The sequence below is a fragment of the Lissotriton helveticus genome, chromosome 3_1, assembly GCF_964261635.1.
Source record: "Lissotriton helveticus chromosome 3_1, aLisHel1.1, whole genome shotgun sequence".
Classification (NCBI taxonomy): domain Eukaryota; kingdom Metazoa; phylum Chordata; class Amphibia; order Caudata; family Salamandridae; genus Lissotriton; species Lissotriton helveticus.
The window spans coordinates 874,749,673-875,038,030 of NC_136061.1; the positions used below are offsets into that span (position 1 = coordinate 874,749,673).

A 288,358-nucleotide genomic window follows, 5' to 3' on the forward strand; every position below is an offset into this window, starting at 1 on the left:
GACAAGCGACATTCCTCCAGCCCCTGATAAGGCATACGACGTTCTCATAACAAATCAAACCTATGACAACCTGGATAATCCGTGCGGCCATTGTTTTGATTTCACAGAGAACTTTAGTAAAGAATGTGCTAACGAGCAAGTCGTATGACATCTTTATTGACGTACCTATGTCCATCCTTACGTCAATCTCGGCACCTTTAAGGTATAAATATTGCCGACCTTGCCCTATGCAAACACACGCGTGGTGACGAGACGGAGCAGCCATACTTGCCGAAGCCGAGAGCAGAAGCAGACCCCGCTGGCAGCAGCCCCGCCTTCCTGACGCGCTGAGAGACGCGCTGCTATCTCAAGCCGAGAGACCCAGCACCGGCGTTTCTGGGCAGCCCTCGCAGGCAGCCTGGAATATCGAGAGCAGAGAAAGAGATACCATTCCTCATTCATCCTAAATTCCAGGTACAGAACTGAATAACCCCTCACAGAGAATTCTTTAGTTATTCACTTGGCAAAAACAAACTTAACTTAAACTGTAACTTTCTATTCCCGCCCACGCATTAGACTTATGTCAGGTACACGGGGTAGGCGTATTTAGAAACACCAGTTGAGTACGTTTAGTCAAATGTATATGTGTATGTAAATATATTTTAATCATTTTAAACATCATATGGCTCAGAAACCATATCAATGTTTTTACAGTATTATTTTATACTATTGCTTTTAATGTATGCACTTTACTTAACTATAAGTATTGCAATAATATCGATCCATTTCTCATGTATGAGAAAAGAGACTGATCAATAAATAACACCTTTTTATTGAACACGCCCGTCTCTTCCTTTTCTCTACATTCTGATGAGACTAAGAATGCACGTACTGACTGAGTAAAATAATTGCCTTATGCTCTCACGACTCTCGAGATTGACTCTTGATTAGGGGAGAGCAAAGTTGTCATGTTCTATGGTTGTCAGAAACTAAATCCCTTCTTGTCTAATCAGGGGAGGTAATTCTTTCCTGAACATTCGAGAAAGTTTCTAGCGAACTCTGAGCTTAGCTGGCAAACCCAAAAATTAAGTCTAGTATGGACAGTAGTAGACCTAGTTAACGTCTGGCCTAGGCCTTTACTGCTGTAGGTACTATTCCAATGCGCAGAGCCTATTGGGAAGATAGGAACTACACTACATGACCACACAGCACTTCGGGTCGAAATATTGCCCTCTTGTGGCCAATTGGTACAGGAATTTGCCTCGATTTCACTTGAGGATCTCACTCAGTCCTGGAGTGTCTGTAAATCAGGGTTGTCAGATGACCCTTGTCCTCCTCACATTCCTGCCACCAATTGTACGGACATCAAACCTGTTCTGAACCAGCTTCTACATCAGTCAATTCATTTGGCCCCAGTGCCCAGTGGTTGCAAGCAGGCCAAATTGATTCCTTTTTTAAACAAACCCTCTGGAGACAAGACCAATCTTGCCAATGTCTGTCCCATTTCTGATGCCATCCTTTACCAAGATATTAGAGAAGCTCATAAACAAGCAGTTCTCTGAATTTTGAGAACAAAACGTGCTTCTTCACTCTACCCAGTCGGGCTTCTGCCTAGGTTTCAGCACCAAGACCACACTGTTAGAGGTCTCAGATACAATTAGGCTAGCAGTAGATCAAGGGAAGCAGGTGACACTGATCCTCCTTGATCAGTCAGTGGATTTTGGCCCGGTCTCACATTTGACACTCTAGCAGCACCTTGAAGCCATAGGTATCTGTGGTTCTGTTTTGGCATTCCTTTTTTTACAGACAGGTCCCAGTCAGTCTGGATGGTTCCGTTTGTCTCTTATCCTAAACCATATGGGTTATAAGGTCCCTCAGTGGTCTGCACTAAGTCCCACATTGTTTTCAATGTGGATATGACCCCATTGGTACCCATAATTGAATCCTTTGGAGTACAGGCAATGCCTTATTCAGATGATATACAACTGCCCCTCACCCTTGACAGAAATTCACATAATACAGAGCATAACTTCAAGACCTGCTTGACATCGGTGTTTCAGAGGAGGCGGGATAGTGGCCTCCAATGTAATACTAACAAGACAAATTCTGCTCTTTGGGGGTCCCCCTGCCCAGCTGGGACAATGAACATTGGCCCAACGATGTCCCCCACCACATTCCACTACCATGGTACCATGCAATCTTGGCGTAAAATTGTATACTACTGCTTCTTTTGCCCCCAGGTGTGAGGGGGTAGTAGGCACCAGCTTTGTCCTGCTACAAACTTTAAAATGTCTCTAACTTCTCCTCCTGCAGCAGAAAACAGTAATCACATCACAAGGGGATTATGCAAACTTTCTGTATTGGGCCCATCCTGCCTATCTCCTGAAGAGATTACAGCTGGTGCAGAATGCTGCTGCCAGGCTTCTACTATGCCTTCCCAAGAGAGCCCACATTCAGCCAGGCCTAAAGGAACTACACTGGTTGACTATATAAGAATGAGTGAGGTTCAAAGATTTGGCTCCATCACACAGAGCTTATTTTTAACCACAAAGCACCTCAGTATTTGTCAACAAATTCATACCTGACCAACCAGCTCGGTCTCTTTGGTCATCCATCCAACTCCTTGCTGGTAGTAATTGCTCATTTCAGTTATAAAAAAAAGTGGAGCTGTAGCTCCTTCTCTTATCTGGCTGCCAGAAAGTAAAATGCCCTCCCAGTTCAGCTCCCTGCTCCCAGTGATATTCTGACCTTTAAGAGACTTCTTAAGACCTGGCTCATTGGTTCAACCTTTTAGTACTGCTGTTATTTAGGGATCAGACTTGCAACTTAGCACCAGGACACCCTATTGAGTAGCAGTCGTGCTTTACAAATCTTTAAATAATGTTTACATTCTTCAGCAGGGTAGGGTTTGAAAGACGTTTTGTCCTTGGAGAAGAAGAGGATGAATTATTGTTGGGTGGATTTAGAATTAAGTTCCTTAAATGTTGTAAATGTTTACAAGTACAGTGTAGTGTAGTTCCTATCTTCCCAATAGGCTCTGCGCATTGGAATAATACCTACAGCAGTAAAGGCCTAGGCCAGACGTTAACTAGGTCTACTACTGTCGATACTAGACTTAAGTTTTGGGTTTGCCAGCGTAGCTCAGAGTTCGCTAGAAACTTTCTCGAATGTTCAGGAAAGAATTAACTCCCCTGATTAGACAAGAAGGGATTTAGTTTCTGACAACCATAGAACATGACAACTTTGCTCTCCCCTAATCAAGAGTGTATCTCAAGAGTCGTGTGAGCACAAGGCAATTATTTTACTCAGTCAGTACGTGCATTCTTAGTCTCATCAGATTGTAGAGAAAAGGAAGAGACGGGCGTGTTCAATAAAAGGTGTTATTTATTGATCAGTCTCTTTTCTCATACAAGAGAAATGGATCGATATTATTGCGATACTTATAGTTAAGTAAAGTGCATACATTAAAAGCAATAGTATAAAATAATACTGTAAAAACATTGATATGGTTTCTGAGCCATATGATGTTTAAAATGATTAAAATATATTTACATACACATATACATTTGACTAAACGTACTCAACTGGTGTTTCTAAATACGCCTACCCCGTGTACCTGACCTAAGTCTAATGCGTGGGCGGGAATAGAAAGTTACAGTTTAAGTTAAGTTTGTTTTTGCCAAGTGAATAACTAAAGGAATTCTCTGTGAGGGGTTATTCAGTTCTGTACCTGGAATTTAGGATGAATGAGGAATGGTATCTCTTTCTCTGCTCTCGATATTCCAGGCCGCCTGCGAGGGCTGCCCGAAAGCGCCGGTGCTGGGTCTCTCGGCAGGAGATAGCAGCGCGTGTCTCAGCGCGTCAGGAAGGCGGGGCTGCTGCCAGCGGGGTCTGCTCTGCTCTTGGCTTCGGCAAGGATGGCTGCTCCGTCTCGTCACCATGCGTGTGTTTGCATAGGGCAAGATCGGCAATATTTATACCTTAAAGGTGCCGAGATTGACGTAAGGATGGACATAGATACGTCAATAAAGATGTCATACGACTTGCTCGTTAGCACATTCTTTTACTGAAGTTCTCTGTGAAATCAAAACAATGGCCGCACGGATTTTCCAGGTTGTCATAGGTTTGATTTGTTATGAGAACGTCGTATGCCTTATCAGGGGCTGGAGGAATGTCGCCTGTCTAATTAGATCTCAAGCGTTATGACCTAATCAGATAACACGTTCCTGTGCCGTAGTGTGACTGCGTCAGATAACGGTATCTGCATCATGGGGGCTTTTCTTGCCTCATGGGCTGACTGTTAGTTAACTTGATAGTTAGTTTAACCAGAATAGGGTCAGGAATAGGGGGATCGATTCAGAACCTATAGGAATACATGACACCCACTCCACGCTAACTATGGTCATATTTACTAATCTATGCATAGTATAACATAGTACAACATACTATAGAGTATAGTGTATACCTTACCACCCTAAAATACATAAATGCATTTTGAAACTTTCAAATATACTGAAAAATTGCAGTCATATATATTGTATGCACTCAAGCTATGAATTAAACGCTAAAGTAAACACGCATTTGTGTACATTATTGCTTATTTGGTATATGAGAAATACACATGAAATGGCTCTTAATATGGCTATACAGAAAGAAAGTTCGAGACCATTTCATCACATAATAAAATATTTGTGAACATACCAGCGGGCAACTAAAGTTTATAAAGTATCTAAAAATAGAAATTTTAGTTCTCTAGGAATAGTTTCTTACTTTAAGCAGAAGATAAGTGTCCCGAAAATTTTGTAAAAAATAATTTGGGGCTGCTAAAAAAATAGCTGTCCGTGAACTGGTGGGAAAAATTGTTCATGTGACTATATTTTCAAAGTTGAAGGCCGAATTCAGGGAACGCCGTGTGCGAGCTTGCTCAAAAGTCTCTATTTCTGTTCTGGAGAGAACATCATATCATTAAGGCTTTCGAAAAAACTGTCAACAGTTTCATGGGAAAGTTCCACTAAGTCGGAAATAGGTGTAACCATGCATTCGTGCGCATGATTGTCTCCATTGACATTCTGATTTGTATTACTGACAGAAGGTCGTACCTGATCGATGCTGCTTTCATCTTGAACTTCACTACTCTTCAATCGTAGTGGTGAAGATTCCACGAATGCCGTCATCAGGATTGGCAGCCTTTGAGGGCAGCACAAAGCGTGAACCTTGGTAGGAACCAACAATGTATCTGCATCCACTGGTGCATCCGATTGTAGCGTCAGACAGGTGTCTAACACGCATTCTTCTCCGCATAGCAGACACCTTAATACAGGTAAAACACACCTTTGCCACATTGGTCGAAATTATAGAAACCAAGTCATGTTCAGGTCTCTAAGCCGGGAGAGTCCCAGGATTTTTGATATCCGGTCCCGGTATCCAATGGCTAGGATCGTATCTTCCATTGTCGCGAGAGTTTGATCTGTGACATGGGTTGCCATAACGAAAAATAAGGACTAAGAATAGGATTCCTGCAATTAGTCCCAGGATTAGGGGAAGTCCGCCAAAAATCGAATGGACGAAATCTGGAAAAATACCCAGTATGGCTTTGAATGGTGTTAATGCCATTGAAAATACTGTCTTAAATACCTTTGAGACCCCAGTGGTATCAGAAATATTTAAGATTTCGCTCAGGATTTCCGCGAAATGTACGGGTGAATTAGTTAATAATAATGTATGTATCTCCGCAGTCGTCCTTGCGACTTGTAGATCATACGTTTCTTTTGATGACGTGAGCCTTGTAGGCGTCTGAAGAAGCACTGTTTTCATTCTGCTTAAAGTATCTATTCGAATAGAAGTAATTTTCAAATTGGGCCATGCCCTTGCCTCCCTGTCTGGAAAGGAGCTGGGGAACAAAGAACGTCCACAGCACTTGACCTTCGCAGTCGTAGTGACTAGATAAGGAGTCCCGGGCATAAGACTACAACATCTGCGGTCTACAATAAGAATGTAACTCCCATTATAGAGTCTTTGAAAGAATGGTTCTATTTCAGTTGCAGGTGCGCCTTGCTGGTGACATGAAAGGTTGTATGAATTCCCTTCACAGGCTCCATGCAAACTAATTCCGTTACACAGAAGCGTGCCGCTTAGTGACATAGCACAATTGTTGCCACTAAGAAACACTTTCTGTCCTTTATTACTGACACATGCATGTGAATAGGGCAGGTTCCAAGTTGTTTTAAGGTACCCCTTTCCCAATTTCTCGTACATGCCAGCCTGTATATATTTTTGGCAGTATTGAAACCTGAAGGTTGAGATTGGAATATTTATGATTCCGTGGATTATCCATTCACTGACAGGTCGTTCTGACATTGTCATTGGTAATCTTTCTAGTTTTTCAATGCTCAAGATTGTATAATCAGCACCCTTTTGCGCCATACCGATTTGTCTATCAGTAAGGTTAAAGATTTGGAATAGTGACGTTGTGTTGATTAAACGCCAAGGCACATAGCCTGAACGTAGATTTTGTAACGTCCAGCCAAGCTGTACAATAGAACGCAATTGTGACTGACCATGTTGTAATAACAGTAAGTCTTGCGATAATATATCGATTGCTGAAGACACAATGCTGTCCAATGAAAAAATTCTGGAGGACAGAGTCATTAACCCATTGTCCACTACAGAAAGTGATTTTTCCAAATTAATACGGTCAATTTCCCGTATTCTCTCTGCTGTTTCAATTTGATTAACCTTCCAGGCCTCATTGTATGCTGCATATACAGAGGCTGCTATGAAACGCTTCTGACGCTGTTTGCGTGGTCCCAAAATGAAATCACGCAAGTCAGCACCATCAGTAAGTAAAGTTAGGTGTTGCTTAATTTCAGGCAGTGTGGAAGTTTGTAGCCATTGAAGGCATAATTTGCCCACACTGTCGGTTGTTATTATCCCTGGGTGATGTCTTTGGGGATATCTAGGGTCTGGCCTGGTCATTTTGAACCCCTGTGTTTTATTCAGGAATCTGTCTTGACAGTTATTTGTATCTTTTGGGCCAGATCAACCATTGTTTCCAATCAGGATGTGTTCTGTTTTGGTATAATATATGGTTTACGTCTATCTCTTCATCTGTATCAGAGCTATTGCTAAACATTGTTGGCTTTGGAATAGACGGTTTATTTAAATCTTTGATTTTGGCTAGGCCAAGACAGGTGGTTTGTTGAACAGTGTCATTTAAAAATATCATTTGTTCTGGGATCATGCAAGCTCTAAACAAAGCTTCTAAACCCTGTACTTGCCATTCTTTTGTACCCCAAACACTTTTTAAATCAACATTTTTGTCCCAATAATCAAATCCAAAAGTATTCATTTCTTCGAAGAATGAATCTGAATATATCAACTTTGTGTTGGTTATCATGGTTTTCATCCCTGTCTTGTTTGACAATTTAAAATAAAATGTTTCAGCATTACTTGTGTTAAAACCTGAAAAATATGAATATTTGTCGTAAACGGTTCTTGAGCTCCCTTTTGGAGGTGTTGCACAATGTTCCCATTGATTATAATTTAAAACATTTCTAGGTTGTGCAGATCTATGTAAAAAGTGATTACCATAGTGGTTATAGCAATACATACTGTCATAATTTGTAGAACCCTGCAAATAATCATGTTTGGTAAATTTAGCAGACATTACTAAGTCAGACATCATGTTATTAATGCTTTCGAAGTCCCAATCATCAGCAAATGAGTTTGGTTTTACAAAGTCACTCAATGAGATCTTAATTTGGTGTGGATATTTCAGGATCTCGACCGGACCATAAATTTCATAGTCAGTGTTGTCCCAGGCTACCCCACCAGGTATCGGAATTGGCTGTGAAGTTGGCTGAAGAAAGTTCTCTTTTCTCGACGTGTGAAGATGTATGTGGTTTGAGGATCAAGTTGATGTTCTGACTTGCTGTGTCCATTTTAGCATATTTTCCCTCAATGAAGCGTCCCAAAGTAAGTACCATGATGAGCCAAAGTATGAGGATAAATGCACCAAAACCCACCCAAAATTCAATCCATGGAGAAATCAGATATGTTTCTTTCAGTTGTTTCAAATGTTCCTTAGCTTTGTCTTTAAAGGATTTTGATGATGGCTGTGTCTTTGATTCACTGAGGCTTTCAGAGGAATCATCGAAGTTTATGAAGTAGCCGGATGCAGTTCTGTCAATTGTTCCAATCGCTTCAGGATTTTTGTTTCTTGCATTTTCACTTGGTACTTCATTATAGATTGGTGTGTCTCTGCTAAATGTTTTTATTTGGGTTTTCAGAGGTCTGAGTTCTATTGCATTGTTGCATAGTCCTTGTTGTTCTTCTGTAGGCGTTTCGAATGTGATGAGCCTCTTCGTTAGGACCTCTGTACTGGTAGCAAACCTTGGTGTTCTGCTACTTATTGGGAGTCCACTTGGCCTACTGTTTGTTATCGGCCACATGTTGTGGTTTTACCAGGTCGATGGATACAACTCGGTTCTCCTTTTTACCAGCAAGTGGCGGTAGTACAACTGATCTTGTCCCGTTGACAGACAAGACAGGAACTGCTTTTCTGTAAGAAGGCCCAAATTCCTTCTTTACCGCGATCTTCTCCCTGACTAGATCCCCGACTTTTGGAATCCAGACAGGTCTTGCTGGGACAGGTGGTGATTCTTCAGTGGTTGTTGGCTGTTGTTTCAACTGTATGTTGCTCAGGTCTTTTCTTGTTTTGTTTAAGTCCTGCAAAATAGCCAAACGGTCTTTGACATCAAAGCTTTTTTCTTTAACCACTGAAGTCTGACTGTCGAGGCCAGAGATAATCATTCTAGTTCCAAATAATAATTCGTACGGACTGAATCCCTTCAGGGAATTTCTTGGCAAGTTATTTAGACTACGTTGGACACTTATTAGATGTTTGACCCACCCAGCTCCCGAACCTAATATCCTTTCCATTATAGATTGCTTTCTGCCTTGGTTTTTTCTTTACACCATCCCGTACCCTCAGGAAGGAAGTGAGAAGATTCCCGCTGGGCTGTGCTCATTTGGCCATGTTTCCCCCCCGGCCGGAGGGTTAGAGTGAAGACAATGGTCAAACATAACATGCTCTTAGCGTATATGCCATTTAGACTCGCAAATCTTTGTATAACAGTCCGGACGTCAGCCGAGTGCTGAGGATCGACATTATAAGTGGAAACTAGCCTGTATATGTTAATCGCAAGCCCTGCTTTTTACTGGTGATATTATCTGCCTTGATACGGCGAGGTATTAAACTGTTTCTCTCCCCACTGCGATCTCTGTTGCAGTTTGGGCAGTTTTTTACAAACATTGTGTGATGCAGGCTCATGCCTGGCCACCAGTACTGTGATTGTAATTCTTCCAGAGAATCTTTTAATTTAAGGTGTCTGAGACCCTCGCCCATATGTGCGTCTGCGATTAACAAGTTTCTCCTGTCCATGTTTGGAATCACTCTATCCCCCACTCCAGGGATTCCAGCAAAAGGGACGGAGTTTGCATCGATTATGTATGTATAATTGAGTGGATAGTTGATCGGTAATGCTGAGCAGTCGCCTTTTGATGACGTTTTCACCGCCAGCACTGTTTCACCGTCAATGTATTTTAATGTACGCTTTTTTCGAACTACGGGAGCCGATTTAGTGGCTGCCGCTGCGGCTGTTTCAGCCAGTGAATTCCCTACAACGTGAACGCCATCACGCTGATGACTCAGTGAGTGTGTCACGTGAGTCTTTGGTAGTTCTTTTTGCAAAAGAGCTATTTGTTCCCAGAGCAGTTTCTGCTTTATTTGTGCATCTGTGTCATCTTTGTAACCGTTCTGAATCCATGTCTGCAAATCCTTGTTATATGATTTGACGCAGTAATATGAATCTGACACTATAAGTGTCGGGAATTCGCGATCCGCATTATCTAGCGCCATTTTCAATGCTATTATTTCAGTTTGTTGTTCTGAATTACTTTCTACTGAGTGTGATTTTGTTAATAGAGGTTTTAGTTTACCTCCGCGCCACACTTCTTTTGTAATCTCACATGTGGCGTTGTATGCTTGTTCTCCCCAAACGGGGGGTTGAGCATGTCCGTCTGTATAGATTACACAGGCGTAATGTCGTAGAGGCAGAATGTCGATTGGCAGAGGATACGTCTTTTCATACTTTAGATTTTTTAATTCTTCTAGTTCTGGATCAAAGTAGTAGTATACTTTGTCCGTTGTGATTGAATTCACCCATTGTATCCATTCCGGATTCAATGTTGTTGTTGGTAAATTACACGGTGTTGTTAGTGCCTCAAAGGCTGATTCTGCTGTTCTGACTGTGATATGTCTACCGTCAGCTATGTCTTTTTCTCTAGCTATTGCGGTTTGAACTGCACGAATGATTTTTCATGTATTACTGAATTTCTGTTCAGCTTCTGTGTACAAGTGTGATTTGAATGCAATTGGTAACTTTTCTCCCTCATTAGAGGTCAGGTATGTGAATCCGCATCTCCCTGGGATGACTCGAATCACAAGATTGTGTGTGTTATCACTTGTTTCTAATTTTGTTTTAATTAGCATGTCTGTTTGTAAGGATCTCAAAATTTCTGTGTGTGTTTGAGTCCAATTGGATCTTTTAAAGTCTGGTTTAATTAGATCATAAAGGGGTTTGACCCTTTCTGCGTAATTTGCAATGTAAGTTCTTCCGAAATTTAGGAAGCCTAGAATTGACTAAGTTTTTTAGTGTTCTAGGTGCTTGGAGTACGGCACATTTCTCTAGGAAATTGTCAGCCAGGCTTTTGCCTTCACTTGATAACTCATATCCTAAGAATAGGACTGTCAGATGGGCAATTCTGGATTTTTTAAAGTTGAATTTGTAACCCTCTGCAGCGAACCCAAGTATTATGGTGTTCACTCTTTTCAAGTGAGTCTCCAAGTCATCATCTGTTAAGTAAATGTCATCGACATAAGATAATGCTTCATCATCATATAGTTGTAGTAATTCTGTTACTCTCGCTGAGAATACCCCCGGGCTGTTCTTGTACCCCTGGGCTAATCGACAGAATTGTTTTTGTGTGCCATTTACTGAGAATGCAGTTAAATATCTGCTCTCTGGTGCTATGTTTTGACAAAAGAATCCATTGGAGATGTCCAAGGTTGTTTTGTATTTTTTGCGCACTATGTTATTCATTAGTGCAGCACTGTGTGAGTTTTGCACTGCAAAGGTTTTGCAACATGTGTTAAGGTGTCGGTAATCCAAAACTAGACAATATGAATTGTCTGGTTTGGAGACCGGAAACAAAGGGTTGTTCATTTGTGAGGTGCAAGTTTCAATCACCCCCTGGTATTCTAGCTGATCTAGTATTTCATTTACCTGTTTTTTAGCTTCTTGCTTAATTGGGTACTGCCTTTGTGCAGTAGGTTGTGATTTTAACTGGATTTTGTGAGGAGGAGAGTCCTCATCCCATCCTACATGATTTTTATATAAAGCAGGTGCTAAGGCCACTGCCCACTTTCTAGCAAGTGTGTATTTTTTATGAATCGGGATTTGATTCGAGAAGGCAGGCATAATTACTTCTTCGCCATGAGGGCACTCCCTAACAAACTCTGGTGGCCAGTCTTTTTCAGCTAAAAGGATATCATAGCCCTTGGAGAGATTATCCCAAAATAGTCCCCTTATTTTCCTAGTCTTATCTCCCTCTATACGTAATGTTATCTCGTATATCTTGTGGGGTTTGCTAACTCTGGTGTCTGCAGTTTCCACTTGAAGATATTCATTCGTGTCCACTGTCTCCAGATGATTCATAAGGACTTTGTGAGCTATGCTCACTTCTGCTGCACTGTCTAGCATTGTCTGAGCCCACTCTCCGTTTTTCAGTTGTGTCCTCAGTATTCTCGGCATTGTTAACTACCTTGATACTGGCTACCTTCTTTTTTGGAAATTGTAATTTCTTTTTTAGCTGAGCAGGTTCCTTGTCTTTGGACTTGGCGTGCTCTTCTCTTTGTTCTGATCGTCCTCTTCTTTCCGATTTCTGCGAGGAATTCTGAAAAGATTGAGAGGGACGTGTATCAATGTCTTGATATCTATCAGGTTTTTTAATATTATCCCTATTTCTAAGGTTATATCTTTTCCCAGAGGGGTCACTCTGGGGTGACCTGTGTCTCTGGTTCGGAGATTTCTCCCTTCGCCTAAGAGACCTTCCTCGGGACTGGAATTTCTTTTCTTTAGGATTGGATTGTTTGTTTCCATCCCAGTTCTTTTTCGGTGAATTATTAAAAAATATTTTTTCTGGACCTTCAGTCAGTTGCGGTTTTACTGGTATTCCACCTAAACTATCTCTACCTAGTTCCTCATAGGATTTTTCTATGATTCTGGCAATTTCAGCTGGTTGGTCTGCTATATCTGTCTCTTTTAACCTCTGGCGGGTCGCCACGTTTGCTGCTTCACCTTTTATGTTGGCTAGTAATATAGCCGAGACCTGCTTGAAGTCTTTCAGTAGTTTCATACCAAGAGTTAAAGCTGGTTCTGGACCGTATTCATCTTGAATTTGTTTTAGCACATCTGGTATTACCGAAATGGATGGAACACCGTGCGTTTTTGTGTAGATGGAAGCAAAGACTGTACCCCAAGTGTCACAGTCCTCAATGTGTGGTGCGATTCCCATTGGGAGACATATAGTCAGAATCCTGTGTTTTTCTAGCGGGGTGGTGTCAGGAAACACCGCCTCTATTTGGGTGATTTTCTGTGCCAACCAGAATGGTATTTGTTCCCGTTTAGCCGGAACTTTACCTAGGCAGGATTGGATGTTCTGTGGTGTGATTTTATTTGTGTTCCCCTGGTGAGGGGTCAGCTGTGGAAGTTTAATCGCTGGCTGAATTGTTGAAGTCCGCATTACATACTGGACTAATTGTCTATGAATTTTTAGTAATTGTTTTAGCTGTATTAACAGCTCTCCTGTAGACATCCCTTCGATGTCTGGGTGTGGTGTGTATCCGGCTAAGACCGGCCACGTTGCTCCTGGTCTACCTAAAGGACCGAGCCTTGTAATGTGATTGTTATGTATTAGGGCGCCATCAAATAAGAGCAAATGCTCTTGGAATTTGAGTGGTACTTCCACCTCCTCGAAAGGAGTGTAAATGTCAGGTGGTACCTCTATTTTGTAATAGTGGAAGTACTTTGTTACAGCATTTGCTGCTGGAAAATGTATCCATGAATAGTATACCTCTGTCTGCCGATATTCGTGTGCCTCAATTACGAATATGACTGTGCCACCTCTAGGTGTCAGTCCATTTTCTATAAGTTTTAAGGTTATAGATTTCCTTTTGCTGACCGGAATGAGTATTATATCCGCGTCTGCATCCTGTAGTGCAGTATCTGCTGCTGCTATTTCAGCTGCTAATCTAACTGCCTCTCTTTCTTCATCACTGTCTCCCATTTTACCGACAGGATGGTATTATGTTTGTTTGCAGATCAGGTTTCTTATGGAAACAGAGATTAGATGCACAATATTTTGGAACTGTTTATCCTTCAACGTTGACTATACCAAGAACCATACATAGGAGTTCCCTCCTGCGAGGTCTTGGAGGATATTACCTTTCACCCACTCCAGACGTCTTTGGAGTATTTGGGAAAAGGGGTCTGAGTGAGATAGCACGACTGAGTTATTCTAAATGTCTTACGTTAGTTTTATCGCCCTTTCCAAACGCGTTGGGCGCCATGTAGTGTAGTTCCTATCTTCCCAATAGGCTCTGCGCATTGGAATAATACCTACAGCAGTAAAGGCCTAGGCCAGACATTAACTAGGTCTACTACTGTCGATACTAGACTTAAGTTTTGGGTTTGCCAGCGTAGCTCAGAGTTCGCTAGAAACTTTCTCGAATGTTCAGGAAAGAATTAACTCCCCTGATTAGACAAGAAGGGATTTAGTTTCTGACAACCATAGAACATGACAACTTTGCTCTCCCCTAATCAAGAGTGTATCTCAAGAGTCGTGTGAGCACAAGGCAATTATTTTACTCAGTCAGTACGTGCATTCTTAGTCTCATCAGATTGTAGAGAAAAGGAAGAGACGGGCGTGTTCAATAAAAGGTGTTATTTATTGATCAGTCTCTTTTCTCATACAAGAGAAATGGATCGATATTATTGCGATACTTATAGTTAAGTAAAGTGCATACATTAAAAGCAATAGTATAAAATACTGTAAAAACATTGATATGGTTTCTGAGCCATATGATGTTTAAAATGATTAACATATATTTACATACACATATACATTTGACTAAACGTACTCAACTGGTGTTTCTAAATACGCCTACCCTGTGTACCTGACCTAAGTCTAATGCGTGGGCGGGAATAGAAAGTTACAGTTTAAGTTAAGTTTGTTTTTGCCAAGTGAATAACTAAAGGAATTCTCTGTGAGGGGTTATTCAGTTCTGTACCTGGAATTTAGGATGAATGAGGAATGGTATCTCTTTCTCTGCTCTCGATATTCCAGGCCGCCTGCGAGGGCTGCCCGAAAGCGCCGGTGCTGGGTCTCTCGGCAGGAGATAGCAGCGCGTCTCTCAGCGCGTCAGGAAGGCGGGGCTGCTGCCAGCGGTGTCTGCTCTGCTCTTGGCTTCGGCAAGGATGGCTGCTCCGTCTCGTCACCACGCGTGTGTTTGCATAGGGCAAGATCGGCAATATTTATACCTTAAAGGTGCCGAGATTGACGTAAGGATGGACATAGATACGTCAATAAAGATGTCATACGACTTGCTAGTTAGCACATTCTTTTACTGAAGTTCTCTGTGAAATCAAAACAATGGCCGCACGGATTTTCCAGGTTGTCATAGGTTTGATTTGTTATGAGAACGTCGTATGCCTTATCAGGGGCTGGAGGAATGTCGCTTGTCTAATTAGATCTCAAGCGTTATGACCTAATCAGATAACACGTTCCTGTGCCGTAGTGTGACTGCGTCAGATAACGGTATCTGCATCATGGGGGCTTTTCTTGCCTCATGGGCTGACTGTTAGTTAACTTGATAGTTAGTTTAACCAGAATAGGGTCAGGAATAGGGGGATCGATTCAGAACCTATAGGAATACATGACAACAGAATGAGCATTCCAATTGTGAAAACTTGTTAAGGTAGATTATGGTGTTGTCTAGGTATTGTTAGATGGAAATATCTTTTTTCACCAGTTACATAACTTGGTGACCGTAGGCACTAATGTAAACACTTAAAATGAGACCCCATTACGCCAGATAGCTGTTCCAAATGCTCAGCAAACCTTGCTACATTTAACCTTCCTCAGAATTTTCCACAAGAGCCTGTCTCTCACAAGAGGTGACAACAGTGACATACCATTACTTAAGATTAGATATAAAAGACGTCACTGCCAGCACATCACATTTCCTTTGCTATTAGTTTTCATGATGGCTAAATTTAGAACAAAACCATAATAAATACAAGCCCCATTATTAAAACATAATTTTACATTCTAAACACAGTCTGAACAGAGTACCCCACCATAGCATGTATGTGCCATGAATTTAGAATCGGATATGAAGGATCGCCTGCCTTGGTTTACACTATCCAAAGGAGAGCACTTTTTTGCCCATTGTTGACAGTGACTGTAATGTACGTATGTTCTCATTTTCCACAGTGATACTGTAAAGTTCACACTTGACAATGTCAGTTAACATTTTGCAGTGTTCTTCATTGCTTTTTGTTTGTGTATGCGACACTACCCCTTTTTCACCAGCATTCATGTATTTACACAGTTTAGAAGTGATACGTTGTTTAAAAACAATACGTTGGGTTGTGCGACTGCTTCTCCTCAGGGAAAATCATATTTAAGTTGCTCTCTTCCAAGACAACAGAAGTCATTTCCCTTGATACTTCTGAGAATTTCCCTTACTCGTTTCGGTTTGTGTCTGAATAATGCGGTGTTTAATGAGAGGAAAAGATCTTCACTACAGCCAGTGTGAGGGTGAAACTTTTTACCCTAATTCTGGCTCCACTTCCACTCAATGCAGTGTGGTCCTGGACATGTCGTTCAATTTCACATAGCTTCAAGCACTGCTAAACTCTTAGAAAGTGGCTACTAAGAGACACATATAAAGTGTCTTTAGCCCCACCCCACTTGCTTCATTGTCACCCTTTTTTCTTCCTTTTCATTGATGAGCGCATCCCTACGCATGATAGCTTCACTTCATCTCCATGTTTTTGTTTTCTTCCTTTAAGCATGGCCCAAAGTACTGTTTCTCAATGTCTTCTTTTCCCAGTTTCCCCTACAAACAATTTTACTGTACTGCAAACCTGGTCAAAAGGCAAATAGAATTCTTTATCTCCCGGCTGCTGGATCTCCCTCTTCACACTTCCCAAAAGATGGAGTGTAAAAAAGGGGTGTGTGTGTATATATATATATATATATATATATATAACCTATTGGCGGTCGCCAGTAGGTAGTTATAGTTACAACCTAGTTTCCATAGTAAAAGCATTTTTTGATTTGCTAATAACTTGGCATTGTTTGACGAACATTTGCGAAATACTCCAAAAAATGTCTATCCAGGTCAGCTCCTATCTTGAAAGTTTGGGGGTGATTCGTAAAGCGAGGGCTGAGATAAAATGGGGGTCCCAAAACATGTATTCCCCATGTTAATTTCCTTAGGAAATTTTGCAACGAGCTACAGCCCGAACTGCTGAACGGAATAACCCCAAATTTGGCAAAAAGGTAGAGCTCGGTTTAGAAAGCGACCTTTTTTTAAAATGGTGTAAATCTGTTCAGTGGTTGCTGAGAAATTAGAAAAATAGGAGTTTTGATATCTGGGCGGAGCCGAAGTCCCGAGCACGAGCTTCACTGTGATTGGCTGCCAACACTCCAAACCAGGAAATGTTGGCAGCCATCTTGTGACTCGGTAGAAGCGAGTCATTGGAAAACAGAGAAACAATAGGTATAAAACAAGAGAAGGGGCAGGGTAGAAACGCCCTCACCCCCTCGGCCTCCTCAGGGGATCCCAGAAGGACCCTCAGGGCCAAAAAAAGCATTTTTTTTCAAAACAAATTTGGCACAATTCGTGCTGGGCTTGCAGGTTCCCGCATTTTATTTTAATGAGGCCCCTGGGTGGGTTAGGTTCCAGGGGCATTTCTTAAAAATAATAGCGGGGGCTCGCTGAGGCTGTGGGGGCCCGCTGGGTTCCCGCAGCCCCGGGGTTTCACTCATGTTGGGAGGGGGTTGCAAGGCCCCCCTCCTGGAGCCATCCATATGCTTATAACGTTGGCGTCATTTGACGAATCTTTATGGAATTTTCCAAAAAGTTTCTCTTTTTTGATCAGCTCGTACCTTGAAAGTTTGGGGGTGATTGTTCCTGGGGGGGCTGAGAAAAAAAGGGGGGTCCCAAAGCATGTACTCAATGCATTTTCCATAGGAAACTTTAGACAAAGGCTACAGATCAAACTGCTGAAGGGAATTATGCCAAATTTGGCAGGGAGAAAGGTCTTGGTCCAGAAAGCGCGCTTATGTTAAAATGGTGTAAATCCGTTTAGTAGTTTTTGAGCTATTAAAGGAAATTATATATATATATATATATATATATATATATATATATATATATATATATATATATATAAACTCCAGCCTGTCCCTCGATGCACTTTCCGTGCGGACAAGAACGGGACACCAAAATAACGCCACAGCCAGACTGGAAATGTTATCACAAGTAATATGCTTTTATTCGTGCATACAGGGTGCAAAGCCTTGTCAAACGCGTTTCGGGCACCGGCTGTGCCCTTCCTCACTGATATATATATATATGGGCGGAGCCTAACTTCCGAGCACAAACCTGCCTCTGATTGCCTACTAACACTTCAATCCAGGAATCAATCCTCTGATTGGCTGCTAACACTTCAAACCAGGAAGTTTTAGCAACCATCTTGTGCCTCGCATCAAGTGAGAATATAAAAGAAAGGTCCCGGGACAATTTAATATACCGGAGCTCTGTCTGTGCGAGATAACCCTTTCACGGTCCCTCTGCCCAACATCACCACTTCTCAGCTATTCCTTTAGAAGCCAGTCCGCGGGTCACAGCTCTCTACCTTTGCAAGCTAGTACGGTGCTATGCCTCTACCTCTGCGAGCTACTACGCTGCTGTTCCTTTGGGAGCGGACGGCCCATAGTTCTCCCACTGCGAGTTGAGCCCACAGGCCGCAGTTGTCCCTCTGCGAGCCTGGGTGCAAACTGTTCATAAGTCACACTATATGAGCATTGAAAAGCCATTTTGTGATTCAGTCCATCAGCTGGCTTCTGTCCGAGGCATCTCTGAAAACATATCGGAGCTCTGTCTGTGCGAGATACCCCTTTCACGCTGCATCTTCCCACATCAGCAGGTAATACACCCTCTTCCCACATCACCAGCATACCCCCAACAACCTTCTTGGGCCCGCAAGTCTCCCTCTGTGAACCACTTGTCGGCTTGCAGCTCTTTGTGTGCGACTACTTGGGCCCGCAGTTGTATCTGTGAAGGCTGGACTGGAAATATATCGCAGGTCTCTCTCAGCGAGATACCCCCTTCACTCTCCCTCTCTCCACATCACTGTTCCGCAGCTATCCCTTTGAAAGCAGATGGTCCGCACCTTTCCCTATACCAGACGGCCCGCAGGTGTTCCTCTGTGAGCTGGCCCACAGCTCTCCCTCTGCAAACTGATGGGCCCCAGTTCTCTCTCTATGAGCCAGCCAGATGGTTTGCAGCTCTTCATCTACGAGCCAGTCCGCCGGCTCATAAGTCTCTGAGAACAGATGCAATGGAGGCAACAATCATGCAGGTCAGACACCAAACACTGCTCCCACATCCCCCAGCAGCAGCTCCTTGTACGCCACCCCCCTAACCACCACCACCCCCCACAAACAAATGTGACAGCCACGTTAGGGAATCTGGAGCGGTAAAAATTGGGTAATGTTGTATAATTATTAATAAGAAGAAGCTTGTGAGGTTGGACAAATAAGAATCTTTGTCATGTATGGATTTACATATGAAACATTTCATTAAAACAAAACAACAAATAAAACTATGTACAGCCATGGCGTGTCATCACTGGTCCATTTGTGAATCACAGCCTGCAAGAAAAAGAAACATAAGATGGTGAGACATGCGTCCAGCAAAGGAGAGAGAGAGAGAGAGAGAGAGAGAGAGTGAGAGAGAGAGAGAGAGAGAGAGAGAGAGAGAGAGAGAGAGAGAGAGAGAAAGAAAGTGAGGGAGGAAGAAAGAGAGGAAGAAAGAGAGGAAGAAAGAGAGAGAAAAAGTGAGAGAGAGACAGTGTGAGATACAAGGAAGAGAGAGAGAGACAGTGTAAGAGAGGAAGAGTGAGAGAGAGAGGTAGAGAGAAAGAGACTGGGGAAGAGAAAGTGAGAGTATGAGAGGAAGAAAAAGAGAGAAAGTGAGAAAGGAAGAGTGAGAGAAAGAGAGAGAGGAAGACAGAGAAAGAGAGGAAGACAGAGAAAGAGAAAGAGTGAAAGAGAGAAAGTGAGATACAAGGTAGAGAGAAAGAGAAACAGTGAGAGAGGAAGAGAGAAAGAGGAAGAGTGAGGGAAAGTGAGAGGGGAACACAAAGAGAAAGAATGAAATACAAGAAAGAGAGAAAGTGAGATACAAGAAAGAGAAAGAGTGAGAGAGGAAGAGAGAGAAAGCGTGTGAGAGAGAGGAAGAAATAGTGAGAGAGGAAAAGAGAGGAAAAGAGAAAAAGAATGAGAGAGAGAGAAAGACAGAGAAAGTGTAAGGGAGAGAAAGGAAGAGATGGAGAGGGAGTTTTGACACTGGAGAAAATATTCGCGGCTCTCCTTTCTGCCACCGGTGTGTCTCCAACCAAGCACCGGGACATAGTGCACCCTCAAGTTTAGTCATCTGAAAGATAGTATAGAATTAGTAATTGCAGAGTACATACAACTGCACACTCGTAATTCTCTGTTTCACCGCTGCTCACTCAGGCTGCTGCACCCCATCCACTCCCACTGCTCGGAGGCGTCTGTTGAAAATGGCAATGTATATGCACATAAGCGGCGTTCATTTTTGTTCACTGTACCCCTTGTTGTAAGCAGAACGGATATCGTGAAAAACTGACTGTGTTATCCCGCCAGCATAGACCCATGCACACACGTACACGACAGCCATTTTAGGCACCATGGCCTCTCTGCCCGTTTGTTAAACCCCCGGCACCCCTCCCCGCGCGCACTGCTCATGCATCGGCCATAAAACCCTCTCCCTCTGCGTGACCCTGCTCTAGAAGTAACACTCCTGCTTGACCCACACCCCCCCATTTCCTCCCAAGAACACCCTTCCCCCTCAGCTGACGAGCCCCCCCAGCTGCACTTGGCCTTTCGACCCGGTCCCAAGTCCTAAGACCAAGCCTCGTGGATGTACACCCCCCCCTTTTCCTGCCCAGCATAACAAAACCGTGATACACCAACCGAAGTGCCCGATCTTATCGCCTGCCCAACCTTTGATCTGATCATCCCCTCCTGCCCTCGTGTCCTGTAGGAATGTCCGGCTGAGAGATCACAATCTCTTGTTACATTTAGGAGGGGAGGATGACATCTGAGCGACTGGTATGGGAATAGGCCTGAAGCTGGGATTCCAAGCATGCTTTTTCCTACTTCAAAGCGTCTTTATTGCAATAAGGAATGTTTGTGCATCATAAACATGTGTATAAAAGACGAAGCCTCAGAGAAACTTGTTAGAGCACCTCCTGAAGACACTATGCGAGTGTCCGAAATGACAGGCTCTCCTCATGAGAAATAAAACTCTGTTCTTGTTTTCCTGCTTCCAGCGCCCGTCTCTTTATTTGGTAATTGTTCAAGATGGGAACTAAGAGGCGTCCTGCGCCAGCAGCCTGGGCATCAGGTGCGTTATGGGCTGACTTTTCCACACGTCTGTGCGCTCTTGTACGCCCAGGCTGCTGCACACTATCCACTCCCACCACCCAGAGGTGACTGCCCACTGCTGCGGAAAGAAGCCTCTCTGCTCACCTTCCGCCACCGGCGTGTAAGAGGGTGCCACATGCCAAAGCAAACTTCTCAGGTACTGCACACTCACGGTAAAGCAGAGCGCACAATTCAGAGTGGGTGTTGATGGTCAGGATGGCCACGCATCATCGCAGTTTCCATATGCATTCAGCTCTGGTGGCACTGAGAGGCGGGAGTTCTGTGTTGGGCGGCAACGTCAATTCGTGAATCATAGCCTATTAGATAAAAAGCAAGATAAGATTGTGAGTCATGCGTCCATCAAAGGAAAGAGGTAGACAGATCGAGAGAGAGGAAGAGTGTGAGGTAGACAGAGAGAAAAAGAAAGAAAGTGAGAGGAAGACAGAGAGAAAGTGGGAGATGAAGAGAAAGAAACTGAGAGAAAGGAAGAGTGAGAGCGAGAACGTGTGAGAGAAAGTGAGAGAAGAAGAGAGAGAGGAAGAGTGAAAGAGAAACAGTATGGGAGAAGAAGAGAAAGAAAGAAAGAGTGAGAAGAAGAGAGAAAGAGAAACAGTGATAGAGAAGAGAGAAAAAGAAACAAAGTAAGAGGAAGACAGAAAAAAGAAAGACGAAGAAAGAAACAGTGAGAGAGGAAGAGGGAGAAAGACAGAATGTGAGACAGAGGAAGAGAGAAACAGAGAGAAAGAGAGATAGAGAGAGAGAGAGGAACAGAGTGAGAAAGATAAACAGTGTGAGAGGAAGGGAGAGAAAGTGTGAGGGAGAGAAAGGAAGAGATGTGGAGGGACAGTAAGTGCCCACACTGTGGACAAAACACTCACAGCTCATCTTTACACCACCGCTGTGTCTCCAACCACGTGCCCGGACCTAGTGGAGTCCTCAATCTCCCACATCTGAAACATAGTACAGAATTAGTAATGGCAGAGTATATACGACGGAGTACGCCAAAATCTCTGTGCTGCCTTTGTGCATCCAGTCTGCTGCACCCCATCCACTCCCGTTGCCTAGAGGTATCTGCCCGCCGCTGCGCACCCTGGCCTCATTGCTCACCTTTTCATGGACTGGGCACTCTCCACATCATGCATCCCTGCTCCACAAGCCAACAAGTCTTACATTTGATGCTGCGTCTTGATTTTGCCATGGCAGAGGAGATACTAGTGCACCCATCATTGCAGGTTGCACACCCGCTCAGTCCTTGCGGTGCCACTAACTAAGTGACCAGTGAGGCTACGCACATGGAGGTAGGCCCCCGCTGTTCCATGGCTCAGGCCTACACTGAGGTCCAGCATGGCACATAAAACATGAGGTGTCTGGATCACTGGGACGGGCCATCGCCATGGCGGTGTGTCTGTGCCGGCCGCAGTGCATCCGGTGCGAGCAACTCTAAAATGGTGTAGAGCACGTGCGCCCGGTCTTTTTTATTGGTAGGGTCACGTGTCCTGTGATGCCTGTGCTGGGTGTGGTGTGGTGTGGGTGTATACCAGCCATGAGGGAGTGGCTGTGGCATACTGACAACTAGACCTGTGACCAGCAGATAACTATAATGAAAATCTGGGTCATGTAGCATTGTCGTCCTTCCCTGTAAGTGGAGTGGCTGCCCTGGCCTATGCCAGTCCTGCTTGAGGCTGTGAAGAGTGACTCCAGAGCTATGGGCGTGGCTCTGTCCTGAGCTGTATGAGGAATCAACTGATGCGGGTGTCCCTGTTGTAGTGCTGCCGTCACCAGGGTCGCAAGCGCCAATGTGTCACTCTGTGAGCCCAGTCCCACAACATGGCCAACATGGAAGGTACAGGGAATCAGTGACCCTACATTCATCCATAGTTCCACACAAGAAAGATGGTGTACATGACACATCTGTGTGGATATGAATGTTTATTGCACATTCAGTGGAGTGTTGCAGCTGTGACAATACAGGGCCAAGGAAAGTTCAAGTTTCAGTTTTCGGTACATGGAGGGCAGCCAATTAGAGCCAAACTCTGAGTTAGGCTGTGCCAACATATGTACTTATACAATCACTCTGCCAATCCCCATGCACTTATAAATTCACTATACACTCTCGTTGCGGTACTCTAATGATCCAGTCTCTATGCAGGTGCTTGTACAATGACCGAGACAAAGTTACATAACCAAAGTTTTCCCCCTCTGTCAAAGGTAAAGATGGTTGCATACACTGTCCAGAGCACAATGTAATGTGGTATGGCCCAGGGGCAGCATGTTGCATACAGCGTGTGCGCACCCTGCAATAATGTGGGGTCCGGGCGGGCCTCACTGGGACCAATGTCTTTTGCCTACTGAATTCTGCCTTTATTCCACATGACGATGACTTATGGTGCAGTGAGCTAGTGGCACCTTAAGCACCGAGTGTGTGCGCACCCTGCAAGGATGCGTGGTCCGGGCAGGCCGCACTGGGACCAATGTCTTTTGCCTACTGAAATCTGCCTTAATAAGTCCACATGGCGATGACTTATGGTGCAGTGAGTTAGTGGAACCTGAAGCACTCAGTGTGTGCGCACCCTGCAATGATGCGTGGTCTGGGTGGGCTGCACTGGGAGCAATGTCGGTTTCCTACTGGACTGTGTCATCAGCAATCGCCACTCCATCTGAATTGTGAGCCCTGCCGTCCGCAGTGTAGATTGAAGGCAGTAGTCTGTGCAGACGTAAGTCTGCGGTGTTGTGCCGCTGGGTTTGCAGGGGTCTGTGTTGAGGAGGCCCGCTGTCATAGCAGCAGCCTCGTGGCAGGGTGAAGGCCGCCGCTCTGGCAGACGCTTTGGCCCTCCCACAAGTGAACTACTTCCAGAGCCTCAGCCTATTTATTCATACTCCTACTCTGGTGTGGCGCACAATGGACCAGCCCACTCCACTTCCACTTCCAGGGGAGGGACAACACAGCTACATGACCGAGACCTTCCCTACTGCCTGAGGTAACATGGTTGCATCTATTGCCCACAAAAATACAAGCACCAGCAGTATGTGTCCACATGGAGAGGTTTGTGCTCTGCATAGTGAGGTCTGTCCAGCACATCACTGCTACACTTGGTATTGTGTGCATTATTATTGGTGGGTGACTTGCCTCCTTCACACATAGTTGGTTGCCACATCTGCCAACATTTACGTATTTTGTGGCTGAGGGACCATGATGTTTTTGGAAGGTCTGCTGTCCTGTTCTGCGCTGCCTCTGTGGTAGTAGGGAGGGGGGTGGTCGGGGGGGACGTCCTGAGGCTGGTGGCAGTGGGTGTTGTGGGCTTCTTGGGTGTCGGAGCTGCATGATCAGTAACTTTATGACATGTGTTGGTTTTTAGATGTGATTCTGGGCTGGGTTCACTTTCACACTGTAGGTAGTCGTCCTGGTTTACACCAGTAGAAGGCAAATGTTAGATTCCTATTGCTAACACAGCTTATTGCCCGGTTTGGATCGCACCCCAGATTTGGCTGCTCGTTGAAAATATGGGATAGTGGTGTTTTTGTGTTATTTTTGCATGGGAACGCCTACTCTGCTTATTATTAGTATTAATATTATTGTTAGTTGTTGCTCTCATTTGTGGCTTTTTTTTTGCGGAAGCTATTGCTGGAAAACTGGGGATATCGGCTGTTTTCAGTAGGTTGAGAATGGAATGATAATTTAAAATCACTGAAAAATGCTTAGGTTTAATTAACAATATAATTAGAAATTAGCATCTAAAAAACCTTTGAAATTCACTGAAAAAAACGTAGGTTTCAAGGACATTAGTCAGTTGGACATTTCATTCGTACAAAACCATAGATATTCTGCTGTTATAGTTAGTTGAGCGAACTATAACTCATGCCCCCGCAATGCAATGCTGATGACACACATTACATCATTCATGAGATGGTCAGTGAACGCATTGATGACATCATCCACGTGAAAATCTGATGCACCTTCTCACACCTTAATAAAAGCTTTGATACACCCACTCTAAAATACAGACTACCATTTTCGAAACAATAGACACACCAATACCAGTTACTACGCACGCACTGATTCCTAGGTCTACACACACATCCACTCATTCACCTATACAGTCACTCATACATGGAGTGACTCATCAATACATCACTATTATAGGTACTGATACACGTATATATACACACACACACATCACACATACAGTTACTCACACATCTAGTCAGTCATGCAATGAATCAATCACACTTCTTATTTACTCACCTATACAGTTATACACACACAACCATACAGCCACACTCACTCACATATAGTCATTTATATATTCCAACACTCACATATACTGCCTTTCACATATGTAGTTACACATGTACCACTGAGACATCTTTTCACTCACCAACACACCCATACACACACACTCACCCACCCATACAGTTGTTTTCAGATGCACTATTGAACTCATACACCCAGTGAATGAAGCACTCACATCTATGCACAGTCACACACCTCCCACCCCCCCACACCCCCCCCCCCCACACACACACATACATAAAAATACTCAGGCAACCAATCAATAACCCACATATACACTCATGTAGCTACTCACCAACCAATGCAGAAACTTACACTGCACTGGAAGAACTGATACAGACATTCACACAGTTTAGTCACTAACGCATGCAGTCAGTAAGACACATTTAATCACTCACTTATACAGTCAGTCACCCACCTACTAAATGCTCCATCCAAACACTTATACACCAAAAACATTGGCCAATATATATATATATATATGAAACATATTTAAACTTTACAGGAACACACAGTCACTGGATTATGTCATCCGTGATGTCATTTGAGATGTCATCCGTGATGTCACTGACCATATCATTAATGATGTAATATGTGACGTCATCAGCAGTGCATTGCGGGGGCGCAAGTTATAGTTAGCTCAACTAACTATAACGGCGGAATTTTTATGGTTTTGTACGAGTGAAATGTCCAACTAACTATAACATCCCTGAAACCTATGTTTTTTTCAGTGAAAAAAATAATATATATATTATATATATATATATATATATATATATATATATATATATATATATATTGAAGCTCCAAGGTGTACCGACAGTCCCAAGGCACTCAATAGCGGGTGCAAGCTCCGCGTCGATACTCGCGGTCAATGTTAAAGCTCAAACCATTCCTCTCATTCATGAAATGTGAAGCGCACTCCAGGGGTAAAGTGGCAAGGTTTTTATTCTTTAGCCCACAACTCGTGCAACAGACGCGTTTCGGACGCCAAGTCCTTCGTCAGTGTTTACAGTTACAACCATCTGGCCGCCACATTTAAGGTTGGCCAGCAAACTGGAAAACGGACAACACCCTGAAGCGCATTGAAATGCAGCGGCCATTTCTAAGTGGGTAAAATCCCACAATGTAAATACAAATCAACATATCATAGGGCTCTTGTGGCCCGAATGCATAAGGCCGTGTATCGGCTATGCACTGCGCATTACCAAGCACTATCAAAGTCGTCCGTCAAAACAGTTAACCACTTGGCTGCTATGCGTTTTCCCCCCCGGTGCTGGGATCGCCCATTTTCCATTATTCATGACGAGCTGGGCTCGTCATGAGCGTGCGAGGAGGCTACACCATGACGAGCCCAGCTCGTCATGAGCGTGGAAGGGGTTAAAGGGCACAACATTTGTACATATATACATGCATATGAATATATACACCAATCACGTCAGTGATTTTGATGATTTTTCAGATATCTGTACATATAATAATTTGAGTCGCAGATCAAGACAGTAAATAAATTTACAATTTCAAAGTTTGAAAAATTAAGCCGTGGATCGGCTTATCACCACTCCTTGCCCTCAAAAGAGGGGTAAATCCAACCAAAATTCTCAATAACATCATATTAGTACTCATAATCCAAATTATGAGTACTAATATGATGTTATTGAGAATTTTGGTTGGATTTACCCCTCTTTTGAGGGCAAGGAGTGGTGATAAGCCGATCCACGGCTTAATTTTTCAAACTTTGAAATTGTAAATTTATTTACTGTCTTGATCTGCGACTCAAATTATTATATGTACAGATATCTGAAAAATCATCAAAATCACTGACGTGATTGGTGTATATATTCATATGCATGTATATATGTACAAATGTTGTGCCCTTTAACTGTTTTGACGGACGACTTTGATAGTGCTTGGTAATGCAGTGCATAGCCGATACACGGCCTTATGCATTCGGGCCACAAGAGCCCTATGATATGTTGATTTGTATTTACTTTGTGGGATTTTACCCACTTAGAAATGGCCGCTGCATTTCAATGCGCTTCAGGGTGTTGTCCGTTTTCCAGTTTGCTGGCCAACCTTAAATGTGGCGGCCAGATGGTTGTAACTGTAAACACTGACGAAGGACTTGGCGTCCGAAACGCGTCTGTTGCACGAGTTGTGGGCTAAAGAATAAAAACCTTGCCGCTTTACCCCTGGAGTGCGCTTCACATTTCATGAATGAGAGGAATGGTTTGAGCTTATATATATATATATATATATATATATATATATATATTCAAAGCTCCAACTTGCCCTCCGGCACAGCAGCACTGAACAACAACTCCGGGGGTACAATCTCACTTCCCGCCTTGTCCTTTCAGTCCTCATGTAGGCACTTAATTTGCCTGACGCATTTCTGGGCATCCGTCCTCAGAGGCTTTAACGAAGAGATCGTGCTTGGTTGACACACCAACATTAATTTATAATTAAACAACCATGGATGGGCTCGCTCAGGTGAGTGAAACCCATTGCATTCTGGATTGTGTGGTGCGTAACTTGATTAGTCCCATGACGGTTGCACAAGTTTTGAGTGTCAAGGGTCCTTGATGGACCCCCAAAGTGTTGGTAAACCATAAATCCCAGTTGATGGTCCATACGAGGCCCAGAGGATTCCCGGCCCCGTGGCCCCCTTTCTTACGGGGTGGTGCAAGCCGTTGTGGCTGGGCTGACCGTGTACAAATTCAAAGCTCCAACTTGCCCTCTGACACGGCAGCACTCTCCAACAACAACTCCCGTTACAAACTCACTGCCCGCTTTGTCCTTTCAGTCCTCATGTCGGCACTTATTTGCCTGACGCCCGGAGGGCAAGTTGGAGAGCTCGAATAATCCTATCAAGAGGCATATTTGCCTGTTTTGAGCAATTTATAGTTTTTGTGAGACTCCTATATAGCAAAGTTTTTTTGCTTTAGTGCATCCCATGCACTGCTCGTTTGTTATCTTCCACCCTCTGTTCCTTTGTAAGCTTCACATTCAACCACTATGTTTGTGGTGTTCATCGCTAACACCTCACATCTGAGCTTTGCCACATATCTATCTGTATATCTCACTATACCTATCTTCTGTGAGTAGCTCACGTGTCTTTCACAGCAGGGTTTTTTTTACATTGGTAAGCATCTCTCTTCCACACAAACACTGTACATCTAATTTTTCTGAGCATCCAACACAAGGCTAATTCTTATTGCAAATTTATCTCATAGGGCATCTTATATTTTTGTGCAAGATAATGCAAGTTGAGTGCACTCTACACTAATATCATCCATTGGCAATAACGCTTCTCATAGATTAGACAAACGTTATTGTGTTGTATACTTTACAATGCATTAAGGGTTTCTCCAGCCACAGAAATGCAGGCAATAAACTGTTTTAAAAACTATTCCTGCTTTGCTTCTTGGGCCATGCTAAACCAAGTGCTTCCAAAAGAGATCCAACTGACTTCTATATTCAAACACACACACAGAATCCTATATGATACTATTAAACCTGCCAGTCTTAGGGTGGTCTTTGCCCAACAAACTTTTTGCCTGCTTCCCTCCTCTTTTTGCTGATTCTATAAGTTGGCCTTAGGACTCTGAGCACTTTACCACTGCTGAGCAGTGCTAAAGTGCATGTGCTTCTGCCGTAAGCATGGTAACATTGGTGATTACCCAACTAGAACATTTAATTTACTTGTAAGTACCTTGTATAGTGGTATACCATATAGCCAGTGCTTGTAAATTAAATGTGACTAGCCCTTTAAATGTGTCTGAGGCCTGCCACAGCAGAGCATGTGTGTGCAATTTTACTGCCATGTCGACTTGGTATTAAAAAATCTTGCCAAACATTAAACTTCCATTTTATTACACATGTCAACCCTAAGTTAGGCCCTAGGTAGTCCATAGGGCAGGGTGCTATGTTACTAAAAGGTAGGGAAGAGCTTGTATGGTGAGTTCAGCACATAGTCACTCTCCAAGGATCCTAATATCTGTGCCTGGTTCAAGGCAAACGCTGTCCAGGTCCCGGCCATCCCCAGATACTGGCCAGTCGAAAATGTGCCAGGTCGGTCTTAATGTCCTCAAAGGCCCATTTCTAAAATTGTTATGGCAGCGTCGTCGCTCACGCGCGTCCCCAAGAAGGCGGCAAACCTCAAGTCAAGGGGCACCGGTGTGGCGCCTACCACTAGAAGCTTTAGTCTCTCATAAGGAAATAACCCTTGTCCACTTCCGAAACAGGGCATCCATCTTATGCACCATTCGCTGCACTCACTCTATTATATTGCTAGAAACAGAAAAAAAGTCGAGTAAAATTAGTGAATGGTGTCCAAAAAGCGGCCCCTGGTTGCTAGGGGAGCGGCAACATTCTGCAAGATGGATGAGTGGTTTTAGGGGCGGCTTTAAGCCCCGTTAGAAATGTGGGCAGGCCTCAAATAAAGAAACATCCTTCCATCTAGCCCGTGCATACCTCTAACTCTCCAAGGTTACTTCCAAATGCCTCTCTCACTGCGGGAACAATACAATTTGTCCTCTCGTCCCCCCTTTATTTCCGATTTTGACATGGCTGAGCTTTGAGCAGATGCTGCCTAATTTGACAACGGTCTTGTCAGTTTGGATTTGAAGACAAAGCAGCCTCATTTATCTTGCCAAGAAATTGCCACACAAAAACATAAGAGGAATACTTTCAGGTTATCGGTTAGCAGCCCGGTCTCTTCGAAAGATCAGAAAAGGAGAAAGAGGCAAGGATAAATCGTACGATGCGCTGGTGCCACCTAGAGGAACTAGAAAATGTACACATCTACTGATAAATTCAAATGCTACGATTTGCACAGCAGTTGCTATCGCCGTTTTGTCGTTTTATAGCACTACACTCGACGATACCCATTCTGACAGTCCTAGAGTGACAAAGCTGAATCTGCCATGCCGTTATTGAAAAATGTATGACCTGCAGCGAGCAAACATCTGCGGAACTGTCGTGTAACTCGCTGAGCTGTCCTACACCGAGTCACCAAGCTTTTACACTGCTAAGAACTTGAACGGGAATGTTATATTACCAAGGTTTTGCTTGTTTAACAGAAAATGGAGCAGACCGTTTTGCACCAAACCTAGGCTGATCCACATTGGATACATTTTGTATACAAAAAAGCGTGGTTTATTGTGGACCAGACTTTTCTTAGTGTATTAAAAAACATTACAGAAATAAGCATTTAGTCAAATAGATTAACTATATTTACTTTTCGTGCAAGTGTTTTTGCAATCAGTTACCATAACTTTGACAGGCAAACAAAAAACGGTATGCATTATTCACTGGAGCACACGTTCTTTGCTGCATTGCCAATTGTGGAAGCAGCAAAAGCACTACAAGATAGGATTATTCCTCTTTTTCACCAGTACAAACTTCACATAACAGTTCCGCCCCGAATACGTTCACCACCCAGTTTTGGAGACATCGGAATAACAATACAGATCACGTTTAGTTTTAGCATCGAAAGATAAACAGAAAATATTACTGGTCACTTAAAGTGTCCTTTTTATATAGCGCCAACACAAACATGTCGTTGTTTCTAAGCACTCGCATATCGGGAGAGGAAAATTAAGGGATTTGCCCAGAATTACTCATTTTAAGCAATTACTGAATACAGCATAAAGTCATGTTCCCTCCTTCCTGAAACCATAAACCCATAGAAAAGCTCATAAGTACTGGGGAAGTAAACCGCTACCAACGGATGGATGGAGGTACTGGACAGACTTCAGTCTTGTCACTGTAATTTCAAGACCGGGGATTTGTCTACTAAGGGTCCCACAAATAAAGCAGGAAGGTCCAGCCTGGAAATCTTCTAACCAAGCAAAACGGTAAAACGGTGTTTAGCTTCCACGGAATACCTAAACCTTTCTTTTGGTTCATTCTTCTCCTGGACTATAAAGGTCCCAGCATGTCAGATTTCTCATCATTGGGAAAGCGCCATCAGGCGGGTGAACCAACACCACCATGAACAGTACCGTGTGATCCACGGATAACGCGGAACGATAGTTACCGGTTCGAAGCGCCAAGTTCAGCCGGAGGGGACCCCGGAGCACGTGAGCGCTGTGCTAGGACTTCTTGAACAGATAGACGCGAACCTCTCGATCGAAAACGACACCAATGTTTTATGTGCAGAAAATCATGTTATTAGGAGGCAAGGCGTAAGCCAATGCGTGTTTTTCAAGCTGTTGGGACACGAAACGTATCCTTTTCTTCATCTTGATTAACCCGTTCTCTCGCGGCTCTGGTACTTGAGTCTACTGCATCCGACGCTATGTCAGCTGTCAGTCAGAGGCAGGGAACCAATTACGGAGTACAAGTGGTATTTATTGGTTTCAGATGTTGCTTTTTTTGTTTTTTGAAATCTAATTACTATTCCCGTCTATTTTTTTTTTAGCTGAAAATATGTATTCAACTATGCAAAAACCAACAAGCCAGCATCAGGATCTAATCAAGCTGTTGTGTAACTTGTGCATTGGCATTTCAACTAGGGAAAAATCATTAAAATACTTAATAATTAAAGAGCCATGGAGAATACTCCAACGAATGTATAATGTCTATTTATGCTAGTGATGTAGAAGAAGTAAAAAGAAAAAAATCAATGAAGAATTGAAATGGATATAGAATGTCTAGGGAATTAAGAAAGGTGTCCATTGCTGTAGGGCATTTTTTTTTACAGATGGGTAGCGAAAGATAATGAAGCAGCGATTGAGCAACTATATGGAGAGAGAAAAACAATACGAAATGAAGATGGGGAAAATGAGTAAACCTAATTAACGCGAAATAATTAGGCAAATATCTATGAACATAGAAGATTGTCTATATAAACATGAGAAAGGCAGAGGCTTCGAATCAGTTCCCATTATTGCATATTCTACAGTTAGAATATTTTTCCTTGCTTTATTCCCAGAGAAAGTAATAAAGATCATATAGTGTATGATACATCTATACATTTTTATGAAACATTATTTGACCAGTGGGCTTCAAGGCACTAGAGTGAAGCAGATATTTGCTTGCAGCCGGGTAGATTTTTCTGGCGAGGACAACAATGTTCAAAAAGTGTTACCTTGGTAAACAGAAAAACGCTGCTGACTTTTTTTTTTAACCCTTTTGTGCTCCAAAGACCAGTCCGTTAGGTTTTGAAAGTGCAAAAAAAGTATTTTATTTTGAACTGACGATACTAGCTGAAACATGCTAGTTTGCCAGCAGTCATGATATTCTTTATATCTGGTTCATAAATATACCCAGAACATCGTCTAGTCTCAATACTACCGCTGTAAGACCCAGCATTTTCAGCGAGTTTATCCCCAAACATTTTGCTTTTTGGCCTCCTGTTTTTGACCCAGTTTTTGGTGGTTTTAGAACTCTGGGCCCCTTTTCACTGCTGATCAGTGCTAACGTGCATATGGTCTCTGTGTAAATGGTTATTATGGATTGGGGTTTTCATGATTGGCTTGTTTGACTTACTACTAAGTCCTCACTACAGAGCACTGTGTGTGCCCAGGGCCTGCTAGTCAAATGCTGCTAGTGGGCCTACAGCACTGATTGTGTTACCCACACAAGCAGCCTTTCAAAGGGGTCTCAGACCAGGGTCTGCATGCATTCTCTACTGCCATGTTGACCTGGCAAGTGCACCCATTGGTCAGGCCCTAACCTTCCATTTTATTACATGCGAGTCACCTCTAAGGTAGGCCCAAAGTACCCTTGTGGGCAGTGTGCTGTGTATATGAAAGGTAGGACATGTACTGATTTTTTTGACATGTCCTGATAGTGAAATACAGTGTATTTTTTTCACTATTGAAAGGTTATCTGTCCCATAGGACAGAATGGGAGTTTATTTACACCATTTTATAGGTAAATCGTCCCATTGAGACAAGAGAGAAAGATGGAGTTTAATACTTATGAATAACAAGTTACTTACCTTTGGTAACAATATATCTGTAAGAAACATAGATTTATAGATTCCCTACCTTCGAATTACCCCCAGGCATCAGACTGGATCCGGAAAGTTTTTTGTCAACAGTACCCCTGCGCGTCGGAAGGTGGCGTTGGTCACCTCCGCATCGGTTGTCAGGGTCGTGGTCGCCGGGAGGACGTCACGGTAACTACATAGACACCCTCATACACGGACGTCAATTCTGTACACTACTTTCCACACCAGAAGCGCAGAGCCATGCAAGACACTGACCACTGGTGCACAAAACTAGGGCCATGAAACATAGTCCTTAACCATTAAAGTCAGTTTGCCAAACAGAGGATTGGGTGAGGCGGTAAGGAATCTATAACTAACCTACGTTTCTTACAGATATATAATTACCGAAGGTACATAACTTTTTCATCTGAAAGAAACAGTTAGTTATAGATTCCTTACCTTAGAATAGATACCTCAGCAATACCAGGTGGGTCTGCAAACTTAATTCACAGCAGAAAGTCCTGGAGAACAGAATGGCAAAAGAAGTAGTCTCTCCGTACTTGGCTGTCCAGGTAGTCATGTTTGGTGAACGTGTGCAGCGATGTCCACGTAGCTGCATGACAGATGTCTTTAAGAGGGACTCTCCATCCCAAAGCAGTAGTAACTGCAGTCGCCCTGGTGGAATGGGCGCGCAGCCCCACAGGAGGCTCCTCCTTTGCCAAAGAATAGCAAGCTTTGATGCATAGAACAACCCAACTGGAGATGGTCAGTTTGTGCACGACCCGACCTTTCCTCGTGCCCACATAACCAACCAAGAACTGGTCTTCCACTCGGAATTGTTTGGTGCGATCCAAGTAGAAGGAAAGCGCATGCTCTGGATCCAGACGGTGGAGACCCTCTTCCTCTTTTGAAGGATGCAGAGGAGAGAAGAAGGTGGGCAAAGTGATAGTTTGGCCAATGTGGAAAGAAGTAACCACCATGGGAAGAAAGGAAGGTCTAGTTCTGAGGATGACCTTGTCTGATGATCAGCCAGAAAGGGAGGCTTGGAAGAAAGCTTGTAGCTTACTCACCCTGTGCACAGAGGTGATGGCCACCAGAAAGGCAGTTTCAAGGTTAAAAGCCTGATAGAACAGTTATGTAGCTGCTCAAAGGGAGTGCACATAAGATAGGTAAGAACCAAGTTCAAGTCCCACTGAGGTATTACGAAGGGAACAAGAGGAAAAAGATAAGTAATGCTCTTAAGGAAACGATTTACAACAGGGAACTTGAAAACAGAAGGCCGATGAGGAAGCCAAAGGGAGGCTGAAATGGCCGCGAGATAGCCCTTTTAGAGGGCCCAGAGCAAAGCCCTGCTGGGCCAAAGAAAGAAGGAACAAGAGAACCACATAAAGAGGAGCGGAAAGGGGATCCACAGCCTTTGGTGTGCACCATGCCACAAATGTGTTCCATCTGCAGGTGTATACAGTCTTAGTGGAGGGATGCCTGACTGCCAAGATTACATCACAGACTTCGGGAGGCAGGTCATCAACTGCCACTACTCACACAAGGTGGTGGAGGGAGGACAGGTTTGGGTGGAGGACCGTCCCCTGCTCCTGCAACAGTAGATCCTCCTGAAGAGACAATCGGAGCGGAGGATTGATGGCCATGTGTAGCAGCTCGGGATCCCATTCGGAAATTTTTTTACAATCCCCTGGACGGACCTGTCCAATCTCAGACCGATATCTTTGCTCCCATTCTTGGGTAAACTCACAGAAAAACATGTGAATAGACATCTATCGAACTTTATCGAACAGACAGGTGGCCTGGATTATTCCCAATCCGGCTTTAAACTGAAATACAGTACGGAGTCAGCACTACTGTCAGTCACGGACGACCTGCATATGTATCAGGACAGGGGTTATTCCGTTAGCCTGATACTGTTAGACTTATCGGCTGCGTTTGATACTATGTCCCATAACATCTTGCTTGAACGGCTCGCAAACATCGGTCTTGAGAACAAAGCACTGGCCTGGTTAAGGAGCTTTTTATCCAACCGCACCCAATGCGTCTCCATGGGCGCGTTTCGCTCGGTGGAGGTAGAGATCACCAAGGGGGTGCCACCGGGCTCTTGTTTGAGCCCGACTCTCTTTAACATCTATGTGGCCCACCTGGCTAGAATTATGAGAGCTTTCGGTTTCATCCCAGTGTCATACGCGGATGACACTCGGCTCCTTTTTCCTTTCAAGTCTCTCACCACCGAGGTTAAAACCTCCTTCTCCGACGGTATGAAGGCTGTGGCCCAGTGGATGTCAGCGAACTGCCTACAATGTAACGTAGGTAAGACTGAAGTCATGCTCTTCGGGGAGGCTAAAATCCTATGGACCCCGGACTGGTAGCCACAAGATCTTGGGCCAGTCCCCTACCCCAAACAGGTCGTGAAGAACTTGGATGTACGATTGGACCAGGAGCTCTCGCAGAAGCAGCATGGTAACTACATTGTGGGCTCCTATTTTCACGTGATAGGCCTTTTACGCAAAGTGTTTCCCTTGCTTCCTGACTCTACCAGGAGAACATTGGTGCAGGCTCTCGTCCTTAGTCGTCTTGACTATTGTAATGTGCTGTTATCAGCAAATGAGGGAGTATTGGCCAGACTCCACGTTGTGCAGAATACTGCTGCCAGGCTGGTTTTGAACGCCCCCCCCCAGATCTTCGTCCAAACCTCTTTTGGACAAGCTGCATTGGCTGTCGGTTCGCCAAAGGGTAAAGTTTAAGACGTGTTGTCTAATTCATAAGAGTCTAAACGGATTAGGTCCGTCATATCTGACAGACATTTGTACCCTATAATCCTGTTCGCTCCCTTAGGTCTAGTAACCAGCTTCTATTGCGTGTGCCTCGCACTAAGAAGTTAGACAGGGAGGAAAACAGTGGTCGGGCCCACGTTATGGAACAAACTCCCCTTGGCACTCAGGCAATGCCCGGAACATCTGCTGTTCAGGAAAAGCTCAAAACTTTCCCGTTTCAAAACTAACTCTTCTTAAATGTTCTCCCTGATTGTGCTTGTGGTGTTCTTAGGGCGCAAAGATACTCCTTCGGGAGTCGATTCGAGCGCGATATAAACCCGCAAATAAAATAAATAAATAAATACCAGACTCTTCGTGCCCAATCTGGGGCCACAAGAATGACTTGTGCCCAGTCACCCGTGATCTTCTTCAGCACTCTGGGCAGAAGTGGTGAAGAAAGAAAGGCATATTGAAGACCACAACTCCACTTGCAATGAAAAGCGTTGCCTAGCGAGTCCTACCTTGGAAATTCCAATGCACAGAATTGCAGACATTGTGCGTTCTCTTTGGTGGCAAATAAATCTAACCAAGGCTCTCCCCTCTGCTGAAAGAGACCTTGCACTACCTCCGAAGCCATTCGTGATCAATCATGCACCTAAGGATGCATTTGTCCACCTTTGAGTTCAGTGAACCTGCCAGGTGTTGACCCACCAGGGATATGCCCTGATGTTCCAGCCATGTCCAGAGGCGGAGGGCCGCCTGACATTGGGGCCACGACCCCACCCGCTCCGTTTGTTGTAGTACCACATGGTGGTGGTGTTGTCCGTGAACACCTGCACTACACTTATTCCCAGACAGAAGGAATGAATGCTTGGAGTGCAAGACGGAATCGCCCGAAGCTCCAGAAAATTGATGTGGTGCCCGAACTCCACCGGAGACCAGAGGCCTCTGATTTCTGCCTCTCCCATATGGCCACCCAATCCCAGAAGGGATTAGTCTGTCACCACTGTGTTCTGGTTGAGGAAGGGAAAGGGATCTGCTGTTGAACCAATCCTGGTCAGTTAGCCACAACTGCATTTGTCATGCAGTGCTCTCTGAGATCTGGACGCAATCTGACAGATTCCCCTTATGCTGCACCAACTAGAACAAAGCAAAACCAAAGGGGATGATGGACAGAGTGTTGAACATTGCAAGCACTCACCCCCAGTCAACTGATTTAGGTTTAATCCATCATCATGCTTTAGCTCACTCCGCCATCCTAGTTCAGACATGGCCATATGCAAATCAGTCTGACCCTGTGCCTCATGTCTCCCTTCGGCAACTGCTCAAGAGTGTACGGCCCGGGCCTTCTCTAGGCACTGAGGCAGCACTTGTGCAACCGTATCCCACACAGGGTGGGTGTAAAGACCCAACAGACATGCAGTGCTTTCCGACTGCAAACTCAAGCTGGAGGAAGAAAACATCTTCCCAAGATGGTCCAGCTTTTTAGATTGCATATCGGTGGAGCAGTAGGGAATGCGCCCTTGGCGGTGGAGACTTGGACCACCAAGCTCTCAGGGGTGGGGTGTTGGAAGAGAAAAGTGGGGTTGCCTGTGACCAGGTGGTGGTGCTGGGCAATTATCCTATCCACAGGAGCCACTGTGTTGGGCCTTGCCCAAAATGATATCTGTCAGGGCTTCATTAAACAGTGGCAGGGGCTCCAAAGAGCTCACCGCCGGTTGAAGCACCTCTGTCAGGAGGTTAGTCCTGACTGCCACCTTAGGTAGCTCGAGTGAACAGCCTCAGCCGCCATATGCAACACCACAGTGTAAGATGCTCCCTCCTCCATAGCCACGTTAGGACAAGACAACATGCCAATATCTGTTGAGGTATCCAGACCACAGGCTTCCCCCAGTTCCTCTCACCAGTTCCGTTCATAACCTGTTGCACTTGGCCCTTTTTGCAGGGTCATCAACTTTTTGCTTTCCTCGTCTATTTTTTCTGACCTGTTGGCTGTTTTATGACTCTGGGCACTCTACCACTGCTGACTAGTGCTAAAGTGCATATGCTCCCTATTGTTAATTGATATATTAATCAGTGGTTGCATGTTTGGCTATTTGGTTTACTTGTCAGACCCTAGTACAGTGCACTGAGTGCCCAGGGCGTGTAAATCCAAATACTGCTGGTGGGCCTGCAGCACTGGTTGTGCCACCCACAGAAGCCACCTTGTAAAATGTGTCTTAGGTCTGCCATTGCAGTGCCTGCATGCAGTCTGGTACTGCCATGCTGACTGGGCAAGTGCAGCCACTTGCCAGTCCCTAAACCTTCCCTTTTCTTCATATCAGTCACCCCTATGGTAGGCCCAAGGGCAGGGTGCATTGTAAGTATAAGATAGAATAAGCCCTGATGTGTGTGGCATGTCCTAATAGTGAATTGCAGCCCCTTTCGTGTTTCACTATTGCAAGGCTACCTGTTCTCCATAGGACAGAATGGGCTGTTAGAATTATTACATTTTATAATCCTAACTGACTTAGAGAATATGGTGGAAATTCAAGTTTAGTATGCCTGAACTCAATGATAAAATACATCTTTTAGTAAAGTTGGTTTTAACATTCTGTGTTTGAAAATACCACTTCTAGAAAGTAGGTATTTGCTTGCCTAACCTTTCAAGCCTACCTCTGCTAGGTTGTGTATTCCTTGTCTGGAGTTTGTGAGTGACAGGGCTGGGGGATTCCAAAAGACACAATGAGTCAGCCAGTGGTGAATAGAGAGATCTGCATCTAGATGGGAGGGAGGAGTTGCACCTGAACCTTGAAGAGGGCTGTGCCTGCATTCCACAATGCTGGCTCCACCTCCTGGGCTGCGGCTGATGTCTCTGCCCTGCACACTGAAAGAAGAGAAGGAGTCCTGTAAACAAAGTGCTCCAGGACTGTACTTGCCTTCCACAATGCTGGTTCCACCTCCTGTGGGGCGTCTGCTGTTTCTGCCCTGCACTGTGAATGGAAAGAAGAAGTCTGGTAAACAGAGTGCTTCAAAACTGGGTTGGACTAGGCAAAGGCCCCTCTCCCCTCAGAGAACAAAGGATTTGGCGGTATAAATATTGGGACCCTGATCCCAGGAAATTAGATCACTTCGGACTACAAGAAGAAACCTTTACTGAGGAGAGGAACCTGAAGCAACTGAGGAGAGAATATTCCCAAGCTGAAGTGCTGCTTGGGGGATTGGCCTGCAGTGGTTGCCTTCCTGCCAAAGGAAGGAGAAAGGAACTTAGTGTACTTTGCTTCCAACTTGTGAAGGATCTCCAAGGGCTTGGAAAAGTGCTTGTCTCCTGCTGAAGTCTCAGGGACAACAGACTTCAAGCCCCCAGCTCCCCAGATTTCTTGTGGAAGTGTCTGCTGCTGTTTTGGGCCTTCTGCGGAACTGCGTGTCGCAAGGATATGGAAGCGCGACGCAAAAAGATCGAAGCGTGTCGCCGTCGCTGCTGCTGCCGTCCCACTTCTGAACAAGAGTGTCGCCACTGGAGTTGTTGCATTGTGCAGAAGCTTCACGCATCGTGGGAGAAGAGTGTCAAAGGGGAAGCTGTTGCCATCGCATTGCTGAATAAGGTTGTCGCCGCTGCAGTCCACGCATCGAACCGAGAACTTCTTGCATCCCCAGAAAAGCGTGCTGCATCTGGAAGATCTTCACATCTTTATTTCCTTGTACTCTAACTTTGCCGCATTTCCCTCGCTGCGACATTGCTGATCGTGGAAGCGCAACGCATCGTAAGGTACATTGACGCAGTGCGGCATTTTAAGAACTGAACTAAGCTAAATCTACCATCTTAAAGTAACAGTATTGTGTATTTTTGTCGTTTATGGTCTTGTGGTAAATTTATATAAAGTTTACTTATTTTTGATATACAACCTTGTGTGGTGTCGATCTGTAGTGTTGTCACTGGGTTGCTGCATGTGGTCACAAATGCTTTACACACTGCTTCTGAGATAAGCCTGTCTGCTCATGCCAAGCTACCAAGGGGGTGAGCTGGGATTTTTTTTGGAGTGTAATCCCTCACCTTCCTCTGGCTGCCAATCAGGTCTCAAAGAGCCAGGGTAGAACAGGGGCACAAAAGTACCAGTCAGCACTGGATCCAGCGTTGGTTAATGCCGGTCCAGCTCCGTGTCTACCTCAAGGTGGAGGCTGGGGTTGATGTCAGCTGCGGACAGCAGACGCCGGCTGCGGACGTGGTGCGGGTGGAGGTGTTACAAGGTCAACCGGCACCGATCTGGATCCAGGCCTGGATTCAAGGGGACGCTGTGGTGCAAAGGCCGAAGCCGTCGAAGGCCCAGGGTCCCCAGCCGAGTCCGTGGGGCCTAAAGGCACACCAGCGGAGTCGGGCTGCCCAAAGATGGGGTGCATCTCTTAAAAAAATTGACAAAGCTGGGCAGGGGTCACTCCGGGTCGTGGAAAGGGGGAAAGCTGGAGTCGACCCCTGCGTCTCCAAATGCGGAGACGCAGGAGGGGCACCACACGCATCCCTCGTCGCATCAGCCGACGGGGAGAAGTCACAGAGTGACAATGCTTCTTTGACGACTTCTTGTGCTTCGACTTACCTGACCCCAAGTGCGAAGACTTGTAAGAAAAATGTTGGTGGCTCCACGACCGTTCCTCCAACCTCCTACATGAACGGGACCTAGAGCGGAACAGAGCAGACTGCTGGGCCTCGAGAAGCTTTCGGGACCGCACCGGCAAATGCTTCAGATTCATGGTCCCGCAGTCTGGGCATGACTTTGGGTCGTGGTTGCGCCCCAGGCAGAAGAGGCACACATGGTCCAGATCCTTCACCAACACCAGTCGGTTACAAGAACTTCAAGCCTTGAAGCTAGGCACCCCATCTGCATTAGGAGTTAATGGACTCGAAAACGTTGTCGAAAATAGTAAGTCAAAAAGTGACTGGAGGTACCACTCTCTCCGGATCTGCGCTAGCTGGTGCAGAAACTTAAAGAACTGATGTCAGTGCGCGAGGGTGGTGTCTATGTAGTTACCGCAACATCTCAGCGAACATAACAGAAAAAACGCTAGTTGACCGACGGCACCTTCCGATGCGCAGGGGTACTGCTGGCAAAAACTTTACGGATACAGTCCTACGCCTCGGAGTAATTCTAAGGTAAGGAATTTAAAACCAACTGTTTCTTTCAGATCTCAGAATATAAAAAAGCATCTTTTAGTAAAGACAATTTTTATATTGTGTGTTTGAAAATACCACTTTTAGAAAGTAGTTTATTTCTTGCTAAGCCATCTGGTGTACCTCTGTTGGTTTGATTGACTGTTTAGCTTTGGAGTGACAGGGGCTGGAGATGTGCGTTCACTGTAGACAGCCACCGGGGGGATTGCGGTGTGTCCTGTCTTTTCTGGAGAAGTCAGGGCTGGGCTATATAGACCTTGGCTACATTTATAGTAGGGGGAGAAGATTTCCTTGCACCTGAATGGGCCTGGTCTGCTTTACACAATGCTGTGTCCAACTCATGCTGGGAAGCTGGACCCTAGAGGACAGAACTGGTTTGGACTGCGGACAGAGCCTCTCTGTCACCAGAAAACAAAGGCAAATGCTGTATAAATATTAGGGCTCAGACCCAAGAACTTTAAATGACTTCTGGACTCAAGAGGAACCACTGTCAATAAGAAAAGCTAGGAAAGCTGAAGTATTGCAGCTTTGCTGTGTGCTGTCTGGGGTTGGCCTGCAGTGTCTGTTTCTGCCAAGGAGAGAACAAAGACTTTGCTGTGTGTCCTGCTTGAGGATGATCTCCAAGGGCTTGAAGTAGAGCTTGCCTCCTGTTCTGACATCTCAGGGCCACAAAGAATTCTCTACCAGCTCCCCTGAACTTCCCTGCTGGGAGTTGTGACCTGCCAAGAGGTGCATGTTGCTGAGTTGGGCCTCTGGAGGTTGTTCCTTCTGTTGGGAGCTGGCAAATAGATGCAAGTATGTGAAGCACAATGCATCCGCACCCATTTCAGATGCATCACTGCTATGTTGCTGAAGAAACCAATGCAGCGCCTCCCTACGGCTGGCGAAATCTCCGCACACAGAATCTGTTGTATGGCGTTTTAGGATCCGAGCGAATTTTCCTCGATTCATGCCCTTATATGGGTACAATTCAAATTGCCCTAATATAGGCATAGACATCATACCCATATTTAGACATAGCCCATGCAGTCCAAATACAGGCATGGCTACTTCCACCCGTACCAAAACGTCACAACAATTTCGTGGAAAATCGGCATAAGGAGTCAGGGACCTCCCCTTGCTGGAATATTGATTTGTCCAAGAACTCATGGAGTTTACAAAGAACTACTATTCCCTTGGGGTTCTTTACTGACATTATGCCTGACTTTACGTCAAACTAGGCACCTTCAAGGTATAAATATGCCTTCACTTGCTCTAGCAAGACACAGTGGTTCGGAGCAGTTCGACTATCTACTTGCCCGACGCATCTCGCTACAGCAAGTGCCAAAGGAAGCCGACCCTCCAGCTGATGCACTGATCGAGAAGCTGTCCTTTCTCTTGCTGAAAATCCAGCTCCAGTGTTTCCAAGCTCCCCTCGCAGAGTATTGGGAAATCGAGTCCCAAGACACAGATACCAGACCTCCTTCATCCTAAACTAAGGTATGGAGTTGATTAGACCATAAGAGAAATCTTGGATAGATTCTATAACCCCTTCCATGCTGCCGCGATTCTCCTCCTGTGCTGGACATTCCGATCGCGGGTGCAGTCATGACAGCCCCCAGCCGTCATCAGCACACGAGCACTGTAGTGCAGGACGGCTGGGGGCCGTCATCAGCATAAAAGGGGTTAAGAAAACCAAACCTATGCTACAAAAATACTTACTCCCTCCCGCGTACTAGACTTAGGTTAGGTACATTGGGGTAGGCGTATTTTAGAAGACTCAGTTGAGTACTTTTAGCCATTGTTATTTATGTATGTACTTTTATATGGCGTAAAAACCATACAATGCTTTTACAGTATTATTTTATAATTCTATTCTCGCTGTTCATATTATACATTACAGCCTGCATTACAATTGTAGCAGTTCACTTTACTTGCATGAGAAAGAAGACTGTTCAATAAACCTTTTATTGAAAACGCCAGTCTCTCTATTTCTCTGCACCTCTGTTGAAGCGAAGAATGCACGATTGACTGAGTGAAACACTGATCTATTGTTTCTACAGACCCCCCAGGATATAGCGGCATGGATTTGCAAATTTAGCCGCACAAATATGGAAATTTAGCGGCACAAATATGGAAATTTAGCGGCATTTTTGCGGCACTTTATTTTACTTATAATCATTCATTTTCAGGCTCAAATCCTGGAGGGTCTGTACAGTGCATTACACAAGTGGGGGGAGGCAGCACCTAGGACTGGGCTACCAGCGTGTCATCCCCTGTGAGGGTGCTCTAGCAATGTCGCCTTGTGGTACCCGCCAGTGACGCCACCCACAGCATTGTTCAGACGGTGTGTGCTGTCTACCATAGAATTTGTATTCGAACCCCTAACCTTCCAATATATATTTCTGTGGCACCAGCCTCTCCAAGCTTTATTTGGTGTGGGAGGAGGGGGATTGGGGGTGGGTTGGGGTTCAAAAAGTGCCTCCTAGGTACTTCTCGGCGTGTCCTTGCATATGCAGTGCCATGATCTGTGCTACTGGTCTGCAGCCTGTCTTCATATGTGCATCGCCATGAGCAGTGCTGTTTGTAGGCAGCCTGTCTGCAATTGTGCTGTGCCATGGCTTTGCTCCGACAGCTCTTTTCCCTAGGCGTAAGTATTTGTATGGCGGGAACACCAGTGCTTGAGTTTTGAATGGCTGTTGATTTTTGTTTTTTAATCACATTTCCAGCACATTCTACAAGTCAGAATTAATCTATAAACGGCCCAGTTCTTTTTGTGCATCCAGCACCACTATGTAAAATGTAAGCTGAAGAAGTGAAACTCAGTAATAATTGGTAATGTAAAGCTGAGTTACCAAATATATTGTTCCATATACACCTATCATTCAGTATAACTGTACCGCCATGTGCTCATACAAAGCCACCGGGCTGCAGAGGTGCCTGCGCTGCTCCTAAACAAGAGAATGGCGGGGAGTGTGGCCTCCCCCATCAGCTAACTTCGGCAAACTCGCAGCCACTGTCCAAAACCACAAGCCCGCGCACGGAAGTTAATTTTGTGGGCGGCTCTAGATTTGGACCTCTACCAATGAGAATTGCAGTTCTTGGGGGGTGAGGGGGATGTGCATTCGAAGGTGGGTGGTCATACACTTACTTGGAGGAAAGATTCATTTAAGACTAGGATAAGCCCTGCAAGTCATTCCTTAAGTATGCTTCCTGTCAATCAATGTAAACAAACAATTATTGCTTCCCTTCTTCTGGCCTTCAATTGTTTAGAACAAAAGTAGCAGGTCAAGTACACACAGAAGGGGCCATGCAGCTACTCACGAAAGCGTTAAAAGAAAAGCGTGCAAGACATAGCAACAATACAAACAACCTTGCATTGCAGAGAGAGAGGGAACACAGTATGTTGATTTGTAAAGCACACTGATCACCCAAAAGGGTATCCAGGCGTTTTATGAGTCTAACAAATAGAATACGTTTTATTGTTAACTTTTAGAATGGTGATGGTAAAATGATGTGAAAATATATTTCTCCAGGCTGTGACTAACTCGTGTGCAAATGGCGACATAACTGTCCAGCAGAACTTGGGTGCCTCAGTGTGTCAACAAAGTTACTCCAATTTTGCATTTAGCAGCATTGGTTGTATTGGGCCACGTGAAATGCACTCCCACTTCATTCACAAACACGTGCGCTAAAAGAGCTTTCCACCTCAAACTACTACCCGCATATCCCGCCCCATTAACTGATTATTGCTCAGACCCTCTCCTGTAATGCAGGACAGGCAGTGACAGACTCGAAGTTCGGAAACAGATAAAGGAATGAAAAGATTACCATCTCTACACACGACTTCGGCAAAGATGGGAAAATAAATGTAGTTCTCTCTGCGCGAGAGGTCCAAGCTGGAGGGCGCTTGCTTACCTGTGGGAGAGTTCACCAAAACACGTCCTTCAAGCGGCTGCGAAATAATACAAATCCGTGCAGATAACCGAGCAGGCAACCTCTGACCTTCCACCGCTTCCTAGGAATGGAAGTGAAACAATATGATCCCCTTTATAAGTGTGCGGCGCAGTGGGCTGTAATTGAACCGGGTTGGCAGCTGCCGGTATGCACGTTTAATGAACATCTCGTGTTTATGTTCAACAGTAAACACACATTGCCGCATGGTATGCTTCTTTGATAAATAAGATTGGCTTGCTAACTCGCAATAATATGTGGTTATTCTTGTTTGGCGCTGCCTCATTTAGGTTTAAATGCTCAATGGCGCCGACGGCACAAACAAAGTCAGCTACTAATGTCCCTTCTTTGTTAATCAGATACGGGCGCTCTCCTGTTTCCTGCTATTACGGCTGTACAGCGCAGTTCACATTGTGACGTATGCGCGTACAGCCAATTAAAAGGCATCATTTTTTATGTCTGCCAGGAGACCTGTTTTTCGCGGCCGAAATAGTCAATATCGCGGCTATCGCGGCTATCAGCCGATTTCGCGATTTTTTTGTGAATCGCGAAATCGCGAAATGCTGGAGGGTCTGTTTCTAGGACTCTAGAGATATATCTCTTATTCTTGGGAAACAAAGTTGTCATGTTTATGCGGTTGTCAGAAACTAATCCCTTCTTGTAAATTCGAGAAAGTTTCTAGTGACCTCTGAGCTAGCTGGCACTCACAATTAAGTTTAGTATATTCGATAGAGACCTAGAAGACCTAGGTCCTACGTCAAATATATAGGATATAATATTCCAATTCGCAGAGCCTACTGGGAATATAGGAACTACACTACATGGCGCCCAACGTTTTGTAAGGCACTAATTTAACGCTAGATACTAAAGTAACTCAGTTGTGCTTTTCTCAGAGAACCCTTTTTTTACGTAAAATACTCCAATGGACGTCTGGAGTGGGTAAAAGGATAAAATATCTGCCACAACGGAGTAGGATGAAAATCCTATGCATTAGTTTTTGTTTTGTTCAACGAAGGATACAGTGCTCCAAAATATTGTGCACCTTATCTTGGTTTCCTTGAAACTTGCTCTGCCAACTCATTAAACAATGTTGAATAACAATGGCAATAACGCAACTGGTGGAGCTGCAGCAACTGCAAACCAACCGGGCTTAGACATTACAGGTTTCCAACAAGACGACCCAGATGCTATAATCATCCCGGAACACTTAAGAAGACCATCACTATAAAGCTTATAACAAATTGCCTATCACCAAGAGGTGGTAGGGTAATTTTTGTCATAGAGGCACATGAATATCGGCAGTCAGGTATTCTATTCATGGATTTTCTTCCCTGAAGCAAATGCAGTATCACATGTGTTTCACTTCTACAAAGTAGAGGAAAATCCAACAGAATACACTCCTTTCGAGGATGTTGAAGTTCCACTAACATACCAAGAGCATGCGCTCTGGATTAAATGCGCCCTACAACATCAAAATCACATTACCAGGCTCAGTCCACTAGGTAGACCAGGAGCAACATGGCCGGTACTAGCCAGCTATACACCATATCCTGACATTGAAGAAATTAAAGATCCGGAACTATTAGTTCAACTAAAACAACTAATCAAAATCCATAGACAATTGGTTCAATATGTCATGCAGACTAACAGTCCAACTTCCTATCAGGATTACCCAACAAACCCCTTACCAGGGGGAACACAAATAAAATCACACCACAGACTATACAATCAGTCATTGGTAAATTGCCCGCAAAAAGGGAAAAAACTCCATTCTGGATAGCTCCAAAAATTACTCAAATAGAGGCAATATTTCCCAATACTATCCCTCACGAGAAACACAGGATTCTAACAATCTGTTTACCAATGGGGATCGCACAACACCTGGAGGACTGACACTTTGGGTACAGTCTTTGCTGCAATCTACACAAGAACACATGGTGTTCAGTCTATGGTGGTAATACCAGATGTCCTGAAACAGATTCAAAATGAATACGGGGCAGTGCCTGCTTTAAATCTGGGTATGAAATTACTGAGAAATTTCAAACAGGTCTCAGCTATAATATCAGCTAATACCAAAGGTGAGGCAGCATCTGTGGCGATCCGCCAAAAATTAAGAGAATTTGATGTAACTGAGCAACCATATGAACTGGCCAGAATAATTGAAAAATCCTATGAAGATCTAGGTAGAGATAGTTTTGGTGGGAAACCAGTTAAACCCCAACTGTCAGAAAGTCCTGAAAAGGTCTTTATTAAAAATACTCACTGTTCATAAAAAGAAGTGGGAGAATACTAAATAAACTTCTAAAGAGAAGCGTTCTCAATCCCGAGGTAGGTCTCCTCAAAAGGAGCCCTCTGAAAAGAGGTAAAACCTCAGGAACAGGGATAATTTGAAACAACCTGATAGATATCAAGATACTGATACACGTTCCTCTCGTACCTTTCAGACTTCCTTACAGAAATCAGAAAGAAGAGGACGGTCAGAACACAAAGAAGAATGCATGAAGCCCAAAGATGATCCACCCGTTAAAAAAAATAAGAAAACCCAATTCACCAAAAAGAATTTAGCAGGTCTAAAAATCAGACATGCCGAGGATCTTGAGGACACAACTTAAGAACAGGGAATGGGCCCAGACAATGCTGGACAGCGCAGCAGAAGTAACCGTAGCTCGCAAGATCTTGAAGGATCATCTGGAGACAGTGGACTTGAATGAGTACATCCAAGTTGAAACAGCTGATACCAGGGTTAGTGTACACCATAAGTTATATGAAGTAACGCTCCGGTTGGAGGGGGACATAACTAGGAAAATAAGAGCACTCTTTTGGGAGAAGCTCTCTAAGGGTTATGACATTCTTCTAGCTGAAAAAGACTGGCCACCTAAATTTGTCAGGGAGTGCCCACATGGTGAGGACATGATTATGCCACCCTTCTTGAATCATATTCCAATTCATAAAAAATATATCTATGCCAGGAAATGGGCAGTAGCCCAGGCTCCTGCATTATATAAAAATCATGTAGGATGGGATGAGGATTCTCCTCAACATAAAATCCAGTTAAAAACCCATCCAACTACACAGAGGCAGTACCCAGTTGAGCAAGAAGCTAAAAAACAGGTTAGGGAGATATTAGATCAACTTGAATACCAAGGGGTGATTGAAACAGGCACCTCGTCAATGAACAATCCTTTGTTTCCTGTCTCCAAACCAGACAATACATATCGTCTAGTTTTGGATTACAGACATTTAAAACTCTTGTTGCAAATATTTTGCAATACAAAATGCAAACACTGCAACACTAATGAATAACATCGTACGTAAAAAATATAAAACCACATTAGATATTTCTAACAGTTTCTTCTATCAAAACATTGCACCTGAAAGCAGATACTTGACCGCTTTCTCAATTATGGGGACACAGGGTCACTTCTGTCGTCTCCCCCAGGGATTCAAGAATAGTACGGGGTTATTTTCAGCCAGAGTAACAGAGTTACTACAAACGCATGATGAGGAGGCATTATCTTATGTCGATGACATCTATCTAACTGACGATGACTTGGACAGGCACTTGAAAAGAGTGAAAACCATAATACTTGGATTCGCCTCTGAAGGGTTTAAATTCAACTTTAAGAAATCAAGAATTGCCCACCTCAACATCCTTTTTCTAGGATACGAGTTATCAAGTGAAGGCAAAAGCCTGGCAGACAACTTTTTAGAAAAGTGTGCGCTGCTCCAACCTCCAAAAAAGCTGAAAAACTTTGTCAATTCTAGGTTTCCTAGTGTTCGGAAGAACTTCCATTCTAAATTATGCAGAAAGGGTTAAACCTCCCTACGAATTAATCAAACCCGATTTCAAAACAGTTAATTGGACTCAAAAACACACAGAAATTTTGCGTTCAGTACAAACAGACATGTTAGCAACAACACATTTACAGACGAGTAAACGTACGCAACCTTGTAATCCGAATCATCCCAGGAAGATGCAGATTCACGTATTTAACCTTTAATGACGGTGAAAAAGTACCAATTGCTTATAAGTCACACTTGTACACACAAGCTGAAATGAAATTCACTTCTACAGAAAAAATTCTGACAGCGGTTCGAACTGCAGTAGCAAAAGAGCTCTTGCACAAGGAAAACACACAAGAAGAGACCACAGAACCAATCTGGGAGTGAAGAGTGAGTTTGTCATTTAGTTTGATGCCTAGAGTCTTAACAGAAGGGGCTGTGGTAGGGGGAGAACCAAAGGAAGGGGGCCAAAATAGAGAGCTCCAGGGACTGGAGCAACCACCCGTAACCACAAGTTCCGTCTTATCGGGATTGAGCTTCAGGTGGTTGAAGTTCATCCAGTCCCTGATGAAAGATAGAGTAGATTGAAAATTAGAAATAGAGTCAGAAGAAGAGGACAGATTGAAGATGAGCTGGAGGTCATCGGCATAATTAAATACAGTGACCTCCAGCTGCTGGAGGGCAAAGATGAGAGGGGAAATATAGAGATTAAACAATAAAGGAGACAGAGAGGAGCCCTGGGGTACTCCGCACTGGACCTGGCAGGGGGTAGCTGAAAACTCCCCGAGATGAACCGCCTGGGTCCGGTCCCTCAGGAAGGAGGAGAGCCAGATGAGGGCTGATCCACCTATGCCCGCCGCCCTGACACGGGAGAGTAAGATGGAATGGTCCACCGTGTCAAAAGCGGCGGACAAGTCAAGGAGGACCAGCGCCTGAGATTGACCTACATCCATACCTTCTCTGAGGGCGTCGAGCACTGACACCACCACAGACTCTGTCGAGTGCTTAGGTCGGAACCCAGCCTGGCAAGGGGCCAACGTCCCATTCTCCTCGACAAAGGAGCTGAGCGCAGAGGTGACATGCCGCTCAAGCACCTTACCTAGAAAGGGGAGCAGGGAGATGGGGCGATAGTTAGCCAACACCGAAGGATCGGCTCCTGGTTTTTTTAAAATAGGGATAATGGAGGCGGCTTTTAATGACTGAGTCACAACCCCTTGGGCCAGCGAGTCGTTGAGAAAAATGAGAGGAGGCAAGGTACAAACAGAGTAAATCTGCTGTAGGATGTGTGCCCGGCAGACATCTGCAGGGGAGCCATTAGCTTAGCTTGCGTTTACCTGGATCACTGCGGTCCCTTATAGAGGGATTGTAACTATAAATATATCATGGTCGCAGTGGATTCGTGCTCAAGATTCATTTGGATGTGGCCTCAGCGCTTGGCTGATGCCCGAACTGTTATAAAAGATTTGAGAGTCTTTATCGGCACATATGCAGTCGGCACGCTACATTCTGACCAGGGTCCTGCGTTTAGCTCTAATGCTTACAAGGAGGCCATGGTCAATCTGGGCGTTGCATTGCGGTATTTTAGTCAATTCCATCCGGAGGGAAATTCTGTAGTGGAGAGTAAAACCGGGACATAAAGCAATCTATAACAGCTAGGGTATTAGGCTCTTGTGATAGGTGAGTCAAACATCTAATAAGTGTCCAACGTAGTATAAAAAATCTGCCAAGAAGTTCTCTGGGTGGAATCACTCCATATGAAATGAACTAGAATGATTGTCCAGGACCTTGATCGTCACACAACAGTGGTAGAAGAAAAAACTTTTGATAACAAAGACCGTTTGGCTGTTTTGCAGGACTTAAATGAAACAAGGAGAAGTCAAAGCAACATATTGCAGAAGCCAACGACCACTGAAGGGGAACCACCTGTCCCAGCAAGGCCTGTCTGCATTCCAAAGATTAGGGATCTAGTCAGAGAAAAAAAAATTGGGCCTTCTTACAGACAACCAGTACCTGTGCTAGCAATCCACGGATCAATAACGCCCCTTGCTGGAAGAAAGGAGAGTAGGTTCGTATCTATCGACCTGGTCAAACCACATCATCCGGCCAATCATAAGTAGTAGGCCAAGTGCACTCCAAAGATGTAGCAGACAACCGAATCTGGCTACTATCCAAGAGGTTCAAACTAAGAGACTCATCACCTTTGAGGAATCTACAGTGCAAAAAGAAGGACTAAGCAATAAAGCCATGGAACTTGTGTCTTGTGAGACCTAAATAAGAGTTTGTCAAGAAACACCTGTCTACAATGATATAGCATCGGACTATACCAATATGACAAGGGATTCAGTAGCTCCAGCGATTTAGAGTAATCCTGATGCAATACCTACCATTGACAAAACTGCCTCTGGCTATTTCATTAACTTTGATACATTTTCCGAGGATCCCAGGGAGCCTGAAACGTAGCCAGCAAAAATAACTTTCAAAAAACAAGCAACAGAACGTTTTCATCAACTTGAAAAAACGTATCTGGTTTTACCATGAGTTGAACTTTGGATTGTGCAAGGCGTACTTTTTCTCCTACTTTGGCTAATTCTTGTATTAAGTTTGGGAATGCTGATGAATGGAATATATAGTAAAAAGGACACAGCAATAAGAACATCAGATTACTCCTTTAGCCACACAAATCATCTCATCATGAACAAAGAGACTTGACATCACTGAACATCACAGCCGTTCCTATACCTGGTGGTATACCTTGGGACAGAACTGATTATGACATCTTTGGTCCTGCAGAGCTGTTGAAGATTCTACAGTAATTCAAAGATTCATTGAGTAACTGTCACCCGGGACATTTTCTGATGATTGGGACTTTGAGACTGTTAATAATATGTTGTCCGATTTAGAGATGTCTGCAAAATTTACAAAATATGAATACCTAGAAGGTTCATCAGATTATGAACAAATGGAGTGTTATAATCACTATGGTCATCATTATTTGCACAAATATGCAAACCATAGAAATGTTTATAGTTTTAATCAATGGGAACATTGTCCGACACCATCAAAGTTTAGCTCAAAAAAAATTCCATACTTCTCAGGTTTTAATGTCTCAAAACCAGAAACATTTTAATTTAAAAATGTTAAGACAGGAACGAAAAGTATGTTGACTAATACTATGCAAATTTATTCTACAGCCTTTTATGCCCAGCTGTCCACATTTTGTTTCGACTTTTGGAAAGACAACATTGAGATGAAAACTGTCTGGGGCACAAAAGACTGGCAGGTGCAGGGATTAGAAGCTTAATTTCGAGCATGCATAATCCCTGAACAAATGTTTTTGAACGACACTGTTCAACAGACATCCTGTCTTGGCCTAGCTAAGATAAAAGATTTAAACAAACCATCCATACCTTCACCTACACCTGGTAGTAAAAACACTATAGAAGGGGTATCAGACGTAAAATCAATTTTACTTAAAAACAGAACTGATCCCGATTGGAAGAAATGGTTAATCCGGCCCACAGACACAAACAACTGTCAAGATAGATTCCTGAATAAGACAAGGGTTTACATTCACAAGGCCAGATCCAAGCTATGTCCAGAGACAACATTCAGGGATAGTAACAACATACAGTGTAGGAAAACTGTGCTTTGAGTGGCTACAAAAGTCCACACTAAGAGATAAAACAATACTTATCTTTACTTAAAGATGGTGTTGATTTAATGGACTTCTTACAAGGTCCTGTGAAACTGCATCATAAACGTTTTATATACGCTGGTATATATGCCATTTATAATGAAGCTTGGAAAGCGACACAAGCGGAGACTGCAGAACGAATACAAGAAATAGATCGTATTAGTTTAGAGAAATCTCTCTCTGTAGTCGACAATGGGTTAACGACTGTCATCCAGAATTTATTCTTTGGACAGCATAGTATCCTCTGCCATAGACATAATGGAACAGGACTTGTTCATGCTACAGCATGGACAGTCACAATTACGTTCTATAATGCTTTTAGGCTGGACGTTACAAAATCTTCGTTCTGGATATGTGCCATGGCATCTAATCAACCCCACGTCATTGTTTTCTCTATTTAACCTTACAGATAAAAAAATCACTTTGGCACAAAGAGGAGCAGACTATACGGTGCTGAGCATTGAGAAACTGGAAAGATTACCATTAACTGTTTCAGAAAAACCTGCAACCGAATGGCTCATACACAGGACAATTACTCTGCCTGTCACAATTTTCCACTTTCAATATTGTTTGAATCATACCAGCTGGTGTATATGAAAGGTTGGGTGAAGAATACATCAAGTCAACCTGATAATTACCATACACACACAGATGTTGGAGTGGGGTTAAAGAAGTATTTCTTAATGGTACAAACTGCAAAAGCGCACTAATCGGTACACTTTTATGTCAGGGTTTTAATTTACACGGGGCCAGTGATTGTTCTTCGACCAACTTATCCTGCCACCTGCAAGGTTCTCCAGCTGCAGTGATGGATTCAATTTTTAGGCAGCTTTCTAACGGAAGCTATGTTATGTTCAATGATCACAGCTGCTGTGGCATGTTGCCAGGAATAGTCTATCTCGTAACTGTCAGTCAGGGTCACTTGTTGTATGCAAGTATTGTTTCCTAAAACTAAGACAAACGGGGAGTCGCCGTTATGGCCTTCACTGAACATCTCTTCTATACAAATTGATACTTTAAGCAGAATGAAAGCCATTCTTTTATAAAAAACTGTGCCACTGATCTTGTCCAAAAAGACGTATGAACTACAAGTTGCAAGGTCCTCTGCAGAGATACATGCACTTTTATCGACAAACTGCCCTATACATTTCGCAGAAATATTAGGTCGTATTTTAAACATGTCCGGTACCAGCAGTATTGTACATGTATTTAAGACTGTTTTTTCGGGACTGTTACCACCATTTGAAGCAGTCGTCGGCATATTTCCAAACTTCGTGCACTCTTTGTTCGGCGGCCTGCCTCTCATTTTAGGACTTGTAGCAGGAATACTATTTTTATTCCTTCTGCTCCGATACAGATTCTGGGCTTAGCTCGTTTAAGAGATCTGAATACCACGTGGTTTTTATATATCAGACCAATCTTGCAAGATTGCATCTTACCTGTTCTACGATGCCTGATATGTGGAGAAGAATGAGTGATGGACATCTGTCTGATGCTCCCATCAGTCCTGCCAATGGATGTTGATACTTTGCTTGGACCGGTGATGGCTCATGCATTGTGTTATCCAGAGTGGCCACCAATCCTGATGACGGCATTCATTGAGGTTTCACAGACGCAAACTGCTGACGGTGAGATACGTTGATCGACAGGCACACAGGTACCATCTCCATTGAACATTGCTAATGCGGCTGACGGCGATGCATCTAATTTTTGTGCAATCGATCTCCTTAAGGAAGTAATACAACTTTCACCTACTGTGGTAGATGAATTCTTTACCAGCTTAGAAGATTTGATGTTTTCTCCAAACAATGAGACTGACTTTTTAATTTAGCACACAGCGTTCTATGTTACTCTGTATTCGACCTTGACTTTTCAAAACAAACATGTAACTTTGGAACTCTATTTTTCCATGATTTGACCTTTTTCCAAAAATGTATATATTTTTTTGGGCACAAAGTACTCTGCTTATATGCATGTTTTGGTAATGTTCCACTTGCACTATGTAGTGGATTTGAGTACAGAGGGGGAGGACTGTTGAACATGCCTGTTAAGGACAGAATGTTTACATATGATTTATATATGATTCAACTTATGAAGATGTTTATTTAGATTCCCTATGATGTTGATGGGCTTATCTGTACGTTCTAGTTACTCGTGATGGAGGGTGTTAAGCCCGAAGCTCATTGGGTGTATTTTCCTATGGTTGCCCAGGACGCATTGTAAATTTCCATCATGCTACTGGATAAAGCTTGGATGGGCGTTTCTTTCAACATCTGAAGCTTGGAATCACATTGCCTTGGTTGTGAATCTGAAAAACTCTTTGAATGGCATGAAACAAATATGGATTACTTGGAAAATAGACCTCTTTTAAACTGTGCGACTCAGTGCAGTTTGAATGGCGCATGACAATTTTATTTATTTATTATTTAATGCAATTATCTATAGCGCACATTACCCGAAGGTGTCAAGAGCGCTTTACAAAAGAACCAGTTGCGATACACAAGGACTTAGGATTACATGAGTTACATAAATAAATAAACAAACAGGAAAAAAAATGCAAATGTACAAGTTGTAAAGTCACACAGGGAAGAGATACAAATAGAAAAAATTGCAAATGTACAAGTTGTAAAGTCACTCAAGGAAGAGATACAAATGGATAAACTCTAAGAATCACATAGGAATAGTAGTGGGTGCAAAGGTCTACTACATATACTAGTGGTTAGAGTTATCTCTATATACATATATACAAATATTAGATTTTCTCAGGATTCCATTTTACCAGAGTTAAGGGGGTACAAGGCGCAGTCCAGGGTCACGCATTGTCCAGTAAGTCCTTTTGCACCAGAAAGACCGTCAAGATGGAGGATCTAGGTTAAAGGCCACAACGACAACACTACAAAATGGCAGTGTTGCTGCTTGGTGAGAAACCAATCGGAAAAGCTGTACGAGTCCACAGGGGGATGTGAGGGGAAGGCAAAAGTGGGGCCCCCTTATTTCTCTCCAGGGCCCCCTTACTGATACCAGGAGTCCCTCTCACCTCAGTCTGTCATTTCCCGGTGTCCGTGCTGTCTGCAGGCCTCGGTGCCCCCGCATCGCCCTCGTAAGAGGCTCCAGAGTTTACTCGGGAGAGGGGCCAAGCCACCGCTACCAGACCCCGGCCATGGCACTCTGATCTCCATGCCTGCTGCCAGGCACCAACGCAGAAAGGCTCTCACAAGCGGCAGTCGGTCCCAGCACTGGAGGCATCGCCTGCCCCTCGGCCAGCGGAACCCCTCTTCTCGGCACCCAGAGTGGCTCGCAGACCTCAGCACCCACGCGGACCTTTCTCAGGTTCTTCGCTGCTCCCATGGTTTCAATGGTGGTGCTCTGCTTAGGGGGGGGAACCGTGGTCCTCGCTGGGCCCTATTTCAGCTCCTCCGGCCACTGGGGTCACCTTTCGGGCACAGCTACAGTCCAGGCTCAGCGCCCAGTCCATAGCCACCAGGCCCAGCGCCGGGCGCTCTGGCTCACTTCTCAGCCGGCGGTGCTCCATCATCTTGCACTGTGGCCCGGTCCCTCCGCCACCATCAGTTGGCCATCCGGGATTACCTGCTGCCTGCTACAGCTCTGCTAAGGTCAGGAGAAGGGCCTCCGCAACTACACTCAGCACGTCTCTGTGGCCGAACAGCCCCGGCTGACGTCTTGCCGCCAGTCACTCCCTTAAGGCACCTCCATTTGGGTCGGCCCGGGGTGCACTATATCTCCTGTGAGGTCATAGCTGCATAAACAGATATGCCCCTGCAATAACCTTGTTGATTCCTGGATATTTTAATGAACCAGGGAAGCCATAGTAATTACATGGCCTGGACACATAGGAAATATGGGATGTTTGGTACCAAGCTAGATTTAGGGGGGTTACAAGGGAATGGCAGACATCTCAGCAAATAAACCTGCACTGAATCCAGTGTCATATTAAAAAGTGCACACGGAGGACCCGTTAGAGGGGTCCCTCGAAACCTACTGTGGTCATCAACTAGCCTGCTACCACCAGATAGTGTTCTGACCTCAAGGGGAGAGTGCCTACAAACTCGGAGGCCAAGAACAATGCCTTTCCTGGGTGGAGGTGCTCACACCTCCCCCCAGGTCAGGAAGAGCCATCCTTGGCAGGGAGCTTCAAAGGCCTTGCTGCCTTAGTAATGTGACCCCAGCCTCTCCTGTTAGAGGAAGTAGGCCCTCTTCCTGTCCTCACACCCTTTCTGGTTGAGGACAGATGAGAAAAATTAGAAAGGAGGTGTGCCCACCTCTGACAACTACATCCCTCAGGTGCTGGAGGCAAGGTGAAGTACACTTTGTGTCCAACATCTTGAGGATGGTGGGACCTATCCAATCAGTGCTAAGGCAATGTCCCCCTATCCACTACCTGTCACTCCCTGGTTACACCCCTAAATCTTGTAGTACGGTGGCATCCACAGACCCTGAACTTCAGTTCCTGATGACCTAAGAAAACCCCGACACTACAGAGTCGCACCAGCAGAGAAGAGTGCAGACATTAACTGACTTGGCCCCAGCCCTACCGGCCTGTCCGTAGCCCTAGACAATCTGCACCAAAAGATGACCAGTCCTGCAGCCCAGAGATCTCCAAAGGCTTGGGAAGACTGACTGCATTTGACAAAGATCAAGACTCCAGAGAAAATCAGACCGGTCTACCAAGCAACCATCTTCAAAGGAACGACTCTATGATCTGAAGTACCTAAAAGCCTGTCCCCTGTTCCACCTCTGCACCAATTGCCTCGAGCCCTACTCCAAGTGGCCCACCAGTTCCAACAAGGTTCCTCCGTTCTCCAGGGCCCAAAGGTCTCCGTATGTCCCCAAGCATCGGAACCTACCTGCCCCGCGGTTTTCCTTCGACCAGCCTCCTAGCCGGAGCCTGCAGCCTTTGTTCTATTTGGCCATTCTCCATTGCTTTTCATTGGAAACCCAACACTGTTGCCACACTGCACCCGGTAGCTCCTGTGACACTGGTGGTGTAGTTTTGGTGCTGCTTTGGGCCCCATGCAGTGCTTGCTTCAACACCTCTGCCTCTGACCAATTGCCCCAAATCCCCATTGAATTGCATGGTGCGATCTCCTACAAATTTGTACCCTGCACCTGGCCGCCCCTGTGCCACTGGTGGGGAACTGTTGGTGCTGAACTGAACCTTGCCCAATACTTACCTTTACTTCTGAAGACTGGCTTGTAAGTTGATATAATCCCTATGTATGCAGAATGTTTTCTTCCACCCAAACGTTAACATTGCAAAGTCTGAAAAATGCACTGCATGTCCATTTTTTAAACTGAAAAGTATTTTCATTGAAACATATTTACCTATGACAAGGTTTTGTGGTTCTGCAAAATAAATATAACTTAGTATTTTTTTATAAATTGGCCTCTGATTTATTCATTGAGTGCGTGTCTCTTTTATTGCTATTGTGTGCACACTAGCACAAAAGAGCATTAGTGTTCTCTATTTTAGCTTCTGTAAGGCCTCTGGGGATCCACACTATACTTTATTTTGATATAGTATATAGAGAGCCAGCTTTTTCCAGTGGGCCATAAGACAAAAACACAAAAAGGCCCTAAAGTGTCACATTGAGAGATGAGCAATTGGAACAGCTTCAGTATTTGGGGCCATGCTGTGGTCCAACTCATGCAAACCGAGGTCAATGAGAGTGCCCTTGCAAGGGCTCCTATTGATTGTGGTTTCATCCAGTCCTGCTATGGGCACTAGGTTCCAGCCACGCAAGTGGTGCAGTGTTTTTATAGGCACAGGTGGGGTAATACTGGGTGGTAAGATTTTTGGGGACTCCTGCGGATTCGGGAATTTTCCATCACAGAAATGTAAAGGTAAACGTGTAATTTCAGGCATAGTTTGAGGATTGCAGGGCATTGCGGGTATGAAAACCTCATGCGATTGATGTAAGCACACCACCTCGGAATCCGTTGGTTTTCTAGTTTTGAAAAAGGTCTGGTTTGTAGGTTTCCATGGGTGTGGCCAAGCATGGCCCCAAACCCCACAGCTACACTTATACTTGCTGATCTATCCAAGCAGGCTTTTAAGGCCTTGTGTGGGTGGGCCAAGAGACCTTGACACAAAAGTGAGGTACCATTGTTATGACTTATTAGAACGCTTGGGGAAATGCTGGCTGGTAGGAAATTTGTGTCTCCACAGTTGCTGGAGGTCTTCTTCCATAACGTGAGGAAAGTGTGTGTGTTTTCAATTAAGGTTTGTGGTTTGCAAGGCACTGTGGGTATGAAAATGTTGTCTCCAGGTGTCTAGTTTTCAGAACTGCCTGGGTCTTGTTCCCAGGTAGCTGCCAACCCAAGCCCAATAACTTCAGCCATTCACCATTATAAGTGGAGCGTTATTGAAAGTTAGCGACAATCTCTGGGCCCATATGTAAAAACAACACACAAAGAAATCAAATGTTCTCTTGTTTGCCATTGTGATGGGATTTCTTAGTTTGCAGGGGCGCAGAAAGGCCATTGGCACTTTAGGGGTGAGGGTGGAGCGAGTGTTAGGATGTTCAAGACCCACCCCAGTATATTAAAAATAAATAAACACATTCCTGCCATTCAATGGACCTTCTGGACCCCATGTCCAAATTGGAGCAAACCTACTGTCTGCAGCATGGGGCAAAAAGACTGGTGTGTCCCTTTCTGGAAGGTGACGGTGTGGCTAATGCCAGAGTGCAGCACCTGCACCACTTTCTTTTGCCCCAAAGGCAATATTCCTGGCATCATATGGACTTTCTACCCCTGGGGGCCTTTTTTGGGAAATCTCCCCAATGGGACAAACCACCTACATGCCCCCAGGGGGGCACAAAGACACTAATGCCCCATTCGGGGAGGGCTTAATTTGTAAAAACATAAGTGCCGGGGCTGTCCTCGGGAGGCCACTGCAGCTTGCATCACACATTACCCCTGCCAGCTACATACACAGTTACTAACCATCACACTCTTACAAGTGTGACAGTACATACAATTCCAGGCTCCCAACGCTAAAAGAATGGCTTGGGAGGCCGGTATTAGTTATTGAAATGTTAAATTCAACTAATAAAGGGCTGTTGTGCTCAAACCTAAATTAGCCAGACAGCGCCACAATGTGGCAGGTTGTCCTAAGCCCTGGTGCTGGCAATCAGGTGCCGAGCTCAAATTAAGCACAGGTGCCACTCAGTCAGTCAATTGCATGCACGCATATAATGCGAAGTACAAAAGTCAGCAAAATGTGAAGTATTCTTTTTTTAAATTTTAAGGAGGGCGATGTGAGGGACGGGTCCTCTCGGGCTTCTTATGGCTCTGATTTGTTTGTCTAGGCAGCCATCAGCCATGCTGGAAAAATCCTTTTGCACCCGTGGCCTATTTTTATTTTATCGGTCCTGTCACTTGCCTGCGAGTCCCAAGGAATTGCAGCTCTGTAAACAGCAGATAAGCCTCAAGTGCTGGAGGAGATGTACTTGGCACATTTTACTGAGCCACAGTACAAAGGACCCAGGTTAAGGGGCTTGCGTGCCTCACAGTGCAAAACCATCACATAGAGGAGCAGTGGAGGAAATCCCTCTCCCCTGAGCATTGCAGCACACAACCATGGCTCCTTTTTCATTCACTTGCCCTCCCCTCCCTGGACCTGGCTGCACTGGGTTATAGCTACCAGGTCCGGGTCCAGGGAAAAGGGCATATGCCCCCAGGGCCTAATAGAGCTTGCCCCCTGCTTCAATGCCAAGTGTAGGGGTACCCTGGCTGGCCTGCTCCTGTGGGCATCAGAGCTAGACAATGGTTTTGAGGCCTAGGAGAGGTTCCCTACCCTGGATGTCACTGAGTTGGCTGCGTGGGCCTCAATTCAAAGCAATAAGTTATTGCAAGATGTAGATAACAATGTGTTTCCGTCACCTGTGTTAGGTCATGGCTTCGAGGCTGGGCCAGACCTCTCCCCCTGGGCTTTGCAGCGTTAAACCATAGTTGCAAGGCCTAGGACACTGGGAATGGGGACCCCTACAATGGGTCTCGCAACAGAAGACCGGCTTGGCATTGTACTTGCTCAATATAGGTGACTGGGGAAAGCTCATGGGCGACAGAATAGTGAGCTCGGCTTTCTGGGTAATGTAATGGATGGCCGCCTTGCCGGCTTGCTACTCACGCTTTTGCATGTAGGGAGCAGTAGACAGTAGAAAGGATATATTCAGAATGTAATGTGCATGCAAACATGGAATCATTTTTTTTATTTTTATTATTGAAGTCCTTCATAGTAATACAAAATTATAAATATTATACAGCCTATTGACATTTCCAAACTCTTAGCATAACAGACTTTTACAAAAGCATAAAAGAAAAGTCATATACCATACGACCAGTAATCCAAAAACAGGTAATTAATTAGCATCACAATACACACCTGTAATATGCTATAAAACTTTTTTTTTTTTTTTTTAAAAGGAAAGACCGAAACATCCAGATATAAAAGAAATTCCTCTCCAATTTATCAAATTTTTTATTACCCCCCATTCGTAAAGAGAAAGTCAGCTCACTACTTTTAACCCTTTTCATCTTCTGCAACCATTCATACATAGATGGAATCTGTTCTGTACGCCATTGTTGTAACAGAGATCTGGCCACTGCCATAGCGATATGTAACAGTTTAGCCATCTGGTCAGGGAAGGAAAGTTCAGGATCAACACCGTACAAAATTAATTTCTCATTCACTGCAATCTTAATACTGCATTCAATCTGAAGATAGCAGAATATCTCTTCCCAGAATTTAGAAATCTTAACACAGTGAAACATAACATGTGACCAGTTAGCTGGAGAATGATGAATACATCTAAAGCAATGCAGTGTGATTAGGATACATTTTAAAAATAGAAAAAGGTGTCCTGTAAAGTAACCACTTGCTAAAGAATAGCATTCTCTGCCAATTTGCCCCTCGTAATGTGCTAACATTAAATTTATTGACCACTGACCAAACATTCAAGGGCATAGCCTGATTTTCCTGATCCAGCCATTTTTTTTTTTTAATCGCCTTTTGAGTAAGATCCAACTTGCTACTTTGAGCAAGAAGGCGCTTCCATCCCCTGGGTTTTCTATCAGATACTATAACTAATAATTTGTTTATTAATTGGTTTGGTTGGTCTAAATGAGAAATATCCAGTTGAATAAGAAATGTATACACTATATTTTATGACCCTAATAGAATGAAATTTCTAGAAACTAAATTGGACATTTCCCCCGGGGTAATCCATTTCCCAAGAAGTCTGCAACTTTCAAGAACCCTACCGCAGCCCAATTAACAGCAAGACCCGAACATTGTATAATACCCGCCAGTGGGAAGAAATTTATTAATAAGGTCGATGAAATAATCACGGGGATAGAGTATCTTTTAAACAGAGCCTGACGTCTTTTAAAAAACCACTGTAGGGACTTATAGCGGGGAGATTTAAAAATCTGCAGAGGAGCATGAATCTGATTTTCATTACACATTAGATCAAAAAAAGAATTTATGAATAGTTTTTTTGTTTGAAGTTGAAATGTTAATCTGGATAAATACTGTGCAAAATATGCATTATAATAATCCCTGAGATTTGGCAGGGCGAGCCCTCCCTGGTCTAAATCCTCATAAAGTGCTAAGTGCAATACAAGGTTGTTTTTTTGGCCCAAATAAAGGCTGCAAACAGATTCTACACGAGTAAAGAAAGAACCTGGCAAAAAACATGAAAGTTGAAAACAAAAAATTAAACAAGGGAAGAATAGACATTTTAATTATAGCCACCCGGCGTGAAAATGTCTGAACTCTTCAAAGAGGATCAAAATTCAGATGATATAAATCCCTAACAGATGCCGAAAAAAAAACTCCAAGATCTCTCTTGGGTCTAGTGTTGGTACAAGAGACAATGTCAGGATACAACTCCAGAACTTTACCCCCGCATTATATTATTTCCGTTTTCTTTTTATTAATTCGATATCCCCCTAACACTTCAAAGTCCTCAAAAACTTGAAATACTTTGGCCTGGATTCTCACTTCAGGCTTTATAATAAGCATGATGTCATCTGCATACAATTTAAGTTTTGCCACTGATGGAATTGGAGGGGGTATTTCTGCACAGTTCCTTAGCGCTATTGCCAGAGGCTCAATGAAAAAGGCAAAAAGGACTGGCGATAACGGACATCCTTATCTTGTACCGCGTTTACCTGAGACTGACCCAACCAGTGAGGTGTTAATAATTATATTAGCTTTGGTGTTGGTGTAGAGATTACGAATCAACATTATAATTTTACCAAAAACCCCAAAGTGACCTAAAATAATAAACAGTGTCTCAGACCACAATGTCAAAGGCCTTTTCAAAATCTAATAATAAAACTAAAGCAGGTATCCCTCGGGTCTCAAAATAATCCAAAGCCTCAATTAAATAATGAGTATTAGTAACTAACTGCCTACCCGCAATAAATCCATTCTGGTCTGAGTGGATCAATTCTGCTGAATACTGATCGAAACGTAGAGATTGGAGTTTTGTTACTATTTTGTAGTCCGAATTTAATAATGTTATCGGACAATAAGAATTTGGATCTTTGCTACCCTTCCCCTTTTTCAAGAAACTCACTACATTCCCTTGTCTGAAGGATTCTGGTATTGTCCCTCCCTCTAACATGGAATGTATTAATCTAGGAAAAAAAAATCAGCAAATACACAAAAAAAGACCTTATAAAATTCCAAAGGGAACCCATCTGGGCCACACGCCTTGCCATTAGGAAGATCTTTAATCACTTTCTCTAGTTCCTCTAAAGAGAACACGCTAGCCATGGATTGTTGTTCTATTTCTGAAAGAATAGGTAATTCATTATTATGTAAAAAAGTTTCTAACAAAATGGTATCTACTCTCTGGTGCTGGTCATAAATAGATTCATAATGCTTAAGCATTATGTCTCCAATTTTAATCGGGTCGAAGGTCACAGAATCGGAGAAAGGACATTTTAGAGATTCAATTAGATTCGCAGCAGCGTGTTCCCTAGCCTGCCGGGCCAGAAATCTGCCCGTGAAGTTGCTTTCTTCATATACCTTTTGACATGGTTGTCTAAAAACAGCTTCACCCTGAGCAAAGCAATTAGCACGAAGATCCCATTTGGCCTGATCAAGCTGATGTTGATTGGTTATAGATGGGTTATGGAGCATTATAGAACTTAGTGTTTGCACTTTTTGCTCTAGATTTTTCTTCTTGATTCTAATTCCCTTTACTTTGGCCGCATCCTTTCCAATAATTATACCACGAATGAAAGCCTTAAGCGAGTCCCAGACTATATTTAATGGAGCAGACTCACTGTTTCGGGTGAGAAATTCTGTAATCTCTACCTTCATAGATTGGACCCAAGCTTCATCACTCAAGTAAAGTCTATTAAACACCCAACGTTTGGGTATTTTTACAGAGTTTAAGGTGGATCTCTAAAACTAACAGCGTGATCCGAAAATCCATTATAAAGAAATCTCTGGTAATTAAAACAAAGATTTCTGGAGACTAGGAAAAAATCAATACGTGATGAGGACTTAAATCTGCCTGACCAGCATGTAAATTCTGCTTTGGTTGGGACATTCGAGTGCGAAGGATCATGCAAATCAAGAGTGGCTTCATAATTTTGCTGAATTTTTAAAGATTTAGGTTTTAGCTGTCTTCTAGTCTGAGTAGAGGAGTCTATTATTGGATTGATAAGAATATTAAAATCTCTCCCAATTATAACATCGCCTCTAGCTGTCAGTAAAGATTGAAAAATCTCTTCATATATCTTAAAATTGTCTTCAACCGGCGCATAGGAGTAGACAAAGGTTATGGGTCTCTGTCTGTGTTTAACTGTACATGTAACCCAACACCAACACCCCAGTGGATTCCTTTCAGAATATAGGACATCTGCTTGAATATTTTTATTTAGAAAAATTGCAGTCCCTCTATTGGACGCAGAGGAAGAAGAGAAGCCTCGGTACGAAGCCCAGGTCCTAAACATAGGGAAATCAGGTAATTTTATCGAAGAAATATGCGTTTCTTGTAAGAGTATAACTGATGGATTTTCCGTTTTGATCCACATCTCTATGGCTCGCATTTTCTTCGGATTATTTAAACCATTAACATTAAATGAAACCACTTTCAGTTGTTCTTTGCTAGTCATCAGGACAGTTTAAGTTTGCAGTCAAATCACCCTCATAATAAAACTTAAGAAACTTTAAATTAGAAAATAACCAACCCAACAAAATAAAGGACTTTTTTCCTTTCTTTTACTCCCAACCCACCCCCTGTCACCCTCACCACCCTCCGTCATGTTCCTAAACCTACCCCGTGCCCCTTCCCTCCGAATGTGGTCCTTCCTCCCTCCACCACGCCAGCCACATTTCCCTTCCCTCTAGCAACCTGGTTGTCCTGTTATTACACCAATGTATGCTCCCTTCTCTACCCCCCAGCAATGAAAGTGATGAGAGCTCTGCTTTCTTTCGTATCATTCAGCCCTTATGACCCTGTGAAATTTCATTTAATAGTTCCTGGGCTTCGTTTAAGAAAGAAAACATAAAAAATGTGCCTTTCACCAGGACTGAGTTTAGACTGTTGGGCGATGGAAGCCTGAGCACCGCAAACATGGAATCATGACATGGAGCCATGATTTGTGAGGGCAGACCTTGGAATCTGAATAGTCACTCGTGGTATGCTTCATAGTTCACTTAATGCAAGCCAAAGGCCTGCCCTGAGCAATCATGACTCAGGCGCCGGGCACCTGACTGTGCAGCAAAAAAGTACAATGCCACTGCCCAGGCAAGGAGAAGGGCGGAGCCGTTGCGGAGCTTTTAATTTAACCCCGGACCAGAATTCATCACTGTTCATTGTGGAATGTCACAACGATGTGGAACAGAGAGGGAGCTAGTCTACCATGCCAGAAACCATAATGCAGTGTGTCACGCCACCTACCACGCTCAAAAACAAAAAATGTAGCATTGGTAATGGTTGGTACAGTACTTACAGTTAACAGTGATGGTGGGATGCCGGCACTGGTACTGCTTGCCTATCTTTGATAGGCGGCCTAGGCCTGCTGCTTGCCTTGACTCTACGTGGAACTGCCTGAACTGGCGATCACTGATGGTGGGGGTGCCGGGGCATGGCATTTGAAAGAAATCTACGCATGTTGCACGCATTGCCTGCCACTGAGCCCTACCCCCGCAGAACCAAATTCAGCCCCCTGACCAATCAGTGTCCCGGACTCCCACCCACTGACAGAAACAGTGAACTAGGGGCCGCCTAAAGCAAATTTGGACTGAAATGCGCTTCGTCACGACTGAATCATGTGATGTGGACTAATCAGACATATTGGAATAACTAAATTAGGAGTCGGACTCGGATGGTCTGAACCAGACAGTGTTGATCAAATGTGATGAGTGCGGGAAGTCAGTATGGTAATTTAATTATAATATACTGCCTTGTCTACGCCACATTCACATTGCCATATGAGTGGTGACGTGCAGAGTTGCAGACACATGGTGTTATGTAGAGCCGGCCCTGATAAAGTGCCGGGGCTAAGCACTGGCACAAATTAAGCACTGATGTCAGGGTAGGCAGCACCTTTCTTTTGCTGTTTTGGCTCCTTAATTAAATGCCTGGTGTGTAGTGGGCCTTCTGCCCCAGGGAGGGAGGGCAGATTGGGGGTGAACACCCCTATCCACCAAAACACTGTCTGGCTTCTTGTTGGTGTGGGGCTTGGACATGTTCATGATCAGCAGCCCCCACCCCTATATAACACAAAAAGCCCTTCCATGATGTCTAGAGGGCTTTCTGCCTCTCCCAGGGGGCCAGTTCAGAGGTAATTATCTCACCTGCTCCCAAGTGGAGTCAGAAATACTTTCTACTGTTAGGGTGGGGGCCCTGCCAATGGTGGGCAGCTCCCACCCCTATATAACACAAAATCGCCTTTCCTGGTGTCTAGAGGGTGTTCTACCCCTCCCGGGGGGGCAGTTCAAAGGTAATTACACCACCTGCACCCAAATGGGGTCAGAAAGACATTCTTTTGTTGGGTTCATAGCCATGTCCATAATTCGCAGCCCCCACCCCTATATATCTACAAATAAATAAAGAACATTCCCTGGTGGCTAGTGGGCTTTCTGCCCCACTGGGGGATGGGGGAGTTGCAAATCAAAACATATTACCACCCCAGGGGGGGGGGGGGGGGAAGAGACTGTTCTAATATGGGGATGAACGGAGCACAAGCCCTTGCCCAAGAGGATGCTTCCCCAAAATCCCTGGTGTTTAGTGGGTGGATCACTGCTAGAGCATCCCCCGGATGCTGATCCCTGATCCCCAAGCTGGGATCCAATAGGCAGAGATAGGGAGGGGAGACTCACCCCTTTCCAATGATACCCCTCCCATCCCCATTAGTGCTGGGGGTCTGGTAAGCCTCCAAGCACTGATGCAGTGAACGTAAAATGAGCCCATCGCCTTGTTTCACTTTCACTTCAGTAGAATGACGTCTGTGCGACCTGCACACCGACGGTCATTACACTAAAGATAAAAAAAGATGCAGGTGGCTCATGAAGCCCTTCCTTTGCAGCCGGAGGTTAAAAAATAATAAGGGAATCCCTCTGTGCTCTGCACCAGAGGGGCCTTTATTTATCTCCCCAGCCAATCGCTGACAGATGCACTGAGGAGGTAGCGCAGGTGTCGGCCATTGTCTGACACTCACACTAAACAGGTTAATATAGGGCAACCTAAAGAAAACGTTTTAGTAGAGAGTCTACCTGAGCTCATTTAAAATACCAAAGCCGAGTCCCTCAAGTCAAAGATTGAAAAGAGCACCTACAAACGGGATAGTAGACCAGACATCCTTGGCATGGTATTCACTCGGACATTTACCCTTCACTTCCCTGTTTTCGATTAATTTGGTTTTGTTGGCGATAGGACTCTATGCACTTTACCCATGCTGTGGTTAAGTGCTTGTGCTATCTAATAATCATGGTAAACCCGCTAATGTAACCCTGTAAAATATGTTTCAGGGTTGCCACTGCAGCCAGTACTGCAGTTTTAGAATACCAATTCTATGTGGCAAAATAAACCTTTTGCCATTCTTAACCCTTCCTTTTTTAGGTCTCGCCCTGCGATTGCAGGCCAAAGGCCTGCAGTCGCAGAGCGAGACTATTGTCATCATTCCGGCTTTCAAGGACTCAAGGGGAGCCGGAGAGGACAACAGACTGTCACGCGCACGCAGCAGCAAGCACGCAGCAGCAGCCTGCCAGGATCAGGTCACGCGCTCCGATTCCGGCAGGCTCTTCACAACACACATACAGCCCCCCCCATACACACACACATACATACATACAGAACCCCCTCCCCTCCCGCATACACACACGCCCGCATACACACACGCACGCACACACATAGCAGAGAACCCCCGGCACTTACACACACATCCCCTACCTCGTCTCGGCGTCTTCGCGCTCCCTTGCCCCGCTCCTCTGGTGTGCGCGCGCACCACTAGTTTCGATTCCCGCGTCGGCTCCTCACCACAGGTTTCTATTTAAACAGCCAATCAGGAGGCAGAACTCCTTGCAGACATGCTCCCTCTCTGGTCCGTTGTCATTTTTAACTGCGTCATGTTTACCTTTGTCTAGTCCTTCTTTTATGTCTTTGTCTCTACACCCTTCCACCAGTTAATCTTTAGAGTAGAGCTTTTCTTGTCTGTGTTGCTATTATGATGTATCGCAAAAAAAAACAAGCGTCGGCGGCCGCAGAGGCATTGCTAAGTGCAGTGGGGAGACAGCGTCCCGGATACCAGCACGTCGGAGCCCAGGTAAAGTCCGCGCTATATAAAAGACTGGCCCGTTGCTCATTCGGTTCATGTTTGTTTTTGAAAAGGAAAGCTAGAAGCTGGTTTTGCCCCTCAGTAGAGACGACGACAGGCCAGGCACCTGAGTACTGTGTGCGTTTCTCCCCTGTGCCAGATTCCAACTTGTAATAGAGAGCCCTGGCATCGCCTGACCTTTGTGTGAAGCACGAGGGTAAAAACAATAAGTGTGGGAACTCACCCCTGATTGGTTGATTGAGGTTTTAACGAGGTCTGCTGAGAAGATTGTTCACAAATCAAGAAATGTTTAGTGAGTGAGCCATTTAGTGATACGTGAGCGAATCATTTCTACTCTCTTGCTACTAGCAAACCCTGCCAACATTTTTTTTGTACCCCTCTGACTGAAGTATCTGACAGCTGACTTGAGTATGTGCTTTGGTGGATGATTGTTCATGTTTTCATTGTGATTATGCAATTGCTCCGGCATCAACTTTGAAAACAAGCATTTGCAATGCAATAGGTCTCGCATTTACGTGAGTTTACACTATTAGCATTGTAAATTACAATGCCTTTTATTTATGTTTTAAAAACAAAAACAAAAATAAAAGGTATTGTCATTTACAATGTCAATAGCTCAAACTCGTGTAAATGCGAGACCTATTGCATTGTAAATGCTTGTAATACTTATGGAGTCACTCCTAAGGTAGGCCTTTACCGATCCTAGAGCAGGGTGCATTACAATCATGTGTATTTAAGTTTTACATGTACTGGGGTGAAAAACTACTCAAGACTTTCTACACTATTAAAAGGCATCTCTTCCATAGACTAATACTGGGTTTACCTTATTATACTGAAGTGATAACTGCATTTTGGGAGCAGGTAGAGAAATGCTTCTTCCAATCAACGTAATTCTAATATTAAACCACCTTTAATGGCAAACTCGAATTTTAAGTTACTATTATGAAAATGCCACTTTTAAAAAGTTACAAAAAGACCAATTGATGGACAGAATACAGAACAATGTCATACATTCACCCCAGTACAGAGATCTGGGCCTAAATCCATATTTTTTTTGCTCACCAAGCCATTCCAGTTTGGACCCATCCAAATGCAAATCAGCCTTGACCCTGCGCCCAATGGGAACAGTCCAGCCTGAACTGCAAGGCCAGGTCCTACCTGGACTGGAAACAAGCATCCTAGGACTGGTTTTGGGCTTTCAGCCCTCAGCAGCCAGGATAGCTTGATTCCAGTGGCACGAGAGCATGGGACCCACGTCTGGGCATACCCGTCCCACTCAGGGTGACAAATGCAAAAAGAACAATTGATGGACAGAATGCCGAACAATGTCATACATTCACCCCAGCACAGAGATCTGGGCCTAAATCCATTGTTTGGAACAATGATGGATTCAACCCAGATTTGTGACTGGGGGCGAGTGTCTGAAAAGTTTCAGCGCTCCGTCCACCTCCTTGTGTTTGCCTGAAGTTGGCAGGGTATGCCCAGACGTGGGTACCTTGCTCACTTTGCCACTGGATTAAAGCTAGCCTGGCTGATGAGGGCTGTTAGCCCAAAACCGGTCCCATGATGCTGATTTCCCAGGGAAGACATGGCTTGGCAGCAGTTCGGGCTGAACTGTTCCCATGAGGCACAGGGTAAAGACGGAGTAGCATTTAGCTGTGTCTGAACTGGGGTGGCGAAGTGAGCTAAAGATTGTTGATGAATTCAAACCAGATCTGTGACTGGGGGTGAGTGTCTGAAAAGTTTCAGTGCTCCGTCAATCATCTCTTTGTGTTTACTTTTAGAAAGTTGGAATTTTTCTGCCTAAACAAAATGTGCCTTTCTGCCAGAGTCACATGACTAAATGAAGGCTCTCCTGTGAAATTCTGTTTATTCTTTCTAGACATGGGAACAAAAGGGCCTTGGTTGTGAGGCATGGTTTTCTCTTGAGCAGGATGTCCTGGGAGGTTGTGCGCAGTCTTCCTGAGTTTCTATAGGTAACCTCCAGCCTATGCCATCCCCTTCCCAACTTCCAAGGGCTATTTGCCATGCAACTAATAAATGTAGCTCACACCTAGGCTGGCAAACCCTTTGTTACCCTAGACAGTTTGGGCTATACCCAGGTAAAAGGGGGGGGGGAGGTTAAATAAAGAGGAGGAGGTATATGCGACCCGCTGGGTGAAACTGGAGATAAAAGTGTCACCTTTAAAACCTATCAGAACAATTCTAAACCTGGGGAGAATTCAAAGTAGTACTATCTTGCTGTCTGCAAGAGGAAGATTGGACCAGCTTGCCTTGATCCAAGGCTCCCCAAAAGGGACTCAAAGGATAAGCTGGCTGACCTCCTGTTTAAGCTACGAGGACACAAGCTTCCAGTGGTCTTTCCTGCAACTCCCCTTCTGACGTGCATCAACTAGATCTGCATCATCCCTGCAGCTGGCCTCTGTTGAGTGAGTCCTAAACGCCAAGAGGTTCTCTTCCAGGTCCTGTATCACTGGTTGCCATCAGAGAGTACTCCTCCTGCCTCCAAAGTTCAAGTCCTGAGCTCCAAGTGAAAATCCAGAAGTTTTTGGGCCAACTGCGATAGTCTATGTCTACCTCCAACTCAAAGCTCAGAGATGGCAGACTTCGCTCCAAGCACCAACAATCGCGGCATCAGACTTGCTCCCCACACTGTACACCAACATAAAGCTCTGCTGCAACTCCCCACGTGGACAGAGACTCCGAGAAGGCAAAACTCTACACTGGGAAGAACTTGGATCCTATATCCAACCCACAATCCATAGCGATCGGTCTGAAGTTGTGACTTTGATCCCGGCCAGCGTGACCAGATATCCGCACCTGGTGCTATGTGCTTTTTGGCTCAATTTGTATTTCAAAAAATGTAAATTAATATCTCCAGTTGTACTGGTTTTTCATTATTTTGGGGTAATTCTATTTATTACAATTAAGTCTGTGTCTAAATTAGTTTGGAATATTTGTCTTATGTTTTCACTTTATTTGTATTGGAGTACTGCATAAATACTTTACATATTAAGCCGAACTGCTTTCGTGCCAAGCTACCAAAGTGTTGATTGGTTAATATAGTGACTTTTGTGGTTCATCTGACAAGGATTATCTTTAATATTTGAAGGCTTCCACTCATCTCAACTAATAACCCAGTTTCTAATGAACAGGAAAAGGTACTGAGACCTTAATAGCAAATCAAACAAGGAATGCAATCAACTTCTGGTTCGAGAAAGTTACAAGTAGTTCATAATTCTAAAAGGCAATCCTCAGGTGTGTTTGAAACCGGAACATGCCAATATACAGATGGAGTAGTAAGGATAATAGTCTCACTGATCACCTTGCTTATGTCCGATAAGGTTCCCGACAGGGGAGCTGGTGATGCTGGGGAGAGGGTCTCTCTCCAGAGTAAATATTTTGGGCCGGGTACAGGTAAATAATTATATTTAGCCAGCTGTGCACAATGTCCGGTGTAGGACTCAGGAGTATTTTTAGGTCTGGCATCAGGCAATACCTTTTGATTTGACTAAATGTATATGTAGGGGCTTTTAGCATCCCTTATTTGAACCACTGGGCTGTTCTGATGACATTTCTCTTCCACTCTTTAGTGCATACAGCACAGGGCAGTGAGACAGCGCGCTTCAGCCATTGACTAACTTCATTGTGAGCGACAACATTCTTCACTTTCACCAGGAACACATCCACATGAAAAGTAGTTCCCTTCACTTCCACAGACTACTATGGCAATGTGTGGTAGATTGATGAGGAGCAGGCAGCATCTCCAACAAAGTTTAGCAAAAACCATGGCAACAAAAACAAGCATCGGCAAAGACAAAAGTCTGGCGCTCAGTGCCGGACCTATTGGCTTTGCTAATGCATATTTTTCCTTTTCCTACCAGGTTATGTATTACTGAATGTCTGCAAACTGGAAGCTGCTATCTATATATTTAAAAGGACGCTGAGGCATTGGGGGATATTTCGTCCCTGTTTTTATTTTTGCTTTTGGTAAAAAAAAATAAAAAAAAAAAAATGTAAAACAGATGAGGTACAGAAACTTGCTGTGGATATTGGATTGTAAAATATCAAATATCTTGCAAATAGACATTTTGTTTAAATGAGAATTTTATATAAAGTACAATTTCAGGAGTACTTTAATTGGCCTCACCAAGCAAGATAGAGCAGTGTCTGGTTTACTTCAAAATGGTGTGTTGAATTATCCAAAAATCACCTTCTCATATGTAGAATGCAGAAGCTAGCTTATAGGTCTAGTAGGTGATCAGCAAAGGTGGGAACAAGTCTCCGATATCTGCCAGGAATTATTTGGGTGAATTCCCTACAATGAGTATTTGAAGTTTAAACGTAGCGTTATTGTTTATATCGCACTCATTGGTAACTCTTATTTGTCCAGAAAGTAAGATCACATAAGTTCTGATGGATGCCATATGAAAACCAATCTCCTTAGGGGAAGCAACCTTTAAGCATTCAGGCCAATCTCCTCTCACATGATCTGCTCTGAAAGCTCAAGCTGATTAAAAACCACCTGAAGCTTCGAACAATCTTAATATGCTAGTTCTTTGCATAGCTCTCTTAGCAGTCATTTTGGGTATACAGTACCTTTGGTCCGATCGTTTTCAGACTGAGCTACAGATTGACTTCCCTCACACTTAATGGTTCTACTCCTAACCTACTTACTCTGTGTTGAACTTTTTCCACAAAGTCTTAGTTGCCATGCATTCTTGAATTTAAAAAAAACAAGAAAATGCGAAAACTTTTTCACATTTGGAAGGTAGGGAGATTAAATTCACAACAAGCAATTGCAAAGACAATAGGTCTTGCCTATGGGACCTATTGGCTTTGACAATGCTTTTTGGTAAGGCTGTGCAACAAGGCCAAAAGAGAAAAGAAAAAGGCACTCAGTGATGCACAGCAGGAGCCGGTTCATTTTATAGGTACATTCACGTGTGAAGATCTGTGCATGCATGAGTCATTACACATGCGGGACTACAAAATGAGGCGGGCCCTTAAATTATATTATTTACCAATAACAGATCCAAGATGGATCGGTGTGAGAAAGTAGTTTGTTGAGTGGATTGGTGTCCATCACGTGTTAAAATCACTACCTTGTTCGGCGCAGCCAAAGCTTTCAATAATTTAAACCAGAATTCAGCCCCTGGTAGCGATGGCACAGAGCAGACAGGCCTAAATTATCAAAAATGTGTATAGCATTTAAAAGTACCAACACATCTAAAAAGGCCAAACGCACAACACAATAAAATCCCATTCCAGTTTATAAAGATGGATTAAATTAAATGAACAAAATGACACCCAAAGAACAAAAATCCAATAAGGGGGAACTGGAAATTTGAATAGAAATCGCTCCCAAAAAATGCAAAGCTCCAAATTATTAATCAATGGTGCAGCAGACCAAGACCTAGGCGCTATTTGAGGCAAACTGCTATAGAACACTGGAAGAATACATTAAATAGATCACCCCCGCATGTGCCTGGAAGTAGGTACATTTGAAAAGGTTTGCCACGTCTAATTAGAAAACGTGCTTTGGCCTTTTTCTGAGGAAAAACGAATCTCCATGAAGGCCAAACCTGAAATTAAAGCAGATGCTGTGGAACTGCCGGTCAGATCCTTTTTGAGATTAGTCTCCTTGAAGCTCTGTTTCTAAAAAGATCCCAAATAGTCACAGGAGTACACTTCGATTTCCCTCATGAAAACAGGGGACGCACTTTGAGACTCATTGTATCAGGCAGAAGGCAATTTCAAAGTCCAGTCCAAGTCGAGTTACCACTGGTAAGCTGGTATTAGGTGTGGGTGGAACTCTGGGTTTCACTCAAACTCAGTGGAATTGCATGAAAAGGGAGTGAAATTCCGCAGATTTCCCAAGTGGGCGGAATCTGCACATTGCGCTGAGTTTTAGCATCAGAAGCTTGTTCCGCACTGCAAAATTAGCATAAACAGCACCCGCACGTGCACCAGAGGGCACTACTTTTTTGCTGCCACTCAAGTAGATTTTCTACTTGAGAAGCAGCTTTCTCACAGCGAACTGTCGCGACCGACTGCATTGAGAAAATCTCGCTGGGGGCCAAACCTAGTGTAAACAAAGGGATGGCAATTCTCGCTCACCAACTTACGGTTGGCAAGACGCAATCGGGAAAAACTCTGGCATGCTGTGGTGGGCGGAGTTTTGCTGGAACTCTGTGCTACAAGTATAACGCAGTGTGGGCAAAACTCCACGAACCTCGCCGGTGAAGCAGAATTTATCGCCCATTCATGGCCTCTTCAGTTATCTGCCACCTTATTGGTTCAGCCACATAACCCTTGGAGATCTTTTGGTCTGTGGATTTCAGGAGGAAGGGGGGAGGGTTGGAGATTGCAACCTCCTCAGGCCCTTATCACTGGTCACAGATAAGTGCAGCAGGTTCAGTCAACCTGGTATTCTTTCACAAGTCCAAAGTGTTCCAAGGAAATCTAGGTGGGGTGTAGTTTTATAAGGTTCACCAGCTTCTGGGGAGGGGGGCACTACAAGACTCCTCATTTCTTCTGACCAAAGTTTTTCGTAGTAGTTCTTTTCCGACCTACAAACTGGCTCAAAATGCAGTCAGGCCAAAACCAAGATGAAAAAGGTCTTCGCCAAACTAAACTTGGGCTTGAAAGCTGGAGGTGTGAATGGAGAGCATACCATAGCAATGTATTGTCCTCCCACATCTACCACTAAAATCCAGTTTAAACCAGCCACCGTATCCACAACTCTCCAAGATAGAAGTCTGGTAAGACAAAAGCCAGATCATTTAGCAACCAGATAGAATACCAGGACAATTATTGTATATCCCAGATATGCTCCATTTGAAGGCTGCAAAACTTTATGTGCTTCAGACAGACCGGTCATGCAGGAGTCGATTCTGTGGTGTCAAAAAGTGGAGCGCCACAACCGTCCGGCGTATTCAATTGAGCTCAGATGACTCCCATCTGCCCATTCAGCTCACTGTGTGCTTCTGGGAGGAATTTCACACCACTTCCCGGCCTGCTCACAGAGTTTAGAGCCTAATGCTAAATAGCCTTCTGACAGTTCAGGCAAGAAAAGGGCAACTTTCTAAAAGTTAACTTTCCTTAAAATGTTGTTAAAAACTTTGACTTCATCAGTGAAGTCGATTTTTAATAAATATTAAAAATAGTGGTTAACTTATTTTTCTAAACGGTCCCATTTCAGAAATTCAGTATTAGCATTTTAATCTGTACTCTTGTGTTCTACATACAATAGCTAAGCCTTCCACAGTGGAAATAGCTTCACTGTAGAGAGATGTAACATTTTTCTACATGTCCCACTTTGAAATTCCATACACCCTACCTTGGGGGTTGAAAGGGTTACTTAGGGGTGGCTTAATAATAAAAAGGGAGATTTTACCCAGTAAAACAGATTAGTTTAACAGCTTAAATTGCAGCAGTCTGGCTACAATGGAAAGCCTGAAGCAATATTTTCCTTTGACATGCTAGTAGATGGCAGAATAAGTTCTGCCATTTATGGGTGACATTTTTCATTGCCATTCAATGGGTGCTGTTTCTTCATCATATACTGTGGTCTTATAGGAGAGTTAAATACACCAATCATAAGCCAATTTCCACATGCTTTAGGGATCAGGACACAGACTGGACTCTGGGCAGCAATAAGCCAGCGTGCAGAGTCTAAAAAGGAGCAATAGAATTAAACAAAAATTGTGGGGTGACCATACAAAAAAAAAAAAAAAAAAAAAAGGAGTATTGTCAGTATCGTTAAAGAAATTAGCACAAAAGCACTTTTTTCCTATTGAAGAGTGCCTGGAATCAATTCGCTACCTGGTTCTCATTGCCGTCCAAAAAAATACATTAAAAAAATACTGGAAAAAACGAAGACACCGGGCTTGGGAGGCGATAAAGATGTGGATGTACAGAAGCAACAGTGAGTGGGTGGTGGAGGGGAAAAGCAGCACACGAGGAAGAGCAACTTGCATGCAAATGTACAAGAGTCTGACACTTCTTTGAGACAGATATTTAGGTGTAGTTATTGTGTTTGTGGACACAACTGTCTCCTTGGTTTTGATTAGCCACATGAAGTTTGTGATATTGGTGTTGGCTTTGAATGTGGTCTCAGATGGAGGAATGCACTGTAAAGTTCAGTGGCACAATCTACATAAAGCATAATTGATATTTTATTGTTTAATCATCGTTGTTTTATAATTGTTTTGGGCTGCATTGAGCCATAAAGGCATGACATACATCTATGTGTAAAAAACAAATTTTCGTAAAATCATTGGAGACATTTCTAAGCATGTGCTAAACTTATTTTTTGAGGCTGTGCTTAAGGTGAGATATGAATGCTCGAGAGGATACAGACGTCTAAAAGATGGAAGGTGAACAGGGGATGGTAACTTAGGATGTAGGATAAATGCATTCCTTAGTGGTGACCGCTCTACTTTATGAAAAAGTAAATTAGTCTATTAGTATACGCTATCAGAGGCACAAAATGTCGAAGAACAATATCCTAAATGAAGTGCCAAAATTCCTGCTATCACAGAAAATGAAGCAAATTGGTGTGACGTGTAAGTAGCGCCTGCATGATTGACACATTTGATGCCCTAGAAAAAACCCACGTCAAGATCAGTTGGACAATCCCTCAAAATACACACAGGATGAGTTAAAAATCAGCATTGAAACATATCAGACTTTGAAATGAAGGACTCAACCGACAATTGCAACTCTATAATTTGCCATTAACTTTTATGAATATATCGTATAAAATTAATTTTACATTTGTGTATAATACAGTTTAGACACGCATATTAAGTTATCAAAAGGAAAAGGGTTGTGGGCAAACGTGCAGATTGTTGTTTGGAGTACCAGAAAACACAACACCCCACAAATGTAGCGGAAAGCAGAAGAGCTGCTACTTGGCTTGGCGATTTCCACATAAAATCGAGGCGATTCAAATGTTTTCTTAATGCAATCAATACCAACAACCATCAGCAGCGTGGTGAGAACGTGCATTATCCGTTGCATCCTTTTCTGAGACTCATTTCTTGCCTTTTTTAAGGGATGTTTTTTCAGGTTTATTCTGGGATTCTTCAGGTTGCTCCACAACTTTCTCTTTCTGAAATGACAGGAAAGAGGTCTTACGAGCCTTCCAATAGCAAACCGAAAAAGCCCTTTGAACACACCATTACAGGGGGAGAGCCAGTCAACTATAGTTGCTGGACTCGTTTCAAATGATTAGGAGAGAAACAGACAGGAATTAGCATTTCTGAATGGCTCTTAGGACAGGAACAGCATTAGCACAACAACACACACCGCCTGTCATATTCCAATCCCTACCTCCCTAGAAGGAGCTACAGCTAAGGGCCTTGAATTGTAGTCACAACTGTGCTTAGAAGAACGCAATTGGCTGCCCCCCCTCTCTAAATTCAAATGACTGAGCCAACATCCATCAATAACCGATACTGCCTATTACCTGTGCCAACAGAGTATGTTTTTTTTGTCTGGCAGAAAAATCACAATCCACCTACCATTACCCTCCAAGTGGCACACAATCCACCCACCATTACCCTCCAAGTGGCACACAGTCTAACTATGATGGATCTATTCCTCCTCATCCAAGGGAACCGAGATAATCCTGCACAAAACAGGATGCCCTGAGAAGCAGTAGTCATTAAAGATTAACTTCTCACTTCAAAATAGTGCCCCTCCCATAACAAACACCGATTGCATACAATCACGAGTGTGCTTTTCTTACTTTGTTTTCAATTAACATAAAACTTAAGGAATGTCTCTTTATATACGTACACACAATGAGATGGTTTTAAATTAAAAGAAAAAAAAAAGAAAAAAATGTGCTCCGTCATTATCGTGCCTATGTTATATAAACTTCAAGAAGTCATGACCGAGTACTATCGAATTTCTCGGCATGATGGGACCCTTTGCAGAAAAGTACTTCAACCAAACACGGCCGAGGTAAATGAATAATCAAACAGTTGCTGTAGGGGAGAAGAAATACTGTCCTGTCAAGTTATGCAACCAGATTACTCAAATAATGAATGGTCACAAGAAGAAAGATCAGCAATGAATGAAATGGAGAACAGTGCACTGCCTGCAGTCAGGCCACTCCAAGTTCCTGTTCGATGTTACCACCATTTCAAAATATATTCTGCTATTACCAATGCAAATCTACCAACAGATGACTCAATGAGGGAAGATTCACCTTTTTCCTTCCCCTCTTTGACTTCTCCTGAACAGGAACAGTTGTTTCCGCCTCATCACCGGTATGTTCGCTACCAGCAAATTGAAGAGGTTTTTTGGGCCGCCCTCTCTTTTTGGGTTTTGCTGCATCATTTACTTTGGCTGCTTCTGGTTTGGACACTGTTTCGTTGACCTCTTCTTGTTTTGAGTTAGATACATCACCTTCAGGCTCGACAGGTTCCTTAAGACAAAAATGTGAAGTTTTAATATTTCTTTAATCAACATAGTAATATTTATTAAAATGACAATATTTTAAATAATTATTGGCAACTCTACCACATTTCTAGTTTAAAATGTTTTACCCCATAGAGGGACTAAATAAAACATTTGTATATGCAACCACACAAATGCTTCCAGAGTGTGGTCAATGCACTACATTACATGATGCTAGAAACAGCCAGCCCTTTGAAAAATGTATATCTTACTTAGAAGATTTTTTAGAACTCAGTTCAGTGATGTGAGGCTGTTAAAAAATATACCACTTATTAGAAAAAAACACATACACATAATCAGGGTTTTTCCCAATCAGGGCACACCCCCACAACAAATATGCCTCTTTTCAACCCCACAACGTAGGAGCTATCATCATATAACCCTATTTTCACAATTAGCCTATGTGTAGACCCATGTAATGTAATTTCATGTGTTTTCCATTTTGTTTTTGGAATCCTACATCCCTAAATACATTAGGCTGGGACACGCTTTATGCAAGAACCAACTTCCAACAAAAGTGGAGACAACACCAAAGCAAAATTTCTGGTCCTGGGTTTCGTGAAACCTGAACAGCTACAAACAAGGAAAGGCCAATAAACTCAATTTTAAGCAGAAGTTTGACCATCACGTCATGGAATATTGCAGGAAAAAATCTGGAGAAGCTAGTACTATTCCTGAAACATACCGCCACCATAGCGATCCTTCAAAAAACCTCGGCTTTAAAAACTTTCGACCAAAAAGACTTTAGTTTATGATGTTACGGCGGAAGCTGTGAAGAGGGGCCATACTAAAGGTTGACTCGCAATCCTTCAGAGGAGAATGCCAGTGGGATCTGGAATGAACTAATGTGCTCCTTAGGACTGTCCAATGTATCAAGATCAAGCACTGGAATGAAAACCTGGATACCTCAAGATCTGCTAATTTGTAATATCTACATCCCCCCAGGATCTAAAATGGATTCACTAATGATTAAAACATTTGAGGCAATCGAATCAATAGTGTAAGCCAAAGTGTATCCCCAAGTCATTCTAACAGGAGTCTCTAATGGGAAAATTTTGAATGCACTCTTGGAAAAATGGGAGATTGGCAACAAAGAGGAAGCCTTGTCAATCTCCTGATCAGCATTCCCACCAATCATCAAACCAGATGAATGGGGGAGAATATTACTCACTTCCGTAACAGCTATGAGCGGAGTCATCTTAAACAAAAGCATAGAAGGAGATATTCCAGCCGCTTTCACAAAAAAAGACAACTCTAGCTTTTTGATCTAAGACTACATGATATGCAGTCAAGATTTATTCAGGAAAGCCTACTGAATATTATGTTCACAAAGGAAAGCGATCATGCAATACTGTATCTAAAAATTGGAATTATAATGCTGCCTTCACTCCCATGGTCCTTAGCGCAAATGCACGGTACTATTAAAGTAGATCAGGAAAAAGGGCGGGTGATCTGGAACTCAAAAACAAATAATAAAATTAATTCTGCAATTATCTCTTCGCATGCACTTCAGTGCAATATCTCATCTGATCCGCTAACAAATTTTAGAAGAGATTGTTTCCACGGTTGTGGCTACCCTGCAGGAAATACCAAATGATCAGCAAATGTACATGGGACCTAGAAAAAGAAAGAGTGCAGATTATGAAACATCTAAGCTAAGTAAATTATTCAGACTGCAATTTCAACATTGTTTGGAGATAAGACAAAGAAATCAAAAGGCTAAAAAAACGGAGGGAAAAAGAGAAAAATGACCAGATCAACAAGATAAAAATTGGGTCGACATTCAAACTGCAGTTAAACAATAAAAAAATAGCAAGGCATTCTGGAGTTTGATCGCTACAGAAACAGGAACAAAGAAATCCCTCCAAGGATCTTCAATTACATTAATGGAGTGGGAAAAATATCTACACAAGTTATATAAACCAAAGACAAGACAGAAAAAATGGAACAAAGCAATATGCAAGACAGAAAAGAATAACGATATTTTAGCTCCAACTGACCGTCAAATAGCCCTTCAGATCAAGAACACTAGATCCTCAGCAGCAATGGGACCAAATAAGATGCCGAATAAAGTTCTTCAAAAAAATGCAGAAGACTGGAGTAAATATCTAGCCCCCCAATATTCCCAATTTTATGTCACAAAGGAAATTCCAACATCATGGTGGGGGAGCATCGTGATTCCAATTTAAAAAAAAGGATTAAGGATACTCTACAGTAACTATCAAGAAATTACTTTGTTGGATGCCATCGGGAAGATCTGTATGGCCAGCGTCCTGGAACATCTGAACAACTGAGCTTTTTTTACGTGGAATGACCCCCAAGACCCAAGCCAGGTTTTTCCCAAAACACACTGTAACCAACAACATTGCGGCCCTACAGACTGTTTTAGATAAATATGTAAAAAACACAGTTGATAGACAGAATGTAGAACAATGTCATACATTCACCCCAGTACAAATATCTGGGCCTAAATCCATCGTTTTTTTGCACTCCTCACCACCCTGGGTTAGACACTGGCTATATGCAAATCAGCTCTGACCCTGTGCCTCATGGGAACAGTCCAGTCCGAACTACCAAGCCATGTCTTTCCCAGACCGGAATCATGCATCCAAGGACCAGTTTCTGGCTATCAGCCTTCATCAGCCTGGATAGCTTGACTCCAGTGGTGGGGAGAGCCTGGGACCCAGCCCACTCGGGGTGAAAATTGCAAAAAACAGTTGATGGACAGAATGTAGAACAATGTCATACATTCACCCCAGTACAAGGATCTGGGCCTAAATCCATCGTTTTTTTTCACTCCACACCACCCTGGGTTAGACACTGGCTATATGCAAATCAGCTCTGACCCTGTGCCTCATTCCCATGAGGCACAGGGTTAGACTGATTTGCATATAGCCATGATCTTTTGACTGGGTGTGAGTGTTTGATTGATTCAGATGCTCCGTCCATCACTACCCCCTTTTGTACCGCCTTTGGCCGCCATAAGTGTGGCAGGGAATGCTCAGACGTGAGTCCCTTGCTCACTTTGCCACTGGATTCAAGCAAGCCGGGCTGAAGACGGCTGGAATGCCAGAAACCGGTCCTCGGAAGCTTGTTTCCGGTCCAGGGAAGACATGGCTTGGCAATTCGGGCTGGACTGTTCCCATGAGGCACAGGGTCAGACTGATTTGCATAAAGCCATGTCTGAACTGGGGTGGCAGAGTGGGCTAAAGAACGGTGATGGATTAAACCCAGATCTTTTGACTGGGTGTGAGTGTTTGATTGATTCAGATGCTCCGTCCATCACTACCCCCTTTTGTACCGCCTTTGGCCGCCATAAGTGTGGCAGGGAATGCTCAGACGTGAGTCCCTTGCTCACTTTGCCACTGGATTCAAGCAAGCCGGGCTGAAGATGGCTGGAATGCCAGAAACCGGTCCTCGGAAGCTTGTTTCCGGTCCAGGGAAGACATGGCTTGGCAATTCGGGCTGGACTGTTCCCATGAGGCACAGGGTCAGACTGATTTGCATAAAGCCATGTCTGAACTGGGGTGGCAGAGTGGGCTAAAGAACGGTGATGGATTAAACCCAGATCTTTTGACTGGGTGTGAGTGTTTGATTGATTCAGATGCTCCGTCCATCACCACCCCCTTTTGTACCGTTAGATAAATATGTAGCATTAAAAATCGTAGGTCTCTATTGTGTATTTGTTAACTTAACAACACCTTTTCACAGAGTAGATAGGCCTATAATTTGGAAGATTGTACAAAAACTAGGAATGCCTGAAAAATCTCAAGATAATCATTGCTGCAAACAGCAACATGGTGTAAAATACAAATAGGGGAGAGAGAAGGGGCTTACTCTACCAATAGCTACACCGAATGGTCTGAAGCAAGGTTATCTTTTAGCCACCTCTTATTTTCTCTATATAAGTGGCCTTCCCGATTGCTTTGTAAAAAATAATAATTTCCCCCAAAAATCATCTAGTAACATACATATTCTTATGCATGGCGACAATGTGATTATGTTAGACCTCACACCAATCGGCGTACCAAGGAACTTACAAGCACTCACTAGTTATACAGTAAAAAAAATGTTTGGGCCAAACATAAAATATAAGTAGTTCCTTTAAGAGGAAGAAAGCAATTTACGAAATGTAACTGATCGCTAGGGGGGACAATCCATTGAGGTGGTTAAACATACATATCTGGGGCGAACCTTCACACAAACACTACAAAAGTTCTCTCATCTTCAGTATATAGGGCGCAAAGCAGATGCTCATGTTGGCGCATGGCAACATTTATACTCCTCCTCCGGGAAAATACATTTTCACTCCCTGTAAGAAGCTCATAGTTTGATATTCCTCCTATTTTATCATATCATATCATATGCATTGGAATGTATGCCAATAAAAAATTGCCATCCAGTAAAAAGAAAAGGGAATATCCTCCGCAAATTGATAAAAGTCAACCAAGCAGTACCAGTTCAAGCCTTGTGCCTCAAGCTATCTCTAGTTAGTTCTTACACCAGAGCAATCTCCAACATCATAAGATGGGCTTATAACCTGAACAGGGATCCTTACGGTATATATTAAAATTGGAGACCTTTGGTAATGAATCACTGCAATACACTTTTAAACAGAATTTAAACACAGCACTTTACTTCTCAAACTGCACATGAGCACTTTTGAAATCCTGGACTTCTGCGTACTTGAGGCTTTTGATCAAAACATCGGACCCCGACAATAAGTTACGATTTTGATGTTAAACATTGCTCTCAACCAAAACATTATGAAAAGTATGCAGAATCAATAGAATATAAAATTTAGCAACATTATACTCCTCGATTTATTTTATTACGGCTAGGGATTTTACCATTGAAAGCTTACCTGTGGAAAATACCACCAGCACTTGTGATTTATGTAACGGAGAAGTGCAGGATTTACCACAGGTACTGTTTGAATGTCCAAATCCGACACTGGTCGAGGCCTGATATCGGCAAATAAACCCTATTCATATCAGAAATAACTAACAGTATAGGGCCTTATATTGCTGCTTAAATCACCACCTGATAAATGTGTTTGTTATAACCGGTTTACATTTTTAAAGAGTTTAAAAAATGTTTTAATATGGTCATATTATCATTGTTTTAATGTATTTTTCGAACTTGTTGTCCTCAGCTGAGGACTAAATCAAATTAAATAAATTCAATAGACTTTCCAGGACCCAATGCTACTTATTTCAAGTACCAAGAATAACTCAGGGTGTCTTTGCCCCATTACTGAATACCAAGATTTGAGATATTTCGAATGCTTAGCTGAAGCATGTGCAAGTTATCAGTACATATCCGAGGTGTAAGGTCTGGACCAAAACCCTAGGACTTGCCTTGAATTCTCATGGACTGACAGAAGACTTTTTATTGTTGGAAATGCTTTCATTAATGCATGGCCATACTAAGGCTATTTGTAGAGATAAATTAGGTTTAAAATAAAAAGATAACCTTGTTATCATTTTATTTTTCTTTGCTACAGGGCTGGGTTGGTCAAAGGCTGGTGGCACAGGGGGAGGAGTGGTTTGCATACACTAAATCCACAGGACTGCTTGGCCGGTGAAACGGTCATGTGCACTTTGCATGTTCCTCACCAGGCTGTAATACACAGCCTGGTGAGGTACATGCACAGGCTCCCTGTCCCCAGCTGAGTGCTGAATTATGGCACTCAGACAAATTACAACGCTGCATTGCAGCACTGTGATGGGCTTAGGGGAGGGAGCCTTGGTTCTCCCTGGTTCTGGGACTGCCAGTAAACAAAGAAAAAACGGCGAGGTGCAGGCCGAGAAAAGGTAAGAGTTTTCTTTTTTTTTGTTCAACGCCACTTCCCCACCACCCTGTTCCCTGCCAGCCGCCACTGCATGCATCTTATCCATTACCGATGGTTTAAGTTTGAAGGACACAGAGAAGCCTGTATTGGGAGAAACTTTGAGAACATAGGACCATATAATTGTATCATTTCGCTTTAACCTGGTTAGACAGCCTTAGCAAAATGGCGTGTAAAGGGGTGTAAAATGTTAGAATTTGTGTCTCTTTAGAAGAGACTAAAGAGCAATTCAGAGTAGATTTAGAGCAGAGTAGATTTAGAGCACTCAGATGGCTGGATTTTTGTCTTTCCCTTTGTGGCGACTTCATGCTGGATCGTCCACTGATTTAGAAAATTGTAATGAATTTGAATTGCATATTATATGAGGCATACACATTTTGCTTTCTGTAAACTATTAACTTTCAATAAACTTTCATGGTTTGATACTAAAACACTTTCTTGGAGGTACCTCAACTTGCACAAAAAATAGGGCTAAGAAAACCACTGCTTCTTTCTATTAATCGGTCGATCTAGGAATTCAGCACTTTAACTAGATCTCTTGCAAGTGATTTAGCCCATTAAAAAGGAAACATCTCAACTCACCTGCTCTTCTTTTGTGGAGCAGAACAAATCCTCTGCAGAGTCGTTCTCTTCTATACAATCCATCTGGCCAGGTTGTTTTGTGGTGAAAGCAGTAGCTGTGATGACTGGATTAGAGGGATCAGTGACCACCTCAGTTTTCTTTTTCCGACCTCGCTTTTTAGGCTGTTCTTCAGATGCAGCTGTGGGACCTTGGTCTTCCAAACTGGAAACAGTCTAAAATGACACACTTGACTTTATTGATGTTGCAAATCTCATTCACTTATGAAATTAAATAAAGACCATCATTAAGTCAGTGGTTTGTGAGCTGCAAAATGTTGCCAAAGCCAGAAGAGAGGTTGAAGTGCAATATGGTGCAAATTATAATCTGGAATTCTGAGAGCACCGGACAAAAAGAACACTTTTTGTTCCTTCAAGATGACCTCAAAATTCAAGTGTTTGATCTCAGCCAGAATTAGTGAAGAAGAATTCCAGCATAAGGACCCTGAGCCCAGCATGAGCAAAAGTGAACATTTTTATTTTTGTATATTGTGTTCCTGAAATATTCTCCTAAAATTTTCTTCATCAATATGAACAAAGCATCAGCGACATTGTTCAGCTTAACCATTCTAGACTTCATGCACAAACCTGCATGACAGCTTCTCTTCAACTATGAAAAACACTAAGCAACGTTATTTGAAAAGCCATCTTATAAAGTGAATATATATTGTAATCAACAAAATATTGAAATAAAAAATAAACAATTTTTACCAATGAGCATCCCATTTCATCGACAGCATCAATGGATGGATAGGACTAGATTTTAAAGACAACATTGACTGCGGTCTCGTTTGCGCCGAGCCCATGTAAGGCAAGAATTCTAAACTTTTTTCACCAAATCTCAGGAAGACCCTGGACCACCACATCCAGTGTGGCATATGAATTCCGGAAATCTGCTCCAGAATTGCAAGAGTGGGGTCTCAGACCCACAGTGCAAGGACTCGGTTCAGAGCACATGGCAGAGTTAAAGAAGCCCAGTGGACAGCAGCCCAATCACCAGCAAAGCTATTCTTTGCACAGGCAGGGCTCTCCGGTTACTTCTAAACAGTCCCATTAAATACGTTCAGTGACACAGTGGTAATCAAAACAGTTTGTCTTGCAGACAATGTACTCAACCATTGCACCAAGAAAATGTAATTTATAGTTTTTTAAAGTTTATTTTTAAACCCTTAATCTTGTGCAGATTAAATATATGGCAACAATACCGAATACAAATAAAATTGTGGTTACAAATATTACTGAGAACAGAAAATACATTTCAAACAGCTTTGTATATTAAATGGCATCCCAGAACCGAATGCTATTTTTAAACCCTACACTAATTTAGTAGGCTAAAACAATTATATTATTCTGGCCTGTTGAGCCTTTGGAATGGATCCCACAGCATACCTTATGAAACAGCAAATCTGGCTGTTTGTTTTCCGAATTTTGCTACGGAAGAACCTACTCATTTCAGCCAAGGAGAGAAGTCCTAGCAGGTCTGCTCGCAGCTGCTGCAGATAGCTCTCCTGGTGCATCTCTCAGAGCAAAACCTGGATTTTGTATCGGCATGACCTCTGGCAATTAGTTCTCCAGATCACTGGTCAAAAAACCATGCTTTTATAGAAATTTGACCACTTAAGAATTTCTCAAAACCCTGATTTGTTTTGAAAGCCTATCTACCTAGTTTAAACCATCACAACCTAATGTAAGTGAGCTTAAATCCAAAAATGTACAGTTAAGAACAGTGCTGTGTTGGTCTTGACCATCCTTTGGGGACTGCTATAATGGTAGATGTGCAATCATGCGCGTAATCAAGAACAATGTTAACCTACAATGGAGATGATCATTGTGAAGATAACAAAATGTCTGCATGCACTGAAGTCAATTTTTTTTATCAGCACTTTACAAAGAGAAGGAATCACAAACGTTCCAATACAGATATTACTTGAAGCTCTAGAAAATAAATGGCTTAAGATGGGAACTATTGTGGTGTTGATACAATGACTAGGCTACCACCGCCATGTATTGTTGGTGACTAAACATATTTGCAGCACCTCTTGTGTAAAGCCTGGATGAAGGTCTCAGAACCGCAGTCTGGAAAAGTTTGAAATCCCATAAGCTACAGTAACGTATTAATGATGATCAATATGTCAAAAGGAATGAATGTTGCACTTTCAGTGCAGATCATCTTGTTATTGCAGATTCTGGAATGAGCCTCACTACTGTAAAGTAACTAATGCAAAAATGCAGCCACATTTTGGATATTAACCACATCAGACTTGTTCTAAGAAACCATTTCTTTTTTTAAGCTTTTTATAAATCTTTTTATTAACAAGTTTGACATAAGTACAGTTCAGCAAAGAATGGAGTGGATCACAGTGGAGCCAGTTGCATTATACAATGTCAGTAGGATAATTCATTGGAAATCAGGGGAAGGAGGCATCACAGTCGAAACTACGGAGTGGAACACGCACATTGCCACAATACACATTCCAGGGCTCCCATACCTTGGACCATTGTCGGGGGCAGCCGCGGGCAACCTATACATTCTTTTCCCTCAGCATACACCAATCAAGGTCCTTCTGCCAGTCTGTGAGGGTGGGTGCATGTGAGGCCTCCCAGAGCTGGGCTATGTTCCTCTTGGCGACCATGTAGCCGAGAGTGACCCACTGTGTAGTGTGAGTGGTGAGGTCCGTGGGCTCCCATATGTTAAGGAGGCATCTGCGCGCCTCTGGCTTAATCTCAACCCCCAATGTTTCACCCATCACTTCGTGTATCGTATGCCAGTATTACTGCATTGGCTCACAGTGCCATATTATGTGCATGAAGGTGCCCATTTGGGTGCATCCCCGCCTGCAAGACCATCCGCTGAGCCCCTCATGTGTAACAATTGGGGACCTGTTATGTAAACTGTGTAGGATCTTCAGTTGTACTAAGCGCAGACAAGCTGGTATCGCAGCAGTCTTAGGGGAGGAGACTGCTATTTGCCAGTCTTCGTCGTCCAGCTCAATACCATCTCCAATTCACATGTCTCGTAGTGAACGAAGAGGATCTTCCATAATTTTGATAAGTTTTCGATAAGTGAGGGAGTTGGCTTTTTCGGGTAAGTGGCCATCAAGTATTCTGTCTTCCAGTGGGGATGAATCTGGAGGAGAGGAGCCTCGGGCAATACTGATTGTAGTGCAAGTCTGATTTGCAGATATCTGAAACACTCAGTCTGCCAATTTGTATTGCCGCTGGAGAGTGTTGAAGGACCTCACGGCCCCTGTGTCACAGAGGTCTTTAATATGTGATATTCCTATCAATTCCCACTTGTCAATGTCCTTTGAGTTCCCCAGATCTCCGAAGGCCTGTGAGTCCTACAGGGGTGTAGTGAGAGTTAGTTTATGATTCCAACCGAGTGACTTAGTCACTGAATGCCAAATTTTAACTGCGTGATTGGTAGGACCAGTAAGTGGATACCGGCCTAGTTTGGAGTACAGTGCTTGATTATAAGTCCCGTGTGGGAGAAGCCATCGATGTTAAACCCTGGATCATCAAGGCGGCCGTATATTCCGTAGTTTATGGCTGCTAGGTGCGCAGCCCAGTAATATTTTTTGATGTCAGGCAACCATATCCCTCTGTCGTACCGATTGAGCGTGAGTTTTTGTAAAGCGATTTGTGGTTTCCCATCCCACAAAAAGGTCCTGTTGGAGCCCCTCTATTTCTTTAAAATAAGAGTTTGGGACTGGGTCAGCCACGTTTTGTAATGCGTATAGGAAGCGGGGTAGGTACATCATTTTAAATAGGGCCGCTTTTCCCAGCAACGAGAGCAGGAGTGACTTCCAATTCGCGATATCTCGCCTGAGCCTTTGTAGTGGGGGGAACAAGCTTACGGGCGTATCGAAGGGAGTGAACAAGGGAGAGGAATATACCCAGGTATTTGAAGCCATCCAGGACTATTGGTATCGGGCAGTTTTGGGGAAGCGGAGGAGGGCCTCCATAGAGTACGTATATGAGGGATTTTTGCAAATTGATACTGAACCCAGAGTATCTGCCAAAAAAGGCTAGGATATCGAAGACAGCGGCCAGGGATCTCTTGGGGGATATGAGCTACAGAAGGACATCATCCGCGTATAGGAAATAAGGTCCTCCCAGTCTGGAGACCACCTCATTCCACGGATTACTGGGTCTCTCAGGATCCATGCTGCAAGGGGTTCAATGGCCAACGCGAATAATTAAGGAGAGACGGGTCCCTCAGCTGAGTGGGAAGGCCTCCGAATTTTTATTGATTAGGACTACTTGAGCCATAGGTTTACTAAATAACAGATGCACCCATTGGCTAAATCCAGGCCCAAACCCCAGTTTTTTTAGCACAGCAAATAGATAAGGCCACTCAATCGTGTCAAATGCCATGGTGGCATCCAGAGAATCTAGGATTGCTTCCTCCCGTATGGTCGGTGCCCCACCCAGAACCCTGCGTAGATTTAGAACCGTGTTTCTCTGCGGCATAAATCCTGATTGATCAGGGTGTATTAGGTCCCCTATTACTTTAATCAGCCTATTAGAGTAATTTTGCAAGGATTTTAGGTTCTGCGTTTAACAGCGACATACGCCGGTAGGAAGCGCAGTGTTTTGATTTTCCCTTCCTTAGAGATTGTGACAATGGTTGCAATTCTTTGGTCTAGGGGTAGCGATCCCTGTTCAAAGCTGTCCTCGTACATAGTTTTTAGATACAGGGCCAATTTATCTGGTCGGAGGTTGTAGAGTTTGATTGGGATACAGTTTGGGCCCAGGGCCTTGCCCGAATGTAACGCTCATATCGCAAGAGCTATCTCGTCAGTGGTGAGGTCACTGTCCATGTATGCTTGGTCAGCGTCAGAGCGTGGGAAGGGAAATGTCCCTCAGAACATCCGAGGAGTCGTCCTCAGTGTACTGTACCACTGAGCAGTAGTAATTACGGAAGTACTCTGTGAATTGGTTAACTATGAATTGGGGGTCTGTTACGGGCGATATGTCGGTGTCCCTAAGTTCCAGGACAAGCCCACTAGCATGCTCCTTTTTATCAAGCCAGGCGATTCGTTTTCTGGCCTTATCTGCCCCAGTCGTAGATACAACCCATTCTGTCTTGACCTGGGGTTTTAGCACAGTCAGTGACTAATGCGAGGTATTCGTCTTGATCTAGTCGGAGTGTATGGAGGACGTCAGAGCTAATCAATCAATTTGTATTTGTATAGCGCGCTACTCACCCGGAGGGTCTCAAAGCGCTTGGGGGAGAGGGGTCCGCTACTGCTCGAACAGCCAGGTCTTGAGTTGCTTCCTGAAGGAGAGGTGGTCTAGGGTCAGACGGAGGTGGATGGGGAGGGAGATCCTAGTCTTGGCCGCCAGGTAGGAGAAGGATCTTCCTCCCATGGTGGCCCTTCGAATGCGTGGAACGGTGGCGAGGGCGGTTCTGGTCGATCTTAGCTGGCGGGTGGGAGTGTAGAAGGTCAGGCGGTTGTTGAGGTACCTGGGGCCCAGGTCGTGGAGGGCCTTGTGTGCGTGGGTGAGGAGTCGGAACGTGATTCTCTTGCTGATGGGTAGCCAGTGCAGGTCTCAGGTGTCCGGAGATGTGGCTGTGTTGGGGGATGTCCAGGATGAGTCTTGCGGAGGCATTTTGGATGCGTTGGAGTCTTTTCTGCAGTTTGGCTGTGGTTCCGGTGTAGAGGGTGGTTCCGTAGTCCAGTCGGCTGGTGACGAGAGCCTGGGTGACCGTCTTCCTGGTTTCGGCGGGGATCCATCGGAAGATCTTTTTGAGCATGCGTAGGATGTTGAAACATGATGATGAGACGGCGTTGACTTGTCTGGTCATCGAGAGGGAGGAGTCCAGGATGAAGCCCAGGTTGCGTGCGTGGTCCGTTGGCTTGGGGGCGGTGCCCAGGGCAGGGGGCTACCAAGATTCGTCCCAGGCAGAGGGCGATGATCCCAGGATGAGGACTTCTGGCTTGTCAGAGTTCAGTTTCAGGCGGCTGTTCATCATCCACTCGGCTACGTCTTTCATCCCTTCGTGTAGGTTGGTTCTGGCGGTGGCTGGGTTGTTGGTGAGGGAGAAGATCAGCTGGGTGTCGTCGGCGTAGGAGATGATGTTGAGGTTGTGTTGGCGTGCGATGGCTGCGAGGGGGCTCATGTAGACGTTGAAGAGGGTGGGCCTGAGAGATGATCCTTGTGGTACGCCGCAGATTACTTCGGTGGCCTCGGATCTGAACGGGGGGGGGGGGGGGAGGTGGACTCTCTGGGTTCTTCCGGCGAGGAACGAGATGATCCACTCTAGTGCCTAGTGCTTATGTCTTGTTCCAGACGATACAGCTCTTGTTCTGCATCAGTGATGACTTATTTTGTCTTTTTTGGATCCCGCTATTAGGGAGAGGGCCTGACCTGGGAGAACTGTTTAAATGCTTCCCACAGTCTGTGGAGAGTCAACAGTGTGTTCGTTCTCCAAGAAGTAGTTGTCTATGGACTTGATCATGTCTTTGCATATTTTTGGGTTTCTAAGTTACCATGGATTGATGGGGGCAACTCATTCTACTTGTGTTTGGTCTATGACTATGTGGACCCACAATGGAGAATGATCAGAAATACCCCGAGCCAGATGTCGAATCTCATGGATATTCGTGACTTGCGGAGCAGGGAATATTATGTAGTCCAGACGGGAAAGGCTATTAGCTGCCCCGGAGTGAAAGGAGTGTTGAATTTTGTCCGGGTTATATGTTCTCCATCCATCCACTAGTCCCATTGCCTCCATGGAGAAGGAGTGTGAGGTAATGTGCGAGGGGGGGTATCTGTCTAACGTGCCAGAGAGTATGGAGTTAAAGTCTCCTCCAAAGTCTCCACCAAGTACCAGGTGCCCATCAGGTAGTGCTAGCAGTATACTGCTGAGGTCAGTAAAAGTTGTGGCTGGTAAGCCTGGCAGTGCATATACCGACAAAGAGAAATGGTTCGACCCTCCCAAGTGCCAGTGATCCAGACATATCTGCCTCAGTCATCCGTTCAAGTGGACGTGAGTGACAGGGGAAATTATCTTTTTTGCATGATGCCTACACCTCTTGAATTGGAAGCAAAACCCGCGCGTGCGACCATTGAGTAACCCCATCTATGCATTGCCTTGCATGTGTTACCGACTAAGTTTCCTAAAGCAACACAATGTCTGGCACCATTCGCTTGACATATTGCGGTACCACACTTCATTTGATTTATTTGTTCTGTTCTATACCCTTTGGTATCTAAGTTAAGTGCAATAACTTTTGCAATAAATGTGGACTGTACTGTCGAGACGAATCAAAAGAAACAAATAAAAACACCCCCTCCCAACAACCCCCCACCCTGCTCCCATGCACTCTGGGCTCCGAACTGCCCATTATCATCAAAAGCAGAGTGCCTGTCACCCAACAAGTTACTAAAAGAAGATACCGGGGGGGAGACCTAAGCGCCTCGTCAACCCCCTTCCCCATTATTGCAAACTTTAGGTGCTTAAAGTCTAATTGAGTCAAAGTACGATCTATCAGTTGCTTCAGTGCGCAAACTTACATGTCGACGTCCCAGGTGTCACCAGTTCATTAGCGATAGTTACGCTGTGGGATGGACAGGGAACTAGTAATTATGTAGAGTTTTTCTTGTGAAGTATGACTGTTTCAGTGATCTCTAGAGCCCCTCTCTGTTGACGTCTTCCACTCGTCCAACCAAACAGATGCCGCCTCAGGTAGGTCGAAGAAGCAAGTCTTTCCATCGGCCTAGACTCCAATGAGCCGGAAAGAGCATGGCGTATTTGAGACCCTTTTCATGCATCCTTCGTTTGACATCAAGGAATGAGCATCGACGCATCTGCACGGCTTGAGTAAAATCGGGAAAAAATGTTATTTCTGAGTTGTCTATTTGGATCGGCGGTGCAACCCTGGCGGCTTGCAGGATCGTGTCTGTCCCTATAATTTAACAATCGGGCCAGTTTCGGCCGGGGGGGCCCTGGCCTCGGGCAACCCCCAGGAACCCGGTGAGCTCTTTTAATCACAAACAAATTGGACGGGCCCTTTAGTCGCAGTTTCGTCGTGATCAGGTTTTCAATGAATAGGTCAGTGGTGGGATCTTCCAATTTTTCTGGCACACTAAGAAGGAGTATGTTGTTGCGCCTCATGCACCCCTCAGTCATCCAGCTTATCTTCTTCAAACTTAAGGAATGCATGGAGCTCCTGGATTTCAGTCTGCCGATGAGTTATCTTCCACAAGGCTGGTCGAGATGAATTCCAGTGGTTTTACTTTTTCCCCTGTATTTGGTGAGGTCAGCCCGTATCAGCGTCATTTCCGAAAAGAGTGTCCATTCGCTGTTCCGTGGAGGTGCGCACTTCAGTAATGGCTTCCATTAAATCCTTTAGTGTGGGGTCTGGAGTGTCTTGTTCTATCCCTCCCTCCTGTTTGTCTCCAGCCACTCCCCACTCCGATAAGTCTGTTTTTGGGCAGGTGTACCGGACCAGTCTGCTTTGCTGGGTTGGTTTCATACCCTTCGCACCAGACATGTTTATAGTCGTGTTGGCACCCCAGTTCAGTGGCATACAGGATATTTCTTCCACTGAGTTCAGGCCTACTTCGCCAAAGTGCAAGCGTGTATTCACAATTATTCACGGCCTGGGGAGGGGCAACTGGGTTTACTGACTGTCGCTTTTATTGGTCTCTGTGGTGTTTCACACACTGTCCTTGGGCGCCAGGGGCCCCTCCACTCCAAGGTGGTCTCTGTTGTGCACTAGGAGCTTGCCAAATATGCCTGAACACGTGGGACACAAGAGCCAGTGCAGCAGTCTATGATGAAGGGACAGTAGCGCAAGCGATTGAGTGGAAGGAAGAGGGGGGAAGCAGTGGAGCCCCCTGCATCAGGAACAAAGAAAGTGCTGTATTTCGAGAGCGTTGCTCTCCACTCATGATTTCAGGCTTTTCTGGGTCGCGTTGCTGCATGCTTCGTCACATCCATGCTCCCTTTCCCCCCGCACTGTGTCCTATCAGGTTGCCGTTGGTGCACAGGGTCCGCGTTTTGGGGGGGAAGCACTGATGAGTGAGTGCAGCTCCAATATAAACAAAGAAGGTTGGAGGGGGCCTAAGGGAGTTTTAAAGACCATGCAAATACACGTTCCCTTAACTGTAATACAAAACACAAAATTATTGATGGGTCTAAAGGTGAGTCTATGTGTGACACATTACACTTGTTCTGTCTATATCACCCTAAATTAAACTAAATACAAAGTGAAAGTTACTAAAAAGTACCCTAATCTCGATGTAATTAACTAGGGATACCCATCAGTCACCACACGGACCCGCCCATCATTTGGGATACCTTGTAGACCAATTGCTTGGAACACTACCGGTAGATATGGAAGGTTAGATGTTATGAGCTCCAAACCTGGTAGTAACCAGAGTGGTCTCAGTATAGGTAGTACTATTACATAGATACATGTGTGTCTGGATTGCAGTGCATGTGAAAAAATAGTGAATAATGATAAAGATAAAATTGGGCGAGGGAGCAAATATAAAATTTTATTCTGTGTATTGCTCGATCCACCAATGTTAAAGAGCAGCAAAAGTAGTTTTAACAAATAACTACCTAGATCGATAAAGTGGTCAACATGTTTCGGCAAAATTGGACCATTGTTTCCATTGCCTTTATCAGGACCTAAATATATAGTGCTACTGCAATTGGATAGTGAAAAAAGGGCATTAAAATAGTGACTGTATGTGTAACATACTACAACAAGGAAAAAGATCACCTGATTATATAGGTGTAGTTTAGACCCGTTGTGGTCGTCCTTGTGATGTCACTGGTAGGAAGATAAAAATATACAGACATACAATAGGTAAATGAGCACATAAACAGACATCTAGATATGTAACTGATAAACATATTCTACATAAACATGAATGTTTAATCAAAACTCAATTCAGTTTATATTATTTTTATCATCATGAAGGCACCTAATTGTTAATCCTCCATGTAACTGAAAAATTCCATCTCACCCCAGTCATTGGAGTTCAAGGCCTCGCCTGGCAACGGCTCAGGGAACGAGGGAAGCACCGCTCTGTTTAAAAGGGAAGCAGAAACAAGAACAGAATGTGCACATTTACCTGTTGTCTGTCTGTATATTTTTATCTTCCTACCAGTGACATCACAAGGACGACCACAACGGGTCTAAACTACACCTATATAATCAGGTGATCTTTTTTCCTTGTTGTAGTATGTTACACATACAGTCACTATTTTAATCCTCTTTTTGTTTCACTATTTTAATGTAGGATGATATAGACAGAACAGGTGTAATGTGTCACACATAGACTCTCACCTTTAGACCCATCGATACTTTTGAGTGCAGCTCCGACAGATTTCAATCCCCCAAGGTGAGGGAGGGGGGTTACGCCGGCCAGGTCAACTCCCGCAGCAGCGTAATCACTACTCAAGGCCCCGGCTTCCATGATCGGGAGGGCCTCAAATGTCGGTCGCCACAACTTCAGCCCCTGTTGTCGGATTGACTTCGGGCTAACTGCGTTGAGCACTGCGCTACTCCTCTGGTGTGTGAATCTGGCACCGGAGGGTCAGATTAGTGTGGCGGATTAGCTGTGTGGGGCGGAGGTTATGTAGACACTTAGTAGGCGGCCATACTGGATAGCCGCAAAGCCACACCCCCTATAAGGTACTTACCCTGCTTTTTTACAGGCTCATTGTGAGTAACTTAGGAGTGATTAAAGTAACTAGTTTGGAAGCAGTCATGGAAAGGGCATCTCCGAAATGTATACAATACAAAAGGTTATGCATCTAAAGATTGAATCATTATAGGCTTAGTTTCCTGAAATACTTAAATCAGTTCCATGCAAAGGTAGCATACAGAGAAAAAGAGGAAAGCCAGAGGATACATCAATCCTTAATTAAACTCCATTGACAGGGGCAGCAGTTAGGACATCCAGCATATTAGCTTAGACATACTGTCGGGTGGTGGGGAGTGGGCTGGGGAATATTAAACTTACTTGCTCGCACACCAATGATGTACTTCGAATCAGTCTCTTGAAAAAGGATCTTTCGAGTGGAAAACTGAAAGGTGCCACCTGAAGACACTACGAAAGCTCCCAGATACAAATGGAAATCGCATTCCAAGGAGAAGAGCTATTTTCAACATCAATGAGAAAGTTGATACCCATCTCACAATATCAGACATCACTTTGTGCCAAAGTCTTCACCCTACACACTACTAATGTTCGGCCTTAAATGCTAGGATGAAATGGTACTTAGTTTGCACCAGTCAGCAGCAACCTTTCAGTTTTTCAAATCATGCACTTTTGCAGTAGACACTGCATTTACATTGAGTGCCAGGCAGTCATTCTTTTCAATTACCCTGGTTTTTCTAGACAAAACCCCCGGGACAGTACACCATTAACCCACACCCTTGCCACCGGCCTTTCATACAGCAGCCGCACCAAACCACAGAAGACCGGCCCAAACCCTAACTGCTGCAGGACCATAAATGGATAAGGCCATTCAATACTATCAAAGGCCATTGAGGCGTCCAGCGCCATCAATGCCGTTTGGGTAACCTCTTCATCCTTCTTCATGTACATTACACCATATAGCCTACGTAGATTATGCTGTGTGCTTCTGTGAGGCATAAAGCCCGACTGGTCGACATGCACCAGATCCGGCAGGACAGAGTAGTCGCGTCGCCAAAGCTTTAGCCAAGACCTTGGCCTCCACGTGGATGAGCGATATCGGACGGTAGGAAGAGCAGCAGTCCGCCGGCTTCCCCGGCTTGTGGATGACCACGATTGTGGCCTCCTGCTGGCAGCACCCCAGCCTGCTGTGCCTCCAGGAACATGCGCCTCATGGGTTCAGTCACTATGCTGGCCTGCCGTTTGTAAATTTCCAATGGGAGCCCATTCGCCCCCCTGTGCCTTCCCAGCTTTAAGCGCATTAAGGGCCTCACCCAATTCCAGGACGGTGGGGTCTGCCTCCAAGCCGTCAGTCTGCTCCTCCGAGAGCGTGGGGAGGGCAAAGTCTCGCTGGAACTCCGCGCAATCAGATTCTGACCTGGTGTACACCGCCTCATAGTATGAGGCGAGTGCCTCCGCTATATCCACACCCGCCGATACCAGAGTTACCGCCTCATCGCGTATCTCCGCAACCCAAGACCGCTCCCGGTCACAGCGTTCCAACCATGTTAATAACTTCATACTCTTGTCCCCGGCATCGTATACCCGATGCTGCATGTCCAGGGAATAGGCCCACGCCTCACCCTCCGCCAGTGACCGGAGCTCACGTTGTTTAAGGGCCAACTCATGACCCTGCTCCATCGATGGGGTCCCCCAGCCCCTCTTTCCAACTCCTCCACCTCCCCCTCCAACTGCCTCATTTGGAGCGCCTCTTCCTTTTTTTCCCCGCCAATTAACACCTGGGCCTGACCCCGCAAGACAGCCTTGAATGATTCCCAAATGATTGTCTGGGAATCAACCGAGCCCTGATTTTCCTCAAAGTAGAGCTGGGAGCCCTCCCGCAGCTTGTCCACGATAGAGTCATCTTTTAGGCGCCACGTGTTGATCCGCGGGTAGGCCGCCCGCTCTAGTCTTAGCCGCCCCCCTGAGAGTGACCCCCACCGGCAAGTGATCTGATATCCCCCTAGCCATGATACACTAGTCCATGAAGTCACCCACTTGATGCGCTCTAGTCTATTCTGGAAAAGGATCCATGCCAGGCCGAGTAAAAAGTATACTGCCTTTGCATGGGGTGATGTGCCCACTAAATGTCCGTGAGACCTAATCAAACCCACCTCTCCCCTGTGGCCCTGTCCCGCCTCGAGCGGTCCAGATCTGAGTGCATAGCCGCATTAGTGTCACCCCCTAGTATAAAAGTACCCCCTGGAAGCTCCGCCAGATGGGATCCCAATTTTGAGTAGGACGAGGCATGCAGTCCCGGTGGAATGTAACAGGAGATCAACAGTAGTGCACGGCTCTCCCATTTCGTCGCCAGTCTCGCTAAACATCCCGATGCCTCCTCCAATTTGCCCGTGGCCATCAGTGGGCAAGCCGTACGGACTAGAACTCCCACCCCCCTAGAGCCTGACGAAAACCCGGAGTGAGCCAATAGCTTGTACCCGAACCGGTCCAGTGCTTTACAAGTATTCCCTTTTATTCCCTTTCAGGTGTGTCTCCTGTAGGAGAACTATGTCCAGGCCGTGGCGTTTCAAATACTGCAGGATTAGTGTGCTTTTTATTTTATTTCCCAGCCCATTCACATTCCATGACCAAATTCTCAGTTTTGAATGATCACCCATTAAAGAACAGTGCACTAACATGCGCCAGACCCCAGTCACACTCCTGCTGAAGCCCAAGGACCACCCACCAAAGCTGCTTCACACACACAGCTGGATCAAAACAGAAACATACCCACAACAAACCTCGCCCTCCCCCCAACCATACCCCCCAACCATACCCCCCCACCCTGCCTCTCTGCTAAGTGGGCCCCCAACCACCCACTATCGTGATAGGCAGAGTGCCTGTCGCCCCATAACCACACAACAACCAAATCAGGGAAAACAATGCAACAGCCGCCGAAGAAGTCAGAATGTAGAAACAGAGTACCCACCCCCCTAGAAAATTCTGCAAGACAAAAAAAAACATGTCACCGCCGCACTGTCTCCTCTGAAAGATAGTCATATGGCTCAACAATAGTTCGAGGCCACCAAATTCGCAGTCCTCCACGGAACTGCAGCCCCGAGGCCCCTAAGCGTCAGGAGGCCAGGATCCCCTGGGCCAGCCGCTCTCCTACCTTCAGTGTCCAGGCCCCTCTCACACCATGCCACTCAGTTCTCTCACTTCAGAGGCGAATGCCCCGTCCGAAGAAGGTCCTGTGAGAGGAGGTGTCAGTCCAGGTCCCCTGGTCTTTGTCTTGCTGGGACGGGCGTTGCAAACCGCCTCAGCGGCCCACGGTCCGCCATCCCTCCGTCCAATCTCTTGCCTCCTTCGGTGAATCGAGGAAGTACGCCTTTTCCCCATTGACCTTTGGGCGTGCTGGAAACAGCATCATATACTTCGCGCCAAGATCTCTAAGGGCCCGTTTCACTCAATCGAATGACCTGCGTTTGCGCTGCACTTGTAATGTGAAGTCCGGGAAGAAACGGATGGTGGCATTCTCGAGCCGCAGATCTCCGGACACCCTTGATGCCTGCAGGATAGCATTCCGGTCGCTGTAGTTCAGGATCTGCGCTATGACGGTACGTGGGGGGGGGGGGCCCCAGCTTCGGTCTACCCCCAGCGCACGGTGGGCGCGCTCAACTGAGAAATTAGAGAGGCGTTTCGGCTTGAGCTGGTTGAGTATCAGGTCCTCCACAAAGTAGTCCATGGAGGGGCCCTCGAGTCCTTCCGGGACCCCCACGATTCGAACTTTGTTGCCTATCGCCCGGCCTTCCTGGTCCTCGAGGCGGGCGGCAATGTCAGCCTGATTCTTCATAAGCGCGACAACCGGTTTCTCGAGCCGCATCGTCTTGGATTGCAGGCTGCCTATGCCACTCTCCGCCTCCGACATCTTGTCGGACATTTTACTAAAGTCTGCCCGCAGCAGATTGACCTCTTCCGTCACGGAGTCAAGTTTAGGTTCCATAGTAAGCCTCATGTCCCTCAGGGATCCAAGCATCTCTTGAATAGCAAGCATGATGTTCTTAAGCGAGGGGTCCGGCCGGCCGGCCGGCCGGCCACCCCTCCCCCCCCCCCCCCACCTTGGCCTGCATGCGGTCACTCCGCGGGGCCTCCTCCCTGCCCACATTGACAGTATTGTTATCCATGGAGTTTGATTGGCTCTGTGTTAAGAGGACGATTGCGGCCCATAGCGCGGACACTCACTGCGCCACTCTCTATCTCCAGCTGAGGGCTTGCGCTCTGGAGTCTCTGGCTGGCCCCGCCTGGCTGTCACCCAGTTAGCCAAAGAGCACCCACCACGGGTCCTCGCTGCAAATATGGGGTACCTTGCTTCAGCTCTGGTCACCAGGCCCTGACCAGGCCACTCAGTCTTCTGCTCCCAGGATCGTACCAAGTACCAGGCCCACACTCTTGGCCCCTCAAAGTCCGTGGGCCGATAACCGCTCATTGCAGCCCCCATTCACACCGCCGCAGCCCGAGTCTGACCAGTCTCACTCACTTCCTAGGGGCTATACAGTGTGGTGCATGAGGCCCCTCCAATCGGGCCAGCCTCCTCTATCCCAATGCTGCTTGGCGACACTCCGGTGCACGCTGGTCTCCAAGGGAGGGGGCCGCAAAGTCTCCCACCCCCTCCCCCCCCGTCTCCCACGGTTGCCGGGGCCCTCCCGGCGCGCAGACCCAGCCTCACAGCAACACCTGAAGCCCTATATTGAGGGGCCCTGCTGCAATCTACCTGCCTGCGCTCCATGGCAAGGGAAAAGTCAAGTCACCCCCAGCAATCACCGCTACTGCCGGGGTCCGTGCCGGAGCAGCCGCACCTCGCCAGGCAGGATTCCGATCAGTTTCACGCTGCCCCCCTCCGCCTTGCCGCCACTCCTCAGACCGCCCCGACGGGCGCCGGATATTTAGTGCAGGCTCCGCTGCGCACAATGCGCTCCAGGACAAAAGCGCAGGCAATCACTCGCACGCGGCCGACCCCTCCCTGCACACTAGCGGCGTGGGCTCGCAAGCTCCGAGCTCCGCCGTTGCCGCCCCTGCCATCTTGTCTCCGGGTCCACCAGCCGCGGGCAAACAGTCCCCAACAGAGGCAAAAACGGGGGGTCTTGCAGCTACAGACACCGCCAGCCGCCGCACTGTCTCCTCCGACAGTGGCAGGTGCTTTCAGAATATTCGGATGATGCCGGATTTGAGGTAGACGGTCAGGATATGGCTCGCTACTCCCTCAGTGTGCGGCCATCTTCCGCGGCTGTAGACCACGCCCCCCCCCATTGGGTGGAAATTTGAGCATAAGAAAACATTTGCACCCTAGAAATTGGACTTATTGGTTGGCATTGACCCTTTGTTGGAGTAGTGATCTTATTGGGAATTGGGCTGGCTGGAGGAGAGGGGGGGGGGGGGACGGGGGAAGCTGACCTGCTGGTGGTCCTGGACTTTTAAGCCGTACCCTGGGTTGTCTAGAGTGATTTATGATTGGGGGCGTTGCTTAAAGTCCTGTCAGGTCACACGTATCCTGGCAGGGATGGTGTGTTATGTGGTGCCATGGAGTTGTATGCTATGTAGCTAAATCGGTGTACTTTATTACCTCGCCTAGTCAGAGGCGAATGCTTGTATAAAGGAATGTTGATTACATTAATTGCCCAAGAAACCCTGGTGGGTAATGAGAATTGTGGATGTTCGGTGTCTGCCCCTGCAGGGGAGGCATATGGAAAGAAGCTGCTGGCTACAATACATGTGTGAACTGTATCAGTGGAATGATGAATCTTGGATAAATGTATTTTGGTTCTGAAGTCAATTGCTGTACCATCTGTGTGTGGTCTTCCTTTTCCTTGGGTTTATATCTAGCACATTATGACTGCTACTTCATTAACTATTGTTGTTTTACTTGATTGAACACCTACATAATGGTCTTACCAGACTACTAGAGAATGTCTCTCTGGCTTTGGAGATGGGTGGTTATTTGAGTGGCGAAGGTCTGTGACTTGCACGTTTTGCGTGCACTTTTACCGAAGGGATGTGGAGAAAGAGACCGAAGCGTCAGCAGCAGCAATCTGCCCTAAAAACTGACCTCCGAAGGCTCCAGCCCATGGGGGAAATGCCCAGTGGAAAAAAGGTAGTTCCGACCTCCATATAAGAAGTTGGCTTCTTAAGTGTGGAGGAAGTGTGCTTAAATCAGCTCAACAGTCCACATGTCACAATGCTTATATTATTCTCAAACCTGAATTTTGGCCTCGAGGAACAATTGTGTTCTTTTTTTGAGGGACGACCAATCCCATGAATTTGCAGATTTACCCTTAAGAAGCAGTCGCATGGTACGGTCTTAGTTGATCAGTTCTTCGTGTCTGAGAGGACAGAGGGCTCACAATTCCTCACCCACCCATCCCCGAGAAATAAAAACCTGTCAGAATACAGCCTGTCCCCATTTAGAATCTAGGCGTATTAATCTCTTAATTGAAAGTGGATGCTAGGCTGCGGGCAATTTTGCCACACTGGCCTTTTCATACGGATCCTTGACTGAAACATTCCCTCTAGTTAAAGTGGTGAAGGTGGGTTGAATGTGGAGAGGATCAGTCACATGTTCACATTGCCTGGATTTGTGCCAGCCCACTGCTATATCTGGCTTGTCTGATAGTTGTAATGAAACTGTGTTCTTCCATTGAACATATATGAATCAAATACAAATGACCAAATAAGAGAAAGCTTAGCCTTTACAGTTTATGTACCAATTACATGTCCCCTCACCGCTGTGCCGCATAATTTAGCTTGATGTAGAGACTATGAATTTTTAGCAGAAGAGAAAATGAGGAAGACTGAGCTATATGCCCTCTATTCCGAATGGTAAAAAAGAAGAAGGACTTCGGCGCTCAAAAGTCACTTTGTTGAACAACATCCTTGGGGGGAGCAGCGCTCCAGCTACTGCTCTGCTAGCTGAGCCGAAATCAATAGATGTAGAATATTTAAGAGGCACAGCCATGCTGAATGTCCCTGTGGAAGGACGAGAAGTTTACTGCGCTTGCCAGAGGTTATGAGATTAAAAACCGCGTTATTCCATTGCCATTCAACAAAAATATCAATTCTTGCTTCACCTGAGCAGTTTTATGCATGTCCTGAATTATTGTTACCGAGGCCTTGTGGCTCATGAATTTTTTTTGTACAAACAGATAAACACTGCATACAGCTAGTATAAGAGATTAGATCCAAAGTGCAAAACTTGAGCACAACTCAAACTGAAATTTATAAGGCACTTAAAAACAGATTTTTCAGATCAATATTAAGTGTATGTTAAGCATTTAATGAACTTAATCATCAGCAACATATGAAGGAGTAATTCTGCGTAACACCAGGAATAAAAAGAAAAAAATAACAAACCTTAAAATGGCTGTGGTGAATATAATTAGGCAAAAGAATTTAACAAGATTGTTACTTTTTTTTGTTTTTTTCGTTTGAGTTCGTGGTGGTAGGGAGTTTGGGCAATTATGTTTTTAAAGTTTAATTCCCGCACACAAGGAAATGCTCGTGTATATCCGTGTCACTTAATTTCAATTCTGAAAGCTGCCATCTTTAACGAAGGTGAAGGAGGGGGTTTTCTCGCTCAGCTGTAAATAGTAAAAGTAGTACTTTCTGTAACACATCATATATAACTGGCAGACGTTTAAGAAGAAAGCACAGTCAAAGCAGCTTATGAAGCCAAGTATTCTTGTGTTGTCCCTAGAAAGGCGGTGGTACTGCAACACATTTCTTCTTAATTGATCTGTATCATATAAGCAATTACCTTAAATGTGATGTTCTGATAGCTAAGATAGGCTAGTTAGAGGAAACCAGATTGATAAAAAGTGAGGAATGAAGGTTCAGTTTTGATGCAGGAGATGAGTATACAGTTCCTGGCAGATTAGGTTGGTGAACCGTTGAGGCCGAGAAGAAGTGCAAGAAAAGAACCCAAACCAGGGGGTCAAGTCGGTGACAACCTCGGACATTTAATGGTACTGCACATGCTCAATGGACTCATGGATCGCCGATTGAGAGCAGAAGTATGCTAATTCTGCTTTAATGAGTAAACCTGTTTATAGCGGATTTCCATTGAACTCTGCATTGGTTGTGGGGTATTTATTGAAACTGTGCTAGTTCAAACCAAGATATGTGGCATTTGGCAGTGCTGGACAGTATGTGTTTCAGCAGAATTGCCATGCCTAGATGGTATTTAGGCCAATTACCTGGTTATTACACATTCAAGTGACTTATTCGCTATGCCACACTTTCCCATTGGTGGCTCCTTGTCTAACTGGGGCAATGCACTGGTCAGCACATCTGTCCAAAACCACGGGAGCATATGGTTAATCCTCACTGCCACCTCCATTTCAGCTGACAATTCTTGTGGGTTTTATCATGAAAGATGCACACCAAGTTTAGTACATTAAATAAACACTGTATATTACCCTCCTCGATGCAATAGACTAGGCAGCAATGCCCTCTGCAAGTCCATTTCGTGATCTTCATTCAAAAAATGAACGTTAGGCAAGTGACAACACAAAAAGTCTGCATATTTGCAGATAAGACAAAAAACGTTTATGAAAAGATGATTTGCAATACATATTCATAAATTAAATGGTTTAAAACTGATCTATGGAAATCGACTGCAAATGGAACACTCGATCAAATAAGCTTGCATCTTCAAAGTGGCAGCATACCACTACAATAGACCTAAACAGTATAAAAATAAAAGTATTCTCCTAAACATTAAACAAACCTTAAATTATACCTTGAAATTTGTAAAGTGTTAGCAATATTTTAAGTTTCATTAAAACAATAGGTTAGCATTACACTAAAGAAAATACTTTTTTTTAACAAACAGCATTAAAGAATACTCTCCAAGAGACAGCCCGCAAACAATGGACTGTTCCTTACAACTAAGCACCATGGAAACAGCAGAGGACTAACTAATCGCGTTTACCTTCTCTCTGTAAAAGTAAGTCATATACATTTAATATTTAGTTATATTCTCACAACTTGAAGTCAGTTATTCGTGTGACTTGGGAAGCAAACTTTCCTTTAGATTGGATTCTGACCAAGCACAGTGACTAATGCTTAGACAAGTGTAGGGAAAAGGCAACCAGATGAGTAAAACACAACAGAATTAGCACATTTGTTACCTGATCCACAGGACAATAAAAGCCATATTGTTGCTATTGAGCCTAGATTGTACCCATGATAAACCACATTGATCGCATCACTCACAAAATGCATCTGCAGCCAACTTCAGATTGGAGAGAACACAACCCAGAGGATGGTGAAGCAGTTTAGTCACCTTTTCAAGAGCGTGCTCTGGACATGAACAAGAGTGTTTGGACGTTTGAGCTGGTGAATTTACTTCGAAACACCATTAGTAGTGAAATCCTTAAAGAAAATTCAAGTTTTAATTTCAGTACAAATTGTGAGCAGAAGTTACTGGCACTTTTGTTCTCTTTGTATGGACTACTGTGGCGGGTACATATACCGTGGTGGACAAAGCAGCAAGAAATGGGTTTTTGCCCTTAATGAACATCAAGTGGACTCTCCCTAAACAGTAGTAAGGTTGCATTCCAGAGTTTTGTTCTTCTTTTGTATTGTCATATGTTGTGTACTTTTCTTGACCTCACCCTTTCGAAGGTCCTCTCAAGGCCTGGGCAAAATTCCATTACGCCAGCATAATCTTGCATAAATTCGCATTACACTAGTTAAAACAAATTCACAAATTGCATTGTTATGCTATGCCGTGCAATTATGCGCTGGTCACTGAAAAAATAAGGTGAACGACGAGTGGCTGCTGTTTGAGGCAACTGTTTTTTTTGGCGTTTTTTTTAGCGTGCTTTGTATCCACGTCAAAAACGGGCGAGATAACCATTTTGTAAAAACAGTGCCAGATGCAGGTTTTATGTTTTGCATAATTTTCCTCAAATTTCTCTTAATTATGTAATGCATATTTAGCACACTCCACGCCATCTATTAGGCTGTTTCTTATTATGCCATGGAAAAAACTGGCAAAATGTTAATCTCCAAAACGTGCAGTCTTGAAACTATTCATGCTATGACAGGCACAACTGAAGCCAGTAATGAGGAGTTCTTTTGAAGGTGGGCAAAAATACAGATATGCAACAGTATTCTCTAATTTTCTTTGTGCTTTTCCCACAACATAACTCCGTGCATATGTATATTCTTTTCATTCCTAAATACGAGGATCAAAAACAGTTGTCGGACAGAGGCACGCATGGCTAAACCACATGTGCCTCTACTACGCTACCTAAACCACCAATGCATCTAACCAACGTATGCCTTTACCACGCATGCCTTTACCGTGCAATTTCTTGGTAAAGTAATGACTGGTATAGGGATGTGTGGTAACGTTAATACCCTATGCCACCTGCACCGAGCCCTACAAAGTACCCTGAACCCTTAAAGCTAACAAACCACCCTCAGCCCTAAAAACCTACCCCGACCCCCTGAGCCCAAAAAAATTACCCTTATGCCCCAAGCCCCACCTACCCTGGCCCCCCCCCCCCCCCGAGCCCTAAAAACTACCTTGACCATCCCAAGCCCTAAAAACGACCCCCAACCCTTACAAATTATCCCCACCCCTACTTTCCTCACAGTGTCCTCTACTGACCTTTCATGTTCCGGGGCGCCGCCCATTTCAGCATCTAGGCCACACATTGCCTTAACCATGCATATGCGTAGTTAAGGCATTTTCGTAGTTAAGGCAAATGTGGTTGTGCTTGTGTTGGAACGGCACTCATGGCTCTGCTTGCATTGTTCAGGCTGTTTCCTCTCAAATATCAAACAACAAAATAGAGAAAAAGAGGAGGAAGCAAGAATGCTTGTTTGTCTCCCCTGGTCACAGATATATGTAAACAAAAGGAACGAGCTAAGAGCTGCGCTCTAGGAAACCCAGTCAGCAGGGTTAAGATTCACTCATTGCCTGGGAACCCAGTTCGTTTTTTAGAAGAAACCCACCCACCAACCTATTTGGTGGCATGCTTTATCATCGGGTTCCCTCCCAGGAAGCAGAGAGGTGCCTCCTAGGTGTGCTTCAATGCCGGATTACAGTGGAGCAGGTTTGTTTGTCAATAGTGGATACTGTAAAAGTGACAGATTAAAAATACCTTCAGGGTACCCAATCCTTTATTATGATGCACCTGGGGAAGGGTTAAAAAAATTGTTAATTGGACCAGAGTGAAACAAGAATCAGTGAACATCCGAGCAACATCAGATGTAAACAGAACACAACAAAAATGACTGAGCACTTTCTAAAAGCGAATCATTTGGTTGATGACCCAAAATGGGTAATCATAGAACAACTGGACAGACACAGATGACACAGGGGACACTCCTAGAAAAGGAGCAGAGATGGATCTACCGTCTTTCTACACCAACAGGGTCTGAACGATGATATACCCTGGAATACACTATTACCCAGGAGAAAAGAGGAATTGGTCAGAATGCACAGGAATTAACAGGGATTACTGCAGATGCCATTTAAGCAACCACATGGAAAAACATCTATAAGGTGCAAAGGCCATACTCCTACTGCAGAGATAAAAATCAACCTTCCATGTACATCCCACTTAATATAAGTTAATTCCTCTTCTAGAACTCGCTGAAAACTGACTGCTTGTTGGTTTCTAAACAATGAATGGCTCTTAATACACTCCTAATATCTCCAACTACTGCACAGACGCATGAAACATGCATCCACCTGTTTTTATTGCCCCTTTTTTTAACTATTTTTATCTCTTAACCTCCAAGCAAGGCTGATTCATGATATTATAAATTCGTAAGACTAGTAAGACTTGGGCTAAAACCATGTGCAGGTCTCGCCTGCCTGAAACTCTCACAGGCTGCGTTGCCCTGAATCCCATGACCATTACATAGGCCGGACTCAAATTGTTTCCAGCAAGCCAGGAGTTATAGTCTGCCAAAGGCCTTCCCTTCCTGAGCCAATCAGAGGCTCCGGTGCCCACATGACGTGCGTAGTGCGTCTATTCAAGCTCGGTACTTGACATTCTTTTAATAGGCCGAAAGACTAAGACGGGTTCGCTCAGATCCCGGATACGAGGAACTAATAGGTTTGCAAGCAGGCGGCAGACCTTGATGCAGTGAGCAAGAGCTCCAGCTCACCGTATGCGCGAGCCATTACAGGCTAATTATTTCTTTATGTTGATCCCTTTCTCGTTCGGTCTACTCATTTGTGCTACATACAGAGTGTGACAATAGGCATTGCCTCCTGCCAGGATCTATGTAGGTGACATGTAAATTCGGCAATGTGCCTCTAGCAAACTGACCTGAGAATATTTGAATATACACATGGTTTACTTCACCTTGATTAAGATTACACACGATAAATGGCTAACAATCGAAGGTTTAAGATCCTCCTGATACAGCCACTGCATGGGCGTTCAACCTACTAGTGTTCTCGCACTCTTACGCTTTGAATGTTTGACAAATACGCCAACTGATGGATTGGTCAGAAGACTATACTGTGCCACCTTCAAACACATGCATTGATGCCGGGTCCCAACGACGGGGAACCTATTGTTAATTCTTAATTACTCTGTGTTTCCTTGCCTTTTTTCTTCCTTACAGGCACAGAAATCCTGACAGTAAAAACAGTACGTCGTGCACCTTACATTTCTATGCACACCGTAGCGTGTGTGCATGGTTAACGTGAGCCCAGGGTTTATTTTGGGCCACAGGTCCTGAAGAAAGCCATTTAATTTTACACTTTTGGCTGAAACCTGTAGACCATTTTACATAAGTTCACCTTTCACACATTTTGAGGAGATGTGCAAGACCTTTGTCGGACTCCCGTACAATTAACTATTTTTTAACCCTACCCCAGGTACCTCATAATAAAGGATTGGGTACCCTGGATTTATTTTTAACCTGCCACTTTCACAGTATCCACTATTCACAAAAAGAGACAGCTCCTCTGTAATCAGGCACTGAAGCACACCTAGGATGCACTCTGTTTCCTGGGTGGGAGCCCGATGATGAAGCATGCCACCAACTAGGTTGGTGGGGGAGGGTTCTTCTAAATATAAAAATATTAAAACTGGCTTCCCTGGCAAGGAGACTGAATCTTAATAACCCTGTTGACTGGGTTTCCTTGAGCGAAGCTCCAAGATCATTCCTTTTGTTTACATTTTTCATGTTAAAAACACGTATCCATATACAGCAATGGGAAAAATAAATTGGAGGACTCCGAACAGCCACATAGTAATACTTACCTTTGCAAATGGTGGTGCCAGCTGAAATAGTGTGTTTATCTACCCAAGGCAGCCATCATATTTCACGAGGTTATCCTGTAGTGTATCAATATCTCAGCATCTCTCTGCTTAGAAGGATCTTAATTCCTTAGCGGTCCCGGCTCCACCATCACAAGAACATTCCGTGCATGCATCACACAGCTACTAAATAATTGTTACTTATGTATATCCACATCAATCGATCTAAAATAATTGCCCCAAAACACATCCCGATGACCACCAGTTCTAGACTTTGTCCATTCTTTTTTGAATACTCATTAGCCATCCTAATCTATTTTTGTGGCTTTGAATGTCTAGCCACAATATTCAGCACCTCAGAACGTTAGTAAACATCATTCTCCTACAAGTGCTTGGGCATCCTGACTTACATAATTCCAACATAGATCTGGTACAACAAGTGCCCACCACGACAACACTATGGACTATCTAAACTGTGCCTAGAAAGGGTAAACTTTTTATTTGCGTATTGCCCTGTATGCAAACAGCCCCCTGAGTGTAGCTCTGGTAGAAGTTGGAAACCATCAGGCAATACTCTCTTTAATTCAGTTGATTTGTGGAATGGTCTCCTACAGAATGTAAAATAGCCTCCAGAAAAGAATGAAAAGGGGGGGGCCCTCGGCCCCCCCGCCCGCATGGCGGCGCGGCACCCCCCCTCTCCCCTTGTCTCCCGGTGGTGGGGGCGTGACCTCCCGGCGTCCAGTGATGACGCGGGGGGTGCGCGCCACACCACCGGCTGGCTGGCGCCCGACCCCTGACCCGGAAGGCGTTGTACTGGCTTCCGGGCCGGGGGGGGGCGGGCGGCTGGGGGTGGGGGGAGGGGGCGTGCCGCCCCTCCCCACGATCCTAGGCTAAAGGAGGGGGGAGCGCTCAGGCGGCCCCTTGTCGCCTGGACGCTCCCCCACACTGGTCGTGCCCCGTGCTCGGGGCCTCCTAATTTTCCCCACCCACCATCCCTGGAACATTGCAGCGTTTTTGTGCATATGGTATACCTGTCTTATTGTGTGTATTGACGTGTATTAATTACTTATTTCCTGTTTAGGAAGTGGTATTGAAACATAAATGTCGGTTGCAATGGTGTCTCATATATATTGTATACCTGTTTTTTATGGCGTGTATTGACGTGTATTAACTATTTATTTCCCATTTAGGTAGTAGTGTTGACACATAAAAAGTCGGTTGCAATTTTGTTTAGGCCTTTTTTCCCTAGTAGCCTGACGATGGTATGTCATGTCGTGTTGATTTAGTTAGTGTAGTTATCCTTTAGATCTTTTTCCACAGGTCGTCGTATTTATTAGGGTATGGACATGCGGTAAGGTCATGACCGGTGAGCAGCTATTTTAAGGTCTGAGGGGGCGGCATCATCCTTTGGAGGTGTCCGCCTAGGGGGAGGGGTCACTGGCCCCTCCCAGAACTTCAGGGGCAGGTATAACTGGTGCTGCAAAGGGGCGCGGGTAGGAGAGTCACGCTGTCCTTATGGCTGGTAGCCACCCCGCGCATACTCATGACGTCAGCGAAAGGCACGAGTAAGGGCCCTCCTTCAGTGGGTAAATGGAGTTCACGGCGTGGACCGAGTAATTAACGGGCTCGGCTGCGCATGCGCACCTGCGGTAAGGGCGCAGCTAGTAGGACCTGACACCGGTTAGGACCTCGCCATATGGCCAGTAATGTTAGTATGCAAAAATTTCAGAGGAGGATGTTAGATTCGGTTAGAAAACAAGCTGTATTAGAATCTTGTTAAGGTTAGCATATCATACTTGTTGATATGGTTGTATCTAATGTCCCTGAATAATTTTGCATAAAACGGTATCTCTTGTTTAATAATTTTATTATTTTGTATCTTAATAAATACGGCCGGGGGGTCTTGCGATCCCCCGCCTTCCAAAGACAGTCATGTTTCGTGTCAGTGTGTCCTGGGTTGATGTGGGTCCACAGGAGCTGACCATGTATCCTGGAGTGACCCCCACGGACACTGTATAATGATTACAAGATACTATAAAACCTTGATTATGTCGTTGTGAAATGGATTGAGTGTACCAAATGGTGAGATTAATTGGAGCATCTCTGATTCATATTTTGCATACCAGCTGCATAATGACATTGTTTTTTGAAAAACCAGTGTGATCTAATCTCTGCCAACCTGATATCTAAAAATCCTCACATTCCCAGGATGGTAATAATCAAATAAAAAGGTACATTAGGACACTGTGCATATTTCATTCTGTATGTAAAAGTATCTAATGCGGCAATCTTAATATTTTCACCTAGCTTCAGCCTTTCAAATGGAATCTGATACCTCTGAAAGTCCCTTCATCATTCAGCACTGGACTAATGTGGAGCTCCGAATAAAACATAACAACTTAGTAGTTACTGGTCCTCCATGATTAATCAGTGACCAGTTCACAAGAAAGAGCAGGTGAAGAGATCATAAGATTCCAGGTCTTTACCACTCACCTGGAACAGAGTCTTTAAAAGTAATAAATCCTGGACAATGTGGCACAGATTCAGAGGGGTTTAGCAGTTATGGGCTTTCGACGGAACAGGAATCCACAGAGATTCAAAAAAAAGTAGCCAGATTTGTAATTTTTCTGTGTTTCGTAAGTGTATAGGATTCTGTCACTCCACTCCACTTATGTTACATTGTTTTACATGTTAGTGGGACAATTATTTGGTGAGTTTTAGCCAAGAATGAAAGCTGGGGGGGCAAGGGGAGCTAAACTTGTCTGTGGACCACAGGTGGTTAATTGTGTATATATGAAGAAAGAAAACTAAATATTTTGCAGCTGCCCGACGGGTGTGCATCTACTATAATTTACTCGAAAGATTCTCAATATTAAAGACAATTATAAAGTCAAACAGCAAAAAGAGGAGTCTCTTAGATGTATTAAGGATACTACATAACATTTACAGTTAATATGCAAATAAACCATGCACTATCTTAAGAATGTGTAAATCTAAGATATACTGCAATGCTTATGAAGTTGGGGGAAATTTAGAGGGTTGGCAGATCTGATCCTCTTGGTTTTCCATAAATCCTTCCGTGACTCAAAAGGTTCCCATTACCACACACTTTCCTCTATTAACTACGTTTTACCAAGTTACTGAATTGTGTCCTTTGCCACTTAAATCAGTAATTCCACGGTCCTGCTAACAATCACGTAGCCACCCTTACACATTATCCGTAATAAACTGCTAGGCCAGGCTAAGAACCAAAAGTAGAACAGGCAAAAAAATGCCAACCAGCCTACTGTTCCCTTGCCTAGTCGCTCTTTCCATTCTTTTCTCCTCTCCAGCTTGCTCTCCCTCTTACCCAATCAATCAATCAATGCCCTCTTACCTCTTAAGTGCTTGGTGTCAACAACAGGAAGTTTTAGACCTTAGACCTTCAAAACCGCTCAAGTTTCAAAACTGCTCCAGCTTTTGACCCCCCAACATCAGAGAGATGCCCGATGGGATGGCTAGTCTTGCCGGAATTTTAAAACACCTCACACCAGGCAATGCGGAAACACCACTCAGACATTTGTCCAATATATCACTTAGTTTTCAAGTAACCCATATGCCAAAAGCTTCCAATTTGTGCAGCCTCTTCCACATATCTATGTACTTGGTAAAATCTTCACCCTTCTGGATATTTACTTCATAATTTTACCTCTGCATTTACGCATTAGAACACTTAAACAAATAAAGACTGATAACATGGGACATTGTAGTCTCCAATGTTGGACTTAGCCTATATTTTCCTTAGATAGCCATGTTTAAGTTATTAGTCTACACTAAGCTGGAGCCTTTCCGTTGGTTATCTTACAACCCAATATTACTTCATTGAAGTAATAAAAGATCTGATACTCTGTTAAAGCATAGACAAGTCCTCAGTCTGTGGGTATTTTTCAGGTATGGTGATGGTTAGATACCTTCAGAGTGAAGCATGCGCTCATTTGCCATTCCTCCACCCTGGCTGGTCTAGGGGTTTACCTCACCGTGAGACTTGTAGACGGGCAACAAGGCCCACATTTTAAAGTGATGTTAGCAACAAATTAACTCTTCCTGGGTGTGGTACTTATGGCATGGGGCTCATATACAACGGGTCCAGCTACAAAAAAGAATTTACATGTTTACCAACGAAGGTAAACCTTGAACACCTAAAGCAGAGCCCAGAACGAAAATACACAGACTGGTCAGGCAACTAAATTACCCATAGTCCGTTTGCAAAAAACAAGAAGGCATACATCTAGAAAGGCTCTACAATACTGTGAAAGCATGGCACATGCAGAAAAAGTCTGTTAATGCTTAAAGAACTGCAGCGTGGAAAATTAGTTTGTCGAGTTCAAGTTCTTTCACATGCCAAAATTTAGATGGACTCCTAGTGTATGCGGCTTTGGGTAATTTTCTTCCAGGTTTTGCTCAATTGAAACTGGGGTAGGGGCAATGGATTTGCCCAAGTTAAATTCCGGAGTCACTCTCACATCATCTAAAATTGGAATATTGCAAGGCAGAGGGAGAATTGCCTATATTTGATCCAGAGTGGACCGATTCAACTTGGGGATGATGTCTGGAGAGATTTTCATACCTTCCAGAACCTTAACAGGCAGGAGGGAGCAGTTCTGGACTCCCTTGGAAAAAATTCACACCTTATAATAAAACCAGCAGATAAAGGTGGTGCAATAGTTGTTCAAAGCCGGAAAGCCTACAGAGAAGCGTGCTTTACTCTCCTGCAGGACAGAAGGAACTACATAATCCTTAGACGGACCCCACCCCTCGTCTGAATAACAATCAAACGACTTGCAGATGAAGGGATGGAGAATGAATAGATCACGAAGAAAGAACAGGACTTTCTGATCGCAAAAGAACCGCATATACGGCAATTCTGCTCTCTACCAAAAATCCATAAGAACAAAAACCCTCCACTGGAAAGACCCATTATCTCTGGAATGAGCTCTGTTTTGGAACCACTATCCCAATTTACAGATTGACATTACGTCCTGTGTACAATATACAAAACGTCTCTACATTTTGCAGGACATGGACTATGATCCAATGACTGAAACCATGCTAGGTTTAGAAGTCGAGGCGCTATACAGGAGTATCCCACAAGAGGAAACCCTCTGAGTAATCAGCAACATTCTGAAGTACAAGACTGGTACTGGGCAGCCTTGTGGCATTGGATCATGCAACTTGAAAAATTGGCCCTTACCGAACATTTCTTCAAGTTAGAATACCAAAACATACCTACAGTGCCATGGTACATCAATGGGCAGTACTTTTGCCCCTAGTCTGGCATGTTTGTATGTCAGTTGGTTCGAAAATAAAAACATCTGGAACAATAACCCCTACAGTAATGAATTGCGCCTGTGGCGACGTTGTATAGATATTTTTGTGATCTGGTATGGGGCAGACACAAATATCACCACCTTCCTTACCTGGCTTAAAATGGCAAATGTCCATTCCTTAAATTCACAATAACTGCAGACAGGAACAAGATGTACTTCGGGATGTAACGATCAGTGCTAAGAATGGAACTCACCACAACTCTGTTGGAATGTAGGAGATTGTTGCGATCCGTCAGTTTCTTGTACAGTGTCAATCGTAGGGCATTACGAGAAATTCTACCTTTAAGCCAACTGCTGAGAATCCAAAGAAACTGCACAGACCTAAAAAACTATAAGAAAGCAGCAGCACCCCTTTCTAACAAATGGATAGAAAAAGCTTTCCCAGAACGAGTGATCAAGAAGGCCCAAAAGAGAGCCCGGAATATCCCAAGGGAATCACTCCTTGAAAGTAACACGAAACAAGAGACGGACACTGATCTTTGCAAGTACCTACTGCTCTGTCAAACAAAATAAAAAACCAAATTGTAAATAAACACTGGTGTATCCGCTCCTCTAACCATTTAAATCTATAGAACCATGTGTTCTCCTTTAAAAGAAATAGGAGTATACGTGACAGACTAGCCCATGGCAAATCATGGCATGTAGAAAACAAAACACTGTGGAGCTTACCCCAAGTGATAGGCCACTACCCTTGTGGCAACTGCACATCCTGTGCCCCAACTACGCATACTTGCATTCTCGACCTAGGCTTGAGAAAAGCTTGGGAGCAACACACACATACAAACTGCAACAGCAGTAATGTCGTTTACACTATCACTTGACCCTGCAGCTTAGGCTAAATCGGCATGACGGTTCGGAAAATTAAACCACAATTAACACAGAAGCACAATATGCTGAAAAAAACCAATTGACTAAACTTACAGTGCACTTATTTGAGAGCAATCATTCAGATAAAGACCCACACTGGTCCGTCCTTAAAAAATTGACAGCAGGCCACTATACCACCAAAAGACTCATAGAAAAGGAACAACGATGGGTATACAAGCTACAGACAAATATATTGGGATTCAATTATGATATCCCATGGCACCAACTTAACTTATAAATACGATACACGTATTACACGTGTAAGTTCAGTGCCAGGCCCTACCTGCCTGACCCCTCCCCGAGAGAGATAAAGGAAAAAGAAAAGTCTTTTCTCTCCCCAATTGTGAAGTAGGGATAGACAGACTTGAAGATCAAACAATGTATATATGTTTGCCTCTCTCTAACAATATAACAATATATCGGCTGCTGGACTGAACACCCCTATAAGAAACCACTGACTCTCCATTTCTTTAAATGTATTTTTCCACTATATATAGTGGTTTCACCAACATCTAAATAATGGCATACATTGACACTTTGTATTGAATGAAAGCATGTTTTGTTTTATTTTATTTATTTATAAAGTTTTATAAAGCACAAACTTGACAATAGAGGATATCAGAGAGCCTTACAGATTAGTTCAATAAGTAGAAAATAGATAACCAAGAAACATAAACGATGTCCTTTGCAATCAGGAGTGAAACAGTGAGTTATAAATCAGGACTTGGACAGAGTGCAAGCCCTGGTTGGAGAACAGCTGGTCAGATCAGTATCCAGAGAATAAGTTTGTGGGTTCAGGGTAGAGATTTGTTCATTAAAAGCAGTTGGACTTCCTTTTTTAATGAAGTGGTTGAAGGGATCAGTCTGATTTCAGGGGGCAGGGAGTTCCAGATTCTAGAGGCCAATCCGGAGAAGGCTCGGTTGTAGGTTTTCTTTTTTTGAAATTTTTGAGGTTTCAACAGTAAAGTGCTGGTGCTTCTAGATCTGCTACCACCAGACAGTTCCAGTTGGTCAGCTCGGTACTTCGGTGTATTGAAGTGTAGGGCTTTGTGGGTCATGCAAGCTATTTTCATCTGAATACTTGCCTCATCAGTGAGTCAGTTTAGTGCCTTCAGATCTAGAGTGATGTGGCTGTACCTCTTCGATCCAGTGATAAGCCTTGCAGCAGAGTTAAAGAATACTCTTAGTGGAGCCAACCTGGATCTTGGCAGACCACATAGGGTAGCACTCTCGTATTCTAATTTTGGGATAACTAGCACTTGCACCGCTGATTTAAGGTCTTCATAGGGGAGGAAGGGTTTTATTTTTCTTAGAATACTTTTTGGGGAGTTTGCTCCTCTGGTGGCTGAGTTGATGTGCTCTTGCAAGTTGAGATATTTGTCAAGTGTAATTCCTAGGGATCTTGTGTGAATCTATAATGTGTGGAATGGTGTTTCATCAAATCTTCGATGTCGAGGGATCTTTTTGGTGGGGCAAGTAAGAGTAATTCGGTTTTGAGCGTGTTGAGTTTTAGGTGGTTTCTGGTTAGTCAGTTTTGGGGTTTTTGGAGAGTTGTGTTGAGTAGCTGGATATCGTCAGGGGAGGAGATTTTAAGGTATAGTTGGATGTCGTCTGCATACATGTGGTGTTGTATATTAGAACATTTCCTAATTTCGGTTAGAGGCTCAATGAACAGGTTAAATAGAGTAGGTGATGAGGTGGACTCGTGTGGGAGCCCTAAAGTGACAGGAGTAGTAGTGGACAAGGATTGGTTAACCTTAATTCTTTGAGTCCTGTTGTGTAGAAATGAGGCAAACCAATTTATGACAACCCCTGATAATCCCATTCTGTGTTCAAGTAATTCAAGGAGGCTGTCATGTTTGACCGTGTCGAAGGCGGAGGATAGGTCTAGGAGGATTAGGAGGCAAGTTCATTGAACTACGTAGTACTACACATCCCAGAAGGCACCTGAGATGTTCAAACTTGGTATGTTCTAACAGCGCGTACTACGCATAATGATCCTGGTTTCATTGACCCCAACCATCATTAGACAATGAACGCTATACATGTATAAAATTGCAACTATAGCAAAAGACTCTTCAAAGCGAATTGTGATCACCCAACCTTTGTGCTGGTTGAGCTGAGCCTGGATCACATGTAGGTGATTACGTCATACACGTCACATGTCCGGATATCTAACACAATACAAACGCTGGGCTGTTAAAATGAGCCCACACAAGCAGCACACCACCAGCCAAGGGAGCAGTCTTGACTAACAAGTTTGCTGCGGGTTGGGACCCTTGGAGCAGTGAGTACAACATTACTTTTTAACACAAGAGGAGGAGCTGATCACCAATGCAAACACTACCATTTTAGCATAAATCGAACTGTGGTGGCAATCTCCCCCTAAGTTTCACTCTCCTTGTTCTTTCACCTTTATTTTCAAACCATAGTGCAACTACAGGGCCTGACCCCACCGCCCCTGATAAGTATTTCTTGTTAACAGCTGGGGTAAGCTAAATGGGTGCATGCACCCAAGTATGTTTGATGCTGTCCATATGTAGATTTAATTTGCAACCTTTGATTTTGCAGGTCACGGCTCTTTATCCTTTAATGAGCACAGTTCTGCTTTGTCTGTGTGCTATTTTACATGTAACTCCTTGGTACTACTCGCTTATTATTATTTTGAGACCGTGACTAAAGCTTTATGTTGAGATAATGTGTGAAATTCAGACTGAAAAAGCAATTATGAATCACTAAGCCTGCGGGCAAAATGGTCAACTGACAGAATGCAACAAAATTCAGATTACTTTTGTCTGTGAATTGATATGATTAAGGAAGGTTGGGTGAAATGAGAACTTAATCATGGTATTGTTTTATCTGTACTCTCTATTCACAGGGAAATTCCTCAAACACAGCAAGTACTTTCTCTTCCTTTTTTTTTTGCATGGTAAAGTAAGTCTTTGTCATCACACGTTAACATTTGTAACAATTGCAAGGTGACGTTTCTGTGGGATCTCTTCTCTTGTACTGCCCTGACAAATGCCCAGGACCTACATGCGCCAATAGAATAGGACAGAAACATGTTGGCTTTTGATCTTGGGGTCATAGGACCACAATATCCTAATTGCCCTTTCCCGTAGTTTTTAACCTTCCCCGCTCACTCCACTATTAAAGGGATACCTTAGGTTAGGTATTTTTTTTCATATGTAAAAGAAAATAACCCAAACAATAAAATCAAGTCTTCTCCAAAGTGCTCCCTGGAACATGGTTGAGCCTATCCTGACCTTTAGGAGTTAGGGTGAAACCAATGATGAAGCATGCCACTATTAGTGTGGGTGAGGGTTGTATGTAAAAAGAGGTTACCTCTGATTATGGTGGTAGTATAGGTTTTCCTTTTCTCCCTTCCCCTTAATCATTAACTTTTGGTAGAAAGGAACTATTTTTGAGTTAAGACTTTCAATTAACCATGCCACATTATTAAGCTGCTCCAAAAGCAGGAAACATTCAGCATGGAGCAGTTTCCCAAGTTTGCCACAGCAAATGTCCCCTTCCAAAAAAACACTAAAAAAATACAATGGATCCACACTGAGTTATTCTGTACTTGTGGCCCCAATCAAAAGCGTCGGAAGAGGCAGGCCGAGGAAGCAAAGAAAGTGACTTTATAGGTAAATTTGAATGGTCCGAGTTGCCCAGGTTTGCGAGTTTAAAAGAGCGTTATTTCTGCAATAGAAGCCTTGCTTTCGCTTTGTTGGAACAGGAAGAGACTGATCAAGCGTCAGACTGGGCTCGGATATAGCTGCATCAGGGGTGTCTGTGAGGTCAATGAATAAATGTTAATGACCACCCCCCCCTCCCCTCCCAATAGCCCTAACCAGCATGCGATCAATAGTGGTGCTTTTTGCAGGGAGTGTGGGAGCATAACTGCTCCCAAATATTTTCCTCTTTCCCATTATAACTTACGGAGTACACCTAGAGCAGTTTATTAAAGAATATTATGGGGCATAAGAATTTAACAAAACAAGCAGAGTTTGTTGATGATGGGGTCAGGAGGAGTGGACCTGCCCAGCCTCCTCCAGGCTCCGGTGGGCATAGACTGGCCCAGCCAGGCTCACACGTGTCACGCACACCAGTTTTGAGGGTTGAGCTTAATAGCGCTAGGGGCTTTAGTGACCATGCCACCCCACTCCCCAATAGCCTACTCAGACAGGTAGGCCATTACACATCAAGTGTGCATCCTGCACATCAGTGTGGAGGGTCAAACTTTATAGTTTATGGGGCTTTAGTGACCATGCCCCTCCTCCACCGATAGCCTTCTGAAAACAGTAGTGCCTTCCACATCAAGTGTACATCAAATGTGATGCAACCATAGAAGCAGAGACAGTGCTCCTCATGGCTATAGAGGATATGAAACCGATAGTGGTGGAGGTAAACTCTGCTGTACTCATTCTCCTGGACTTCTGGGTGGTCTAATTTTCTGGCTTGCATGGTTGAGGTGCCAATCATTGGTGCAGTGATCAAATGGCTTACTTTTGTTAAATTGTATTCCCAAACTCCTAGCCTCCTGCCTTGTAGATCAGTGAAAGGACCGGAGGGATTCCTTGGGACTCCTCACTGTTCTCTATTGTATCCAACATCTGTGCAACCTTTGATGAAGCCAATTAGGCCTTTCAGATTTGCTCTGCTGTACACTGTTGATGATCAGCTTCCACTTCATTAGACCAAAGTGCAGTTCTCTTCTTGGCTTATTTGAACTTAAGTCAAAGGGCAGTTCACGGCTCACTGAGTAATATCTTTTTGAAACTGCACAGTGACAAAACCAAACTCCTATTCATTAATAAAGATACTCCAGGATGGAATGCGGACTGTTGGTCATCCTCAATAGGTGCCTCACCAGAGCAATCGATACAGGTTAAGTCCCTTCATAATCTACACCTGATCTCGCAAGTAAACATATCTTGATTCTCACCCTGAAACCTCAGGAAAGATTTCCCATTTATATAAAAAGAGGAGCTCGCTAACATTACCTCTGAATGTCCTCCTAAAATGATTACCCAAGTAACACACCCGTATCCAAGCAAAAGCATCTGGACTGAAAAAAAGAAAAGAAAATAGGACAATATCACTGTGCAGGAAAGTTTGCAGGAACACCCTAGTAAGCAGTGCATCCTTTTTTGTTTTTAAATCACCATGTTTTTTCTATAGAAACTCTCTGTATCAAATAACTCTTGCTTTGCTATTAAATGTTGCACGTATGCCTGAAATAAGGGAATGTGCTCTGATGCTGACTTCCAGCTAAGAGTTTCCAGAATCAACTGCATAATGATCAGTGGCAGGTCATTTAGCCACCCAGGAAGCCAATTATTTGAAATGACCTACAAATCTATCTAGGTCACCTGCAAGACCATCTGCCTATCAAAAAGTCTCTGAAAACCTAGGTTTTCGACAAGCCTGGTGAGCGGACACAGATTTTGCTATGTCTCCTAAACTTAGGCTTTAGTATCAGGATCATTATGTTGTAGTCATTGTGCACTCTAAATAATTTCCTTACTCTTAGGGGTGGCTAGTTTTCCAGTCACTGCCAGAACTTTGAAATCTGAACAGATGCTAGATGGGAGATAAAAAGTCTGTCTTTACTGTCCTCCAGACTAGGACAGGCTGATTTTGATGCTTCACAGTCAGCCAGGCAAGTTCATAGCACCTCTTGGTAGACCCAGTATTTTCTTAGGCTCTAGATGAGTGATCCGCTTTGTAACTTCTGTAGTTTGTGTGTGAATTTTTGGGGGATCAATAGCTTGAGGTGGTCAGTTGTCAGCACAGACCATTTTGGATAAAGTACCTTTGAGAAGCTGGTCTAGACTACTACAGCATATATTTAAGCAGGTACTTATAGGTAGGGCACAGTTTCCATCGGAAAAGCATTTGTTGACATGCCTGTTTCTTTGGTGCCGGTAGACAAATCAGGAAACAAATAAAGTCTTCTGGTAGGTCTTATTGTGCATGGAACGTTTTGGGGTGTCCATCAAGCAGGGACAGAGAAAAAGGAAGGGTCAAAAAATGTGTTTTTCCCATGTTAATGCCTATTGCAATTTAAGACCCGACTAAAGCCCGGACAGTTGAATGGTTATCATATCATATACTTCGAACCACCTACTAAAGACAGGTGTTAATCTTCAAAATCTCTCTGCAAAGGAATTGTCAAAGTAAGTGGAAAGGATTAAAAGTTAGAACATAACTGGATTAAATTGATGGTGTGCCAACGTGGCACCAATGAGTACTGGCCTCGTCGTCATGAACTGAAATGTACAGTAAGAAACCAAGGTGCACCTACTTGGTTTCTGACACTGAGCACATGCCTGATGACTGGCTTGAATTTTTGAGAGAAGCAAACTCAAACATTAAAGGCATTAATGGTAGGACATCGGGAGAACTTTGCTCTTTGGATACTGCCAAGGTTTGTAGATGGTTTAATCACCGGTTTCAAGCCATGCTGCCTTTCATCTGCAACAAAACAAATCCTCCTCTGGACAAAGTAATGGATTCCTTTTGGCCTAAAGAGTACTAAGCAAGAGGGGCTCCACATATTCACATGCTGTTCTAGATAAAATATGCATCAACATTTGGCACAGAGAGTGAGGTGTCTGTACTGCCTTTCACAGAAAAGTATGTGACAAGCACCATCCTGAAAGACAGTGGTGAAAAAAGTTTGAGACACCAGGTTCTGTGCTTTCAAACACATAGAAGTGGGAAGTACTTTCATCCAAAGTATAGAGGAAAAGGAATATTTTACACAAGATATTGGTTTGGATTTCAATAACCTGTCATTTCCCAAGGAAGAGTGAACAGCTTTTTATATGCAGTCAGACATACAGACACACAAACACAAAATCTCAGAAGAACAGAGGCCTCCAAGTATATTAAGGACTATATCCCTGTAATTCTCAAATTGTGGAATGCGAATATGGATATACAGTTTGTTGCAGACCACTCCATTGCGGTTGCTCGTTATGTCACTTCATAATTTACAAAATCTGAGAAGACACAGGTAAAGGAGATGTGGGAGGAGATTTCAGCAGAAAAGATCGTAACCCAGAAATTGCACAGTTTCAGCTTGAAAATTATTTCCCATAGAGAGATAGGCTCCTAAGAGTCCTGTGATCCGTTGAGGTTGGCAAGTTTGTTCTCAAAATCAAGGGGAATGTTTGGGTAAGTCTAAGCCCAAGAAGCACGTGATATAGTGTTGAAGTATTTCCTGGAAATTCAATACTTTTTTGATCCGGAAAGTACAGACATTGCGAAACCAAATATGTTGGACACATACTATCCAAGAAGGAGTCCACATCTAGAAAACGTGCCTTTATGACGTACTTAAAGTCAGATATACAAGCAAAGTAACAGAAGACATAGAATGGAAATATGCAGCAGCTTGATGTTATGGTTACTCGATCAGACACAATAAGGAAATCTAATTAACCACAAAAAAACGTAGTTTTCAAACTACAGACAGAAGAGAGTTTTTCTATTTGGCAATTTTAGAACTCTTCAAGCCTTGGCGTGCTGAATCGGAATTACTTTGAGACCATGACTGCTTCGAAGATTCTTTCAATGCTGTGAAAGACAGAATTCAGTCTTTCCAAACTACTTGCAAACGTTAAATTATGAGAATGCACAGGAGGAAGCAATTGCTGTTGAGATAGCTAAGGAGAGTTCACAGAGCATGCACAGATTCGGACCGCTGAATCAAGATTCTCTAGGACAACTAATTATTGAAAATTAAGCTGCAATAGCCATGAATGAGGTGGGAAGTACAACGAAAGATATATAGAGGTAAAAAAGAGAAAATAGTGCAGTTATAGTGTAATTCTCATCATTTAAACCAATGCCAATGTGGACCAAGAGAGGTTAGTTGCGTTCACTACTCGCAATATATTTGCTCTATGCTGATTTTAATGGTAAAGTTTTTAATCTTTTGCTGATTTTCTAATTCATATATTTTACCTTGGGGGCTCTTACTTGACGCATTTTGCAAAGTTTGAGGAGCTCTGCACAGTTTAAGGGGCTTTGTCCTTTTTTTCAGGTTGTGCTCCGTTCCGTCGCGGCTGTGTGCAGATTGAATGGAGGGCATTTTTTCAGCCGGTCGCTTTTACGTCTCACAGCACTTCCAGGTTTGCTTTATTTAAACCCCATGCAGCGGTGGGTGTTTCGAGGGTGCGTCAGAGGCAAGCCAGCCTGCACCCGTCAGCACCCAACGGGGGCCAGAACCCCTGCTTGTTCTTCCTTGCAAACGCAATTTATTTATTCCTCTCAAGCTTTTTGTGGTCTTAAACCCACTCCTAATATTGGTGGCCAGGACCAGGGTCCTGACCCCAGCAACATGTATTGCCCCCATTGCTTGTTTGATATTACCCTCCCCACTTACTCTGGGTCTGACCCCCACCTTCATTCTGCTGGAGAGGCCCTTCACATCTCTGTAGGTGATAGAGCCGTTCTTCATTCTTCAAGATTTTTTGCTGCTTCAGTCTTAACTGTTGCTCCCTTTCTAAACACCAGTTGCACCTATTGCACTTCCTGGTTGACATGGATCCGGGTGCATTTATATATATATTTTTTAACGGAGACATGGCTCAACGATTGATCCATATCAGATGTAATTGCAGCGCAATCGCAGAACTTTGCGCTACTAGGCATCAATAGACCATTGAAAACTGGTGGAGGTATTGCCATGGTTTTTATAAAAACTCTAGAATTTCAAAATTGAGGCACTCGCAATCCCAAATTGTGGAGCCATGTATTTTTCTATTCTTTCCCCCATAATTCACCTTTTCTGGTGCCATTAACTGCCCGCCTGGTCCTCCTAACAACTGGGGCTCTCTGCTGACCGATATACTTACCCCCAGATTCTCTGTGTGGCTAATTTTCCAGTGCTTGGTGACTTGAACTTTCATTTTGATGATCCTAGTAATCAATCCGTCCGAACTCTCCTGAATAATCGTATGACCCTGAAACTCTCACTTATCAATTCCTTACCAGCTCATACAGCTGGGCATCTTTTGGACTGTTTTCGAATCTCCCCACACTGTTCACGGCACCTCCCATTCAGCTTGATTGGTCTGATCACTTTGCTATTCCTTTTTTCATTGATTCCACTTTGTCCCCTTTGCCTTGTACTTCCGTCTTGTCAAAATAAAATGCGGAATTGGTCCAGACTTGATATGAAGGCTCTTAATGAGCAGCTTTTTAAGTCCACCCACTGCATTGCATCTTATCTGGACTTGTATCAGCTCCTAGTAGACCGCTGGCTGTCAGAGGCTATTGAGTTAATTCTTCCTCTCTCCGCCAAATCTCAGCCTTGAGTTTCTCACCCCCCACCCCGTGGTTTATTGAATCTCTTAGAGTTGAAAAAAAATCAATGTAAACTTTTGGAGTGACTGTGGAGAAAGCACTACGCGCCTGATGCCAAAGTCATCTATCTGGAGGCACTTACAAAATATCATGCTCTATGAAGAGCAACCAGTGTCTCCTTTTACACAGATATAATTATGATTGCTCAAAACTGTCAGAAAACCCTATTTAAAGTTGTGACAGAACTGTCTGTGCCTAGCACGTTCTTGCCATCCCCCTCCCTTTCATTCAATCTCTGCAACGAACTTGCACTTTTTTTCACAATAAAGTTGTCTATCCACTGCGCTTGATTCCTCCGCTCATGACATTATCTTTCCCACTTTGCAACTTTCTGAAAAGGTCAAGACTGTCTCTTCCGACCTTTCCTCTGTCGAGTCCTGCCAAGGTGAGGCCTGGCTCTCAGTGGATTGGATCTCTCTGAAAAATCTTCTGGGTAGCATCAAGTCGGCTTTCCATTGGACCCTCTCCCTCCATCTAAGCTCAACCTTTTGGATGAGTCTGCCCTCGAGGCGATTCAAAATCTCCTTAATTTCTCTTTAAATCTTGGGCAGCTGCCTTGTAACTGGAAGCACGCTCTTGTGCTGCCTTAGCTGAAAAAGAATGGCTTGGATACCCTCTGCTGGTCTAACTACAGGCCTATTTCCCCTTCTTTCGACCTTCTCCAAAATACTGGAAAAAAACATTAATTCTCAACTTTCTGCTCATGTGACAGGGCATATGCTCTTTAATCCTGCTCAATCTGGTTTCCGCCCTGGTCACAGCACGGAATCAGCTTTGTTGGGGGTTACGAAGGACCTTAGGCAGCGGCTTAACTGTGGGGGCACTGATGCGTTCCTCCTGTTGGATTTGAGCACTGCTTTTGACATGGTCTATCATTCTCTTCTGGAGGTGCCCCTAAAAATCTTAGGAATTGTAGTTGTAGCCCTGCAGTGGTGGATCTCTTTTTTAAAGGATCGCTCTTTTCAAGTTTATTCTCATACCGCTAAATCTAACTCTGTTGTGTTAACATCTGGAGTACCGTAAGGCTCAATCCAGAGTCCTCTGCTTTTGTTAGCCCCTTGTCGGACATTGCAGAAAAATCTGGGTTGACCATATTTTCATATGCAGACGACACGCAGAATATTTTTTCTCGGTTATCTGCTCAACATCAGGATCCTTCACTACTCAAAGTTGGCCTGCGGAACACCTCCTTGTGGATGTCCAGAAATGCTCTAAAACGAAACGGTTCTAAGACGGAGGTGCTCTTCCTGGGGAACAATCTCGATCTCTTGGGAGCCACCCACGAGCCTGTCTCTCTGGGAACTTTGCCGGCTCCGGTCTCCAAGGTTAAGAATTTAGGATTTACCATCGACTGTAAGCTTTCTCTCGCTGCCCAAGTCTCACGAGTCACCTCTGCCGCTTTGCGACTCTCGTGGCTAAATAAATTCCTCTGGCTCATTCCACCAGTTGCTCAGAGAACAGCCTTGCAGGCCTTGGTGATCTCCAGCCTTGATTACAGTAATGTGCTGTATCTGGGTGTGGATAAGACCTCTGTTTGTTGTCTCCAGCTCATTCAGAATGCGGCAGCTCGTCTGCTTTTTTGGTTGCCTTTTCACAGGTCTGCTTTCCCTTTGATGCATCAACTTCACTGGCTCAAAGTTAGTAAGCATATCGAGTTGAAGGCTCTGCTATAGGTTTAGTGCTCAGTAGGGCTTGGACCCTTCTTACATATGTAACCTTGTCAAGCCGTATCTCTCTCGCAATATAAGATCGGCCAGTCTCTCCCTCTTCTTAGTTCCTAGATTGGTGTTGTACAGTATGGGTGGCAGCTCGTTTTCATTCCTTGGGTCAAAACTGTGGAACTGACGACTTGTCAATCTCTCCTGACTTTCCTGAAAAGCTTAAGACCTTTCTTTCTAGCCAAGCTTAAATTGCCAACTGACCTCCACCAACCTCGCTGCTCCTGCTTTTCAGCGCCATGAAACCCTGTTGGGTGGCTCTATAAATTTTCAATTAAGTAAAATTACATATTAGTGGTCAAGCTGGCACCAGCAAAAGCTTTTTAATTAAAGTTCTCACCGCTTGCCTACAGAGGACTACACAATTAAATTTATTGTGTGTAGTAACAGCACTAACTGAATTGGCTGCACAGAACATTAAAGGGATGTCGTTACACGGACTACTTAGGCTACCTGTAGAATAGGACTACAACTGGAGAACCACAAGTTATCCGGTGAGGATTGCCATGAAGTCTGAAGAGTACTGAAGAAACTTTTAATCATTGTTGAGTTAAGTATGATCTCAAACTTAATGCTTGTCTTTGTACACTGGAGACTGCAAAAGACTTCAAAAACAGAGCAGGACGTGCTTTTTGAAGGAAAGCATTTAACCCCTTCCATGCTGCCATCAGCCATTGGCCGACGGCAGCACTATCTCCCCAGTGCTGCCGTCGGCCAATGGCCGACGTGGCCCTGCCTGTTTTGGGGAAGTGCTGCACTGCCGCAAAATCACGGCAGCATGAAACAGGTTAATTGTCTGCGGCGACCTACTGCATCTTACCCCCATCAAAGCACAGCCTGTTTTCAAGACACTGCTCCATGATGAAAAACTGAATTCTTTGGAAGTATTGGCAGTGTAAGCATTTGGCTCAACTTCCATTACTAGGGCCTACTTAGGAATATGTGTCAAGCATCTGATGTGGAATACGGAAATATTCTGAAGCACAGATTGGAATTCTGGCAAAGGAGGCAAAACTTTCCTTATAAAGTCATCTCATCAAGAAACTATTATTTCTCCAACACAGCAGTACAGTTTACATTAAATGTAATTTAAAAAAAGGGGAAATCCATAGTCTGTTTAATGTCTACACATCAGGAGTGCTCTAATTTATTGAAGAATTACTAAAGTTTGTGAGAGAACAAATTTCAGAAACTATAGCAATCGACAAATTAGAACACCTGGGGGTGACAGTGCTCCTAAGTGAAAAACTGCAAGCAAAATTTGAGTCATTGGAGACATCTGTATCCAGGACTGCAGGATTAGTAAAAGAGTTTATGCGTATGCAAAAACTGTAGAGTAATTTTGCTGTGTAATTTAAATGTTGGGGGAGGGGAATAGTAAATGGTGCTTTGGCTAAAGTCATTGATTGTTTTAGTTTTCAAATTAGGGATCAGGTTGAATACTTAGCCATAACATTATATCAGATTGATGTTGTGAAGCCGATTGGCCAATGTGTTGTACTTTTAGCTTGGAAGGGACTTAAATGTCCGGCAACAGTAGTTCCCAGTGTTTCTAGTGTATACTGTAACTATCCATAAATCAAGGTTTAAGTGCAGCTGCAGCTTTTATTGGTAGTACTGTTTTAAAAAAGGTATGGCATTTGTAGCATTGTCTCGAGTGAGAACAATGTCCGGTTTATTTTTGATGACAGGAAAGTTAGTGCTGATGCAAGTTGTGTCAGAAACTGCCATCAGTTAATTAGTGTATATGCTCCTCATTTAGTACAGTATCCCATTTATGAAAACTGATACTCTTTCCAAAGTAGAAGCTCACAAATAAATATATGGATGTTGGTGAAAAGGAGAACAAGGAATGTGTTAAGAAGCAAACAACTGGCGAATGAGGGAGATACTGTAGGTCACCAGTTGTCAAACACTTTCTGTTGTCAATTACTATGCAAATTCGTTCTCAATGTACTGCTACAGTTACAGCATCTTATAAATACAATTAGACAGAAACAATAGATTATGTTCTGCACGGTGTGGTTTGCTGCAACGTTTACATAGTGATAGGACTGTGATGTATTTTGCTTCAGGCATTTGTGATCTAGTAGATATATATAGAGGATCAGTACTATTTACTCAGAACACTCAAGATGCACACAAGCTCATAATGGCCATCCTTTGAGTTTTAGAAGAAGAAGAAAAAAAATAATCAGAAGTGATGACTTACTTGGACTAAGCTACATAGAACTATAAGTGTGACAATTTATCTGTTATGTTATGTTATGTTAATGGTTTGTTTGAGCGCACAGCTGCCCCAGCTAAGGGGCGTCCCGGCGCAGACCGTAACCTAGTACCGGAAAAGGAAACTGCAAGAGAGAAAACCTAAGTTAAAGGAAAAAGAAAAGTCTTAATGGCTTTCCGAAAAGGGAGAAGCTCATTGATTCCACGAATAGATACAGGCAAGGAATTCCACAGTTTGGCCGCCAACAGTCGGAAGGAGCGACCTCCGACGCGGCATAGTCTGAACTTGGGTATATTTACCAGATGTTGCCCTAAGGAGCGCAAATTACGTTGAGGAGTGTACGGAGTTAAGAGTGGACGAAGTAACTCCGGGCTGGTACCTTTCAAGATTTTAAACGCTAAACAGAGTGTCTTAAACTGGATTCTGGCTTGAATCGGTAACCAGTGTAAGGCTCTGATGGTGGCTCTAACAGAGCATCTGCGAGGCAGTCCGACAAGAGCTCGGGCTGCTGAGTTCTGTACTCGCTGAAGACGCAGAATCTCAGCTTTATTAGCACCCAAAAATAACGCGCTGGCGTAGTCCAAGCGCGATAGAATCGTCGCTTGGATAATAAGCTGCCGAACAGGCGCTGAGAAAAACTTCAGAATTGGGCGAAGGCCCTCAACAGGCCCACACATGTCGCTGCCACCTTCTTCGTGTGGCACTGGAAATTAAGATCTGCATCCAGCCACACTCCCACGTTCTTGACCACTGCCTTGGTGGAAGGCATAATGCCTAAGGAGGCTGGCCACCAATGTTCGTTCCAAAGGGAGGTGTTTTTCCCTACCAACATCACCTCAGTCTTAGTGGCATTTAATTGAAGGCAGTTTTCAGCCATCCATTGGGCAACAGCAGTCATACCATCTCGGAACCTTGAGGCCGCAGCCGAGGGACCTTCAGCCAGGGTAACAATCAGCTGAGTATCGTCAGCGTACGAAACTAACATTAGGCCCCATTCTCTAGCCACAGCCGCGAGGGGTTGAACATACAGGTTGAACAACGTCGGGCTCAACGCAGAACCCTGCGGAACCCCTAGGCAGATGGAATGAACTTGAGACTGAAAAGGTGGTGCCGAGACCCGGACGGATCTATCCGTCAAGAATGCACGGAACCATTCCAGGGCCTGATCCATGATCCCAATAGCCTCCAGACGGTACAACAAGATGTCATGGGACACCGTATCAAAGGCAGCGCTAAGATCTAATAATATAAGCGCTGCACTCTGACCGGCGTCAAGGGTAGATCTTAAGTACTCCGTGGAGGCCAACAGGGCTGACTCGGTACTATGACCCGCTCCGAAGCAGTTTTGAGACGGGTCCAGAATGTTATTAAGGGTCATATGGCGAGCCAACATCTCGTTCACATGAGCTTCAGCTATTTTAGCCACCCATGGAAGCAAGGAGATCGGCCTAAAATTCTCGGGCAAAGAGGGATCAAGTGTGGGTTTTTTAATAATAGGGGAGACCAGAGCCTGTTTCCAAGCCAAAGGTACTATCGAAGTGGTAAAAGACAAGTTAAGTATCTGCTGGAGAGGTTTCAGAACAAGATCCATAGAATCCAAAAACTGTGCCGGCCTCATTGGGTCAGATGGAGACCCTGATTTAACCTTTTTACAGAGTCTCACAAGTTCGTCTATGTCTACCGCTCAAATAAATGATCTGTGATTTCTGTATTTAACACTAAGGTTGTCTTTTGACAGATTGATCAAACTGGCTAATCAAAATAGGACCTGCTCAAATTGTAGATCAGATGTTAGGTCTACATTGCATGTACGAAGAGGTGGAAAATACCTTATATTAATGCTATAATGATGCAGAACAGATGGATATAAATTGGAAACCGAAACTTCAAAGCAGGACAAATATCAATTTCTGGAAGAACTTGTATTACTATGGCTGTCATCTTTCACAAAGGACTTAATGTAACATCTGGAAACTATATGGTCCATTTAAAGAGTGAAACTTGATGGTTGGAATGCAATTACAGCTACCTCAAATTTAATTTTAAAAAAACTGCCTTTCAAACTTCCAAAATCTTACCTCTTGTTCCTTCAACCAAAGTTATAAAGAGGATTTTGGATTGTAAAAAGTGATGTACGATATTTCTCCTGTAGGTATCATCAGTGTTTAAGACATGCCTACCAGGGGTCATGTTTTAAAAAGATCTCCAAAATTCAACTATGCTTTATATCCATTAGTGCTAGTGTGGCAGTTAAAATAATAAAATCGTTATTTTTACCATTCGTTTGTTCAGACAAGTTCAGTTACTGTAGGTACAACAATTGATTAGATATTTGTAGTGAGTGCAAAACTTAGTGTCACTTTTTTGTAGTGATAGATGACAGACAAAAACCCCAAACTGTACAGTCTATGTGATTGTCTTTCCTCACTGTTCAAGGATGAACATTAATACAGTACATCATTTATGGAGTACAAGTATGAAAGCTGAGAACAGTAAAAAAGGGAAAGTTACATTTTTACTATAATGTTTACTGCTTGTTTTGTTTCTGAAATTTTGTAACTACAATATTAACTTTTTTTTCTTTTTCAACAGTGGTTTGAGTTATAAGTCTTTAGATGTGTCAACATGCTTGTAGTGCCACATGCATATTTATTTGATGTACCATTGGAGACGGTCTTGACACAAAGAACACTTGACATGCTTTACCATGACTTTCTTTTACCTGGAGGAGAGTGAAATAAATTGCTTTTTTTTGTTAATTTATCTCCAGGAATAGACAAAATGAAATTTTTTTCCAGCAATGCAAAGAAAAAAAAAAGATTAAAACAATAGGAAGCAAGGCGTACGGTTCCAAGGAATTATAGATTCCATACAACATATGAAATACAGGTACTAAAAGGAAGGGAAAAAAGAAACACCAGGCAGGAAAACATTAGAGAAACAGGCAAATTTGCACCCAGCTACTTATTAAAAAAAAAAAAAAAAAAAAACACCACCGAAAGATCTAGCTATCCGGTATGGACCATGAGTCCCCAAATAAGATAGAATTTTTGGCAGAGTGAACCCCCATAGTTTTGGCAATATCTCTTTCCCTTTTACATATTTCATTCAGCATTGCCCACCACTCTGGTGCCCTGAGCGCCACCTTCGATATCAATGAACTTGCAATGCAAAGACCAGCTGTAACTATAATGACAGAGAAAAACCTTAACCCATGATCTGAAATGTGCTTATAACCAATCATTCTCTCGGTCTTAGTTAATTGCAAGCTAAAACCCAGTCGATCTGTATCTATTTGCTGAACCTCTTTCCAAAAAAGTGTCAAATCAGGACAAGTAACAAACATGGGCAGGGTGTCTGCAGCAATTAATCCACATTTAGGGCACTTACGCTTATCACTTAGGATAGTCCCCCTACTGGCTGACCATCGACCTATTCACTCCAGGGTAGAATATAGCATGCAAATGGTTTTGAATTGCTGCAATTTTAAATTGGTGGAACACACAGCCTCATAGCATACCTAGTGCATTTTCAATATATGCAGGAGTAATCTCCTGCCCCAATACCTCACACCACTTAGATGCCAACTTCAGACTGTCATTCCGCCTGACGTGAGAGAATAGCTGGTAACCCTGGCTAATAGTTAGCTTTAAAATTGAGTGCGAGTCATTGTGTCAGATTCCACAAGTGTTCTTATAACTCTACGTCCCCAAAGATAGTTTCCGATTTGTAAGTATTAATAAAACATCTGTTTTGAGAGGTCATCTCCCCTTTGTAGATCATTAAAGGTGTGAAACCCGTTAATATCATAAATTACCTAGTTGGCTCAAACCATAGCTAGCCAGAGTTTCGCTTGAGTAATATGAAATATGTCCGGAAACTGAGTATTGCCCCACATTGAAACACTACAATGCACTTTGGGTAGGGAATAGTTCAACACTGTTTCTCGGCAGATATAAGCTATGTCTCAAAGAGTCTTAAATTGGGATAGTTGATCTTATATTGGAACATTCTAATGTGTGTATTGCAAGATTATAGAGACAACTTTGAGTACCAGCAGAAAGACTTACAACCGCTCACCCACCCAGACACATGTGCACATGCTCACTCATCCACACAGGCACTCGTGCACATGCTCACTCATCCACACAGGCACTCGTGCACCCACTCACTCACCCACACAGGCACTCGTGCCCCCCTCACTCACCCACCCACACAGGCACTTGTGCCCCCCTCACTCACCCACACAGGCACTCGTGCACCCCCTCACTCACCCACACAGGCACTCATGCACCCCCTCACTCACCCACACAGGCACTCATGCACCCCCACACTCATCCACACAGGCACTCGTGCACCCGCTCACTCACCCACCCACACAGGCACCCGTGCACCCGCTCACTCACTCACCCACACAGGCACTCGTGCACCCGCTCACTCACTCACCCACACAGGCACTCGTGCACCCGCTCACTCACTCACCCACACAGGCACTCGTGCACCCGCTCACCCACGCAGGCACTCGTGCACCCGCTCCCTCACCCACGCAGGCACTCGTGCACCCGCTCACTCACCCACCCAAGCGCTTGTGCACCTGCTCACTCACTCACTCACGCATGCAGGCACTTGTGCACCTGCTCACTCACCCACGCAGGCACTAGTGCACCCGCTCCCTCACCCACGCAGGCACTCGTGCACCCGCTCCCTCACCCACGCAGGCACTCGTGCACCCGCTCCCTCACCCACGCAGGCACTCGTGCACCCGCTCCCTCACCCACGCAGGCACTCTGGCACCTGCTCCCTCACCCACGCACTCGTGCACCCGCTCCCTCACCCACACAGGCACTCGTGCACCCGCTCCCTCACCCACACAGGCACTCGTGCACCCACTCCCTCACCCACACAGTCACTCGTGCACCCGCTCACTCACCCACCCACACAAGCACTCGTGCACCCGCTCACTCACCCACCCACACAGGCACCCGTGCACCCGCTCACTCACTCACCCACACAGGCACTCGTGCACCCGCTCACTCACTCACCCACACAGGCACTCGTGCACCCGCTCACTCACTCACCCACACAGGCACTCGTGCACCCGCTCACTCACTAACCCACACAGGCACTCGTGCACCCGCTCCCTCACCCACGCAGGCACTCGTGCACCCGCTCCCTCACCCACGCAGGCACTCGTGCACCCGCTCCCTCACCCACACAGGCACTCGTGCACCCGCTCACTCATTCACCCACGCAGGCACTCGTGCAACTGCTCCCTCACCCAGGCAGGCACTCGTGCACCCGCTGCCTCACCCACGCAGGCACTCGTGCACCCGCTGCCTCACCCACGCAGGCACTCGTGCACCCGCTGCCTCACCCACGCAGGCACTCGTGCACCCGCTGCCTCACCCACGCAGGCACTCGTGCACCCGCTGCCTCACCCACGCAGGCACTCGTGCACCCGCTGCCTCACCCACATAGTCACTCGTGCACCCGCTCACTCACCCACCCACACAGGCACTCGTGCACCCGCTCACTCACCCACCCACACAGGCACTCGTGCACCCGCTCACACTCACCCACACAGGCACTCATGCACCTGCTCACTCACTCACCCACACAGGCACTCGCTCACTCACTCACCCACACAGGCACTCGTGCACCCGCTCACTCACTAACCCATGCAGGCACTCGTGCACCCGCTCCCTCACCCACGCAGGCACTCGTGCACCCGCTCCCTCACCCACGCAGGCACTCGTACACCCGCTCCCTCATTCACCCACGCAGGCACTCGTGCACCCGCTCACTCATTCACCCACGCAGGCACTCGTGCAACCGCTCCCTCACCCAGGCAGGCACTCGTGCACCCGCTGCCTCACCCACGCAGGCACTCGTGCACCCGCTGCCTCACCCACGCAGGCACTCGTGCACCCGCTGCCTCACCCACGCAGGCACTCGTGCACCCGCTGCCTCACCCACGCAGGCACTCGTGCACCCGCTGCCTCACCCACGCAGGCACTCGTGCACCCGCTCCCTCACCCACGCAGGCACTCGTGCACCCGCTCCCTCACCCACGCAGGCACTCGTGCACCTGCTCCCTCACCCATGCACTCGTGCACCCGCTCCCTCACCCACACAGGCACTCGTGCACCCGCTCCCTCACCCACACAGTCACTCGTGCACCCGCTCACTCACCCACCCACACAGGCACTCGTGCACCCGCTCACTCACCCACCCACACAGGCACTCGTGCACCCGCTCACTCACTCACCCACACAGGCACTCGTGCACCCGCTCACTCACTCACCCACACAGGCACTCGTGCACCCGCTCACTCACTCACCCACACAGGCACTCGTGCACCCGCTCACTCACCCACACAGGCACTCGTGCACCCGCTCACTCACTAACCCACGCAGGCACTCTTGCACCCGCTCACCCACCCACTCACTCACCCATGCAGGCACTCGTGCACCCGCTCCCTCACCCACGCAGGCACTCGTGCACCCGCTCCCTCACCCACACCCACACAGGCACTCGTGCACCCGCTCACTCATTCACCCACGCAGGCACTCATGCAACCGCTCCCTCACCCAGGCAGGCACTCGTGCACCCGCTCCCTCACCCACGCATGCACTGGTGCACCCGCTGCCTCACCCATGCAGGCACTCGTGCACCCGCTGCCTCACCCACGCAGGCACTCGTGCACCCGCTGCCTCACCCACGCAGGCACTCGTGCACCCGCTGCCTCACCCACGCAGGCACTCGTGCACATGCTCCCTCACCCACGCAGGCACTCGTGCACACGCTCCCTCACCCACGCAGGCACTCGTGCACCCGCTGCCTCACCCACGCAGGCACTCGTGCACACGCTCCCTCACCCACGCAGGCACTCGTGCACCCGCTGCCTCACCCACGCAGGCACTCGTGCACCCGCTGCCTCACCCACGCAGGCACTCGTGCACCCGCTCCCTCACCCACGCAGGCACTCGTGCACCCGCTCCCTCACCCACGCAGGCACTCGTGCACCCGCTCCCTCACCCACGCACTCATGCACCCGCTCCCTCACCCACACAGGCACTCGTGCACCCGCTCCCTCACCCACACAGTCACTCGTGCACCCACTCACTCACCCACCCACACAGGCACTCGTGCACCCGCTCACTCACCCACCCACACAGGCACTCGTGCACCCGCTCACTCACTCACCCACACAGGCACTCGTGCACCCGCTCACTCACTCACCCACACAGGCACTCGTGCACCCGCTCACTCACCCACACAGGCACTCGTGCACCCGCTCACCCACCCACTCACCCATGCAGGCACTCGTGCACCCGCTCCCTCACTAACCCACGCAGGCACTCGTGCACCCGCTCCCTCACCCACACAGGCACTCGTGCACCCGCTCACTCATTCACCCACGCAGGCACTCGTGCAACCGCTCCCTCACCCAGGCAGGCACTCGTGCACCCGCTCCCTCACCCACGCAGGCACTCGTGCACCCGCTGCCTCACCCACGCAGGCACTCGTGCACCCGCTGCCTCACCCACGCAGGCACTCGTGCACCCGCTGCCTCACCCACGCAGGCACTCGTGCACACGCTCCCTCACCCACGCAGGCACTCGTGCACACGCTCCCTCACCCACGCAGGCACTCGTGCACCCGCTCCCTCACCCACGCAGGCAATCGTGCACCCGCTCCCTCACCCACACAGGCACTCGTGCACCCGCTCCCTCACCCACACAGGCACTCGTGCACCCGCTCACTCATTCACCCACCCACACAGGCACTCGTGCACCCGCTCACTCATCCACCCACCCACACAGGCACTCGTGCACCCTCTCACTCACTCACCCACACAGGCACTCGTGCACCCGCTCACTCACCCACACAGGCACTCATGCACCCGCTCGTGCACCCGCTCACTCACTCACCCACCAACGCAGGCACTCGTGCACCCGCTCACCCACCAACGCAGGCACTCGTGCACCCGCTCACTCACTAACTCACCCACACAGGCACTCATGCACCCGCTCGTGCACCCGCTCACTCACTCACCCAGGTACTCGTGCACCCGCTCACTCACCCATGCAGGCACTAGTGCAGCCGCTCGCTCACGCACCCATGCAGGCACTCATGTACCCGCTCACCCACTCACCCACGCAGGCACTCGTGCACCCGCTCACCCACCCACTCACCCACGCAGGCACTCGTGCACCCGCTCACCCACTCACCCATGCAGGCACTCGTGCACCCACTCATTCACCCACACAGGCACTCGTGCACCCGCTCACTCACTCACCCAACCACGCACTTGTGCACCCGCTCACTCACCCACCCACGCACTCGTGCACCCGCTCATTCAGTCACCCACGCACGCACTTGTGCACCCGCTCATTCACTCACTCAACCACGCACTCGGGCACCCGCTCACCCACCCACGCAGGCACTCGTGCACCCGCTCACTCACTCACCCACCCACGCACTCGTGCACCTGCTCACTCACCCACCCAACCACTTGTGCACCCACTCATTCATTCACTCACCCATGTAGGCACTCGTGCACCCGCTCACTCACCCACGCAGGCACTCGTGCACCCGCTCACTCACCCACGCAGGCACTCGTGCACCCGCTCACTCACCCACGCAGGCACTCGTGCACCCGCTCACTCACCCACGCAGGCACTCGTGCACCCGCTCACTCACCCACGCAGGCACTCGTGCACCCGCTCACTCACCCACGCAGGCACTCGTGCACCCGCTCACTCATTCACTCACCCATGTAGGCACTCGTGCACCCGCTCACCCACCCACTCACCCACACAGGCACTCTTACACCCGCTCACTCACCCACACAGGCACTCATGCACCCACTCACTCACCCACCCACACAGGCACTCGCTCACTGACTCACCCACACAGGCACTCGTGCACCCTCTCACTCACGCACCCACACAGGCACTCGTGCACCCGCTTACTCACTCACCCACGCACTTGTGCACCCGATCACTCACCCATGCAGGCACTCGTGCACCCGCTCACCCACCCACTCACCCATGCAGGCACTCGTGCACCCGCCCACCCACTCACCCATGCAGGCACTCGTGCACCCGCTCACCCATGCAGGCACTCGTGCACCCGCTCACTCACTCACCCACACAGGCACTCGTGCACCTGCTCACTCACCCACCCACACAGGCACTCGTGCACCCGCTCACCCACCCACACAGGCACTCGTGCACCCGCTCACTCACTCACCCACCCACGCACTCGTGCACCTGCTCACTCACCCACCCAACCACTTGTGCACCCACTCATTCATTCACTCACCCATGTAGGCACTCGTGCACCCGCTCACTCACCCACGCAGGCACTCGTGCACCCGCTCACTCACCCACGCAGGCACTCGTGCACCCGCTCACTCACCCACGCAGGCACTCGTGCACCCGCTCACTCACCCACGCAGGCACTCGTGCACCCGCTCACTCACCCACGCAGGCACTCGTGCACCCGCTCACTCATTCACTCACCCATGTAGGCACTCGTGCACCCGCTCACCCACCCACTCACCCACACAGGCACTCTTACACCCGCTCACTCACCCACACAGGCACTCATGCACCCACTCACTCACCCACCCACACAGGCACTCGCTCACTGACTCACCCACACAGGCACTCGTGCACCCTCTCACTCACGCACCCACACAGGCACTCGTGCACCCGCTTACTCACTCACCCACGCACTTGTGCACCCGATCACTCACCCATGCAGGCACTCGTGCACCCGCTCACCCACCCACTCACCCATGCAGGCACTCGTGCACCCGCCCACCCACTCACCCATGCAGGCACTCGTGCACCCGCTCACCCATGCAGGCACTCGTGCACCCGCTCACTCACTCACCCACACAGGCACTCGTGCACCTGCTCACTCACCCACCCACACAGGCACTCGTGCACCCGCTCACTCACTCAATCAGGCACTCGTGCACCCGCTCACTCACTCACCCACCCATGCACTTGTGTACCCGCTAACTCATTCACTCACCCATGCAGGCACTCGTGCACCCGCTCACTCACCCACGTAGGCACTCGTGCACCCGCTCACTCACTCACCCACCAACGCAGGCACTCGTGCACCCGCTCACCCACCAACGCAGGCACTCGTGCACCCGCTCACTCACTCACCCACACAGGCACTCTTACACCCGCTCACTCACTCATCCACACAGGCACTCATGCACCCGCTCACTCACTCACCCACACAGGCACTCATGCACCCGCTCGTGCACCCGCTCACTCACTCACCCAGGTACTCGTGCACCCGCTCACTCACCCATGCAGGCACTCGTGCACCTGCTCATTCACCCACACAGGCACTCGTGCACCTGCTCACCCACCCACGCAGGCACTCGTGCACCCACTCACTCACCCACGCAGGCACTCGTGCACCCACTCACTCACCCACGCAGGCACTCGTGCACCGGCTCACTCACTCACCCACACAGGCACTCGTGCACCTGCTCACTCACTCACCCACACAGGCACTCGTGCACCCACTCACCCGCTCACTCACCCACACAGGCACTCATGCACCCACTCACTCACTCACCCACCCATGCACTTGTGTACCCGCTAACTCATTCACTCACCCATGCAGGCACTCGTGCACCCGCTCACTCACCCACGTAGGCACTCGTGCACCCGCTCACTCACTCACCCACCAACGCAGGCACTCGTGCACCCGCTCACCCACCAACGCAGGCACTCGTGCACCCGCTCACTCACTCACCCACACAGGCACTCATGCACCCGCTCGCTCACTCACTCACCCACACAGGCACTCATGCACCCGCTCGTGCACCCGCTCCCTCACCCACGCAGGCACTCGTGCACCTGCTCCCTCACCCATGCACTCGTGCACCCGCTCCCTCACCCACACAGGCACTCGTGCACCCGCTCCCTCACCCACACAGTCACTCGTGCACCCGCTCACTCACCCACCCACACAGGCACTCGTGCACCCGCTCACTCACCCACCCACACAGGCACTCGTGCACCCGCTCACTCACTCACCCACACAGGCACTCGTGCACCCGCTCACTCACTCACCCACACAGGCACTCGTGCACCCGCTCACTCACTCACCCACACAGGCACTCGTGCACCCGCTCACTCACCCACACAGGCACTCGTGCACCCGCTCACTCACTAACCCACGCAGGCACTCTTGCACCCGCTCACCCACCCACTCACCCATGCAGGCACTCGTGCACCCGCTCCCTCACCCACGCAGGCACTCGTGCACCCGCTCCCTCACCCACACAGGCACTCGTGCACCCGCTCACTCATTCACCCACGCAGGCACTCATGCAACCGCTCCCTCACCCAGGCAGGCAGGCACTCGTGCACCCGCTCCCTCACCCACGCAGGCACTGGTGCACCCGCTGCCTCACCCACGCAGGCACTCGTGCACCCGCTGCCTCACCCACGCAGCCACTCGTGCACCCGCTGCCTCACCCACGCAGGCACTCGTGCACATGCTCCCTCACCCACGCAGGCACTCGTGCACCCGCTGCCTCACCCACGCAGGCACTCGTGCACCCGCTGCCTCACCCACGCAGGCACTCGTGCACCCGCTGCCTCACCCACGCAGGCACTTGTGCACCCGCTGCCTCACCCACGCAGGCACTCGTGCACCCGCTGCCTCACCCACGCAGGCACTCGTGCACCCGCTGCCTCACCCACGCAGGCACTCGTGCACCCGCTCCCTCACCCACGCAGGCACTCGTGCACCCGCTCCCTCACCCACGCAGGCACTCGTGCACCCGCTCCCTCACCCACGCACTCATGCACCCGCTCCCTCACCCACACAGGCACTCGTGCACCCGCTCCCTCACCCACACAGTCACTCGTGCACCCACTCACTCACCCACCCACCCACACAGGCACTCGTGCACCCGCTCACTCACCCACCCACACAGGCACTCGTGCACCCGCTCACTCACTCACCCACACAGGCACTCGTGCACCCGCTCACTCACTCACCCACACAGGCACTCATGCACCCGCTCGTGCACCCGCTCACTCACCCACACAGGCACTCGTGCACCCGCTCACCCACCCACTCACCCATGCAGGCACTCGTGCACCCGCTCCCTCACTAACCCACGCAGGCACTCGTGCACCCGCTCCCTCACCCACACAGGCACTCGTGCACCCGCTCACTCATTCACCCACGCAGGCACTCGTGCACCCGCTCCCTCACCCACGCAGGCACTCGTGCACCCGCTGCCTCACCCACGCAGGCACTCGTGCACCCGCTGCCTCACCCACGCAGGCACTCGTGCACCCGCTGCCTCACCCACGCAGGCACTCGTGCACATGCTCCCTCACCCACGCAGGCACTCGTGCACACGCTCCCTCACCCATGCAGGCACTCGTGCACCCGCTCCCTCACCCACGCAGGCACTCGTGCACCCGCTCCCTCACCCACACAGGCACTCGTGCACCCGCTCCCTCACCCACACAGGCACTCGTGCACCCGCTCACTCATTCACCCACCCACACAGGCACTCGTGCACCCGCTCACTCATCCACCCACCCACACAGGCACTCGTGCACCCTCTCACTCACTCACCCACACAGGCACTCGTGCACCCGCTCACTCACCCACACAGGCACTCATGCACCCGCTCGTGCACCCGCTCACTCACTCACCCACCAACGCAGGCACTCGTGCACCCGCTCACCCACCAACGCAGGCACTCGTGCACCCGCTCACTCACTCACCCACACAGGCACTCTTACACCCGCTCACTCACTCACCCACACAGGCACTCATGCACCCGCTCACTCACTAACTCACCCACACAGGCACTCATGCACCCGCTCGTGCACCCGCTCACTCACTCACCCAGGTACTCGTGCACCCGCTCACTCACCCATGCAGGCACTAGTGCAGCCGCTCGCTCACTCACCCATGCAGGCACTCATGTACCCGCTCACCCACTCACCCACGCAGGCACTCGTGCACCCGCTCACCCACCCACGCAGGCACTCGTGCACCCGCTCACCCACTCACCCATGCAGGCACTCGTGCACCCACTCATTCACCCACACAGGCACTCGTGCACCCGCTCACTCACTCACCCAACCACGCACTTGTGCACCCGCTCACTCACCCACCCACGCACTCGTGCACCCGCTCATTCAGTCACCCACGCACGCACTTGTGCACCCGCTCATTCACTCACTCAACCACGCACTCGTGCACCCGCTCACCCACCCACGCAGGCACTCGTGCACCCGCTCACTCACTCACCCACCCACGCACTCGTGCACCTGCTCACTCACCCACCCAACCACTTGTGCACCCACTCATTCATTCACTCACCCATGTAGGCACTCGTGCACCCGCTCACTCACCCACGCAGGCACTCGTGCACCCGCTCACTCACCCACGCAGGCACTCGTGCACCCGCTCACTCACCCACGCAGGCACTCGTGCACCCGCTCACTCACCCACGCAGGCACTCGTGCACCCGCTCACTCACCCACGCAGGCACTCGTGCACCCACTCACTCACCCACGCAGGCACTCGTGCACCCGCTCACTCATTCACTCACCCATGTAGGCACTCGTGCACCCGCTCACCCACCCACTCACCCACACAGGCACTCTTACACCCGCTCACTCACCCACACAGGCACTCATGCACCCACTCACTCACTCACCCACACAGGCACTCGCTCACTCACTCACCCACACAGGCACTCGTGCACCCTCTCACTCACGCACCCACACAGGCACTCGTGCACCCGCTTACTCACTCACCCACGCACTTGTGCACCCGATCACTCACCCATGCAGGCACTCGTGCACCCGCTCACCCACCCACTCACCCATGCAGGCACTCGTGCACCCGCCCACCCACTCACCCATGCAGGCACTCGTGCACCCGCTCACCCATGCAGGCACTCGAACACCCGCTCACTCACTCACCCACACAGGCACTCTTTCACCCGCTCACTCACTCACCCACACAGGCACTCGTGCACCCGCTCACTCACTCAAACAGGCACTCGTGCACCCGCTCACTCACTCACCCACCCATGCAGGCACTCGTGCACCCGCTAACTCATTCACTCACCCATGCAGGCACTCGTGCACCCGCTCACCCACCAACGCAGGCACTCGTGCACCCGCTCACCCACCAACGCAGGCACTCGTGCACCCGCTCACTCACTCACCCACACAGGCACTCTTACACCCGCTCACTCACTCATCCACACAGGCACTCATGCACCCGCTCACTCACTCACCCACACAGGCACTCATGCACCCGCTCGTGCACCCGCTCACTCACTCACCCAGGTACTCGTGCACCCGCTCACTCACCCATGCAGGCACTCGTGCACCTGCTCATTCACCCACACAGGCACTCGTGCACCTGCTCACCCACCCACGCAGGCACTCGTGCACCCACTCACTCACCCACGCAGGCACTCGTGCACCCACTCACTCACCCACGCAGGCACTCGTGCACCGGCTCACTCACTCACCCACACAGGCACTCGTGCACCTGCTCACTCACTCACCCACACAGGCACTCGTGCACCCGCTCACTCATTCACCCACCCAGACACTCGTGCACCCACTCACCCGCTCACTCACCCACACAGGCACTCATGCACCCACTCACTCACTCACCCACCCATGCACTTGTGTACCCGCTAACTCATTCACTCACCCATGCAGGCACTCGTGCACCCGCTCACTCACCCACGTAGGCACTCGTGCACCCGCTCACTCACTCACCCACCAACGCAGGCACTCGTGCACCCGCTCACCCACCAACGCAGGCACTCGTGCACCCGCTCACTCACTCACCCACACAGGCACTCTTACACCCGCTCACTCACTCACCCACACAGGCACTCATGCACCCGCTCACTCACTCACCCACACAGGCACTCATGCACCCGCTCGTGCACCCGCTCACTCACTCACCCAGGTACTCGTGCACCCACTCACTCACTCACCCATGCAGGCACTCGTGCACCTGCTCATTCACCCACACAGGCACTCGTGCACCTGCTCACCCACCCACGCAGGCACTCGTGCACCCACTCACTCACCCACGCAGGCACTCGTGCACCGGCTCACTCACTCACCCACGCAGGCACTCATGCACCCGCTCACTCACTCACCCACCCACGCACTCGTGCACCTGCTCACTCACCCACCCAACCACTTGTGCACCCACTCATTCATTCACTCACCCATGTAGGCACTCGTGCACCCGCTCACTCACCCACGCAGGCACTCGTGCACCCGCTCACTCACCCACGCAGGCACTCGTGCACCCGCTCACTCACCCACGCAGGCACTCGTGCACCCGCTCACTCACCCACGCAGGCACTCGTGCACCCGCTCACTCACCCACGCAGGCACTCGTGCACCCACTCACTCACCCACGCAGGCACTCGTGCACCCGCTCACTCATTCACTCACCCATGTAGGCACTCGTGCACCCGCTCACCCACCCACTCACCCACACAGGCACTCTTACACCCGCTCACTCACCCACACAGGCACTCATGCACCCACTCACTCACTCACCCACACAGGCACTCGCTCACTCACTCACCCACACAGGCACTCGTGCACCCTCTCACTCACGCACCCACACAGGCACTCGTGCACCCGCTTACTCACTCACCCACGCACTTGTGCACCCGATCACTCACCCATGCAGGCACTCGTGCACCCGCTCACCCACCCACTCACCCATGCAGGCACTCGTGCACCCGCCCACCCACTCACCCATGCAGGCACTCGTGCACCCGCTCACCCATGCAGGCACTCAAACACCCGCTCACTCACTCACCCACACAGGCACTCTTTCACCCGCTCACTCACTCACCCACACAGGCACTCGTGCACCCGCTCACTCACTCAAACAGGCACTCGTGCACCCGCTCACTCACTCACCCACCCATGCAGGCACTCGTGCACCCGCTAACTCATTCACTCACCCATGCAGGCACTCGTGCACCCGCTCACTCACCCACGTAGGCACTCGTGCACCCGCTCACTCACTCACCCACCAACGCAGGCACTCGTGCACCCGCTCACCCACCAACGCAGGCACTCGTGCACCCGCTCACTCACTCACTCACCCACACAGGCACTCTTACACCCGCTCACTCACTCATCCACACAGGCACTCATGCACCCGCTCACTCACTCACCCACACAGGCACTCATGCACCCGCTCGTGCACCCGCTCACTCACTCACCCAGGTACTCGTGCACCCGCTCACTCACCCATGCAGGCACTCGTGCACCTGCTCATTCACCCACACAGGCACTCGTGCACCTGCTCACCCACCCACGCAGGCACTCGTGCACCCACTCACTCACCCACGCAGGCACTCGTGCACCCACTCACTCACCCACGCAGGCACTCGTGCACCGGCTCACTCACTCACCCACACAGGCACTCGTGCACCTGCTCACTCACTCACCCACACAGGCACTCGTGCACCCGCTCACTCATTCACCCACCCAGACACTCGTGCACCCACTCACCCGCTCACTCACCCACACAGGCACTCATGCACCCACTCACTCACTCACCCACCCATGCACTTGTGTACCCGCTAACTCATTCACTCACCCATGCAGGCACTCGTGCACCCGCTCACTCACCCACGTAGGCACTCGTGCACCCGCTCACTCACTCACCCACCAACGCAGGCACTCGTGCACCCGCTCACCCACCAACGCAGGCACTCGTGCACCCGCTCACTCACTCACCCACACAGGCACTCTTACACCCGCTCACTCACTCACCCACACAGGCACTCATGCACCCGCTCACTCACTCACCCACACAGGCACTCATGCACCCGCTCGTGCACCCGCTCACTCACTCACCCAGGTACTCGTGCACCCACTCACTCACTCACCCATGCAGGCACTCGTGCACCTGCTCATTCACCCACACAGGCACTCGTGCACCTGCTCACCCACCCACGCAGGCACTCGTGCACCCACTCACTCACCCACGCAGGCACTCGTGCACCGGCTCACTCACTCACCCATGCAGGCACTCGTACACCCGCTCACTCACCCACGCAGGCACTCGTGCACCCGCTCACCCGCTCGCTCACTCACCCACCCACGCACTCGTGCACCCGCTCACTCACCCACCCAACCACTTGTGCACCCGCTCACTCATTCACTCACCCATGTAGGCACTCGTGCACCCGCTCACTCACTCACCCACCAACAGAGGCACTCGTGCACCCGCTCACTCACCCACCAACGCAGGCACTTGTGCACCCGCTCACTCACTCACCCACACAGGCACTCGTGCACCTACTCACTCACCCAGGCACTCGTGCACCCGCTCACTCACTCATGCAGGCACTCATGCACCTGCTCATTCACCCACACAGGCGCTCATGCACCCGCTCACCCACCCGCCCACGCAGGCACTCGTGCACCCGCTCACTCACACACAGGCACTCATGCCCCCGCTCACTCACTCACCCACCCACACACTCGTGCACCCGCTCACTCACTCTCCCATGCAGGCACTTGTGCACCCGCTCACTCACTCACCCACCCAAACAGGCACTCGTGCACCCGCTCACTCACCCACACAGGCACTCGTGCACCTGCTCACTCACTCACCCATGCAGGCACTCGTGCACCTGCTCACCCACCCACGCAGGCACTCGTGCACCTGCTCACTCACCCACCCACACACTCGTGCACAGGCTCACTCATTCACTCACCCACACAGGCACTCGTGCACCCACTCACTCACCCACACAGGCACTCGTGCACCTACTCACTCACCCACACAGGCACTCGTGCACCTACTCACTCACTCACCCATGCAGGCACTCGTGCACCTGCTCATTCACCCACGCAGGTGCTCGTGCACCCGCTCACCCACCCACCCACGCAGGCACTCGTGCACCCGCTCACTCACACACAGGCACTCGTGCACCCGCTCACGCACCCGCTCACTCACCCACCCACCCACCCACCCACAAAGGCACTCATGCACCCGCTCACTCACCCACACAGGCACTCGTGCACCTGCTCACTCACTCACCCAGGCACCCAGGCACTCGTGCACCCACTCACTCACTCACCCATGCAGGCACTCGTGCACCTGCTCATTCACCCATGCAGGTGCTCGTGCACCCGCTCACCCACCCACTCAACCACGTAGGCACTCGTGCACCCGCTTAATCACACACCCACCAACAAATGCACTCGTGCACCCGCTCACTCACTCGCTCACCCATGCAGGCACTCGTGCACCCGCTCACTCACTCGCTCACCCACGCAGGCACTCGTGCACCCGCTCACTGACCCACACAGGCACTCGTACACCCGCTCACTCACTCACCCACCCACACAGGCACTCGTACACCCGCTCACTCACTCACCCACCCACACAGGCACTCATGCACCCGCGCACTCACTAACTTACCCACACAGGTACCCATGCACCCGCTCACTCACTCACTCACCCACACAGGCACTTGTGCACCCGCTCACTCACTCGCTCACCCACGCAGGCACTCGTGCACCCGCTCACTGACCCACACAGGCACTCGTACACCCGCTCACTCACTCACCCACCCACACAGGCACTCGTACACCCGCTCACTCACTCACCCACCCACACAGGCACTCATGCACCCACGCACTCACTAACTCACCCACACAGGCACTCATGCACCCGCTCACTCACTCACCCACACAGGCACTTGTGCACCCGCTCACTCGTGCACCCGCTCACTCACTCACCCATGCAGGCACTCGTGCACCTGCTCATTCACCCACGCAGGCAATCGTGCACCCGCTCACCCACCCACGCGGGCACTCGTGCACCCGCTCACTCACTCACGCGGGCACTCGTGCACCCGCTCACTCACTCAAGCGAGCACTCGTGCACCCACTCACTCACCCACGCAGGCACTCGTGCACCCACTCACTCACCCACGCAGGCACTCGTGCACCCGCTCACTCACTCACCCACCCAGACAGGCACTCGTGCACCCGCTCACTTACTCACTCACGCACTTGTGCACCCGCTCACTCACTCGCTCATCCATGCAGGCACTCGTGCACCCGCTCAATCACCCACGCAGGCACTCGTGCACCCACTCACCCACACAGGCACTCACCCACGCAGGCACTCGTTCACCCGCTCCCTCACCCACACAGGCACTAGTGCACCCACTCCCTCACCCACGCAGGCACTTGTGCACCCGCTCCCTCACCCACGCAGGCACTTGTGCACCCGCTCCCTCACCCACGCAGGCACTTGTGCACCCGCTCCCTCACCCACGCAGGCACTTGTGCACCCGCTCCCTCACCCACGCAGGCACTCGTGCACCCACTCCCTCACCCACACAGGCACTCGTGCATCCACTCACTCACTCACCCACACAGGCACTCGTGCACCCACTCACTCACCCACCCACACAGGCACTCGTGCACCCGCTCACTCACTCACCCTCGGGCACCCGCTCACTCACTCACCCACGCACTCGTGCACCCGCTCACTCACCCATGCAGGCACTCGTGCACCCGCTCACTCACCCACACAGGCACTCGTGCACCCACACACCCACCCACGCAGGCACTCGTGCACCCGCTCACTCACCCTCGCAGGCACTCGTGCACAAGCCCACTCACCCACCCACACTGGCACTCGTGCAGCCACTCACTCACCCACACAGGCACCCGTGCACCCGCTCACTCACTCACCCACCCACTCGTGCACCCACCCACTCATTCACTCACCCACGCACTCGTGCACCTGCTCACCTACTCACGCAGGCACTCGTGCACCCGATCACTCACTCACCACGCAGGCACCCGGGCACCCGCTCACTCACTCACCCACACAGGCACTCGTGCTCCTGCTCACTCACTCACTCACCCACACAGGCACTCGTGCGCTCACTCACTCACCCACCCACACAGGCACTCGTGCACCCGCTCACTCACTCACCCACGCAGGCACTCGTGCACCCGCTCACTCACTCGCTCGCTCACCCACGCAGGCACTTGTGCACCCGCTCACTCACTCGCTCACCCACGCAGGCACTCGTGCACCCGCTCACTCACTCGCTCACCCATGCAGGCACTCGTGGACCCGCTCACTCACTCGCTCACCCACGCAGGCACTCGTGCACCCGCTCACTCGCCCACGCAGGCACTCGTGCACCCGCTCACTCACTCCCCCACGCAGGCACTCGTGCACCCGCACACTCGCCCACGCAGGCACTTGTGCACCCGCTCACTCACTCCCCCACGCAGGCACTCGTGCACCCGCACACTCACCCACACAGGCACTCGTGCACCCGCTCACTCACCCACCCACCCACGCACACACCCACTTACTCACCCACGCAGGCACTCGTGCACCCGCTCACTCACCCACCCACGCACTCGTGCACCTGTGGAAAAGTAAATTTTGCCATGTTCTGTGTCCCTACGTGTCCTCCATCTTATGTTATGTGTGCATGATTAATATGCATATGTATTCCCCATGTTCGATTAAAGACGCAATTATAGTTGTGTCCATCTCTAGTATGCCAGTTTCCAGTTCTCGTGAAAGCTACGAGTATCAGGCCTATGTAAAGTTACGTTGCCACGTTTCTCAGTGTGCACGTTATTTCATTGTAAAGTCCCCGTTTCTAGGCCTCAAAAGGGCCTGGACACCAGATTCAGCTCCTGTCTCCTGAACCCTCGCTGAGGAGCGATACAGCCCCCACCTGTATCCTCGACCCTTCACTTACTTCCTGCCTCACAGTGCCCGGCTCGGCCTGGCTCTGCCTACGAGTCTGCCAAGAATATGTTATGATTCTAGTTATCAGTTCAGCCCTCCTTCTCTGCATTCCTAAGCTACTGAATCGCATCAATAGTTTCCGTCATCGTCTAGCCTTTACGTCTCCATGTAAGAGAAATACTGTATTTATGGTCATTTAATATTCTTCAACACGCACTACATGTAGAATAATGCATGCTCCAGTCTTAGAGTCTGTTAGCCTCTCCCCTCTTGACTCTTAGTTTATATCAACATGTCCTCTAAACATTAGATACTAGATAGGGTTTAGGTACATGTCGCCCTGACTCTCCAGACTTCAGTCTCTACTCCTAGCGCAGAGTTCATAGCCCCCAGCTTCTCCTAGTAACACGTCATTGTCAGTTTGCGCGCACCATTAGGTTAGAGGTCCCGGCTCCTTAGGTAGCCCCCTCCATGTTTCCGCCCCCTTTATGACATATTCTGTTACGTTTACATCACATGTCTATGTATACGCCTCCTGTTACACCTACTTTCACCCTTATCTTTCGCGACTGCTATTGACCACACCCACTGCTCCGCCTACTGTATTCATTGTAATGCAACTGTTTTAGTATATATGCTTGTGTACTGTTATTAAAGTTAGCGCGCGCTCATCCCAGATCCAGCCCCGGCAGCTGCCGGGCCTTGCCAGTCATTCCCTGTCCCCCCTGCCGGGCCCTGTCATCCTATTCCTGTGCAGGTTGTCCTGTTCCTGTCCTTTATGCTGTATTAAACCTGCAAACTCCTACTACCTCGAATCTTGACTCTTATTTATTGAGCTATCTGTTATTACTATGTCCAGTAAAACCTAGATCCGGTATTATTTATTTATATACCACACACCCGCGCACACACCCGCCCACGCACTCGTGCACCCGCGCACACACCCGCTCACTCACCCACCCGCGCACACACCCGCTCACTCACCCACCCACGCACTCGTGCACCCGCGCACACACCCACGCAGGCACTCGTGCACCCGCCCACACAGGCACTCGTGCACCCGCCCACACAGGCACTCGTGCAACCGCCCACACAGGCACTCGTGCAACCGCCCACACAGGCACTCGTGCAACCGCCCACACAGGCACTCGTGCAACCGCCCACACAGGCACTCGTGCAACCGCCCACACAGGCACTCGTGCAACCGCCCACACAGGCACTCGTGCAACCGCCCACACAGGCACTCGTGCAACCGCCCACACAGGCACTCGTGCAACCGCCCACACAGGCACTCGTGCAACCGCCCACACAGGCCCTCGTGCAACCGCCCACACAGGCCCTCGTGCAACCGCCCAATCAATCAGAGTACTTGTAAAGCGTGCTACTTACCAGTGAGGGTCCCAAGGCGCTGAGGGGAGAGGGGGGTGCTGCTACTGCTTGAAGAGCCAGGTCTTGAGGAGTCTTCTGAAGGCGAGTAGGTCTTGGGTCTGCCGTATGTTGGTAGGGAGGGTGTTCCAGGTCTTGGCAGCGAGGTAGGAGAAGGATCTGCCACCGGAGGTCATTCGTTGGATGCGGGGAACAGCGGCGAGGGCAAGGCTGGCGGAGAGGAGCTGGCGGGTTGGGAAGTGGAAGCTGAGTCTGCTGTTCAGGTAGGCTGGTCCGGCATTGTGGAGTGCTCTGTGTGCGTGGGTGAGGAGCTTGAAGGTGATTCTTTTGTCGTTGGGGAGACAGTGTAGGTCTCCAGGTGGGGGGTGATATGGCTGCGGCAGGGGACATTGACGATCAGTCGTGCAGAGGCGTTTTGAATGTGTTGTAGTCGTCGTAGGTGTTTGGCTGGGTTTCCTGCATAGAGTACGTTGCCGTAGTCCAGTCTGCTGCTGACGAGGGCCTGTGTCATCGTTCTTCTTGTTTCGGTCGGGATCCACTTGTAGATCCTGCGGAGGGTGTTGTAGCAGGAGGAGGAGATGGCGTTGACCTGCTTAGACATGGAGAGGGAGGATTCGAGGATGAATCCTAGATTGCGTGCATGGTCAGTTGGTATTGGTGCTGTTCCCAGTGTGGTCGGCCACCAGGAGTCGTCCCAGGCGGAGGGGGTGGGTCCGAGGATGAGGACCTCTATCTTGTCAGAGTTCAGCTTCAGACGGCTGCTCCTCATCCAGTCGGCGGCGGCCTTCATCCCCTCGTGGAGGTTGGTTTTGGCGGTGTGTGGGTCCTTGGTGAGGGAGAGGATGAGCTGGGTGTCAGCGTAGGAGATGATGTTGAGGTCGTGATGGTGGGCTACTTGTGTGAGGGGGCCCATGTAGACATTGAACAGCGTTGGGCTGAGGGATGAGCCCTGGGAGAAGCCGTATATGATGTCAGTGGCTTTGACACGATAGGGTGGGAGGCGGACGCTCTGGGTTCTGCCGGAGAGGAAAGAAGTGGTCCAGTCAAGAGCCTTCTCTTGGATTCCAGCTTGTAGGAGGCGTGTCTGTAGAGTGCGATGGCAGACCGCGAAGGCGGCTGACCGGTCCAGGAGGATGAGGGCTGATGTTTCGCTGTTGTCTAGTTGGCACCTGATGTCGTCTGTGGCGGCGACGAGTGCTGTCTCGGGGCTGTGGTATCATCTGAATCCGGACTGGGACGTGTCCAAGATGTCTTCCAGGTGGCAGGCCAGGTGCATGTTGACGATTTTCTCGATGACCTTTGCGGGGAAAGGGAGCAGGGAGATGGGCCGTAAGTTCTTGAGGTCCTTGGTGTCCGCTTTGAGCTTCTTGAGGAGGGCGTTGATTTTGGCATGCTTCCAGCTTTCCAGGAATGTCGCTGTTTCGAAGGAGATGTTGAGGACCTTCCATAGTTGGGGTGCGATGGCTGCGTCTGCTTTGTTGAATACGTGGTGTGGGCACGGGTCAGACGGAGATCCTGAGTGGATGGAGTTCATGACCTTGTGTGTCTTGTTGTCACTGATGTTGGACCAGGAGATCAGGCGGTTTGCGCTGGTGGTGTTCACAGGAGAGGTGGAGTCTGAGGTAGTCGGGCGGTCGTGGTGTTGAAGCTGTTGTGGATGTCCGCGATCTTGCGGTGGAAGAAGATGACTAGTGAGTCGCGCAGTTCTTGTGAGGGCGGGATGTTGTTGGCGCTGGGGTTGGAGAGCTCCTTTACGATGCTGAAGAGCTCTTTGCTGCCTTGTGCGTTGTTATCCAAGTGGTCTTTGAAGGAGGATCTCTTGGCTAATCTAATGAGGTGGTGGTGGTGTCTGCGGGTGGCGTCGTTGTGGGCTGCGTGTTTGTCCGGTGTGCCTTCGTGGAGCCAGGTCTTCTCCAGTTTCTGGCATGCACGGCGAGCGCCCACAGGCACCCGTGCACCCACCCACACAAGCACCTGTGCACCCTCCCACACAGACACCTGTGCACTCTCCCACACAGGCACCCGTGCACCTGCCTACGCACCCATACAGGCACCGGTGCACCTGCTCATACGCCCATACAGGCACCCGTGCACCTGCTCATACGCCCATACAGGGATAAGTGCACCCACGCCCATACAGGCACTCGTGCACCCACGCCCATACAGGCACTCGTGCACCCACGCCCATACAGGCACTCGTGCACCCACGCCCATACAGGCACTCGTGCACCCACACCCATACAGGCACTCGTGCACCCACTCACTCAACCATACAGGCACTTGTGCGCCCACTCACTTCCACTGGCCAGCCACGTGTCACTGCATTTTGATTCTCTTTTGAACAGACAGCTAGAAAGAATTTTAATTTGAAGAAGAAAAAAAAACGACAGATTATGTAGCAGATGATGGATTATATTGCACATGCAATGAAACTATAAAAATGTGAAAATTACCGCTGCCACACAATCAAATAATTCCACTGTTCTGACTAGAACGTCCCTGTAACCTTTGCCCAGTAAGCATTGGAGCCAATTTATTGTGCTCCATTTATAGATAATATTTTATTTGCTTTCATATTGTAGAACTGGTTTCAAAGTAAGCGTACCAGAGGAGACAAGAAGATGTGTGACATTATCTTTCCGTTTCATCCGGGGGCAAGCTTTTTTCTCGAGTGGGGCTTAGACAACTTTCAGCCTTCGAGAGTACCCTGTGCTCCTTGGTTGCCAGTCAGCAACATTGTATGGTGCTAAGTAGTTAGGACTACTGCCATTAATCAGATAAAAGGATTCTACTGAATACCTGTTTAGAGGGAGTGTTTTTAAGGAGGAAGAGTAATTCACCTTCACTGGATGGTTAAAAGGGGCACAAGAAAATGCTGGGCCCTCTGTGTGACTGAGTGAAGTGCTGTTTCGGATGGTTAAAGTGTGACTGAGTTTGTTCATGTTATGAACATGTGCCTTAGTCACTTATCTGTCAAAAGAAGGAGCTAGTAGTGACATGCAGAAATAGTGTCATGGACCTAAAAAAATACCTAGAACAGGCTCCTGACCATGAAAGCACCATGTGGCGATCTGCTGCACAGTCTTGTACAACTGGCCTTACTCACTGGCTGTCTCTGGTGCTCCAAGGTAAGTAAGGCACAGTGGTTCAGAGACAGCACAAACATTCTGGAGTTGTATGCATTTCCAAGCAGGCACTGCCAATAGAAAGCTGCCCTTCCTGCACCGTGCTTGCAAAGCAATTAATAAGGGCAGCAGGTCAGGTAAAAGCACATGATGAATGTGTACAACACACAGGCTTTTTGCTACGCCATTACAGTGACCCATACACAATATTCCTAAGCGGAGTGATGTGCTCAAGTATTCATGCATTTAGTCGTAGTGATTCATCTCTCACTGAGCCGTTGTAGACTATGTTTTCTATGTATTTTTTTATTTTATTTATTGAAGTTTTGTATAGCGCTAGCTAGACCCGAGGGTATCAGAGCGCTTCTGTTGGAAAGGCGATCCCAGGGGGGGACAGAAGGTGTGACTGCCCGCCCCGAGACCCACCTTTCGGTATAGAATAGGCAGAGCGCCGTAGGGAGGCCTCTTGGGCGAGGCTCCTCTCCTACAATCGTAACAGCTGCGCAATCACACTACTTACAGATGGACACCACACAGGAGGAATATTCGCAAGAATCTTTATATAAGCAATTACGGCACGTTCTTGGCAGGATAGCAGGCAGGGATCGAGGGATCCGTAAAGTCTTGGTTTCGGGGATAGGGGGTAGCGGGACAGTCTCGGCACCAACTGGTGCGTGAATAGTTCAAGGGGTCAGGCCGCGACAGCGTCAGCAGGGCCTCGAAGGTGGTTCAGCTTGTTCAGGCCGCGACAGCGTCGGCAGGGCCTCGAAGGTGGTTCAGGTAGGGCAGGCCGCGACAGCGTCAGCAGGGCCTCGAAGATGGTTCAGCTTGGTCAGGCCGCGACAGCAGGGCCTCGAATGTGGTTCAGGTAGGGCAGGCCACGACAGCGTCAGCAGGGCCTCGAAGGTTCCAGGTGCAAGAGTTCAAATCAGGATCAGCCGCGACAAGGTCAGCAGGGCTTCGACTCCAAGATACAACTGAAGCCCTAATCCAGGGCTGGCCCAGATATAGGACTGGAGTCCTTTGATGTCCGGACCCTCGCGCCTGGGGGTCAGAGGGGACGGGATGAAGGTGTCCAGACACCCAGCAGGGGGGTGGAGCCAGCGCCCAGGGAGGCTGGAGGGAGATTGCTACCAGGCGTCCGGGGACGGCTGGAGGCCCATCGAAACTCCCCTTCTCCGGGATCCGCCAAGTGGGCAATCAACCACCTGGGAGGACCTTGGTGCCTCGATGTCGGGGCTTGCTGGGCCGGGCCCAGGGAAGGCTGCGGCCACGTGCTCGGGACGTGATGGCCCCAAGATGGCGTCGGGCCAGACACGGTGGCCTGGCATGGGCGACCGTCCGGCAGCGTTGTTGAGCGGGGACCGCCGGGGTACCAGGAAGGGGGAGAGCCGTAGGTTGCCGGGGAGGCTGCTCTCGCCGAGGGTTTGTGAATGTTCGTATCAGGGGGGTTGATAGTAGGTTGATGGAGGGCCGAGGTCGTCCTGGGCCCACCATGCGTGAGGGGTCGGACCACGCCACGAGGCCGTGTCCAACACACGTCCCCTCCAGCTGAAGGCGGAGAGTCATCCATCTTCCTGGGGACTCTCTTCGTCGAGGCGGAAAAACCGGGACAGGCCATCAGCGTTGGCGTGGTCGTTGCCAGGGCAATGCTCCACAGTGAAATCCATCCCTTGGAGGGAGATGGACCATCGCAACAGCTTCGGGTTTTTGCCCCGCATGTGCATCAGCCACCGTAGGGGCCGGTGGTCGGTCTGCACCCGGAAGTGGGTGCCGAAGAGGTAGGGCCTGAGCTTCTTGAGGGCCCACACGACGGCAAAGGCCTCTCTCTCGATGGTGCTCCATCGTTGTTCTCTGGCCAGCAGCCGCCGGCTAATGAAGGCCACAGGATGGTCAACCCCCTCGGGGTCAATCTGAGATAGGACCGCCCCGATGCCGTGCTCCGAGGCGTCGGTCTGGACTACGAACTCCCGGCTGTAGTCAGGGGCTTGGAGCACAGGGGCGGTGCACATGGCTGTTTTCAATGTCTCGAAGGCCACCTGACACGCGGGTGTCCATTGTACTTTCTGTGGCCGGTTCTTCGAGGTCAGTTCAGTGAGGGGCCCCACAATGCTCCCATAGTTTTTGATGAAGCGCCGATAATATCCAGTGAGCCCCAGGAAGGCTCGGACGGCGGTCTGGGTGACTGGGGGCTCCCAGGCTACGATGGCGTCAATCTTAGGTCGGAGGGGAGCCACTTGGCCGCTCCCCACTTGGTGTCCCAGATAGGTCACGGACCCTTGGCCTATCTGGCATTTGCTTGCCTTCACAGTTAGTCCGGCCCGTCGGAGGGCCGTCAGGACCTCCCAGAGGTGCTTCAGGTGCTCGGCCCAGTGGAGGCTGTACACCGCAATGTCGTCTAGGTAGGCGGCACTGAATTCTTCAAGTCCCGCCAGCACCTTGTTTACTAGTCTCTGGAAGGTGGCCGGGGCGTTTTTCATGCCGAAGGGCATCACTTTGAACTGAAAGTAACCATCGGGTGTGGAGAAGGCTGATCGCTCCTGGGCGCCAGGGTTGAGGCCGATCTGCCAATACCCGGCGGTGAGGTCGAAGGTACTGAGGTACCTGGCGGCTCCCAGGCGGTCGATTAGTTAGTCGGCCCGGGGGATGGGATGTGCGTCGGTTCTGGTAACAGCATTCAGTCCCCGGTAGTCGACGCACAACCGGAGTTCTGGCGGGTTGCCAGGTGCGGCGGCCTTGGGGACCAGGACAACTGGGCTGGCCCAGGGACTGTCTGAGGGTTCGACCACCCCCAGGGCCAGCATCTTGGTAACTTCTGTTTGGATGCAGGCCCGAACTCGGTCGGGGACTCGGTAGGCCCGGTGTCGCACTGGCTGACTGTCCCCGGTGTCGACATCGTGGACACACCACTGGGTAACCCCGGGGGTGAGGGAGAACAGGTCCGTGAATTGTCCCAACAGTTCTTGGCAATCTCTGCGCTGTGCGGGGGTTAGGTCGGAGGAGAGAGAGATCCCCTCGACGGAACCGTCTTTCTCCGCACACGTTAGGAGGTCGGGCAAGGGCTCGGAGTCGTCTTCGGTCCCATCGTCGGTAGCTAGCAGCAGGCTTAGTTCTGTGCGGGCGAAGTGAGGCTTGAGCCGGTTGGCGTGCAGAACCCGGAGGGGGTTCCGGGGAGACTGCAGGTCCACGAGGTAGGTGACGGGGCTCTTGTGCTCGATCACTTTGAAGGGGCCCGACCATTTGTCCTGGAGGGCACAAGGTTCGACCGGGGACATGACCCAGACCTGCTGGCCCGGCTCGAACTCGATGGATGAGGAGTTCTGGTCATACCAGCGTTTCATGTCCTCCTGACTGGCCTCCAGGTTGGCCTCCGCAAGGGCCCGGAACTTCCGAGTTTGGTTTCGGAGGGTCAGGAGGTACCGGTAGACATCCGGCATTGCGTCTTGGACTGTAGTTTCCCAGCCTTCCTTGACCAGGCTGAGAGGACCTCGAACAGGGTGCCCGTACAAGAGCTCAAAGGGGCTGAACCCCAGAGACTTCTGCGGTACCTCCCGATAGGCAAACAAGAGGCACGGCAGCAGAACGTCCCATTTGCGGCGGAGTGGCTCTTCTAGGCCCTGGATCATCCCCTTGAGTGTTCGGTTAAACCGCTCCACAAGTCCATTCCCCTGGGGGTGATACGGGGTGGTGAACTTATATGTGACCCCGCATTGTTGCCACAGGGACCGCATATATTTTGAGATAAAGTTCGTGCCCCGATCGCTCACGACCTCTCGGGGGAACCTCACTCTGGAGAAGATCCCCCATCAGGGCTCGGCCCACCACGGGAGCCGTGATGGTTTGGAGGGGGATGGCTTCTGGATAGCGGGTGGCGTGGTCCACCAGGACAAGGATGAAGCGATGCCCCTGCGATGTTTGGGGGTCCAGAGGCCCCACAATGTCAATCTCCACTCGCTCGAAGGGGGTGGTCACTACTGGAAAGGGTTGGAGCGGGGCCTTCACCTTCCCCCCGCTCTTTCCGCTGGCTTGGCATGTCGGGCAGGTGCGGCAGTGGTTGTGCACATCGTTGCGCATTTTGGGCCAATAGAAGTGGGTCACCAGGCGACTGTAGGTTTTGTCCTGCCCCAGGTGCCCGGCGAGGGGCACATCGTGTGCCAGGTTCAAAAGGAAGTCTCTGAATCGTAGGGGGACTACTAACACTCGGCTGGCCCCCAGCTCGGCAATTTTCTGTTCACTGTATAGGAGGCCGTGGTCCCAGTAGACCCAGTGGGACCCCGAGGTGTCCCCGGTAGCTTGGGCAGTGGCTTGCTGCCGGGTCCCCTCGAGGGAAGGGCAGGTCTTCGGTTCCTGCCGGAACTGTTCTCGGGCGGGACCACCCTCTTGGCGCCATTGGGCTAGTTCGGGTATGTCGCTGAGCTCTGGGCTGTTTCCGCGGCCGGGCTCCGATGGTCGGGGCTCGGAGTCGGATTCTTCGCCGTCTGCGGGTGGTGGTGGCTCGGGCCACTCCGGCTCTTCGGTTGGGGCGGCCTCGGTCGCCGCCGGGGCTCGGGCCGCCATAGATCGGGTCATCGCGCAGACCCACTCTGGTAGTCCCATCATCCCGAGGTGCTCTCTCCGCTCGACTTGGGCCCAGGGAGAGCTCTCGAGGTCGTTTCCAAGTAGGCAGTCCACGGGGGCGTCGTCCCGGACGGTTACCTTGAGGGTGCCCGAAACTCTTTCCCCCCCCCCCCACTCGAAGGGGATTCGGGCCATCTGGCATAGAGTTTTGGAGTTGTCAGCGGCCCTCACGGGGCATCGTACGTTTGGTATGATCTGTTCGGGGGTCACCAGGTGGCAGCGGACGGCCGTCACACTGGCTCCCGTGTCTCGGAGGGCTTCGGTCCGCCGTCCATTGATGTGGACCCACGGACGGTACTTTCGAGTGTTGCTCGGTAGCGGGGCCTGGGGGACCATGTCTCTTTGGCCCAGGCAGGCTAGGGCCATGGCGGCCGGTTCATATTCTATCTGATCTTCCTCGTAGACCTCTTCGTCCTCTTCTCCCCCTTCTCCCAGGGCTGCAGCAGTGAACTGGCGGGTCGGAGGCCCAGTGGTGCCGGGACGCTGGTTCATGGGGCAGAGGGGGTCACTGGCATAGTGACCTAGCCGCTGGCATCTGAGGCAAGTAATGTTCGGGCGGGGCCCCGGCCGTGCTGGGGGGGTCCCTCTTCTGATCAGGGATGGTGAAGTGTTATTCTGGGGGGACCCCCGAGGTGGACTCCGGCCCGGTGCCGGTGGAAAGTCTCGGCTCCGGTTCTGGCCTCCTCCGCCGCCTCGCTGGCGGGGGTGCCCCCGGCCGTTCGGTCCTGTTTCTCCTATCGGGGTCCGGGGGACCCGGGTGCTCACCCATCGATCAGCCTCAACTGCGAGTTTTCGGGGCTCGGTCAGCTTGCTGTCGAGTAGATGCTGTCTGAGCTCGATGAAGCAGTTGTTGGAGAGGTGCTCCCAAACGATGGGGTCGAACAGCTGCTCGTAGGTGGACACTTTGCTGCCTTTTACCCATCCTTCCAGGGCCCTGCAATAAAAGTTCACATACTCGACCCACGTCGTACCGGGGATTTTCTTGCAGTCTCTGAATCTCTGCCGGTACATGTCGGGGGTGAGGCCATACCGGACGAGCAGGGCATCCTTCATGTGGTCATAGGAGGACATCACGTCCTCGGCCAGCTCTAGCAGGGTGTCTCTTCCTTCGCTGACGAATCTCCCCCATAAGCCGGCACCCCAGTCTTTTCGCGGGATGCGGTGCGCGGTCATGGCAACTTCGTACGCCTTGAACCATTGCTGGATATCGTCATTCTTGTAGTACTCCTTGACTATATCCTTCGGGATGTGGACCTTCGGGTCGGCAGGAGGTGGAGGGTTACGGGCTACCGCGGCGCCAGCCTCTTCGATCTTGGCTTTGATCTCTAGTTCTTTGAGGCCACGCTCGTGTTCGTACGTGAGCTTTTTTTCTTCCAATTCCCTTTGCCTTTCTTCCAGATCTCCCTCTAACCGCAGTTGTTCAAGGGCCATTTTCTTCTCTGCTAATTGGAGTTCTCCGTCCAGCCGAAGTCGGGCGAGCTCTAGTTCATGGAGCCGACTCCTCTCTCGCTCCCGGGCGTCTTCGTGGGAGAGGCCCGGTTCTCTGTTGTCGGTTCTTTCTCCTACGGGGGCTATGACGGTACTCACGGGTACTTCTAGGACAATGTCATTGTTCGTTTGAGGGGTGGCCGCTCCGGTCTCTACCCAGGCTTGCAGCGCTCCTTTGAAATCGTCTTTCGTGTTTAGTCCGGTGGTAGCGATACCCAAGTCTTTGCAAAATTGTTTAAGTTCTTTATGGGTGTATTCCTCTAATCGTTCCTTCTGGAATTCTGTGGTCGTTCCGGCTTCCTTAGTAGTCATCGTGGTTGTGGGTCTCTGTTAGTAGTGACGTGTTACTCGCTGTACGATTTGCGCGGGCTCGGATCCCGTCGCTTGCCACCAATGTTGGAAAGGCGATCCCAGGGGGGGGACAGAAGGTGTCTGACTGCCCGCCCCGAGACCCACCTTTCGGTATAGAATAGGCCGAGCGCCGTAGGGAGGCCTCTTGGGCGAGGCTCCTTTCCTACAATCGTAACAGCTGCGCAATCACACTACTTACAGATGGACACCACACAGGAGGCATATTCGCAAGAATCTTTATATAAGCAATTACGGCAGGTTCTTGGCAGGATAGCAGGCAGGGATCGAGGGATCCGTAAAGCCTTGGTTTCGGGGATAGGGGGTAGCGGGACAGTCTCGGCACCAACTGGTGCGTGAATAGTTCAAGGGGTCAGGCCGCGACAGCGTCGGCAGGGCCTCGAAGGTAGTTCAGGTAGGGCAGGCCGCGACAGCGTCAGCAGGGCCTCGAAGGTGGTTCAGCTTGGTCAGGCCGTGACAGCGTCGGCAGGGCCTCGAAGGTGGTTCAGGTAGGGCAGGCCGCGACAGCGTCAGCAGGGCCTCGAAGATGGTTCAGCTTGGTCAGGCCGCGACAGCGTCAGCAGGGCCTCGAAGGTGGTTCAGGTAGGGCAGGCCGCGACAGCGTCAGCAGGGCCTCGAAGGTGGTTCAGGTAGGGCAGGCCGCGACAGCGTCAGCAGGGCCTCGAAGGTTGCAGGTGCAAGAGTTCAAATCAGGCTCAGCCGCGACGAGGTCAGCAGGGCTTCGACTCCAAGATACAACTGAAGCCCTAATCCAGGGCTGGCCCAGATATAGGACTGGAGTCCTTTGATGTCCGGACCCTCGCGCCTGGGGGTCAGAGGGGCCGGGATGAAGGTGTCCAGATACCCAGCAGGGGGGTGGAGCCAGCGCCCAGGGAGGCTGGAGGGAGATTGCTACCAGGCGTCCGGGGACGGCTGGAGGCCCATCGAAACTCCCCTTCTCCGGGATCCGCCAAGTGGGCAATCAACCACCTGGGAGGACCTTGGTGCCTCGATGTCGGGGCTTGCTGGGCCGGGCCCAGGGAAGGCTGCGGCCACGTGCTCGGGACGTGATGGCCCCAAGATGGCGTCGGGCCGGACACGGTGGCCTGGCATGGGCGACCGTCCGGCAGCGTTGTTGAGCGGGGACCGCCGGGGTACCAGGAAGGGGGAGAGCCGTAGGTTGCCGGGGAGGCTGCTCTCGCTGAGGGTTTGTGAATGTTCGTATCAGGGGGGTTGATAGTAGGTTGATGGAGGGCCGAGGTCGTCCTGGGCCCACCATGCGGGAGGGGTCGGACCACGCCACGAGGCCGTGTCCAACAGCTTCACAGTATGTACAGTAATGAACAAGAACTGGATGGCAGACAAGAACACGAAAACAGTAAGAGAAATAAAAGTCTGCAGATTGATCACTGGAGAGCAATCATAGTTCGGATAGCCATTTTGAAGACATATACAAAGCATGCTTGGTAATACATGTCCTAAATCCAGACAGTCAACAGTTCTTGCAAATGAAATTGACCACACAGAGGAACCTCCCCAGCTGCACTGTCACTGGGGGTGCCAGCAGGCAGGGGTGAAACACCACCTGAAATTACTGCTCATGAAGCCAAACGAGATCCTACCTGGTGCCTTTGTCACCCATGGCCACTTATGTTTGCATGACCTCAATAGGAAGCAGTGTACTTTGTGGAATTCTTTACCTATGTGTGGTGGTGTGAACGGGAGTATGGCATGTGTCGTAGGTCACTTCTAGAGTGCTATAGTTCCGCCAAAAGCATCACACTCACTGGTTGCACATGTGGTGGTCTTACATTGCAACAAATGTAAGAGATTCTCACTGAAGTAATCAGTGCTGGGCAAAGTGCTCATGCCACCAAAGCGGGGTTTGGAAGAAGGCTGTAATACACCACTTTCCTTGTTTGCATGGTCTGTGCTTGAGCACACTGTGTCCACACCCCTTGGCTGTCGAATACAAAGCTCTTCCTGCAGAAAAAGGAGCACATCTCAAAGAGCAGACACACCGAAACATGAAGTAGCTGCTTATGCCACCAGCCCCCCTCTGCAAGTACCCCTGCACAGTAAAACCGTGGCAGGTTTGAAACCCCCACCACAGAGCACCAAAAAAGCAAACTGAGTATCACTCACAATCTTCAGTGCGTCAGCATGCTGCTGTTACTATGTATTGGACTGTGTATATTACATAGAGAGACCCCTTTCTGACCAAAGGGATGAGCCCGCACATTCCATGTTGGTCCCTTGCTAGTTCAATCAATACATTTATAAACCCAGTTTGATTTGTAACTACCCATTATTTTCATTATTCTATACCTAATTAAATTGTTATTTCTATTACTATCTACCTGTTTAGACCAATAGTGGATAATTTCTACACATCGGGGGACAATACCTTCAAAGATATTAATTACCCTTATCCTCAATCTAAGTGACAGCTTGATAGTGACTCGGACGGGCAATCTATTTATGTGTCCACGACTAAAATGTCATTTATTTATCTCTTGCTATCATTACCTGTGTTTGTTTAATTCTTATCTGTTATTCTTCTGCAAGTATTCCTTATCTTTATTAACCTATATCACATTCCTATTTCTCTAAAGTAATGAGCTAGGTTGTATCCATACACTTGGCAGAAATGCTTAGTTAAATGCCTATGTGTATACTCTTTTATGGTTAGTCATGATAAAATGAATCAGGAAATAGATCCCTGAAGAAACATCTTGTACTGCTTTAGTTGATGTGTTAGATTTTTTATTTTATTGGGCTCATTAGAGTGGAGATATTTTACCCTATGAATGTGAAGTTATAAATGTGTTACTTGCTTTGCATGCAGTTACACTGTATATATCATTTAGGTCTATTCCAAAGGGAACTGGTTTGTAAACTATGTATTGTACACCAGATTTTTACACTGTACAGCCACCTACCCCTCTAATTGCCAGGTGGTCATGAGCAAGAATTTGCCTCGCTGTCACAATATCCATCGAAAGAGTGTGTCTGCAAACATGCATATCTAGGCTTCTAGCGCTACATTCTGGAGTGATATAGGTCATATATAGGAGGCATGCCCCTCCTCGAGTCACCTACACCCCCTCCCAGCCCATGGTCAGTAACCTCTCCCAGTATTGTACCTCAGCGCAGAATGATGTTGGTCCTGTCCTCACACCTCTGTGGGTGGTTCCCCTGCTGTTGCGCTTTGTGGATTTTCATGCTTGGCACTTTGACGCTATCGCCTGTGAAGTTTGGCACATAAGATGTCAGGTGCTGCTTCCTGTTGGACCCGGCCTCATGGCGTGGTCCTACCCCTCCCGCATGGCGGGCCCAGGACGACATCAGCCCTCCTCCGGACCTCGGGCGGCCCATTCTGCCCGACCCTGCACGCCCCAACACCACAGATCCGGCTACCATCCCGGATCCCCATCATCGGCCTGGCCCCAGCGTAGGCCCATCACGACCTAAGCACGAGGCCGTGCCAGACTCCATCTTGGGCCCACCACGTCACGACCACGTGGCCTCGACCCCAGCCTCGGCCCCAGCAAAGCCCAGACATCGAGGCACCAAGATTCACCCAGGTGGTCGAGTGGCCACTCGACAGATCCCGGAGGGAGAGGCGTTTCGATGGCCCTCCAGCCGTCCCCGGACGCCTGGTATCGATCGCCCTCCGGCCTCCCTGGGCACTGGCTCCACCCCCCTGATGGGTGTCTGGACACCATCATCTCGGCCCCTCTGGCCTCCAGGCGCGAGGGTCCGGACATCAAAGGACCTCCGTCCTATATCTGGGCCCGCCCCGGAGTAGGACGCCAGTTGTATCCTGGACTGGAAGCCCTGCTGACGCTGTCACGGCCGACACCAGACGAACTCATCCGTAACCAGACGACCATCTGAGAGCCTGCTGGCGCTGCCGCGGCCTACCTTGCTGAAACATCTGAAAGCCTGCTGGCGCTGCCGCGGCCTACCTTGCTGAGACTTCTGAGAGCCTGCTGGCGCTGCCGCGGCCTACCTTGCTGAAACATCCGAGAGCCTGCTGGCGCTGCCGCGGCCTACCTTGCTGAGACTTCTGAGAGCCTGCTGGCGCTGCCGCGGCCTACCTTGCTGAAACATCTGAGAGCCTGCTGGCGCTGCCGCGGCCTACCTTGCTGAACCATCTGTTAGCCTGCTGGCGCTGCCGCGGCTCGACCTCTCGGAACCCCCCGGCTCGAGGATTGAGAGCTGTGCGTAGGGTATCCCGTCCTCCGCCCAGAGTAAGACTGTCCCGCTACCTTACCCCTCTTTGCGAGACTTTTACAGATCCCTCGATCTGCTTGTACATACTACCAGAAACCCGCAACCTTTTACTAGCTATAAAAGCTTAAGAACTTGACCTCTTGTGTGGTGTCCGTTTGTAGTGTTGTGATTACTCTGCTGTACGATCCTAGGAGAGGACCCTCATTCAGGAGGCCTCTCAGTAAACGCTCGGCTACTTCTCGACGGAGGGGTGGACCTAGGGGTGGTCAGTCAGACATCTTCTGCCTCCCCCGGGTCGCCTTTCTAACATTGGTGGCAAGCGCTGGGATCCGAGCCCCCGCAGATCGTACAGAGAGTGATTCACTCGCTACCCAGAAAAACCCACTGCGACCATGAGCACAGAATTCCAGAAAGAGAAAATGGAAGACTACAGTCACAAGGAACTGAAGCAATTCTGCAAAGATCTAGGCATCGCTACCACTGGCTTAAGCACCAAAGAAGATTTCAAATCGGGCCTGCAGGCCTGGGTGTACGCCAGGGAGGCGCCACCCCCGAGGGAAGATAACCCGGGCCCGAACGGAGGCCCGGAGGCTCAGCTGAACCCAGCGGGAGAGAGACCCGCAAACCCAAACCCGGGCCTCTCCCCCGAAGACGCCCGAGAACGAGAGAGGAACCGGCTCCACGAGTTGGAGCTTGCTCGACTCAAACAAGAAGGAGAGATCCAACTGGCAGAAAGGAAGCTAGCCCTCGAGCAGCTACGGCTAGAAGGAGACCTGGAAGAAAAGCGAAGACAAAGAGACCTCGAGGAGAAAAAACTCATGCTCGAGCACGAGCGCGTCCTCAAAGAACTAGAATTTAAAAACAAGGCAGGCGAGACTACCACCTCCGGGAGTAAGACCTCACCTCCCCTGGTGGACACGAAGGTGCACATACCCAAGGATGTCGTCAAAGAGTACTATAAGAACGACGACATCCAGCAGTGGTTCAAAGCTTACGAGGTCGCCATGGCCGCCCATCGATTTCCCCTCAGGGACTGGGGTGCCGGCCTGTGGGGGAAATTTATCAACGAAGGGAGAGACGCCCTGCTGGAGCTCCCTGATGCCGAGAGGACCTCGTACGAGCACATGAAGACCGCCCTCCTCACTCGCTACGGACTCACCCCCGAGATGTACCGGCAGCGATTCCGAGACTGCAAAAAAATCCCCGGTACCACGTGGGTAGAATACGTGAACTATTACAGTAGAGCCTTCGAGGGGTGGATTCGGGGCTGCCAGGTCACCACCTACCAGCAGTTGGTCGACCTCATTCTATGGGAACACCTGTCCAATAACTGTTTCGTCGAACTCCGGCAGCACCTCCTCGACAGCAAATTGACTGAGCCACGAAAACTCGCTGTCGAGGCAGACCGATGGGCCAGCACCAGAGTTCCCCGGAACATGATGGGAGATTACGGCCGGGGGTCCCCGGGGAACCACCGCCCACGAGGGGGCGGAGTAGGCCAGAGCCGGGGTCGAGACACCCCCCAGGGGTCATCCCCTACCTCCACGTCGCCATCCCTGGCCCGGAGAGGGGGCCCCCCCAGCCAGGCCGGGGCCCCGCCCGAACGTTACGTGCCACAGATGCCAGCGACAGGGGCATTATGCAAATGACCCCCTCTGCCCGATGAACCAGCGACCCGGCACCACCGGGCCCCCAGCCCGCCAGATCACAGCAGCTGCCCTAGGTGAAGAAAGAAGGGAGGAAGAGGACGACGACCCCGAGCAGGCCGAGTGGGAGCCCGCCGCCATGACCTTAGCCTGCCTGGGTACTCACGACATGATCCCCCGGGGGCCGATCCCCGGCAACACCCAGAAGTACCGCCAGTGGGTCACCATCAACGGTCGCCGGACCGAAGCCCTCCGTGACACTGGGGCCAGCGTGACAGCGGTCCGCTGCCATCTGGTGACCCCGGAACAGATCCTTCCTAACGTCCTGTGTCCAGTCCGATCCGCAGATAACTCCGAAACTGTGTGTCAGATGGCCCGCATCCCCTTCGAGTGGGGGGGGGAGTGTCGGGCGTGCTGAAAGTGACTGTCCGCGACGATGCCCCCGTGGACTGCCTCCTTGGGAACGACCTGGAAAGTTCCCCATGGGCTGGCGTCGAACGAAGAGAGCACCTGGGGATGCTAGGCCTTCCCGAGTGGGTCTGTGCGACTACCCGCTCCATGTCCGCCCGAGCCTCCGCCCCAGCGGGGGAAGCTCCAACAGAGGAGCCAGAATGGCCCGCACCTCCGCCACCCGTCGTCCCCGAGGACGCCGACACCGGGCCCGGCCCCCAAGGGCCCGACCAAGTAGATCTCACCGAGATCGACCGCCTCCCGGAACTCGCTCAATGGCGCCAAGAAGGTGGCCCCACCCGCGAACAGTTCCGGCAGGAACAGAAAACCTGCCCCTCCCTCGAGGGGATGCGACGGCAAGCCGCTACGCAAGCCGCCGGAGACCCCGCGGGACAACGGCCTCCTTTACAGTGAGCAGAAGATTGCCGAGCTAGGGGCCGGCCGGGTGCTGGTTGTACCCCTCCGGTTCAGAGACTTCCTCCTGAACTTAGCACATGATGTGCCCCTCGCCGGGCACCTGGGCCAGGACAAAACTTACAGCCGCCTGGTGACCCATTTTTACTGGCCAAAAATGCGAACTGATGTACAGAACCACTGCAGGACCTGCCCGACCTGTCAGGGCAGCGGGAAGAGCGGGGGGAAAGTCAAAGCCCCGCTCCAGCCGTTCCCTGTGGTAACCACCCCCTTCGAGCGAGTGGGAATAGACATCGTAGGGCCCCTGGATCCTCGCACCTCGCAGGGGCACCGTTTCATCCTCGTCCTGGTGGACCACGCCACCCGCTATCCTGAGGCCATCCCTCTCCGAACAATCACGGCCCCCGTGGTGGGCCGAGCCCTCATGAGCATCTTCTCCCGAGTCGGCTTCCCCCGAGAAGTCGTGAGTGATCGGGGTTCCAACTTCATCTCGAAGCATATGCGGTCCCTATGGCAACAGTGCGGGGTCGCATATAAGTTCACCACCCCGTATCATCCCCAGGGAAATGGACTAGTGGAACGCTTTAACCGGACACTGAAGGGAATGATCAAGGGCCTAGAAGAGCCCCTCCGGCGCAAATGGGATGTCCTGCTGCCCTGCCTCCTGTTCGCCTACGGAGAGGTACCCCAGAAGTCCCTGGGGTTCAGCCCGTTCGAACTCTTGTACGGACACCCGGTTCGAGGCCCCCTTAGCCTGGTCAAGGAAGGCTGGGAGACAGCGGTTCGAGATGCCCCACCGGATGTCTACCGGTACCTCCTGACCCTCCGCAATCAGACGCGGAAGTTCAGGGAACTTGCCAAGGCCAACCTGGAAGCCAGTCAGGAGGAGATGAAACGCTGGTATGACCAGAACGCCTCATCCATCGAGTTCGAGCCGGGCCAGCAAGTCTGGGTCATGTCCCCGGTTGAACCGTGTGCCCTCCAGGACAAATGGACGGGGCCCTTCAAGGTGGTGGAGCGCAAGAGCCCCGTCACCTACCTGGTAGACATGGAGTCCCCTAGGAACCCCCTCCAGGTTCTACACGCTAACAGGCTCAAGCCGCACTTTACACGCACCGAACTGAGCCTGCTGGTGTCGACCGATGACGGAGCTGAAGACGACTCCGAGCCACTACCAGATCTCCTCAGCACCACCGAGAAAGACGGCTCCTTCGAAGGGGTCCGGCTCTCCTCTACCCTGACCCCGGAGCAGCAACAAGACTGTCGGAAGCTGCTGGGGCAGTTTGCGGATCTGTTTTCCCTCACGCCGGGGGTCACACGGTGGTGTGTCCACGATGTGGACACCGGAGACAGCCCCCCTGTGAAACAGCGCGCTTTTCGAGTGCCCGACCGGGTTCGGGCCTGCATCCAATCCGAGGTGGCCAAGATGTTGGCCCTGGGGGTAGTCGAACCCTCCAACAGTCCCTGGGCCAGTCCCGTTGTCCTGGTCCCGAAAGCTGCTTCCCCCGGAGCAGCGCCCGAGCTCCGGTTCTGTGTTGACTACCGGGGACTGAATGCCGTCACCAGGACCGACGCCCATCCCATCCCCAGGGCGGATGAACTGATCGATCGCCTCGGGGCCGCCAGATACCTCAGCACCTTCGATCTCACGGCGGGGTATTGGCAGATCGGCCTTACCCCTGGTGCACAAGAGCGATCGGCCTTCTCGACGCCAGATGGCCACTATCACTTCAAAGTAATGCCCTTCGGCATGAAAAATGCGTCGGCCACCTTCCAGAGGCTAGTAAATCAGGTGCTGGCCGGTCTAGAAGAATACAGCGCCGCCTATCTCGATGACATTGCGGTGTACAGCCTTCACTGGGATGAGCACCTGTCCCACCTCTGGGAAGTCCTGACGGCCCTCCGGCGGGCTGGACTAACCATCAAGGCCAGCAAATGCCAGATAGGCCAAGGGTCCGTGACCTATCTAGGACACCAAGTAGGGAGCGGTCAAGTAGCTCCCCTCCAACCAAAGGTAGACGCCATCCGGGCCTGGGAGCCCCCGGTCACCCAGACCGCCGTCCGAGCCTTCCTGGGGCTCATCGGATACTATCGGCGATTTATAAAAGACTACGGGAGCATTGTGGGGCCCCTCACAGAACTGACCTCAAAGAAACTACCACAGAAGGTGCACTGGACCTCCACGTGCCAGACAGCCTTTGAGACTTTAAAGACGGCCATGTGCACCGCCCCTGTGCTCCAGGCCCCCGACTACAGCAGAGAGTTTGTAGTCCAAACCGACGCCTCGGAGCACGGCATCGGGGCGGTCCTGTCCCAAGTTAACCCCGAAGGAATCGACCGGCCTGTGTCCTTCATCAGCCGACGCCTCCTGGCAAGAGAACAGCGGTGGAGCACCATCGAGAGGGAAGCCTTTGCCATGGTGTGGGCCCTCAAGAAGCTCCGGCCCTACCTCTTCGGCACCCACTTCCGAGTCCAGACCGACCACCAGCCCCTGCGTTGGTTGATGTAGATGCGGGGAGAAAACCCGAAACTGCTGCGCTGGTCCATCTCTCTACAAGGGATGGATTTCACTGTGGAGCATCGCCCCGGCAACGACCACGCCAATGCCGACGGCCTGTCCAGATTCTTCCGCCTCGGCGAGGAGAATCCCCAAGAAAGTGGGTGACTCTCCCCTGCCTTCAGCTGGGGGGGACGCGTGTTGGACCCGGCCTCATGGCGTGGTCCTACCCCTCCCGCATGGCGGGCCCAGGACGACATCAGCCCTCCTCCGGACCTCGGGCGGCCCATTCTGCCCGACCCTGCACGCCCCAACACCACAGATCCGGCTACCATCCCGGATCCCCATCATCGGCCTGGCCCCAGCGTAGGCCCATCACGACCTAAGCACGAGGCCGTGCCCGACTCCATCTTGGGCCCACCACGTCACGACCACGTGGCCTCGACCCCAGCCTCGGCCCCAGCAAAGCCCAGACATCGAGGCACCAAGATTCACCCAGGGGGTCGAGTGGCCACTCGACAGATCCCGGAGGGAGAGGAGTTTCGATGGCCCTCCAGCAATCCCCGGACGCCTGGTATCGATCACCCTCCGGCCTCCCTGGGCGCTGGCTCCACCCCCCTGCTGGGTGTCTGGACACCATCATCTCGGCCCCTCTGGCCTCCAGGCGCGAGGGTCCGGACATCAAAGGACCTCCGTCCTATATCTGGGCCCGCCCCGGAGTAGGACGCCAGTTGTATCCTGGACTGGAAGCCCTGCTGACGCTGTCACGGCCGACACCAGACTAACTCATCCGTAACCCGACGACCATCTGAGAGCCTGCTGGCGCTGCCGCGGCCTACCTTGCTGAGACTTCTGAGAGCCTGCTGGCGCTGCCGCGGCCTACCTTGCTGAAACATCTGAGAGCCTGCTGGCGCTGCCGCGGCCTACCTTGCTGAAACATCTGAAAGCCTGCTGGCGCTGCCGCGGCCTACCTTGCTGAGACTTCTGAGAGCCTGCTGGCGCTGCCGTGGCCTACCTTGCTGAAACATCTGAGAGCCTGCTGGCGCTGCCGCGGCCTACCTTGCTGAGACTTCTGAGAGCCTGCTGGCGCTGCCGCGGCCTACCTTGCTGAAACATCTGAGAGCCTGCTGGCGCTGCCGTGGCCTACCTTGCTGAACCATCTGTTAGCCTGCTGGCGCTGCCGCGGCTCGACCTCTCGGAACCCCCCGGCTCGAGGATTGAGAGCTGTGCGTAGGGTATCCCGTCCTCCGCCCAGAGTAAGACTGTCCCGCTACCTTACCCCTCTTTGCGAGACTTTTACAGATCCCTCGATCTGCTTGTACATACTACCAGAAACCCGCAACCTTTTACTAGCTATAAAAGCTTAAGAACTTGACCTCTTGTGTGGTGTCCGTTTGTAGTGTTGTGATTACTCTGCTGTACGATCCTAGGAGAGGACCCTCATTCAGGAGGCCTCTCAGTAAACGCTCGGCTACTTCTCGACGGAGGGGTGGACCTAGGGGTGGTCAGTCAGACATCTTCTGCCTCCCCCGGGTCGCCTTTCTAACACTTCCTCACAGTTATATTGTATCCGCTCAACCTCGACGAGATGTGGGAGGCGTGCACTTTCTAGTCACTCTTGTCCAATTCAGCAGCTTTCAGTTTCATTATCAACAGTGCAAAGGCTTGTTTAGAATATGCAACAGAGGTCTTCAAACTTTTGTAGGTTGCGCCCCCCAAGCTGATATTTTTTTTATGTTGGGCCCCCACACCACCTGTCAGAAATTTCTGGAATCTGGTACACTACATAATCGACCGCCACACGCAAATTACGGGTCATATCCGGCAAATAATGTTCTACACAATAAGAGTGTTTAGTAAAGTGCAGGTGTGGTTGTGGTGAAATGACAGAGGCTTATTACACAGCTCAAAACACAATATTTGAAGGTAAAATGTGCGCAAATTGTTTTTACTAGGATGCTTTGTTTTACACATCACCGACAGCAGCAGTGGAAGCTTCTCTCACACAGAATAATGCAGCACAGACAGAAGCAGTGCAAACTAGACAGATACATCACCAACAGCAGCAGTGCAAGCTTTCCTCACACACACAGAACAGGTGCAGAACAGGCAGCAGCAATGCAAATCTCTGTCACATAGAACAAGTACTGTAAAAAACGCACAAGTGTATTTCTCAAGTAGGCGGTGTAAGCATAAACAGCCCAAACGTTCATTACGCACAACAAACACGCATGGTATCAGAAGCAGCACTATAAGCCTACTTATGCAAAGACAACAGATGCACCCCAGAATGCAGCAGTGCAGACTCGCTTTGCAGCAGGAAATACTTTCCTCAAGCAAACAACAAGTACAGCAAATGCAGCAATAAGCCACGTTTCCTTAGCCAGACGAGACAGGTAGAGCACAGGCAGCAACACAGTAAAAGAAGGAGGGAAGGGGAGAGGCACTTGAACACCCCCTTTAACAAAGGAGGGAAAGCAATACCTAGCAGACGCTGGTGCTGGTCTGTAGAGCAGTCTTCTGGAAGGGTCCACTTGACTAATGGGAAAGAAAGGCCTGGGGGGGTTGGGGGGGAAAGAAGACATTTTTTCCTGAACATAGTTATTGTATGGGCTCAGCAGGGCAGACAAACCGGCCATCGCTAGTGTTTAAAGGAATGCATACTCTGTGGCGGTCTGCATCTTAAATAGAGTGTAGATGCTGCAGTTGGGCATTAATGAAACACACATTGGTAAAGCCTTTTGTCTTGCGTTTTTTAGATCTATGTATTGTTTGTTGGAATGGGTGTATGTTCTTTGATAATACTAGACACAAAATAAGAAACCACACTTCCAGAGATGTATATGCAAACATACCACTCCCATACCACTCCCAGAAGCAAACATACATGCAGAGCTAAACATACACAAATGCACATGCAGCCAGAAAATCCATATTGGCACTAGGTGGATGTTGGTTAGATACCTGGATGGATGGATCGATGGCTGAATGACTGTATACAAGGATAAACGGATGGCTGCCTGAGCACAAAATGGATGTGTGTGGTTATATACATGAACGGATTCAATGTGTGTATGGATATATGTTTAGTTGTGGGTTAATGGAAGAATGGGTGAATGTGAATGGATGGTTAGGTGTTTGGGTAATGAACACATGGGGACAAACCAAACAAAAGCACGATCAGTTGTATATGCTATCACTTCATGTTCAATCAATATATACATTCATTTAAATACGAATGATAAAACCAGAATATGTATAAGGGACTAATCATACCAAAAACAATTGGCATATACAATGGACAATGACAGAGCTATTCATTCAACAGAAGAGCCCTTGAGTCCGGAACCCACAACATGGCTCATAAATACACTTTAGTCTCCTTCATCCCACACCCTCTGATTTCATTGGACATCTGCTTAGTATCAGTCATTTCAGCTGCAGTGGGAGGCAAGGAGTCTCCTCTGCTATGAAATCGCGGAGGAACAGGACTGTCTGCTATTTTGCTTTTAGCAGAGGAGACTTCCTGCCTCCCACTGCAGCTGAAGCATTTCAGCTCTACTAATTAACCCCCTCCTGGGACAGTGAACTATTAGCTCTGAACAGACAAAGGCATGGGCACGTCGTGCCCCATGATTTCCCCTCCCTCCCCCCTCCAACCCTCTGTTACCGGAGTTCTCTAATGAAAAAGAATTCCCTTTTGAAATGGGTGAGGACTTCGACTGGGGGACAGTGGAAGACAACAAAGGTAACATATTAGGGTGGAGTGAGCACCCCCCTGAGATGGAGTTGCTCCCACCTGTGTGGGTGGGTGCGCACCCCACAGATTGAAGAACTCTGGTATACACCCTCAGCATGTTGATCTTCAAGCTCCTTAACATACAGGCATGTTAATGGAGCATTGTCATCATCGACTCCCCCAATTAAATGTACATTCAAAATATCAAACCTCCTACTGAATTTGGCACAACAGGTGTAAGGCACTGCTTCCTTGCAGTTAATGTTGGTCAACTCAAACTCGAAGAAATGCGGGAAGCGCACGCTTTATAATAGTTGTTTTTAACTGCTGTGTTTTGTATCCGCAGCATCAATCTGATCAGTGCACTTGTGTGAGCCCTTATTTTACATATACATGTGACCTGTCACAGTTTATGCTTATTAATAAGAACGCATGTTCCAGTGCATTTGTACTCTTAACTTACATTTATCTACTGCGTACTCATAACACTACCAATTGACACAATTAATTTACAATTTCAATGTGGATCAAAACATCAGAATCTCCTGTTCCATTTGGAATACAAGATGTCGGGCACAATTTTTTTCGCCGTGGATTTAAAATTCTGTTGTGAGTAACGGAGATAATGAAAAGAAAAAAAATGTTTTGTTTTCCCTGAGCTAAGAGATCAGAGTATTCCTACCCTGCACCCTTTCCTTTTTTGCTTTTTAACATTTTGTTTTCCAAGGGACTCGGTTGAAGCAGAGTCCCAAGTTGGCAATCAACACTTCCTAGTTGAAGTGTTGGAAGGCAATTAGATCAGGAGGGTTCAACAGAGCCTTCGCCTCCCTAGAAATCTAAATTTCTTTCAATCTCTCTAAAACTACTGAATGGATACACACCAAATAACAAAAGGCACTCTTTTTGGACCAAGAGCTACCTTTCTGTCGAATTGGGTTTAATACCGTTCAGCGGTTAGGGCTATAGTCCTGTTAAAAATAGCTATGGGAATTAACATGGGAAACACTATTTTTTACCCCCTCCTTTTTCTCGGCCCACACTTGACAGATCACCCCAAAACATTCCATGCACAACAAGACCCAACTTGACACTTTTTGGAAAATTCCGTTAAGTTCATCATAAGGCAGCAAGGATATAGGCAGGTCAAAAAACGATTTTCCTATGGAACTAGGACCTAACTATAACTACTTCGTGGCAATCGCCTGTAAATAAAATGTATACATTTCCGCAATTTTAATGTGTAGTATTATATTTTGAAGAACAGTCAAGAATAAAAAAAGATAAAAGCATAAATTTTGGGGCCATACGGATCATGCAATTTTGCAGTCGCAAAGCCGTTTGTGACCGCAAAAATGCATTTTGGTATGTATGAATTCCAGTTTGCAATTTGATAACATGTTACCGAATCGCTATTTGGAATTCTGAATACATAACAATTAGGTATTCGGAACAAGCATCTTCAGGACGTCCCTTCCAAATACCGAATCGCAGAGATAAGTAGGAATGTTTTGTGACAGAATGTGGTCGCAAAACATTAGCATTTTACTAGCTACTTCAAGTAGGTGGTAATCCATTCGGAAATGGGATGGGGTCCCCAAGGATTGCCTTCCCCTTTGGAATGGTAGCAAAGCCATTTTTTCATAACAGAATGGTCCAGAGGACCACTCCCTACTCTTAAAAAAGAGGAGGATGTAAATGGATGTAGTATTATCAGTAGGGTATGGTCTTCTAGACAAGATTCACGGCTGATTTCTACAAGGTGGGTTTGTGAATATAGTCGTTGAAGTACCACCTTTAATACAGTGTATTTAAGGAAAGAGCCAAATTCTCACTACGTAAATTCAAAACATCAGCGGTGAACATTGTATACACTAGTGACTCATTACTACACTACTGGTGAAAAAAATAAAAACTTCTCCATCTAACTAAGGTCTAGAAAGATTCTCCTCCTCACATAAGTTTTTCAAAATTTGACCAAGCTAGAATAATAAAAAAAAAAAAAAAAAAAAAAAAATTTAAAAAGGGAAAAGGAACTCCCAAATTAGGATAAATGAAAAAGGCCACCCTTGCACCGCTTCATTAAAGTTATCACTTTGGATGTTCTGTCACAAAGATTAAAAGAGAGATAACACCAACAACGTCTGCACACAAAACATTTTGATTCTTTCCAGCTGTACTAGAAGCACAGCAGGGGGACCTAGAAGGGCAGCTGTGACACTTGTGCTAATCGGCTGTGTCCAGTCCTGGACCGTGCAGCAACAATGCAAACAAAACAAGAAGAAAAATTAAAAAAAGAAATCTAGGCCCTAGAGAACACAGTTAATGGTTGTGCGGTGCGTGAAGTTAATTGACTCCCATGGCCCAATTCTCTATGAAAGCTGGTTTCCAAACTGACTAACATTTAAAAGTAGATTAGGACATTCCACAGTGTGGTTGCATTCCTGCAAGAACTAAAAAGCCTGTCTCCTTAACTGTCGGTCCCTCCCACGGCATGCAAGCGATATTTGGCTATCCCTATCCTCACATTCTTGGGACCTGATGTTCCTAACTGAGACATGGATAAAAGACACGTCCAACCTAGACATTTCTTTAGCAATTCCTCCCGACTATCAACTTGTCGGGATCAGTAGGCCAGGCACAAAAATGGGAGGAGGGATTGCCATAATACTACGGTCACATTGGAAGATAACCTCTAGGAAACTAGTTAAAACTGGGCCTATCAAAACAAAGTATTTCAGTATCTCAGATTCATCACACCTATTTTTTGCAGGTGCCCTGATCTACAACCTGCCTAACACTCAGCCCCTGCATATCGCGGAGCTACTAGTGACCCTTGCAGACCTATCCTTAAAACAACCCACTTCACCATTTTAGGTGATTTTAACCAACATATTGACAATAGCACATGTGTAAAGTCAAGGTCCCTGGTGGAAACTCTGGCTGGCATAAATCTTGACCAGAAAGTACTTGGCCCTACCCACATAGCGGGTCATACCCTGGACCTTATATTTTCAAACTTACCAGACCTTACTACCCTAGTACCACTCCCCCTGACTTGGTCAGATCACTTTTTAATCCCGTTCAACCTGAATACTTTTCCTCCCCCGACTCCTCACTGTAGGACAAAGAATCTGGGGAGAAAGTGGTATAAAGTCATGTGCGATACGCTCAAACCCGCACTGGCCAATTTGAACTGGCAACTCTCGAACGACTTGAATGCCGATGTCGAGAAATTCAACCTGTATCTCTCCACAGCTGTAGATACCATTGCTCCCCTACTAACCCTTTCATTGGCATGAACTAAACCCTCTGCCCCTTGGTTTTCCCCCGACTTTGCGGGAAGAAAAAAGTAAATGTAAAAGGGTTGAACGCCTATGGTGTCGTACCTATGACCCTGCTGCTAAAGCCATATACAAAATGGCCTTAAAAAAGTTTCATAAAATCAAACAGACTACCATGAAAGAATACTTTACTAATAAAATGAACACCGCTGATAATTCGGCTAAAACGTTATATCAAATTGTGAAGGACTTCACTAAACCAGCGGCTCTTACTCATCCTATTAAATCCAGTCAAGAGCTCTGCGATGGTCTCTCCAACTTCTTTCATGAAAAAGTTATTGACATCTTTTCCTCCTTTAATTCCGCTGAATGGTCCAGCCGGGATATCTCACCCCAGCTCCTCATCCCCTCTAGTGAAAAGATGCTGTGCACCTTCAAAACAATCTCACTGGATATGTCCTTGCAAAAAATGCAGCGGTGTAAGTCAGGATCTCCTCTAGACCCTGTTCCCGCCCAGGTGTTCACGTCCGTGGCACCGATTATCATCCAACCTCTAATTGAATGAAAATAGAACTTCTAAAGCGCACGTACACCTACAGTTTCTTGGCGCTGAGTTGCAATATGGAATGCCTCCCTTCTTTCTGGCCACTTCCCTGCAGCATGGAAACAAGCCACATTGATCCCTCTTCTAAAAAAGTCAGAGGCTGACCCTGCAGTCTACAGTATTTATCGTCCCATATCGCTTATCCCCAAACCAGCAAAGATTCTGGAAAAAATTGTACAAGAACAACTGTCTGACTATCTGGAGTCTAATGATCTTCTTCAAGACTCAAAATCCGGATTTAGGTCAGGATATAGTACGGAGACAGCACTACTGGAAATCACGGAGACCATAAGGGAGAGCGTGGAGAGAGGCGAGGTAGCCATGTTGGTGCTCCTCGATCTGTCCGCGGCTTTTGATACCGTCTCCCACTCCATAATATAGGGATTTGTGACACTCCTCTGGCCTGGATAAAATCATTCCTAACGGACAGAACACAACAGGTGTGGTGTTGACCCTTTATGTCTAAAGATAAATAAAACCTTAGCTGTGGAGTCCCTCAAGGGTCTGCTCTCAGTCCCCTTTTCTTCAATGTCTACTTAGCATCTCTGGCAAAGGTTATAGAGGCATTTGGAGTCAGAGTGGTCTCATATGCTGATGATACACAGCTAATTTTCTCCTTTAGAGACCACTCACTCGAGAACTTTAAAGCTTGTCTCTCCAACATCGTATCTTGGATGACTGAGAACATCTTGAAGCTAAACACCGACAAAACGAGGTACTATTTTTCAACCAGGCAGCCCCCCTGCAGCCATCCAAGTGATGGCTGTCAGAGCTGAATCCGCCCCCATCCCCTGTTAAAGCTGCTCGTAATCTGGGTGTTAGAGGGGCGATCCCAGGGGAGGACAGACTCGCCACCTGACCACCCTGTGACTCACCTCTCCTAGGAACACAGCCGAGCAATGGCGGGAGACCCTCAGGGAGAGGATCTCGAATCTAGGATCGTGCGCGCTGCGCTAGCAGCACTTGACAAAGGTACACCACACCGTAGGATTAAAAGAACGTATTCTTTACATCTTCCAGTAAAAATGGATCTTTATGATCCGCAGATTCTTATGTACAGGCGAGCAAGGGCTCCAAGAGTCTCGGTAGGGGTAGGGTAGCGGGACAGTCTCAAGGTTCAGAGACACTTGCGGGTGCATATCCGGCGCACAGCTCTCAATCCTCGAGCCGGGGGATACGGGGTGATCTTGGGGCCAGCCGGACCAGGATAGTCTCTGAGCCGCGATCCAATCAGCAGGGCTCGAGCAAGGAGGTCGCAGTTCTTACGGTCTCGGGGAGCCGCGATCAGATCAGCAGGGCTCAGGAGTTCTCAAGGTTGCAAGGGAGCCGCGACAGCGTCAGCAGGGCTCGGTGGTCTTGGGCAGAAGTCCTTCTCTGCTCGGGAGGAGCCACGACAGAGTCAGCACGGCTCTGGTAGTCTTTAGGTTGCAAGGGAGCCGCGACAGCGTCAGCAGGGCTCAGGTGGTTCTTGAGTAGAAGTCCTTCTCTGCTCGTTAGGAGCCGCGATGAGGTCAATAGGGCTCACGTAGTCTAGGATACAACTAACTTGATCATCCCAGAGCAACCCTTGATATAGGACTGCTCCCCTTTGATGTCCGGAGTCCTCGCAGGCGGAGGTCTTAACACCTGGAGGCTGGTTGTTGTGTGTTCCGCCTCGGCGGCTCCTTTCATCCTTTCAAGTTGGGTCTGAAGGGATCCCAGACGCTCAGCAGGCCTGGAGCCAGCCCTCAGGGAGGCGGGATGGGTGATCGAAACTCATCTCTCGAGGGGAGGTGTGATTGAGCTACTCCTCCCTCTCTCGCTCACGGGGAGCGCTCTACCCCCCAGCCGGGTATGGCGCCGAAGGCCGAGGTCGGGCTGGGGCAGCCATCTTAGGTGCAGGGACATGGGCATCGGCATCGGCCTCGGGTACCAGGGAAATGGAGGGAGAGGACGGGGAAGCCCAGTGTCGGGGATGTGGGTCATGGAGGGAATGGTCGGGAGAATCAGGGCCATAGGGAGCTGCGCGGGTCAGGAGGGATTACTACGGGTCAAGGAGGACCACGCCATGAGGCCGGGCCCAACACGCGTCCCCCCCCAGCTGAAGGTCGGGGAGAACTACCAATCTTCTTGGGGGTTCTCTTCGCTGAGGCGGAAGAACCTGGAGAGGCCGTCAGCGTTGGCGTGGTTGGTACCAGGGCGATGCTCTACTGTGAAATCCATCCCCTGGAGGGAGATTGACCATCGCAGCAGTTTGGGGTTTTCTCCTCATCTGCATGAGCCACCGCAAGGGTCGATGGTCTGTTGGACTCGGAAGTGGGTTCCGAACAGGTAGGGTCGGAGTTTGAGAGCCCAGACTACTGCGAACGCTTCTCGTTCGATGGTGCTCCATCTCTGTTCTTGGGGCAGTAACCTTCGGCTGATGAAGGCTACGGGCTGATCTATGCCTTCCTCATTGAGCTGGGACAGTACGGCTCCGATGCCATGCTCGGAGGCGTATGTCTGGACCACAAACTCCTTGCAGTGGTCCAGGGCTTGAAGCACGGGGGCAGTACACACGGCAGTCTTTAAGGCGTCGAACGCCTCTTGGCAGGAGGGGGTCCAGCACACGCGCTTGGGCTGCTTCTTGGACGTCAACTCTGTGAGGAGACCTACTATGCTGCCGTAATTCTTTATAAACCTCCGGTAGTAGCCGGTGAGGCCCAGGAAGGCTCGGACCTCGGTTTGGGTGGTGGGCGGTTCCCAGGCCAGGATGGCATCGATCTTGGGCTGGAGAGGGGCGACCAGCCTGCTTCCGACCTGATGGCCTAGGTAGGTCACTGACCCCTGCCCAATCTGGCACTTGCTGGCTTTCACCGTCAAGCCTGCCTGGCGCAGGGCTAGCAACACCCTCCGGAGGTGCCGGAGGTGCTCGTCCGATTGTGAACTGAACACCGCAATATCGTCCAAATATGCGGCGCTGAACTCTTCCAGCCCGGCCAGGACTCGGTTCACCAGTCTCTGAAAGGTGGCCGGGGCGTTTTTCATCCCGAACGGCATCACTCGACGGCATCACTCGAAAGCGATAGTGCCCGTCCGGGGTGGAGAAGGCGGACCGCTCCTTGGCTCCCTCTGTGAGCGCAATTTGCCAGTAGCCGCAGGTCAGATCGAAGGTACTCAGGTAGCGAGCAGACCCCAGGCAGTCGATGAGCTCATCTGCACAGGGAATGGGGTGGGAGAGAGGCTCACTCCATCTACGGAGCCATCCTTCTCTTTGGCACACAGGAGGTCAGGGAGAGGCTCCGTTTCCTCTTCTGCTCCGTCGTCGGTGGCCAAGAGCAAGCTCAACTCCGTCCGCACGAAGTGAGGCTTGAGGCGGTTCACGTGGAGAACCCGAAGAGTGTTCAGAGGGGACTGGACGTCCACCAAGTAGGTCACTTGGCTTTTCCTCTCCACGACTGTTAGAAGGGGCGATCTCCGAGGGCCAGGTTGGGCTCACCCAGACACCCCAAGATCCACCTCTCCCACAGAACTTGCCGAGTCTTGCTTGCGGGGTCCTCACCGGGGAGGACTTCGGGTCTAGGATCGTACACACTGAGCTCACTCCATACTACGAACAGACACCACACCGGTGGGCTTTAGTAACACGATCTTTATATAAGCAAATAACGAAGGAAGCACTCTTATATACACAGTGGTCAAGGGACCACAAAGTCTTGGAGGATTCGGGAAGGTGGAAGCGGGACCGTCTTTTAGTCTCTGGGCCAGTACGCGGCGTACCCTACGCACAGCTCTCAATCCTCGAGCCGGGGGGTACGGGATGATTGTCGTACTGGCTGCCTCACCTCCGTCGAGTTGGCTCGGTCGTGATGGTGGTCTCGATGGTCCAGCCGGACCAGCGTACTCCTCGAGCCGCGACGAGGTCAGCAGGGCTCAATCTGGAGAAGTTCGGGAGAGCCGCGACAGCGTCAGCAGGGCTCAGATGATCCTGGAGGTCGAGCCACGACAGCGTCAGCAGGGCTCCGATGGTTACAGTTCAGCTTGAGCCGCGACAGCGTCAGCAGGGATCCGAGGGTTCAGTTCAGCTTGAGCCGCGACAGCGTCAGCAGGGCTCAGAGGTTCAGGATGAGTCTTCTTAGGGTCAGCCGCGATCAGATCAGCAGGGCTTCAGGTCCAAGATACAACTGCCCGCTAGTTGTCGGGCGGGCCCAGTTATAGTCCTTCTGCTCTTTGATCTCTGGACCCTCGCAGGCGGAGGTCTCAGGCCCTGGGGGCTGGTCGTTGGCGAGGTCCGGCGGGTGGCTCTTTGATCCTTTTGAAAGATGGGTCCGGGGATTCCCAGACGCCCAGCGGGTCTGGAGCCAGCCCTCGGGGAGGCCAGAAGGGTGATCGAAACTGGCCCACAGGGGAGGGCCAAAGGTGTGACAGAAACCAGTCCCTCAGGGGAGGCCAGAGGTGCCATTGAAACTCCCTGGCTTATCTCGCTTGGGGAGCCCTACCCCCCAGCCGGGACGGCGCGCCTCTGGAGTCTGGGTTTCGCTGGGGCCGGGGTCATGCGGGGCCCAGGGAGACAGGGATGTCAGGAAGGGAAGATGGCGTCCGGGCCTTGTGGGGCATGCCAGGTTAGGCGCGCGGAGCCGGGAGCGGGGAAGGCAGGCCTGGTCGAGGTTCCAGGGGGGGGGGGGTCTAGGCTTAACTGGGGTAGGACGACCAGGCTCGGGTTGCCGGCTACCCTAACGGGGAGGCTGCTCAGGGGACTCGGGGTACAGGCCTACGCTCACAGGGTGTGGAGGGACAGAGGCGAACCACGCCACGAGGCCGGGTCCAACACTCGTCCCCCCCAGCTGAAGGCGGGGAGAACTACCCTTCCTCTTGGGGGTTCTCTTCGCTGAGGCGGAAGAATCGGGACAGGCCGTCCGCGTTGGCGTGGTCAGAGCCAGGCCGGTGTTCAACAGAGAAGTCCATCCCTTGGAGGGAGATGGACCAGCGCAGCAATTTGGGATTTTCCCCTCATCTGCATTAGCCACCGGAGGGGTCGGTGGTCGGTCTGGACCCGGAAGTGAGTACCGAACAGGTAGGGCCTCAGCTTCTTCAGGGCCCAAACCACCGCGAAGGCCTCCCGCTCGAGGGCGCTCCACCTTTGTTCTCGAGGGAGTAGCCTCTGGCTAATGAATGCCACTGGTTGGTCTAGGCCGTTCTCGTTCACCTGGGACAGGACTGCTCCGATGCCATGCTCGGACGCGTCCGTCTGGACTACAAACTCTCGTGAGTAGTCGGGGGCCTGTAGGATGGGGGCGGTGCACATGGCGTCCTTCAACATGTCAAACGCCTCTTGGCAGGCGGAGGTCCAGCTGACTTTCTTCGGCTGGTTTTTGGAGGTTAACTCTGTGAGGGGGGCTACGATGCTGCCGTAACTCTTGATGAACCGGCGGTAGTACCCCGTGAGCCCTAGGAATGCCCGCACTTCCGTCTGGGTCGTGGGGGCCTCCCAGGCCACGATGGCATCGATTTTGGGCTGGAGGGGGGCTACGAGGCCGCTTCCGACCTGGTGCCCAAGGTAGATTACGGACCCTTGTCCGATCTGGCACTTGCTTGCCTTAATGGTGAGACCCGCCCTCCTCAGGGCAGTCAGCACCGCCCGGAGGTGCTGGAGGTGCTCGGGCCAGTGGGAGCTGTACACTGCGATATCGTCCAGATACGCGGCGCTGAACTCTTCCAACCCCGCCAGTACCTGGTTCACCAGCCTCTGGAAGGTGGCGGGGGCGTTCTTCATCCCGAAGGGCATCACCCGGAAATGGTAGTGACCATCCGGGGTGGAAAAAGCGGATCTTTCCTTAGCTCCCTCGGTGAGGGCGATCTGCCAGTATCCACTGGTCAGGTCGAATGTGCTAAGGAACCGAGCAGCCCCGAGGTGATCGATAAGCTCGTCGGCTCGGGGGATAGGATGCGCGTCGGTCCTGGTGACTGCGTTGAGCCCGCGGTAGTCAACACAGAACCTCAGCTCGGGAACAGCACCGGGGGCGGCTGCCTTCGGAACCAGGACCACGGGGCTAGCCCATGGGCTGTCAGAGGCTTCGACCACCCCGAGAGCTAACATCTTTGAGACTTCGGCCTTGATGCAGGCCCGAACTCGGTCAGGGACGCGGTAGGCTCGGTGCCGTACCGGTGGGCTGTCCCCGGTGTCCACGTCGTGGACACACCAGTTGGTGATGCCGGGGGTGAGGGAGAAGAGGTCCGAGAACTGTCCCAGCAACTGGCGACAGTCCTCGCGCTGCTCTGGAGAGAGGGAGGAGGAGAGACTCACTCCCTCTACAGAGCCATCTTTTTCTTTCGTGGACAGGAGATCGGGGAGAGGCTCCATCTCTTCTTCTTCCCCATCGTCCGTGGCGAGGAGTAAGCTCAACTCGGACCGGGCGAAGTGGAGTTTGAGGCGGTTTACGTGAAGGACCCGCAAGGGGTTCCGGGGGGACTCCACGTCGATGAGATAAGTCACCTGACTCTTGCGTTCTACCACCTTGAAGGGCCCTGTCCACTTGTCTTGCAGGGCACAGGGCTCCACAGGGGCCATCACCCAGACCCGCTGTCCGGGCTGGAACTCGACCAGAGTGGCATTTTGGTCATACCACCGTTTCATTTCTTCTTGGCTGGCCTCGAGGTTTGCCTCGGCCAGTTCTCGGAACTTCCTCGTCTGGTTCCGGAGGGCCAGAATGTATCGAAACACATCGGGAGGGGGCTCTGGGGCCGCCATCTCCCACCCTTCCTTGACCAGGGTGAGGGGTGCCCGTAGAGCAGCTAAAAAGGGGCAGAACCCCGTGAACTTTTGGGGGACTTCGCGGTACGCGAAGAGGAGACAGGGGAGGAGGACGTCCCACTTACGCCTCAGGGGCTCTTCAAGACCCATGATCATTCCCTTGAGGGTCCGGTTGAATCGCTCAACCAGGCCGTTACCTTGAGGGTGGTATGGGGTGGTGAATTTGTACGTCACCCCACATTGTTGCCAAAGGGACTTCATGTATTTTGAGATGAAGTTGGTCCCTCGGTCGCTGACGACTTCTCGGGGGAATCCCACCCGGGAGAAGATGGCCATGAGGGCCCGCCCCACTACGGGGACGGTCACCGTTCGGAGGGGAATGGCTTCGGGGTATCGGGTGGCATGGTCCACCAGGACCAGGATAAAGCGGTGCCCCAAGGAGGTCTGGGGGTCGAGGGGGCCCACGATGTCGATTCCCACCCTCTCAAAGGGGGTACTGACCACGGGGAAGGGTTGGAGAGGAGCCTTGCGCTTCCCTCCGCTCTTTCCGCTGGACTGACATGTGGGACAGGACTTACAGTGGCCTTCTACATCGGAGCGCATGCCCGGCCAGTAGAAGTGGGTGACCAGGCGATGGTACGTTTTGTCTTGTCCCAAGTGTCCCGCCAGGGGCACGTCATCGGCCAGGTTCAGGAGAAAGCCGCGGAAGCGTAGGGGGACCACTAGCACTCAGCCGGACCCTAGTTCGGCAGACTTTTGCTCGCTGTATAAGAAGCCGTTTTCCCAATATACCAAGTGGGGGCCAGACTGGTCACCGGCGGCCTGGGCGGCGGCCTGCTGCCGCGGCCCAACCAAGGATGGACAGGAGGTCTGCTCTAGGCAGAATTCTTCTCGAGACGGTCCCCCTTCCTGGCGCCATTGGGCCAGCTCAGGAAGGTCGTCCAAGCTCGTGGTCGGTTCGACACCAGGGCCGAGGGGACCTGCGTCGGGGGGGGAGCTCTCTCCGGGGAACAGCTCAGGGGTCTCGGAGGGTTCAGGGACCTCGTGGTCCTCCGGGGTCGCTGGTGCCGCCTCTAAGGTCGCCCCTTCGGGGGTCGCCTTTCGGGCGGACATCGACCGGGTGCTCACACAGGCCCACTCGGGTAGGCCCACCATCTCCAAGTGGGTCCTTTTCTCAACCCGCTGCCATGGGGAGCTCTCTAGGTCGTTGCCGAGCAGGCAGTCCACCGGCATGTCGGAGCGGACCGCTACTCGTAACTCTCCAGAGACGCCCCCCCATTCGAACGGGACTTGAGCTATCCGGCATGTACGGACGGAGTGATCAGCGGCGATCACCCTGCAGGAGATGTGGGGAACAATCTGGGCCTCGGTGACGAGGTGCCGTTTGACGGCGGTGATACTGGCCCCAGTGTCTCGGAGCGCCCCTATGTGATGGCCATTGACAGTCACCTGCTGTCGGTACTTCTCGGTGTTGTCGGGTAGGGGAGCTCCGGGGACCATTTCCCTATCACCCAGGGAGACTAACATCATAGCCGCGGGGTCTGTTCCCTCGAACTCTTCCTCCCCCTCCTCTTCTAGGGCCACTGAGGTGATGTGGCGCACTGGGGGCCCTGCAGCGGCAGGCTTCTTGAACAAAGGGCAGCGGGGGTCATTGGCATAGTGCCCTGGTTGCTGGCAATGGTAGCAGGCTTGGCTGACTCGGGGCCCTGGCTTAGCTGGGGGAAACCCTGCGCGCGCTGTGGGAGGCGAGGTGCCGGGCTGGTTTCTGGGGGGACTACGCGGGGACCCTACCTGGGAACCCCTCTGTCTATTCTGATTCCCCCCTCCCCTCTGGCGGGACGATCCCTGTTCATTTCGGCCAGAATCTCCCCCGGGCCCCCGGGGGACTCTGGTGCTCACCCAGCGATCGGCTTCGACAGCCAGTTTCCGGGGGTCAGCCAACTTGCTGTCCAGGAGGTGCTGTCGGAGTTCCACAAAGCAATTCAGGGACAAATGTTCATATGCAATGAGGTCGATGAGCCCCTCGAAGGTGGATACTTTGCTGCCCTTGATCCACCCTTCCAGGGCCCGGCTGTAGAAATTGACATTCTACCCACGTGGTGCCGGGGATCTTCTTGCATTCTCGGAAGCGTTGGCGGTACATTTCTGGGGTGAGCCCGTACCTTGTGAGGAGGGCCTCTTTCATGTGGCTGTAGGAGGTCTGTTCGGCAGACGGTAGGTCGAGTAGGGTGTCTCTCCCCTCGCTCAGGAATCGACCCCACAGCCCGGCTCCCCAATCTTTCTGCGGAACTCGGTGGGAGGTCATAGCTACCTCGTAGGCCTTGAACCATTGCTGGATGTCATCGTTTTTATAATATTCTTTGACCACATCCTTGGGGATGTGGACCTTGGGTTCCACCGGGGGAACAGACTCTCGGGTCGCTGCTGTTTTGTTGCCTTCGTTCCGGGCCTTTAATTCTATTTCCAATACGCTGCGCTCGTGCTCCAGCTGGAGCTTCTTTCTGTCATGTTCTCGCTGGAGTTTCTTCTCCTCCAGTTCTCCTTGCAGCCGCAGTTGTTCGATGGCTAGCTTTTTCTCGGCCAGCTTGAGTTCTACCTCCATCTTTAAACGGGCTAGTTCTAGCTCGTGGCTTCGGTTGCGTTCTCGGTCGGTCATCTCTTCTCGAGATAGACCTCTCTCCGTGCTGTGAGTCCGCGTCGGGGACTCTGCTCTTTCTCGCTCTGGGGCATGGGTTTCGGTCAGGGGGGCTCCCCCTCCATCGGCTTCTGTCGGTGCTGGAGGTTGGGCTCCGGTCTCCACCCAGGCTGTTAGAGCTTGCTGAAAGTCCTCTTTGGTGTTTAATCCCGTTGACGGGGTACAGAGATCTTTGCAGAATTGCTTGAGCTCACGGTGCGAATAGTCTCCCAGAAGCTCCATCTGGAAGGTGGTCTTGTCGGTCGTGACGCTCATGGCTGCTCTTCGTTCGGGTAGTGTGTCAGTACTGTACGATCCCTAGACGTAGGTTCTTATCGCGACGCTGCCACCAATGTTAGAAGGGGCGATCTCCGAGGGCCAGGTTGGGCTCACCCAGACACCCCAAGATCCACCTCTCCCACAGAACTTGCCGAGTCTTGATTGCGGGGTCCTCACCGGGGAGGACTTCGGGTCTAGGATCGTACACACTGAGCTCACTCCATACTACGAACAGACACTACACCGGTGGGTTTTAGTAACACGATCTTTATATAAGCAAATAACGAAGGAAGCACTCTTATATACACAGTGGTCAAGGGACCACAAAGTCTTGGAGGATTCGGGAAGGGGGAAGCGGGACAGTCTTTTAGTCTCTGGGCCAGTACGCGGCGTACCCTACGCACAGCTCTCAATCCTCGAGCCGGGGGGTACGGGATGATGGTCGTACTGGCTGCCTCACCTCCGTCGAGTTGGCTCGGTCGTGATGGTGGTCGGGAGAGCCGCGACAGCGTCAGCAGGGCTCGGATGATCCTTGAGGTCGAGCCGCGACAGCGTCAGCAGGGCTCCGATGGTTACAGTTCAGCTTGAGCCGCGACAGCGTCAGCAGGGCTCCGAGGGTTCAGTTCAGCTTGAGCCGCGACAGCGTCAGCAGGGCTCAGAGGTTCAGGATGAGTCTTCTTAGGGTCAGCCACGATCAGATCAGCAGGGCTTCAGGTCCAAGATACAACTGCCCGCTAATTGTCGGGCGGGCCCAGTTATAGTCCTTCTGCTCTTTGATCTCCGGACCCTCGCAGGCGGAGGTCTCAGGCCCTGGGGGCTGGTCGTTGGCGAGGTCCGGCGGGTGGCTCTTTGATCCTTTTGAAAGATGGGTCCGGGGATTCCCAGACGCCCAGCGGGTCTGGAGCCAGCCCTCGGGGAGGCCAGAAGGGTGATCGAAACTGGCCCACAGGGGAGGGCCAAAGGTGTGACAGAAACCAGCCCCTCAGGGGTGGCCGGAGGTGCCATCGAAACTCCCTGGCTTATCTCGCTTGGGGAGCCCTACCCCCCAGCCGGGACGGCGCGCCTCTGGAGTCGGGGTTTCGCTGGGGCCGGGGTCACGCAGGGCCCAGGGAGACAGGGATGTCGGGAAGGGAAGATGGCATCTGGGCCTTGTGGGGCATGCCAGGTTAGGCGCGCGGAGCCGGGAGTGGAGCGGGGAAGGCAGGCCTGGTCGAGGTTCCAGGGGGGGTCTAGGCTTAACTGGGGTAGGACGACCAGGCTCGGGTTGCCGGCTACCCTAACGGGGAGGCTGCTCAGGGGACTCGGGGTACAGGCCTACGCTCACAGGGTGTGGAGGGACAGAGGCGAACCACGCCACGAAGCCGGGTCCAACAACGATCTTAAAGGGGCCGGTCCATTTGTCTTGGAGGGCGCAGGGTTTCACCGGGGACATCACCCAGACCTGCTGGCACGGTTGAAACTCGACCAGAGTGGCATTCTGGTCATACCAGCGCTTCATCTCCTCCTGACTTGCTTCGAGGTTGGCTTCGGCCAACGCTTGGAATTTCAGTGTTTGATTTGAGGGTGAGAATGTAGTGGAACACATCTGGGGGTGGTTCTCGGGGGGCCGTCTCCCATCCCTCCTTGACAAAGCCGAGGGGCCCCCGGATGGGATGCCCGTACAGCAGCTCAAATGGGCTGAACCCCAGGACTTCTGGGGGACCTCCCACTATGCGAACAAGAGGCAGGGGAGGACGACGTCCCACTTGCGCTGGAGGGGCTCTTCTAGGCCCATGATCATCCCCTTCAGTGTCCGGTTAAACCGTTCCACTAGGCCATTTCCTTGGGGATGATACGGGGTGGTGAATTTGTAGGACACTCCACATTGTTGCCACAGGGACATCATGTATTTAGAGATAAAGTTTGTGTCGCGGGGAAAACCCACTCGGGAGCAGATCCCCACCAACGCTCGGCCCACCACGGGGGCCATTATGGTGCGGAAGGGGATGGCCTCGGGGTATCGGGTGGCGTGATCCTCCAGGACTAGGATGAATCGGTGACCTTGGGAGGTTCTAGGGTCCAGGGGCCCTACTAGGTCGATCCCAACCCGCTCAAAGGCGGTACTGACGACAGGGAAGGGTTGGAGGGGAGCCTTGCGCATTCCTCCACTTTTTCCACTAGCCTGGCACGTGACACAGGACTTGCAGTGGGCTTCTACATTCGCTCCCATCTTGGGACAATAGAAGTGCGTAACTAGGTGGTCATAGGTCTTGTCCTGGCCCAAGTGTCCCGCCAGGGGCACATCGTGGGCCAGGCCCAGGAGGAAGTCTCGGAAGCGTAGGGGTACCACCAGCACTCGGGCTGACCCTAGCTCGGCAGACTTCTGCTCACTGTACAGGAGGTCATTCTACCAATATACGGAATGGGTTCCAGTCTGGTCACCCGCAGCTTGGGCCGCGGCCTGTTGCCGGGGTCCAACCAGGGAAGGGCAAGTGGCTTGCTCCCGGCAGAACTCCTCTCGGGAGGGGCCCCCCTCGTGACGCCACTCGGGCAGATCATCTAGCTCAGGGATCTGTGCGGGATCGGGATGCAAGGGTTCATGGTCAGTGACGGGCTCTCCTCCTGGGGAGAGGCCAGTGGGCTCAGTTCGGTCGTCCCTATCTTCTTCTACAGGGCGGTGGCTGGGAGGCTCGGCTTCGACAGCCCCGAGGGGGGGTAGTCGGGGGGACATGGATCGGGTGGTGGCGCACACCCACTCGAGTAGGCCCATCATGCCCAGGTGGGTCTTGCGCTCCACCTGTCTCCACGGGGAACTTTCTAGGTCATTGCCCAGGAGACAGTCAACAGGTTGGGAGGCTCAGACAGCGACTCGTAACTTTCCTATCACTCCCCCCCCATTCGAACGGTACCAGGGCCATTTTACATAAGCTCTCCGTGTTGTCGGCGGACAATACTGGGCACAGGACATTCGGAATGCTCTGATCATCTCTGACTAGGTGACTGAGCACACCGGTGATACTCGCCCCGGTGTCGCGAAGGGCCTCCACTCGGTGGCCATTCACAGTAACCAGTTGCCAGTATTTCTTGGTATTATCGGGTAGGGGGGACCCGGGGATCATCTCTCGGTCTCCTAGGGAGACTAGGGCCATGGCAGCGGGTTCCCACTCTTCGGTGTCCTCCATCTCCTCCCCTACGGCTACCTTGGGGAGCTGTCGTGGAGGGTCGCGGGGCCATGGGTCACTGGCGTAATGCCCTGGCTGTTGGCAACGGTAACAGTAAATAGTGACCCCGGTGCCCACGGTTACCCGGGGAAGCAGGATTGGCTGGTGGGGGTGCTGGTAAGGTCTGGGGTTGGATTCGGGGGGGGGGGAACTACGCTGGGGTCCTGACTGGGAATCCCTCTGCTTTCCTTGGTTCCCCCCTCCCCTCTGGCGGGAAGATCCCCGATTGCTTCGGGGGTGGTCTCCTACAGGGCCCCGGGGGACCCGGGTGTTCACCCAGCGATCGGCCTCCACGGCCAGCTTCCTTGGGTCTGCAAGCTTGCTGTCCAGCAAATGATGGTGTAGGTCCACAAAACAGTTCGCGGACAAGTGTTCCCATGCGATGAGGTCGGTAAGTTCTTCAAAGGTGGTAACTTTGCTACCCTTGATCCACCCTTCAAATGCTAGACTGTAAAAGTTCACGTACTCCACCCACGTGGTGCCAGGGATCTTCTTGCACTCTCGGAACAGCTGGCGGTACATCTCGGGGGTGAGTCCGTATCTCGTGAGGAGGGTCTCTTTCATGTGGCTGTAGGAGGTCTGTACGGAGGACTGCAGATCGAGCAGGGTGTCTCTCCCCTCGCTCAGGAATCGACCCCACAACCCAGCTCCCCAATCCTTCTGTGGAACTCGGTGGGAGGTCATGGCGACTTCGTAGGCCTTGAACCATTGCTGGATATCGTCGTTCTTATAGTATTCTCTCACCACATCCTTGGGGATGTGGACTTTTGGCTCTACCGGGGGGGGACGGCTTCTCGGTTACCCGGGGATCGGTTTTCTTCGCTCCGGGCCTTTAGATCGATCTCCTTCAGGCCGCGCTCATGCTCCAGCTGGAGTCTCTGGTCTTCATGTTCCTGTTGGAGTTTCTTCTCTTCCAACTCTCCTTGTACTCGTAGCTGCTCTAGCGCTAGCCTCTTTTCTGCTAGCTTTAATTCGCACTCAATTTTGAGTTTGGCCAATTCAAGTTCATGATTGCGGTTTCTTTCTCTGTCCGCTATCTCCTACCGGGGAGAGGCCCCCATCTGGTGCACTGCTCCGTACCGGAGTACTGCTGCCCACTCTTGGGTTGGGGTAGTGTTCGGTCGGCTGCCCTGCTCCTCCTCCTGACAGGGGAGGGTTTTCCTCGGATTCCACCCAAGCTTGTAGAGCTTTCTGCATATCTTCCTTCGTATTCAGGCCTGTGGTAGCGATTCCTCGTGCTTTGCAAAACTCTTTCAGTTCTTTGTGCGTGTACTCTTCCAGCCGTTCCGCACGGAACGTGGTACTTGCGTCGGCTTCAGTGGAACTCTTGGTGTTTCTTTCTGGCATCTTTGTTCGGTAGTGCGTCAGCCGCTTACTGTACGATCTCTTGATTATGGACTCGGATCCCGTCGCTTGCCACCAATGTTAGAGGGGCGAACCCAGGGGAGGACAGACTCGGCACCTGACCACCCTGTGACCCACCTCTCCTAGGAACAGAGCCGAGCAATGGCAGGAGACCCTCAGGGGGAGGATCTCGAATCTAGGATCGTACGCGCTGCGCTAGCACCACTTGACAAAGGGACACCACACCGTAGGATTAAAAGAACGTATTCTTTATATCTTCCAGTAAAAATTGATCTTTACGATCCGCAGATACTTGTGTACAGGCGAGCAAGGGCTCCAAGAGTCTCGGTAGGGGTAGGGTAGCGGGACAGTCTCAAGGTTCAGAGTCACTTGCGGGAGCGTATCCGGCGCACAGCTCTCAATCCTCGAGCCGGGGAATAGGGGGTGATCTTGGGTCCAGCCAGACCAGGATAGTCTCTGAGCCGCGATCCAATCAGCAGGGCTCGAGCAAGGAGGTCGCAGTTCTTACAGTCTCAAGGATGGCTGTCGGGTTTTGACCACAGGGTGGCGATCGTGTGCGCGTCAGTTCGAAGCAGCAGAGCAAAGCAGAAGCAGAAGCCGAGACGGCGGAGGCAGAGGCGGCGTGAAGCGAGAGGGACCTTATATTGGGGGTGACCAGCCCTGCCCCAGCCTGCCCTGCCCTCGGCGCGCCCTTCTGCCTCAATCCGTGAGGACGGGAGATTGAGAAATCGAGAGGCGGCCACACAGTAAAAGTACAGGTGCGACCCGGGACTCGCTCCATGAACCGACCAGCCTGCTCGAGGGGAGGAAGGAGAGGAGCGGCTGGCGTGCCCGAGGAGTGCTGAGTCTGGAGTCAGCAGGGGCAGGCGAGTAAGTAAGCAGGTGGCTGCGTAACCCAGCCGCCTCCCGCTATCGCTGTTGAACGATTGATTGCCACTCATCGCTCCCCACTTCGCCTCCATTGCCTCTATTGCTCTACTTGCTCCATTGCTCCACTTGCTCCATTGACCCATGTGCTCAGCCAGAGGTCAGCACTGAGTAGCGAGCTGATCCGAGCAAACGCCAGCTGCAGTCCGCCAGAGCTAGAGCTGATCTCTGTGGATTTTATCTTCTTCTTCGTTGCTCTCCTTCGTGCTCTGGAGCCGTGAATAACATTATACTGCTGAGGTGAGGCTGCTGCAGAGGGCGGGACGAAGGACGTGAGCGTGGCTGCCGATAGAGGCAGCCGCTAAGTAAGAGCCCGGGGGTCAGACCCAGGCAGATCTGACTAGGTCCGATCTTGCCCGAAGGTCCCCCCCCCGCCGAGTGCTCTGCTCGCTACCAGCCGCCCCCAAGGGTTTGCTTGCAGCCCCCCCCTCACAGCCCTCTCACAGTCCCCTTACTGTACCCTCCCAGCCCTCCCTCCCTGTCTGCTACCACAGGGACACTGTCTACAAATTGCCTTCCCTCTTTGGAACATTACCCAAACCTCCCTCACTGACTCTGTACTTGTTTCTGACCTCAGACCTTGGGCAGAGGTGTAAGTCCCAGTGTGGTGCGATTGAAGTGGTGCCGATCACGCCGGCCCGAGGAGGGCAGGCCATCTGAGCTGGACCAGGAGGCAGGAAACGGGGAACTTATTTCATCCGTATGATCAGGATTTCCCTCATAAAATTCTTGTATACGCTTTTGGAGGTGGCAGGAGGTGTAAGGTTGGGAGGGAGAGCTTGGAAAGTCGCCCGAGGTCCTACCCTCCTCTCTTGGAAATTCAAACTTCCCCATAGCGTATAAGACATATTCAGTCAGTGTATTGTACCATGGCATACAAAAAGTTGAGATCACGAACAATATTTATGAAAAGAGTAGGAACAGACCAAGCAATAAGAAGGAGTGTCGGAAAAATCGTCCGTCCTCTCTACCGATTCGCCTAATGGAATTCTCAAATACTTTTCAAACCAGACCACGAAGGATCTGGAGCGAAATCCAAACAACCAAACTAAACCAAATGAAGAAAAAAAGGAACACCTGGAGACCATTAGCAATACGGGACAAGAAGTAACAGAACAAACTCAAACTATTTAAACAAAAGAGGAAGGAAAAAAACAAATCTTGGAAGCAATCAACAAAACAGGGCAAGAAGAAATATTAAATAATCAAAATTGGCCTCTATCAAATACTAACAGCATAATTATAGAATCAGAAAAATCCAATGACCAAGAAAATCAAAAACATCTAGATTTTGACATAACTTGCCCCGACATAAGCCTAAAAGATTTAGTCTTCAGTACGGCACATCAAAAGGAAATCCAGAACAGTACCCCACGAAAACAGCCAGATTCTGAAATTTCTCTTTCGCGAACTCCGAATTTCCTCACGCAAAAATCTACAGATCACTCTACTGATCAAACTACAGTATCCAAAGCATTGCTTATTCTAGAAAGAATCCTTGAATCAGTCCTTTCTCATTTAGGGAATATCCTGGAAAATACAGACCAGACGTTAGATACCCAAATAGGAATCTTAAAGCACATGGTGGAAAAGAAAAGGAATAAACAACAACTAAAACTGCCAAAAGATGGGGAAGATGGCAAACAAGTAATAGGGGACAAAAGGCCTACCACACAAGCGCCAAAACTGACAACGGCACCCTACTCAACAAAGGTCGACACGGCTTCTCAAACTGGTCAAAGTAAACAAAAAGAAAAGAACAAGTATAATCAAACATATTCACTGAGAAAACTCTTTAGGGAGCAAAAAAAGAGCCCAAATCGGTGGTACAGTCTATAATTTACTATCCTTTATTTAATAAAACAAAACCAAAAAACCTATCAAAAGAGCTAAATGGGACAAATCAAGAAAGAGTAGAAACCCCAAAAAACACATCATTAGTCGCATCTCCGCATCTAGTGACTACTAAAATAAGGAGAACAAATGCCAACTGCCGTAAGCGGATAAAGAAAAGAAAAAACAGAAGGATCGAAAAACAAAAAGGAACGAAAACGAAGATTCCCAGAAACAACACCGATTATCAATGCAAAAACTAACGATCATCAGATATGTAATAACTCGACGGAGCAAAGGCAACAGTATACGACCGCAAAGGTGCAAGCAGTGCTTTCCCAACCTCTAAATCCTATTACCCCAATATTTGTCCCTAGGATTACAGATAAAGAATTAAAGACGCAAAAGGAAAGCCAACAACAAACCCCATTGATGAGGGATGTGCCTTTTAAATCACAGGAAAATTATAACTGTGGAGTGGAAATTACAGACCTCTTCCCTTCGGGAAAGGACCCTCTAAATAGGGAAAGAATATTAAATTTGCTTCAACGGATACAACCTCTACAAGCGCTTGCAAGAAATGACAAAATTAGTCTCCTTCCCAGACGAAAACAAACTTACATTAGCTATTGCTGAATTTTGGTCACCAGTCATCCCAACAATAATATATAAAGAAAAAGAGACCCTACATAAACTAGGATTCGACGTTGCCCCTGTAAAGGTGGAAACCGGTCCGCCACCAGAACGCCATCAAGTCAAACATCATCATCCAGTAGCATCCCAGCTTACAAATAACAGCTGGTCAAAACCCTACAAAGATGACATATCGGTTTCAATCAACAACGGACAAAGACGAAGCTGGGTCAAGAATAACCAATCTCAGCAAACAATCCCAATGGACAACTCATGGGCTTGGATCGCAGAAAACCTTAATAACAAAAAAACGGGACCCGAAATCAAGCGCCCTTTTTAGCCACGGTTTAACCATCTATTCCTGGAACATCGCTGGTAAATCTCAAGAAAAACTAGCAACAATTTCCGAAGATCATCCAGGGATCGTGGCACTACAAGAAACTTGGGCAACTACAAACTTCGATTTCCCCGACTACTTTGTGTATGATATACCAGCAGAACCGGTTAACCATGGACACGCAAAAGGAGGGATCGCTATCCTCCTATCTGAAGACTACCATTGGGATCAGGAAATTATCCCAACACATTCAAAGAACTTTCAATGTTTAAAAATCAAAATAGTGACTGAAAAGACCAAAAGCTCGACCAAAATGCTTATCTGTAATGTCTATATTCCACCGGGAGCAAAAATGGATGCACTATCGATAACAATTTGCGAGGATATCGAAAAGGTGGTTGAAGATCAGAATTTCCCGCAGATGCTCCTTATAGGAGACCTAAACGGACAAATCTCTAATGATTTATTAGAAACATGGGATTTAGGAGAAAAAAAATGAGGCTCAGGAAATACCCATTCCTCAATTTCCCTCAGGATGTAAACCAAATAAGAGAGGGAAAATCATTTTAGCATCACTTGCTACTCTCAACGGAGTACTTTTAAACGGCAACATAGAAGGTGACATCCCTGCTTCCTTCACAAGAAGGGGAGGATTCAGTGCATCAATCCTTGAATATATGATCTGCAGTCCAGGCCTCTTTGCTCTAGCCCATCAACTTAATATAAAGTTTGAGAAAGGAAGTGACCACGCTATTCTACAATTAACAAAGGATTAACCCAGAAACAAACAACTTCAGTACACATAATGGAGCTGCACAAAACAGCTCTCATAAATCCAGTCCAAGGTCGGCTAGCGTGGAACCCTAAAACCTTCGAAGAAATCACCAAAACCATTGAGAACTCAAATTTACTTTCAATTAATCACAACATAAACCCAATATTAAATTTTGAGGCAGTTGCCAAGAATCTTGTTCAACTACTACAGAAGAGCGGAAAATGAGGAATGATAAAAACACAAGGCAACAGAAGATTGTCCTCAGATCCCAAGGCAAGGGAATTAAATAAATTGATTAGGGCACAATTCCTATATTTCTCGGACACCAGAAAACAGGAAATCAATAAACTAAAAAACTATCGCAGAAGACAAAAATTAAAAGAAAACCAAATCTTACAGGATAAAAAATGGATAGACCTCCAGATAGCAGCAAAAAGACAAGACAAACGTTCTTATTGGACTATAATAGCACAAGAAACAGGAACAAAGAAAAAGTTAAAATCAAACCCTGTCCCACCTTCTGACTGGGAAACTTATACAACTAATTTATACAAAGTAAACCAAGTCTCCAACTGTGACACAGTAATGCAAATCGATATAGGACAGGATAAAGTCACAAAAATTGAGCCACTAACACCTTCCTTAGTAGAACATCACATAAAAAAGGCAAGAAGCTCGGCTGCAATGGGCCCAGACCAAATTCCGATTACAGTCTTAAAGAACAACCCAAAAGAGTGGAGTAACTTCTTAACATGCACGTACAATCACATACTTAGTACAGGGGAAACCCGAAGTCCTGGAAGGGAAGCATAGTAATCCAGATTCATAAAAAGGGTTCGAGACTGCTCCCCGAGAATTATCGACAAATAGCTCTCCTAGATGCAACCGGGAAGATATTTGCCGCCGTACTTCTAGATCACCTAAAAGAATGGGCATTTTCAACCGGCTCCATTCCACTCTTCCAAGCAGGATTCAGACCCAAACACTCAGTCATCGATAATATTGCAGTACTTCAAACAATACTAGAAAAATACGTGGTAAAAAAATCACAGGTAGTATATGCAGTATTCGTCGACTTTACCACTGCTTTCGACAAGGTCGATCGAGTTAAACTTTGGAACAAATTACAGAAAATGGGAATACCACAACATCTCCTCCATTTAATATCATCATTATACTCTGGGACTTGGTGTCAAGTCCAAATGGGGAGGGAGAAGGGTCTAACCTCCCCATTTCCAACTCCAAACGGCTTGCGACAGGGGTGTCTTTTAGCCCCCCCTATTGTTCTCCCTATATTTGAGTGATCTACCAGAAACTCCTAATCAGGTCAATAACTTTCCGCCGAAGATTGCTTCCACCAAAATTCACTGCCTGATGTACGCCAACGATGTAGTAATCTTGGATCTGACTCCCTTCGGTCTCCAACGAAACCTTACGGCACTCACCACATATACAGACGAAAACTATCTAATCCCAAATACCACTAAAACAAAAATTCTACCATTTACAGGAAAGAAGACTTATCGCAAATATAACTGGTTACTAGGAGTTAATCCATTGGAAATTGTAAAAGAATATATATATCTTGGGCGAATATTTACTCAGTCTTTGCGCAACCAGCCTCATTTGCAAAAAATGGGACATAAAGCAGATGCCCATACAGGGGCTCTCCAAAGACTTTACTCATCCACTGGTCAAAGACAATTCTCCTCCCTGCTCCAGGTTTATAAAGCGAAAATTCCTGCAGTTTTTTCATTTGCAATAGAACATATTCCAATAAAAGAATGGTCTCAAATAGATGTCAAAGAAGGGAAAATCCTGCGGAAGTTAACCAGGATGCCGCAAGCTGTTCCGGTTCAAGCTCTCAGGCTAGAACTATCATTAGTTAGTTCTTATGCCAGAGGGATCATAAACATAATTAGATGGGCATATAACCTGGCTCACGCAGACCAAGGAACACTTAGAGCACTGTTAAAAATAGAGACACTGGAGCAAGACTATCGAAAATATATATTTGGAAAAAACTTAAGTAATGCTTTTAAATTATCATCAGTCTCTCTAGAAATGTTAATATCTTGGACACCAGCCCAGCTGAAACTCTGCTTGAAGCACTTAACACCGAGGCTAAGCATGGAATTGGATATTCAACACTGCTCCAGACTCTCAATGTACAAACAGTTAGCGGACACAATAGTTTTTAAAAAAACGCAACCATATATCTTTTTAACCTAAATCATGGAGTAAGGCGAGCTATACTTCAAATACGGCTGGGAATATTACCGCTGAAATCATACACCTTTAAGTGGTCATCAAATCAAGGAGAGACGAATCTCTGTGACTTATGCAAAGGTGGGGTGCAAGATCTAGAACATGTTCTGTTTGTATGTCCTAGCGAGATGGTGGTAGCAGCTAGGAACAGATACATTACCCCGATTAAAACAAAATGTAATATAAACTCGGTCCAGAAGTTGATTTCCCTCTCCAATGCTCCACCCAATGAATTTGTGTGTATTAACCTGTATAATTTCTTAAAGTCCTTTTTAAAATTATATTAATGTGATAATCTCTTTTTAGCAAAAATTGAATATGTATAGAGTATAAATTTGTTGTTCTCGTAAGAGAATTAAATCAAATAAAATTATTTGATTTGATACAGTCTCAAGGAGCCGCGATCAGATCAGTAGGGCTCAGGAGTTCTCAACGTTGCAAGGGAGCCGCGACAGCATCAGCAGGGCTCGGTGGTCTTGGGCAGAAGTCCTTCTCTGCTCGGTAGGAACCGCGCCAGCGTCAGCAGGGCTCAGGTAATTCCTTAAGTTGCAAGGGAGCAGCGACAGTGTCAGCAGGGCTCTGGTAATTTTTAGGTTGCAGGGAAGCCGCGACAGCGTCAGCAGGGCTCAGGTGGTTCTCGAGTAGAAGTCCTTCTCTGCTCGGTAGGAGCTGCGACGAGGTCAGCAGGGCTCACGTAGTCCAGGAAACAACTAACTTGATCGTCCCAGAGCAACCCTTGATATAGGACTGCTCCCCTTTGATGTCCGGAGTCCTTGCAGGCGGAGGTCTTAGCACCTGGAGGCTGGTTGCTGTGGGTTCCGCCTCGGCAGCTCCTTTCATCATTTCAAGTTGGGTCGGACTGCATCACAGACGCTCAGCAGTCCTGGAGCCAGCCCTCAGGGAGGCCGGATGGGTGATCAAAACTCATCTCTCGAGGGGAGGTGGGAGGTGTGATTGAGCTACTCCTCACTCTCTCGCTCACGGGGAGCGCTCTACCCCCCAGCCCCGTATGGCACCGAAGGCCAAGGTCGGGCGGCCATCTTAGGTGCAGGGACATGGGAATCGGCCTCGGGTACCAGGTAAATGGAGGGAGAGGACGGGGAAGCCCAGCGTCGGGGATGTGGGTCATGGAGGGAATGGTCGGGTGAATCAGGGCCATAGGGAGCTGCGCGGGTCAGGAGGGATTACTACGGGTCAAGGAGGACCACGCCACGAGGCCGGGTCCAACACTGGGCTTTCAAATTGATAACGAATTATCCTATAAGACCCAAATTCATAAAGTGACTTCTGCATGCTTTGGCAAACTGCGTATGATAAAAAAGATCTCCCCATACTTGCCCATGGACTCTATGAAGACTATAGACCCTGCTCTCATGATCTTCCACTTGGATTATTCTAACAGGCTGGAACTCCCATGTATAGGCTGCAGCAGGCTGATCTGCAAGGTCCCTTATCGCCATTCCATCTCCCCTCACCTGAAGAACCTTCACTGGTTGCCAATATCCTCCCGAATCCAGTTTAAAGCCCTGGTACTCACCTTCAGGGCTCCGAGCGGGAAAGGTCCGGGGTATCTCAGACGAAGGTTGAAGCTAGTCCATTCATCACAAGCTCTTAGATCTAACCACCTCAGTCTCCTGCTCCCCCCCACCCCCCGCTTCCATCGAGCTAGAAAAGGTGGTAGAGCTTTTGCGGTGGTTACTTCCAGACTTTGGAATTCCCTTCCAGCAAATCTTCGCCTGGCTGAATCAGAATCGCAGTTCAGATGTAAACTGAAGACATTGCTATCTTCCAGCTGCTAACCTTAGGTTCTGTGTCGTTGCTGTCCTCAGCGTCGGGACACCCCTGTTGGGGTAGCCGAGCGCTTAACAAACGTCATAAATAAATTAAATAAATAAATATACTGCATCGTCCTTTAAGTGGTGATGAACAATTTTCATTGTGGGGCTGCTGGCTACCAACATCACCTTTACAGGCACAGGGTTTATGAATGTTATGTATAAAGTACATTAAATGCATTGTATGGCAGATTCATTGGGGGGTAGAGAATTTTAGACTGGTACTGCATATTCAGAAACAAATTCTAAGCAGGGTGGGATAGGTCATGAGAGAATGGCATTTATGGATAACACAATTCCATATTTCCGAACGCTCACCTAAGAGAATCCTTCAGTTTGATAATAAAAAAAGCAATATTGCCAAAGGGGGGTGGGAAGGTTATTTGCGATTGCCAGTATACTTGTGAAACATTTTTTTTCAGAATGCTACACATCTGTTGCTGATGGTAGGAGATTTCTTAGTCCTCACAAAATGGCCTCTTTACAGCATGCACATAAATTCCGAAAACGTGAAGACATAACAGGTCTAATAGTGACATTGATGAATCATACAACCTCATAATTATCAAACATTGCACCAAGGTACATCAAAATGCTTCTATTTCCATGCCCAGTGAGTGAAGTTTCGAAAATGGCCTCATTCGGAACCATGAAGTCACATAAGAAAAATCTGCACACGGACACGTTGCGTCGCTCTAAAAGAGAGGAAAAGCATCAACACCTTTTAGGATAGATAGATTCTGCCATCATAGGCAAGTTAGTTGAGAAGAACCCTCAGCACTCCACAGTAATGGCAGCCGCATAACATGCCTTAGTACTGTACCATGGATCTCTGTTCTCAGAATATTAGCTCATGGGTAGCACAATATATAATGTCGCAGACAGGTTGCAACCGAGTAGCAGTTTGTGGCTTCCTAATTAAAGTTATCAAATTACTGTATGTCCCCAGGGCCCCCATTGACTCGTTTGTGTTTCTTCCCTCAACTGCGCCCTCAGGGCAGCAGTGGGTGTGGCGGACACTAGAAGTACAAAGTTACTATTCTAACGCAAGTTCTAGAAATTTGGGGGAAAGAGCAACTTTACCCAAATATTCCAGGAGGTTTATTTAAAATTCCAACTCCAGTTCTGGAATATTTTGGAGAAAGTTAGACATTCCCCAAGTATTTCCTGTTACAAGTCATTTTTTATCAGAATGCAATGAGTTGCCAAGACGACGTAGAGTGAACTCTGGGAAACCCGAACATTGTCAAATGTGGACAAAGATGTCACAGGGAGACCCCCTTGCAGCAACTGCTTCATTGTCACCACTGCATATTGACTGGGATTTCTGTGGTTGTGACGTAACCGGAACCTATCTTGACACTTGCCAGCTTACAGCTAGCACAGCCCCTGTAACTCTAAAGGGGGACAGGCAAAGAGCTTCCATAGCTACACACCAGAAGAAATCTCTCTGCAATCCATGATGGAGACCTATCTCGCCCGACCCTCCCACGGGCGTGTGAGTTACAGAAGTGTCTGATCCTACACAGGTGCAGGCCTGTCTGTAATACCAAACCGAGGGAGGTGGAGCAGGATCCACTTCCGGTTGCACTTCCAGCACAAACGGTTTAGCATCAATGTATGTTTTTAGCACAAAGTGACTTGCCAATTATTTACCCATGTCTTGGCAAGTTAGGGTTGGCAATAATACCACATCTGGTTATAACAAAGCACAGTTAGTCTTCACAGAGCTTACCGGCTCCTTCTTCTTTCTTCCTCGAGGTTGTTTTTCAACAATGTTGGTTTCTACAAGAGAGAGAACACATCAGAACAAATTGGTGGCACTTTATCTTTTTTGCCCCTGGTTTTAAGAAATTCATAAAAGAGGCCGTAATTTATTTAAACGATGAGGGAGAATTCACAATCGAAAAGGACAACCAGAAGTAAGCAACACTTACATAGTCAATATTACCAATACATTTGCCCAAATGGGGTTAGCATTTAAAATTACCAGAAGACTTCATGCCTACAGCTAACACCCAGTTCCATGTGAAATAAAGCTGTATTCTGGGACTTGTAGTTTTAATTCATAACAATTGGCACTAGCATACCAAATCGCATAACAGCCAATGTGCGGCAGGTCCAAGACTGAACACGGTGTATAACGTGAAATGAAGTAATCTGGTAACGTTACGGGCACTTCCATGAAGTCTTGTTATCTTTCCTGCCCCCCTGCATTCAGTCTCCCCTGTCAAAAGACCCTTGCCAACCTACAGCCTCTCTCCTCATAGAAATGAATGAGCTCCCACATCATGAAGCAGAATGTGGTTAACTGAAAGCTCAGACCTGGAGCAATGCCTCTTTGGTGGCATACATGTACCTGCCATCCTTACCAGGGAGTCCCTGCCAGAGCGTCAAGCTTCTCAGTTCCATCCACACTTAAGCAGTTTTTACGGTGCAGGTTTTTTACTTTGCAATATAGAACTTGTAGTACTTATATAATGGGATGCAACAAGATAACACTTTATAAAATGTAAAGGCCGAAGCGGAACATCTACTCGCACGTAAGCCATTACAAATTGAGTGTTCCACTTGCATACTAGCGTCAAAAAGTGTTCTTTCGTTAAAAGTTTAGTTTTGAAACTGTACTTTACTGTGAGACTGGAGTGCTTGGTAAATTGGCTCCGGGCGGCAAAATGTGAAATACCTATTTTGCAAAAAAAACACACCCTGTCCCCAAACCAACAAAGAGACAACCTTTCAGACATGGTACACGTTTATCAGGCTCTCTTGAAAACCAATGTACAAGAACATTGAACTACCTGTGGTCTCATCCATACTGTGGGCCGCGGCAGTAGTTTCTTCGAGTAAACCCTGTGGCGAGGTTTCAGCATCGCCAAGGTAGAAGGAGCCTGCAGTACGCGGGGCGGTGTCGGACGCAGCCATTCTACTACTGGTCTCCTCTACCAATGGGGGGCGCACTCTAACAACAAAGGTTTCCCTTCTGTTGTACCCCGAAACACCACCTGGGTAAACGTCGTAGGTTCTCCTCCGTGTCTTGCTGTAAGGGTCTTCTTGAGCGTGAGCAGCTCGCACCTGCTCTGGGGACGCCTCTTCAGGGACAGGTGTCACTGGCAGGTCCTCCTGCACCGGAGGTAACTCTCCAGTGTGCTTCTGAATCGAACTTGCGACTACAGCGACTGGCCCGCCATTTTCTTCTCCTTTTTCCGGAACAGCCCTCTTTTTCCTTGGAGGCATCCCTGCCCTCAGTCTTTCCTCCAAAGGTAAACCAAGCAGTGCAGAACAAAAAAAAAACACCAGGCCAGGTGAATCTCTCAGACTCTAATTGAAATCCCCGCCCATCTTCTCAAAGGAAACGCGGGGCTCGGCTGTCTTTCCTTCGGCCGACTTTTGCAATTGGATCTCGATCTGGGCACGGCTTTTACACTCCCACTTGAGCTTCTCGGTTCTCTCGTGGTATCCGACAGTTTCATAATTCTGAATCAGAATGTAGCGTGCTGAAGACGACATGTTCCACAATAGGTTATCAAGAAATGTGTCAACTCCTTTGCATTTGAGTACTCAATCAAAATGTTTATTGATTGATAAATTAAACTCATCAACGATACAAATCGTAACTATCATCATAACATGTGTTTCATAGGCTAGCAAAGAGGCTCAGAGATAGACCTGTCTTCCTTTACTTTTTCAGTAGACATAAACTGATCTGTTTATTCCAACCATTGTCTTAAACGATATCTATAAACTGAGTTTCAAAAAAGCAACTCATCCCCATATACCATAATTAAAAGAAGCACTTCTGCAAAAATGTATGTAGATACGTCATTGTTAAGAAGTTTCCCATATCAATGGATGACTAGTTAGGACAGTCCCCTTTTCTCTTATAAATCTGGGACTTGTAGTCTTATTTAACCGAGTATGAGCCTAGGACTACAAATCCCAGAATTCTAGGAATAACACAAGACTGGAGTAACCAGTAGCAGGGACCTGAGAACCTTGGCAGCTTTGATGCTTACATCAAAGATTAAACAGACATGCTGAGACCCAAATCCGGTTCGTTGTTGCCATTCTGACTTAGCACATGGGATCCACAAGCAATCCACCACTAGGCATTCTGGAACTTGCAGTTTCAATGTTATCATTTTCGTGCTTAATGTTTTGGATGACAAAACAAACACTGGCTGAAACTAAACCTAGTGGCACAGGGTCAGTTGAAAACTGCTTGTGTAGCTGCATATTTCCTCGCAGTGGCCATCTCCTATTTGATCACTACAGTCACTTCTGGCTTTTGTGTGATACATTTTTCTCCAACTACCCATTGGCGCTAGAAGTATAGGGCTCTTAGGCTCTCAATCTGAGTTGGACATTATTCAAAGCAATAATTATCCCACTCTATGAGAATCGCAGGTTATTTAACAAAGCACCAGAATTTCCAAAGACTTGTGAATGGCGAAAATCGTCAAAAACTATAAATATCGAACACTTTGGTGTCCAAGTGTTCGATATTTATAGTTTTCGACGATTTTCGCCATTCACAAGTCTTTTGGAATTCTGGTGCTTTGTTAAATAACCTGCAATTTTTGGTGGTTATAGCACCAAATGCATATATCTTGGTATTACCGGCCATTTTGCAAAGATAAATACTGACAGGTTTGAATTACTGATATTTGCCACAAAACTCTTTCCTCCCATATGTGAAGGCCGTAGTTATCGCCCATATTCAAATTTGTTGGCCACTTGTAGTGAGGGCACACTTCTCTTCATGAGATATGTTGGCCAAAATAGAAAGAACTGAGTGAACATGTCACATTCCACGTGACATGCTTTGATATGGTTCAGTATGCGAGACCGCATATTCTACACTCACACACTCATTGTCCCTATACTCCTCTGTCCATGTCCCAGTAATTACTTATTAGGTTGATCCACCTATCACAAGAAAAACCCAGGTTGCTAAAATCCAGCTTTCCTTAGATCACTTCATGTTTCTTTCTTCTTCCTCAAGTCTGAGGCAGGGACGTAGGGAAGTGGAGAGATGGGGACCCTTGCTGGATGAAGTTAGGCAGACCACTGCCTCATTTCACTATGTGTGAGGACGAGGGTAGGGGGAGTGCAATACATAATGCATCTTCGGTCTGTGGAAGGGTGCACTAGCCTGATGGATACCGTCTGCTGAAGACAGGCAGTCGGTCGTGGTTCAGGAAAACAATTAGGTAAGTGTAACTGTTATGTTCAGGGGAGCTGGCACTCTTGAGTATAATGGTTTCTGATGTGGGAGAGTAAGGCCACCGATATCGGATGAAGTGTCTGTCTGCTGGAATTTACTTGGGTTTTGTGTAGTTTTTTTTACATGCCACTTTTTGGGTATATGGCTGAAGAGAATAGCATATGTAGCCAGTTGTTAGACTGTGCAGGCCACAACTTTCATATTTTGGGCCGTGTGATCTGTATTTTTGTAAGGAAAGCGCACTGCCATCAGACTGATGTGAATGGTTTTTTTCCTGGCAAGTTAAGATGGGCAAACAATAAAGAGACAATATGTGGATTCCTCTTCCCATTCTTCTTCTAGCCACTCTCCCCCTGACTTTAAGAATTCCAGGTTTGAGGAGGTGGGGCCAGCCCTTGAAAAGTCTCTAAAAAAATTTAATGGAGGCAGTGAAAGAGCTGTATGCTTCAACTGCTCTTTCATCTAACGCAATGGGCCATCCCATCCTTGATTCCTCTATATCAATGTCTAAAGAGGGGACTCTAGAGCATGAACCATCAGTCCAGCAAGGCAAATATATAGATAAGGAGCATCTACCTGAAATGTCGAGAAGGTTAAGCAGCAATATGGGGTGGGATTCCTAGTACCTCAGAGGATTCTGCTCTGAGGCAATTCCAGAAAGCTCCTTCCATGGTTTTTCACATTTTGAATGTGGCGTTCAGGAAATGGAAGGACCCTGACAAAATTTCCTTTCTGAGGTTTATTACAAAATTGTATCCTCTGGAAAAAAAATGGATAGGAATGTGTTAGATTCAATGGCATTGGATTCACTGGCCGTCTTGGTGGGTTGTACTTCTATGGCTGAGGAGAGTATTTGCCAAGGTTGCATGGACAAAATGACTGATTCAACTCTCAAGCAATCTTATTCAGGTTCTCACCTTGCAAGGCAAGTTGGTATTTATGGAGCGTATACCTCACAGTCTATGATTTCAGAGTTTAAAGACCTCCCTGAGACTAATCAGGAAGGTGTAGAATGCTGTGACCTTTTGGAAGCAATAAAAATCAGATTGAATTCCTTTCAGGCATTTTTTTGATGTTGTAAGAGCAGAGGGAGCCATTATTACATCTAGGAGGCATCTGTTTTCAGGGCACCAAGGATGCCATGTGGGGGTACTAAACTCTTTGGGGTTGATCTTGAAGAAAAGCAACTTAGATTATTTAAGAAAAAGAAACATTCCCCCTCTTTCCATAAGTCTGCAGGTGGCAGATCTTCAACTTTTTATTCCAAATAATCATTACTCCAGCCTTCAGAAAGATCTAATCAATCACATTCTTGCCCCAATGAAGAGAAAGGGAAAGAGGTATAGTAAAAAGAATGGAATAAACAGAGGAACAAGATATCTCCTCAATATAAGAAATAGCACTCCTGACAATTAAGGAAATGGCCAAAGTGTCCCGTACATAGGGGTTTGTCAGGGGAGCAACGGGAAAGAGCTACTTGAGATTACTCACTGAGTACTCGGGCCCTAAGATATTTTAACACACTCTCTGATGATGATGAAGTGTTAAAAGTTTCCAAATTGTGCTGGGTAGAGATCCAAGGTAGCGAAAGAAAGTGGGCAAAGAATTTAAGAACCAGATGAATTGCACATTGGAACGTCCACACAGATAATGGGTCAATTACATCTTGGTACCCCTTCCCAGGCAAGAAGGTAATAAAAGAGTCTGTTGCCTTGGTGTCTGAATCCAATGACTTATTTTACCTGAGCAAGAAACAATCTATGAGCTTTTAACTTCCTACTCTTGGTCAGGATACTGTCTTTTCCTATTTGATGCAGCTACCAGATTTAGTGATGCGGAATGAAATATTAAGGGCCAGGGTGGGATGTAACCCTATCTACTCATCCCGCCCAAACAGGGTTGGGTTCCAGGCTAATAGTGGCCTCTGTCCCTGCCCCTTAAATGTAAAATGTTCCTTGCTGCATATATTAATTGACTGTGTTTTTTATTCTGCAAATCGAATTAAGCTTTTAAGACCTCTGCTTTTAAGTATGGTACTTTCCATAGGGGAAAAGCTGTGGAGTTGTTATAAAAAATGCACTATTTAGATGTGGCAATTGGAATTGCTCAATTTTTACAGTCAGTTAAATAGAATTGTATGATGAATCATAATGTGAGGGGGTTGTTGGGTAGTAAGATGGGACTTTTTATTGATTTTAATTGTTAACTGTGTTTTATAGTATTTATTGTCTAAATAAACTTGTTTTCTACCTACCTGAGTGATTCAGATAGGAAAACAGACTATTGAATATACTTTGCGTACATACTTCCAGACTCACAGACCATAACTACAACATATCAACGGAACTTAAAACAGAAACAAACTCTCACAGATCAGAAGTGTGGTTCTGAAAAATTCTGAATTCATATAATCGTTCTGAACTCGACAATTAAAACTTCATCGAAGTTTTACGAATTTGGTATCAAAAGACCGAGAATGACGAGCACAACATGTACATGTATTTTCAGCACATTTGGGTGACGATTTCGCCTCGAAATCGTCATTTGCGTTCTGAACCCTTGGCTTCCATTTACGTGTTGCCCCTTACATAGGCCTTAATCCAGCTGAATTGTATTCCACAAGGACACATACTCCTTAATTGACTTTTCTTTGACCTATACAAGTTAGAACCATTGCCCCAGGCCGAACTCGTTAGGTCAGTTCCCCGCCCAGTGGCCGAACAAGATATCATCAGGGCTCAACAAGCCATAAAACCATTCCAGCGCGCACACCTGCCCTATCTCGCCCACATCTTTCTCTGCACCTTTGCTTCACTTACTTTATGATGGGGAGGTGCCCGTTTTTATTGGGGGTCCAGCGATATCTGATGAAATGTTGGGCCTTGTGAATGATTTGTTATGGGCAGCACGACGTAAAATATGTACATGTCATCATGACTCTGCTTTTCTTTTGTAACCAAAACCTGTAAATGATATATTGCGAATTCGAAGAATGTTTGCCTAAAGCCGAATATTCTGTATAAAGAGAGAAGCCCGATTTTGTAAAGGGCGGCAGTCTCCTGAGAACATACTTCCTGGGTGTTGTACTTCTAGGACACTTGTTACCTTGGTTGCAACCAATAAAGCGATCTTTGACTTCACCTAGAAGACTCTGAGTTTCTGTATGTCTGAATCAGGAAGAACTCGAGGTCTCCGGGTGTGTCCCCTGGCACCGCTGGGTTACCGGTTCTTTACCGGTTCTTATGATAACCCAGTACCTCAGTTGGCCCCCAACGTTTGGGGCGATTCCAGTGGTACCAGTCAGCCAGAAGATCGTGAGGAGCTTCGTGTGAAAATTCCGGAGGACGGCCAACCACTTCATTGACCCCTGAATGTCGACGTGGTCCGAAGGTCTTTGCTGCGAGGTTCCCCGCTTCCCGACGGCTACAAGGACTGCTGCCCTGGCTATCGCCCTGATTTGGACCCTTGAAGTTTTGGTATAGCGAAACACTAAGACGAGTCTTCTGGTGACGTCAACGATATTTCAGTTAAGTATAAGTGGAGCGTCTCCCAGTCTTTAGTTGGTCTTAGTTTTTGGTATCCTTTGGGATAGTTTTGTGTTGGTACTTGCAAGCACCAAAACCGAGGGACTTGTGTATTCACAAGAACTATCGTAATCGATAATCCTTCGAAGTTTGGAACTAGACTAGAGAGCGAAGATGCCTAGTCTTAGACTTGGGAATTTGTTTTGTCTTGGTGGTAATAATAGGGACTCCCGATTGGAGGACTCATGTCCGGTTCCTCCAGTTGGAACTCCAACTTACGAGCTATATGTGAAACATGGGGTAGGCCCCATCACCTACAACGGAGTATGGATTAAATACACCAGAAAAGATGGTGTTCTAAAATGGCCCCAATATGGTAGCTTTGATTCTGAAATCTTAGACAACCTTGAAGTAAAACTCTTTAAAAAGAAACCCCGGCCGGCGATGTTTGACTCTTTCCGCCTATGGCGTAAAGAAGCCAAACAAAAGGAAATCAAATTAGCTAAGAAAAATAAGAGAGAAGGGGGACTTTCAGTAATGCAAGCTGCTATGCAGTTTAAAGACAATGAAGAAGAGCAGATGAATGAGCAGTTGCACAGGCAATGGAAAATGGCAGTAGATAAATGCTATCCAGTTTTTCCGTCTCTTCAGCAAAAAGCAGAAAAAGAGCGAGAAAAAGACCCATTAATGTCACATTTGCTAAATTCACCACCCCCCTATGCGCAGAATGCCACGGCACCCCCGCAACCTTTAGTTGCGCAAACTCCACCTCCTGCTCCCCCACAGCACCCACCGGCTGTTCTTCAGCTGGCTCCTACTCCTTTGGTGCAGCCTCCTCCAGGCCCACCAACCACCTCTGTTTCACCTGTGTTTTCTACGATTTTGCCTACTGTATTTTTCACGTCTCCTAATGCTCCCTCTACAATCTTGCCTAGTACCCCCTCTATTTCCCCTGATACCTCGTCTGCTATCTTTGCCCCTGCATTATCTCACCCCGTCTTTCCATCCATTCTTCCTTCAGTTTCACCTTCCATTCGGCAGAAAATGGCCAGCACTGTTACTAACCTTCTTTTACCCCTTTTCGGGTCGCCTACTACGACCCCTAACACAGGAAGAAGACAGTTGCGAAGTCAACTGCCTGATTATCAAGAGAGAGATTCACTGAATAGTTTAGCACGGAAATGGGTCATGGACACTGTAAAATATGATGTACAGTCTGTCATGGAAGTCTTCCACCAATGGGAAGCAGCTACACAGAGATATGTTTTCGAACAGATTTGTGTTTTCCTTTGCGAGGATTTAGAAGACAATGATCAGGATTGCCTCCCACAAGAGATGTGTCGTGTACGGTTTAAGTTTGGACAGGGTATGATTGTAGGTCCAGATGTGGAGAAAGCAGTTGAAATGTTGTTATCATATCGGAGTAAGGGGAGCAGTTCTGAGTCGCAATCTAAGCCTAGTACATCTAGTAGGAAAAAGGCGCGACAATACCCTATGAGAGAAGTACCCCCACAATGGAGAGAGGGCAACACAACTGTCAACCCCCCTAGTTTGCCACACTTTCAGCGTGTATGGGTACATGTCCCATGGAAGCGAGCTGAAGTTTTAGCACTCAAACAGACATTACCTGATCCGCGTAAAAATCCTGCAGGGTACTATAAAGAGTTGTCGCAAACTGCTGGGTCATGTATAATGAATTTAGCCGATATAGATATGCTATTTGGGAATGTTGTTCCACAGCCTTTATGGGGTAAAATTCGTCATATAGATCATGACCAGGAATTAGGTGACTCATGGGCTAATATCACTGCTGCAGATGCCCGACAAGTTGGTGGTGCCAAACCTGAGCCTTTGATAGCAGAGCTCCCTGGTAAAATAGTAGAGTACATGAAAACGATAATGCCTGCAATACGCGTAAATTGGGATAAGTTGTCTGCATGCAAGCAGAAGAAAGAAGAAACAGTCTCGGATTTCTTCACCAGATTTGAAGAAACATTCGTTGACCACAGCGGTCAAGATATGAGCACAGAAGGTGGTCAGAGATTGTTTGTCGATAAATTCGTGCACAATCTGCTTCCAGAATTGTGTAAAAAATTAAAAGATTCGGAAAGTTCTTGGGCAGTCTCATCTTCAGCCCAGATATTGGCTACTGCACAATATTACGAGAATAGAGACAAGGATGAGAAAGATAGAGTAGAGAAGAAAACTAGAGAACTAAAAACGAAGGTTTTGCTACAGCAAGCCTACCCGCCACGTGGTGGTGGTAATCAGAATAATAACGGCCAGAATAACTATCAGAGTAACTTTCAGCACCCTCAACAGTATCAAAGGAACTCACAAAGGGTCGAGTATATTCAGCCACGTGTCACTGTGGGCCCCAATCAGTGTTTATATTGCAAAGAAGAAGGTCATTTTAAGAATAATTGTCCAATTCTGTTACAGCGTGCAAATGGTGGTTCAAACACAAGAGGTCGAGGCGTTCAACAAGCCTTTAGAGGTAGAGGACGTGAAAACGTTCCCCAAAACGCACGTCCACTTCCACCGCAAAATTCTATGAATAAGTTTGATCAGCAGAACGACACATCTGACAGAACAGCTCAATACTATGTTGATAATTACTATACAGAAAGTGAGAATTGGGAAACTAATGATTGCTAGGACAGCCATAGACAAAGAGAGGGAGTTGTTTCAGTTCCAGTAGATCAGAGTGGACCATACGTTGAGGTGATTACATCAGGTGTGTCAGAACCTTTTCTTTTGGATACTGGTGCTATGAAGAGTTCTATTATGCACTCCAAACTCCCTGGCGCACCTTTGTCTGGCGAAATGAACGTTTCCGTAGGTTTTTCTGGCGCCCCAGTTAGAAATCCAATTTCTGACCCTTTGTCTCTTTCTGTTGGTCCCTGCGAATTCGAAGCACCCCTCATTCTGACAACAGGTTGTGGTGAAAATTTGCTAGGATTGGATTTGTTAAAAAGATTGTATGCAACTTTGTACTGTTCTCCTTCAGGAGTACAACTTACTTTAGGTAAGAAAGTAGTTTCTCCCATGTATTTGTCGAGAGATGCACTTCCAGCAGAATTGTCACTCCTCCCAGATATTCTTTGGGCCACTGGTCCTAATGATGTAGGTCTTCTAGAAATTCCACCATATGTTGTAACATTGAAAGCCAACGTGAAAATGCCACGAATTCCCCAATACCGAATTTCTAGTGAAGGTGAAAAAGCGTTGCTAGCGATCGTTTACAAATTGATTGAAAAGGATGTGATTGAGGAAACACGAGGCAACGTTTGCAATAGTCCTGTTCTGCCTGTTTTAAAACGAACTGACCCTTCTCAGCCACCTGTGTACAGATTCGTGATTGACCCTAGGGAAGTAAATAAGATAGTTGTGCCACAGTTCCCAGTTGTCCCCGACATTACCACATTATTGACTATGATTCCAGCTTCTGCTTCGTGGTTCTCGGTGATTGACCTAAAGAATGCTTTCTTCAGCATCCCAATTGCTGAGGAGAGCAGGGATATTTTTTCCTTCAGTTTAGGAGGTCGTAGCTTTCGCTTTAAACGCGCTCCTCAGGGCTACAGTGAAAGTCCATCCATATACAGTCAAGCTCTGAAAACCCAGCTTGATACGATTGTTTTGCCTACAGGTGCTACTCTTGTACAGTATGTGGACGATTTGCTCATTGCTGCAGACACTGAGGAAATTTGTAAAAAAGCCACGCTGGTAATATTGCGTCTTCTGTGTGCTTTACATCACAAAGTGTCACTTTCCAAGCTCCAATATTGCCGACAAGAAGTGACCTACTTAGGTCACCTCTTATCGAAGGAGGGAAGGAAACTGACCCCAGAGAGAATTCAGGCAAAAGCGAAGTTGAATGTGCCAAGAACACAGAGAGAAGTGCGTGCTTTCTTGGGCATTACATCATACTGTAGACAGTGGATTCCTAATTTTTCGTTATTGGCCAAACCCCTGGTGGCATTAACGTGTAAAAATACACCCAATCCCATTCCTTGGTCTGAAGAGTGTCAGAAAAGTTTTCTCGAATTACGCACAGCATTATGTTCGGCTCCTGTGTTGGGTACCCCCGACTACAGTAAGCCTTTCACATTGTATGTCCACGAGAAGGAGGGCTATGCATTGTCTGTGTTGACTCAGTTATTTGGAGGAAGACAGCGGCCATGCGCCTATTTTTCGTCGACTTTGGATCTGGTAGCTAAAGCATTGCCAAGTTGTTTAAGGGCCACAGCAGCAGTAGCTGTTTCTATTCGACAGTCTGCTGGTCTAGTAATGAATAATACACTAATCGTGATGGTCCCGCATGCAGTGGACACATTGTTAAATAGGACCAAGACACAGCACTTAACTAGTACTCGACTGTCCAGTTATGAATTGACACTGCTAGCGAGCCATGTGCACATAAAAAGGTGCAGTACCTTAAATCTAGCCACATTGTTACCAATTGCAGAGGAATCAGATGCTTTAGAACAGCACGATTGTTTTCTCACAACAGAGGAAGAAACAAAAGGGAGAATAGATTTACTTGACACTCCTCTTGCTGAATGTGATGGTACATTATGGGTGGACGGTTCATGCTTCAAACTCCCAAATGGTAACGTGACTGCAGCATATGCTGTCACGACTTTGCACACAGTTGTTGAAACTGCACGAATACCACATGGTTCAGCTCAAGCTGCAGAATTAATTGCGCTCACGAGAGCATGTGTGTTGTCTAAAGGAATGAAAGTGACTGTCTATACCGACAGCCAGTATGCATTTGGAGTGGCTCATAGTTTTGGACGATTGTGGAGAGAACGTGGATTCCTGACTTCGCATGGAGCTAAGATTCAGCATGGTCAGTTGGTGAATGAGCTTCTTGAATCACTGACCTTACCCCTGCAAATGGCGATTGTAAAATGTAGTGCTCACAAGAAGGTGACCGATGATGTTGGTCGTGGAAATGCATTTGCGGATGAAATCGCGAAGGAAACGGCAAAGAATATGATGAGCCGAATGTATGTTGCAGTTGTTGGCTCCAGTATGGAAGAATTCAGGGATTCCCAAGTGTGCAGAGAATGTTGTCAAGAATTGCATGGTATGTTTGAAACACAATCCTGGTAGGGGAACCCCAACTCCAGCTGGTCACTTTGCACCTCCTACGTATCCGTTCGAGGTTTTGCAGCTAGATTTCATCCACATGGAAAGGTGCAACAATTTAAAGTACGTGCTAGTTGTTGTTTGCGCCTTCTCAAAATGGGTAGAAGCATATCCCCTAAAAGACAATACTGCCTTGTGCACAGCGAAAGCCCTTGTGAAAGAGTACTTTCCTATATTTGGAATGCCTAGAATGGTCTGGTCTGATAATGGAAGTGAATTTGTGGGTCGTGTGATGAAAAGAGTGTGTGAAGGGCTAGGCATTAGGCAGAAGTTTTACGCTGCAAATCACCCCCAATCAGCTGGATTAGTAGAATGTTACAATGGCACTTTAAAACTTAAATTGGCCAAACTCCAAGCGAGCACAGGTCTTAAATGGCCTGACGCTCTACCCTTAGCACTCCTATCCACCAGAATGACTGTGCATTCGCGACTGAAACTCAGCCCTTATGAAATTGTCTTTGGCCGGCCAGCCAATATATGGGGAGTGCCTAGACCCAGAAAATTCAGTGAGCTGGAACACCCTGTTTTGCTCGATTATTTGTATGAATTGACGGCTAAATTGCGTGTTTTGCATCAACAGGTTCACAACACCCTGTCTCCGGTCTCTGAGACTCCCGGTCATTCCATTGACCCCGGTTCCTGGGTTCTCGTTAAAAACTTTCAAAGAACAAAGAACGACCAGCCCAGGTGGACCGGGCCTCACCTCATCCTTCTTTCTACGAGATCTGCAGTTCGGGTGGAGGGGAAGGCCAACTGGGTCCACGGGATCCATTGTAAGAAAGTAACATTCCCCCCGCCCCATGACCAATGGGTCCAGAAGGGTGTCACTGATCCAGAACCTAACATATTGTTACATACCGCCCCTTTTAAAGATTTGCACGTAAAAAGAACTGACTCTGAACCAGAAAATGAGAACATTTCACACAAGGCCGTGCCACCTCCAAGCTATTGAACTCTGCAGAATCCGACCTGTTGTTTCCGGACCAGACAATACCTGGGAAACAACGGTACAACCTGAGACCGAGAAAAACGGACTAATAAAAGTGATCCTTTTTTTTTGCAGTTTGAGACAAAAAGATCCATAGACTAATAAATCGATATTTCCCTTTTTCCCCAAGTACTATTTTTGAAAGTGCAGCTCTCCCATCCAGGAAACGTGCTCATTTTTATTTTTCGAACCGCCATCCGGGTTCCGCTGCTAGGGCCGCGGTTGCCCAAAAAGTCTTTTGGGTGCAGCTAACGACGTTCGGTCAGTAGTTCTGGTTGGTCTAAGGGAGTTGCCCTGGATTGACGGAAGCATCCTTTAGCAGAATCAACCTACCACCGCGGGCAGCACTCTAGAGAGGATGGAGTTTCCCGATGTGGAGAGACCTGCCAAACGAGCGAATGTTAAGAACCAAATGTGCACCATAATGACAAAGAAAAGTTTTATAATATTGTGCATTTCTGTGTTATTAAGTATGATGACATTTTTAATAAGTTACGCTTTATTCTCTTTACGTGTAACATTTGTACCCACTGCATCACCTCCCCCTACTGTTCCCTCTCATTCTTTTCACCCCCTTCCCGACCATGAGTCCAATAGACGGTTAGAGTTCATTAATAACTCCTTTGTTCAGCTTTTACACCAACACCAACTGGTAATGAACACAACTAACTGTTGGGTTTGTGGCCTCATGCCTCACACGACGGATAAAGGTATTCCCTATTTGGTCCTGCCATTTAGTCACAATGGTTCTGTATGGGCATACAGGACCATGTTCATATATGCGCGAGAAGTCCAACCCCTACGTTCTGTAAAAGACAACCTCAAGACTAGCGCCCTAGTAAAAGGTATAGTCGACATGATGAAGGAAGTAATTTCTTATGAAGATACTTGGGATGATGAGATACTGGCATATGTAGGTTGGAACGTGACCGGATATGGAGCTCCCTTAAGTGAGAAACAGCAAGCAAAAAGGTCTTCCCCGATCTGGATCGTACCCCATCAGGGTAGCCTGTGTCTGCAAGGTATTGGCAAGAATCCCAGAGCACAGTTAGGGAAAAGTGTCTGTACAAAAACGTATGTTTTTGGGTCTCAGACTTCCCCTGCATTTTTAGCAGCTAAGGGTACCTATTTCATCTGCCATGATAGAGCCTATACATGGTTGCCCCCTGACTTCTCGGGCTCATGTTTTGTTTCATTCCTGTTGCCTCCCACTTACACAGCAGCGGCAGACTACCACCGGACAAGGATAGTTAGAGGTGTTTTGAGTAAAGAAGACACTGCAGGTCAATAATTTGGGGACTTTGCAAAGGGTTTTCTGCCGTTCTGGGGATCTATGGCTAACAGTAGGAATATAAGGCAATTGACAAGGGTAGTTGAGTCCACTGTGACCGAAACTGCTGGTGCCCTTAGTAACCTGACTGCTGAGCTCCAGTCGGATCGACTTATGACCCTTCAGAACCGGGTCGCTTTAGATGTTGTACTCGCAGACCGAGGTGGGGTATGCAGATTGATCCAATCTAGCTGCTGCATTTTCATCCCAGATAACGCTCCGACGGTGTACCAGGCCATCTCTAAACTACATAAGATTTCCGAATCTATTCATGTGGATAAAGGAGATTGGTCGTTAATGGGATGGTTCTGGGAACTCATATCTGCCTGGGGATGGAAAATTCTAATGGTCATTGGGATGGTCTTGGCCATTCTTTTCCTGTTCTGTCTGTGCATACAGTGCGCTCCTGCAATATGTGGCCTCTGTGCTACATCATGTGTAAGGAAGCCTGTGTCAAGAGATGAACTAAGTACTAGAATGATGTTACAGCAACATTTCAATGACTTTAGGAATATAGATCTGGACTCAGACTAACATGAGGATAGATTAATTGCCTATGTAGGGGCAAAAGGAGGGTTTGTGGTTCTGAAAAATTCTGAATTCATATAATCGTTCTGAACTCGACAATTAAAACTTCATTGAAGTTTTACGAATTTGGTATCAAAAGACCGAGAATGACGAGCACAACATACAACATGTACATGTATTTTCAGCATATTTGGGTGACGATTTCGCCTTGAAATCGTCATTTGCGTTCTGAACCCTGGGCTTCCATTTACGTGTTGCCCCTTACATAGGCCTTAATCCAGCTGAATTGTATTCCACAAGGACACATACTCCTTAATTGACTTTTCTTTGACCTATACAAGTTAGAACCATTGCCCCAGGCCGAACTCGTTAGGTCAGTTCCCCGCCCAGTGGCCGAACAAGATATCATCAGGGCTCAACAAGCCATAAAACCATTCCAGTGCGCACACCTGCCCTATCTCGCCCACATCTTTCTCTGCTCCTTTGCTTCACTTACTTTATGATGGGGAGGTGCCCGTTTTTATTGGGGGTCCAGCGATATCTGATGAAATGTTGGGCCTTGCGAATGATTTGTTATGGGCAGCACGACGTAAAATATGTACATGTCATCATGACTCTGCTTTTCTTTTGTAACCAAAACCTGTAAATGATATATTGCGAATTCGAAGAATGTTTGCCTAAAGCCGAATATTCTGTATAAAGAGAGAAGCCCGATTTTGTAAAGGGCGGCAGTCTCCTGAGAACATACTTCCTGGGTGTTGTACTTCTAGGACACTTGTTACCTTGGTTGCAACCAATAAAGCGATCTTTGACTTCACCTAGAAGACTCTGAGTTTCTGTAGGTCTGAATCAGGAAGAACTCGAGGTCTCCGGGTGTGTCCCCTGGCACCGCTGGGTTACCGGTTCTTTACCGGTTCTTATGATAACCCAGTACCTCAGAAGGCCTATTGCAAAGAGTGTGCAACATTCGGTCCTTCACCTTGTGTGTTTTGCTGTTCACCCTATGTGGGAGGGGTATGCCCAGATGTGGGTCCCTTGCTCACTATGACACTGGAGTCAAGCTATCCTGGCTGATGACGGCTGATAGCCAAAAACCGGTCCTAGGATGCTTGATTCCGGTCCAGGGAAGACATGGCTTGGCAGTTCGGGCTAGACTGTTCCCATGAGGCACAGGGTCAAGACTAATTTGCATATGGCCATGTCTGAACTGGGGTGGCGTGGTTAGCAAAATAACGATGGATTAAACCCAGATCTGTGACTGGGGGTGAATGTTTTGCCAATGTGCAACATTCCGTTCATCACCTTGTGTGTTTTGATGTTCGCCCTATGTGGGAAGGGTATGCCCAGACGTGGCTCCCGTGCTTACCGCGCCACTGGAGTCAAGCTATCCTGGCTGATGACGGCTTATAGCAAGAAACCGGTCCTAGGATGTTTGACTCCGGTCCAAGGAAGACATGGCCTGGCAATTCGGGCTGGACTGTTCCCATGAGGCACAGGGTCAAGACTGATTTGCATATGGCCATGTCTGAACTGGGGTGGCGTGGTGAGCAAAATAACGATGAATTAAACCCAGATCTGTGACTGGGGGTGAATAGTTTGCCAATGTGCAACATTCTATCCATCACCTTGTGCGTTTTGCTATTGCAAAGAGTGCCATTAGATTAGCACCAGAAGGGGAAAGGTCCCTATTGCCGGGTATTTTTGTGCCAACACCTCTATCAGGACTACAGAAGGAAAATATATCTATACAGGCTGGACTTGTGGCTCAGGAAGATTCCTTTCAAAATGAAAATTCTCTGCAAAAAATAATTCCTTTCATAATGGACAAAACTTTCCTAATAACAGTGGATTTGATGGAAGCCCATTTCCATAATACCATTAGGAGGGAGTATTACAAATTCAGGATGTTTGCAGTAGGCAAGAAGAAACATTATCAATTCCAGGGCCTACCATTTGGGATAAGGTCAGCGGCCAGAGTATTTACCAACAAGATGGCTCCTTTGGTGGAAAATCTTTATTCTTTATACTCAAGGTTGGAGTATTTTTCCTTACTTGGGTGACTAGATTCTCAAGGCAACACCCACACAGAAAAGTCAGGAAGGTTGGAGAGCTCTAAAAAATTGACTAGAAGATCACACTTTACCCATTAACCACATGAAGTTCAACACCAAGCGGGAGAAGTAGCTCTTCCAAAGGAAATATCATAGAGGTTAAGGGAGCCAGTTGCATCTCTGCAGGCTATTAAGGAATCCCTGCACCTCTAAAGCTGAAGATACAGGGGAATGTGGTTATTGTATGTTCTAATAATTGTGGGCAAAGCTTAATTGCTTATATTTGACGATTCACCTGTTAAGACACTGCAAACCTGGTTAGATGAACTGGGATCTAGAAATTCCTGTAATGTCTCAAATTGCTCAGCAGTTACAATGGTATCTGATACTGAACTCTCTCAAGAAGTCCTTCTCGTTACATGAACCCATCCCGGTGCTAATAACGACAGATGACAGCAAGGATAGTTAGGGAGCAACATGTCTATCAAGAATGATTCAGGAAAGGATCACATCCTTTAACTAGAAAGAGACATCAACTATTTACATAGCTCTGAATCATTTTGAGGAACAAATTTGCAACCAATATGTACTAATCAAGACAGACAATACAGTGGACAAACTGATGTAAACAGACAGGAGGGAATGAGCTCTGATCCTCTATAGTTAATGGCTCAACAAACAGTCAACTGGGTGGAATTTCTTCTTCGAACTCTTAAGGAAATTTATATCAGAGGAAAGGATCTAAGATGTTCAGAAAGACTGACTATTTTATTTTTACATTTGGAAACTCTAACCGGGGAGTCAATCCATTGAATGTGACTCTTAGTAGATGTATTCACTTTACTATATCAATTGGTTATTTCCTTTGTAACATTCTAGTTTCATATGCAAAAAGGAAAGAGCTACTTGGTGGTGGCTACCTCCTGGGCTGAAGATCAGGGAATTTCCTTGAATGTAATATGTGGAGCATTCTTAGTTCCAGAAGTCTGTGCCACAGTCATTACAGCCCACCCACCTCTTCCTTTGATCCTGGCATTCATAGGGCTTGATGTTTACAGGAAATGATCTAGGGAAAGCCAGATTTGAGCACTTTGTGTGTGTGGAACTTTGCTTATTTCTTATTCCATTCTCCTGGGAAGGTGAATTTATCTTGTAAGGAATGACTGTGATGAGGACTTTTGGGACTGAAGATAATGCAAATTATTGGTAAGAAGGCTGGCATGCAGTACAGGGAAACAACTTTTTAAATTTATCTACAGCTTTAAACTTACCCTTGTCAGTTATGAGATGGTCAGTCAGTTCTAAATTTGCACACTCTACCTCTTTATATTCTGCTGAAATATTTATCTCTGCATTTTAAAGACGTTTGAGGAGGGAGACGTACAAATAACTATAAGCACCAGAATTCAAAGTGAAATAAATTGTGAGTGTTGGCTAATAATCTCACTGAATAAGAACCAGAAATACAATACATGCAGAAACATATTGAAAAAAGGGCACGATGCCTATCAAGTGGCACCATGTCATGTGCAACAGTCTTGGCCAAAAATTTGAACTCTGAGATTGATAGAATCACTTTTAACAATGTATGTATGCCCTCAAAAACCCGAACATACAAAATGCTGTCTGATTAAAAAAACATCACAGGCTGAAGGTGTCACAAAAACAAGATTCACAGGAACTATGAGGTGGATATTATAATGTGCTGGCACTATTGTTACTCGTTATGTTAGATTGTCCAGATAACAGTGTCACAACAGGCAATCCAGAGCAAAAAAGGACCAGTGTGCTAATACTAGCTGTAAAGTTTCTGCTGTCCATGTCTGGCTAGCTGCTCCTGCCCATGTTTTTTCTTTCCATTTTAAGACTGATAGTCCTGGATTTATAATGTGATAAACAAGATTACAAATACCAGAATGCAAAGTATAAACATTGTCTGAAACATCAAGTCACACAGGGACCTTGGAAACTTGGCACTGTTACTCTGCCATATAGAATAACCAACAATGTTTTAAAAATGGCGGGTGTGCCATTCATATTCTGGGAGGAAATGTTGGACTATCTCAAAACAGGTGGGAAATGGACAGACAGCCTTAGCTTTGTACTCGTATAACATTGCAGTCTGGTATTTATTGATTTATTTTTTGCACGTATGAATGCAGGACAACACATAACAGAATGGAACGGAATATCAGTTAATATCCTTGACATTGCAGAAACCGTAACACCTGAATTTGGCAACTTGAGAGCTTCATCTTGGCAGCTTGACAGAATGCTGAAAAACTACTGGTTGAAAATATCACATATCTGCCTACTACTACTACATGGACCTGGCCCCAAAATGTTTTCCTTCACCCTCTTGTTTTCTGAACCCGTTTTTGTTGGCTCTTTGGACTCTGCGCACTGTACCACTGATAACCACTGCTAAAGTGCTCGTGCTCTCTCCTTTAAGCTCGGCAAAATTAGTTAACACCCAATTGGCATATTTAATTTACTTATAGGTCCCTTGTAAAGTGGTATTACATGTTCCCAGGGCGTGTAAATTAAATGTTACCAGTAGCCCTGCAGCACTGATTGTGCCATCCACTTAAGTAGCCTTTTAAATATGCCTGAGGCCTGCCATTGTCTGCAGTTTTTAACTGCTATTTCAACTAGACAAAAGAAACCTTTTGCCAAGCCTAAACCTTCACATTCAATACATGTAAGTCATCCCTAGTGTCGGTATTAAACAGTGCAGATGGCAGGGTGCAGTGTTTTTAAAAAGCTAGTCACTCACTCGTGAACATATGTTAACTAACATTATGGATGTAAGCCCTACACCTATTAATGACTATGTTCCAACATTTAGAGGCAGGGATCACTCCTCAACTATAGACTATATTTTTATGTCACCTGAGCTCATTGACAGCCTCATGATGGCTAAGGTTATTGAGACCGCATTTGGGGACCACAATGCCTTGGTTGCAAATATCAGACTAGGGTCCTCGCCAGTGTTTAAAAGCACTGTGGGGGCCAGAGATATAACCCCCGCCACAAACAATTTAAGATTGAAATGGAGGGGGATGGATAATGGGAGCATAACTAATCAGCTCACAACCAAACATCAAAACTTATTAGACTCATGCATACTATCTGACGAGAACCACCAAAGGGTAATCTCAGATTTCACTAATTTGTGTACAGTTATAAAATCACTCTTAACTGTACCCAATCGGAAAATCAATCCGGACCCTAAGTGGTTCGATAATAATTGCTCGGTCGCAAATAAAGCCCTACGTAAGGCATTGAATGCTATGCCCAGATGCCAAATTGAGGTAAGGGAGGCAAGAAAGAAGTACAAATCTGCAATAGGGAAACGTAAGACAATTATTTTATCAGAACGCTGGGAGGAGTTATCAGACTCTGCATCAGGGTATAAAAGGCACAATCTTCTGGGCTGCAGTAAAAAACATGCGTAATATGGGTTCGCAAATGTCAGTAATAAGCTGCTCCATCTCCAGCTCTCAGTGGGAAGATCATTTCTCCAAAGTGTTTGCATCACCCATAAATGTCTGTAATAAATTTGTACCTGGTGATTTATGCTCATTAGAGATCTCCCTAGGAGAGGTCATTGCGGGCATTAAACAAAGCCTTGGCAATAAAGCCCCAGGGCCAGATGGCCTCCCAATAGACATTATCAAATGGAAACCTGAACTTTGGGCACCCATCTTGAAAAATGTTTTTAATAGCCTACCTTTAGTGCCAATATCGGAAACCTGGTCTACAAGTATAATAGTGCCCATATACAAAAAAGGGGAAAGAACAGACCCAATAAATTACAGACCCATTTCGCTCCTGGACAATACTCTTAAAATCCTGGGGCGAGTATTATATAATAGAATAAATGCGTGGGTAGATGAAGCAGGCATCTTAGACTCCTGTCAAATGGGGTTTAGAAGCGGGGTTGGAACAACCGAGCAGTGTCTAAATTTAAATTTGGTGACTAGTAAATACACCATTGCTCACTCGGTACCAATTTATCTAGGATTTATGAACTTATCGTCCGCATTCGACCTAGTAAATAGGTTTAAATTGTGGTCAATCCTCCTGGAATATGGATTAGACGAACCGCTTGTACACTTTCTTGCATTTTTGCATACTGACACAAGGGCACAAGTAAGGATTGGGATGGCGGGGGAACTGTCAGAGCCTATAAAGGCAGAAAGAGGAGTCAGGCAGGGGTGTGTTTTAGCACCCCTGTTATTCATCATTTACATAAATGGATTAAACAAATCTCTGAAATCGGCTACTACAGATGTCCCAAAAATTAGGGGGAGACTGTTACCGACTCTGCTTTACGCAGATGATGCGGTGCTCATGGGCCTTACTCCGAATGCTTTACGCAGTTTGGTAAAAAAAATTGTACAATACATGGAAAGCCTTGATCTTGAAGTAAATTAAAAAAAATCTTTTATCATGTCTTGTGGCCCGGGGAAGAGACATCTAAGTGTTATTTCGGTGGGTCCTGACAAACTTTACTCCACTAACACTTTTCCCTACTTTGGAATGGTTTTTGCTGCGAGCGGCTCGTGGAGTGGACATTTGGTCCACGCCACGAGCAAGTTCTCAAAATCCATTAATTCTATTCTTAGCCTTCCACGGCCTAAGAAAGTAGATGCCACGAAAGCAAATTATTTTTTTTAAAAATTACAATGTGTGCCAGTGGCAACTTATGGGGCGGAGATCTGGGGCCTGGGTAAAGCACAGAGCATCCAGACCGAGGAAAACCGCTTCTGTAGAAAAATCCTCGGAGCACCCATCTCCTCTTCAGAATATATCTGCCACTGTGAATTGAACCTGCACTATATATCAGATTTTATTGCATCTAGACCGGCAATATTTTGGAATGCTATCTGGATGAACAACATGGCCAATTTAACCCACGATATTATAAGAGATTGCCTTAACTGTGATAAAGGGATGTTAATCCCCTGGCTTTCTGGAGTTTTTAAAAAATTGAGCAGTGTAGGTAAGGGTCACCTCTTCCTTGACCCTACCAAAATTGAGCTTAAAGATAAAAATATTTTAAAATTTACACTGTTTGCACTTTATAGCAAAGAAAGATTGGCAAGGGAATTAATTAAACCAACTATTCAGGTTTATGTGAACAAAGATCTGTACATACAACCAATCTCACTGTACCTTACGCTGCCAAATGACAAATTGGGAAACATCCCTACTCTTTCGCTATAGGGCAGGCACTGTCAAATTTTTAATATGTTTCCCATTAGGTTATTCCTTCTTAAAATCTGAAAATAATTTGTGCCCATGTGATGATACGAGTAAACAAACTGACTTACACTTTTTCTTTTTTTGCAAATTTTATCAAAAATATTTTAAATGGTTTTTAGCACCGTATTTCAAGAAGCATAGACCACTTTCTTTGGATGAATCAAATTTGATGTTGCTAACCTTGAACAATGAAGTGTTGATATTTCGCACTAGCACTTTTCTAAGGGTTATTACTCATGTCCGGAAAACAATGGAGCACCCTTAGCAAATTTCTGACTTATTGCTGCTAATTGATTTGTATTTTATAATGAGCTGTTTTTAAATATATTTGTAATTATGGTAATTTATAAATTGGGATTGTATTTTGCACTACTTTTATGAATTTGCAAAAATTCGAATAAAGATCTTGAACTTGAACTAAAAAGCTAGTCATGTACTTTTAACTTTTACATGTCCTGGCAGTGAAACATTCAAAAATGTGTTTATCACAACTGCAAGGCCTGCCTCTTGCATAGAATAACATCTGGGTAACTTATTATATTTAATTAGTGATAACTTTCAATTGGGAGAAGGTAGGAATGTTGAGTATGGTGTCTAAAGATTTGTAATTTTAAATTTACTTTCATGGTAAAGTTGGATTTTTAATCACAATTCTGAAAATGCCACTTTTAGAAAGTTGGCATTTGCTTGTCTTAACCTCTTGGTATCTGAAGCTTGATCCTGGGTCACATGATTGGTTGTAGATAGCAGTTGGTCTTGGTGTATGGCTTCCAGACAGTGAAGCAAAGGGAAGATAGGTGTTGGCAGGATTGTCCACACTGTGTTAATGAGGGGGAGGAGCTATCAACTACCACACATGCACATCATAAAGGTTCTGTCTGAGCACTCTCACAAAGGGGGTTGTCATTGGTCCTTTATGACCCCATACAAGCTGGGGCTAAGACAGGGAGGAAGGGGATGTCTGACATCTTAGGGGGGAGAAATCCTCTAGAAGCATCCTCCACTTCAAAGTGGATACCGGGTATTAATATTGGACCCTTACTCTTCAGTACATTTCTGGACCTGCAGACTCACTCTGCCGGGAAGAAGAACTAGTGTACTACTCAAATTACTGCCACTCTGCTGGAGTGCTGTCCTGAAGGGCTGCTGCTCTGCTGACCTGCTGACCTCTTGCCTGGGTAATACAGACTGGACCTGCATCTCTAAACCCAGAACCCAGAGGGACTCCAAGAGCGAATTGGCTGGTCTCCTGATCAGAAACCTCAGAGACAGAAGGCTTCCAACTATCTTGAACCTAGCACCTGGACTCTGAAAATCTTTGAGTCCTGTCCTCCCAAGTGATGTCTCCCCAGCCTGGACCCTTGGAAGAAGGCCTGAAGGTGCTCTGCCAGCCCATCTGTGGAACCAATACAACTGACCCATTTCCCTTGTGGTGAATCTCCCACAAAACCAGCACATCACCTTTGCTGCTCGACGCATCCACCTCGGAACTGACACATTGCCTGCGCCACAGACTTCCCTGACGCAAGGACGTTACATCGCCAATGCAGCCCATCAGAACAGCTGCTGCACGCTCGCAACTCCAAGCAAGAACATAATTTCACAGCATCCCTGTACCGCACTGTACAACACATCTCCTCGCCCGGACCTCGCATCGATTCTGCTGCGAGACACATCCTTGAAACGGGACTCCGCAGCTTTCCTTCACCAAGATATAGGTACTGTGTTCAGTGGGCCTAAGTGGGTCTCTGTAGCCATTCTGCACTCCTTCCTGGTCGACCTGAACTAATGAGTTTGTCCAGGTCTGGCGCGACCAAATAGCCACGGGTGGCACTTTGTGCTTTTTGGCAGTATTTTCCCTGAAATCTTTAAACTTGCATATCTCAGATAGCATTTTTGTCGGTTTGATATTCTTTTATTTATTAGAATGTGCTAGTTTTTCTAGTTGTTTTAGGATTCTTCCTATGTTGTGTTTTTACATTATTAATGCTTGAAATTCTCCATAAATACTTTACGCATTGCCTCGAAGTTAAGCCTAACTGCTCTGTGCCAAGGTACCAGAGGTTGGAGCACAGGTGAATTTGGCGTTTGCTTGTGAATTCACCCTGACAAGGATCGTGGTTACTTCTTGAGTAACATTTCACTCCTTTCAACCAGTAACCCAATTTTTTACATTGGTGATCAGCGGTGAGGATTTGGACTTGGGTCTGTGCAGTGATATACAGCAATTTTGTGTTACAGTGAAAATCCTAGTTAACAAATGGAAGACTAATTAAAGTTTTACATTTCTCCTTTCTTGGCCTTTTTGCTTTTTCAAAATTCCCTCTCTTTTTACTTTAATGTTGCGCCTGAAATCACACATGCAAGAATGGAGTATGAGCTGGCCAGCATATAGATCTACACTGTGGTCCAACTGATGGAGTTCTGCAAAGAGAGGCGACTTCCAACCGAGAGCAACATCAGGAAAGTGGAGCTCCAAAAAGTGATGAGAGCCAGTGCGGAAGTCCACGAACCACTGGTTCCAGAAACAGAAGACGATTGTAACGAGGAAAGGCAAGGAGAGAACCTTGATAGCTGTCCTGAGATTTAGCAGTCAGCTGTGGGGAATTATTTTTCTCCTCAATTGGAGCTCCCTGCCAGAGCAGAGACCACATGTCTTCTCAAGGCCTGTGCCCAGAGGAGCTGGTGGGCAGGAAGGCCACTAGGGAGTTTAGGCTGCAGATGGCCCAGTTAAAGATGGAAGAAAATAAACTGGCAATGAGGTAAAAGCAGGCTGAGAGGGCGTTTGAGCAGGAACAACTAACTGGTCACAGAGGAGAGAAAACTGTTGTTTGCTCATGAATGGAGACTTAACGAACTGAACATCAAGCCCAGGCAGGCAGAGTCCAGCATTGTTGATGGCAGCATACTTAGAGTGTCCTCTGAAAACAAGAGGGTCCACATTCCTAAAGGTCTCATGACTGCATTTGTTATGAGGGAGGACATTGACAAGTGGTTTGGAGCTCAAGAGGTAGCTTTGCAGATGCATAGGATCCCTGAGGAGGATTGTGGGGATAGCCTCTGGAGGCATATTCCTGGTGAAGTGATGGATTTCCTACTAGCCATAGAAAAGGGGGGACATGATATGGTATCCCCACATAAATTAACCCTTTGGCAGGAATTATGATCTCACATGTGAAAAGTATAAGCAAAAGTTTAGGGTCAGCCAGAAGCTGGCCAATCTGTCATGGGTGGATTGTGTATATCCATTGTGCAAGGCACTGGATGGTTGGGTGAAGGGCAGATTGCTAGAAAGCACATGTTCAGTCTTTGTTTTGCAGATCTGCACCAACACCTGATTGATAGTAAGCTCACTAATCCCAGGGAGCCTGCTAAGGAGGCAGACCACTTCCTCAGTAAGTGGGTCTATAAGAGGGTATCTGGGAGTGACCTCAAGAAGGGAGGTTCAGGTTCCCACTCCCCAGCAGAGTGAGGAGAAGGTCAAAAGTGACCCAGACAAGAGTAAGATGGGGAAATGATTCCCATGCCCCTTCTAAGAAACAGGGAGGAGGTTCTGGTGGGCAGTGGCCCAGGACATCCCATTTCTAACCCTGCTGAATAGAGTGCTGCCAGGTAGGACACAAGCAAGGGGATTCTGCCAGTCCAAGGAAATCACACACTGGTTGGACCTCTACAGTGGTGGCTAATATGACTTTAGGGGTTTAGATAGTAGAATGATCTCCCTTACTTGAGAGGTTGACTCAGAGGGTGAACTGTTGATCCCTGAGGGTGGGAGTCATCACTTCCACCAGGTAAAAGTGAATGGGATCCCTGTCACTGCTCTGAGGAACACTGGGGCTAGCCAGGCCATACTAGTGGAAAGGCTTGTTTCTCCCAAGCAGTACACTGACAAGGTTTGTAGGGTAACACAAGTCCAGAGGCAGGACTTTTTCTGCCCCATGGCTGAGGTATCCATGCAGTGGGGTAAGGAGGTGACCCAGAAAAGGGTTATAGTTAGTTTCCATGATACGCATAGACTGCATTCTGGGGAATGAGTTGCCCCCAGTATTCGGAGAGCTGGGAGGGGTGACCAACTTGTGTGCCCTAATAGTTCAGTTTTACAACTCCAAAGGGAGAACTGACAGGCCCAGATGGAGGGGCAGGAGGTGGAAACAGTCCACGGTTGGAGGACCAGTGGATCAGAAGTTGCCAGCTCTCAGACTAGGGCACACCAAGACAGACCCTGGTAGGCCTTTTCTGACTTGGAGGTGCTCCCTTAGCAGTCACAGAGACAGAGGGCTGGAGATATGCACCGGGCAGACCCCTGCATGACACAGACAGAGTGTGTCACCCTTGAGGAGGCTGGTGGTTTCCCCAGGAAGTCCTGGCTCGAGAAGCACCTATTCAGCCTCAGGGTACAGAACCTGGGCTGAGTAGCCAGTCCCAGACTATCACCCCTGGACTGGTGGGAAGGAGAGTGAAAGTAGGATGACTAACACCCAAGGCTGTTGTCCCCCATGCAGAGAAATCTCGGAAATCAGCAAACTTTGGATGTACTGGGGCCTGGCTCATGGCACTGACAGCTGTTAGTGGACTCTGTTAAATAATGTCCTTACTGGAAGAATTTTCCTTGGGTTGGGGACAGAAGCGTGTACTGTTTGCGTACTGGGATGCATCTATGAGCAAGGTAAGGTTAGGTGCTGCACAGATACGGTTCACAGATTCAAAGGATTCCCCACAGGTCAGGTCATTGTCTCAGGAGAGTGTAAACAGAGTCATCCAACTTAGTTCAGAGAGAGGTCAAACTGACAAGTGCCTCTGCATGACAGACAGGGCCTTCAAAAGTTTTCTACCACCTACTCAGGGAAACCCATCAAGGCATTGATGAGCCTAACCTGGCTTTTACTGGATTGGACAAAGCACTGTCTGCAGGGTAATCCCCAAACTATATGCCTTCACCCTTCTGTTATCTGAACCCATTTTTGTTGGATTCTGCACACTTTACCACTACTAACCAGTGCTAAAGTGCATGTGCCCCTGTCTTAAAACATGGTAACATTGGGTTATCCCTCTTAGAATATTTAATTTACTTGGAAGTCCCTGGTAAAGTGGTACTACATGTACCCAGGACATATAATTTAAATGCTACTATTCGGCTTGCAGCACTGATGGTGCCATCCACTTTCCATCATGTCTCAAGCCTGAAATTTCAGCCAGTGTGTGCAGTTTTAAATTACCATTTTGACCTGGTAAAATAAACCTTTGCCGGGCTCACAGCTTGCTTTTTATTACATGAGTCACCACTAGGGTAGGCCCTAAACTGCCTGCAGGGCCAGTTGCAATGTTATTAACAAGTAGGACATGTGATTTTAAGTTTTACATGTCCTGGTCTAAAAAAATCTTCAATTTGTTTTTCACTATTGAAAGGCCTTCTTCTCCCATAGGATAACAATCAAGTTACCTTATTACATTTAATAGGCTGTAATTTCCAAATGGGAACATGTTACTAATTCATGTTTGATGTCTTTGAAATTGTAATGGAAAGTCCTCTCTTATGGAGTAGTCAGATTTTAAGTTACAATTTTGAAAGTGCTACTTTGAGAAAGTTGGCATTTTCCTGCCTCAGCCATTTAGTGCCTGTAGCCTGTCTCTGGATCTCTGGGTCTTCCTAGCGTGGGGATACTTTAGATGGAATAATCAGGAACTTTATAAGTTAGCTGTTACTATTATTATTGTAATGACTGGGTGTAGCTGACAATTGGGCTTTGTGTATTCCTCCTAGACAACCGCACACAATAAACGGAATAGGTGTACCTGGAGGACCATCACTGGCAGAATGGGACGGCAGAGCTTGACACAACCCTATTAACACTATATTAGTCTGCGTCCTGCCTGAACACAAAGGACAGCGTACCCCATGTAGTTAGTTTGGAGCCAGGTCAGGGGAGGTATGAAACTTGTGCACTTCAAAAGGAAACCTTTAGAATCTACTCCCACTTCAAAGGAGACATGTGGTATAAATATTGGACCTCAGACACCAACTCTTTAGTATACTTCTTTACCTGCAGAAGACTCTGCCAGGAATAAGGACTGTTGTGCTGATGAAAGGACTGCCACTCTGCTGGACTGATGCCTGCTGTGCTGCCTTGCCACCTGCTGACCTGTTGCCTGGGTGAGAAGGACAGGACCTGACTCTAGTACCTAGGAGTATCAGAGTGACTCCAAGGGCTAGTCTTTTGTAACTAGCACCTGGACTCTGCCACTGTAAGTCCTAACCTGCTAAGTGGTGCAAACCCAATCCTGGACCCTTGAAGTGTGGCCTGCAGGTGCTCTGCCAGCTCATCTGTGGATCCAGCTAAACTGAACCACCTCATCTGATGTACGGTTCGACCCCAAGCAGAACCGATGCATCACCTCTGCTGAGAGGATTCCCCCAGCGCAAGACTCTGCACTGACCTCACAGACCACATCAGAAATCCTACTGCACAGTGCACCCCTGACACTGGACTTAGTATTTTTAGGCCTTATCAATGGATCTTCAAGGATGACACAGGACGCAGCTCCTCAGAAGTGACGCATCGCCTAGGCTGTGCATCGCTTCCTCAACGCGTGAACTTGCAACACTCTGCGATCAGGATTTGAGGTACCCTTGTTCGGTGGGCCTAACTGGGTCCCTAAAGCTGGCCCAAACTCCATGCAAATACTTTAAAAAAAAATGTATTCTCTTTATTGGGTTTTCATAATAAGCAAAGATATTGCTGCCACACAATGCAGTGCAATAAAAAAAACACAAACAGACAATTTAAACATAACTTCTGTGATCAGAATACACATGATTATCAGTGTAGAGGGTTTTACATAGTCTATTATATATGCACACTCAGAGTAGTATATTAATACAACATTATAGATGTTCAACAGGATGACATGTTTACATTTTGGGCTTGAAGTGATAGGTATTGCCTTAACAGTTCCCAAATATCCTTGGGTCTGGATGTTACAGGTAGTTCTTCAGCATACAGTTCCAGATTTTCTCGACAACACACTAGGTCCTTGACCCACCCTTCAATCTGCGGAGTAAGTTTGCTCTCCCATGTGAACGCTATCTGCCTTTTGGCCATCAAGTGTTCAACTCTAGCAAATCTACCCAATGTGCCCTTTAGCTGAGGAACATAACCACGCAGGTATGTAAGGGGTGTGCAGTGTAACAGGGTCCCCCTCATGGTATGTATACGCTTCAGCACCTCCTCCCAGTATTGTAAAATTTACCTGCAGTTCCATGAAAGGTGATAGAAATCAGCTTCATTCTGCCCACAGCATTTGCATTGAACAGACTCTCTTAGCCCCATTTTGTACAGTTTAATAGGAGTGTAGTATATTTGATGAATATATTTAAAATAAATGGTACGCAAATTACCGTTGGGCGTGAGTTTACCAGTCAACATACATATTTGCTCGCATTCTTTCAATGTGATTGGGGGATCCAATATGGTGTTCCAGCGCGCGAGGCTGTTATCAGCCCCTCTCACTGTTTCCTCTTGTACTGTCCTATACATCTTTTAGTGATAAGGTTTCTTCTGGTGGGGGCCACTAAAAGCAGTTGCAGTGAGTGAAGAGGAGGGGGTTCAGCGGGAAAATTTGGGTAGTGGTGCCTAATAACGCGCTTTAGGCGATGACAGGAATATTGAAAAAGAGGGGTGGGGTTAGCAATGTACTCTAGATTACTACCAGTGATGTAACTACCTTCAGAGTAGAGACAGCGCATATGCGTTATTATAATAATAATAATAAAGGAATTAATAAAGCGCATGGTTACACCATCTCGGCGTGTCCCCGCGCTAAGGTGAGAGAAAGTAGCAATGGCCCCGCTCCAAGGCGCTCAACCTAACTTAGTCAGAAAACAAGTGGGTTTTAAGCGCCTTCCTAAACCTAACATCAGACGTCTCCATCCGGAGATTTATAGAGAGTTTGTTCCAATTCTGAGCTGCCAAAACCCGGAAGGATCTACCTTCCATTCTGGCCTTCTTCACTTTAGGTACCATTAACAGGCCAGTACCACTAGATCTCAGGGACCTTCTAGGCACATAGCTGGTGACAAGGTCCTTCAGATATGAGGGGCCTGTGTCCTGGGTGATGCGATGGCATGTACATAATGCTTTAAACATCACTTGCTTCCTAACTGGAAGCCAATGCAAAGTATCCAGGACTCTTTTAGAGGCTGCCCTCCTAGGCTGTGCCAGTACCAGTCGCGCAGCAGCATTCTGCATAACCTGCAATCTCCCAAGGCATTTAGCAGTAGCGCCCAGATAAAGGATATTACCATAGTCTAAGCGAGATGTAATGAGGGTGTGCACCAACGTCTTCCTAGCCTCTATAGGAAGGAGATCCATTGTTTTCCGTACATTTTTGAGGACTCCGAAACACTGCCCCACTACACGTCTAGTATGTGTTTCATAGGTGAGAGTGGGGTCCAGCCAGACTCCAAGTATTTTAGCCAGGGTACATGGTACCGGAGTGGGGCCCAAACTCGGAGGCCACCATGCCGACGTCCAATCTGATGCATTTCCCCCCACCACAAGCACCTCAGTCTTGCTGCCATTTAACTTCAGGCAATTATTAGCCATCCAGGAGGCAAGCTCCAGCATACATGCCCTGACATTAGAGGCAGCAGCATCCGGAGCCCGAGATGGGATATCACCAGCATATGCGTTATTCCAATTTCTAATAAAGATTTCATGAGACCTGTGTCCTGGGTGATGGATAGAGCCGTATGGCCAGTCAAAGGCAGAGCTGGAGAGAATATGGGAAGTTTGTGTGCGAGTTTGCCGATTGACTGCCATGCTGTGATAGTCAATGGTGTTTATTTCCGTTTTCGGTGTGCCTCAGTGAGCGTGTGTGATCACGCCTGCTAGTGGTATGGGATGTTCATCACCATCTTTGACTGCGAGGTGTGGTGTGAAGGCATGTGGTCTGAACCAATAGTAGGCATATTGAGCCTGAGAACATAGATAATGTACATAAAAATCTGGTGCCCCAAAGCCCCCATGTGCATAAAAAAGTGTTAGTGTGGTCCAACTGATTCTGGCCTGCTTGCCACCCCACACAAGTTTCAGAAGCTGTGTTTTAACTGTGGCAAAGAATTGCATGGTGAGGCTAATAGGAATATTACAAAAATGATATAGGAATCGGGGGAGAATGACCATTTTAATAACTGTGATGCGGTCAGCCAGGGACAACGGAAGGCGTGACCACTTATCCACCTGGCTCACTAAGGTACTGTATGCTTGGCCATAATTCTCTCTGATTACAATCTCCGGGTCACGGTGTACCCAGACCCCAAGATATTTGACGGGGTCCGTTGTCCATATTAGTGAGTATTCCATCGGGGGCAGGAGCTTTGCATGTTGTCAGAGGGATTATGACCAACTTTCCCCAGTTAAGCGTGAGTCCCTTAAAAGAGACCGAATCTGATATATTCTCGAAGGAAAGGGGAGAGATATTGCTGTGGATGACGGATAAAAAGAACCATATCGCCTGCATACAATGAGATGCCGACAGGTCATTGATTAAAATTAAGTGCAGAGTTTCTATGCCGTTGACAGATTATACATGCCAATAGCTCCAACATGAGGGGAAATAGGAGAGGCGATAGGGGGGGGGCCTTGTCTGGTGCCTCGCTCAATACAGAATGGTACGGAGGTGAGGCCTCCCACTCGCACACCCGCTGACGTGTCAGTGTATAAGATCTGCAGCCATCTCAGCAAAACATTCGGGAACCCCATCCTTTTTAAAATGTGAAACATATAGCTCCATTCAATGGAGTCGAATGCTGTAGCTGCATCGAGCATGACTGCTGCAGCTGGAATGTCAGGGTTTAAAATGTGAAACATGGCAAATATGGCTCTAAGATTATGGGAGGTGGAGCGTTCCGGCACAAAACTAGATTGATCAGGTAGTACTACGCTGGGCAGTAGAGGTTGAATTTTGGTGGCCAGAAGTTTTGTCAATATTATCTTTTTTAAGAAGTGTAATAATGAGGGCCTGTCTGTGAGAAGGGGGTAGGATGCCTAAGTCGTGAGCTTCAGCGTACATTTCTAATAAGTAGGGGATGAGGAGATCTGCATACTTCTTATAAAATTCAGCTGTTAGGCCATCTGGCCCTGGGGCCTTATTGTTAGGAAGAGAGAGAATTGCCTCTTTAACGTCCGCTTCTTCTATAGGTTGGCTAAGATATTCTCGATGTTCATCCGACAACCACACACAGGCGATGTCAAATAGATATTATTTCAGGACGTCGTCATCCACGCCCCCACGTGTGGTGTATATTTCTCCGTAGTAACCTCTGAACTTGTCAACTATTGCTTGGGGCGTGAAGTGCTCCATCCCTTGGTCGTCGACTATCTTAGTAATTTGGTAATGGTCTGATCTAATTTTCAACGTAGAAGCCAACTTTCTGGCGGGGCGTCCTCCTTCCCGATATGCTCTAGCTACATGGCGATGTGCTATATATCTTGCCTCGGACTCAGCTAGTGTGTAATATTCCGCCAAGAGCTCTTGTACACGAGCAAGAGAGGTGGCAGAGGGTATAGTCGAATACTATTTTTCCAGCTCTCCTATTGCTTTCTCTGTCTTGGTGAGTTGAATTTGAATTTGAATTTAAAAGGCTTGTATAGCGCAACGTACACCATTACGGTTTCTTGGCGCTTTAGCGGCATGCAATAAAACAGGAATGGGAACAATTAGAGTGGGAAGGCCTGAGTAAACAGAAAAGTTTTCAGTCCCTTACGAAAAAGGGAATATTGTTTTAAATTTCGGAGGTGATCCGGCAGGGAGTTCCAGAATACCGGAGCCAGATAAGAGAAGTTGGAACCTCCCCATTTTTTCCTGGTAAAACGGGGGACTTGCAATAGGGCCTGATCCGACGAACGAAGGTGTCTGACAGGAACGTAATTGGTTAGAAGAGAGGAAATGAAGGCCGGGGCCATTCCTAGTCGTGCCTGAAAGACCATGCACCCCATCTTAAAAAGCGAACGCTGCCGGACTGGCAGCCAGTGCAGTTCCTTCAACAGAGGTGTAGCATGATGGAACCGGGGAAGGCCATACACCAGCCGAGCTGCTTGGTTCTGCACAAGCTGGAGTTTACGGAGGCTGTATGCCGGAATGCCGTTGTAGAGGGCATTGGCATAGTCTAGCCGGGAGATGACCAAGGCAGACATAATGAGTTTAAGTGCCAGAGGGGAAAAGAAACGGGAAACAGTGCGGATAGTTCGAAGCATAAGAAAACAAGAAGAGACAACAGCACCAACCTGTGAGTGAAGAGTGAGCTGGTGGTTAATTTTTATGCCCAATGTTTTTACCGTAGAAGAAGGAAGGGGGGAGGTACCGAGAGTGGGGGGCCAAAAAGAAGAGTTCCAAGGACTGGGGGAGCCACCAGTAAGCACCAGCTCGGTTTTATCCGGATTGAGCTTCAGATGATTGTGGCTCATCCAGTCCCTGATAAAAATCATAATAGACTGAAAATTGGAGATAGCGTGAGGGGAAGAAGAAAGGTCAAAGACCAGCTGGAGGTCGTCCGCATAGTTATACACCGCGACCTCCCGCTGTTGGAGTGCAAAGATCAGAGGATAGATGTAAAGATTAAACAATAAAGGGGAAAGAGAGGAACCTTGGGGAACACCAAGAGTTGACCCCTAATATCTCTCAGAATACCCTATGTTGTGCTTATGCACACACCCGTATCGTAACCTTAGAGGCCTCCCCAAAGCGTGGCTGAACTTTCCACTGAACCCACATTTAATTCAAAATACTGTATGATCGCTTTTCTGATAGTGTCATCATATATAGGGTAAAGTAGGGCCTCAGCTCAGAAGCGCCAGGTGAAGGGGCGGTGTGGATTTGTAGGGATGTGGATACCGATATACAGGGTTGTGATCCGAAAGAGTGCGTGGTAGGTTGTGTATGTGCATGACCCACCCGTTGGCCTCTTCATTTAACAACCAATAATCCAAATGTGACCAGCTGGTATATGCCGGGGTGGCATGTGTGCCCACTTTGTCATTGGCATTACGAAGGCGCCATACATCCACCAGTCCCAACTCCGACATGGCCTCTCGAACACACTGAGCCACTTTAATGGTACGTGCGGCAAGCGGGTTAGGTTTATCCATATTCTGGTTGAGGTGCGTATTACAATTGCCCCCCCAGAGGATGGCCATCTCCGGCCATGCACACATCACGTTGAGCATCTTTATAAAAGCTTGTGGGTCTTCTACCACCGGACCATATATATCATTGCGCTAGGTTTGGCTGCTGTCAAAATAGAGATCGTTCCATGAGAAATGTATTTGTTTTTATGGCTGAAATATAAGTTGCATTTAATTATATATTTCCCTTACAGGTTTATTTTACAAACTATGTCAACATTTTCATTATAATAATCACATAACTTTTATTGTGCTTTTATGACTATATGTCGAATAAAGCTTGTTTGGATTGGAGTAATAATGGTTAGCAATGTCATGCCCAATTTACCCTGTACCATGGCCCAGTGACCTTTGTTATTGATGTGCGAGTGAATAGAAAGGAAAGATACTCCTTTTTAAATTAGTATAAGTACCCCTCTAGCACAGGTGGAGAAAGACAAAGACAGCCTGTATCCTGCCCATTTGTGTGCAATATTAGCTTCCGTCTGTGTATTCAAATGTGACTCTTGTAGCAAAGCAATTTGGACACCATGCCAATCTAAATATGCAAACACTTGACAGACTTTTTTGGGGGTGTTAAGTCTGCGGATATTCCATGTTAGGCAGGTATACCTCTCCCATCATCAAACATGAGAATTCTTGTCACACTCTGAGTAATTATTGACCTGTATTCTAAAAGTTCAATGATTAGACCTCCATCTTGGACTAATATTCCAATCACAATAAGCATATCAATATAAAACAGTGAAACAACCCCTCCCCCCCACTTTAGCAACCCCAATTTGCCAAAGCCAAAACCCAACAATACAAACAGCCCCATAAAAGAAAAAAATCTACAAAGTGTATAGTGGGTACATTAGGGACCTAGCGGCACATACCACTCCCAGAGGAGATAGGGAGGGGGCCGCCGCATTAAGGCATATGGCTCTAATATGTAATCCATCCACGTAGACAGAAAGTAAGAGATGCTCAGAGCGGGTGTAAGAGGTATGATCAGAGATCAGAATCCACCAGTGCAGCTGTAACCACAGACCAAAGCAGAACGAGATCCTTGGCCACTTCAGTACCTGTAAAAGAAGATAGTCATGACCTGCTATTTTGTAGTGAACACAATTGAAGACACAGGTGAACATTATAGTCAAATACAAATGAACTGAAGTTTGTGCGTGAGACTAGCCATTGCATCGTATGCGAGCACCACCGGGTCTGCCGACCTCCCTACCCAACACAATAATACAAATGAGTAACATGTTTTCAGGCGAATGTGGCCACGCCTGTAGCCGAGTGGGTGAGGTGCATAAAACTATCAATCATCAACATCTGAGGTAGTGATAGAAGATTGCTTTTTGCGTCTCAGAGATTTGGTGAAATCCATAGCTAGTTTTGGGTTTGCGAATATCTTTGCATTTTCATCTGTGCCTATTCGAAGGCGAGCGGAGTAGAGCATGGCATAGGGAATTTGTTCTTTCATTAGTAGTTTTTTGATACCTTTAAATTCTTTCCGCACCGCCTGGACTGTGGCCGTAAAATCGGGATAGAAAGACAGAACATTTCCCTGGTAGTTTATGTTGCCCTTCTGATGAGTAATGTGCAGTATAGCATCACGGTCCCTAAAATTCAGTATTCATAACTGGAGGTGGATTCTATCTAAATACCTCTGCACTCCCTCTCCTTTGTTATTTTCCTAAATTTCAGTAGACAAGCGATGATAGGCCTGGGGGGTTCCGGGTGGTGGATGCGCTGCTAGAGACCCGTGGGCTCGCTCCACAACTAACAGGTTTGAGAGATTTTCAGCTCTGCAAATGTCACGAAGCAAGGTCTCGATATATTCTTCCAGTTGTCCCACATTTATGGATTCCGCAAGGCCCAAAATACGCACGCTATTGCACCTGCTTGGATGTCCTAATTTTTGGCCAAATCAGCACCAGGATTATTTCAATATCGTTGGTTTTGGCCGCAACTTGTTGCGGGCCATCTTCGGTGTCAGAGATACGCTGTTCCGCATCTCCGAGTCTGACTGCATGCTTAACCAGCTTGGATGACATGTGGACCATGCGGCCATTAAGCGCTTCTATTTTGCCGTCGATGTATTGTATACTGGCTTGGATTACTGCTAAAGGTTTTTCCAGGGCGGTAGAAGCCTGAGCGGCAGAGTTCAGCTCCGAGTCCGGGGCAGCAGTTTGGGTTGATTTGCCTCCCCAACGCAGTTCGAAGTTGAGGCGCAGCTGGTTTTTCTCTGGTTTGCCCATGATGCCTGAGAAAGAGAGGAACACTTTAAACAGTTCTAACAAAGGTTCACAGGGAGCTGCAATATACATCAGTGTCCAGATGAGCAGCTTGTACTGTGTGACGAGGGACACGCCTATGTAGCAAGTGATGTGCTGCAGAACTCGGAAACTTTGATATACAAACCGGGGTTACACATGGATGGTAGGTGTCCGGACGCATCAGTGCACCCCATAAACCTGTTGATAAGCAGGTCAAATACCAATGAGTATCTTTCCCTACGTGGTTAGGCAGGAGAGCAGATCGGGCATCCCCTATGCCGCAGCCACCATTCCGACACACTGTACCAAATCATGTCCAGGTGATGTGCACAGCCACTCAAGGGACCCGCAGCAGGGTAAAATGCGTCCCGGTCACGCAACGCCATTCACCAAGTCAATATTAAACAAATAGGTCTGGGTGATCATCAGGCCCCGGGTCCTCAAATGCGCTTTTTTCACCTTATCAGTGGGGACCGATATGTAGCTTCAGCATGTGGCTAGGGCTGTCTTGGGTTCACACGCATGCAGCCACTTTAAGTAATGGGGATGATCGCCCCCCCAGTCTGAGCTCAGTCTGGTCCCAGTCAAGTCAAGTCAAGTCAAGGATTCTTTATTCGATGATTCAAAATCACCATAAAAGCACATATATGCAACCAAATAAATCATTGTTAGAATCCTTACTAAGGATACAAAGTAATTCATTAAGAAGACAAAAAGGGCATTCTGAATACAATAAAATACAACTGAAATCTTGACAATCAGTCTCCCCCTCTGGTTACCCTTAGACGGACCGCCACTCTGATAAAATTCATTATGCAGCACAGTGTGAGAGGGTCTGTCGCTTGTTGTAGATAGATTAAGGCATCTCGAGCACGTTTCATTTTCATTTGTTTTAAAATGTCAACCAAAAATCTACGCCTGGGCATTGAATAAAAAGAACACAACAATACAAAATGAAGGGAATCCTGCTGAGACCTATTGTCGCAGCCGCAGGTTCCCTTCTGCTCAATTGTAGTTAAAAACCCTAATGGAGACGCTAATAAATATGGTAATAAATTGAGCCTAAAACGACACATTAAAAACCTGTCCTGGGCATTGTACATCAGGTATAAGTATGGCTCCATTCCTTCAGTGCTCTTAACCAAGTTATAAGCACTCACAGTTTTTTTCGTCCCTTCTGCCTCTGCTCTCAATGTTATTTTCTGGGCTAAAAATGCTTTCTTTATAATCACCTTATGCTGGGGTACAATTACTCCCGGATCAACAAAGAGATTCTCATAGCCCAGGGCCTCTAGGGTAGCCTTAACATAGTTGGGCCATGGGATTTACATACATTTGTCTCTTCCAAGGCAGTCAGTTAAGATTTCCCTACTTAGTGACGCCTCAGGGTTAACCCAAATTTTCAACCATGCTACGATTGGTCTGAGCTTCACCAGATCTTCTAGGTATGGCCTCCCCAGTTCCCTATGTACTATTGCAGCAGCGGTGCTTTGTGGGACTTTTAAAATGGATCTTAAATATTTGTTCTCTTCCCGCTGAAGTTGACAGATATTAGTAAAGTCCCATACCTCCGCCCCGTAAGTGACTTTGGAACAACACATAGAGCCATACAGATTCATCACCTGTTCAGGGCACCATCTACCTACTCTACGCCCATAACTGGCAATTGCGCCATTCGTGGCAATCATTTTACAACAGCGCTCCTCCACCAGGGCATTCAATTTTAGAGACCCATCGAATAGTAGACCTAAATAGGAAAATGTGTTCACTTTTTCTATTTTGTGGGTTCCTATCATAAAAGTGGATTTGGTGCACGGTTTATTGCCAGCCAGCAGCACGTAAGACTTGCCCAAGTTAAAGGACAGTTCTAAAGAGCCCATAAAGTTGACAAACCCATCAATCAAAATCTGCAGACTCTTTGGTGTACGTGCGAGTTGGACCGCGTCATCCGCGTAAAGTAACACAGGAATATGCCGGGACCCTAATCGTGGACAATCTGCTTCTAACTTTAACAGAAACTGCTCTAGATTATTTATATAAAGTGAGAATAAAAAAGGCGCAAGAATGCAGCCTTGGCGTACCCCACTTATACAAGGGAATGACTCAGTCAGCCCACCCTCCACATTGTACCAGACTTTCGCTGAGGTATCGCTATGAAGCTCCCTTAAAATATTGATTAGACCAACCTCAATCCCCATTACGGTCATCATGTCCCAAAGCTTGTCCCTATTCATGTGATCGAAGGCAGCTGCCAAATCCATGAACCCCATATAGATGGATTCATTACTAGCCTTGGTATATTTGGCAGTCAGCATGTAAAGGTTCAAGCACTGGTCACTGGTGGACCTCCCCGTCCTAAAGCCATACTGAGTGTCCGAGATGATGGTTTTTTCCTCGGTCCACTCAGCCAAACGGTTAAGGATCCCCCTACCCAAGAGTTTAGCAGATACATCAATCAGTGATATCGGGCGATAGCACTGGGGATCATCCCTATTGCCCTTTTGAAAAATAGGGACAATAGTAGCCGTTGACCATGAGGGTGGCACGCCGCAGCTAATTGCAGCATTTATAATCCTAGTCATTATAGGGGCCCACAGCTCCACACAGCTCAGAAATAAATCAGGCGGGATACCGTCTGTGCCAGGGGCTTTATTTTTCATCAAACCCTCGATCCGGGCAGTGATCTCCTTAACCCCTTCCATGCTCATGAAGGAACGGTTCCGTCATCAGCGTCGGCGCTCCGGTGCTGATGACGGAACATTTCCGTCATGAGCCAATACGCTTTTAAACCCTTCAGCACTGCAGCGAAATTCGCGCAGCACTGAAGGGGTTAATGGAGAAAACTACGGGCTGACCCTGGTATTCCTTCCCTACGAGTTCTTCAACTGTTCCTACTTCGTGGTTATATAGACCCCTATAATGGGCAACCCACTGGTCCGGTAAAATGTTTGTCCCTATTTCGGGGACATTGTTGTCCTGGAAGCTAGGTCTATTAATAATCCTCCAGAATTCAGACATGTCCCTTTTTTCCCCCGCTTCTCTTAAATCTGCCCATGCTTCCCCTTGTAGGGCTAATTTCCTCCTCTTGGTCTCACTCTTATATCTTTTTCTACACAGTGCGACTTGTTGGGGGTCCCTTGGTCTAGTTTTCACACTACTTTTGAGCTCCCTCAGGGCCTGAGAACATTCACGATCAAACCATTGTGGATGACAACATATCCTTTTAGGTGCCCTAGTTTTTAGCAATCCATCTATCAGACTAGCAATCTGCCCAAATGCCAAGAGTAACGCATGACCTCCTACTGCCATATCCAAACAGTCCTCAATAGCTAATTTCCCGCTATCCATCAGGGATTTGTAGAAGTTTACCCCATCTATTTTGGACCACCTTAATCATCTACCCTGATCCACAACATTCTCAATAATAGTACCAGGCTGTCGCCCTCTGGGCCGAGCCCAATAAAACAGCTCCAATACTAGGGGATTGTGGTCACTGAAAGGGCTCCATTCTATCCCTACACTAGTGATTCTATTTTTAAAAGCACTAGAGGCTAGGATATAATCAATAAATGAAGAGCACCCTCTGCCCTTGAAGGTCGGTGGTAAACTGCCATCCCTCTGAACAGCCATCATATTAATGGTATGGTCTAGGTTGTGTGTGTGCAAGAGTTTAGTGAAGGCCAAGCCTTCTAGTGTATGTTCAAAGTGAGGCCCTTTATCCACCGGGCAATGTGACCAATCCGCATCTATTGGGAATAAGGCCGGGCATAGGTGGCAGTTGAGATCTCCCATAACAAGAATAGTGGGTGTATAGGCACACCTCCCCACACTCATTTCTTGGTTCAATCTGTTATCCAACTCCCCTACAAATGTATTATGTTCTCCACCTGGCCCATTGTTGTAGACATTGAACAAGGCCAACCTTAACTCCTTTCCGTTAAACCGTACCGCTTGAATGGCGTACAAACTCCAGTCCGTGTTAGACCACGTGCCCTGGAGGTTCAAGTCTACATAGAAAGATAATCCTCCCATAGCTCTACCCGATCTGAGTTTCTGTGCCGGGACAAAAAAGCATTTATACCCCTGGATATGGAAGGCGCTATTGTCAACCACCCATGTTTCCTGAAGGCTAATTATCTGGTACCTGCTAATATAGTCGCGCCACTCTTTGTTGTTAAATTTAGATGCCAGGCCCGCTATATTCCAAGACACCATTCTTACCACTTCCTCAACTTCCCCTACTCCACCAGTAATCTGGATGCCTTCCGGGGTTTTGGTATGCCAATCATCCAACCCTTCGCCCCCTTTTGGGTGTTCAATAGTACAGGTCCTAATCTCTGTTGCGTCTGTGTCCCTACCCTGGATATGGGTGACTTGCTGTTCTAATGGGCCTTGCAGCCCACTTTCCACTGTTAAACACCCACTGATTATATCCACTGGACATACCTTGCCCTGAACCCTGATGTTTGCATCCTCGCGTCAGTCATTGTTATTCAACGAGCTCAGGACCTCATATCTGTTGCTTGTTGGAATTGAATCAATATGGGGAACTGTTTCCAAATTAGGGTGTCCCTTGCTAATAACACCACTGTTGTGCGGGGGGTAAAAAAACGGCAGCGGGACTACATTTACATAGTAATGGTGGATTATGGCTGAACCCGCCTGCCTCAGAATGTCATTAACTAGTCTGGGCGAACTAAAGCTCACCACAACACAGTCCCCCTCCATACTTTTCTTCGACATTCCCACCCATGGTACCCTTCTCACCATCTTAAAATTATTGTGCAAATGATCCCCCAGCACAGTTTTAGCAGACAGGAAGTGAAGGGCTTTATTTTTTAGTGTGGTCCAATGTTCTTCGCGTCCATCCTTAGTTTTCGGGACATTAGCCAGGATTACTGAATACGGGCAAGCCTCTGGAGGGAGGTGCAATGAGAATACTTTTTTAATGGGCTGTTCTGGTGGGCTTAATCTACCTACAGGACCCTTAGGCCCTGGTTTAGCTCCCTCCCTGGATCCTAAGACTGGAATGGTCATAGTAGGTGCTAAAACTTGGGCTGTTTCTTGTAGCCCGGATGTTATCATGGAGTCCACCAGGGCATTTACTCTGTTTGTAATAGTGTTCAGAGGGTGAGCAGTTATTGATTCCCTCTCTGGCATTGGGCTTTTATGTGATAGAAATTGTTTTTCTATGGCATTTAGTCTACCATCTATTAATTCAAGTTTGGCCATTAGTGGAGAAATAAAGGACCTGAGTCGTTCATCCATGATTGTCATGAACTCAGTCATATTACATCCCTGGTTAACCCCTATTTCTTTAACTAACTGCTCATTTCTTACTGGGACTCTGCCATCATTAACCTTAGGTAAGGCCCTATCTTGCTGCGTAACCAACCCCGATAAGGAGTTTAATTTTCTAGGTTGTTTGGCTTGTTGCTGAATACCTTTGGGGGCGTTACTAGCCTTTCTTTCACCCGTTACAGCTTTGGGCTTGCTCGCGGGCCTGGCCCGCTGTTGTCTATTACGTGTTACTGGGGGCGAAGGAGCTACACTATTAACAGAGGAAATCCACTGAGGAAACTGCTTGCAACTTTTACATTTGATGCCATTTGTAGAGGTTTTGGCTTCAACAAATGGGTTCCACTCATTCAATCCTCTTGGCATTTTCACTTTTTCACCATGCAGTTTTGGACATTTAATTTTACTGAGCTGATTACATTTCGGACTCTGGGAGGGGTTTCAATTTATTTGAAGCACTCATGGAGCTTGTGCATTTGCACATAGGCTCTAGAGTGCAGAAGCTCCTATCGGTATGTCCTTTGCCTGCGTTTGCAGCATTCTGAAAATAAATAAAAAAGGTTCTTGCACAAATTGAATTGAGCAAATAATGCTTTATTTTTATTCTGAATGATTATATTGACAGTATTTGATGAAGATTATTGAAAGAGAGTACCATCCATATTTATTTCAATGATGTCGAAAACATTTTGTATAATTCAGTTTTGCTTTTCATGAATATGGTCACATTCTGACATAGCCAGTAAGCCTGCAATTTGGATAACAACACCCTTGTACTGTGTCAAGTATAGGCGGGCAGTTGTGATTATAGGGTTACGGGCTTGCTGTGGGTTGGTCAACTGTTTCTATCCACTTGTACATATTTGTAAATGTGTAATATTCAGCAGTGTATGCGTAATATACCAAGTATTATTTTTATAAGAAAAAACACTGACTGGGTGTTATTTGTTACGTACTTGTGAGCTGGGGGTATTTGCCCACACCACTTACCCTGAGTAGGCCCTGGACTGCTCTGCTTTACTACCCTGATAGAGTCAAGTGCTACAATTGGTTACTAGGTTCCAAGTAAAGGAATAGTTATGGACGTATTCATTGTGAAGAACTTACATCCTTCGGGACTAATAACACCTCTTCCTTACATTGGCCATTTTTATTGGACCCATACTTCAAATTAGGGCTGGTCAAAGGCTTGCCATGTTTTAAAGCTCAGAGGACACAGCGAGTATTTTATTATCAGCTTTTGAGTGGTGAGAGTCAAATTATACCAGCAAATTGAGCAAGAGTGGGGAAGCAATGTAAAAAATCTTTTTTCCTACAACAGCATCATTAATCTATGAGTTAGTCAAAAACAGTCATTATTAGACCTTATTCCACCCATTCCTGCAGCGGAATGTTGCCTGAGTATAGTAAAATAACCAATGCCAGTGATCTCATGAAGCATCAGTAATGCAGTTCGCATATAAATGTGCCAACACTGCCACCTATTGTCTCCTCTGCCACTCCCTCCAGTAACTACTATTATAATCACTGCCTGCCAGAACCTTAAATGTGTTGTGTTGAGGAGATTGCAGAGCAGTTGAATAGCATAAATAGCTACAGCATTGAACTGCATTCGGAGTATTGTCATATTCTCAAAAGTGCAAAAGATAAGCAAATTACGTCTTATTGTTCTGTTCTGAAAGTGTTTGCAAGTTTCTATTAACTGATCCTCAGTTTTGGACCTACACTAAAAAAATTGGAGCAGGACAATTAACAACTGCTTGTCCCCAGCTGCATGTGGGAGGTCATAAATTAACACCCATGGTCTAAGCATTGTGATTGGCTGAGCAATCAGCAAGAGATACGCATTGGACCTGGACAGTATTTCCAAAGAACCACAGGCTATTTACATTAGTTCCATTTAAATCGATTGTGAGTAAATTTAGCTGCCACGGATAGCCTTAAAATCTGGCTTGTGCCTGGTCCTCTGAATTATACATTGTACAGTCTTATTTTGCCTTCTTCAAAGACACCAAACTGGCAATCCTTTCCAAGACCTTGAAATCTGTTTCTTGATTTGAATTTCTGTGTCACATGAATAAGGCACCTAAATATTGCATGAGAAGCTGCGGCAATGCTTCACACGGTCTATTTCTGAATTGTCCCAGGAGAACCTCCTTTCATTTTCATGAGGAATATGACAAAGTGACACAGACAGAACATGCATTTCCTGTTTCTAACAGTTTTTACAGTTTCTTCAACCCCGAGAGAGTTTCAAGGCAAAATAAAATAGGCCAACTCTGGAGGCAAGAGGATGTAACATCTGTCGTCTCCGGCCTCACACCTACCTGGGAGACTCCCCTCTCTTGTCTCTCATTATTACTGGGGTATGGTAGTTTTCTGTGTGAGCTTTTTCATCCCCACAGTGAATAGAAAAAGGCAAAGTTAGGTTTCTGATCTCTGAATGTGCACATGTTGTACACTGGGTCAGAGCAGGAAAAGGAGGAATGGGCGACAAGAAATTGGCTATCCAATTAAGGACATTGTTGTACAAAGTAGAGCACACCTATAATGTCATAATATAATGAGGTTACTGTATGTAACATGCAACAATATCTGTAAGCTGTTTGATAAGCTATACAGCAGGGGCGTCCTGCATAGGTAGGTCCCGGATCAATGACAGACTTTGTGGTTAACCACTGACTATGTAAATGAGTGCTCTTAAGATTCGCTTTTTGTACATGCACTTAATAAATATCCTGAAACACCAATGTATATTCAGCCCTCTTGGACATACGTTGGACATCACATATGCAGCGCCACTGGATTTATGCGATTCTGTGGCTGTGGTGTTTTCCTCACAATTATGGATTCACCTTACTTTACACCTGCTGTATAATTTGGAGATTTCAACAGTAAAAAAGTGCTCTCGCTCAAATGGAACAATAGGCACCAAAACCAAATGCTGAACACGATGTTGCAAAGGTTAACTTGTCAGCTTTTAGTTTCTTTTTTCATTGTTTTCAAGTGATGACTAGCTCTAAAGAGTCGAAACATCTGGTCGTAGTGTTTTCATGAGTTAGAATGACAAAATATTGAAATAACCCTGCCACAGAATGTGCTGCAATATGCTGCATAATTACCAATTTGTTGCCATACAAGTCAGCTGAACCTGACCCATAATTTGGTCCTCCACTGCCGCATAATTCTAGTGCACATGCTTATGTGTAATGTAAATAGTATACCTGCATCCATTTTAAATCATGCAAACCTTTATCATCTAGTTAATTTGTTTTTTTCCCCAACTTTATTAGGCATGCATTGCTGATGACAGTGTGTGATTCAACAGAGTCCACTATTCATCTTGTATGTTGTCGGAGAATTTGGCTTTAAACAGTCTAAGCCTTGAAGAATTTTACTGCATTTGCAAGATAAACAGTAGTAACCGGAGGCTCCAAAAAGAAGGACATGCAATGCTTTTATAATTACAGCATTCTATATCGAACTCCACATAAGAGCCTCTCGGGGTACAGAGCAAGAGGACACTTTCTTTAAATCATGTCAGAATTTGCCACTCTGTACATTTTATTTTACTTTACACTTTATAGTCGGTAGGAAATGGCACACTGAACTTCATGTAACTTATCGCTGTCCTACAATCATTGGCTGAAGTGGGGTGGAGGATCTATTGAGGCACCTGAAAGGATGCCTCCATGTGATTGGGTAGAGAAGGGTTCAAGGAAAGGGTGAAGAGGGGGCTGAGAGCATACCTAATAAAGTTATTGACTGAAGTCCCGTTCTCTGTCACTGCCTTTTGTGAAAACGGGGGAAATGACAGAGGGAAAAGACAACTAGCCACAGCTGTAGGTCTTCTTGAGGCAACAGGTTTGGCTGGACTGGCTGCAAGCGGGCTGTGGCAATATGTTGGCTCTTCAGGGTCTCTGCCCCAAGAACTGGGAAGGGTTAATTAAGTCTGTAGTCCCTTGTCTGTCAGTTAACAACCTACATATTTCCTGGCTGTAGTTACCAGACCATAGGGTGCAGTGCCTCTCAGCTGTAGTTGTACGCACATGGCCCACAGTGAGCAGTCCTTGCCATGCACAATTCTCTATATGTAGTGAGCAGAGCTCAGGCAGAAGTGTACCTTGGAAGTAGAGTATTATGACATAGCTTCACAGTCTGCAACTATAAATGCCATACTGTTTCGAATGGCCACAGTACTAAAGTGGGCTATGCTCAGGCTTGCACCAGGATTTCCACCAACTAACTAGTGTATTGGGTTGTTATAAATCAACTGTGTTGTTGTGCACACAGTTTTGATGTGCCATTCTTTTCCTTCTCATATTCTCCCCGGTGTGTTTATCCTTCTTTCCTTTGGGAAAAACCTCAATTTGACTCATTTGTTGGATTGCAGTAGGTGCATGATGTGCGGCTCCCTCTGTTGAAGTGATTCCTGAAGCAAGGCCTCTCAAGATCACACCCATAATGCAGCATCTTTTTTCCTATATGGCAGGGATAAATGCTTTAGAGGAGCTGAGTCAGTTTCCCTTCGCTGTGGCATCTTATTTCTCCAGAACCACCCCCAAGTCCTTATCCCTAAAATGTGTTGTGCACTGCTCATGTGGAAATGGGGCATCGATTGACACATCTGCACCAGCTGTCTGGTGCATGATTTGTGTAAGAGGAAACATCTCAAGCCAAGGTCTCCAATAAGGTGTTGGCTTTGAAGTACTGCTCGATAAACAGGCTTTGTTTGGGGTCCTGTGATTGTCACAATTTGGACTCCACAAAGAAAATGTAGGAATGTATGCATGCACGTGCTTGCATGACCACACACACTTGCTCACACACAATTTCAATAATTACATTTGCATTGAGAATTAAGGAGGTGAGTGTGTGATGCTACCCTAAACCCTAATTGTAAAGCCTTCATAGAGTGTCTGCAACTCCCCCAACAGAAGCTGTATCGTACAAATTAATGGTGTTCCCTTACACTCAATGGCAATGATATTCGTGTATGTCCTAAGGGGGCCTTGTCCTTGAACCCCAATGAAAATCTGTTTTCGTGCTGCTCGTTTTAATTTTTCTTTGATTTTTACATAAATTGCATTAAACCCAGGTCCCCGTATCCTAGTCCCCTTCATTAGAAGTGATTTAACCATTTCACCACACAGAAAAAAAAACAGAGGAATACCAATGTCTACTTCTTGACCCCCTCTACTGGAGAATACATAAGCAGTACCTACCCAGCATTCCTTCTGTTCTTTTTTCTGTCATGGGCAACAGGATGATGAGGATGAGGATGGTGTTACTCCTGAGAGCCTTGCTAGTTACTATGAACCATACACAACACTCAATGGGGTCGGTCATGGGAAATTCATATTAGGTAAAAAAAGGAGAAATTGCTCCTTTTTTTAGGTGTCCCCTCACTCACCAGGGTTGCCCCACGGTGACATGCTTCATCATTGGGGCCATCCCAGTCCTCTACGGGCTGGGGCGTGCTACGACTTGCGGGTTACGTAGGAGCACTTTCAAAGACTATGTGTGATGCATGTGTAATTGTGGAGTGGACTATGTGATGTATCTAAAAATACCTGCCCAGTAGGTTTACAATAAACTTTATTCCTGCCTCTAGGTGGTAGTATTAAAAACGGGGTGGAAAAATAGGGCGCCCTAAACGTAATGTGTCCATTCGGACCGGAGGGACACAAGTAGGTGCCTAAAAGAGGGAGGTATCCTCGAAGCAAATTGTACTGGGATACTGAACCCCTCCAAATCCATGGGGCAAATTTAGGTCCCATGACATGAACTACGTGTTTGGATTAAATACGTAGGTATTACTGCATGCACTTATTATAGCTTGCTGCAATTTAATTTAAATTAACTTATCTTATTGAAAATAACTCATCACTGAGCTAAGGAGTGGCGAACACAGGGCTGGTCCCTGTGTAGTCCCGAAGAAGTGCTTGGGGTATGCACGAAACATGTTGACGACAGGAGTTGATAGGTACACCTTGACACATTACGTTTGAAGCATGTCACTGTGGGGCAACCCTGGTGAGTGAGGGGACACCTAAAAAAGGAGCAATTTTCTCCTTTTTTTACCTAATATGAATTTCCCATGACCGACCCCATTGAGTGTTGTGTATGGTTCATAGTAACTAGCAAGGCTCTCAGGAATCTGGTAACAGAGACCATTTGTTGATTATAGTTTTTGGAGGGTGAGCCTTAGCTATTGTTTTTCCCTCTAACTCCCTCTTTTTAATGATGGTGTTACTCCTGCAGGGCTCGAGCAATCCATCAACTGCAGTTGTACTGGCTGGAATTCTAGCTTAGAGGGGGTGTCGGGCGGAAAGATTTAGCATCTCTCATTCTTGCAGTGCTTGCAGGGAAATGCATGGTGACCGGGAGTAATGATGTAAGCATTATTTATCTTACGGCATAGGAACATTTTAAAGTGAAGGGGTTTGGGCGCCTGACTTCCGATATTGGCATGTGCACCTAAGCAAGAGTATGCGCATCTTCGAGCAAGTTTCTGCATTCCCGGCGATATGCAAATAACAATGATCGGGTTAGTTCTGCATAGTGGTTTTGGAATAGATTGAAGTAAAGTGATTCTGGGCATTTGCTGTTGGTTTAGGCTGGCTAATTTACGATGCCCATAAATTCCAAGAAGAGGAGGCACATTCAGTCCTCCTCATCTGAGTCGTCTTTCTCCCCCCACCTTCCAAAGCACCGCAGGAAGAGGGATGATGCCAGAATTAAGAGACTAAAAGGCCTGTTTCGCCACTCTGAGATGGCTCCAAAAAATTCTGTGGATGTTGCCCCATCCACACAAAGAACTGTAGTCCAGGCGTTGGTTGTTTCCCGCCTGGACTATGGCAATGTCCTATACCTAGGAGCCGACATGACAACCATAAAAAACTCCAGGTTGTCCAGAACGCGGCCGCTCGGCTACTGCGCAACGTTCCTAGGAGAACAACTGCCTCCTTAGCACTTTGTGATCTCCACTGGCTTAAAATCCCTAACTGAATTAAGTTTAAAGCCCTTTGTCACGTTTTTAAAATTAAACAAGGCTCAGCCCCCAAATATCTTCAGGCCTCATCCAGGCCTATAAGCCTAGCCAAACTTTGAGATTTTCCGGAAATGGTGATTTTTCTCCCCTAGATTTAGGCTAGCAAAAATGGGAGGTCAATCCTTTGCCTATCTGGGTCCTAAACTGTGGAATACTCTCCCCGTGACCCTGAAAACCGAAATCAACCTCTCCCGTTTCCGCAAGGGACTGAAAACCTGGCTCTTTCAACAGCAAATAGAAGCTCTCCATCAGTAAGATCAGCATGCAAACTCCTTCTTCCTTTCTGTCCCTTAGCGCCGGGAAACCCACTGCGGGTAGCTGCGCGCTTAATAAGTTTAAATAAATAAATAAATAAAATTATTATGAGTTTGGCATCATGTGGACTGCCATATTGGTGGTGGCAGTCTGAGCGTGGTGAGCTTGGCAGTCTGACTGCCATATTACGAGTTGGGCGGATCAGCTTTGCGAAGACTGCCGCTGGACCATAGACATCGAGACCGCCAGCAGACCACCTGGCCCGCAATCGGGGAAAGGCTGCTGCTGTAGGGTGGTACAGGGGAGCTGCACCACCCTGCACATTAAAAGTTGCCTGTTCCATGAGCGAGCCCTGGCAGTCCAACCGCCTGCTTCAAGGTGGCAGTGGTGAAGGGTTTGGCTTGCGTACTCACCCCTTTCTTCCTCTTCCAGGCACATTCCAATGTGTATCCCTTTCTCCAGGTTCCCCCTTCACAGCAGGGTCATCACCCTGAGAATTATGACCCTGTGTGCGGCGATCTACAGGTGAGTCCTTTTCGTACCCTATATACCCATTCCCAAGATCCATTCGGACAACCAGGTTACAGTGGCCTACCTGAAGAATCAGGGGGGATCTGGGCCAGGTCCCTGAATGCTGTTGCTAGCCTTCTGTTTCAGTGGGGGTGAATTCACTTGCAGTCTCTGGTGGTGGTCCAGATCTGAGGAGTGGGCAATCGGGTAAAGGGTTCACTCAGCTGGTTCGTTCAGCCTTCCCAGGAAATGTCTGTAACCCAGACTGTCATTCTGCAGCTGTGCGCAACATTTGGTGTGCCCTTTCTAGAACTCTTTCTTTCCCACTTCAATATGCAGGTTCCCAGGTTTTGTTTGCGTAGTCCACAGGAGAGAGCCCGGGGAGTGGATGCATTTACCCTTCCATGGCCGGATCAACAATTGTATGCGTTTCCACCCATTTCTCTAATTCCCAATTTGCTGATGAGATTGTTGGGGGAAGCAAGAGTGATTGTGGTGGAGGTCATGTTGTGGTCCAGGTGCTCATGGTTCCCCAGACTCATGTTCTTGGCAATCCAGGGTCCGTGGATGATTCCTTGTTCTCCCTCCCCTCTCAGGTTATCTCCCTTCCTGTCCATACTGCTGCTGTGTCTCTTGGTTTGGAAGTTGAGAGAAGGGGATATAGAGTAAGGGACTGCCCTGACATTTAGTTGAGGCAATTCAGCAGTCCTGGAAACCATCTACCTCGAAATTGTATGAGCGGCATTGGGATAGTTTTGCACCTTGGTGTAAACCTCTACAGCTGCACCACTAGACTGTCACCTAAATGAGGTTCTGAAGATTTTGTGGGATGTGTTTGATAAACATCTGTCTGTTTATAATGTATGAGCCCAGTAGGTGGCATTTAGAGCTTTTAGGTCCCTGTGGAGCAATTTGGCTGATGTGGAGGATTCGATAGCCCACTTGTTGCAAAGCTTTTCTCCTTTCCGACCTCTGATGGAACCCTTGTTTCCTTTGTGGGAATTGCCACTTGTTCTAAAAGCCTTGGTGTCTCCTCCCTTTGAACCTCTGGAGGTGATAGTAAGTTTGTAACCTTTAAACTGGTGTTTCTGGTGGCCATAACTTCTGCCCACTGCATTGGAGAGTTGGGGGCTTTGATGGCTGAGGAACCTTTTCTATCCTTTTATGATGATGGGGTGGTTCTTCATTTGGATTGATCTTTTGTGCCTAAAATGGTCTTCAAATTTCATAGGAACCAAGAAGTGATCCTTCCGGCTCTTTGTGCTGATCCTGGTTCTTCTTTGGAGGACCAGTGGTCTTTCTTGGATGTGAGGAGGGCTCTGGTGGTCTATCTAGACAAGACCAAGTCCTTTAGAAAGACAGATTCTTTATTTAGTTTTTTTTGGGCCTCTTCTCGAGATGATTAGGCTTCATCTTTGTCTATTAATCGGTGGATAAAGCAGTTGATTTCTTTGACCTATTCTTTGTCTTGGACTACTCCTCTAGATGGGAGTCATGGGACATCCACCCAGGGAACTGCTGCTACCTGGGCAGAATTAAAACGGATGTCCATCTCTGAGATTTGTAGGGCAGCTACATGTGCTACCGCCAGTAGCTTTATTAAGGATTACAGGTTGCAGAATGTTCTTTGCAATGGAAAACAATTTTGGGTTTGGGTGTTTTACATCTGTTTTGTTGTAAATTGCCCTCTTGCCTATATGAATAAATCACTATAGGCTTGCTGCAATTTTCTGTTGATGCCTTTGTGTGGTTTTCTTCTTTCCCTATGAATCCTGGGTTGCTCTGCTTTGGTATTCTCACTCGTGAGGAAGGGGACCTTGGTTTGATGTCCTATTACTTACCAGTAATCCCTTTTACTCCTGTCCTGTTGTCCTTATCCCATTCATGCACCCCTCCCTCTGCAAGTTCCGCCCACCCCTAATCCTGACACTAGGCCTGCATAGGAGGACCCAGTCCCTACCACCCTAGCATGAGGCCAAATTATAGATTTGAAGTGCTTTCCTAAATGCTGATTCCTGAGCAATACCCTGCAAAAAGAGTGGAAACGGGTTCCACTCATTGCTTTCAGTTACCAAGATTGAACACCCACCCTCCCTAACAGGCCGTAATTTCTGCACATTAACAAACAGAGCTGAGGTGGATGGGAGGTGTTGGAAATTGAGGTACTGGTTGAGGAGGAAGACACCTTACTCAAGCAGCAGCCACAGTTTCTTGCAGGATGAAGTCACAAGCATACCCCAAATTTACCTGTTCTTAACCCTCTGGTAGCTTGCCACAAAAGCTGTCAGGCTTAACTGTCGGCACTGTGTGAAGTATTTGTGCAGCACTTCAAACAGTAAGAAAGTGAAAAAACTAACACACAAGAAAAGTCCTACAACAATTTTGAAAATTAGGCGTCACTAGGGGGGTGCGGGGGATGCGGACCGCACCAGGTGACACCATAAACATGGGGTGACACCGTGGCCCCTGACCAAAGTGTAAAAGGTGGCTAATATATCTGGAGAATTAATCGGTGGTTTTGTAGAAAAAGAAAGTATAGGAAATAGTTCCCGAAGTGATTAAACGGCAAACGCATTTGCAACAGAGGACGCATGCAAGGGACAGTGGGAGTGACACAGAAGGAAGAGAGTGAGCTAGAGAGCGCACGAGAGAGAGAGATATTGAGAGTGCATGCAAGGGACAGTGAGAGTGACACAGACAGAAGAGAGTGAGCTAGAGAGCGCGCGCGCGCGAGAGAGAGAGATTGAGAGTGCATGCAAGGGACAGTGAGAGTGACACAGAAGGAAGAGAGTGAGCTAGAGAGCGCGGGAGAGAGAGAGAGATTGAGAGTGCATGCAAGGGACAGTGAGAGTGACACAGAAGGAAGAGAGTGAGCTAGAGAGCGCGCGCAAGAGAGAGAGATTGAGAATGCATGCAAGGGACAGTGAGAGTGACACAGACGGAAGAGAGTGAGCTAGAGAGCACGCGAGAGAGAGAGCGATTGAGAGTGCATGCAAGGGACAGTGAGAGTGACACAGAAGGAAGAGAGTGAGCTAGAGAGCGCACGCGAGAGAGAGATTGAGAGTGCATGCAAGGGTCAGTGAGAGTGACACAGAAGGAAGAGAGTGAGCTAGAGAGCGCGGGAGAGAGAGAGAGAGAGAGATTGAGAGAGCATGCAAGGGTCAGTGAGAGTGACACAGAAGGAAGAGAGTGAGTAGAGAGCGCGATAGAGAGAGAGAGATTGAGAGTGCATGCAAGGGACAGTGAGAGTGACACAGAAGGAAGAGAGTGAGCTAGAGAGTGCGCGAGAGAGATTGAGAGTGAGAGAGAGAGAGACAAAAAGGGAAAGTCAGAGAGTGTCACAGAATAGCCAACAAAAAATAGGGGAAAGGCGAGAAAGGGGGCCGGAGAGAAACAAAGCGAGTCATGGTTTAAAACCATGCGAGGTTCCTGTTTTGTAAGCGGTAGGGCGCACCACACCTCTTCCTATATCACACCTAGCCCATGACCTTTCCTTTCGTTGGGACTGTGCCAAGAGAATCTCGTGGGATGAACCAAGTAAACAAAATTAGCTGGTGGCACTAGTGGCAGAATGCGACTCGCTCTCTCCCAGTCACACTAATGTGGAGAGATTCATGCCTAGGCTGACGGAGTTCTTCCCCCTGAGAGAGCGCTCCAGCCATCGCATACAGGACCAAAACACGGCTTCCGCCATTCCAACAAGGCCTAGGAAAGCCAGTGATGTAGGCGGCAATGTTCATACATGCTGAAAGGACTTCCTGGCTTAATTCGGTCCTATTTGGAAACCACCACGCTGCAGACCACAGTTTCTGTAGCACTCAGCAGTCATAGATAGAGTGGTGGGCGTGCGATGAAGTTCGCCCAAAAAAAAGGCTTCCTCTTAACTGCGCATTGTTAATTCACACGATTTTAATCCCAGCAAATGTTGAGGCTCAAGTTTACTGTTTTGCAACGCTGGGCAGCTGAAGTGCTTATGAGAAAAGTTGCCATCCTGTGGGAATCCAGATTCAGACACCATCAGAAGTTTGTGCACAAAACCGGATTTTCGGTTTGTGCTAATCACTCATACAACTAATTGGTGTTGTGAGGGGGTGACACCATGAGGTTACCCGCACTGAATGGCGCTTCTTCCACTTCTATGCAATAAATCGTTTTACCCATGCTCATCAATAAGCTGCTCCCGCTTCTGTGGATACCAAATAAGAGGCATCCACCTCGCCACCCCCCCTCCCCCCCCTCAAGATTGTTTTGTTGTGTTAATGAGTTGAAGGGTGAACGTTTTCTTTTGCACTTAAAAAAGACATTTGCTTCTTGTGGGTGTACTGTCCTCTCGCAACTGCATTGTAATTTACCATCAGTTGTAATGCTAACCCAGTTTCCATTTATATTGATTTTTGTATAGTTACTGGGAATGTGGGCTGGAGTAAAGGTACAGAAGTTACTTGCATATGGCACTTTGACTGAAGTGTGTATCACCTGGCAACACTTGTATTCGTTTCCCAAAATTACATTACATTTCATTTTATCAGTCTCAAATGTGCCAAAATTATATTTATAATGCGACAGATGTGTCACTAAAAACAGCACCAATCAACATTATATGGATGACCTATTATGTTATGTTTTATGCAAATGTTAAAAATACCTTTGGTAACATATAAAAAACACATGCCTGAAGCAATTTTCCTGTATTTCCAGAGTTACATGAGTAGTCAGGCTGCACCCATATATACTGACTCGGGAGCCAAGTGAGGACAGTATTTTCACAATGGTTACCCTAGCCAGACCTGTAAGATGCTGGGGTAGGATTCAGAAGATGTCATCTTGTAACTGTGAAGGAAAGAGGATGGTGTGGAAAGGTGAACAAGCCATGAAAGCTACAGTGATTAGCAAATTTTAAGGCTGCGGGTGGGGGGGGGTAGTCAAGAGATATACACAAGGCCTGTGTTGTAACTCAAAATGATGGCAGAAGAAGGACCCCCTCCGTGGGTGCTGCACAGATGAATACATCTCCTCGAGGTGGTCCATCATGGATATATTGGGTAAGTCATGTGGGGGTGACACCATGAGTTACCCGCACTGGGTGACACCAACCCTAGTGACGCCACTGAATTAGAGCAACATTGTATAGACTATTTGATACTCAAATGAGAAAAGTTTATTTTGCCAGGTTGAAACGGCAGTTTGAAAACTGCACACACAGGCTGCCGAGGCAGGCCTGAGACATATTTATAGGGCTACTTAAGTAGGTGACACAATCAATGCTGCAGACCCACTAGTAGCATTTAATTTACAGGCCCCATGCACATGTAATGCCACTATACTATGGACTATAAGTACATTTAATATGCTAGTTGAGTATAAGCTAGTGTTGCCACATTTTAGTCAGATAGCGCAAGTATGTTTTAAGTAGACAGCACAACCAGGTTAACAGTGGTAAAGTGTGCAGAGCCTTAAGCCCAGCAAACACAAAGTCCACAAAAACAGGAGGTGTGAAGGCAAAATGTTAGGGGGAAACCACACCAAGGATGCCAGGCCTAACAGGTTCCAGTTTCCCTGAAATCTTTAAACCTGCATATCTCTGGTTCTACTGGAGGGGTTTTTGTCATTTTTTGTTTTATTTATTAAAAATGTCTCTGTTTTCTAAAGTGGTTTGGAATCCTTTTGTGGTGTGTTTTGACTGTCTTACACATTGAGTGTTGCACAAATATTTATTCATTGCCACTGAAATCGGCCTGGGCCTTTCTGAATCTCCTACAGCAGATGTTCTTAACCTGCGGTCCGGGGTAGTCTGGGCGTTCACAAAGCCTACTAATGCCACTATTTAGAAAATGAAATAACATTAGTGGATTAACAAAGTGAATATAAAAAAAGAACAATAATGTATAAATGAAAATCTTAAAATGTTCTCTAAATGTGAAGAAATTTGAAATGGGAGGCAAAACATTAAGTCAGTATCCTCAGATTGATTTTTTTGGGGGAGCAGTCAAGTGCAAGTGCATCAAACAGAATACGGTATGAAAGATGAATGGCCTCAATTGAATTTAGACAAACTCCAGCCTTCCCAATAAAATTAGACTAAAAAACAACTGAACTAGAGGAGCTGATCTCATCATTACTACCTATTGATTATTGTGGTTTTGTTATAGTGATGACATTTTTACAGATTTGTAAAGCAAGTAATGCACTAAGATTTAGTTGTAGTTAAACATGAGCTATACAAAAATGATAATCAAACAGTAAATAGATCACGTGGGCCAAGAGCTGAACATTCCCATGTTCCAGTAGATTTTATTATGTTTTAGTGTCATCCCATGGTAACTCCTGGTTTGTGTTGCTGCGCCTTCTGACTTTACAGTATTTATAGATAAAATGTCTTCTATAAGTACATGAAAAAGTTCTGCAAGCTGGAACCCAAAGTCTTGATAATTATAGAAGTCTCAAAGGAAATATGTCTGTGATTATCGCTTCTCCTACAGACGCTTAAATCTCTGTGGACCATTTACTATTGCAAATTAGCCTCGCGCGTCTCCTTGCTGAAACATACTGGGGAAAAAACAGCTTCTTGAGAACTGGCTTTTCAACACAGCCTAGCATCTTTTTCGATCCCCGTTGCTCGACGGAGAGAGTGTTAGTTTCATTGATACCAAGATGGCCGGTACCCACACCCCTATATGCCCACGCCTTTCCAGCAGATCGATGTCTCTCCTGACACATTATAAGGAAGAAGTGACCTTCTCTACTGATATCCATCCTGCATTTCCTATTTGATAAACATAACCAATATACCCCCTCTTTGAAGAAAATCCTATATTTTAATTCCCTGCCTACTGTAGGAAAGATAAGGACGACTCCTTTTCCTAAAATAATGATGCATGCTGCCCAAAATAATGAATTACCAGTGACTGTAATTAAATCAAGTTCTCCATCTATCACTTTTTTCACTGTCTGCATTATTATCCCCACCAGAGGCCGGTGTGCAATGATTTTGTCTGTGCAGAGAATATAAATACACCTGTAAAAATCCTGAAGTTGCTAGCAGATGCTGTATAAGTTAGGGTACACCTAAAATAGATTTTTTTTAATGAGATTCACAAACTTTTGAAAATAACTTGCATCATTTTGGAAAGCAGATAATTCACATCAGAATGGACGTGGTGTACACAGTGCCAACATATCAGTAAAAGGCTGCCCAACATTAGTGGCCACTCCACCCACAATACCACCTGTGTTCCACCTGCATTTGGCGATCCGGGTGCTTTACGTCCATGTCTCTAGATAGACTTCAAATAGTCCAGGGCTAGGCTTAACTTTATTTTCAATACTTAAAATTCTTTTGGGAGGGAACATTAGTACTACATTTCTTTGCTCATTGAAAGCTAGGTACCCCACCGTGCTATGTGGGTTTTGTGCCTGAGCAGCTACGTGTTCCTATGTCAGGAGTAACGTGCCTACGTCCTACTGTGCCCCTCGAGGCTTGATTTTCCTGGCCTTTGCAATCCTTGTTACCTGGGATTGAAAAGCCACGAGACCGCTTGGGTGCGGATGACAGGTACAGTGAGCATTTTTAACAGGGGGATTCAAAGTCTTTGTTGAATAATGACAGCTCATCATGTGCTTTGGTGCACATGATCTTTTTTCTAAAGAGTGTTCTCCCCAGAAATTCCTTTGTGTTGCATTGCTTTCCACATATGAATTGGAGGTTGGTCTATGGCGCTGATGGAACATGGATATTTTAACCTCGATCTCTTGGTAAAATCATCAAACAGTATTCCCCACTGGTCGTAACGGGGCATATTATCAAGAGCAGCGATAAAATGATTGCCGCTTTAGCAGCAGGAAACTGTCGCTAAAGCGGCGATGATGGGCTTGATAATATGTCCTTGTGAATTCCCATAGCAGCCCAGGTTCTGGTGTTAACCTGGGCTTCTATGGGAATTCCCAAGGGCATATTATCAAGCCCATTATCGCCGCTTTAGTGGCAGTTTCCTGCCGCTAAAGCGGCGATAATTTTATCGCTGTTCTTGATAATATGCCCGATGGTCGTTTGGTTGTGGACTTGAAGCACGGAGAGGGAGCTAACATCAGAAATATATTTCAAATACAGTGAATCCAAAGGGCATTACAATGATGACAGAGTGGATGGTATTTCAACCATGAAGTTTTTATTTTTCAGGTTATTAATAAAACATCACTCAGGAAATTTGGAAATGATTAGGAAAGTATATCAATAATATCTTGTGCTTACAAGAGACGTGGGCTGTACAACCAATCCACCTAAATGGGTATAAACCATTTTTTTCATCAGCAATCTCATCAACATCTGGGCGTGCGAAAGGCAGCTTAGTGGTCTATCAGCCTGATTCATCAAGCTTAATTGCACTCGCAAAGGGCCAGATTCTGAGAATCTGGCCCTTTGCGAGTGCAATTTTAGCATTTGGGATTCATCATCCCAAATGCAAAATTCTCTATTAGAGAATTCGCATATTTGCGAGGAATTGCATTTAAGGAATCTCTATTTGAGATTCCTTAAATGCAATTCATGAACCATTTTAAAATACCGAAATCGCTATTTTGGGCCGCTATTTACCGCGAGGTCAAACCTCGTGGTAAATAGCGAAAACTTAGAAAAATGCATTTAAATGCATTTTTCTAAGTTGCATGTTACACACACACATGTCCTTTGGACATGTGTGTGCGCAACACCAATGTAGATTACATTTCAGGGGTGCTACAGGGTGTCCTTTGGACACCCCTGGCACCCTTGAAATCGCTATCTTATTTGCGATTAGTAAATTGCTATTCGCAAATAAGGAATAACTCCCCATTCATTCCTATGAGCCTTTAGGCCCATAGGAATGAATGGGGAGTTATTCCTTATTTGCGATTAGCAATTTGCTAATCGCAAATAAGGAATGTGTAGGAATCGCATTTCTTTATGCAATTTCTACATGAATCCCGTTTTGCAAGTCCTTAATAGCGATTCCTTATGAATCGCTATTAGGGGCTCGCAAAACGGGAGAATGATGAATCAGGCTGTATATCTCTAACCTAATTCAGGTGAGAGATAATATTACCTTAAAAAATGAGGAGAATTACCAAATAATCTCATTAGTCACAGATAACCCTGCCCTTCTCATGCTGGTTAATTTTTATATTAATTTGCAGCATATAAAACTAATAGAGACGCTCAAGGAAATTCGATATTTCCTTCTAGACTTTAACGACTCTAAGCACAGGAAAAATTCCTTCATCGTGTGGGGCGGTGACTTTAACTTACCCCTCTGCGAACGAAATGATAATATTACATGCGGAGTGTTAGATGATCAGGAAAACAACACTACCCATTTTCCCCACTCTCGCATCGGGGTGTGTATGAATGAAACGATTTCGCTCCCTCAACTTGCCTTAGCGAACGTACTGCTGTCCCCCTCCGTCCCACTAACTCCAACTTTTAAAGGCAGAGGAGCATCAAGCTGTATAGATTTTGTTTTTGTAGCAAGTAGGGCCTCCCCTTTCTTTACAAACTTTAAAACACATGATTGCGCATATAGTGATCACTTTCAGATATCTGTAATGTTCTCTGCGCAGTTGGTAGGAGGGAGAGAAAAGCCATCGATCCTTTACGAGGAGGAAAATTTGACGTAGAACAGACAGAATGGCTACTCCATAAAATGGGCCCGCTTAGATCCGGAAGTAACAACTGAAAAGGTTGTCAGAACCTCCATGTCTGCAATCAGTTCATGTTTGGTGGATTGTTCTACTCCGCTGGAGATTCTAGACAACTTTAAGGTAGTAACCAAATCTGTGAACGAAGCCTTAACCATCATTCCTAAAGGAAAAAGAAAAAGTAAGGCTGGCTGGTTTAACTCTGCTTGTACAAAATCCCATTCGAATCTTAAAACTGCTCTTAAAAAACCTAATGGAGACAAGACAGAGGTAATCCAACCTAGGAAATTATACAACAAGGCACTACGCCAAAGAAAGCTGGATTTAAAAGAGGAACTATGGGTAGCTCTACACGCTAGCCGTCAATCCAACGACAGCGCAGCTTTATGGGAAGTAATAAATACTCCTTTTCTCTCCGCTACAAGGGACTCCAGTAAGATTGAAGTTTCAATCAATGAATCAGATTGGATAGCCCATTTCTCACAGATCTTTTGCCAATCAGACCCTAATATCCAAACCCACTGCAACCAAGGGAATAGTACTAACAGTGAAAGGCCTTCGCCCATTTCATTGGACCTAGACTTTACCTTGGCAGAAGTCGAGCAGTAAAGGGGGTAAGGCCCCAGGCCCTGATGGGGTACCAGTCGACTTTTATATATTCAAAATGGATCTCTGAGCCCCAATAATTCTCTGGGTACTAGAAGCCACGGGAAAAGCTGTCCTTTTAGATTCAAGTCAGAATCCATATTGGTTCCGATTTTTAAAAAGGGCGATCGCAACAGTCCATCTTGTTATCGCCCTATCTCACTACTGGACTCGTTGGGAAAAGTAGTAGGTCGTATTTTATTAGAACGACTTCAGTCCTGGACGGAAGGCCTCGGTACCATCGAGCAGGTCCTCAACCTAAAGTTATTAAGGAGTAAATACGTGGATGTGAAGGGCGGAAGACTGCATATGGCCTACGTAGATCTTACTGCAGCGTTCGACTGCGTAGGCCATACTAAACTCTGGAATATATTAGTTAGAATATACTAATTTCAATGGGTGTTGAGCCTCTGCTGGTCAACTATCTGCGGGAAATCTATTCCAATGCAACACCCAGGGTGAGATATGGTCTGGGGGGCCAATTATCCGTCCCATTTAGGGTTGAGCGGGGAGTAAGACAGGGCTGTGTCCTGGCACCCTTCCTTTTCACTCTATACACTAACGGCCTGGAATTAGCCATGTTGGAAGGGTGCCAGGACCTACCCCTGGTCCAGAAGCGCCCAATCCCCGCTCTCCTATATGTGGACGACGCAGTGATCATCGCTCGTACCCCCCTTGAACTCCAACGCTCCTTAAATCGGTGCAATGTATTTATGTCGAACCTAGACCTAAAAATTAATATTAAAAAGACCTTTATTATGACTTCTTGTCGGAAATTTAGAAAAGGAAACAACATCTATATAAACAACTCTAGGGTAGACCACACTCCCACTTATCCTTACCTAGGAGTACTAATAGATGAAAAGGGTACATGGAAAAAGAGCTATTGAGGTCAGAAAACTATTGTTTTTAAAAGCCACTATGGCATTAGTAGCCTTTACTCAGAGATTGGGAAAACGCTCCCCGGAAGAGATGTTACGCATTTACCAGGCCAAATGCGTTTCCACAGCCATTTATGGGGCAGGGGTGTGGGGATATGTACAGGTAGAATCCATCCAAAAGGTTGAAAATCAAACAAGGTACCTTTTAACCAATCGGTTGTTACAGATTGTGTCACTCTTAAACATGCTAATAAAATTAAGTGGCTACAATATGTTAGGAGGTTTCTATATGATCTAGGGTTGGAGAAATACTACCACTCACCCCTAGAAATGGCCATGATTCCAAGGAAGACGTTAAAAAATCAATGCCTAATCCACCTAGCAGGACTTAGTTTGCTGACTGAAGTAAATAAAACCTCTGTTCAGCATTCCCTGCAAATCCATATATCCCTTAAGATCCAGCCATATTTAACATGAAAATTATATAGCTTCGATAGATTTCTATTGACCCATTTCAGATTTAATAACTTCCATCGGTTTATTACCTTTCCAATGGTCAATGACTGGTCCCACCTCCTAAGCCACTGTCCCTGTGATGGCACATATTCTCAATCGCTCTTACATATAACCCTTTTTTGCTAATTTTATGCTGAACCAAGAAAGCGATGGCTCGTACCTATTTTAAAATCTCTGGGCAGCCCGCATTCTTGGTTCTTCAATTCCTGGAATCAGATCTCTTTGCTATAAATATAGCTAGGTTCCTAAAATTCTGTATCCGACATCGAACTAACTTGTAATTTGAGATTTGATGAATTTTAAATCCTTGCCATATTTTTTTTTTACTGAAAAACTTTGAATGTACATTTTAAGTTACATACACACCTTTGTGTTGATTTTAACAACTAATTAATGTATCTTTCTGTAAAATTTATTGTTTTAAGATGTTTATACTTATATGGCTTTCTCCAAATAAACCGAATAAAGTAAATATTGAATTGTAGTATATCAATACGGCCTTAATGTTCAGGTGCTCAAGTATTCTGAATTTAAGTATTATGAAGTAGAGAATAGAAACAAAAAGTATGTAAAGAATGCAAAATGAACAAAGGATGTGTTCTATAAAGAAACCCGCTCTAAGTAGAGAATAAAAAGATCAGGTGTTTCTAAAGAGGAAGAGAAAAAGGTATCAACATTTTGTGAACCTTAGTAGAAGTTCAAAAGGGAACCAAAGAGTGTCTAGCATAAAACATTCCATGGGCGGGGTGAGGGTGGGGTCCCGTCAGAGAGATTTTCTCTATTGTAAGTTACGGAAAGGTCTGAGTTAAACTATCTTTGAAACACTAATTAAAAGCACAATCAAAGGTTTCAGGACATCCATTCTAGAAAGATATAAGTACTAGAATTACAAACAGCCATCATAAATCTGATAAGCTTAAAACAAAGCAACAGGAACATTATGGATTGCAGGAGTAACCAGCTGTAGAATTAGTGGAGAAGTGTGGCTCACCGAGTAGAGCGGCAGAACCTGAGGCAGAGGTCTGGCCCGGGACGAGGGTTCAATTCCCGTTGCGGCAGGGTCTTGGGCTCAATGTCCACGGACTCGATAATTCTCACCTCGGTGCCTACTCTAATCATGGGTCCCACTCTGCAACTCTGGGCAATAGCTTGCTTAATCTCAACAATGGCCTCGAAAGCACTAGGATGCCTGGCTTTACCTTGGGGGTGCCCAGTTAGGGGGCATCTCACAGGGAAAGCCAGGAAGGGTTCCACAGCGGTATACAGCGCCAGGATGCCTGAAAGGTGATAGTGCGCTTTACAATACATACATTTACATTTACACATATCCAAATTCCCAGACCAATCCCGTGGCGGCCTTTTCCAGGAACCAGTATACTCATCAAATTCCCATTCTCACACAAATAGGTACACATCTGCACATCCTTGAGAGTTGCATCTTTCTAGCATGCCATATACAGGCTATTCCTTTCACCATCATTTCTTTTCATCTGATGCCAACTTCCTCCTTCCAAATCGCACTATTGGTCTAATACATAGCAGTAAACCTTTCTCTAGCTAACGTGGAACCCAATAACACACTTGCAAAGGAAAGGAAAACAGCACACTGGTAAACTTTAATATATGATAATACTCAGTTAACCTCTTGCATGCTTATGACGAGCTCAGCTCGTCATGAGGCACAGTGGAGCTGCTCGTCATAACTGCCGCGGCCCTCCCACGCGCGGCTAATTCCTGTGCGGGCGTTCTATGGGAGTGGGCGGAGTCATGACGAACCCAGCTCGTCATGAGCACAACTCCACTGTGCAGCATGACGAGCTGGGCTTGTCACGAGCACCTAGCGCCGCATGCAGCCCATCTCCCCCACACTGCGGGGGAATTAGCCCCGCATGGAAGGGCTTATGGGCCAAAGTCAGGCTAAGTTAACTCAAAATTGAAACGTAAGCACACTACAATAGGGTTATTTTTTTGTTTACGAATTTTATTAGATACAAAAAAGAAAGCAATAACAAAGGCAAAAGCATTCATAAATATATAAAACATATTTCTAATTATAAGGAAGCTCATCATAACTGCTGCGGCCCTCCCACGCGCGGCTAATTCCCCGCCTGTGCGGGCGTTCTATGGGAGTGAGCGGAGTCATGAATGATCTTTGTCAGGTTTAGGAATGATAATAATTAAGGCGTCCATAAAAGAACTGGATGCTTCAGCATCAGTAATAAAGGAATTAAAAAGTGTTAGAAGTTTGGGGACAAAAATGGAGGTAAAGGTGGTATAAAATTCAACAGAGAGACCATCAGGTCCTGGTGCTTTTGATTTTTTTAAGTATTTAATAGTGTTAGTTATTTCTTGATACGTGACCTGTTTCTCTATTTAGTTAAATTCATCGGGTAGAGATGGGGTAGAGGGAAGACCCGAAAAAAGGTATCTAAATTTTGAGTAGTAGGATTTGTGTCATCAGAATAAAGAGATGGATAATTTTCATGAAAAACTTCAGCAATATCTTCATCTTTCAAATAATTGGCTAACATCTTACCCACTTTATTTTGACCACCATGATATTTAGATTTAATTTTAAGAAGAATATTAAAGGCTTCAATTGTTTCAAGTTTGTTGAGTTCAGATTTGGCCTTAGTCAATTCGTGAAGAGTGGAGGACGATTTGGAAGTAAAATAAGTTTGTTCCAATAATTTAAGTTGTTATAATTGATCAGTATATTTTTTCCTTGAGACATATGAAATAGTGAAGGCATGAAAAGAGGCCTTGAAGGCATCCCTATTATTGGAAAAAGAGGTGTTGAGTGGATTATTGAAGTTAAAAAATTCAGTAATAAAAGCAGTGGCTTCTTTGATGTATACTGCATCAGATAGTAAAAAGTTATTGAGTTTCCAGCTGCTAAATTGTAAGGAGGTACGTGAAAGGTCCAGTACAGCATGAACTGGTGCATGGTCAGAAATAAAAATGGAACCAAATTCCAAGGTTTGAATGGAAGGAAGCAAGGGTTTACTAACCAAAGTATAATCAATCCTAGAACGTGTTTGATGAACATCAGAAAAAAAAGTATATTCAAGTGAGTCAGGGTTACAAGTCTTCCAAACATCAAATAATGAACGAGAAGCAATGGCTGATTGAAATGCTTTGTGGGATTTATCAGGGTTAAATTTACATTTAGATAGTCTATCAGAAAAGGGGTCAATCCATTGGTTAAAATCGCCGGCAATAATAATATTAGGGCAATCAATGTAAGAGAGAAAAAACTTAATGTCAGTCCAAAACTTAGGGTCCGGTTTAACAGGGCCATAAATATTTAGTAAGACCAGAATTTTGTTATGTATAGCAACCTTTGCCAGTACCCAACGTCCATCATCATCATTTTGTGTAGACAAAATTTGGACAGATAACGACTTATGAAACAATATAGCGACACCCCCTTTTTTGCTAGATGCAGGAGAATAAACAACTTGACCCACCGACTGTCTTTTGAACTTAAGCGATTCTGCTTCATTACAATGAGTTTCTTGAAGCAAAGAAACCTGAGAATCTAGTTAGGATAAGTGAGATAATACCTTTTGTCTTTTGACAGGATTTCCAAGACCACGAACATTCCACGTGGCAAACTTACACATAATAGAGGAATAGGGGGGTAATACACGTATGGAGTTGATACACGTCAGGAATACAGCTAAAAAATAAATAAACACCACCAATGAGATACATATATGTCAAATGCTAAAGAAAAATAACCATTACCAATGCACACATGCAATGAGATGAACATCACCACTAGAGAAAAACAAATATAGAGAAACCAAGAAAAAGACAGTACAAAGAGAAAGAATAAAAAGAGAGAAACGAGAAGATAGATCAAGGAAAGAAATCCAGATCCATAAGGGATTGAAAGCAAAAAATGTATGAGACGTAGCTGCAATGACAAGAGCTGGAACGAAAGAGAGAAAGATATAAGTACTAGAATTACAAACAGCCATCATAAATATGATAAGCTTAAAACAAAGCAACAGGAACATTATGGATTACAGGAGTAACCAGCTGTAGAATTTGTAGAAATACTTTGGAGAAAGGCCCTCAATTTAAGAGGATCATCAAACGAACGTGTGGAACCATTCGGAGTAATTTTACACAGGCAAGAATGAAGAATACCATATCGAATATTCAATTGTCTCATCTGAGGACATAAAGCCAAAAACTCCTTTCTTCTAGCATTAGTGGCATTACATAAGTCTTGAGATATGAAGATGTCATAACCAGACCATTTGAGATGACGTTTTGCTTTGGCAGCAGAGAGGACTCGCATTAAGTCAGTAAATTCCAAAAACAACATAAATTATTCCTCTAGGTTTGGAGGCATGAGGTTGCAATCGACCAAGTCTATGAGCACGTTGGATATTTAAAGTCGGCTCTGGCTGAAGGTCCAAAAGTTCTGACAAGAATTTCTTTAGAAAACAAAGCATATCTGGACCTTTAAGATTTTCTGGCAGACCAAAAAGGCGTAAGTTATTGTGTCTATTTCGATTTTCAAGGTCTTCTGTATGAAGCTTTAAGCGTTGAATTTCCTGTTCCAAAGTCAGAATTTTGGTAGAAACATTGTGTAAATCACTGATACGTTGCTCCATATCTAACACCTTAGCCTCCATACTAATCCATCTATCCTCTATTTGTTGAAGTTTCTCGTTGGTTGTGGTCATAAAAGACTTAAAACCTCTAACTTCATCCAAGATAATATCAAGAACAGGGTGTTGAGAGGACAGAATGGGCGAAGGAGGCTCATTTTTGGCTCTCTTGGGTTTAGTACCTGAAAGGATGAGGTGGGCGAGAAGTAATTTTTAATAAAGTTTTCAATCTGCTCATGAGCTCAATAAAAACACTTCAAACTGAGTAAGGTTCCAGCGAAAAATAGATCAAAAGGATAGTGTCACCCTCCTGTCAGCACTCGGGTAATCGCTATGTAAGTAAAATACCAAAAGCGATTAGGCAAGTATTAAATCACAAGCCAAGTTTTTATGAGGATAAGGGGTGTGACAAAATATAGGGAACAATTTTAAAAACTGGCCCAAATTTGAGCAACAATGCCATGCAATCCATAAATGTAACAGGTATTGAAGTACATTTCACTCATTCATAGGTTGGAGAATGAGTGAAATGGAAGAAAAACAAACGAGGCAAATAGTAAGAGTATATATGAAAACTATGGTTTTAGGCTGGAGGCACTGACAAAAGCATAATAGAGCTAATAGAGTAAGATTTGCATAGATATGCAGTTATTCTGAGTGAAAGCTGGAAGCATCACGTTGCCCTGCGTTATTCATGGAAACGCCGGTTACCTTGGGATCGTGCGAGCGGAGCGGTCGATGTAAAATGGAGGCTACCTCCCGCACTGTTGTGAGGAGACATCTCCTACATCGGCTCTGGATCTCCGACAGTAGTTGGAGGCGCTGAAGCGGATCAAACGCCTCTCCGCACCTTCAAACGCAGGCGTCCGTCATTTGCGCCAGTCGCACGGAGCTCACGGGAAAAGCGTTTTCTTCTTGCGGCGCAAGACCAGACCCCCACACTAAAATAGTGTAAATCCTTGATAAATAAAGAATTATTAACATTAAGCGAGTACATTCAGTTGACCTGATTATATTGATTATCATTCACCTTAGTATAGCTTCTCAATAGGCTAATAAATCATGACCTAATATAATTTTTTTTTTATAAATTCTTTTTTTGTTGACATCCTCAAGAGTTACATGTACATATCAAACTTTACAATATCTATTTGACACATTTAAACATATTCACACATTGTTCTCTATATTTTAGAAACTATCCCCTAATCTACACTATTCTACATCAAAGGCTTGGAGTCTAATAGCTTGGGGGGGTTCGCAGACGTTGTCCCTGTAGTCATTCCATTTCTCCCAAATCTGTGACCACTTTTTAGGGCAGTCATGTGACACATACACAGTCTTCCCCATTACCATAAACCAGTCCATATCTTTTTTCCATGCATTCAGTGTAGGCGTTTCACTCGCACCCCATAATTTGGCAATGTTTCTCTTAGCAATGACATTTCCAGTGTCACCCAGATTTTCTCTTTCCCTGTTAAGTCTGTGGGGTCCCATACATTCAGGATACATAATTTTTTCTTTTGCCCTATTTGTTTACTCTGTAAATGTGCCATGCATTGAGTAACTTTTGCCCAGTATCACTGGATATATACACAGCTCCAAATGGTATGTATAAAGGTCCCCTCCTGGTTACACCCACGGTTGCATCCGTGATCCTCCCTATATACCATTCTCATGGGCACAGTGTATGCCAAATATACTCTATGTAATATTTTACCAGTCGCAACTTTGATGAGATTGAGACCTCCTTAGGGGACGACAGAGCTTCTTGCCATGCCTCATCCTCCATTTCCATTGTGTCGTTTTCCCAGTGTTATCGGAGTTGCGAGAGGGGGTCAAGCATGTTATTGATTAACTTCCTATACACCAATGAGATTGCTTACCTGGGCATATATTGCATATGGGGGGTCCCATTAAGCGTGATTTTCAAAAACAAACAGAAATTATTGGAAAACCATGTACATATGACTAATAACACAACTTAAATAAGTGATTGTAGAGTTGATACTTCTGCATGTCATCATTAGAATGTTAGTCATGTTGCTAGGATGGAATGTTAGCTTTTTATTATAGGAGTTAGTCTGTGAGCTGTGAAGCTGTGCTGGAGGCATCTACCTTTACTCTCCAATAAAGCAATTTATCTTTCATCAAATTGACTGGAAATTGGATCTTTTCATTGGCGACGAGGTGGTCTTCTCTGTGCAGGGGACATAGACATTGATACTTTGATGCCTCCACCCCTGGATTTATGGACTTATTGGAGATCTCTGAACCAATTGGAATATATCTACAGCAACTTGCTTCTAGATATGCTGTGAGTAAAATTCTATTGGATGGAAACACAAGCTTGACAAGATTTAATTCGAAATTGTGTGATTTTGACTCTCTAATAAAGAAAGGAAGATTAACTTCCTTTATTATTCTTCTGAAGATTGTTTAAATCTAAGCCTGAATGTTTTAATACAGGTGCTTGGACACATTTGACCTGTTTTATCATCATTTCAGGACTGCATGTATTAAACTGTAGCTGAAGTGCATCTATTAAACTGTAGCTGAACTGAAGCTGAACTGAAATTGAGCTTGATCTAACTGAGCAAACTGAGCATACTCTGAGCATCATTTTTGATTGTATTTTTGAGAGCTGAAAATCTGAAAATCATCTAATTGAAACTTCATTTTTCGCTTTAAACACATTTTCCACAGTGAAATGTTGAAGATTATTTGAAGGTAAACACTGTAACAAATGTTTGTTTACTCCATGCTCTAATTCCTCCCGAAAACAATCTCAATGTTTTTGTTGGCGGCCATGTTGAAAACATGCTCTAATTCCTGTCGAAAACAGCCTGAATGTTTTTATTGGCGACCATATTGGAAAACAAGCTCTATTTCCAAAGAGAGAGTTTTCCAATTGTTTTTGATGACAGACATCCTCGATGTTCTTTAAAACATGTTCTAATTCCTCCCAAAAACACCCTGAATGTTTTTCTTGGCGGCCATTTTAAGAGATTGGGAAATGCTTCATTGAAAATACTTTTTCACAAGATTGTTATTGAAAAACGGTCGCGATTTTGAAAGCAACAGAAATAAGGAGAGAAAAATACAGTTTTCTACAACATTAATTTTCTACAGTTTTGGGAAACTTGTAGTCCTGGAAGAAGTGCTGTTTTCTTAAAATTGGGAACATTTGGAATTGAAAAGCAGTATAAGTGGACCAGTGATTTCAGAAGAATAAAGTCCATCAACTTTCTGGTTTGTTATTTTAAACTATTATTTTATCTTTTTATATTAACTTATTGTTTTGATTTGTTATTTTATTAACTGACATTTCCTTCTAGCTACGTTGTATTGGATCTATATTTTCATTGTAATTATATATATTTTTTATCAATATGGGTGATCAATCGATGTCTGCTCTTCCAAGTTTTCTTACAACTCCTGGTAATCCAGCAATTCTGTGGAAAGATTGGAAAAAATTATTTCTCAATTATATTTTAGCGACAGGAGCAGATAAATATGGACCCATGCGGAAGCAAGCCATATTACTCCATCATCTTGGAGTTGAAGGACGTCGATTGTATGAAGATTTACCTGAGATTTCTCTGGGAACAGGGGATGGTAAACCCATTAATGTATATGAGATGTCAATGAAAATGATAGAATTGCGTTTTACCACTAAAGTGAATGTGGTACTTGAGAGGCATACGTTTTTTAGTCGCAAGCAAAAAATTGATGAGGATATTGGCACCTATGTTGCTGCGTTGAGAGGTTTATCACTTACATGCCAATTTGAAAACTTAGCTGATTCTCTTATTCGAGATCAAATAGTAAGGTGCACTAACAATAAGAGAATACAAGAGAAATTACTTATTAAAGATCCGTCTCTTGAGGAAGCAATTCAAATCGCTAAAGGGTTAGAACATACCCAAATGTGGATTAAAGAAATGGAAGTTTGCAGTGATCCATTAACCAATGATCAGAGTAATAAGAGTTGTGAAATACAAGCTTATATTGATAAAATTAAGCTAGTTAAACAACCTATAAAAAATACTGACAAGTCTGATGGATTTGTTGGTAATAATAATATGTCAAAATTTAACACAAGAATTGTTAAATGTTACTGTTGTGGGGCACCTGGTCACATTGCTTCTAGTCCCAAGTGTGCTGCGAGAAATCTACTATGTAGAATTTATGGTAAAAGGGGACATCTAGCTAAGGCGTGTAGAACCAAAATCCAATCAGGACAAACTCAATCAAACCAAGTACATGAAGTGAGTGATGTTTCTGATGATATGCGAGAGCTTATGTTATATATTGATGGTTACAAAGACACTTCTGAGTACCGTCAGGTGTACAGTAATGATTTAGAATCGCTTTGCGATCACTCAATTTTGGATTGTGATGTAGTTAGGGAGAGCACTTCATTATTAACCAAACCTCATTGCATCATAAAATTAGATTAATATGATGTTAATATGCTTGTAGATTCGAGCAGTCTTTACACTTTGTTATCCATGGAAATGTATTGTGAAGTGTGGAAAGATAAATCTGATGCTAGCTCATGGAGTAAGCCTGACATTAGAGCTGTCGGGTATGGCAGAAAATCCATTGACATAATTGGACTCAAATGGATGATAATATCTTTTAAAGGAAAGAACGTTTATGGAAGAGTGTATTTGACTAAACAGGGTTCGAATTTGTTGGGTTGGCATCATCAAAAATATTTAAATATTATCCTCAACCTTAATGCTGAAGAGCCTGTTATGTCTACTGTTGTGCATGATGTTAATTCTGTCTATCAAAATGACTTATTTCAGAAGTTCTCAAGAGTATTCTCTGATGATCTAGGAAAATTGAAGGACTTCTCGCACAAAATTATTTTAAAGAAAAATGCTGTTACAGTGGTACACAAGGTTAGAAATACCCCCATCTAATGAGAGAGCCATTGCAATGTGAACTCAAAAAGCTTCTTGCTCAAGGAATTATTGAACCAATTGAGGCCTCTGAATTGTTGGCTCCGATTGTCGTAGCGCCAAAAGATGGGAATAAAATGTGTTTGTCTGTGGACTTGTGCGATTTAAAAAGGAATATTTGGGTGGATAGGCAACCTTTGCCAAATATTTCGGAAATGCTTACAGCTATGGGAGGTGGTACTGTTTTCAGTGTAATAGACATTTCTTCAGCGTATCATCAGATAGATTTGGAAAGTGGGTCGAGACATCTTACCTCTTTTGTTACACCATTAGGGGCATTTAGATATTGTAGGATGCCTTTTGGTTTAGCATCTGCCTCTGCGGTATTTCAGAGAGTCATGAAAAAGATTTTTGGAGACATGAATGATGTTTTATGCTTTCAGGATGATGTCTTGATTGTGGGGAAAGATAATTTGCACCATGATACGATTATGAATGAGGTGTTGAAAAGGATGGATGACAATGGATTGACTATAAAGAAAGAGAAATGCCAGTTGAATAAGGATAGTGTAACATATCTTGGACATGAAATTTGCATAGATGGTATTAAGCCTAAAAAATGTATCATTGCTGCAGTCAGAGACTCTCCCATCCCGAAAAATAAGGTTCAACTTAAGTCATTCTTAGGACTTGCGGAATATTGCAAAACATTTGTCAAAGGTTTTACAGAAATTGTTTAACCATTGAGGTTGCAGAGGAAGAAAGGAGTTATCTTTTCTTGGAATGGTGGTTGGCATTCAACGATATAAAAAAAAAGTATCATTAGTGCTCCTACTCTGGGCCATGTTAACGTTAAGGATAGAACATTTGTTACAACTGATGCAAGTGCAGTAGGGATTGGAGATGTTTGACTCAGTTGAGCAATGGTGAGGAAAAGATAATTGAATTTGCTTCCAGAAGATTACAAGATGCAGAATTATCATATTCTGTAATAGAGAGGGAAGCCTTAGCGTGTTGTTGGGGGATCAAGCACTTTAAGTACTTTGTATGGGGTCTTCCTTTTAATGTGCGAACTGCTCATAAACATCTTTTCAAAGGAGGTAGAAGGTTAGAAGGAAATGTTACCCCTTGAATTTCAAGATGAATTTTATCTGTTCTCGATTTCAATTTTGTTGTTGAATATGTTAAGGGTCTCAAGAATGTGGTTGCAGACTATCTATCAAGGATGCCAATTAGGGTGTGGAAAATATTATGGATGACATGATTGATGTAGTACATGATGTTAAAAGAGTTGAACATGCTTTTAGCAAGGAAGAATGGACAAGGGCAATGTCAAATGATGAACTTCTGCAAGAAGTGATTACTTGTGTTTCTCATGGGTGGCATCAAAACAATATTGAAGATGTTAAGCTCAGAAGTTTCTACCATGTTGAAGCCGAATTGAGTGTATGTGAAGGAGAATTGTTGAGAAGATATCACTTTGTACCACCCGTAAGTTTGAGAGGGAAAATTATAAATATTGCTCATGAGGGACACTTAGGCAGAAACATGACTAAGAAAAGGGTTCGACAGTCGTATTGGTGGCCTGAGATTGAAGATGCAGTAAGAGAATGTTATGCTTGTGCTCAAGCGGATAAAACAAAAGTTATAAGGCAACCTCCACTGGTGTGTACATCTTTTCCTAAACCTCCATGGGAAAGAGTGGCAATTGATTTTCTAGGGCCAATTGCTAAGCTGGGATCTCGCAGTAGGTTTTTGATGGTCATTGTTGACTACCATTCCAAGTGGTTTGTAGTAGAGAGCACAGAATTGATAAATACTCAAAAGGTTGTTAATTTTATGGAACGAGTGTTTACGAATGACGGGATACCTAAGACACTGGTGTCAGATAATGGTGTTCAGCTGGTGTCTAGAGAAATGCAGGAATTTCTTTCTAAATTTGGGATTATTCATGAGAGAGTTGCTTTGTTTAGGTCACAAGCCAATGTTTGGGGGGACGAATTAACCAACTAATTATGGACAATATCCAGTTGTGCCTAGCTAATGGATTATCATGACGTGAAGAATTGAAAAAATTGGTGTGGTCCTATAGAATTACACCGCATTCGATAACAGAAGTTTCTCCATTTATATCTTTGAAAGGACGTGAACCTGGTGTGAAAGAGGTTTCTGGTTGGTTGAAAGTGAAAGATTGTGTGTGGGTTGACAGAAGTGCGGTCGAAGATAAAGTATTTAAAATGCAAACTGAGTCTTCTAATTATAATAATGAAAAGAAGGGTGTGAAAGAAATTGAATTTGGAATTGGTGACTGGGTGACCGTAAAACGTGGCGGTGTAACTACAAAGGGTGATAGAAAATTTTCTGCACCGATACAAGTGAAGTCTGTGAAAAGAAATGTTGTTATTCTTCTGATGGATCAGCCTTCAGTACTGTAAACATATGTAAATGTCATGCTCCAGTACATGTTTCTGAAAATTGATATTTTTGGAATGTAAAGATGGAAATTTTATTATATCCATTTAAGTTTATTTTTATATGTAAATACGTATACATTTTTGTTTAATATATATTAAGTAAGGAGATGTGTAGAGTTGATACTTCTGCATGTCTTCATTACAATGTTAGTCATGTTGCTAGGATGGAATGTTAGCTTTTGATTATAGGAGTTAGTCTGTGAGCTGTGAAGCTGTGCTGGAGGTATCTACCTTTACTCTCCAATAAAGCAATTTATCTTTCATCAAATTGACTGGAAATTGGATCTTTTCAGTGATGTTGTTTATTCACATCCTCATTTGTATACAATTCATGTATATACTTTATACAAATAAATGTTGCGCCCAAAGTGAGGCAAGAAGGAAAGGGGAAGGGGGCGGGGGATGGTCAGTGATTCGTGAAGGATAAGGCTGCGTAAAATAGTATTTAAAAGTCAAATGTGGTCACACAGAAACATTTTTTGGTTGACATCACATGGGCATGTTATTATAGCCCCATACATCTCTAACAATTTTGAAATCCTATCCCATATAATAAAACACAGTTGTAATGATCCGTTGATTGTGGGTAGGTTTTTTAAAGATGTAAGTCGACGTTTCGACCCCTGGTCAATGTAGGCTGGTTGGCACCTTACTTTGGGGTCTTGCGCCATGTGGAGCGACGGTCTCTCACGCATGAGTGACGCGTGAGAGACGGACGCTCCACATCGCGATTGAAGCACGGTGCCCTACGCATTGATTACCACTGTGAAGGTTTCAGAATACTCTTTTACCGACATAAGAAGATTACACATGCTCTCTGAGTTCAAGGAGACTATGGGCCCAACCATTAGCCGTGAAAGCTGCCACTCAATCAAGGTGGCTTTTTGGTGCCCCACCCCCCACATCACGCACTAGTCCTGATGAAGACCCCAAAGTAAGGTGCCAATCAGCCAACATTGACCAGGGGTCGAAACTTCGACTTTCCATCTTTAAAAAAACCTACCAACAATAAACGGATCATTACAACTGTGTTTTATTATATGGGATAGGATTTCAGAATTGTTAGAGATGTATGGGGCTATAATAACGTGCCCATGTGATGTCTACCAAAAAATGTTTCTGTATGACCACTTTTGACTTTTGAATTCTATTTTACACAACCTTATCCTTCACAAATCACTCACCATTTCCCCCCTCCCCTTTCCTTCCCCCCTCACTTTGGGCACAACGTTTATTTGTATAAAGTATATACATGAATTGTATACAAATAAGGATGTGAATAAACAACATCACTCATTTAAGTTGTGTTATTAGTCATATGTACATGGTTTTCCAATCATTTCAGTTTGCTTTTGAAAATTATGCTGACTGGGACCCCCCCATAGACAACATTGAATATCCAGATCCCAGTACCATTGGGTCAAGCCTATTGTGTAATGGTACCTGGGCATATCGTAACACATGCATCAAGGGTTTTGCATTAGCAAACGGTGCGAATCGCAAAAATCGGCCCTTTGCGAATGCAAATCCCTTTTTTGGGATGCATCAAGCTTTTTGCTTTTTTCGCAGTTTAAGAAATCGCAATTTATTTGCGATTTCTTAAATTGCGATTGCAGTTAAGAAATCGCAATTTTGCGATTTCTTAAATGCTATGCATGATTTTTTTTAAATTGCGAATTCCCAAATAGGAAGAGGTAAATTACCATGAAGTTGAACTTCATGGTAATTTGTGAAAACTTTCAAAAATGCACAAAAGTGCATTTTTGAAAGTTTCATTTTACACACACACATGCCCTTGTGGCATGTGTGTGTGAAAAATGTTCTTACAGTTAAATTTCAGGGGTGCAGGGGGGTCCTTTGGACCCCCCCTGCACCCTTGAAATAGCATTCTCATTTTGCGATTCCTTAATTGCGAATCGCAAAATGAGAATGGCTTCCCATTCATTCCTATGGGCCTTTAGGCCCATAGGAATCAATGGGAAGGGATTCCTTAATTGCGATTCGCAAATTGTGAATCGCAATTAAGGAAAATTAAGACATCGCAAAACAATTGCGATTTCTTACTGCATAGCATTTTGCGATTTCTTAATTGTGATTCCTTAATGTTCGCAATTAAGAAATCGCAAAATGTAACAATGATGCATGTGGCCGTTAGTCATCTAGAATCCTATCTTCAAGTGAGGAGGACTCGGGAAGCTGCTGACCCAGCTGGATGACTGTTTGCAATGTGTGTCCAATCTGCAAATACCTAAATTGTTCTGTCTCAGCCATATCATATTCTCATTGTAGCTGAGCAAAGGGAATCACCTCCCCCTTCCTCCACAGATCGCCCACATGAGAGACACCAATCAAGTCCCAAGGCGTGAAACCCTTGGATTTTCTCAAGTTGCCTAATTTTTCTGTATCCCACAAAAGGTTCATCTGCCTCATTGTCCCCTCCTATCCCATGCTCTTATTGACAGTGTGCCATATTTGAACTGCTTGTTTGTTTGGGCCTGTTAAGTATAGTTTAGTGGTGTTCCTGTATAGCGCCCGGGTATAGTGACCCTCAGGACGAAGCCATCTATTCATCCTATAGCCAGGATCATCATTCGTTTTGTACCTACATTGGTTAATTGCTGTCAGCTGCGTCGCCCAGAAATATTTTTTGATATCTGGATTCTGGAAGCACGACTCCACCATTGTGTCAGCTTCCGAATCACTATTTGTGGTGGTTTCCCCTCCCATAGCAGTTGCCTCTGCGCATTCTCGATACATTTAAAGTAGTCTGCCTGCACTGGGCTCGGGGAGTTCTGCAGAATATACAGGAATTGCGCCAATGCCATCATTTTGAGTAATGCAGCTCAACCTATCAAAGATAGTGGGAGGGATCTCAAGTGTTGGACATCACATTTGAGTTTTAGCAAAGGGGGGAGGAGATTGTGTTCATAATAAAGAGCCGTATCCCTGGTCACAAAAATACCAAGATATTTAAACCCTTCTTTTGCTTCCTGTATTTCGTATACTCTGGGCAGAACCAGAAAGTCTCCATGCAATACATAAATGGGCAATTTCGACCCGTTTATCTGATAACTAGAATATTTGCAGAAGTTCGTAAAGATATGTAGCACTCTGTTGATGGAGGCTCTTGGTGACGCCATGTATAGCAGAATGTCATCTGCATACAGGTAAATCCGGTCTTCCCAGTCCTCCGTCCACCGCAGTCCCTTCATAGCTGGGTCTTTCCTTATCCACAGCGCCAGGGACTCAAGCAGTAGGTAAAGGAGCAGTGGGGAGAGAGCACAGCCCTGTCTGCTTCCTCTTTCAAGGACAAACGTCCCTGACTTTCTGTTGTTTGCCACCACCTGCGCCAACGGCTTACTGTAAAGGCGTCTCACCCAGCCAACAAAGTTGGGTCAAATCCCATTTTGTTAAGGACCACCAGCATATAGGGCCACTCAATCATATCAAAAGCCATTGTGGCATCCAAAGACATTACCACCACATCCTCTATCAGCATCCCTATGCGGCACATAACTCTGTGTAGACACCGGAGATTGAGCGAGGTATTCCTCAACGGGATGAAGCCGGATTGATCCAGATGTAAAGTTTTGCAATCACCTCTAGGAGACGGGTAGACAATAGTTTGGCTAGGATCTTGGCTTCCGCATTTAACAGTGATATCAGTCTATCTGAGGAGCATCTGTCTCTGGGTCTACCACTTTTATGAATAACCACTATTGTTGCCAGTCTCTGGCCCTCCGGGAGTGTCCCTCTGTCTAGGCTTTCTAGGAATATGTCGGTAAGTTGTGGTGTTATCGTACTGGGCGCTAGTTTATATAATTCAATGGGTAGCCCGTTGGGACCCATCGCATTTCCAGCTTGTAGCTCCTGAATCGCCGGATCAATATCAGTGGGTGCAAGTGTCTCATCTAATTTAGAGGAGTCCTCTCTAGAGAGAACAGTGAGGGCCATGTCTGCCAGCAGGGCATTAGCGTCCTTTTCTGTGGACGTTGTATGTGATGTGTAGATGTTATGGTAATAATCAGCAAAATCCTTGCGCTATGTCTTGCGGGTCCATCAGATGTTCTCTCTTCTGTGTCATCAGCTTAACTACTAGTCTGTTGGCTTGTTCCCTTCCATCCAATCATGCCAATAGTTTGCCAGTTTTGTCCCCTATCTCGTATATTTTACTTTGCGTGGCCATATAGTGCCCACGGGCTGCCTCTGTGGCCAGGTCTTTGTATTATTTGAACTTAATTTCAAGCATATGCTTAACTGACATCTTATCCTCGCCTCCCAGCCTACCCTCCAGTTGAAGTATTGCCGTCTCCAATTTTACCAGCTGGGCGACCATCTCTTTGCGTGCCCCTGCTATCCGGAAAGTGCATGGCCCCGGATCACCGTTTTAAAGGCCTCCCACGGTGTTTGTGTCAACTCCACCGTCCCTGCGTTCCCACAAAAGAGCATTTCAGTTTCCTTAATTAATGTGCTTTTAATTTTATGATTTTTGAGAAACCAGGGACTTATCTGCATCAACCTTCCCGCCTGTCACTCTCCAGGCTCCACTAGGGGTCACATGGGGGAGTGATCGGATATGCCTCTTGCCATATGCCGTACCTCCCTAACATAGCTCATCTGTGCTGCTGGCACAATTATATAATCTAACCTAGATAAAGAGCAATGAATCCCGGAATGAAACGTGAACTGGGTGCTTACCGGATGAAGAATTCGCCACGTGTCTACCAACCCCATTGCCTCCATAGAGTCTTGGATTTGTGTGAAAAGCAATGTTAACGGTTTACCCTCCCACTTACCCGATAGTGCAGTGTACCTACCCAGATTGTCTGTCCACTTGCTATCAATTGAAAGTGAAAACGTTTTTTAATCAGAATGCCAACTCCTCTAGAGATGCTCGTAAATGCCGTATGTGCCTCAAGCTTATACCCCATCTAGATAGAGCCCCACACGCATTTCCCATCAGGTGCGTCTCCTGGAGGAGCACCACATCTGGTGAGTGTCTTTTTATAAACTGGAGTACAATCCACCTTTTTAGCTTGTCCCCAAGCTGTTCACATTCCATGACAGTAGCTTAATTCTTTGGTTCCCCATCTATTCTATCATTCTCTCTGCCCACACTGTCCCATCTATAAATTGACGAAATTGCGCTTCCTTCCCTCTCGCATATGCAATCACTACGTGATGTGGCCTGAGGATAACTGTTTCAGATATGTATCTCGAACACTGCCTCTTTGTTTTATGTCTAATGTAGTAGTGTCAACTAATCTAAATAGTAAAACTAAAATTAAATGTAATCCCCATCCCCTCTCCCTGCTTCCCTGCAATCTGGGCCAAACAGATCTCTTATCGCCAACTAAGCAGAGTGCCTGTCGCCCCATATTGAACTCTTAACAAAGAAAACGGGGGTTCTGTCTCAACGCCCGCACCACTGCTGACTATACTTAACAAAGATAGAAGAGGATAGAAAAATAGAGATTAGAAAGAGAGCAAGGACCATTTCTAAATACCATGAGCAATCTATCAACAAGTCACTTCACCCGATGGAACCAACAGGATCAATTGACATCAGTTAATCCTCTTTATCGCCTTCCTGTTGCCGCCTCCATTGAATATTTGCTGTTTCTGATTGTCTGGAAGACTGGTCTGTTTTTTTGTGTGGTACCCTTGCCTTCAACCACTCTCCAAGCATCTAGGCAGTCTTGTGCTCATTCTGTAGTATCGAAAAACCAGACCTTCCCTTCGAACTTTACTCTTAATCTTGCAGGGAACAACACAGCATACTTGATCCCCTGTTCCCAGAGACGAGATTTGATGCCTTGAAAGGATCTTCTTTGGCGTTGCACATTCACTGTAAAATCGGGGAAGAATGCCACTGTGCTATTATCAATGCTGAGCGGCAGAGCCATTTGGGCCGTTTGTAGGATCACATCATGGTCCCTAAGTTGAATAGGCGAGCTGGTATGGGTCGCGGAGGTGCCCCAGGTTTAGGCTTTCTACCCAGGACTTGATGCACCCTTTCTACTGAAAACAAACTAGAGAGATTTTTGGGTTGAAGGCTCTTCGTGATCAGATCTTCCACAAAGAGATCTGGCATTGGCCCTTCCGCCCGTTCCGGCACTCCTACTATACGAACGTTATTTCTTCAAGATCTCCCTTCATAGTCGTTGAGCTTGGTTTCCATTATTTTACTCTTCACTTGCAGGTCCGGTGTGATTGTGTCTATCGACTTGACCTTTTCACAGATTTTCTGTAGGTCTGATCAGATTAATGACACTTCAGTAGTTATTGAGACCATCCACGCCTCGAGCGAAGTATTCACCCCAATAATGTCATCCATGATATCTTTCAGGGAGGGATCCTCGGTAGATTAACTGGTCGTACCCTTCAACTCGATCTTTCCATCCCCATCTGCCTCTGCATTCTTTGAGGAGGCATATTTGTCCATATTCATCTGATGTGTGGTTTTCATTCCCTTATTCCTGGACATTTCCTGCAGGTGTCACCAAATGGGAAGGGTGAGGATGATCGCGCCACCAGACTCCCTCCGTGAGACTGCTACGCCATCCCCAGTGGGTGCTCTCCGCTGTCTGACCCCGGAATGCTAAGCAATGGCCTCCAAGCGGCCTGTCGGGTTCTCCCCAAGGATACTGCTCAGTCTGTCAGTCTGCTGTGATATATTGTGGCAGTGAGTCACCCTGTTATTGGTTAGGGTGTGGGCTGTTTCCTCACAAGTGTCGATTCAATTTGAGTGCAACCCACGCCGGCACAATAATCCACACAATTGAAAATGGTGCTGCTAATTTATAAATATCTTGTCTAGCAGGCCATGGTCACTGGGTGAAGGTGTTGGACCAATTCTTTAAAGCCATAGCCCACACTGTGCAATGATGTGTTAGCTTACAATGAGTTACGCTGGTTAGTTCGCAGCATAGACCATCCGGAATGGAGAGGAGACTTAAGATCAGTCACAGCTCTCCCGTGCCTGTAACGCACCTGCCCCCCGCTGGGACTAACAGTTATGCAATTGGCTGAACGGGCCCTTCACTGTTGTTGAGTCACTTTGGAAATCATGGACGGCCGGGGTGGAGCCACACCTCTTACTTGAAGGCAGCCCATGCCACTCGTTGTTCCTGCTGGCAGCCGAGGCAGGTCCCACCATCCTCTCCGGCCACTCCTCAGCTGCCGCGATCGATGTCATGCACTTTAGGGCCAGCCGGGTGGCACCACGAGGCCCAGGTCATCCCCCAGAGTCCTCCTTTAGTCAGACACTTGCACGCCGTGCCCCTCTTTGGGCCCACTCTGGCTATCTGGCATGTGGCAACGTAAACTACACATGCCTGTGGTTTCAAATGATTTAAAATTCTTGTTAAAATAGAGTTCAATTAATGTACATTAGGCATATCTTGAATACATGAATCATATGTAATTGCATTTAAATGATATATAGATGGTAGAGCCTAAAATTACTCTGCTCCTGCACTTATCCGAGTCCGTTCCCTGGGTGCTGGGCAATAACTGTTTCAGGGACAGTGGAACTTCATCATGATCATAATTAGGCCAGGGCAGAGTTCATGGTGTTCTGCTATGTGGAACTCCATGAAGTGCTGAAACACTCAGCTGTGCTCCGTGAAGTAACAAGAGTGGCACAGTGTGGTAAGTATGCTGATTTTTAGTGCCAGGAGTTTGTCCCGCATTGTAAAATCAGTGTGAATGGCATCACACGCAGTGCAAGAGGCTGCTGCTTCTTTCTGCCACTCGAGTAGATGTTCTACTCGAGCAGCAGCTTCCTCAAACCAAACAGCAGATTTCTCAGCACAAGCCATATTGACCTGCAGTGACTGCCTGCTTTGAGAAATCTCACTTGGGGTTGTTTTAGCATATGAATTTTCTCGTTTACGCTCCCCAACTTAAACTGTGCCATGTGAGAGGGAAAACTCTGCTCTGTGCCCCTTCGTGGAGTTTTTCGGAACTTTGCGCTCCGCGCAGAGTGGGCAAAACTCCGCCGATAGAGCAGAATTTATTGTCCACCCTTAATGAATTTATTTTGGGGTGAAACCCCATACAAACACATAGTAACAATGGAATTCATTGTGCATTTAAGATTGAAATTTGATGTTAAAGTTAAGAACCCATTGATACAGTATTATAATAGGTTACAAAATATTTACACACTAGTTAAGAAAACAGCAGATTCAGTGCATGGTTTTCACTGGGCCAACACGCTTTCTGAATAATCGCAGATTGACAAAATTAGACAGACATGGGGCACCCAAATGGAAGCAGTTCATCAGCACTACTTGTCAGTCTCTGCGTCAGAAGCACGTCTATCATTTTGGTAAATCTGGAAACTTTAAGATATAAATTCCTCACCTCCCTCTTTATGTGGTCAAGAATAGGAAGAAGATTGCTGTCAAATGTTTGGGACCTAGCAGAGTTAGAGTTCCGTTTGGAGGTATTAAACCCTGATGGATAGGGAGAGGAAGCCATATTACCATCTGCAGAATTAAGTATAGCTAAATGTGCAAATCTATTGCTGCTTAATCAAGCAGGTTCACCTTCTTGTGGCTCTATTACAGGAGTATCCATAGCAAAATCATTTGAAGTCCTAGACTCTGTATTAGGGAGAGTGGGTTGAGATCTGTGCTTACCGTTTGTTTGTCGACAATGCCAAAGTACTTAGGGCCTGATCATGAGTACTTGTGGTGGCACAGTGGTGGCACAGCATTACAAGGTCTCTTTTAGGACCGGCCACTGCTGCACTGGCTGTGCAAGGAAACCCTGGCGAGGGTGCAGCGCAGAGGGCCTATATCATATGCAAGGTTGGAACGCTGCAGTTCTCCGAGGATTTTGAGTTTCCCCCATGCCAGCCTTTTCATGGTAGACTCACCACCATGAAAAAGGCTGGTGGAGTGGAAAAAGGGGGGCCTACAGAACCAACATGCCTCTGCTTCCATAGGGATGAAAAAGGGAAGACAGGAAAAGTCTGCCACACACAATTTCAACTCGTAATTTGGCTGGTGGTTGCTGCAAGGCTTTGGCAATGCTGTTCTGGTTCAGAGCCAACGCAGTACCGCCAAAGTCGTAATCGTCTCCTACATTATCTTAGGATCAGGTGCATTGTCCCTGTGTGACCGCTCTACAGTAATAATACATTTCACCTTCTCTATTAAAGTGCCAATCTCTTTTAGTGTACAATCTTTAGCTGCATGGCGGTGAGATTTTTTTTGTTGGGACTTTGCATGCCCCATGTGGTGCTTCGTCATCTTTTCTTTCCCCATAATGAATAGCAAACAGAGTGCAAGAGGTCAGAATACATTCTGTCTTTTACACCCTTATGCTTCAAGACAAAATCCAAGTAAGTTGCAGCAAAAGACAGGAATATAAATTAAAAAAAACACCACACAGTCCTGGCAGAGGTTAAAACAAGCAATGAAGATGGCTTGCCTACCACGACTTCTGGTGCAAAATTTGGCAACATTTCTTTTAACTATATATTGCTCCACACAGGAATGATACTGTAAACTACCTGAAGAAAGGAATGACACAGTCGGGCTCTGAATTGCCATGCCAAGAGATATGGCCCAGCCCAGCCTATCCTCTTCTGGTCGTTGACGGATCAAGTTAACCCCACCCTTGTCCTGGACTTTGCCATGGCACATCCCATGCAGTAATGAGATGGCACTTGAATCGCCTGTTGGTGACTAGGGCTCTCCTCCTCCCTCTTCAAACAGCCTCCTCTCTTGGGCAAAGAGTTTCCTGGGACTGGTAGTCTCCATAGTGTATGTCCCAGCAGCAATGAGACTAGAGCACTTATAGCACCTGCTAGTAGCTAGGGCCCTCCCCTGACAGCCCCCTCCTGAGGACAAAAGTGTTCTGAGTCTGGTAGTCCCCGAAGTGCACGTCCAAGGGGACTGCAGTATTTTGTACTCCATATTTTGTGCAGTTAACCATGTAAAGAATCAGGCCACTAATTCCAAACATGCATTGCTATTGCCTTTCAAGACACCTTTGCACCACAAATTAAACTCACAGATCCGTCCTGCAAAACAATGTGCAAAAATTCCTGAAAAACACTCTGACCTACACTCCTCCTCAAAAAAGTCCATCTCTTAATCTATATGAATTTAGCAATGTAATACCCATTTTGAATCTGAAAATGTTCTCAAACTTCTCTGATCTCAAACTTCAACACCATTCGGAAACAATCTAAATCCTATACACATGCTTATTTGTCCCAGTCTCTTTTCACAGTCGGGAAGCATTACTTTTCTCAGTCTTGGGCAGCAAACTTGACTTAGCCGACAGAGTCTGCCTCACTTATTTGTTCAATTCCGCTTCGAAAAGGTGCTATATAAACCAAAAAAAAATTAGGATAAACTATTTCCAGGAAAGCTTTCCTTATATTACCCCCTGATACGACTTAAAATTTGGATGTTGTTGGGTCAATAATTATATGCTGGTTTGATTCAAGAGTATAGCAATTAGGTATACCTGCATACAGGCTGCCCCTTACAGACACATAGGGGCTCATTCAGATGGCGGTTTTTGGCACATCTGCAGTGCTGTGGTGGAAGAAATCGTCCATTTCCTCACTCCTGCGGTGGTCCTCGTCTCCGCCATATTACCATCGGCAAAGATAGCCCATTTCCTGTCCGCTGCAGAGTTTTGGGATCCACCAGAATTTTCATTCCGCAACGGAAGCAGAGGGAACCAATAGAGAAAGACCGCCGTGCAGAATGACGTTACGACCGCTGGACATACCACGATGCCTCAAACAGCCCATCAGAATGTATAGGAGAAACCAGCCACTTGGAGATGTAGGAAGCGAAACTGCAGAGATAGAAGCTCGAATCCGGGGCACCTCCACACATTCCTGACCACCATGGATCCAGCTCTACAAGCCCTTCCGCTACTGTACCTGTTCCACAACCAGCAGAAAAGACGCAGCTGCTGTCAATGGAGTAGGTACATAAATAACACATCTCCACATACAGCCACAACACACAACTGTTGTGCTGAAATACGTTTCCTGTCTACATCAGACACCCTGGTGGAGACAGGAACATATCCTCCAGTGTACTTACACTGCTAGAAATTGACACCTCCACATCGGACACCTCCACACCTCCACATCGGGGTTGTCCATCAACATAGAAATAACTGCAAGGTCCAGGTCATGTCACCGCAGCTGTGATGACGCAGGAAAACCTGCCCACAATGTAGTAGGCAGGGCCGGCGCCAGGCATGGGACACTTTAACCCTACCCACATGGTAGCCTAACTCAGTTGGTCACAGCCCACAGCACGCTTCCCACATCCATTTCTGCCTCCGCAGTGTGCTCCTCTTGTGCCCCCATCCATGCCGTATTTAGCAGCCTGGTGTGGCTCGACTTTCTCCTCACACTTCAAAGGGCAAGGTAGATTGTCTGGGAAGGTGGGTGTGAAGATTAAAATCCTGCACAGAAGGTCAGGGGCAAGACAACCCTACTCCTCACACCTGCCCTCCACTCATGTGAATCAAAGTGAGTACATTAAGAAATTAAGGGTCACTCTGCAGTTTACCAACCATGGAACTGTTCACACTGCATGTCAAGTCCCTCAGACAGATCACACTGAAACTCTGCCCATACACATACCATAAGTCAGCAGCAATGTATGACAATACATAGACGAGCCCAAAGTGGACTGCACAGTGCAGGAAAACCATGGAGCAAGCCACATAGCATTTGTACATGACATGCAGGGGGAGGAACATATTATACTACCCTTAGGCAATCAAATCAGACAATAGTGGCACAGTGATTGAAATTAAACAAAAGTAACATCTGTGCAATATCTCTGGGATACAGCAATGTAAGCTATGCATTGGCCCAGGAATGATAGAAAGTGTCAGAAGCCATACAGTGACCAGACCAACATCTGTGACAACTACCTTGACATGTGTATGCCAACAGCACAACACACATGGATGGCTCATTGCCACACTCCCTGCCTGTCAAACCCAAGTATGACCTTCCCACATACCCCTCATCTACCCAACTCACACCTGAACTACTCAACACCTGTGAGAAACACAGATAAAGGTGTAACTAAGGTCCTGTGAGTTTCCTGATAACCAATGACAGACACTTGTGTGTATATCTACAAATGTCAGAATCTCACTCATGGATGTCTGAACCAATGCTGATCAAAAAACAATAGCCAAACACAAATCTCACAAACAACATCCAAAGAAGTCCAACAAGCTCAGCCATGTTCAGGCAAACAGTGGATAGGCAATGAGATCCTAGACTGAACAGGAATACACAACATTTTCACTCTGGCCATATGCACAGCCACCATTCCCCAACCCAATCAAAAATTACATTATCAAATGCCAATCATGAACATTAACTGTGATCAATAGGACAAATCTGCTAACACAGCATGTTGTCAATGTGTAGCACAAGCATGCACATGCACACTCCTGACAAGTAACAGGTCAAATATAGGAGGACATAGCATAAATGAGCACTCAGAAAAGAAGTTTATGAATAAGAATCCACATTGTTGCATATGACATTCACACAAGAAATGCACACTACAAATTCAACACACATCTGAATGTATTACAATGCACAAACTATTCACACACAATGTAATGCAAATAGAACATCACACACACATGCACCTGTCAGTAGACAGAGCCAAAAGAGGCCAAACACTGCATCCATCAACAACAAATACACAACATACGCACATACCAATTCATCACATAGCAAACTCATCTGGACATCAGGGGGATGCACACCAGGCACGTACAAGGCAACATACACTGACAGCAGTGCATGCACAGTAAGCAGTGTGTGAACACCAACAAAACCAGTACCACG

General features: G+C 46.7%; 1 protein-coding gene across 1 annotated transcript; it reads right to left on the reverse strand.

Moving 5' to 3' along the window:
* Positions 1 to 76,948: 76,948 nt before the first annotated feature.
* LOC144824771 (uncharacterized) lies at positions 76,949 to 203,506 on the reverse strand. Its single transcript, XM_078683780.1, has 5 exons — positions 202,921 to 203,506; positions 201,855 to 201,904; positions 85,124 to 85,336; positions 78,440 to 78,658; positions 76,949 to 77,335 (listed from the first exon to the last, which is right to left on the reverse strand). Exons 1-5 carry the CDS (start codon positions 203,354 to 203,356, stop codon positions 77,258 to 77,260), a joined length of 996 nt encoding a protein of 331 aa, XP_078539906.1. The 5' UTR covers positions 203,357 to 203,506; the 3' UTR covers positions 76,949 to 77,257.
* Positions 203,507 to 288,358: the final 84,852 nt, after the last annotated feature.

Bases quoted from the DNA above. Each gene is read 5' to 3' on its own strand.
- LOC144824771 (XM_078683780.1), bottom strand. From the start codon at position 203,356: ATGCCTCCAAGGAAAAAGAGGGCTGTTCCGGAAAAAGGAGAAGAAAAT. The intron at 85,337-201,854 runs GTAAGCTCTGTG...GTGTCATTTTAG, and splicing joins GAAGAAAGAAGAAGGAGCCG to ACTGTTTCCAGTTTGGAAGA. The intron at 78,659-85,123 runs GTGAGTTGAGAT...TTTTGTCTTAAG, and splicing joins GCTCCACAAAAGAAGAGCAG to GAACCTGTCGAGCCTGAAGG.